This window comes from Molothrus ater, chromosome 7 (assembly GCF_012460135.2).
Source record: "Molothrus ater isolate BHLD 08-10-18 breed brown headed cowbird chromosome 7, BPBGC_Mater_1.1, whole genome shotgun sequence".
Taxonomy (NCBI): domain Eukaryota; kingdom Metazoa; phylum Chordata; class Aves; order Passeriformes; family Icteridae; genus Molothrus; species Molothrus ater.
Window position 1 is genome coordinate 1487835 of NC_050484.2, and position 277479 is coordinate 1765313.

Genomic DNA, 277479 nt, shown 5'->3' on the forward strand with positions numbered 1-277479 from the left:
ATGGCTGAGCTGCTGCTGTGTCTGTGAGAGCATCCCTGGCCCTGCAGGGGTTGGAATGAGATGGGATCCAAACCATTCCATGGTTCTGGCATTCTGTGATCCCCCTGGTGAGGGGGATCCGTGTTCCAGCCCTGGGGAGGGGATTGGTGTTGCTGAGTCTGGGGCTCAGCAGAGCCAGGCCTGGATGTCCAGCTCCTGTCTGTGACTGTGTTCACAGGGGTCTCAGGTTGAGGGAGAGATGAGGATCTGACTCCATGTTTCAGAAGGCTGATTTATTATTTTATGATATATATTACATTAAAACTATACTAAAGGAATAGAAGAAAGGATTTCATCAGAAGGCTGGCTAAGAATAGAATAAGAAGGAAGGATAACAAAGGCTTGTGGCTCGGACTCTCTGTCTGAGCCAGCTCACTGTGATTGGCCATGAATTAGAAACAACCAACATGAGCCAATCACAGATGCACCTGTTGCATTCCACAGCAGCAGATAACCATTGTTTACATTTTGTTCCTGAGGCCTCTCAGCTTCTCAGGAGGAAAAATCCTAAGGAAAGGATTTTCCATAAAAGATGTCTGCGACACCTGTCCACAATTCCCAAGGCAGCAGCAGAGCAGAAAGGAGCTGCTCTCTTCCCAAAAAAAGCTGGCTACACTCACACACCTGACCCATGGGAATGTCATCCTCGAGCAGCCTCGTTCCTAGGAACTGCTCAGGCCAACAATTTCCACCCAGATTTGTGCCTGAGAAACACCCCAGAGAGGAACATATGGAATTCCTGCAGGATGGAATCCAGCACCACAGAAAAGCCTCCTCAGGGCATTCTGGCCAATATTAATTGCTCCCTAGGATTGCTGCCTTGCTCTGAGCTGCTCCTGGGCACTGCAAACCTCTCAGGAAGCAGAGAGGGATGGGTGCAGGTGGAATTCTCACCCCTCCATCCCCAGCTCAGCACCAGCAATGTGCCCAAGGCACATCCTGAGCGCTGGGAAAGCTGCTCCCAGGATGAGCAGCTGTCACCCACAAATTGCTGATTTTTAATGGAGTCCAAGCATGGTTCTGGCACCTGGAGATGTGGTTTTTTTTTCCCAAGGGAACATGAGGATGCTGAGCAGGAACTGCAGATCTCATACACCTCCTCCCACCCATTGGAAAAGACACTTTTGTCCCCAAAGCCACTGAAGGTGCCAGCCCCAGACAGGAATAACTTGGACTTTCCAGTATCCAAAAAGACAGGGAATCACACCAGAGATGGAAAAGAGGGATAAACCAGCAACTGAAATACTGATTTTAATGAGAGTTTTGCAGGAGCAGAGGGACAGGAGCACCCCAGGCTTAGTGCCAAGGCACAGATTGGGGCAGCTCCCAGCCCAGCTCATCCCAGGTGCCATCCCAGTGTTTTCCACTGGCAAAACAGGGTGGAGGTGCCCTGTTGCAGTTAGAGAACCAGGTAACCCAGCTGCAGGGAGCTCCCCTTGCAGAAACCCCAAAGCTCCCAAAATCACACTGCAGGAAAGAGCTCCTCCCAAGGGTGCTTTGAAGTGGTTCTCTGTGGCTCCTTCTGGGGAGACAGAAAAAAGCTGGGATGAGTCTGGCAAGTCCCAGCTGACCCCCAGGGTGGGGTCTGGCCACACAAGGACTCAGAGCCACCCCTTTGCCACCCCACTTTTGTCCCAGCCCAGCCAAAACTCTGTCTCCTTCTGCCATGCTGGGCACAGGAGGAGCCAGCGCCAGGAAGAGGAAATTTAATCATCAGATCCCGATTAAGCCCAGGAAAAAACAAGGAGGGGGGTGGGAAGAGCAGTAGCTCGAGTAGCCCAGACCCATCTGCTCCGGTATTTCTCTCTCAGCTGCTTTTCCAGAGGGTGTCCCAACGGGAGATGGCCACCGTGGTGCTGTTGGTGGCCACCAACTCTGGGTGCACTTTGTGTCCATGCCTGTCCTGCTGGGCTGATGCTCCTGGTAGCCCATTTCCCAACCCTGCGTCCCAGGGTGGGATGCTCCCTCAGTCTATGGGATTATAGGGAGCACAACCCCCTTTTTCCAGCGGAAAAAGCTGGAAACCACTCTCTGATAGTGCTTAACACAAGAAACCAGAGCTCAGCCTTTTCCTCCGCGTTTCTCCTGCCTTTCCCACCCCGGGAGAACAACAGGGGCGGAATTTCTGCTTGACCAGGATTTCAGCAGTTTGACAAAAACGGCCAAAAAAAAGAAGCGGGAGGAGGGGGCCGGGTGGGGATAAACCCTCATTTCCCCCAAGTTTTGAGGGTGAGTGTCACTACCACGGGTGTCACCACCACCACGGTCACCACCGCGAGTGTGCCCGCGCTCACACCGGGCTGGGCGGGCGTGGCTCGCACTCCCCCCTTGCACAAGGACCCATTCTCATTCCCCCATCCCGCTTTTCCCGTCCTTCTCCCCTCCCCACGTGTTTTACACCAGCATCTCCCCCCCCCCCCCACGCCATCCTCCGTTCCCCCCTCCGCGTTCCCGCCCTCCGCATGGCCACGCCCCCGACCACGCCCATACCACGCCCCCGTGACGTCAGCGGGGCGGGCGCGCGCGGCCGGTGCCGGCGGGGGCGCGCCCGGAGCGCGGCGGGAGCGGGAGCGGGGCCGGGTTCGGTGCCGGCGGTGGCGGGGTCGGAGCGGGCGCAGGTGAGAGCCGGGAGCGGGGCGAGCCCGGGGGCTGCGGGCGGCGGGAGCGGCTTCCCGAGGGATCCCGGAGCCGCCGGGGAAAAGTTTGTGGCGGCGGCGGAGGGAGGGAGGGAGGGAGGGAGGCGGTGGTGGCGGCGGCGGAGGGTCGGGGCTGAGGCAGCGGCGGAGCGCGGGGAGGCGGCCGGGGCGAGCGAGAGCGTCTGTGTGTGTGTGTGTGTGTGTGACACCGTGGGTGACACCGTGGGTGACACCGTGAGGGTGCTTGTGACCGCGTGTAAAGTGCGTGTGTGACTGTGTACAAGTGTCGCGTGTGGCAGTGTGACACTGCGTGTGTGGCACTCTGAGTGTGGGGCTGTCGCTGTGTGTGTGTGTGTGTGACACTCCGAGTTTCCTCCGTGGGGCTGTCGCTGTGTGTGTGTTTGTGACACCCCGAGTGTCCTCCGTGGGGCTGTCACTGTGTGTGTGTGACAATGTCCTCCGTGGGGCTGTCACTGTGTGTGTGTGACACTGTCCTCCGTGGGGCTGTCACTGTGTGTGTGTGACACTCTGAGTGTGGGGCTGTCACTGTGTGTGTGTGTCCTGTTGGTGTCTGAGTGTGTGACACTCTGAGTGTCCTCTGGGTGCCACTTTGTGCGTGTGTCCTGGGTGACTGTGCGTGCCACATGTCCCCTGCTTGTGTGACTGTGTCCCTGTGACTGTGTCCCTGTGTCTGTGTCCCTGTGTGTCCCTGTGTGTCTGTGTGACTGTGTCCCCCGCGTGTGTGTGACTCTGTGTGTCTGTGTCCCCGTGTCCCCCGTGTGTGGCCGCGTTTTGTGCTCGGTGTTGGTGTCCCCGCGCTGTGTCCCCGCTGCCATGTGCCGTGTCGGGGTGTAAATGTGGCTCCGTGTCCCCGTTCCTGTGCCGTGGGGATGCACCCCCGTTGTCCCCCGGCTCCCGCTGGCACTGCCACGAGTGGCTGCCCGGGCTGTTGTCGCCCTGCCGCTGTCACCGCACGTGTCCCGCGGCCAGCAGCGCTCCCGTTCCCCATCGGCACCGCCGGGACGCTCCGGGAGCAGCTGGGGCTGCTCCGAGCCGCATTCCAGCGGCTGTGCCCGCCGTGCCTTTTCCAGGAGGGCTTTCCCAGCTCGCCCAGGGCTCTGCCCACTCTGCTCCCTGCTGGCTGCCCGGGGATGCTGTGGGTCCAGGGATGCTTTGGGTCCAGGGATGCTTTGGGAGCTGGGAATGCTTTGGATCCAGAATGCTTTGGGTCCAGAGATGCTTTGGATCCAGGGTTGCTTTGGATCCAGGGATGCTTTGGGTCCAGGGATGCTTTGGGTCCAGGGATGCTTTGGGAGCAAGGGATGCTTTGGGAGCAAGGGATGCTTTGGGAGCAAGGGATGCTTTGGGAGCAAGGGATGCTTTGGGTCCTGGGATGCTTTGGGTCCAGGGATGCTTTGGGTCCAGGGATGCTTTGGGACCAGGGATGCTGTGAAGCCTCAGTTTCCAGCTGTTGCTGCTGGGTGGGAGAGGTGGAATTGTTCAGGTGTGCTGCAGGCTCCTGGGAATGCTGATTTCCTGGGATCCCTGCCTGCTCAGGAGTTTAGGCTCAGCATAACTTTGGGACAGTGGGAACTGTGAGGTTGTTCTGTGCCCAAATGAAGCCACGTGGCATCAAAGCCCCCAAACCCAGAGGAGTTGTGGGGTGTGGGATCAGGTGGATGCAAATTCCCAGCTCTGGGATGCCCGTCACTGCCTTCCTTCCCTCTCCAGCCTCTCCTCGCTCCCTGAGATTTGCAATGATTAACTTTTGGCTGTTAATTAATATATACATTAAAAGTTAATAATGCTGAGTGGAGCAGCAGCTTGGGTAGGAGTAGGAGTGGGGGCTGTGTGGTGTTGTCAGCTCTGTCTGGATGCTGAGGCTCTGGAATAAGGATCCATCCTTGGTTTCCTCTTGCCTGGATGCTTAAATTTGCATTAAAGTAGAAAAAATTCTTGGTCATGAGGACAAAATCCCCCTGGGATGGCTTGTAGGTCTGACAGGGGTGGGTTTGGCAGCTGGCTTAATGCTTGGGCTTGAAGCTTTCACAGAGCTTTTCCAGCCTTAAGAATCCCGGGCTCCTCGGAATGTTCACGTCCCCTCCTTCCTGGCTCCTGCTCCTGCACAGCTGTGTTGGTCCCAGACCCTGCAGAGGGGACAGCATCTCTGGTGGCAGCTCTGCTCTCCTGCTCTGCTTTTCCTTCTTTCCTCCTTTTCTCTGGAGCAGCTCACCCTTGCCCCATCCCTGGGAGTGTTGCATGGGGCTTGGAGCAGCCCTGCCCTGGTGGAAGGTGTCCCTGCCCATGAGGTGAACTTCGAGGTCCCTTCCAGCCCAAACCATCCATGATTCCCTCAGCTTTCCATGTTTTTCCCACAGCAAGTTTCACCCCCCTGGTCACTCACAGCAAAATTCCCATTTTTCTCACCGCCCCCCATCCCACGGCCCCGCTGAGTGCATCCCCTCCTGGCTGGGGAATTTTGCAGGCAGAGATGCCAGCTTTCCATGGCTCTCTGTGTCCAAAATAACCCCGTTCAGGCTGTGGAAGGGAATGTGCTTTTCAAAAATAGCAGCTTCCTTACTTTTAATCAACCAGAGCTGGAGCAGCGTGGAGCGATTGCAGCCGGCGCTCGACATCCTAATTGTGTTTGCCTTTTAATGAGAGGAAAACTATTTGCCAAGCTAAAATATTTATTTTAGCCTGGTGGGGTTGCTCTCAAGGGCTTGTGGGGATGGTGAGGAGGTGGTTTAGACACTCCTTAAAAACAGTGTGTGTGGGTTTTGTATTTTTAATAGGAAAAGCATTTAAATGTGACTTTTTGTGGCCGGAGCTGTCCGTGCAGGGGAATTTGCATCCTCCTCAGTCTCCTTGTTTCCAGGGGGTCTGAGAGCTGTGTCCCCTCCTGGGTGGATTTCTGCTGGCAGCTGGCACAGGAGGGAATGCAAATACCCTCACCTCATGTTTGGCACCTGCCTCTTCTTTCCTGCCCCAAATCCCTCCTGAAAGCACCTGAGCTTTGTGGGCTGGCCCTGGGGGCTCCACGGGAGGTGCTGGGGAGGTAGGATGGGTTTTTATGGAATCATGGAATTTCCTGAGCTGGGAGGAACCCATAGGGATTGTCCAGTCCAAGCCCTGGCCCTGCACAGACCCCCCCAGCAATCCCACCCTGTGCATCCCTGGGAGTGTTTTCCAAACATTCCTGGAGTTCTGGCACCCTCAGGGCTGTGCCCATTCCCTGGGGAGCCTGGGCAGTGCCCAGCACCCTCTGGGGGAAGAACCTTTTCCTAAAATCCAACCTAAATCCCCTCTGACACAGTTCCAGCCATTTCCTCGGGTGCTGTCCCTGTCACAGGGAGCAGGGGATGGCAACACCCAGGAAAGTTTTGTAGCCAAATGTTGACTTCCCCAGTGACCAGTGATGAGTCAGCTTTGAAACACGGGATCAACCCACTGGGAAATGTGTTTCTGCTTATTAACTGGGATATCTTATTAACTGGGATATCTCTGCTCTGCAGCCAAGCTGGGAGAGCTGGGGGTGCTCACCTGGAGAGAGAAGGCTCCAGGGACACCTCAGAGCCCCTGGCAGGGCCTGAAGGGGCTCCAGGAGAGCTGGAGAGGGACTGGGGACAAGGCATGCAGGGACAGGACCCAGGGAATGGCTCCCACTGCCAGAGGGAAGGGTTGGATGGGATATTGGGAATAAAGAATTGTTCCCTGGGAGGTGCTGGCACAGTTTTTAGAGCAGCTGTGGCTGCCCCTGGATCCCTGGGAGTGTCCCAGGCCAGGCTGGACAGGGCCTAGAGCAGCCTGGGACAGTGGAAGGTGTCCCTGCCATGGCAGGGGTGGGATGGGATGAGCTTTGAGGTCCCTTCCAACCCAAACCATTCTGGGATTCTGTGATGGCTGCAGCAGGGTGTTCATGGAGAGCAGGGTGTGGGGCTCCCTGCCCTCTGGACAATGCCCTGCCAGGGTGCAGGAGCCATCTCCACTGCCAGCACCAGCTCAGGACCCACCCAAGCCGCTCCCCAGAATTTGCAGAGCAAGGTTTCAAAGCACAGAACGTGTCCCCCATGGCTTCCCTCAGCAGGAGCTGCTGCCCTGGGCTCCCTCCTGGCCAGCACTGACCCTGCCCAGGGCTTGGGCACAGGGCTGGCATTGTCTGGGGGCCTTGGTAGTGCTGTGCCAGCCTTGGCTGGGCCGGGAGCACGTGGCTGTGCTGGTGCTGGCACAGGGGAAATCCCTCTGATGGAACTGGGGGGCAGAGAAGGGGCAGGAGAAACCCTGGGCTGCTCCTGGTGCAGGTGGTGGGGCTGAGCCCTGTCCCTGGAGGAGCTGAAGGGTTGGAGTCCCAGGGCAGCTCTGCTGGTCATTGATGATGAGGATTCAGAAGGATTCAGAAGGATTTGCAGCCCCAGCTGCCTCCGTGGCCCCAAATAATGTTTGGGGTTTTAGGAAGGGGGGAAAAAGGAGAAGGCTCTTGCAGGACCTGCAGCTTTGGCATGTGCTGGTGCTCACAAGTCCCTCTGCTTCCCAAAAACAAGACTTGCTCCCAGCAGCTCAGATCTGGCTTTTAGTGCTCAAGTGAGTGCATTCACACCACAGCCATCCAGATTGAAGGGTAATTTTTGAGGGTACCTGTGGCTTCTCCCCCTTCTTTGTGCTCCTCCTTGCATCCTGGGGTCCTTAATTCCTCCTGGTGGTCCTTGGAGCGATTTCTGTGTATTTCTGTTCCTGTGGGCTCCTAAAGAAAAGTGTTGGAGTCAGGATGGGGATGTGTGGGATGGCTCACAGCAGCAGGGAATGCAGGAATGCACATGGAATCCCTCTGCTGCCTCAGGGGGGCTGCAGGCCCAGGTGCTTCCCAGGGAAAAAAAAGTCAGTTTTTCATGGATCAAAGAGCAGACCATAAACCTTCCAACTCTTCCATGGTGTCCCTGGATTGGATTTTTGTCCCTCTGCTGGGAAGTTCGCATTTTGGGTGGGTTGCATGTTTTTGGGAGGAATCACTCAGTGTGCCACCAGCAGCATTTCCTGGCTTTAATCCCACTCTTTGGTGGCCAGGCTGTGCCCCTCCACTGGGAACCCCATGGGAGAATAAATTGGTAGCCTCAAACCTTTGTATGTGAAAATGCAGAGGTGGAAGGTGGCTTACTTATTTTGTGATTGCTCTGGTGCTTCTTCAAAATGAGGGAGAATTGGTTTAGATGGGATATTAGGAAGGAATTCTTCCCTGTGAGATGCTGGCACAGTTTTCCCAGAGAAGCTGTGGCTGCCCCTGGATCCCTGGAAGTGTCCAGGGTGGACAGGGTTGGACATTGGAGCAGCCTGGGACAGTGGAAGGTGTCCCTGGAATGGCAGGGGGTGGAATGGGATGAGCTTTAAGGTCCCTTCTAACCCAGACCATTCTGGGACTGGGTGATTTTTCATATTTTTCATATTTTTCATCATCAGGCTGCCTTTGTGTAAATTGGAGGGGTGGTGATGCACATCTGGTTTGCAGTCCCGTTAAGTGATGGGGAAAACTTTAATAATAATGATGATGATAATGATGATGATGATGAGAAAGCCTTTTCCTTTTCACTGCTCATTCTCTGGAGTTGCTTCCTCCCCTGCCCCATGGGAGGGTCGCCCTGGGGACCATCCCAGCATTTTTGAGAGAGGAAATCACTGCCAGGGAGCCAAACCAGATATTTTCCAGCTGACTCCAGAAAATCTGGGCCCAGCAGAGACTGCTGGCTGTGCCCTGGGCTCCTGCCTTGCTCAGCTTATCCCGGCCTCCCTCTTTCCAGGGGTAAATCCAGCTGCTGCCCTCCTCCTGCCCTGCCTGGCCACCCTGCCTGGATCAAGGGCTTTGGGTCATCCCCATGAAGTGTTCCAGGTCCTTTTTGGGGCCCAGGGTCAGCGTGGTGTGTGGCCTCCTTTGAGCAGCACCGGCTGTTTCCTTAGGAACAGGGAGAAAAAGGCTTTTTTGGAGTTGAACAATGGGAGAGGAGCAGGGCAGGAGGTGTTTTATGGGCACTGCTGCTGGAAGCTGTGGTCCCAAGGGTTTTTCCCAGCCTGAGTTATGAATCTGGGATAAGTCCCAGAGTGGGTTTGGTTGGATTTCTTCGTGTGTCCAGGGCTGGGTGCAGCATCCCTCGTTTTGTTGCTGTGGTGGGGGAAGGTGCTCAAGTTACCCACCTGGAAACACCTCCACAGGTCAAGCATGGAGAAAAGGAGCAGGAAAAAACCCCAGGAAGTGGAATGCTGGATGCAGTGGTCAGCCAGGGAGTTCAGCTCAGAGCCTCCCCAGTCTCACACACCCCTGGCACCGAGAGCGCTTCAGCCGGGGCCGTGTCCGATGTGAAATCCCCAATTCCTGCCTCATTCCCTGCTGCTGCTCCCTGCTCCTCCCTCACATCCGTTCCCAGAGCAGCTGGGGGAGCTCTGCTGGGTCCCTCAGAGCAGAGGCTGCTAAAATTAAACAAAGAGAAACTTCCCATTTTTCTGCCAGCGCTGCTCCGGCTTCCGGAAAATGGCAGCGCTGGAGGCGGGCGAGCAAAGCAAAACAAAACAAAACAAAAAACAAAGCAAAGCAAAACAAAGCCAAGCAAGGCAGCCCCAGCCAGAGGAAAAAAACCTCCTCACCTCAGAGGCATTTCCTTGCTTTCTTTCCCCCCTGTCCAGCCTCTCTCCCTCCCCATCCTGGCCGCTCCATTGAAAACCTGCCATCAGATTAGGGCTCCCGGGGTGGGGTTGCTCTGGGAAGCGTTTCCCAGGGAAAGCAGGGAAAGCCAGGCTTGGGAATGGCTCTGCTCTCTGCCCCAAATCCCCTCCCTGCTTATTTTGCCGTGAACATCCTCAGTGGGGGTTTTTGGGTCTCTGTGTGTGTGTGTGGCTCCAGCTTTGGGGCAGGTTGAGCTGTTGGAATCCTTGAGGAAGTGCAGGGAATAGTTCCCAGTGGGCCTGGGAGCAACTGGTCCTTGCAAAAAAAAAAAAAAAAAAAAAAAAGAGAGAAAAAAAAAAGATGCTTAAGATGCTTGAGATGCTTGAGAGCATCCTGAAAAAAAAAAAAAGAGATCTGTGAGTCCATCCCACAAAAGCAGGACCTGTGTGATTGTATCCTGCAAAAAAAAAACAACCAGGAGGAGGTAGGGGTGCATCCCAGAAAAAGGAGGAGGTGGGGAGTGCATCCCAGCAAAAAAAGGAGGAGGAGATGCATGAGTGCATCCCAGAAAAAAGCTTGAGGGGCAGGTGTGTGGGTAGATCCAGGACAAAAAGAGCTGTGCATCCCACAGAAGGAGAAGGGATTGTGTGGGTGTGTCCTGGAAAACAGAGGAGCTGTGTGAGTGTGTCCCATAAAAAAACCAAAAAAGGATGAGGAGATGAGGGTATCCCTCAAAAGGGGAGAGTTGTGAGTAAATCCCACAAAAAAGGGGAAGCTGATGGGGGTGCATCCCAGATAATGAAAGAGAAGATGCCCAAGTGCATCCCAGAAAAAGGAAGGAGGAGAAGGGAGGGGTGCATCCCACAGCTTGTCCTCCCTTGCTCCAGCTCCTCCTTCCCTGTGGATGCAGCTTCCTTGGAGCAGCCTCCCCAGGAGTGGTGGTACCTCTGCAGGGATTGCTCAGGTGGGACAAGTGGGTTTTTTTGGGGAAAGGGGAGGAAAACCTGGCATCCCCAGCGCCAGGATGGGTCATTTTGGGAGTTAGTTTTTGATATCAGCTTCCTAGAAAGCGTCTCCTTTCCAACAGCTGAGCTTATCAGGGAGTGAGACCACAAAACAAGGCTTTCCTGGAGTCTTTGGAAGTGTTTTCCTTGCTTTTCTGGGAATGGACCATGGACAAGGTGTTTGTTATCCCTGGAGGGTGGCAATTACCTCGTCAGCAAAGCAGAGCCCCTGTGCTGCCAGTGTTGCCCTTGACCAGCTCAAAATTCCAAGATTTGCTTGGGAAGGATGCTCTGGGATGGGGACATCCCTGTGGTGCTCTCCTCTCCTGCCTGGCTCTTCACATCCTGCCAAATAGGTGAAGTTTTGGGGGATTTGGGATTGGTTTTTTTCCCCCTGGGAGCTGCTGGAGGCAGCCAGTGCTGCAGAGGAGCAGCTCAGTGCCCTCAGTGCTTCCCAGTAATTTTTTCCATCTCTCCTGAGCTGCTCCTGAGCTGTGGCCCCTGCTCCCCAGGGAGAGCTGCCTGAGAGTTAATGGCTGCTGAAAAATGCTTTCATTAACTCAATTAGCCAGATGGTCCACCTGGGCTCCTGCAGAGCCTGCTGAGATCCCTGGAATGAGGTGGCAGCAGCTCCACCCCGGAGATGGGGAGGACACAGGGACTCATCCAGATCCCCATGGGATGTGCTGTGCTCTCCACAGCATCCATCCCTGCTCCTGGGAGCTGTTTGACAAGGGCATAGAGTGACAGGACGAGGGGGAATTGCTTTAAGCTCACAGGTTTAGAGGGCAGGAATGGATGGGATATTGGGAGGGAATTGTTCCCTGTGAGGGTGGGCAGGCCCTGGCACCCAGAGAAGCTGTGGCTGCTCCTGGATCCCTGGAAGTGTCCCAGGAGAGGTTGGATGGGGCTTGGAGAAACCTGGGACAGTGCAGAGGTGTCCCTGCAATGGGAATGAGATGGGCTTTGAGGTGTTCCCAGCCCAGAGCATTCCATGGCTGTGCTGCTGGCCCTGCCAGGGACATCCCTGCAGCTCCTGCCAGGGCAGAGCAGGAGCTCCTGAAACATCCAAAACATCCAGGACATGGCCAGGCATGGAAAGAGTGAGCAGAGGGAAGCCCTGCAGGCTGCTTGAGCAGAGGAATGTGGGGTCTGGCAGGGATGGGGCCCTGGAGCAGGGATTTGGGAAGGGGGAGTGTTTAACCCCTTCTCTGCTCTGTGACTGTTCCATCCCCATCCCAGCTCCCTGTGCTGGGCTCCGTTGTAAAGCCTGGCCTTACACTCATCCTGAGGGAAGCTGGTTCTCCTGGCTGGGATGGGAACCTGAGTGCTGGCAGGTGGAGATGAATCCTTGGGGCAAAAGGGAGGAATGTGTGTCCTGGAGGGTTTGGGTACCACTGGAGAACGGCGCCGGGAAACTGAGGCACAGCGTTTCTCCGTGGAGGGGTTAAACCGTGGTCCCTGCAGTTGTGGTGCCCATCTCTCCAAAAATGGGCTCTAAAATCATTCCAGAAGGGCTCCCAGCTCATCCTCAGCTCCAAAACTGTGCACAGTCCCAGAATCTCCCCGGTCCCTTTCTTCTTCTGTGCATGGGAATCATTTGGAAGCGGAGGTCTGGGCCTATCCATGGAAATCCCACGCTCCACAGTGCTGCAAACACTTCTGCCTCACTTCTGCCTTTCACCAGAAAATCCTCATCCCCCTTCCTGCACAAAAAAAAAAAAAAGAAAAAAGTGAGTAATGCTGGAGAAATTTGGGATGAGGCCCAGCAAACGATCGGATATCCGGCTAAGCAGGGCTCTGACTTTTGGACTGAAAGCTCCCAAATGAATAAATGCAGCAGGAGGAATGGCAGATTTTGAAGGATTATGTTTTTCTGGTGGTGCTCTGTTTTATCTCTCTTTAAATCTTCACTCTGTGAAGCTTGGGAATGGCTTTTTTTCCCTTTTTTTTCTTTTTTAATCGCCTCAATATATTTGTTTTATGCTCGAGTAATAACACATTTCCTGTCGTCCTGTTAAAAGCAGAGCTGATGGTATTTAAAAATAATACTTGTGCCAGTTGTCTTGTGATGCTCATCATGTGTTCTGGCTGTAAATGTTGTTTACTGGGATCATGCATGGCCAAAAAAAAAGCTGAATTCACTGCCAAAGTGGCTTGTTGGGAGGCTAAAATGCCAGTGGATCTTGCCCTAAGGAATAAGGGGTGGTGGTGGTTGTCTCCCTCTTGGTTTTCTTTCCTCCTTCTGGACCCTGCTGAAAAAGTTCCCATTTTTTTTTTCTTGTTGATTGAGTACTTCAGTCATTCTTCTAAATATAAATCTCTCCTGATGCGTCAGCTGCGCCTGGGATTTCACTTCTTTTATGTGGCACTTCAAGCAAGTTTTAATTAAAAATTAGAAAAAAAAAAGAAAAAAAAAAGAAAAAAAAGAAAGGTCCATCTGCATTGGTTTGATATTTTAGGGAGTTTTTTTCCTCATCAGGAGCGTGTCTAATTCCAGCCTGACCCTGCAGAGTCCTGCAGGCTGCATGTGGCCATCAGCTGGCTGGGCTGCAGAGCATCCTCAGCTCCTGGAAAGTTCTTGCTGTGTCCTGCTTGGAATCAGGGAGTGGTTTGGCTTGGAAGGGACCTAAAAGCTCACCTCATTCCAGGGCAGGGACACTTTGCATTATCCCAGCTTTTCCAAGCCCCATCCAGCCTGGCTTTGTATCCAGAGGCAGCCAGAGCTTCTCTGGGCAGCCTCTGCCAGGGCTTCCTCACCCTCCCAGGGAACAATTCCTCCCCAATATCCCATCTCTGTCAGTTTAAAGCCATTCCCCCTTTTCCTGTCCCTCCAGGCCCTTGTAAACCACCTCCCACTCCCTGGAATTCCAGGCCTTTTCCTCAGGGTTGCTTTCAGTCAGTGCTGCCTCTCCTGGCAGGGCTGTCCCATCACTGGCACCAACATCTGCTGGCTGTGACCAACAATGAGATGTGGAAAAGCTCCATCCTGATAGGGAAAAAAAAAATCTGGGATGTTGATGTTGCTGAGAGCAGGAGGTGTTGTCTGGGCAGGTCGGTGGAGGTGCCATGGATTTGTCTTCTCCTGCTGCTTGCAGCCCCATGTTTTGGGTCTGGAAATTAAAAACACATCTCTGAGCTTGTCAGAGCAGCCTCTGAGCAGGGCTGGTGGTGGGGTTGGAGTGGTTCTCCACAGGAACCCACAAATGGAGGGGGTTCTGTGCTGCTCACAGGGAATGTGCCTAGGGAATGCCTAGGGTATGGAGTGAGGCATTCCCTGTGGAGCCAGGGAGTCTGTGGGGCTTTTTAACCTCAGTTTAGTCCCTGCTTTTTGAAAAGAGGTGTTCTTGTAGAGGCAGAGGACAAGCTTTGGGCTCTGCTGTATCCCCTGTGTGGCTTTGTCTTGTCTCCTCTAATTTGGGCACTTGGTTGGCCTCAAACCACCCCTTATCACAGCTGATAACGCTTCACCCCTAATTCGAGCTCCAGACCCCCAAAATTTAACTCTGTGCTGTCTTACAGATGGGAATCGAGCAGCCTGGTCTGGTGGAAGGCTTGTTTGCCCATGGATTGGCAAAGAAGGGCTTTAAGGTCCCCTTCCAAGCCAAACCCTTCTGGGATTCTGTGAAATCTCAGTGGGAATTTCTGGGATTCTCTGAAATCTCAGTGGGAATGAACGGAGCACGTGGCTCTGGGGCTCCTCTTGGGCAAGGAGAAGCCAGGGCAGGTCTGTCCCCTTCCAGCCTTGCCTGGGGCTGACTTCTTGGGGAATAACTTGTCCTCTGGAGATGTTCCCTCTGTGGTGGCTCGAGTTGTCCCTTTTTTAAGGGATGCTCCTGTGTCTGATGCACTCATGGGAGATGTCTTGTCCTAACTAGTGCCGTGCAGAGTTGTAGAAATTGCTCCACTCAAGAAATAAAGCTCTGCCTTGAGCAGGGAACAGCCTGCTGTGGCTCTAGGATGACTTTCAGGTATCATTTCAATTTTGCCTGGTGACTAATGCTGCAAAAAAAATGTGTTTGAGATTCCACCCTGCTCTGTCCAGCAAGGGGAGTAATTTTGAGCAAAGGTTTTTAGCAAAGATTTGCATAAATTACTATTTTTACACCAAAGCATCTTGCTAAATAAGGGGCATCTATCCCCAAAATGTTGTGCCAAGGGTTGTGTCCTGGCCCAGAGAGGCAGCTTTGCCATCATACATGATGGAGACTGCAGGCAGGGGACTTTGGCTCTCTTTGGCACCGCGTTAATCCCGACACGGCCTCGCCTGTTCTCAAACTGACGCAAAGCTGCAGCTCAAAGTGCAAGTCTTTGTTTGCAGATAAAGCCTGCCCATAAACATTTGGGGCTTAAAAATGATGAAATTGGTTTCTTATCAACCATCTGACCCACGGTGATGGGACTGAGCAGCTCTTAGCCTGGCCAGACCGAAACAACAAAACCCCAGAGCTCTGACAGATGGGGGTGGGTGGTGTTGTTTGGGGTTTTTTTCCCCTTCATGGCACTCCTGATGCTGTGGAAAACGCTTGGAGCCACTGCTTGGATGCTGTCTGACCTCCCTCACCCCCAGGCTGAGTTAATTTGCAGGTTGCAGGGAGTCTCTGTGCAGTCTGCTGGGCTTTAATTTCGGGGTAATTAATTAAACAAGCAGGCGCAGGGTTGCTCCTGTGTTGTATAAACAGCAGCCGGCTTTGGTGCATCTCAGGCACCCTCCTGGCTGGCACAGGTAGGTGTCTGCACCTGGAAAACTCATTCCCACCCCTGGAGAAGCTCTGAACTGAGTTAAAGTGAGGACTTGAGCTGCTGAAAACCACCTAAAATGAGCCAGGTGGTCTTTGTGTCCTCGGAATGGGTGTGGTGTCCAAAGCCTGCTCTGGATGGAGACAGGAACACGTCCTGGGATGGGTGTGCAGGTGACTTCAAACCTGAGATTTCCTAATCCAGGCTCTGGTTGGTTTAGATCAGATATTAAGAAGAAATTCTTCCCTGAGAGGGTGGGCAGGCCCTGGCACAGGGTGCCCAGAGCAGCTGTGGCTGCCCCTGGATCCCTGGGAGTGCCCAAGGCCAGGCTGGATGGAGCTTGGAGCAACCTGGGATAGTAAAAGCTGTCCCTTCCATGATTCTCTGATCTGTCCCCACATCCTTGCATCATCACCTGGGAGTTTGCTCTCCAGGTATCCCTGCCCTCTTTCTGACATGGAAATCCCTGGGTTGTGAGATTGGATCGAGCATGGAGCATCCCATGAAGCAACCAACCCCCCTCTTTCCTTTCCCATCAACTCCAGCAAAGGGTTAAGCTGTTTAAACCCAGGTGTCCCTGGCAATCTGGTTTGGGAATGTTTACCAAAGAGGAGATTAAAAAACCCTGCTGTTTTGAGGGAATTCTTTGCAATGTGCTGATTCTGTTTGTTTCTGCTCAAAGAGAGGAAAGAAAGGAGGGTTTTGGCTCCCTGTCAGCATTTTCAGCATAGCTGAGGGTGTCCTGTAATCCAGCAGCAGATCACTGATGGATTAATCAGGAAGGTGTGCTAGAAAATTGAACCAAGGGGGTGGTTTTGCCCTAGCTTGGACCAGTTCTTGGAATCCAGAGAGGTTTCACTCATCATTGCTTGGTGTCCAGGTGGCAAGCTGGGAACAAAACCCCTTGTTTTTCCCAAAAAATGGACCTCCTGACTGAGGATACCTGGAGCTGGATCAGTCTTGGTGGAGTGCTTGGGCTGGGAGAGCAGCGCGGAGTTGTCTGTGCTGAGCTGCTGGGAGCCGCCTCCTCTCTGCTGGTCTGCAGCTCATCTCTGGAGCTTTGTGCTGTCCTCTCTGCACCAGCTGTGGTGGCAGCCTGTCCAGCCAGCAGCGGGAGTGACTTCCCTGTGCCTGCCCTTCTCTGGTCACGCTGGTGGGGCTGGTTTTCCAGCCAGGAACCAGGAGAACACGTGGCACTGCAGCAGCTCCTCTCCGCCAGGCAAGGGCAGAGCCACTGAAGGGTGATGGGGACAGGGCTCTGAAGTGTCCATGCAGTTAAAGCTCTGTCATCATCTCCTCCTGGGGGAAGCTCAGCAGTTCAGGGACTTTGGGTTTTGACAGCTCTTGATGGCCAAATTAGCATCCAAATTATCCTAGGAAGGGGAAGCTGCCGGGAGTGACTGCGGCAATATCGAGCTGCTCCAGGATTTTCTCAATTAGTGCCTTTTGCCTTCAAGCTCCCTGGATCTGGTTGCTTTGAGATGGGGAGGAGGGGCTGAGTGGCCCCTCTTGGGTGGTCACGAGATGGTTCTTGCAGCATCCTCAGAGGTGGGAAGCTGTTTCCCCTCATTTTGACTTCCAGGGTTTCCCTTACTCTGGGCTTTGTGGGTATTGGCCTGGGATCTCCTGGGTGGCCATGGTGTCTGTGTGCATTGTGCTGGTGATTCTGGCAGGATCTTTTCTTTAAAAGTGTCTTTTTGTGGCTCTGGAAATCTGGGTTTCACTTCTCCTCCACCACTGATTGCCTGTGTGAGCTTGGGCTGTTGCCTGATCCAGCTCAAATCTGATTTTCCCTGCTTTAAGAGACATTTGGTCCATGCTTTTGGCCCTAAGCATCCTTCAGGAACAGCCTTGCTTTGGCTGTTGGCCAAACTCTTGGGCTTGTGAAGGACTTTGGAGGGGCTGTGAGGGCTTGGAGGGACGACAGTTCTCTCCTGGAGTCCTGTTCCATCCAAGGGTTTTAAAGCTTGAGTTTATGGCTTTTGTGTTTGACTCCTCTGGGAGCACAGCACTGGATGTGACTTTGGTTTTTTGTGCTTTTGTTGGTGCCCGTGGGACTTGTCTGGATTAAACTCCTTGCCCTGCCAGAGGAGCATCCATCCAGATGAAAGCCAGAACACCTTTGGGAGTGGCCCTGCCTGAATTAGGAAGTGTTTTTTTTTTCTCTTGGAAGAACATTGAGCACACAGCAGGGGCAGACCAGGACTGAGCTCTGCCTCTTCTGACATGAGGGCTGGTGGGCATCAGATGGGATTCTGTTCCTGGTGGAGATGAGTTTCCCATTGCCTTCCAGCCCATCTGTGCAGTTCCTTGCTGTAGGGCACTGTGGAGGCAAAAATGTCTGTGGGTTCAGGGAGGACTGGCCAAGCCCTCCCCTGGGCAAAAGGTCCATCCCACTGGTGACATCCCTCTGCCTTGGCTATTTTTGGGAATGTTGGAGGGGGTGGCTGGTCTTGCAGCCCATGGTAGTGTTGGAACCATGGAAGCAGGTCCAGCTTTCTTTGCTTCCCTGTGTTATCAGGATGGGTGCGCGTGTCGTGGTTTTGTTGCTGTGGAGCAGGAGGAGCTGGGCTGTTGTCCCAGGAAAAGCTTTTTTTGTGGCCCTGTGAACCTCACAGGTGTTCCTGCCCTGTGCACCTCCAGCACCTTCCTTTAGAGGGTCTTTAAACCTCTGCCATGCCAGCACCCTTTCCAGGGATTTGGGGTGGCTGTGGATGCCCAAGGGTGGTGCCTGCATCTCCAGCACCTTCCTGTGCCATGGCATCAGTGCTGGGCAGCAGCAGGAGGTTCTGCAGGGAAAACTCCCTTTTCCCACCCTCAGGACTAATTTATAGTTGAGTCTCATGCAGCTGGGGACGGATCTCCAGGGGGATATTCCTCGTGCTCCAGAGTGGCTGCTATAAAAGGAAGCTCTCCCGTCCTTCCTGCTTTGCCTGTGAAGGATGACAGGGGAGACTGTGATGGACACCAGGCACCACCAGCACACACTCAGCCCAAACTGCCTTCATTCCCCTCCCTTCTCCATCAAGCTTGGCTTGCCCTTGCCTGGCAGCAGGAGCTGAGCCAAGCTGGAGCTCCAGGGCAGGATTTTTCCATGGGGAGCGGAGGGCCCGGCGTGGCACGGGTTGGGTGCAGCCATTCCCACATCACATGGTGGGAATGGGCTCCAAAGCAAAGCCCTGGGACGTGAGGGTGCTGCAGGAGGGCTGGGAGGTCCCGATGCTTCCACAAGTCCCTTCTTGTTTGCTGGGGAAGGGACTAAAGGAGCCCTTCAGTGTTGTGTTCCTGGCAGCTCCCGGCGGGCTCGCACTGGGACGGACGTGTGAGTTCACACCAGGCTGTTCTTCCTGGTACAAAGAGCTGGTGTTTGGTGTTGTCTTTAGGGGTGGTTTTATCTCTGCTTGGCTCGGGTGGGTTTTTTTTTTCTTCTTTTCTTTGGAAGATGAAAGCGTTGGCTTGGCAAACGCAGGCGGTGAGGGAGGAGGAGGAGATAAGAGAGAGGCAGCGGGGTCAGGAATCACCGGGCACGGCTGGATCACGCTTGGGAAATGCTTGGGCCTGCCTTCTGAGGGGAGAATCTCAACAGCAGCCAGCTCTTCCCCACCCATCCCCTCCAGCAAGGCTCATGGAAGAGACCTGGATCACCAGGAGATGAGCCTCAATGTCATCATCAGTCTGGTCCTTACCACCAGCTGCTTCCAAAGGCATCCCAGCCTTGCAGGAGCACCTGGGTGGGGCTGTGCTGATGTTTAAATTGGATTTACCTTGCCAGTTTCAAGGACATTGTGCTTTTTCACCTGCCTGAAGATATCTGTCAGTACAAGCATGGAAAAAGGAGGGAGTTCCTTTTCCATGGGAACCTTTTCCACTGAGGGGAAATGTGTGGAACAAGGGCCAGAGTTGTGTTGTGTCATAGCCATGAGGGAGATCTTGAAGGTGAAGAACTCACAGGGCAAAACCAAGTTCCTAAATCAGATTGTTTGCTAAAATTTGGAAGTTTTGGTCACTCTGGGGCTTTTTACGGCTTTTTTTTTGTAGGCCATTGCACCTTGCAGTGGGTTGGTGTCATCCTGGCTATGGAGGGGTCTTTTCTGCATCTGCCCCCATGGATTTGAGTTACTGGGGGTTTTGTGACTGATCAAAGCAACATTTGCAGTAAATTCAAATTGTGTGGGACAAGTGTTGTGGGGAGCGCTGTGGCTCTGGGACATGAATTCTTCCCTAGGAAAAGTTGAAATTTGCTCATATCCAAGCAAAGCCGACTGTTTTTAAAAGAAACCTCCAAAAACACTTCTGTGTTTGTAGGAGAGCCAGAGGAACTCAACTTTGGAGAAAGAAAAAGCAAATTAAAAGCCATAAAGCAGCAAGTGCCTGGAGTTGATCTTGGCTCTGCTGTGGGGAGCGGATGATGAGGGATTGATTGGAAGCTCCACATTTTTTTTCCCCCCCCCAATTTTCAATTTGTGGCCAAGGGTAGGGTGGGAGATTTCTCTTGAGCTTGCACCACAGTCTTGAGAGGCTTTCAGTGGATTTTCCAGGGAAAACAGGGTGGTAGTTATGGCAGAGTTGACCAGTCTTGTGTCACGATGCCTCCTGTTCCTTGTGCTTCCCACAGACACTGAGTGCCCTGGGATGACCTGCAGCTCCATCCCAAGAGGGAGATTTGGGCATGTGGGATGGGCAGGGATGTGCACAGCTCCTTTTGCTGCTGGCAGCTCCTTGGCTGCCCCTGCAAGGACCTGGCTCCATCTTCAGCCCTGCTGGTGCTTGGTACCACCCAGCCCTGCCTCTTATCAGCCCAAATTCCTGGCAGCCAGGGGTTTCCCCTCACTGAGGGCTCCTCTTCCACCTGCACCACACCAGTGCTTCTTGGAGAGGACCTTCCCTTGGCCAGCAGCAGATCCTGCTTCCCTCCCACCCTTGGGCTGTGCACTTTTGGGTGTTCCCGTGGTTTTATTATTGCATTTCTTTGCTCCAGGAACGTGGGTTTGGGCTTTTTCCCGGGATTGCTTTTTTTCCTGGGATTGCTTTTCCCTGTGCAGCATGGCTGGGTGCCTGTGGTGTGTGTTTGATAGCTCAGTGTCCAGCCAGAGGTGGGTCCATCCCATAATCCCATCAGGAATGATGGCTGGAGCTGCTCAGGATGGGGCTCTGCTGTGCCAGGGGAGCCCCTGGGCCTGCAGGGTTGGATTTCTGGGATAAATTCTACCAGACATTTTTCAGAAGTTGTTTTTAACCTTCTGCACACCAGGAAGTGTTGCAGCTCTGTGTTCAAGTGCTGCAGGAAAAGTTTGGTTTCGTTTTTAGTGAAGTTTCATCAGTAAGTGGTAAGGTTTTTTTTTTAGTAGATGTGATACTGTCACCAGCCCCAGACCTGCTGCTGCTCCATGCCTGGGGGGACCTGAGGGAGCAGCTGGAGCTGTGCTGGGGATGTTCAGGTTGGATTTTAGGAAAAGATTCTTTCCCCAGAAGGTGCCCAGGCTCCCCAGGGAAGGTTAAATCCAGGGCAGCACCATCCATGCCAGGAAGCTGTGAGGATGCCCCCGTGGAAAACTGCTCACCAGGGCTTCCCTAAAGCTTTCTCCAGCTCCCAGCAAAGCCTGCTTAGGATTTGGGAAAGAAAAACGTCACCTCTGTGGGGCCCTGAGGGAAAAACCAGCGTGAAGAGCAGGTGTGGGTGCCTTTGAGGAGCTGCTGGCGCTGTCAGGGTGTGCTCTGGTCGCCCACTGGTTTCCTTCCCCCCACCATTCATTTCGGATGCTGTCGGTGGCTTTGGGTATAAACAGATGGAGCTGGGTTTTCCCCTGCTCTATATTTAACCCCAGGCTAAATTTAAACCTCAGAGGAGTTTGCAGACCATTGTCTCGGTGATTTCTAAACAGATCTTGCCCCTTCCACCCTTTGTTTCTCCCCACTTGTCCCTTTTTTCCTCACACAGCCTGGATTTGAGGCTTTGCTGTTGACCTCTGCATTCCATGGACATTTTGGTCCATCCCCAGCCCCAAACCAGGGCTCCCATCCTAAACCCAGCCCGGGGGGAGGCTGGCCCCCATCCTTCAGTGTGTGTGTGTGCATCCCTGCATCCAGGAGGGACAGACAGACCCAGGATGCTGCTGTCAGGACAGGAAATACCTTTCCATTATCCCTCGTTTGTGTGTAGATTCCCACTGCCTTTGGAGGCCTCAGGGTTCCATACAGAGGGGATTTTTCCAGCTGTTTCTCCACACAGCCACATCTGCCAGAGGCCTTTAGCAGGAAGTTTCCCATCTCCTTATATAAATAGAGGTGGGGGAGAGCATCCTTGCAAATTCCAGGCTTGTGGATCCTCAGTGAGAACTGTCAGGGCTGTAGCTGCCATAATTAATATAAAATTCATTTGATGCAGGTGTTTCAAAACATATTCATGGCTTACACTTGTTTTTTTTTTTCCTACTTCATGCAGCGCTGCCCAAGCAGGGGGGAATTTTGGGACGCCGCAGCGGTTTTATTTTATTTTATTTTATTTTATTTTATATTTTTTATTTTATTTTATTTTATTTTATTTTATTTTATTTTATTTTATATTTTTTATTTCATTTCATTTTATTTTATTTTTTATATTTTATTTTATATTTTATTGTATTTTTATTTTTATTTTTATATTTTATTTTATTTTATTTTGTTTTATTTTATATTTTTTTATTTTATTTTGTTTTATTTTATTATTTTATTTTATTTTATTTTATTTTTTTAACAAGAATTGCCAAAATCAGTGAGGTGTGGGGTCTCTAGAGGGAGGCACTGTGTGCTTGGGCTCTTTCCACACCACCTAGAAAAGCAGCAATCCAAATGACATTAATAGGTGGAACTGGGTGGATGGTGAACGGTGCCAGCCAAGGGGAGCATCCTTCCTCCCTTCCTTGCTTCCTCTTGGAGGTTATTCCTCCTTATTCCTGGTTATTCCTGCTTATTCCTTTGTCGTGCCCCTGGCAGCAGCTCCAGGTGCCCTCTCTTACCTGTCCCAGCTCTGATAAGCTCAGCCTTGACTCAAAGCCTGGTTTTCCCTGTGTTTATTCCCAGCAGGACCCGACAGGAGGGGAGGCTCTCCTCGAAGGGGAAATGTTTGCACACAGCTTCTCCCTTCCCTTTTCTGGCTCTGTGCATCCCTTCCAGCCAGCCACATTCCTGGCATACCAGCCCTGGGGATGGCTTGGGAAGCATTTCAAGCAGGCTGGAGTATCTCCTGCTCAGGCTCTCCCCTGCAAATTTCCTCTTGTTGCATTCCAGAAAAGGGCACCAAATCCTTCAGGAATTGCTGCTCCCCCTCACAGTGCCTGAGGAGACATCAGCTCTGTATTCCCACCTAAGGAATTTGGCTCTGGCTGTTATTTTCTGTTGGATTTAATTTTCAAGCAGAGGGAGGAAAAGAATTAAAAAAAAATTGCATGGGAGGGGGAGAAAGGAAGAGCATCATCAGGAGTGGATGAAAATCCCTTTGTAAAACAAGGGATTTGGATATAACTTCTAATTAAAACTTTTATAGTTAGGACCTGCTGGTGTTTTGCAGCCAGGCTGGAGTTTTGTGGCAGCTCTGAGGGAGCAGGAGGCAGGGGCTGAATCCAGAATTTCCAGGATGATCCCAGCTACGCCGGACAGCGTTCCTGCTCCCTGGCGCAAACCTGGAGTAGCAGCTCATGGTTCAGGCTGTGCTCCAGCCGTGCCTTCAGCCTTCCCTGCTTGTCCTGGCCCATCTGGCCCCTGTCCCAGCTCCAGAGGACACGGGTGACGTCAGGGGAGCTCTTGCTCTTGCTTGCATCAGCCACCACGTTGGTGGTCGGAGTGTCCTGTGGGAACGGGCTCCTTTTCCTCTCAGCTCCACTGGGCTGATCCAGCTGCTCTTCCACGGGGGCTCTGCAAGTGTTTCTGCAAGTGCTTCTGGAAAAAAAGAGGGAAAAAATTATTTTTCCTTAGTTTTTTTCCTTTATTTGAATCGTATTCAGTGCAGGAAGGGATGTTGCTCTGCCTGGTTGGCCGGGTGAGGGGAGAACAAGTAGGAAGAGCCAGTCCCCATCCAAGGAGATGCTGCAGTGGGAGAGAGGGATGTGAAGAGGGAAAAAGCCCAGTCCTGTGGGTCTTCCCTGCTCCCACAGCAGCCTGATGCTTGGTGCTTTTGTAATTGTGTTACTGCAACCTGCAAATGCTTGGGAAATGGGGAGAAGGACAAATTTACAGTCCCAAAAAACTCCTAAAGGCCAGAGGGCTGCTTCAGTGGGGCTGTGTCCAGGGGTTTGCGGGCAGTGCTTTGGTCCCTGGGAGCATCCAGGTTGAGTTCCATGATGGGGTAAGGAGAGCAGGACAGGCTCTCCTGTATCGGGATCAGTGTCTGGGCGCCGTGGGGTGCTTTTCTAACAGCCTGGCCTCTGTCTGTGTCCCCCAGGCTGGTTCCCCGAGGTGACACCGGGCTCCCCATCGCCGGCAGAGGGGCCATGGCCATGTAGTGCCTGCCGGGAGCGGAGATGGCAGCGCAGAGGATCCGGGCGGCCAACTCGGGAGGGCTCCCGCGCTGCCGCTCCGAGGGCGCCCTCATCGACCTGGGCGAGGCCTTCGCGGCTGAGAGCGCCCTCTGCGACGTCAAAGGTGCTTGGGAATCATCCCCTTCCTCATTCCAGGCCATCCCCAACCCTGGGAGGGCTCCAAAGGTGCTTGGGAATCATCCCCTTCCTCATCCAGGCCATCCTCACCCCTGGGAGGGCTCCAAAGATGCCTGGGCACTCCCCCCCTTCCTCATCCAGGCCATCCCCACCTCTGGGAGGGCTCCAAAGGTGTTGGGAATCATCCCCTTCCTCATCCAGGCCCATCCCCAATCTCTTTGGAGGGCTGGAAAGGTGTCTGGGCATCGCCCCCTCCTCATTCCAGGTCATCCCCATCCCCTGGGAGGGCTCCAAAAGTGTCTGGGCTTCACCCCCTCCTCATTCCAGGCCCATCCTCACCCCTGGGAGGGTTCAGAAGGTGCCTGGGCATTCCCCCCTTCCTCACTCCAGGCCCATCCTCACCCCTGGGAGGGCTCCAAAGGTGTCTGGGCATTGCCCCTTCCTCATTCCAGGCCATCCCCAATCCCTTTGGAGGGCTGGAAAGGTGTATGGGCATCCCCCCCTCCTCACTCTAGGCCCATCCTCACCCCTGGGAGGGCTGGAAAGGTGCCTGGGCATCCCCTCCTCCTCATTCCAGGCCCATCTCCACCACCTAGAAGGGCTCCAAAGGTGCCTGGGCATCCCCTAGTCCTCATTCCAGGCCATCCCCAGTCCCTTTGGAGGGCTCCAAAGGTGTCTGGGCATCCCCCCCTCCTCATTCCCGGCCCATCCCCATCCCCTGGGAGGGCTCCAAAGATGCCTGGGCATCCCCTTCTCCTCATTCCAGGCCATCCCCACCCCTGGGAGGGCATGGTGGCACCAACAAGGATGGTGACAAAAGTGTTTCCCTCACCCCAGCGTTGGGAGCCTGCAGGTTGCTCCTCCAATAATCCTTTTTTGGTTTTTTTTTTTTTTTTTCAGCTTTTATTGCCTTTTTTTTTTTTCCTGCCGTGTTTTCCTTTTATGCTGTGGTCAGGTGGGAGGGGAATTGCTGCTCCCCTGGCAGGAGAGCCTCCCAAGGAAAAGCTCCAGGGGGAAGCTGGAGAGTGCTGAGGGCCTTGAGAGTAAACAGGCACAAAGGAGATTGTTTTTGCAGGTGTAGCACCTGAACATCAAACACTTGCTGCAAATGAGATGGGTTTTAATGCAAAACCAGGAATTGCTCCTCTTCTCCAAGGGGTTTCAGCACATCCCTGTTAACCCCTGCATGCCCAGATGGAGGGACAAGGGAACAGCCACTTGCCTGTCTGATCTGACACCAAAAAGGCTCCACCCTGCAGCATGACTGGGTTAACAGTGGCTTCCAACCTAGCAGGCTGCCAAAAGAATTCCAGTTTGGAGTTTCAGTGCAGTTTCCCACTGGATGAGTGTCCCCACACCTTTGCCTGCTGGCAGATGAGCTGTTCAGGATGTGTACAAAGCTCTTCTCCTTGGAATACTCAATCCCCCAGGCTATATTTAAAGAGCTTTCTTTGCTCAGCTGTATCTTCCCTTGCCCTGTTTTTATTGTGGGTGAGAAGTGCTGCCAGCCTGCGAGTGGAGGCTACAGGGATGTGCATTCTGAGCTCCCATCCCTTTGTCTCTGGGATTTTAAGGGCTTCCTGTGTTTTCTAAACTCCCTTTTCCTCCCACAGAGCTCTGTTGAAGCAGGTGCTGTCCCAGTTCCCTTGCAGCTCCCTGTTGGTTAAAATCCAGCTTTCCTTGTTTTCCTCAGACTCTCTGGGGAGGCAGCACACATTTAACCATTGATGGAACATCATCTGAAGCTTGTTTTTAGTGCTTTTTACAGAAACACGTCCTGGAAATGAGAGCAAAGCCAATAAATAGGGTGGCAGTGTAGGCTCAGCCCAGCCTGGGTGTAAATTGGGATCCCCTGGCAGAGAACTCTTCCACTGGCACTTCTGCAGGGGAGGTTGGAGCTGCTGCCAGGACCAGAACAGCAGTGTGGGAGGGAGGGGTGGGATTCTGTGAGGGTTCAGTCTGGGTAACCTTCAGAACCACAGATTGGTTTGATTTGGGAGGGACCTGAAAGCAGGGACACCTTCCCCTAGCCCAGGTTGCTCCAAGCCCCATCCAACCTGGCCTGGTACACTTCCAGGGATTCAGGGGCAGCCACAGCTTCTCTGGGCATGTTTCAGATGTGCAGGAGAGGGGTTACAGCAGAGCAAGAGGGCTTTTAGCCTATAGGGAGAGTTATCTTGGGTTTGGATGAACTCTTTAGGGTAGAGAGGTGTGAATGTACCAGAAATAGTGGAGTTTTCTTGAAAAAATTTATGGAGAAAAATACCTGCAGGCTTGAGAGGTTGCCCAGGGAATCAGTGGACCTGCAAATGTTCAGAAAACACATAGATGTGGCACTTGGGGACATGGCTTAGTGGTAGACCTGGCAGTGCTGGGTTAATGGTTGGACTCGATGGTCTTGGAGGCCTTTTCCAACTGTAATGGTTCAGTGATCCCAAAACCACCTTCATCACTTAAAACAGCATGGAATGGTGACCTGGAATAAAGGCTTCCAAGTCAGTGGTGGCTCTGCTGAGCATCTCTCACACTGCTGTCTCCTCCTTGCCTCTGCAGTGCCTTCTCCCAGTGCCTTGCTGGTGGACAACCCCACGTCCTTTGGGAACGCCAAGGAAGTGGTGGCGATCAAGGACTACTGCCCCACAAACTTCACCACCTTGAAGTTCTCCAAGGGGGACCACCTGTACGTGCTGGACACGTCGGGAGGGGAGTGGTGGTACGCCCACAACACCACGGAGATGGGCTACATCCCCTCCTCCTACGTGCAGCCCGTCAGCCACCGCAACTCCTCCCTCACCGACAGCGGCGTCATCGACAGCCTGCTGGAGAGCCCCGACGAGGGCGTCAAGGAGCTGGACCTGCTCGGGGAGTGGACTGAAGGGAAGAGAAACTCTGCCAAATCCTACCACAACAACCCCTTCCTGAACGGAGTGCACACCAACCCGTTCCTGAATGGGAATTCTCAAGTGGCACCCGGCTCGGACAAAGAGTCCGACTCCAGCGTGGCCGTGGATTTGTTGCTCTTCGACACGGCCGCTCCCACGGCGGCTCTCCCCGCTTCAGCTGCCAACAGCAGCCTGGGGAACCTCTTTGATGAGTTTCCCTCCACCAACAGGCTGGATGTGGAGCAGCCCGTGAGGAGGGACAACCCCTTCTTCCGAAGCAAACGCTCCTACAGCTTGTCCGAGCTGTCTGTCCTCCAGGCCAAGTCAGATGCGCCGGCGTCGTTGGGTTTCTTCAGCGGTTTGAAGTCTCCCACCCCTGAGCAGTTCCAGAGCAGGGAGGATTTTAGGACAGCGTGGCTGAACCACAGGAAGCTGGCTCGGTCTTGCCACGACTTGGATTTGCTTGGCCAGAATCCCGGCTGGGGTCAGACACAGCCGGTGGAGACCAACATTGTGTGCAAGCTGGACAGCTCTGGCGGGGCCGTGCAGCTGCCCGACACCAACATCAGCATCCATGTGCCCGAGGGCCACGTGTGCCCCGGCGAGACGCAGCAGATCTCCATGAAGGCCATGCTGGACCCGCCGCTGGAGCTGAACAGCGACAAGTGCAGCACCATCAGCCCCGTGCTGCAGATCAAGCTCAGCAACATGGAGGTGAAGACCTTCATCATCCTGGAGATGAAGGTGTCGGCGGAGGTCAAGAGTGACGCGGTGAGCAAGAGCCTGGTGGGGCTGCAGTGCCTGCGCAGCGACATGAAGGAGGGGCCCTACACGCCCATGCAGCTGAGCTACTCCTACGGGGACACCATCCAGGTGCAGCTGGAGAATCTGGAGCCCTGCATGTACATCGCGGCCGTGGCGCAGGGCCAGAACATCCTCTACCCTTACACCGTGTGGGATTACATCAGCAAGAAGATCACGGTGGGCGTCTACGGCCCCAAGCACATCCACCCTTCCTTCAAGACCGTGGTGGCCATGTTCGGCCACGAGTGCGCCCCCAAGACCCTGCTGGTCAACGAGGTCACCAGGCAGTGCCACAGCCCGGCTCCCGTCGCCCTGCAGCTCTGGGGGAAGCACCAGTTCGCCCTGTCCCGGCCCCAGGACCTCAAGCTCTGCATGTTCTCCAACATGACCAACTACGAGGTGAAGGCCAGCGAGCAGGCCAAGATCGTGCGGGGCTTCCAGATGAAGCTGGGCAAGGTCAGCCGCCTCATCTTCCCCATCTCCTCCCACGACCCCAACGAGCTGTCGGACTTCACGCTGAGGATACAGGTCAAGGATGACCAGGATGCCATCCTCACCCAGTTCTGTGTCCAGACGCCGCAGCCGCCGCCAAAGAGCGCCATCAAACCCACGGGGCAGAGGCGGTTCCTGAAGAAGAATGAGGTGGGGAAGATCATCCTCTCCCCGCTGGCTGCCACCGCCAAGTATCCGGTTTTTCAGGACCGGCCGGTGTTGAGCCTCAAGTACGGGAAGCTGCTGAAGACAGTGGTGAGGCAGAGCAAGAACCACTACTTGCTGGAGTACAAGAAGGGAGATGTCATCGCCCTCCTCAGTGAGGAGAAGATCAGGTTGAAAGGCCAGCTGTGGACCAAGGAGTGGTACATCGGCTACTACCAGGGCAAGGTCGGCCTCGTGCACACCAAAAACGTGCTGGTGGTGGGGAAGGTCAAACCCAGCTACTTCTCCGGGCCGGACCTCACCACCAGCCTGCTGCTGGAGCAGATCCTGAGGCCCTGCAAGTTCCTGACCTACATCTACGCCTCGGTGAGGACTCTGCTGATGGAGAACCTCAGCAGCTGGCGCTCCTTCGCCGACGCCCTGGGCTACCTGAACTTGCCGCTCAGCTTCTTCTGCCGGGCAGAGCTGGACAGCGAGCCGGAGAGAGTGGCCTCCGTGCTGGAGAAGCTGAAGGAAGACTGCAACAGCGTGGAGAACAAGGAGAGGAAGTCCTTCCAGAAGGAGTTGATGACGGTGAGTCTGAGGCCTGGCGAAGGGGGGGCTTCGTTCCTGGCTCTGCAGAGGGAGCAGGGGAGGTGCCAGTTCCTAATTCAGTCTTTAGAGAGTCCACCTTGAAGGTCTTCTGAGGACTGCTGAGCACTGCCAGGTGGGAGTCCAGCCCTGTGGTTAGTGGGATCTTGGTTCAGCAGGATCATGGCAATAATGAGGGATGTGCTGAGGTGCTTGGAATTCCAGAATCACACCATGGCTTGGGTTGAAAGAAACCTCAAAGCTCATCCAGTCCCACCCCTTGCCATGGGCAGGGACACCTTCCACTGTCCCAGATCACTCCAAGCCCTGTCCAACCTGGCCTGGAACACTTTGAGGGATGGGGAGGCTTTTTTTTTGAGTGGCACCTCTGAGCTGGGATGTTTTACACATTACAAATGGAAATGTGTGACTTGCTCCATGTCCTGAAAGGAATTTGGGAGGAGTGCTGCCTGCCAGTATTTCTAGGATGCCGTTAGCAAGTAAATCTCTCACAAAATATCATCTCCACGATTGTTTCTAGCACTTAATAGGAAGTGAGCCAAAGAAAATACAGGGCAAAATGTCTGGGAGAGATTTGCAGCTCCCTCCCATTCCGTGCTGTCCCACAGGAGCAGAATAACTGAGTTATGGAGAAGAGCATGGTTTAAAATGTCAATTGGATTAAGGAATAGCGGCGGCCTTGCTTGGCAAAATGAAATTACAGCAAAAGGGGACTGGAGCTGAGTGGAGGAGTTCAGTTCCCACACTCCTTTTAGGGAGAAGGGGGGAATTTAAGGATTGAGTAGAAGGTGTTATGAAGAGTATGGAATCCATTGTTACTCATGGAAATGTTGCCTGGAGAGCTCCCTGTGCCCAGGTACCACTCTGGGGCCTGTGGGGCGATGTTTCAGCTCTGACTTTCAGCTTTCAGGTTGTGCCACCAACGCTGCTCCTGTTGCAGGGTTCTCCTGGCCATCAGTGACCCTTTCCTCACCCAGGATTGGAAAATCCCCCTGTTCCCCCCCCCCCCCCCCGAGGGAGGGTTTGCTCCTTTAATCATCAGGCTCAATGATTGTTGGGATGAAATCCGTGCTGCTCTTGCTGGATGCTTCCGGGACTGTTTGCTTTACCTGTTTGCAAACCCCCAAGGTGTTGCTTTTATCTCTCCCCATTGTTTTCAGGGATCCCAGGCAGTGTGTAGGTCATGGAGAATCCTCACGGGGAGACAAAGGGAAAGATAAGGCTCAGGGAGCTGCTGACTCCAGGGGAGGGCTGGGAGCTGCAGGAAAACATCCTGCTCCCCTGTGGCTGTCAGGAGAGCAGAGTCCCAGGGCAGGTTTTATTCTCCTTGTTTGTCTAATCCTGCTCTCTGTGAGGCTGAGCCTGCGGATAAAGGATGAGCTCCCTTCTTGGTGGAACATGATGCTGCTTCCAAAACCCCTGGCTGCCGTCAAATCCTCCTCAGCCTATGGAGAAATTAGATTGAGCCTGTTGAAAGAAGAAAATAATGATGTTTCAGGGGATGGCAATGGAGCACTAATGGATTTTATTGTGTTCAAATCTGATTTTATTTGTAACAAATGGACTGGCTTTCTGGCAAGGGGAGCCAGCTGCACTAAGCTCCAGTGTGGCCATTTCAGCTGAAAGAAAGTTGGTTGTCTCCCCTCAAAAGGGCTGGGAAGGAAGAAGTAGAAGCAGGATTATCAGTGTTGAGTACACAAAGCGCCAGTGGCAGAGTCGTGCACCAGCAGCCAAGCAAGGGAAAGCCTGGTCATGATGACTGGTTAATCAGTAATCTGCCTTTAATTACTACTTCTCTAATCAGGCACCAGCAGTGGAGTGTGAAGGTAACTGGGGGGGATGTGGCTCAGGAGTTGCTCAGCAGAGAGGGAAAGCTCTCCCTCCTTCCTCTCTGCCCCTTGGAAGCAGGCAGCACATGGATGGCTTGGATAAAAAAGCTGGGCAGGGATTCAAGAAGATTTCATTGCCCCAGATGCCTGGCCCGTGGGGTTAGACCTGCCCTGAGACACAGCTTTTCTCCCTCCCTGGTTGTCAGAGAGACTCTCATTTATCATCCTTCCAACAGACTCTGCTGTTGGGAAAAACACGGCTCTGCTGGGAACAGCCCCTGGCACAGCAGCAGGGAGCTGTGGGGAGGAAACTCTGAGCTTGTTCTTCTCCAGGCAGCTTGTAAAGGTCACACAGGAGATGAGCTTGGGATATTTTTTTTTCCCCTCCCATTGTTTTGTTTGCTCTGACTCGCGGTATCCAGGTATCCATGTGCTGCTGCCTGGCTCCTGCCAAGAGTTTCTGCTTGTCCCTGGTGTGTGCAGGCCTCAGAGAGCTGCTGGGGGGCTGGAGCTGTCCTGGAGTCCTGCAGGTCAGGGTGTCCACGGCTTTGGGTTGGGAGGGACCTTAAAGCCCATCCCTTTCCACCCCCTGCCATGGGCAGGGACACCTCCCACTATCCCAGGGTGCTCCAAGCCCCATTCAGCCTGGCCTGGGACACTTCCAGGGATGTGAAGCCACATCTCTGAGCAGCCAGTGCCAGGGGGGCCTCACCACCCTCAGCATGCTGAGATCCAGCTGGGCATCGTGTCCAAGGGAATTACCCCATGGAGGCAGTGCAAGACTTGATGAGGTAAAAGAAAAAAAATCAGTATTTAAGGCTGAGAGTATGAATTTTAAACATGTGAGATGACTTTGGAAGTGGTGACAGCCAAAACAGTGAGTGAGAGAGATGTTTGATGCCCAAACAAGGGTTATTTCGGGGAACACTTGTACAGAGACAACTTTTTTGGGTCAAAACCTGACCTGTATCCTGGAGAGGATGGTGAGCCAGGAGCCTGTGCAGGAGCATCCTCTCACCCCGTGGCTCTCATGGTCTCCTTGGGGACACAGGGCCTTTATCCCTGGGTTTGAGGAAGTCCCAGGGGGGAGCTGTTTTCCCTCCACAATGCTGCTTTCCTTCATTAGGAAATGGGATTCTGCATTTCAAAGCTGGGATGTAAATTCAGCCTCCCCTGGATGCCTTTTAAGTTGAGGTGTTTCTGCTTTGAACTGGGATTTGAATATCAAACACCCTCTTTGCTCTTTGCTGGGCTGGCCCAGCCAGTTCCCAGCTGCTCCCAGGGGAATAAACAATAAACAATAAATATTTCCAAGGGCTCTGGCAAAGCACAGCCCAGGTCACACCTGGCTGATGAGGGATGGAGACACAGTGAGTGGACCCAGCTATCTTGGGAGGCTTGTCCAGGGCAAGGGAGGAGGATGGAAACAATTGTGGCATAATCCCACTGGAAGATTAAGCCTGCTGAGCTAATCCCGGTGTCTCGCCGCTGTTTCCTGTAATATTCCCCCTCAGGCTTCCACCTTGGCTTCTGGGATGCCTTGCACCCCATCCCCTGGTGTCCTGTCACCTGTGCCTGTGGGACTGGAGCTGCCAGGGCACAGCAGGTGGTGCTGTGGCCATCAGAGTCAACCAGAGCCACCCATCTCTCCCAGAGTTGTTGTTTTGATTGATTTTGGGTGATTTTGCAGCTCTTTGATGTGGTGCCCTCCCAGATGTTTTCCTTGCTGCTGCTTTGTTGTTCACCTGGAGCAGGGGAATCCATGTCCTGCAGCTCCATCCTTCTGAACCCAGCTCCAGGCACTGCCTCTGACCTTGGGCAGGAGATGGGAGCAGCTCCTTCATCCTGCTCCCCCAAAGGCCAGGCTGTGCAGGGATTGGCATCCAGCTGCCTGGAAAGGCAGGGTTGGGGATGTTCAGCCTGCCCCTTCCTTAGGACCCTGCAGAGAGGGAGCTGGGTCCAGAGGGGGTGGAGGATCCGGAGGGGAGCTGGGTCCAGAGAGGGTGATGGGTCCAGAGAGGGAGCTGGAGAGAAGCTGTATCCAGAGAGGGTGGAGGATCCAGAGGGGGGAGCAGGATCCAGAATGGATGAAGGATCCAGAGAGGGTGGAGGATCCAGAGGGGGAGCTGGGTCCAGAGGGGGAGCTGGATCCAGAGGAGTGTAGGATCCAGAGAGAGTGGAGGATCCAGAGAGAGTGGAGGATGCAAAGAGGGTGGAGGATCCAGAAGGGGTGGAGGATCTAGAGGGGCTGCAGGATCCAGAGAGGGTGATGGGTCCAGAGAGGGAGCTGGAACCAGAGGGGGAGCAGGATCCAGAGGGGAGCTGATCCATGGGCTGTAGGAGAGGAGGTGGTTCGGTTCTGGAGCAGGTGTGTGAGATCTAAACGCTCCTGGAATGTCTTTTTGCCAAGCCAAACGTGCTCCTTTGGATGGATTTTCCCTGCTTGTTGGACAAGGGGGTTTATGGCCTCCCTGGCTCCCACAGGAAGCCGGTGTCGGCACTTTGGAGGAGCAGGCACGTGCTGGGCTGCAGCTGTGATTAGAGCCCAGCTCAGCTCTAAGCTGGGAGCAGATAAGGGGGAAATCAGCGTGCATTTGCTTTGCAAATGGCTGGAGTGGTTTCAGATGTTCCCATCTTCCCTCCCCCAACTGTCCCCGTGCAGTCTCCAGTGGGAGGATTTAACCCTTCTTTGCCCCAGAGCCAAACCTGGATATTCCCAGACCCCTGTGTTGGGAGGGGATGTCAGGACCCAGAGGGGCAGAAAGGGGATTCTGGTCACTTTGGGAATCACCTTATCCTGATGATTTCCACAAGAACCATCCCCGTGCTGCTGTGAAGGAGTGGGTGGGGTCTGTTTGCTTGATTTCCATTTTTAATAACATCAAAGCCCCCCCTGAGGTTCAGGATGGGATTTGCCCTGGCTCTTGGGTTGCTGCTGCTGGGACTGTTGTGGTCCAGAGGCTCTGGCAAAGGCTGTGGGAGCCCTGGGGAGTGGGATGATGATCCTGGCACTCAGATCCCGTCCTCTGAGAGTGAACACTGCCATTAAACCCTTCCTTTTCCAGGGCTGCACTGGGGCTTCTCCCCTACTGCAGCTTCATCCCACTCTGAGGGGATTTTAATGTGATTTGACACTTCAAGGCAGGAGCTAACCCCACTCCATCCTTTTTTGCCTGACTAAATCATTCCTATCAAGAAAACCCAGACTGATGCATTTGCTCTTTCCACTTCAAAACCATTTGTGGAAAATCTCAGCTTTTAGGACAATAAATGATGCAGGAAGAGGAGGAGGAGAAGAGGAAGAACATCCCAAACTGAGCAATGGTCCTGTAGTGTCAGAGTCTTCACCAGGGTCTCAGTACCCCAGTCTCCCCCCAGGTCCCATCCCAGAATGTCCTGGCTGTGCCTTGCCCTCTGCTCTGAAGGATCCTGGAGCTCTGGGGTGGAGTCTGGATTAGTTCCCTTGATTAAAAGCATCTGTTGTCCTCAGCCCCTGGGATGCTTTAAACTGCTTAAGGTGGGGCCTGGATGTCTCAGGAGGGGCTGCCTGGAGAACCATGCTGCAAATCCCATCCAGAGGCGTCCAGCACTTTGTTCAATTAATGGGATTATTCTCTTGCCAAGCCTGCTGGCCTCATTTCCCCAGCTGTCACTAAAAAGGAGGCAGGAGGATTTTTGGGATGCTCCAGGGGGGAGCTCACCCGGCCTTGACTCCCTGCTTGCTTTTCCCTGCAGGCCCTGCTGAAGATGGACTGCCAGGGGCTGGTGGTAAGGCTGATCCAGGACTTTGTGCTGCTGACCACGGCCGTGGAGGTGGCCCAGCGCTGGCGGGAGCTGGCCGAGAAGCTGGCCAAGGTGTCCAAGCAGCAGATGGACGCCTACGAGGCCCCGCACCGCGACAAGAGCGGCTCGGTGGACAGCGAGGTGAGGGCAGGCACGCCTGGATCTCCACAGATCCTGGAATTCTCTTGTCTGGAAAACACCTTCCAAGTGTTGGAGTCCAACCTTTGAGCCAGACCCACCAGGTTAATGGTTGGGCCCAATGGTCTTAAAGGGCCTTAATGGTCTTAAAGGGCCTACAAGGCCCCACACCATGATAAGAGCGGTACAGTGGGCAGTGAGGTAAGGGCAGGCACGCCTGGTTGTCCACAGATCCTGGAATTCTCTTGTCTGGAAAACACCTTCAAAGTGTTGGAATGCAGCCTTTGAGCCAGCACTGCCAGGCCCACCAGGTTAATGGGGGAGCCAAATGGTCTTGAAGGGCCTTAATGATGTTAAAGGGCCTACAAGGCCCCCCACCGCGACAAGAGCGGCTCGGTGGACAGCGAGGTGAGGGCAGGCACGCCTGGATCTCCACAGATCCTGGAAATCACTTGGCTGGAAAACACCTTTAAGGTGTTGGAGTCCAACCTTTGAGCCATCACTGCCAGGCCCACCAGGGTTGGGCCCAGTGGTCTTAAAGGGCCTACAAGGCCCCACACCATGAGAAGAGCAGCTCGGTGGACAACGAGGTGAGGGCAGGCACACCTGGATCTCCACAGATCCTGGAATTCTCTGGGCTGGAAAACACCTTCCAAGTGTTGGAGTCCAGCCTTTGAGCCAGACCCACAGGTTAATGGTTGGGCCCAGTGGTCTTAAAGGGCCTTAATGGTCTTAAAGGGCCTACAAGGCCGGTGAACAGCAAGGTGAGGGCAGGCACACCTGGATCTCCACAGATCCTGGAAATCACTTGGCTGGAAAACACCTTTAGGTGTTGGAGTCCAACCTTTGAGCCATCACTGCCAGGCCCACCAGGGTTGGGCCCAATGGTCTTAAAGGGCCTACAAGGCCCCACACCGTGACAAGAGCGGCTCAGTGGACAGCAAGGTGAGGGCAGGCACAACTGGTTCTCCACAGATCCTGGAACTCCCTTGGCTGGAAAACACCTTCAAGGTGTTGGAGTTCAGCCTTTGAGCCAGACCCACCACGTTAATGGTTGGGCCCAATGATCTTAAAGGACATTAATGGTGTTAAAGGGCCTACAAGGCCAGTGAACAGTGAGGTGAGGGCAGGCACACCTAGCTCTCCACAGATCTTGGAATTCTCTTGGCTGGAAAAGATTTTCAAGGTGTTGGAGTCCAGCCTTTGAAGCAGCACTGCCAGACCTACCAGGTTAATGGTTGGGCCCAATGGTCTTAAAGGCCTTTCCAACCCAAACAATTCCATGTTTCTCTGGAGGTTCCTCCAGAGCACACTCCCCTCCGAGGAGCACAGGGATCTGAGGGTGTTAGGGGACTGTTTTCCCAGGAATGTGCCTGTTTTGGGATGCTTGCTGAGCTCTGATGCCCTCCCACCTGTGTCCCCCTCTCTCCCCAGGCCATGTGGAAGCCGGCCTACGACTTCCTGCTGACCTGGAGCAGCCAGATGGGGGACAGCTACAGGGACGTCATCCAGGAGCTGCACACGGGGCTGGACAAGATGAAGAACCCCATCACCAAGCGCTGGAAGCACCTCACGGGCACCCTGATCCTCGTCAACTCCTTGGACATGCTGAGGGCAGCAGCCTTCAGCCCCCAGGACCACGAGGATTTTGCCATCTAGCCCGTGGTTGTCCACTTCTCCTTGGCTGGGAATTTTTTTTCCTCTGCTTTCCCCCCCCTGCTCTCCCTCTGACTTTGAGGAGAAGAAGTGGAGGTTGGGTTTGAAGAGGCCAAAGTTTGCAAGTTCTCCACCAGGACTGGAAATCAGCAGGAGATATCCCACCCTGATGGGAGTTCATCTGGAAGGGAATGGCTTTTCATCCAGTTAAACTATTTCTTACTGAAAAAATAAAAAAAACTTTCAGGAGGGCAAAGGGGTGGGGAGGGATCCCAAAAGAGATCACATTTTCTAGGCATTTACAAATAAAAGTCTAATTTTTGTAACGAGCAGTAGAAGTTGTGACCACTTTGGGGAGGGGTGGGGGAAGCTGTGGCTGGTTTTAGGTTGTAGAAACTGCTTTGAAATGATGGGGTGTGAGACAAATATGAGTCCTGTAAATATATATTTTAAGAGGAAGCACGGTAAATGCCCTTTCCCCCCACTACAGGCAGGTTTAGGGTTACCAGCTGTGACTAAAGCACCACAGGAACTTGGGCTGTCCCTAAATTTGGGATGTGTTCAGCCCAAGGAGCACCTTGCCCCAAAAAACACTTTTTTTTTTTAAATTTTAAATTTTATTTTATTTTATTCACAGGCCCTATGAGCATTTTGGTTGAGGTTTTGGGTTATTTCCATGTCTCTGCAGACATGGATTTTCTTGTTTGTGGCCAGGGAGTTGCCTGTTCCTGTTTTTTAACCAGGAGGAGCTCCTTCCCACCTGAATGTGGTGCAGGACACCTCTGGAAGAAGCTGGAGGTTTGGGGCTCGCCAGAGACCTCAGGAGATGGATCAGGAGGATGGTGAGAGGGAATCAAAGTCCCCAGGTGCTCCTGCTCTGGGGAAGAGGCCAGAAAAGGGGAGGAAATTGTTGCCATGCAGATAATCCCTCTACAGGCAAAGGGAAAAAGAAAAAAAAAAAGGAAAAAAAAGGGACAAGAGAGAGACTCTTTCTCCTAATTTGAAATCTGAGCTCGCTGGGGATGTTCCAGGTGCTCTTTGCCATTGATTTCTGATTCTTCAAGGCTCCTCAAATCCAGTTTAACTTGTAAAGAACCTTTGTTATAAACCTGGTGCCAAAACCCTCAATATTTGTGTCACCCAGTGGCCGTATTATTTTTCTCCTCCTCCTTTTAAATTTGAGTTTTTTGAGTGACTTCCTCCCTCTGCTTCCCAGTTTTCAGGTATTTCACCTGGGAGGGGAATATTTTTTGCACAGAAAGATTATTTTAAATGCAAAGGCTCTTTTAGTGAACAGCTGCAACCAGAGGATGTGTAAAGGTTCCTAAAGGATGGGGGTTTTTTTCTTTAAAAAACAGTGGAAGAAAAACAGTAGGAAAGGCATCATCTGGTGGAGGGAATGGTGCCTTTTCCCAAAATCCCATCCCCAGAAGTGATCACTCTCTATGGAGACCCCACAATAGCACCTTGAATTTCTCCTTTAGGGGGCTTAAGGGGTTTCCTTTTAGGGGCTTTAGGGGGTTTCCTGTGCAGGTCTCCACAGCCCAGGGGCTCTGCCAGCAGCCCAGCCCCTTTCCCTCTCCCTGCTTTTCCATGCAGGAGCTACAATCCCTGTTCCCAAATCTGGGGTTTTACCCCAATCTGGGCTTTTACCCAAATCTGGGCTTTCCCCCCTGGCTCCAGAGCTCTGCAGGAGGCTGGGCTGGCAGAGTGGCAGGAGTTGGAGCCTCCCTCCCCTGATCCATGAATAATCCCAATGGTTTTTTTTTTCTTCTCACCACCCTGTTCCTTCCCCAGAGCCGTGGGATCATGGCCAGCACGTTTTGGGGCCTTTGGGATGAGGGTGAATTAATTTCTCCCCATTTTTGGTCTGAAATCCAGTCCTTCCTCCCATGCTGAGACTGGGAATGTGTCCCTATTCTGAACTAAACATCAAGGCCTTCTCCCAAAATTCTGTCTGGGCTTTGCATTGCCACCCCTGTGCAGTAACTGTTCTTATCATTAATGGTCTTTTTTTAAAGAAAAAAGGGATTTTTTTGGGGAGGGAAAACCCCATTCCAGTGGAAGCTGTTACTCTTCAGGGCTCCCAGTTAGGTGTCACCTGCTGTTGTCTCTCCATCCCAAAGCAGAGTGGGGTTAATTTAGTGGGGTTTGCACTGTGCCAGCACCCAGAGCCAGTGGTCCTGAATCCAGTCTCCTCCCTCAGCCTTTCCACCCCACTGTCTCCAGGGGAAAAGTGCCTTGGAAACCATCTCACCCCCAGACTGCTGCTCTAGGTCAGGAACTTCCTGAAGTGGGACAAGGTGTGATTACAGGATTTCTTTTGGCACAGAGGAGTTTTCCTGGTTTTCTGGCTGGAGAAAACACCCCTGTTTGTAGCCAAGGCTGTTGTGCTGCTCCCAGTCCCAGTGGAGGTCAGATCCCCAGGCAGGGAAGGGAAATATTCTGGTTTCTGCTGGGGCTCTCACCATGGATACCCTGCTCTGGGAAACAGGGACAGCAGCCAGATGATTTGGGGAGTTCCCCCTTGGCTTCCCCCCTGCTCCCTGGAATATTTCAGCTTCAGGGAAAGAAAGGGTTTGGGTTTTTATTCCTCAGGGAACCGAGTGCTTCAGCACAGGTCACCTTGCAAATGCATCCCCACAGCATTTTCTGCTCTGCTTCAGCCCTCACAAGTGAGGGATCATCTTCCATGGGCTCACCCAGCCCCAAAAGGCTGAGGGAGAGGTGGCAGGAGGGGAGGGAAAGGAAAATCACCCCCTGGCTATCAGGGTCTCCACACAAAGCCTGGTCTGCAGGGAAATCTGGAGCCTGTGATGAGACCCTGCAGCTCTCTGGGTGTTTGTTTCCATCCCCAGAACTCCCTGCTGAAAATCCCTGCATTTGCTGCCTTCCCAGCTCTTCAGGAACAGCCTCTTGTGGGTAACCAGGACACACTGGGAGTGCTCAGAGGAGCAGGGCTGCTCCCAAATCTTCCTCAGGTTTTCCTTTTGCCACCAAATCCCTCCATTTCCAGGGCTGTCCCCTGCATCCAGCCTCCTCTGGGGGCTGTGTTCCCATGCCAGCTGGAGGCTTGATGCTTTGTTTTGTGGAAAACCGTGGTGGAAGCACCTTCAGTGAGGATCACAGTGGATTCCTTGGAATTCTGCACCGGCCCTGGGATTTGCTGGTGCTCAGAGCAGTCCTGTTCCAACTTTGGGTTTCCTTGTTTGTTGGATCTTTCCTTTCTTTTGCCTTAATAGCCCGAGGTGACTTAATCAGGCTTGAATTTTCACAAAAAGAGGGTTTGCATGGCTGGAAATTCAGGGAGATGATGATGATCATCCCAGGGAATGCAATTCCCATCCCATGCTCACAGCATGACCCACTCAAGCCTCCTTTCAAAGCCTTTTTTTTTTCCTTCTTTTTTTTTTTTTTTTTTTCTTTTTTGGCTTTACCCAATTCATCCCCTGGGGCTCCCCTCTTCACAGCTCACCAGGTTTAATCCGTGCCTGGAATTCAGGGGCTTCTGAGCAACAAATGGCACCTTTACGCTTTTAAAAAAACAATTTATTATAATGAAGTGGGGGAAAAGAAGGGATGTGAAGGTATGTTTTTCCCAAGGGGTGGCTGATTGCAGGATTTGGGGTGGAGGGACCTTGATGTCCACATGAAGAGGGCTCTGGCTGGGGGAGGAATGTGTAATTTTTTACTGTTTAACAGCCTCACTCGGTGTTGGGGTGTTGGGATGTTGGGAGTGATGCTGGTTGTGGTTTGCCCTTCCTCCCCCTGCCCCTCCCTGACTCATCCAGCCCTGAATCACCCTCCTGCTCTGCTGAGATCATCTCCAAGGGCTTGGGACAGACCCAGCACCCCTCCAGCAGCCCCTGGGGCATCCTCTGGGCTCCTGCCCTGCCCTGCTGCCCCTCACTGAACATTAATTAACCCTTCCACCCTTGTGGCATTGCCCAGCACAAACTGAGTCCCTGGGGCTGAACCACAGAGGGATCTGCCCCAGTGAAGCAGGGACCATGTCCCCCCCTCCCCTAAACTAAGCCAGGCTGTGGTGGCATTCCTGTTCAGGCTGGGTTTTGGGCACAGGCTCAATAAGGCAGGCAGGAGATTTGGATTTGCTCCATGACTCTCTCTTCTCACCCTGAGCAATCAGATCTGGCACAGGAGACCTTTCACCCTTCCTGAAAAGAAAGGGAATTGATGCTCTCTCCCGTGGAGGGAGAGTCTGTCCTGCCCTTTGTCTCAGACATTTTGGCAACCCCTTTTCCCCAGGTTTCATCCCATTCACCTATAAATAAACTCCTGAAAACACCTCTGCAGGTGATAATTAATCTGAGGGCTCTGTGGCTGCTCCAGCTGAAACTGCCTGGGATTGCTGGTGCCAGGGATCCAAACTGCCCTGGGACATCTGCAGTACCAAACCCTCTGGGATGCTGCAGAACAGCTCTGGGGCATGATACAGGGGCCAAAGCATCTTCTGGACCCCTTCCCATGCTTGCTCCCACAGCATTATCCCTGCACTGCTCCCCAGGCTGCACCATCTCAGCTGCAATCCCAAAGCCACTGATTTTTGCACATGGGTTTGGGGTGGGTTTGGGTGGTTTTGGTTAAATGAGGCTGGTGCTTCTCCTGGCAGGTTGGTTTCCCTCATCCACACTCCTCAGGGAGGTGGGATGCACTCCTCATCTTCCCAATGGTTTCCCACAGTGGGAAATGAGCTCGTGGAAAACCTCCCCAAACTGGAGTCGTGCCTGGGTACCAGCAGCAGTGAGTATTTGCTTTTTACAAAGCCACCCAAAAGGTAGATTAGCAAATAAATGAATTAAATTATTAATTGCAGGTCTGAGTGAGAGCATCCAAGTGAGAGTGTCCAGGGCAAGGGACCCACCTGTGGGTGGAGGTAAAGAAGGGCCCCAGGTAAGGAAGATGGAGTGTTCCTGTGCCTGGAAATAACCAGGATATTTATTTATAAATACATAAATATTTATTAATATAAAATTTATTTTAGTATTTACAAAGATATAAATATTTATTTATAAATTCCCGTCCAAGGGGCAATGGCTTTCAGCTGACAGAAAATAGGTTTAGATGGAACATTAGGAAGAAATTCTTCCCTCTGAGGGTGATGAGGTTTCCCAGGGAAGCTGTGGCTGCCCCTAGAGCCCTGGAAATGTCCAAGGCCAGGTTGGACAGGGCTTGCACACCCTGGTGTGTCCCTGTGGGCCAGGGGTCTCCATGGACCCCCACACTGGGGAGCAGGAGGAGCCCGAGATCCACCCCGAGCTCCCATGGCAGCAGTGGGAAAACCTCCCTGTTGCCCTAGAGGACTGGGCTGAGGCTGAGAAACCCTGTGGCTGCAGAAAAACGCCAGCAATTCCTGTCATTTCCCGTGGTCTGGCTGGTGGGAAGCAGGGAGAGGATGCTGGCTGTGTCCTGCCCCCAGGGCCAGGGCTGCTGTGTCCCCCAGGACACCCCAGCCCAAAACCAGAGGGCTTGGGGGCCATGATTTGCAGCTGAGCTGGGTCTGAGCAGTCCAGAAGAGCTGGGAAGCAGCACTGGCTCTTTCCCAGACTTAGCGGGTGTTGAAATCCAGGGGGAAATAAGACAAACACTCAGAAGGTCCCTGGGTGGGAGCAGAAATCACCAGCTCTGGGTGGGGGGAGCTGCTGAGGTGAGAGGTGTTTGTACCCCCGCTCTCCAAGGGCAGTGAGGGCGTTTTGGCTGCTGCTTTTTCCCTGAGATTTGAAGGATTTGCTGGCAAAGCTCAGGCTGCAGTGCCTGGGGCTCTGAGGAGCTCGGGCAGAGGAGCAATGGCTGGCCCTGCCTCAGTTTCCCCTTCTGGGAAGTGCCCCAGTGTCAGCTCTGGGGCTTTAATCTGGGCTGTGGCTGTGGATTTCTCCATCTCCCAGCAAGGGAAGCTGGGCTGGAGGCTCTGCCCTGGTTTTTGGCCCCCAGTTGAGGGGCAATAAGAAGGGACATCATCCCTAATTAACCAATCCTGGGAAGGTGTGGGGGGCCCGAGCTGTGGTGAGGATCCAGCTCCTTCCTCTGAGCCACAGCCTCTTGTCCCAAGTGCTTTGGTTCCTAATTGGCTCTGGGAACCCTCTCCTGGCTGTGTCCATACTCCTGGAGCACCAGGCTGGGGGATGAACGAGTGCCCCAGGAGTTCCAGCCACCCCCCTGGGCTGGCTTGCTGGGAAGGGTGGCCTTGTCCCTGCTCCTGCCTCTGGGTGATCCCAGAGTGGCCTCTGCTGGGCACAGGGAGGCTTCTCCAGCCCTGGCCCTGCACATTCCTTCTCCAAGGGAAAATCAAGAGCAGGATAAAGCAGTGAGGGTGAGGAGAGCGAAGGGAGGAAGAGGATTCCTGGATTCTGCTGCTGTTTTTCTCTGGCTGTGTTAAAAATATTTCTGAAATGAAATAAGTCATGGGATGGGCATTTTAAAACTTCCTTCCTTTCAGTTTTGCTTCCCCTGCACAAGGGGGTTGGAGCTGCAATTGGGATATATATATATATATTTTTTTTTTTACTCAGTTGTGCTCCTCTGATCTGAAATCAAAGAGTTCTCCCCTTGTCCATGCAGAGAAAGTCACTGGGTTGATCCAGAGCCAGTTTGCAGCAGGGCACTCGGAGAACTTCCCCTCAAGACATTCTGAAGCGGGGTTTTTTTTGGCATTGGACACTGCTGGGAGCCAGGGATGCTCAGAGAGGACTGGAGCCACCATGGCTGTGCTGTGACAGCCCTGGGAGGTCTGCAGGGTCTCCTTTCCATCTGTCACCAGCGCCACGGGCACAGCCATTGCTGTCACCTCAGGAAGGTGTGGAGCTGCAGGAGCTGCATTTCCAAGCAGCTCAGCCCTCACACACCATGGGGAGTCTGCACAGCCCAAAGAAAGGGCTCCTTCTGTTTGTGGTGGGCAGGAGGAGGGGAAGAAAAGTGCTGGGCAGGTTGTGGGCAGGGTGGGTGTCCAGGAGATTTGGGCACTGCAGTGGGGACAGGCCGAGGACAGAGACTGTCTTGGACTTCACACATCCCCCTCTGAAACCCCTGCTTTTCCAAACTGCCAGAGAAAAGAGCAGCAGCAGGTGCTCAGCAGGACACCTGTGCTGCCCTGGTGCACTGGGATCCCCCAGCTCAGAGCCTGGAATATTCACCTGGGAGCTGTGGCAGCCTCAGGATGTCACCCCTCAGCAAGGACCAGGTCACCAGGCAGCAGAGACAGGAATGCTGAGAAGGGGCTTTGTGTATCAAGGTGGCTTTCACACCGTGGGGGATTCAATCTGTCCCTTCTCCAGCTCTTTTTCCATGAACAAACAACCATCCCCCCCCCCATAACTCTCAAGTCAGAAAACACATCAGCCTTTACTTTTGGTATTTGGGGTTTATTTATAGGGCTGGGGGTTGGGGTCCTTGCCTGAGCATCACCTACAAAGAGCAAATCAATTGTGGGGGTTTATAAGCAATGCTCACAACGATCTCCTCTTTGGAGAGGTGAGCTCCAGCTACAGCACATCTGCCTGATGGGCAGTTTGGGGGAAACACCAGTGGTTTTCCAGCAGCTTGATACTGTTCAGGGTCTTGCAAACCCATGAAGATGTGCATAGAGCTTGGTTTGTGTGACAGGAACTGTGAGTGTACAACATTTGCCTCTCCTACAACAGCAGCCACACAGAGATTTCAAATAGCAATCTGACCAGATGGTTCTCCTAAAGTCCTTCAAAACCCCTACCTATCTCTGCTGCAGGTGGAGTTTAAAAGAAAAAGTCACTGAGTCCTCTGCACACTGACAGGTGGAAGCCAGGGGCCGGGCATTTCACACTCAGACCTTCCCCAGTGACTGCAGCACTCCTACACAACGCATTTTTAACAACCCATTCTTAATTAAAAGGCCAAAATTAGATCAGTGGAACAGCCCTTCTCGTGCTGCTGTTTCAAAGGATCCCTATCATTCCTTGGCTGAAAATCACAGTGTTTCATTCATTGCAGTGAAATTCGAGCTGTTCCCCGACCCCGCTGCCGCATCTGGAGCAGGAGCTCGGTCACCCACCACCGTCCCCAGGTGCTAGTGGGACTTGGCTTTGGTGGCCTTGCCTGTCCTGCCCTTCTTGCAGCAGCACCTGCGGCAGCAGCAGAGGCAGCACTTGAAGGAGATGAAGAGGAAGAGGAAGGTGATGGCGGCCAGGAAGGCGATGACGTCCAGCGAGTGGTACTGCACCCAGTTGAGGTCGTGGGCGGCGGGGCGCAGGTGAGGGGCCCCCTTGTGCCTCATCACAAACTCCACCCAGTGCACAGCCAGGTCCAGAGGGTGGATGGGTCTGTCCAGGTGCAGGTCGGAGAGGCGCTGGATGTTCTCCTTGTACCTGCCGAGAGAACGTGGAACCCTTTGAACCCCTCGGGGAAATCCCTGGAAGGATACGCCATAGAGTCTCCACCCAGGCTGAAAGAGAAGATTTCCCTCCCCATGGAGCCTTGCAACACTGATCCACCCCTGTTCCTTCCCCCACGTGTCCCAAATTCTCCTGGTTTCTCCTTTCTGTGTTTCCTCATTGGTTGTGGTACCCCTGTTGGCCGGCCCTGTCTGCCTTGTAGGGCACTGCCCTCAGACCATTGGCTGCTGACCCCATAGCTAACCTAGTGCAGAGCCCATGGACAGGGCTTTGTCCCCGATTTCCTCTTCATCGTTGTCCCAGATTGCCAAGCAAACTGTGCTCTATTTGCCATCTGGATGGCAGCTGTCTTCTGTTCACTGGGCAGTTTCTTTATCTCTTCTACAATCACTCCTCCCTCTGGGGGGACAACTGCTGATAACAGGCATGATATCAGCCATGCTGTCACTGCATGGCTGGTAAAAACTACAGCATCCCACTGGGAGATGTGAGCCCAGAGGGAGGAGCCAAGCATTCCTAACTGGATATAATCTGAGATCCTGGGACAGCAAGACAACTTCTCCACTGGATTTTCCAGAGGAACAGAAGCTGCCTCTTCCACTGGATCTTCAGAGGAAAACTCCACCCTTCTACAGGATCCGTGCACCAACAGAACCAGCCCTGACACTGCAGGAGGGCTGCAGCCACAATTCCAATGGGACTGCTGCCAACACCCTCACCCACAGGGTTGCTCCAAACCCCATCCAGGACACTTCCAAGGATGGGACAGTCGCAGCTTTTGTGCTACTGAGCCCCTTGAGAAGGATAATGGCAAAGTTAGAGGCCCAGCAAGTGCTGGTTAGAGGCCCAGAAAAAAAAAAAAAAGAAAGAAAGAAAGAGGGAAAACTAGTTTGAGCTCTCAGCAGAATCTCTGGGGTGAAGGTCTCTGGCTGAAAGGGGAGACTGGGGGTGGAAAAGCTGGCCAGCTCAGCTTTTCCAGCTGCATTATTATTGTTTTTGTTAGATGCAGTGTTATAGTGTTACAATAATAATTATTATTAATAATTTAATTGCCATTAAATATGGCAATTTAATTGCCATAAAAATTGGGTAGGAAACAATGCCAATAAGCTGCTATTTCTCAGGAATGTGGTGGAGTTTCTTAGTCCTTAGCACCCTCGAATGGGAGCAGGGAAGAGTCCTTATGTCTGAAAGAAATCTCTGTGCTGCCTTTAAGCCCCTTGGGTGTGCTGACTTGAGAAGCAATGGGTTCAAACAATGGGTTCAGCCACTGTGATATTCCCTGAGCCTCCTCAGTGCATCCCTGCAGGTGCCTCCTGCTCTGCGCTGGGAGTGTCCAGCCTTGCTGAGCCAGGCAAGGCTCTCTGTGCTCACAGAATTCCTCATGAGCACTGTGGGGAGGGAAAAATGCCTGAGAAAACTCACCTGTGAGATAAATGAGTGATAAATATGTTTGATATTTAACCCCACTGACCTGTGTCACCAGAGATTTGAGAACAAAAGCTGCTTGACACTTGTGTCAAATCCTCTGTCACTGCCTTGGCTTTAAGAAGGTGACACAATTTTTCTGGCAACTTGATTTCTTCCATTGCATTCCCAGCCCATCTCCCCTGCTCCCTGCAGCCTCCCTTCTCTTGTCCACTGAAGGGGACAGCCTGGAGTTAACCCAGGGTGTGCATCAGCTTCTCCATGGAAGCAGCTGCTCTCAAATCCAAACTTTTGATCCAAGAAGCCATTTAGGAAGAGAAAAACACCCTGTTAAGCTGGAAGTGAACGTGCTGGGGCTGCACAGTAAGAAGGGGGAAGGCAGTGCCTCTGGTACTGACTTTTTGTCGTTGATCACAGCTTTCAGGGCATTGGAGATGTCAGTGGAAGTCATCTCCAGGATGTTGAGGGTCAGCCCTGCTCCCCGGGACTCCACTCGCTTGGCGTTGTCCATCTGGTCCCCAAAGAGAGGCATTAGCACCATGGGCACTGCGTTGCAGATTCCCTCATAAACGCCGTGGGAGCCTCCGTGGGTGATGAAGGCACGAGTCTTGGGGTGGGCTGTGGAGGGAAGCACAGGCTTGTGTCAGCTCCTGGAATTATTGACTCCCAGCAACACGTCCCTGGGGAAAGAACATGCAGCAAAAAGGGCCGTGGTTGGGATAAATCAAGGATTTGGGGCTGTTGTGAGAGCATCATCCCTCATGGGCAGACTTAGGGATTGGAACTTTGTAGGCCTCTGTGTTGGTTTGGGGTAATCCTCCGACTTTAGGATTAAACCAGAGCCAGGAGAGGTTAGAAAGGATGTTACCACCAATTAGTTTTTCACCATCTCTTCCATGGTAGTGAAGGTCTCTCACAGCTGAACCTGTTCTGTTACCAGCAAGTCCTGGCAACAATTCCACCATTTTAAAAGCCCAAAGACCTGTCTGGAAGCTCTCCCTTGAGGACCATGAAGTTTCTTTTCAGGCCAGAAGACAGGACAAAACCCCAGCTGGCTGTTGAGACTGCTTAGTCAGACAGAAAGACTCATCTTTGACTGGTACTGGAGTGTTGGAAAGCCTTTTCAAACAGAGCTGTGTCATAATTCGTCAATTCCCAGACAAATTCCTAACGGACCAGCTCCGGCTCCACCAGCAAAGGAAGGTTTGTGGCCCACAGTGCTGGGTCAGGGGACAGTAACTCCCACCTGACCCACAGATGATGCCCTTGGGGCCTCACCACAGCAGCCTGGTGTCAGCCCAGGGTGTCAGACCTACCCAGGAGGTCATTCTGAGGCAGCCACTTGACGAGCTTCACGTTCTTGGGCAGGTTGGGGGGTGCCTTGCCTGTGTAGCGCCAGAAGACCTGGCAGGGGAAGCAAAGCCCACGTCAGATCCCAGCAGGAGAAGGGAGGGAGGAGCTGAGAGCAGCGTGGAGCTGCTCTGCTGGCAGGGGAAGAGGGGATTAGTACCGTCTGAGGGACTGCTCCCAAGCCCTCCGCGATTTCCATGGCTTTCTTCATGGGAATCTCGGACACCATGGAGCCCAGCGAGAAGACAACGATGCCGTGTTCTCCAGAGGCGTTCACCATGGCTTCAAATTCCTACCAAAGGAAAGCAAGCCTTTAGTCAAAGCCCTTTCTCTTGTCAGGGGCTGGAATTGCTGCCACCTTCCCACAGAACTCTCTGGAAAGGCAACAGAACAAGCGGTGAGCACGACAAAACTGGGACCAAGAAAACGAGTTGTTATTGACAGTTCTGCATCCAAAGCTGCACGGCCAGCAGGTCCAGGGATGGGATTCTCCCCCTCTTGGGAGACCACACCTGGATCCTGCATCCAGCTCTGGAATCATCAGCATGAGAAGGACATGGGACTGTGGGAGCAAGTCCAGAGGAGAACCATGGAGTTGACAAGGAGTCAGGAGCACCTCCCTTATGGGGACAGGCTGGGACATCCTGTTCCAGCCTGGAGCAGAGAAGACTTTTGTGTGGAGACCTCAGAGGCCCTTTCCAGTGCCTGAAGAAACCCAGAAGGAAGCTGAAGAAGGACTCTTCATGAAGAACTGCAGTGATGGGACAGGGAGCAATGGGTTCAAACCAGAAGAGGGGAAATTTGTGTTAGGTATCAGGAAGAAATTCTCTTTGAGAGTGGGGAGGCCTCACAAGCTTCTGGCACAGGGTGCCCAGAGAAGCTGTGGCTCCCTCTGGATCCCTGGAATTGTCCAAGGGGAGGATGGATGGGGTTTGGAGCCACCTGGGATAGTGGAAAGTGTCCCTGCCCACAGCAGGGGATTGGACTGGATAGGCTTTAACATCCCTTCTGATCCAACCTGTCCTATGATCCTAAAGAAAATGAGTCTGGGAAGTAAAAATGGGCACATTTAACCCAAGCCTGGATTCAGAGCTGATGTTCTTCTTTCCAGGCCACGCAGCTACAAGAGAGAATTAAAATCCTGGAAGACGGTTCTGACAGCAGGTATCTCAAATTTCTAATATCTGGATTTATTGTATCTGCTTTGGGTGTGATAACACTGAACTGCTGCCAGTTTTGTCTCTCTTTTGTTTGAGTGATTTAGAAGGAGATCTGGCACTGGAATCCAGGAACAAAAAGATTCCAATGAAGCAGAAAAAAACAGCCCAAGGCTGGAGCAAAAATTCTTTGAAACAGAAAAATGTTTGGTTGAGCCAAGGAAGGAAAGGCAAAACTGGAGGAAATTGTTGCAGGCATCAGAGTTAAATAAGGGAGAAACAATGAACTAAATGTTTCTGTAAGTCTGGCAATTGCCATGTTATCTCTGGGATCTGAGGGGATAACCAGAGAACCATGGAATGCTTTGGGTTGGAAGGGACTTTATAGATTGTCTCATTCCAACTCCCTGCCATGGGCAGGGACAACAGAGACTGACTCTGTCAGTTTATGCTCTTTTCCATATTTTTGTGGCTGTCTCAAGGCGTATTTAATCCTATTTATATTCTGTGGGACATCAGCTTTGTTTTTTAGATATTTTTGAGTTCCAAGGTCCAACTTTGTGCTCAGAAGTTCTCCTGCTATGAGGAAACTCTTTGCAGCCCTCCTCTGGGGATATGCAGATTATTTTAGTAGCGGTTTTAATCAGCACCTGCTCATACTATTACAAAATATCTGCAGTGGAGATTCATGCAAAAAATAAGAGAATTAGTAGGATTTCTTAATGGAAAGTGGGAGATATCCCATACTGAGAAATTTTGGCACAGTTGAAGCAAAATACAGTTGCAGTACAGAGCATTTTACACAAAAGTGGCAGTGGTGCTGCTTCACTGGTGGTGGGGATTTAATTCCAGTCTGCCTGAACTGTCTGAAGTTCATGGAACATCCTCAGTTGGAAGGGACTCACATGGATCATCGAACCAACCCCTGTCCCTGTGCAGACACCCCAACAATCCCACCCTGGGCATCCCTGGGAGTGTTGTCCAAACACTCCTGGAGCTCTGGCAGCCTCGGGGCTGTGCCCATTCCCTGGGGAGCCTGGGCAGTGCCAGCACCCTCTGGGAGGAGAATCTTTTCCTAAAATCCAACCTAAACATCCCCAACACAGCTCCAGCCATTCCCTCCGGTGCTGTCCCTAGCCACAGAGAGCAGAGATTGGAGCTGTCCCTCCACTGCCCTCTTAAGAAAGCTAGAGACAGGAAAAAAGGAAAAGGGAATGGCAATGCCGAGGTGCCCCACAAGGTAACTTTTCCCTCATTGTCGAAGGAATGCAGCGGTGTAGAATGCACTCCCAGCCACTTCCACCCGGCATCCTTTATTCCAGCCTGGGAGCTCCATCTCCTGGAGAGGAGCTCACAGTGCACCCACAGCTGAACTCGTGGTAAAAAAAAACGGGAACTAACCTGGGATAATTTGTTTTCCCGAGTGCAGCCTATGCCTCCGACCAAGACCATGTTGGGCATGAGGGGCCTGGGGTACTCAAAGACAAAGTCGTATTTCATGAGCCAAACAGCGGCGTGGCTGAACAGCTCGGGCACGGTCGCCTCCCGCTGCAGGAACTCCCGGATCAAGGGATCATAGGGGGAATAAAGGACAGAGCAGGCCAGGGAGCTGCCCAGGGTGGCTAGGAGGTTGCCCAGGCGCTTCCAGAAGGACATGCGGTCCGTGGAGCGCGTGAAGAACCGCGGGACGTAGGAAGGAGGGCTGGGACACATTGTGGCCTGGAATTCCACGCTGCATGGCAGCCCCCGCAGGAAGTACACGGAGGGCAGGGACAGATGTTCTGCCAGTATCTGCCCACATGGGAAAAAGGGATCCATAAAGATGGCATCAAATTTGCTTCCTTCGAGGTAACGGATCAGCTCTTTCTCGGACAGCAGACGCTTGCAGGAATCCAAGAACATGCTTGTAAAATTGGCAATTTTGGACAGTTTTTTCAAGAAGGGTTGAGGTGTGAAACTCCTGTGGCCCATCTCTTTAAACTCTGCCTCCACAAACTCCTTGGTGTAGGACACAGGGTAGGTTTTCAAGGTGTAAATTGGGGATGAATGGATCCGCAAATTTATCTCCGGCGCAACCACCACGATTTCGTGTCCCTGGTCCCTGAGCTTCTCTATGATTGGGAGTGTGCTGAGCCAGTGGCTGCCATCAATGGGTATGACCAAGAGCTTCCCACCTTCACCAGAGGTCCACAGCAGCAGGAAAAACACAGCCCAAGAGGCAAGAGAAAGAAATCCTGGCTTTGGAGAAACCATTTCCCTGGTGCCACTAGCGAAGTTATAAACGGCGGTGAAACTGCGGCAGGGGACAAGGAATGAATCACGGGGTGCTTTCCACTTGAATTTTAACTAAGCTGGGTTTTTAATTTTTAACAGGCAGAAATTGGGGTAATTTTTAACTGTGGGTAAATATTGGGTTTATCATCTGTTCACAGAGAAGGCTTTCAGTGAGTGGCTGCCATGAGGTGAAGCTGAATGTTTGGACTGACACCAGGAGGGAGGAGTGACCAACAGCCTGTGGGGCTGAGAGGCTGAATGAGAGCCATGAATGGGCTGACCAGCAATCACTACATCATTAACATCCAATTAATGATCAACCCCCTACCTTGAGTCCACTGCAATGATTGGACATGGAACTCGGCACAAATCTGACCTTTGGATTGCTTTGTGCCCCCAGAGTGTAACCAAGAAGATTGACAGAGGTTTGATGGTTGTAAAGGTTTATCTCCAGATTTGTTGCTCTATCACAGCAGTTATCAAAGTCAAAGCCCTGAATTTACAGTAGTAAATGTATTGTAAGCAGAGCAATAACTCCTGCTGTCACACACCACAGTGTCTGAAAGCAGAATAGCCTGGGGATATCTGCACTATTTGCACAGCACGAGGGGAATCTGAACAAGGGTCAGTAGTTACAATCCTGAAGGCTTCCTTTCCCAACCATCCTCTTATTTGCTATCTTGTACTGCTGCTTGCACAAATCCAGAAGCAGCAGAGCTCCCTCTGCTGTCTTTGCACACCCCTGGTTTTGGGCTGTTGGTGCACATGGAATATCCCCAGTTAGAATTTCCTGACCCTCAGGGATCATCGATCCAACCCGTGGCCCTGCATGGACACCCCAACAATCCCACCCTGTGAATCCCCGAGAGCAATGTCCAAACCCTCCTGGAGCTCTGGCAGCCTTGGGGCTGTGCACATTCCCTGGGGAGCCTGGGCAGTGCCCAGCACCCTCTGGGGGAAGAACTTTTTCCTAAAACCCAGGCTGATCCCCTCTCCTGATGTTCTGTGGTTCACCCAGCCTCATGTTCAGTGGCACAGCAAAAGTGCCTGGGTATATCCACGGAGTTAATTCTATATTTCCAATTTTTGTTCAATCAAGTCTCCTACAATTAAGTGGCATTCCACATTCCTTAGGGATATTAAATCCTCTGACCTAGAATTATTTTGAGTGGACATAGAGCGTGCCACGAGTGATGGTGACAACTCGACCTGAGCTCTCCTGGAGAAAAACCATTCAGCAAGCCTTGTGATCATCTCAAAGCCTAAGATTCCCATTCCCATGCCATCCTGGGATTTGATCACACCCTGCCTCAAGCACACAAATATCATTATAGGAAACACTTAAAGAAAGCACACGCTGAACAAGCACCCTCAGGGCAAGCAACGACAAACCTTTGAGAGTGGCTTCTTCTGCAGACAGTTGATGCCTCCAACATAGACCATGTTGGGCATGATGGGGCGCGGATACTCAAAAACAAAGTCGTATCTCATCAGCCACACTGATGCTTGGCTGAACAGCTCCTGTATTGTCACATCCCTCTCCAGGAACTCGGAGGCCAAGCTCTCGTATTTCAAATAAAACAGGCGGCAAAGCAAAGGCTCTGAGAGCCCAATCAGGAAGTTCTTCACTCGCTCTGGGAACGCCATGTGGTCGGAAAGAGACGATAAAGTCTTGGGCACGTAGGATACAGGGCTGGGAGACTGCGCGGCTTTGTAGTCTAAGGTGCAAGGAAGGCCACGCATGAAGTACACAGAGGGGAGTGAGAGATACTCAGCCAGAATGGGCCCACAGGGCAGCACAGGGTCCATCATGATGGCATCGAATTTGCTCTCCTGGAGGTACCTCATGAGCTCTTTGTCAGATAAGAGATGCCGACAAGCAGAAGTGAACATGTTGGTCAGCTCTGTGATGTTGCTGAGTAAAAATGAGAGCGTTAGGGTCTCAAAGCTATTTTCACCCAGCTTCTGGTAGTATTGGTCCACAAACTCCTGGGTGTAAGGCACTGAATACGTTTTGATGGTGAAGGACTGGGAGCTTTTCAAGAGTAAGGCAGCATCAGGAACCACGGCCACGATTTCGTGCCCCTTCTCCCAGAGTTTCTCCAGGACCATCCGCATGCTCAGCCAGTGACTTCCATCCTGAGGCACCACCAAGAGCTTCCCACCATCTGCCAGACTCCAGAAAGCAAGGAAAAGCACAAGCCCAGCGTGTACCTGGTGCCTCCACATAACTGTCATGGGGCAGGCAAAGAAACTAGCTGCTCCTCAGCAGCATATGAAGAAAAATCTCCTTGTATCTCATTTATATTGCGGTGGACGTCAATATTTTATCTCTACAAAATGTTTACTGATACAAGTTATGGAGTTCAAAGACCATATTGCTGATAAAAGCCTTGATTAAGGTCCTATCAAGGCACCTATGCTTTGCTATTCATTTAGGTTATCTCTGATTATTCAGAATAATCAGTAGAAAAAGCAGTTGTTCATGGAGGGGGTTTGCTGTGTCAGGGTTGTTTCAAGTGACTCACTGTGCACTCAACTGTCCCAGGCCAGATTCAAGTCAGTAATCAAATTTATGGCCACTCCACAGAGCTTATATCACAAGCACTGTGTTGCACTGTTGGCAAGCAAGACCTAACCCCTTAATTTTTGCTCAGAAAGGTGTCTGGAGTTCAGAGAATGTCTTCCATGGCAAGCTGGAGCTGGGACATGGAGCAGCAGAGTCACCAAAGTTTGGGTAACACATTAACCAACCACCTTTCACCTTTTTAGCAAAGCAGTGATAGAGCAGAAAGCACAGTTTGTGCTCAAGAGGGGCCATCAGAGTTCATAGGTGAATGGCACGAGGCTAAACATCGTTTTGAAAAGCAATGATGCAGCAGAATACGGGGCTCTTGCTCAAGAGGGGCCACGGGAGTTCAGGGTGAGAGGCTACGGGACAAATGGGTTTGAAAGTTCTTAATAGCAGTCCCTTCCCCAAATTCCAGAAGGCTTGGCTGTGGTACATGCTATGTGGAAGCCCATATTCCTAGACAGAAGGGCCTGGCCAAGCAGATCTCACCTGCCATTAAGGCATATTCTACATGGACAGGGAAAAGCTGGATGCCAAAAGTTTGCAAGTTTACAAGAGTAATACAAGATACAGAAATGGTACCTGGACAAGAGCTGGCTGGAGAAGACAGAATCTTTTAGACCTCCCCAACCAAGCACTCCTGAACAGAGTGAAAACTGAGCAGTTTCTCCAGGCCTGGAAGGGTTCTTTTGGAGCAGGTAGGAATGATGGGAAATCTGATCCATGAAATGGCTGCCTTTGCCATAGGCACCTGAGTGTGATAAATACACTCCAAGGCTAATCCTAAGTGTTATTCCAAGATTAAGACTAAGTGTTTCCTAAAATGTTTATTTGGAGAGGAGGTCCTCCATGTGGCCTATTAAAGAAAAGGGGTTCTTTTATGCATTTTTTATGGAAAATGCACTAAATAGGAAGGAATTTCAGACATCAGTGGGGAGGTTTAGATTGGATATTAGGAAACATTTCTTCATGGAAGGGGTTGTCAAGCACTGGAAGGAGCTGTCCAGGGCAGTGGTGAAATCACCATCCCTGGAAACGTTCAAGAAACGTGTGGATGGGGCACTTGGGGCCACGGTTTAATGGCAGACCTGGCAGTGCTGGATTAATGGTTGGACTCTGATTTTAGAGGGCTTTTCCAACTTTACAGTTCCATGATTTGATGCAGTCCTATTCTGCAGCTGGTGAGACAGAACTGTGGCTCTAGCTGGCATTAGGGCAACAAAGACCAAAAACTACAGAAGGCAGAGGCAAGGGATTCTCACCTGCCAGGGCTGCTTTTCCTCCTTTCTGTGGTAAAAATATCTCAAATAATGAGGTGATGCAGCATTCAACAAGCCTTAAGGTGGCAGTACATACTCAGAGAGTGAACTCAGAGTTGCAGAAACACTCTTACCCTGCATAAAGGCCTCTCAAATCCTCGTATTTGGTACCAAATCACTCCCACCTAGTTAAGTTCTGCTAACATTTCAGCCAAACTTGTATCATCTGTGAGACACTAAAACAAAACCCTATAAAACAACACTAAAGAGGTAAGAAAACCCCCTCAACCCAAACCCTTGAGGGCAAACTCAAAAAAGTTTGAAGGAAAAAAAAAAAAAAGAAGTTCACAGAAGTTCAGCAAAAGTTCATAGAAGTTGTGACACCAGATTTTGAGCAGCACATGAACACCCTCCACGTGTTTACTAGTGCAGAGACTGAAGTCCACAAGTCCAGCCCATTCCAAAGGTGAGATAGCAGGAGAAAGTCAAACAAAAGTACAGAACTAAGTGCCAAGGTTGTAAGCTGGAAACAGTACAGCAAATATCTGAGCTAAGGGAATCCATGATTATCTCTCCTGTAAGCCTACAAATCCTGGCAGGCAGCCTGCACCTCTTATTAACCCCCTAAAACCCTTTTAAATTCAAAGGGTTTGTCTAAAAAAAAAAAAAAATCTGCACCTCTTAAGAGGCTGATTTGGGTTTTTTTGGGCCATGGTGTGAAAACACACTCCCCTTTGTTTGCTCTAAGCTTGTTGCATTTCAGTGTTAGTCATAGGACAAATATTGGGAAAAACTATCAGTAACCCTTGTGCCTTTAGCTATGATTTTCCAGATTTTACAAACCCCTGCCATAATTATCATAGGTTTAGCTGTGCACTTTATTCCCTCTCTGCTTTTCTAGCCTGAGTGCTAAGTTTGAATCATCTTAAAAATCCTCCATTTTTACTGAGTGAGATTGAGCTTTTTCTGAAATATCAGACTTATCTCAGCATTTTGTAAAGCAAATATCTGAAAAACCCAATAGGAATAGTTATTATTAAAAATAGGATCCATGAGGATACTCTGCATACCACAAAATCTATTTGAAAGCACATTAAAAAACCGGCTGAAATGAATTAATTTTAGAAGAATAAAGTAACTTATACTTTGTTTTTTTGATGTTGGATATAAATTTACCTATAGAGCATCACTGGCCTGGGATATACAAGCTGGAAAAATGGGCCTATAAAGGCCTCATGAAGGTCAGCAAAGGCAGATGCGAAGTTGTGCCTCTGGAATGGGATAATTTCATGCCACAGGAAAGGTGCACAACAGCTTGAATGCAGAAGATGACAAAAAGTTAAAGAAAAAAATGAGATTAACAGTGACAGGACAAAAGGCAACAATCACTGCAACATGGAAAATTCAAACTGGATTCAGGAATCAATTGGATATAATAAAGTGTATTCTCTAGAGGAGATACATAAAATTTGACAAGAGAGAGAAAGGAACAACCTGACCTGGACATATTCTGATAGAAAGTTCTCTGAGAGGCCTTTAATGTCCTTCCAGGTAACAATGTTTTCTGAGTTTATAAAAAGTCAAAGCACAGAGAATCGTTCCTTAAGGAAAAGAAAATAAAAAAAAAAGACAGAATTGCTGAGGAGATCAGACGGAGGATAAATGGAGTGCTCCTCAAATCAAAGTGTGTCTTGCACCACACCAAAAGCCTACTCCAAAGCCAAAGCCGCCTTGAGCAGGGAGCACAGAGCCAATGGGGATTCTGCCAGAGATAATTCCATATACAACATTTTCTCTACCTTTCTACTCCTATAATCATTCCCAGATACCAGAAACAGCACCTCCCTGCAAAGCACGGGCAGTTTCAAACCCTCCTTTCTAATGAAAGCTGTGTTTCAGCTTCCCAGAGATTTCCAAAGCCTGCAAGGACAAGAAGAGAAAACAGAGCATGACCCACCGGACTTAGCTTCTTGTAAGCACAATTTACTCCACTAATCAAAACCATGTTGGGCATCAAGGGTTTTGGGAAGTGCAAGACAAAGTCCAGCTTCATGAGCCAAATGGAAGCCTGGCGCAGGAGATCCGGCACGGTCACCTCCCGCTGCAGGAACTCCGAAGCCAGTTCTGCATAAGGTTGGAAGACAACGTTGCAGAGGAAGAAATTGGGGATGTCATAGAGCATGTTCTTCACCCGCTGGAGAAAGGTCATGCGGTCTGTAAGGTCTGTAAATACTCTGGGGACATAGGAAGGGGGATTGGGGCACTGCGTGGCTTGATATTCCAAACCACATGGAATTTGCTGCAGGAAATACACAGAAGGCAGAGAAAGATACTCGGCCAGTATTGCCCCACAAGGGAGGACAGGGTCTGTGAGGACGGCATCAAACTTGCTCTCCTCAAGGTACCTGATGAGCTCCTTGTTGTGGATTAAGTGTGTGCAAGTGGCCAGGAACAGAGCAGAGGTCTTCTTTGCCTGTTGGTACTGTCTAATGACTCTTTCCAGAAAAGGTCCTCCTTTAAATAAATCCATTACTGACCCTTTGAAAATTTTATCCATCTCTTCCCGAGTGAAAGGCACTGGATACATTTTCATCACAAAGCTCTTGATGGTTTGATCTGCAGGGAGACTTCGGGTGCCACCACCACCACCTCATGTCCCTTCTGCTGGAGCATGTCCAGCAATTCCTGCATGCTGAGCCAGTGGCTCCCATCCACTGGCACCACCAGGAGCTTCCCAGCAGCAGCCAGGCCCAGGAGGGACAGGAGAAGAAGCACAGCTGGAGGAGAAGCACTGAGCCTTGGGGCCATTCCTGCAGGGATCACGTGAAGACTTCCAGGGAAGGAAACCCGCGGCAGCACAGGAGCTCCGGCGCTCGCTCCGCGCTTCTCAGCAATCTCTGCCCCAGCCCAACTTTCTATCCTTGCTTTATCTGCTCTGTGGTAAATGTGTAAACACAGGTGTGATAAAAGACTGCATAACCAGCAGCAGAGTTCAGCCAGCTGATAGATGTGGGGGATGCAACAGATAAGCCTCATGTTTTTATTAATCTTGGCAGCTCTGTCACCTTTGAGCGCCACCAGCCAAGCCAACACAGCCCCTTCAGACTCCTCAAATTTGCTGCTAGAATGGAAAAAGCCATCATCACCAGGCCAAAATTTTCCTAAAACTGCCAGCAAACTCAGGGGCCACTTCTCAACCTGAGAGCCCCCAGCCTGCCCCCTTCCTCCAGTTTCCAGCTTGGGAAATACACAGGTGAAGAAGCACAAAAAACTCACCAGAAAAGAATGACGTAGAGAGGCAACTAGGACAGAAGCCTGAGGTGAATTTCTCAGTAAACACCAGACCAACTAAAACAATTTATGAATTAGGGATTGCACCTGACTGCAAGGATTTGACAGCCCCAGAGACATGTTTGTCACTCACTAAGAGAGTACCAAGTTACACAAAGTCACCCAATGCACACAACATAGCTCTGAATATGTGAAATGAAAGCAGCAGATGCAAAGTACACTTTAGAGGGTGAGAAGGGACACGACTGCTGCCTACAAATGGAAATGGAGAGAAAAATTCAGAAGCATTCATCCAACCACCCAACATGGGAAGTCAATTCCCATCTGCAACACAAGATTCAAGCCTCCTGAACACCAAAATCCATCACAGCACAAATTAAAAACAAAGTGGGACCCACCTGAGGCAGCTCCTTGTGAGCACAGTTTGCTCCTCCTATTGGAATGATGTTGGGCATCAAGGGTCTTGGATAGTCAAGCACAAATTCCGACCTCAGGAGCCAAACAGAGCCCTTCCGTAAGAGATCCTGCACAGTCACCTCCCGCTGCAGGAACTCGGAAGCCAGTTTTGTGAATGGGTCATAGACAAAATTACAGAGGAAAAGGTTTTGGGTGTCAAAGAGCAGATTCTTCACCCGCTGGAGAAAGGTCATGCGGTCTGTAAGGTCTGAGAATGACCTGGGCACATAGGAAGGAGGATTGGGACACTGAGTGGCTTCAAAATCTAACCCACACGGGATTCCTCGTAAGAAATAGATAGAAGGAAGGGAAAGATGCTCAGCCAGGATCACCCCACAAGGTATTACAGGGTCTGTAAGAATGGCATCAAACTTGCTCTCCTCAAGGTACCTGATGAGCTCTTTGTTTTGCAGCAGATGTGTACAGCTGGAGAAACAAAAATCAGTGAATCTTTTCGTAGCTTCTACTACTTTAAAAAATCTTTCAAAAAAAGATCCTTCTTCAAATGTAGTATTAAAATATGCCTTGAATGCATTGTCCATCTCTTCCTGTGTGTAGGGGACCGGGTACATTTTCATCACAAAGTTCTCTGATGGTTTGACGTGCAAGGAGACTTCAGGTGCCACCACCACCACCTCATGTCCCTTCTGCTGGAGCCTGTCCAGCCCCTCCCGCATGCTGAACCAGGGGCTCCCATCCACCGATACCACCAGGAGCTTCCCAGCAGCAGCCAGGCCCAGCAGGGACAGGAGAAGAAGCACAACTGGAGGAGAAGCACTGAGCCTTGGGGCCATTCCTGCAGGGATCAGCTGAGGACCTCCAGGGAAAGAAACACCGGCAGCACAGGAGCTCCGGTGCTCGCTCCGCACTTCTCAGCAATCTCTGCCCCAGCCCAACTTTGTATCCTTGCTTTATCTGCTCTGTGGTAAATGTGTAATCACAGGTGTGATAAAAGGCTGCATAACCTGCAGCAAAGTTCAGCTAGCTGATTAAATATGGGGATGCAACCGATAAGCCTCGTGTTTCTATTTAAAAATCTGTTCAGCTCTTTCACCTTTGAGCGCCACATGCCAAGCCAGCAGAGCCCCATCAGACTCCTCAAATTTGCTGCTAGACTGCAAACATCCATCTCCATGGCCAAAATTTTCCTATATCTGCCAGCAAACTGAGGGGCTGCTCCTCAACCTGAGAGCCCCCAGCCTGCCACCTTCCTCCAGATTCCAGCTTGGGAAATAGCCCATTGAGGAAGCACAAAAAATTCACTGGCAAAGAAAGACGTAGAGAGGCAACTAGGACAGAAGCCTGAGGTGCAGTTCTCAGTAAACACCAGACCCAATTACAACAATTTATGAATTAGGGATTGCACCTGACTGCAAGGATTTGACAGCCCCACAGAAGGGTTTGTAAGTCACTAAGAGAGTTCCAAGTTACACAACGGTACCAATAATTAGAGATTGTAGGGACACTTAAAACTGGACATGACAGAGGAAAGAAAATCCTGTCCTCACTGGACATGCTTTGACAGGAGGTTCTCAGCGAGACTTCAGATGTCCTCTCAGAGACAATGTTTGATGTGCCTCTGACAATAGAGAACACTGAAAATCCTTCATTAAAGGAACGAAAGGAGACAGAAATGCAGATGAAATCGGCCAGATTGGACCAGAGGATAAATGTACATGTCCTCAATTTAAAGTGAGTCTTGCTTCACATCAACAGCCTTGAGGGAAGAGGCTCTGAGGAACCCACTCCAACCCAAAGCTGTCTTGGAGCAGAGACACAGGACCAATGGGGATTCTGCCAGAGATAATTCCATATACAACATTTTCTCTACCTTTCTACTCCTATAATCATTCCCAGATACCAGAAACAGCACCTCCCTGCAAAGCACGGGCAGTTTCAAACCCTCCTTTCTAATGAAAGCTGTGTTTCAGCTTCCCAGAGATTTCCAAAGCCTGCAAGGACAAGAAGAGAAAACAGAGCGTGACCCACCTGACTTAGCTTCTTGTAAGCACAATTTACTCCACTAATCAAAACCATGTTGGGCATCAAGGGTTTTGGGAAGTGCAAGACAAAGTCCAGCTTCATGAGCCAAATGGAAGCCTGGCGCAGGAGATCCGGCACGGTCACCTCCCGCTGCAGGAACTCCGAAGCCAGTTCTGCATAAGGTTGGAAGACAACGTTGCAGAGGAAGAAATTGGGGATGTCATAGAGCATGTTCTTCACCCGCTGGAGAAAGGTCATGCGGTCTGTAAGGTCTGTAAATACTCTGGGGACATAGGAAGGGGGATTGGGGCACTGAGTAGCTTGATATTCCAAACCACATGGAATTTGCTGCAGGAAATACACAGAAGGCAGAGAAAGATACTCGGCCAGTATTGCCCCACAAGGGAGGATAGGGTCTGTGAGGACGGCATCAAACTTGCTCTCCTCAAGGTACCTGATGAGCTCCTTGTTGTGGATTAAGTGTGTGCAAGTGGCCAGGAACAGAGCAGAGGTCTTCTTTGCCTGTTGGTACTGTCTAATGACTCTTTCCAGAAAAGGTCCTCCTTTAAATAAATCCATTACTGACCCTTTGAAAACTTTGTCCAGCTCTTCCTGTGTGAAGGGGACCGGGTACATTTTCATCACAAAGTTCTTGGATGGTTTGATGTGCAAGGAGACTTCAGGTGCCACCACGACCACCTCGTGTCCCTTCTGCTGGAGCATGTCCAGCAATTCCTGCATGCTGAGCCAGTGGCTCCCATCCACTGGCACCACCAGGAGCTTCCCAGCAGCAGCCAGGCCCAGCAGGGACAGGAGCAGAAGCACAGCTGGAGGAGAAGCACTGAGCCTTGGGGCCATTCCTGAAGGGATCATGTGAAGACTTCCAGGGAAGGAAACCCGCGGCAGCACAGGAGCTCCGGCGCTCGCGCCGTGCTTCTCAGCAATCTCTGCCCCAGCCCAACTTTGTATCCTTGCTTTATCTGCTCTGTGGTAAATGTGTAATCACAGGTGTGATAAAAGGCTGCATAACCAGCAGCAGAGTTCAGCCAGCTGATAGATGTGGAGGATGCAACAGATAAGCCTCATGTTTTATAACAAAACCTTTGGCACTTTTGTCACGTTTGAGCGCCACCTGCCAAGCTATTGTAGACCCTTGACACATCTGAAATTTGCTGTTACATCTCACACAGCCACCATCATCATGGCAAATTTTCCTAGATCTGCCAGCAAACTGAGGGGCTGCTCCTCAACCTGAGAGCCCCCCACCTGTCACCTTCCTCCAGTTTCCAGCTTGGGAAATACCCAGGTGAAGAAGCACAAGAAATTCACCAACAAAGAAGGATGTAAAGATGTAACAAGGACAGAAGCCTGAGGTGCAGTTCTCAGTAAACACCAGACCCAACTAAAACAATTTGCTATTAAGGGATTGCACCTGACTGCAAGGATTTGACAACCCACCAGATGCGATCGTCACTAAGAGAGTACCAAGTTACACAAAGTTACACAAAGTGGCTCTGAGTAGTACATGAAATCAAATCAACAAATGCAACGTACACGTTAGAGGTGAGAAGATACAGGAGTGCTATCTACAAATGGAAAGGGAGAGGAAAATTCAGGAGCATTCATCCAACCACCCAACATGGGAAATCAATTCCCATCTGCAACACAAGATTCAAGCCTCCTGAACACCAAAATCCATCACAGCACAAATTAAAAACAAAGTGGGACCCACCTGAGGCAGCTCCTTGTGAGCACAGTTTACTCCTCCTATTGGAATGATGTTGGGCATCAAGGGTCTTGGATAGTCGAGCACAAATTCCAACCTCAGGAGCCAAACAGAGCCCTTCTGTAAGAGATCCTGCACAGTCACCTCCCTCTGCAGGAACTCTGAAGCCAGTTTTGTGAATGGGTCAAGGGCAAAATTACAGAGGAAAAGGTTTTGGGTGTCAAAGAGCAGATTCTTCACCCGCTGGAAAAAGGTCATGCGGTCTGTCAGTTCTGAAAATGACCTGGGCACATAGGAAGGAGGATTGGGACACTGAGTGGCCTCAAAATCTAACCCACACGGGATTCCTCGTAAGAAATAGACAGAAGGAAGGGAAAGATGTTCAGCCAAGATCACCCCACAAGGTACTACAGGATCTGTAAGGACGGCATCAAACTTGCTCTCCTCAAGGTACCTGATGAGCTCTTTGTTTTGCAGCAGCTGCTCACAACTGCTGACTGATAAATTACCGAGTTTTTTCATATGTTGGTACAATTTAAGAAATCTTTCCAGAAAAGATCCTTCTTCCAATGAAGCATGTAGAAACACCTTCAAATTGTTCTCCATCTCTTCCTGTGTGAAGGGGACTGGGTACATTTTCATCACAAAGTTCTTTGATGGTTTGATGTGCATGGAGACTTCAGGTGCCACCACAACCACCTCGTGTCCCCTCTGCCTCAGGATGTCCAGCACTTCCCGCATGCTGAGCCAGTGGCTCCCATCCACTGGCACCACCAGGAGCTTCCCAGCAGCAGCCAGACCCAGCAGGGACAGGAGCAGAAGCACAACTGGTGGAGAAGCCCTGAGCCCTGGGGCCATTCCTGCAGGGATCAGCTAAGGGCCTCCAAGGAAGGAAATCCCCAAGAGAACTGGAGATACGGTGCTAGCTCCGCGCTTTCAAATGATCTGTGGCACAGCCCAACTGTGGATCCTTATTTTATGTGCTGGGCAGTGAATGTGTATTCCCTGATATGATAAAAGGCTGCAGAGCAAGCATAGAACTCCTGCCAAGTCCCTAGAATGGCCAGATAACTCCCATCTATCTCTATCAGAGGAACAGTAAAGAGTGCCCCAGGAAGGAGGCAGGTGTGGCTCTGGGACTGCACTTTGGTCCTTTCCCTCTGGCTGCACCTTCTTCATGTTCAGATACATCACATGTAGGAGATGTGTCACATGCACATCACCACTCAGACCTGCAGAGGCTTCTCCTATCCCCAAAGCACGGTCTGTCCCCTCTCCCTCCCTCTTGCAAAGCTCATCTTTAGGAGACCCAGGCCCCACAGCAGCTGTGGAACAGCTCTATAAGATGGTTTCTAGACTGAGGAGACAGAGAAGTTGGAAGGATGCTGGCAGGTTTCTGCAGGATATGTGATCTACATCAAGCAGCACTTCCAGTGCCCCAGACCTGCCTGAAGGAATTGCAGGGGTTGGCTTTGTGAGCTAGAAGGTTTGAGCAGAGATTTATGAGCACTTTTGAATGTATCTTTCCACAGAACAATTCAGGGCCTAATTCCGTCTTCCTTTTTGTCACTGACAAAGCACCCATGGTGTCCAGCAGTGGTGGAGTTGTGTGAATGCTCACACGGCCAATCCCAGTGTGCACAGGCATGTCTGTCAGATGTCACAGCCACCTCCACACTTGGGGATGGGTGGAATTGCCACTGCAGCTTTGGGATCCCACCCTACACCACACAAATCCTGTGGAATATGAATGAAGAGAAAGCCAGGGCACCTAAATCATTCACCCAAGTCACCAGGTTCTCCCCTGGAACAGCAGAGGAGGCTCTCCAGGGGGAACACTGCCCAGGGCTCTTGACAACATCCCAGGGAACCCAAGCACATGGCATAGTTGACTGGCTGGTATAATGGGCAAGACTGCAGCTAATCCCTCAGTGCCTGTCAAGGCCAGCTGGATGTGTCAAATCAGACCTGCTCCAGACATCAGAGCTGGGCTTTGGAGCCAGAAAAATGTTTTTAAGTTTCTCTGGAAGATCCGATTGGAACTGCTTATTATACAAATTCAAAACTTTGTTCTACTATTCACAAATTCCCAGAATCCCTTTGGCTGGCAGAATCAACGTCCCATCACAGATCCTTAGTACAGGGTCACCAGAAGATCCTGGTGTTTACCTACAACCGAGCACCAATTAAAAGCCAGAAGGAACAGCTGCCTACACAGGATGTGGAAAGTCAGCAAGAAATAAGAGAAAAACAGTTCCTTTACTGAGGATTTACCTCACTCACCAGAAATGGGAACTTGATTTCTATCACAACACAGAATTTCACCCTCCTGAACACAGAAATCCATCACAGCACGGATTAAGACCCACCTGAGGCAGCTCCTTGTGAGCACAGTTTACTCCTCCTATTGGAATAATGTTGGGCATCAAGGGTCTTGGGTACTCTAGCACAAATTCCAACCTCAGGAGCCAAACAGAGCCCTTCCGTAAGAGATCCTGCACAGTCACCTCCCGCTGCAGGAACTCGGAAGCCAGTTTTGAGTAGGGTTCAAAGGCAAAATCACAGAGGAAAACATTTGGGATGTCAAAGAGCAGATTCTTCACTCGCTGGAGAAAGGTCATGCGGTCTGTAAGGTCTGTAAATATCCTGGGGACGTAGGAAGGGGGCTTGGGACACTGAGTGGCTTCAAAATCTAACCCACATGGGATTCCTCGTAAGAAATAGACAGAAGGAAGGGAAAGATGCTCAGCCAGGATCACCCCACAGGGCACAAAAGGGTCTGTAAGGACGGCATCAAACTTGCTCTCCTCAAGGTTCCTGATGAGCTTCTTGTTTTGCAAGAGCTGTTCACAGCTGGAGAACTCCAAGTCAGTGATTCTTTTCATACCTCTGTACACTTTAAAAAATCTTTCAAAAAAAGATCCATCTTCAAATGAAACCTGAAAAAACGCCTTGAAATCTTCCTCCATCTCTTCCTTTGTGTAGGAGACCGGGTACATTTTCATCACAAAGTTCTTTGATGGTTTAATGTGCAAAGTCACTTCAGGTGCCACCACGACCACCTCATGTCCCCTCTGCCTCAGGATGTCCAGCACCTCCCGCATGCTGAGCCAGTGGCTCCCATCCACTGGCACCACGAGGAGCTTCCCAGCAGCAGCCAGGCCCAGCAGGGACAGGAGCAGAAGCACAGCTGGAGGAGAAGCCCTGAGCCCTGGGGCCATTCTTGCAGGGATCAGCTGAGCGCTTCCAGGGAAGGAAACCCGCAGCAACAGTGGTGCTTGCTCTGTACTTTGAAATTATCTGTGGCACAGCCCAACTGTGGATCTTTATTTTGTGTGCTGTGTGGTAAATATGTAATTCCCAGTGTGATTAAAGGCTGCAGAACAAGCATGGGATTCCTGCCAAGTCCATAGAATCACAGGCAACTCCCATCTATCTATCAGAGGAACAGTAAAGGGTGCCCTAAGAAGGCAGAGGGAGCTGCACTTTGCTTCCTTCCCTCTGGCTGGAAATTGTGAGATGTGTTACATGCATGACATGCATGTTACTATTCCAACCAGCAGTGAGTCTCCTTCCCTCCAGGCCAGGACTGTCCCTTCTCCCTCTCTCGTGGAAAACTCATCTCTAGGAGACCCAAACCCTACAGCAGCTGTGGAACAGCTCTTTGAAATGGTTTCTAGCCTGAGAAGACTGAAGAGATGGAAGGATGATGCCAGGTTTCTGAGCAGACATTTACAAACACTCTTTGAGGGTGACTTTCCACAGAACATTTCAGAGCCTAATTCTGGCCTTGGTTTGATCCCTGACAAAGCACCCATGGTGTCCAGCAGTGGTGGAGTTGTGTGAATGCTCAGGTGGCCAATCCCATTGTACATGGGGATGTCTGTAAATTGTCACAGCTACCTCTGTACTTCAAGCTGGGTGGAATTGCCACATGTTGGGCTTTGTGATCCTGCCCTGCACCACATGACTCCTATGGAATATGAATGAAGAGAAAGCCAGGGCACCAAAAGTACATTCCCAACTCTCCAGGTTCTCCCCCAGAGAAGAAGAGTAAACTGTTCAGGAGGAACACTCACAGGGCTCTTGCCAGCACCCTGGGGAACCCAAGCACACAGCACATTGGAGCAGTTGGTATCATGCACAAGGCTGCACCCAAACCCTCACTGCCAGTCAAGCTGTACTGGATGTGTCAAATCAGACCTGCTCCAGGCATCAGGGCTGGGATTTGGAGCCAGGAAAGAGTTTTTATCAGTCTCTAGGACATCCCACTGGAGCCGGTCATTAAAGGAACCCTACACTTTGTCTCACTGTCCACGAATTCTAACAATCTCTTTGCTGGTGGCATCAACAGCCCATCACAGACCTTCAACAGAAGACCATGGTGATTGCCTTCAATTGAGAAGCATTTCAAAGCCAAAAGGAACAGCTACCTACACAGGATGTGAAAAATCAGAAGTGAGAGAAAACCAGTTCCTTTCACGAGGATTCAGCTCACTCACCAGAAACAGAAACTTGATTCCTATTGCAACACAGAATTCCACCCTCCTGAACACAGAAATCAATCAAGGAACAGATTAAAACCAGTGTGACCCACCTGAGGCAGCTCCTTGTGAGCACAGTTTACTCCTCCAATTGGAATGATGTTGGGCATCAAAGGCCTTGGATAGTCGAGCACAAATTCCAACCTCAGGAGCCAAACAGAGCCCTTCCGTAAGAGATCCTGCACAGTCACCTCCCGCTGCAGGAACTCGGAAGCCAGTTTTGAGTAGAGTTCAAAGGCAAAATCACAGAGGAAAACATTTGGGATGTCAAAGAGTAGATTCTTCACCCGCTGAAGAAAAGTCATGTGGTCTGTAAGGTCTGTAAATATCCTGGGGACGTAGGAAGGAGGATTGGGACACTGAGTGGCCTCAAAATCTAACCCACATGGGATTCCTTGTAAGAAATAGAAGGAAGGGAAAGATGTTCAGCCAGGATCACCCCACAGGGCACAAAAGGGTCTGTAAGGACGGCATCAAACTTGCTCTCCTCAAGGTACCTGATGAGCTTCTTGTTTTGCAAGAGCTGTTCACAGCTGGAGACCCCAAAGTTAGTGATTCTTTTCATACCTTCAAGAACATGAAAAAATCTTTCAAAGAAAGTTCCTTCTTCAAATGAAACATGAAAAAATGCCTGGAAATCTTTCTCCAACTCCTCCTTTGAGTAGGGGACTGAGAACATTTTCATCACAAAGTTCTTTGATGGTTTGATGTGCATGGAGACTTCAGGTGCCACCACAACCACCTCGTGTCCCCTCTGCCTCAGGATGTCCAGCACCTCCCGCATGCTGAGCCAGTGGCTCCCATCCACTGGCACCACCAGCAGCTTCCCAGCAGCAGCCAGACCCAGCAGGGACAGGAGCAGAAGCACAACTGGTGGAGAAGCCCTGAGCCCTGGGGCCATTCCTGCAGGGATCACGTGAAGGCCTCCAAGGAAGGAAATCCTCAAGAGCACAGAGATACGGTGCCGGCTCCGTGCTTTCAAATGATCTGTGGCACAGCCCAACTGTGGATCCTTATTTTATGTGCTGGGCAGTGAATGTGTATTCCCTGATATGATAAAAGGCTGCAGAACAAGCATAGAACTCCTGCCAAGTCCATAGAATGGCCAGATAACTCCCATCTATCTCTATCAGAGGAACAGTAAAGAGTGCCCCAGGAAGGAGGCAGGTGTGGCTCTGGGACTGCACTTTGGTCCTTTCCCTCTGGCTGCACCTTCTTCATGTTCAGATACATCACATGTAGGAAATGTGTCACATGCCCATCACCCTTGGGACCAGCAGAGGCTTCTCCTTTCCCACAATCAAGGCCTGTCCCCTCTCACTTGGAAAGCTCATCTCCAGGAGACCCAGACCCCATGGCAGCTGTGGAACAGCTCTTTAAGATGGTTTCCTGCCTGAGAAAACAGGAGAGGTGGAAGGATGATGCCAGGTTTCTTAGAAGAGATTTATGCACACTTGTGTTAGTTTAACACAATCTGGCTTTTAGTGGGGGCAGAGAAGCCACAGAGGCTGCTTCTGAGAGATAAGCTTATCAAAGCCTCTACTCAGTCCAGCAGAGCCAATCCCTGAAGGCTCTGACAATTGATGCATTGGCTGACCCAATTTGGGAAGTTAGCGGCGGTTCTGAGAGGATATAACTAAGAAGTAGAAAATGCGTGCAAGTCTTCTTTCCTCCTCTCCTACCAGGGGTGTTGAGGGGGCCACTGGGCTCCTTCCCAGCCTGGCCAGGGCTGTGCCATAGGGTGTGGCCATCCCAGCACTGTGAGTGGCCACATGGCTGATACCATGCGCTCAGGTCAGATGTGCTCATGTGGCCAGGGCTACGCCAGCACCATCCGCATGAGCTGTGCTTCCTTGGCCACGTTCAGCTAGCCAGTGCTCTGTGGGCAGAAGACACAGGAGCGGTGGCAGCAGCTTTTCCTTTTTGGCACCCGGTGATTTGCGGAAGCGAACAAACTCCACAACTTTTGTGGAAGTTTTAAAGCTGGTATGTTTATTACAGCACTGGACACATGTGGGAACTCCAGATCCTTTTTTATCTCCCTCTCAAACACATATGCATGCAATTTCACAATAGGTTCGTACATATTCATTCTACTGATGAATTTGCCGCTAATTCTTCTTTATTGGAAAGAACTCCTGGGTCAGGTTGCCCTGCTCTGCCTGACCTCCCCCTCTCCCCTTATCTCTGTCCTTCGGCTGAAGCAGTTTCTCCAAGCATAGGGTTTTTGTGAGAACAGACAGTCAGACTACACAGCAAGCTACAGACTTAACTCAAAGATGCACATTTCACCTAAATCAAAATAGATTTCTACCCTGGAAAATTTCCACTCTGCCTCACCGGCATGAGGAGAGGCTCTGAGCAAAGCTGGTGGCCACCATTTGACCAGCAGCGAGGGGCATGGCGAGCAATTCCCCGATGCGGGGCCAGATCAGATCAACCTTTCAGTGCTGCAGGACTCTACAGAAACTTTTCAATTTATAGAACGTGAGAAGAAATGAACATACAGACAGCAATTCTCTCACGAGTCAGAGGAAAGGGAGAAGTGAAGATGTGAGGAGAACAACATGATGACACTAAGGTTGGTGAAAAGGAGGGAGGGGGTGGAGGAGGTGCTCCAGGCCTTGGAGCTGAGATGCCTCTGCATGCTCTGGTGAGGTCTAAAAAACAACAGTTTCCCTGTAATTTATGAAGTGCATGGGGGAATTCAGAGTTCACCTGCAGCCTGTGAGAAAGAGTGCTCACGCTGGAGCGTGTGGATGCTGAAAAGCTGTGATCTAGTGAGGAATTTGAACACAGAGAAAAGATCCTTGCTTCCAGCGATAGAAGACCCTTGCTTCCAAACTAGAACAGCTCATCCTTAAAAGACTACATGGCATGAAGAAAAATGACCCACGCAAACAGTTATAGGAAGACTGCTTTGCCCCTGGGAGGGACTCATGTTGTAGCAGGTGGGGCATGACTGCTACTCATGAAAATTAGAACCACATTGGAGAAGTACAGAGAACTGTTCCATGAAAAAGACCCCCACATAGCAGAACATACTCCTCTCCCTAAGCAAACTGAAGAAAGATTTTTAGAAGTGACAAACTGACTACAACCCTCATGTTTTGTCTCTCTGCATTGTTGGTGGGAATGAAAGAAGGGTGAGGGGTGCAGGGGAAGGTATTCAAAAAGTAGTTCTCAAGGTATTCAAAAAGTAGTTCTCATTATCCTCTCTTAATTCTGTTAATAAATTTTTCTTTATACCTTTTAAGTTTTGAGCCTGTTCTGCCCTTAAAGTGTTTCCTTCCAATCCCTACCTCAACTCATGAGCCCCTTTTGTCTTTCCTTTCCCTCTCCTCTGCTCCAATATAGCAGAAGAGAATGAGTAAATGGTTTTTTTTTGTGGGTGCCTAGCTTCTAGCCAGTGTCAAATTCTGACAACACTCTTTGAGGGAGGCTTTTCACAGAACAATTCAGGGCCTAATTCTGGCTTCCTTTTTGTCACTGACAAAGCACCCATGATGTCCAGCAGTGATGGAGTTGTGTGAAAGCTCACGTGGCCAATCCCACTGTGCACAGGGATGTCTGTCATATGTCACAGCCACCTCCACACTTGGGGATGGGTGGAATAGCCATAATGTGGGCTTCATTATCCCAGCGCACATCAATCCTAACGAACAGGACTGAAGAGAAAGCAAGGGCACCAAAAGCACTCACCCAACTCACCAGGTTCTCCCCTGGAGCAGCAGAGGAGGCTCTCCAGGAGGAACACTGCACAGGGCTCTTGCCAGCATCCAAGGGATCCCAAAGTTTGGCATCATCCCTAAGGCTGAACCCAAACCATCAGTGCCAGTCAAGGCTTGCTGGACGTGTCAAATCAAACCTGCTCCAGGCATCAGAGCAGGGCACTCTGCTGGTGGAATCAATGTCCCATCACAGACCTTCACCAGATAACCCTGGTGATTCCCTTCAACAGAGCACTGTTTAAAAGCCAGAAGGAAAAGCTGTCTACACACAAAGTGGAAGTCAGGAAGAAGGAGAGATAAACGGTTCCTTTCATTAGGATTCACCGCACTCACCAGAAACAGAAACTCAGTACCTATTGCATAAAAAAATCCCCCCCTCCTAAACACAGAAACCAATCATGGCATGAATTAAAACAGTGTGACCCACCTGAGGCAGCTCCTTGTGAGCACAGTTTACTCCTCCTATTGGAATGATGTTGGGCATCAAAGGCCTTGGATACTCTAAAACAAAATCTGACCTCATGAGCCAAACTGAAGCCTGGCGTAAGAGATCCAGCACAGTCACATCTTGCTGCAGGAACTCGGAAGCCAGTTTTGAGTAGGGTTCAAAGGCAAAATCACAGAGGAAAATATCTGGGATGTCATGAAGTAGATTCTTCACTCGCTGAAGAAAGGTCATGTGGTGTGTAAATTGTGTAAATCCCCTGGGGACATAGGAAGGAGGCTTGGGACACTGAGTGGCTTCAAAATCTAACCCACACGGGATTCCTCGTAAGAAATAGACAGAAGGAAGGGAAAGGTGCTTCGCCAGGATTGCTCCACATAGTAGGACAGGGTCTGTAAGGACGGCATCAAACTTGCTCTCCTCAAGGTACCTGATGAGCTCTTTGTTTTGCAGGAGATGTCCACAGCTGGTGACCCCAAAGTAAGTGATTCTTTTGATACCTTGGTACGCTTTAACAAATCTTTCCAGAAAAGATCCTTGTTCAAATGAAAAATGAAAAAATGCCTGGAATTGTTTCTTCAAAGCTTCCTTTGTGTAGGGGACTGGGTACATTTTCATCACAAAGTTCTTGGATGGCTTGATGTGCAAAGTCACCTCGGGTGCCACCACGACCACCTCGTGTCCCTTCTGCCTCAGGATGTCCAGCACCTCGCGCATGCTGAGCCAGTGGCTCCCATCCACTGGCACCACCAGGAGCTTCCCAGCAGCAGCCAGACCCAGCAGGGACAGGAGCAGAAGCACAACTGGTGGAGAAGCCCTGAGCCCTGGGGCCATTCCTGCAGGGATCGGCTGAGTGTCTCCACTCAGAAAGAGTTCCCCAGCTTTGTGATTTTAAGTGATCTGGTCTCTGATTTTTATGGATGGTCTTCAGACTTATTTGCATTTGGTAAATGTTTAATCCTGGACATGGCAAAGGTAGCAGAAAGGTTTAGGTTCATCTTATCTGGCAGACACAAATCAGGGCCTGAGTTACCCTGGGAAACACTCCCCTCTCTCTATTGGAGGAACACTGGGTTGGAGGAACGCTGCCTGGTTATGTAGGGAGGATGTCAGGAAGTCCAAGGTGCAGATGGAGCTGAACTTGGCCAGGGGTGAAAATAACAACAAGGGCCACAACAGGAAGGCCAAAGGAAGTCTTCCCCCCCCAGTAAGCAAGACTAGGATGCTGGAAACAATGGACAAAGTAAAGGCTGAGGGACTCAAGAACTTTCCTTGCCTCAGCCTTCACTGGCAACCTCTCTTCCCACACCTCTTCAGTGGATGGATGGATGGATGGCAAAATGTGGCTGGGGGAGCAGAATTCCACCCAGTGTAAGAGAAGATCATGCGACCACTTGAGGAATCCAAACATAAGGGCACCTGATGACCCAAACTCATGGGGCTCCATGAGATGCATCTCAGAGTCCTGAGGGAATTGGTTGATGGAGTTGCCAAAGCATTCTCCATGATATTTGAAAAGTCCTGGCAGGTGAAATTACAGTGACTGGGAAAAGGGAAACATTGCACCCACCTTTAAAAAGGACAGAAAGGAAGCCCCAGGGAACTACCAACCTGTCAACCTCACCTCTGTGCCTGGAACAGACCCTCCTAGGAGACATTCTATGATTTAAGTAAATGAGGGATCTTTGAACAAGTGGTCTACTCAAAAAAGCCAATTAATGAATCATTAATTTTCCAAACATTAATTTTCAGTGTAAGATAATTCCTCCCCTCCTGACATTCCATATTGTTTTCCATTTGCAAAAGATTAGAAAAAATATTAAATCTTCACACAGGAAATGGTCTGGATTCTTTACCAGTTTTATATTGTGACACTATGAGGAAGATGGAAAATTGACTATCAAAGTTCATTTCCCTGCAAGGCTTCTTTTTGGAAGGATGAAGTAGGGTCTGGAAGGAGGAAGGACACAGACATGGTTTTTGTCAGCTGTACTTAAAATTGAATCAAGAACTCAGAAATACCATTCTAGATCAGTCTGGGAAGTGTTTGCCCCTGGGCCATGAAAGCAAACAATATTAATGCACAGACAAGATTTGCAGACAAGCCCTAATCATGAAAATTATTGCACAGAAGTAATTTTGACAATAAAATCATTTAGTGTAGTGGTTGATAGCATACACCAAAATATTTTTAAGGACATTTATCAAACTACAGTAGCTCTAGGCACATCCTTTGTAGAGAAACTTTTGGGAAGGCAGCATAAAGCTCTTGCAGATGCAGATGCTGCCAGAGCAACCAGAACATTATCTACCATTTGGTGCATTATGATGCTTCATTTTTAAATTACGAAAGGGTAGGTCTATTAACCAAAAAGATTCTCTGTTTTTAAAAATCAATTGTGACAGTAAAACAAATTCATGGACATAGTTATAGACACACAAAACATTTGCAAACAGCATTAAACATCCATATATTTTACCACGGCAATTACTGAACCTGAGATAATGGCTTTTTCTTTCCACAGTTTATACCTTCAGTAAAAATATATTGGGAACCACTGGTGTTATAGATAAGTAATGTAATGATTGGCTCTCACAACTGAGAGATAGATGTAATGTGGATGTTAAAATGTATCGTAATGTTACAGTAATATGTCCTCCCATAGTCCGCTTTCCCCTCCCCCTTGTCATAGTAGTAGTAGCCTTAGTAGTGAGGGCATTTAGAGGAGGCTGGCTTGTTACCAGGAGGCAGGGCATATCAACACCTCACCTCCAGTCAAGATGTAAGTAAGTGATCTCCACCACTAGACGGCAGAGAAAGAGTTGACTGACAAAACTTTTGGAGGCAATAAGGATGTAAAAGGCAGAACATCCATTTTGTAGATGAGCACGTGGCTGATAATCACTGGGGCTCTCAGTGCTGTAATTTTTCCTTATTTAGTCCTTTTATTGTATTTTTTGTTAAGGTTTAATAAACCTTTAATTTTTTTTAAAGGTGAGCAGTCATTTCTCATACTGGCATGGGATACTCAAACCCAAAATCTGTTCTTTCAAGCCAAATGGATCCATGGCTAAGAGCTCCTCCAGTGTTACTTGTCTGTGAAGAACATCTGAGCTCCAAAGTTTAAATGGGAAATAGGAAAAATGGCAAAGAAAGAAATCTATGAACTTGAGAGCTGAGTTTTCCACATGCTGGGTAAACACCATGTGGTCTGAGCTGTCCCTGAGTGTTTTTGGCATGAAGGAAGGCAGATCTGAACACTGAGCAACCTGCAAATCTGAACTGCAGGGAAATCCCTGGAGAAAGAAAACAGGACTGAGAGATGCAGAGCCAGGGTTTGTCTGCAGGATACAAGAGGATCCGTGAGAACTTTGGAGATACCGTGTCAGATCTTTGTTGCGCAGCAGACCGCCGCAGGAAGAGGTGTAGAGGTTGGAGGTGAACGGACTTTTTTAAGCATAGCAGTAACTCTTTGACGAAAAGATTTTCTTTCAAAAGGATCATTCCTCTGAGAAACAACTGCTCATTTTGAAAATTTAAAAAAGGTTTATTAAACCTTAACAAAAATACAACAAAGGACTACATAAGGAAAAAGCTGCGGTGCTGGGAACTGCCCTCGTGCATACCACGTGGCTGGTTTGTCTTCAAGATGGGTGCTCGGTCTTTTATAGAGCACCCCTGGGGGTTGCATCAGCCAGCCCTGGCCCTCCCAAAGTCTGTCAGTCAGCTCTTCTTTGCCATTTATTGCTGGAGACTGCTTTCTTGTAACTGGATTGGAGGTCAGGTGTTGCCATGCCTCACCCCCAAGCACCAAGCTTTTCCATTCCCAACTGCCCCATGCAAGGGGCACATGTGCAGCCTTCTTTGTACCTGTCCTAGACAGCCCAGCTGTCTGATGGCAACAATACAGGGGGGAAAGGGAACTATGGGGAGAACAGAGGACATCTAAACTACAATAACATAACTACACATCACTAAAGCTTTTCTAATATTCACACAATAGTTTTCTTTTAATTGCAAGAGCCAATCATCTCATTATCCATCTATAACATTCCCAAGGGAGCGCACACGTGCTCTCAGCTTGTCCCTGTATAACCACACTGGATAACTTTTGAAGCTGCAATATGCAGATGCTTCCATGCCCAAGTTCGCTTCCAATGCCATGGTGACAATTTGGTGGCCTTTCTGGCTGAGAGCCACTACCAGCAGGCGCAGGCTAAGCCAGTGACTTTGATCCATGGGCACCACCAGCAGCTTCCCACCACAAGCCGAGCACAGCAGGGACAGAAAAAGCAGAATCCCCACCAAAGCTGAGGAGCTGTATTTACCCACAGGAGCCATATTCCCAGAAATCCAAATTCTGCTCATCTGCCCCGACCTAGCATCTTTTAAATACAGCCACAGCTCACTGCCAGATTCCCATATTCCCCCTTAACGACCCAGCTTTTCCAGCAGAACCATTCACTGGTAACCATTGAAGGCATTGATGAGTCATTTAAGTGATTAATGAATTTGGGTTGGACGGAACTGGGCTTGGTAAGTAGGGCTCCCTTCAGCCCCAATCTGTGCTGATTGATGCTAGATTGAAAATAAAATCAGGCTTTGCCAAAAACAACCCTCGAGAATAGCGCTGGAACTTGGAAGTAACCAGGCTTGCTGAAACCAGGTACTAAAATACTTTATTTCTTTCCTTCTTTTTGAGAAGGATTTTACAGCTGTTCTGAAATGATTGGCAAGTTCATGTTTAAAATTAAAAAAGAGTGGGCCACTTTGCAGCACAGTATCTATGTAAACCCTTAGGAAGAGGCTCTGGGATTTACATATAGCTCAGCACTGGAGCCAGGAACACCACCGGGTACGAATTTAATCCACTGGAGAAGTAGAGGGTTTGCATCAGTAAAGGAAAACCACTGGGTTGAGTAGAGTCAAATACCCTACTCCTTGTTCTCATCCTGATCTATCTCTCTCCATCATCCTCAGAGAAGAGTTGGTTCCACGCTGGAGCTGCTCCATGCTTTTGCCTGCAGGCAGGATGTCCTGCTGCTTTCCCAGAGGATCTGCCTGGCTTTGTCCCTGAGGACCTGTTAAGCAGCTCTGATGGAGAGAAGAGACAGGAAAAAGCACTGCCCTTATAAAAGGGGGGCTTGATAACAATTTGAAAGAGACTTCTGTGGAAAAGCAGAAGAGCAACAGAAACAAACAACTCAATGAAGCTGAACTAGCAAAGCCCAATGGTAGGGAAGGTTGGCTCTGAGGAAGGTGTGAAAAGCAAATCTCTTTTCTTTTGAAGTTTCAGTCATTCATGTTAACAAAAGCCTGTGAATTTCAGCGAAGAGTGGTGCTAGGCCAGAAGAATCTATTCTAAGGGCTTTGGAAAGTCTGGCAAGTGAAAAAAGTTTGAGGGAAGAAGAGAGGAGAGTTTGTTGATTTTTTAATAATGTCCACAAAGATAAAACTTTTTAGGAAACCAAATGATGTATTGCTGAGAGAGCAGCATGACACTAACTACAGATGCAGCACTGCTGAGGAGAGTTCCCTTCTCCTTCATTCCTCTTCCACTTAATCCCTGGCTTCACATGAGACCATTCCACTGACAGCACAAGCAAGCAACAATACACATCACATACAGCAAGAAGCTAATGTACATCCTGAGCACCAGCGAGCTAATCAGGGGCTTTTTAGACCACAGATTCCCCAGCAACGACCCATCAAAATCTCCCCATCCTAACTGGATGTGTCCTAAAATAGCAGCTGAGATTTCAGCTCGTTTTCATGGGAACTCATAGACAAAAACCTTCACAAAATATAAGCCTTTGACTCAAAAACTTCTGGTACATAACAGAGAACATGATGCTCTTGCACATGACCTAGTGAGGTATTTTTCTGACTAAATAAGCAGCTAATGGTCTTGAAGAAATATTCTCCTGCCTTCTACGTGAGGCAAAGAATTATTGAAGAGGTGTTATAATCCACCAGCCCATTTGTGGCATTAATTCCTGCCTGAGAATTTCTGTGCCAGATTTCAGATGGAATTAAACACAGTATAGCACGTGATGCCATCACCAAACAAAATCCCCATGTTGGGCAGACCAAAAGAAAGGAGCTGGAATTCCATCTTGTGCTCCTTGTTTTTTATGTGGATTGGCTGTACAAAAGGGATTAAACTAAATAATATCCGTAGGTAGAATTCCAGAATGGTTTGGATTGAAAAGGACCTTAAAGCTCATCCCCTTCCACTTCCTGTGCCATGAGCAGGGACACCTTCCGCTATCCCAGGTGGCTCCAAGCCCTGTCCAATCTGGCCATGGACACATCCACAGGTGAGGCAGTAACAGCTTCTCTGAACAACATGTGCCAGGGCATCCCCAACCTCACAGGGAAGAATTTCTTCCCAATATCCTGTCTAATCCTTTCCTCTGGCAGCTTAAGGCCACTGCCCTTGAGCCAACAGCTCAGGCTCTTGGAAATAGTCTCCCTCCAAGAGAGAGATAAGATTCATCCCTCTCAAACACCTCACTTGGACCATGCAGCTGTGTGAGTGTCACAACCCCTCCCAGGTTGCCAGCCACTGACCTGAGATAAGGGCTTCTTCTTCTCTCCACAGTGGATGCCTCCAATGAAAACCATGTTGGGCATGACAGGCATGGGATACTCAAAGACAAAGTCGATTCTCCTTAGCCAGATGGATCCGTGACTTAAAATCTCCGTCATTGTCATGGGTTTTTGGAGGAACTCTGAGGCCAGCTCCTCAAAGGGAGAATAGGCAATATTGCAGATGAAGGACTCGGAAAGGGCAATCAGGAAGTTCTTGACCCTCTGGGAGAAGGTCATGTGGTCGGTGTTCTCCGAGAACATGCGTGGGACGTAGGACGGCGGGTCCGGGCCCTGAGCCGCGCGAACCTCCAAGGCACACGGAACCAGCCGCAGGAAGAAAACACTGGGGATGGAGAAGTGCAGGGCAATGATCTGCCCACAGGGTGATACGGGATCCGTGAGCAGGGCATCGAAGTGACCCTGTCCAATGTACTTCAGCAGCTCTTGGTTGTGCAGCAAGGACTTGCACGAAGCATGAAAAAGGGCTCCGCTCTGCCGGTAATCTTCCAAACGCTTCCAGAATCTCACCAGGAAAGGCTCTTGGCTGAAAACTCTTGCACTGAAGTAGCGTAACTGTTCTTCCACGTCTTCCTTCATCAATGGCACAGGGTAGGTTTTCAGTTCGTAGACATCCGAGGAATCGATCAGGATTTTGTTGTCCGGTGCGATGACCACGATTTGGTGCCCTCTCTTGCTCAGCTCCATCAGCACTTTTTTCATGCTGAGCCAGTGGCTGCCCTCCATGGGGATCACCAGCAGCCTCCCGGCAGCAGCCGGGCTCAGGAGGCACAGCAAGGGCAGCAGCAGTGCCACCAGCATGGTGTGAGCCGTGCAGAGTGGAAGCCTGGCACCAGAGAGGCCAGGAGTGCTCTGCCAGCTTTTGTAGCCGTGCTCCACCTCAGCCCTTTTGAGTCTCCTCCCATTTGGGGTCATCATATCTTTGCACCAAGGTCACAGAAAGCAATCAATGATGAGGGAGGGTTCAGGGCAGGTTGGGACTTCAAAGGTGGCATTGCGTGAGTCAAGAAAGGTGTGTCACCCTTACACACACCAAGCTGAGGTTATTGGCTGAATGGCACCTTCGTCCCTCAGCAGGACCCCGGCTTTGTGGCACTTCTTGCCACCAGCACACCACAGCCAAAGGCTGATGGCAAAATGCAGGGAAAATCCATGAAAAAATGCACCCACAGAGTGGCTGGGCAGAAACACTGCTGAGCCCACATGGGAGGCCTGTGCCTGTCAAGAGAGCACAGAAAGGACTCTTCTCCATCGCTGCCACTGAAGGCTGGCAGGGTTGTCACAGACTGAGATAATCTTGCATTTTTAAAAGCATTTTCTTACCTAATGAAACTGATGCCAGTAGTACAGTGAAACATAACTTACAGTAAGGATTCACATGAGGGATCTGTGTGCCAGTACCCAGGACTGGAGTTTTGCCTTTTTTTTTTCAATAGTCAAAACCAAATTGCATCCCTGAGAAAAAAAAAATTTCCTTAAAGTAAACTCGCATTTTTTAGGAAGATAAGTAGCAGAAAGTCTTTCCTCATCTATCCACGGAACTTGCAGCTAACTCCTTATCCTATCAGGTATAAAACAACATTGCAAAAGAGCATTTCACCCTTGTACCCCAGATAACAAAGACCAACAACACCTCTCTAGTGCACAAAGTCAGGAATCGTTCACGGCCAGTGAGGGGTCAGTTCATGACCAGTGTTGGGTCAGTTCATGACCTCAACCCTGTGTCCAAGTCCTTCTTGGTTATAAATTGCTGGGGTTTAATGCTGGTGATAACCTGTCCTTAAAGCCTATAAGCAGGTGAACACAGGAAACAATTTCTGTCTCCAGGGCAATCTGGCCTTGAAAATCTTGCTGGATTTTTTTTCCCCCCATGCAGTTTCTGCAGGTTCCTTCCCAAACCTGGTGGGAAATCCTGGACTTTGCTGAGAACCTGCCCTCCAAAAGGAGCAGCAGCTCCAACACCCATGCTGATCCCATCTTGGTAGTTTACAGCATGGATTAACTTCATGGGCATTTTCAAACAGCTCAGAGCAAGGAGATGCACAGAAGACAGGCCACAACCTCAGACAAGGCTGCCAAACGAACACAGGAAGGTTGGTCCACAAAAGGAACGTGTCCTTGTGATGAGAAGCTGCCATCAGCACAACGTTTTCCTGTTCTTTTTATAAATGCTACTGGGACTCCCAGCATCCTCAGTCAGGAGAAACAAATCCTTACAGCCTGAGGCAAAGGCATTTGTCTCATGACACACAAAGGGTGCTGGGACTGCCCTGACTAGCTCCACTCTGTCACTCTGGACGTGGAGGAACCCCCCTTAGACATGGAAAACCAATTTCTGGAGAGGCCCAGTGCAAGAGAGATGGGAGATGGCACAGATTGAAAGCAGGACACTGAAGGGACTTACAAATAATTCTCAGTCAATGCAGGACATCTGGATGCAAACACTTCATTGCAGCTGTTGTGACAAGAACTGACCAAATTACCTTGGAAGTTGCTGCTTGGTGTGTTTTCTACTCTGGACTCAAGTGGATTTTCATTGGCAACAGCAGTTGGCTGAAAACAGCCAATACAAGTTCATTTCCCTTGACTATAACAGAAAAAGTCTCTTGACAGGGTGGCCACACTTCCTTACGGACTCCACAGGCTCCCTACTTTTTGCACCAGACCATCAGAGCAAAAACTGTGTGAAAAGTGAGGCAGCAAGAGGAAGGGCAAGAGAAATCAGAGATAAAGGCAGGACAAACAAAGAAAGAATTAAGTTCTTAGATTAGCACAGGATCAGCTGAGGTCAGAGTTAAGTAATTGTTATTGAGAAAATAAACAGCCAGGCTCATTTTTCTGATAAGGAAGAGGTAAGTTTGTGTTTGTTTTTTCATGATGAGTAGCAAAGGGCACATGGACCTCTCTCAGCTCTGAAGGGTGTGGTGCTTGTTTCCAGCTCCTGTTTTATGTGCAATTGAGGAACTGAGGATTCCAAATGTGAGATAGCCAGGTGCCTGCTTGGAGGAAAGCCTTCCCCATTGCAATAGGAAAGAGCATCAAGGCTTGGGTGAGCCAGGACTGCAGGTTAGTTTTCCTCTCAGAAAGGATAAAGCTTGTTTGGGTTATTCCAGGGAGTCTCTTGGAGCTGGCAGGGAGTGATGGAGCAGCTCTGCAGGCTTTGGGCCCCTCATCCTGCCATTGCTTCAGCTCCAAGAGGAGCTAAAACTTTCTCAAACTGTTCACCTGTGAGTGGGACTGGCTGCGATGTGTGGATTTCTTTCTGAGTGGCACTAAGGAAAGAGAGCAGCAAACAGAAACCTCAGCACCACTAAAACTACAGCAAAAGTGTAGGTTTCATCCTGGAAGTGTTGGTTTCATCCACTGGATTTGCTTCCCTGCTGTGAGGTGAGATTGCAGACCAACTCAAACTCTGGGTCCTGCAAGCAGGAAAAGGTTTCTCAGCCAAAAGAGTGTGGGGCTGATGCCCAGAGAAGCTGTGCATCCCTGACAGTTTCCAAGGCCAGGCTGGACAGGCTTGGAGCGAGCTGGGCTAATGGAAGGTGTGCCTGCCCATGGCAGGAGGTGGAATGGGAAGAGTTTTAAAATTCATTCCAACCCAAAACAGCCTGTGATTCTATGTAATTTGATTCCCCTGGTTCCTGAATGATGGATCAGGCTTATCCATGGAGGAGTCCTTGTGTAACTGAACCCAGACCCTTTTTTTGGTGCTAAGCAGCATCTGGGAAATGCAGGTTGGTGGCTGCTGACAGGAACCTGCCTGATTCCCCCTCAGGTTTTTTAGGGTTTTTTTTAACACTGTGGAGATACACTAGCTTTAGAGGAAAAACAACCCATACAAGCAAATACATGAGTTGGAAAGGAATAGAAATTTTTGTGAGAGCAAGAAGCAAATCGTAGAACACAGATCATTTCCAGGGCAGCTGTTTCCTAAGCCATGAATAGAAACCTTGGGAACATGGAGAGGGTTTTAAAGCAGGATCTGTGCTCTTAAGCCCTGTGCTGGTGAGAAAAAGGTGTTTATTCAGTTACACTTGGTCTTTACTTGAGTACCTACCTACTTAAACCTGGGGTTAATTAAATGTTTTCAGTTGACCAGTTTAAATAAGTACTGGGAGTTTAGGTGAGAAAAGAACAGAGAGACATTTGGGAGGTGGCTGTAGCTTAAATTCCTGAACTTTGGTTTAATCTAATAATAGAAACATATCAAATCATAGTACCTTTGTTTTTCTGAGCTGGCTAGAAAAGCAGCTTTGCACTAACTTTGGCTAATGATGAAATTGTCACCAGAGTGTCTCAGGGCTCACAGTTTGAGTTGATTTGCAATGTCACCATGCCAGCCTTCAGGTACTTCTTAGAGCCAAGATATTGGCTCTGATTGCTGCAAGCCTTGTGTTAAACTTCCAGACACTTGAGGGGTTGGAAACTTGGGATTTCTCTGCCTGTTAATGAAGGTGTAATTGCTGTTGAGACAACTCCCCATGCAAAGTGCAGGCCAAGACGAAATCAGCCTGAGGCAGCTTACACAAGGTGTAAATACAGTTTGTGGTCCCCCAGGCCCAGCCCTGTGGTCTCATGTTCTCCCACAACCTCTGTGATGATCCTTACACAATTTAGGATTGGATTCCCAGCTGGATAAGGTAAGTAGGGCCAGTTCTGCACAAGCCTGAGCTCCTTCAGCTCAGAGCAGCTCCTCCATGGGACCATCACATCCAGCAGAGAGGAGCTCTTACCTGGAATGAGACCACCGTGCCCCATTGCCCTGCCTGTGGAAAACTATGGAAGCGGTGTAAGAAAAAGGCCTCTGGATTCCTTGTCTGAGGAAGAAGCTGCAATTTGCATCTCCTCCTCTCTCTCCTCTCCCAGTAATCCTTTTTCTTTTCTTACCTGTTGAGCAATGGGTTCAATCCTCCCATAGGATTATGTTTCTGAGCAGCAATGACCAACCCAGGGTTTTACTGGCATGTGGGAACAGGTAGATTCCATTACCCCCTGTGACTCAATTTACTCTTGTTTACACTCACCTGCTGGGTACTATTCAAAGTGAAATAGGAGAAATTCCTCTGCAGTCTGTAGAAAATGCAGCTAGAAAAGAGCCTGAAGAAAGGATAATTACAGAAGATTTTTCCAGGTGTGGAACATGTGATTTTCACCTGACAGGAGTCTGAAGACAGGAGCTGGCAGGAATAAAGTGAGGGCAGGAGGTCTCTATCCTTGTAGCAAAGTTATGAATGCTTTGCAGCTCTAAAACCTTCAGGATATAAAAGTAAAAACTTCTATTCTGGAACCAGCAAGAATTTGCCTCTTAAATCTCAAACTGATGTCACTCTTGTCAGCCTAATGAGATAGAATGCCTTACATTTCATTTTCTACTTAAGAATATTATTCTTTGCCTTCTTTATCAAGTTTAGAAGGCTCTCCATCAGCCTGTCAAAGAGCATCAAAGAAATCTGAAAGAGGAAAGAAAAATCCCACCCCCCCAGCTCCAAGACATTGTGCAGAGATATTGCGTGACCACAATTCAGAAGTGAGGGAGCAATTTCCTGGGAAAAGAGATTTGTGTCCTGCTTTGTGCCGGGATAGAAATGGCCAGTGTTACCATTTTAGAGAATGCATGTTGACTATTACAATAGATTTAGATTTCTAGATTAGCTTTAAGACCCTGCAGAACAATTCTGGTAAAAGCAGATGTCAAGGTATGACAACTTACCTGAGTTCTGCATTCATGAGTCTTTCACCCAATCCATGACTCTAAGATTATTTCTTGCCATTTCAAGGCGACATTTATATTTCACCCCCACAAACAGGAGTAACCTAACACAGACAGCCAGTTTGGAAATGATTTGTCATGAAAATACAACTAAAGTGAATCAACTGATGCTGCTGAGCCTGGAGGTAAAAGCAAAAGATGACTCTTGGATTTTAGATCGGATAAAAGAAATAGATGTCAGATGCCATTAAAACGAAATCAAAACTGGATCTGGTTGGTGGTTAAGACACATTCACTGAGGACAGTAATTCCCATCTGGCAGAAGAAATCCCTTTCTTGTTTGGTTTGTCACAAAACCCTCATCAATTCAAGTAAGTCCCTATCAAGGTTGTTTGGTTTCAGCCTATGGAAACAATTACTCAAACCTGCATGAATTAAATCATTACCAGAAATAAAAAAAAAAATAGGAAAGAATACAGATAAACTTGCTGAAACAACAGAATGACTTTTCATTGGGAAATGTACAATTTTAGGCAAAGGAACATTACCTTAGGCAGAGGTTTCTTCTTAGCACAGTTGATCCCCCCCACAAAGACCATGTTGGGCATCACTGGCCTGACGTACTCAAACACAAAGTCAAACCTCAGGATCCAAATGGCAGCCGAGTTCACCAGGTCCATCAGGGACACATCCCTCTGAAGAACTTCTGAGGAAAGCTTAAGTGCTTCCCCATAGTAAACACTGCAGTAATCAAGCTCCAGGAGGGAAATCAGGGCATTTTCCACCCTCTGGAAAAAAGTCATGTGATCTGAGTTGAAGCTGAAGAGTCTCGGGATGTAGGACAGAGGGCTTGGGCACTGTGGGGCTGCAAAGTGCAGGTTGCAACCAAATCCCCTCATGAAGAACACAAAGGGAAGAGAAAGATGATGAGCCAGGATAGTCCCACACATGAAGATAGGATCCGTCAGGATGGCATCAAAGCCGCTTTGGTTGAGGAACCTCAGGGTCTCCTGGCTGCGGAACAGGTCCTTACATTGCCCAAAGAACGTGCTGAAAGTATGCACTGAGGCGTTGTACATGGCCAGGGCATTGAGGGGGAAAGGCTTCTGCGTCAGGTGCACAGCCACGTATTCCTGGAAGGCGTTATCCAGCTCTTCCAGGGTCTGGCTCACCGGGTGCGTGACCACCTTGTAGGCCTGCGTGGTCTCCATCTGCCAGCTCACCTCGGGGACCAGCACCACCACCTCGTGTCCTCTCTCGCTCAGCTTCTCCACCACTTCCTGCATGCTCAGCCAGTGGCTTCCCAACATGGGCACCACCAGGAGCTTCCCTCCTTCTGAGAGGCTGGGCAGGAGGAGGAGGATGGAAATCCAGGCAAGGCAAAGCCTCAAAGCCATGTTGCTGTGGTCACAGTAGGGGCCCTGGAAGAGATTTCTCCTACACGTTGTAGCCTGAAGATGCTTTGGAAAGCAACTGAAGGATGATTTGCCTACTTTTGTAGCTGTGCCCCACCTCAGCCCTTTTGCGTCTCCTCCCATTTCGCGTCATCAGAACTTTGTGCCAAGGTCACAGAAAACAATCAATGATTAGGGAGGGTTCAAGGCAGGTTGGGACTTTTAAGGTGGCATTGTGTGAGTCAAGAAAGGTGTGTCACCTTCACAAATGCCAAGCTGAGATGATTGCCTAAATGCCACCTTCTTTCCTCAGCAGGACCCTGGCTTTGTGGCATTTCTTGCCACCAGCACACCACAGCCAAGGGCTGATGGCAAAATGCAGGGAAAATCCATGAAAAAATGCACCCACAGAGTGGCTGGGCAGAAACACTGCTGAGCCCACATGGGAGGCCTGTGCCTATCAAGAGAGCACAGAAAGGACTCTTCTCCATCGCTGCCACTGAAGGCTGACAGGGTTGTCACAGACTGAGATAATCTTGCATTTTTAAAAGCATTTTCTTACCTAATGAAACTGATGCCAGTAGTACAGTGAAACATAACTTACAGTGAGGATTCACATGAGGAATCCGTGTACCAGTACCCAGGGTTTGGGTTTTGCCTTTTTTTTTTCAATAGTCAAAACCAAATTGCATCCCTGAGAAAAAAAAAAATTTCCTTAATGCAAACTCGCATTTTTTAGGAAGATACGTAGCAGAAAGTCTTTCCTCATCCATCCACAGAACTTGCAGCTAACCCCTTATCCTATCAGGTATAAAACAACATTGCAAAAGAGCATTTCACCCTTGTACCCCAGATAACAAAGACCAACAACACCTCTCTAGTGCACAAAGTCAGGAATCATTCATGACCAGTGAGGGGTCAGTTCATGCCCAGTGTTGGGTCAGTTCATGACCTCAACCCTGTGTCCAAGTCCTTCTTGGTTATAAATTGCTGGGGTTTAATGCTGGTGATAACCTGTCCTTAAAGCCTATAAGCAGGTGAACACAGGAAACAATTTCTGTCTCCAGGGCAATCTGGCCTTGAAAATCTTGCTGGATTTTTTTTCCCCCCATGCAGTTTCTGCAGGTTCCTTCCCAAACCTGGTGGGAAATCCTGGACTTTGCTAAGAACCTGCCCTCCAAAAGGAGCAGCAGCTCCATCACCCATGCTGATCCCATCTTGGTAGTTTACAGCATGGATTAACTTCATGGGCATTTTCAAACAGCTCAGAGCAAGGAGATGCATAGAAGACAGGCCATAACCTCAGACAAGGCTGCCAAATGAACACAGGAAGGTTTGTCCACAAAAGCCCAAATGGAATTTACAGGAGATATCCATACCCAGGACAGCTTAAAACCTCATTCAATAGTCCAGAAGAGAAGGGGAGGATGAACTGGAAGAGGATTATTTCTGGGGCTTAGATATTGACACCTTGACAATAAAGAATGATGGAAAGCAATCAATCTAGGGGATGCCTGTAGAAAATAGAAACTTGTAGAAAATAGGCAAACTCTTCATTCCTATAACCTTCACTGTGGATGAAAGGAGAGGGGATAAATGGACAGTGCATGATGAGACAGCTGGGAGAGGAGGATAGCAAAGTTCTTCTGGTCAACAAAAGAGACTCTCATTTGCATAAAAGCGACATGTCACTTAAATTCTCCTAATTAAGTCTGATAAGGCTTTAGGTCTGGCAGGATGTGATATATTCTGATATATCTGAATGCTGGGTATTAGGAAATACGATTTCTGCATCATGCAGGATTTCAATCTTTGAACACCAAGCTCTTGTCAGTCAGGGTTTGATGTAAGGATGGGAGTGACATCCCTTGCCCAGGGTGGCAGCGGGATGGAATGAGATAATCTTGAAGGTCCCTTTCAACCCAAACCCACTCTGCCATTCTATGATACATTTATACTTTGCCTTTTCCATATAAAAACAAAAGAAAATGTTGTACCTGAGACAGTTTTTTCTTCTGAACACAGTTAATGCCTCCGATAAAAGCCATGTTTGGCATCACTGGCCTCGGGAACTCAAAGACAAAATCGTATCTCATCAGCCAGAAGGATCCACGGCTCAGGAGTTCCGTCACTGTCACTTTCTTTTTGAAAACCTCATATGCAAGCTCTTCAAACTTATCATAGATGGGTTTACAGTAGAAGAGCTCCAGCAGATCGACCAGCACGTTCTTCACCCGCTGGGAAAACGTCATGCTGTCTGAATTATCCAAGAATAACCTGGGCACATAGGAAGGAGGGCTTGGACACTGGGTAGCAGCAGAATCCATTCCGCAGGGAAAGCCCCGCAGGAAGTAGACGGAAGGAAGGCCAAGATACTCAGCCACCAGGGGCCCACACATCAGGATGGGATCTGTGAAAATCAAGTCAAATTTGCTCTCTTGCAGGTACTGCATCAGCTCCTCGTTCCGCAGGAGGCTCTTGCAGTTGGTGAAGAAGACCGAGGAAATTTCTATCGTGCTTTGATACGAGGTCAGAACAACATTCCAAACAGACTGTTCAATAAAATGGGCATGAACAAAGGCCTTGAGCATTTCCCCCAAGTATTCCTCTGGGTAAGGGATTGGATAGGCTTGGACTGTGTAATTCTGAGGCTCCTCTGACTTCATATACAGACTGGTGGAGGGTACAAGCACAACAACCTCGTGTCCCTTTTGCCGCAGTTTCTCCACTACTGGGCGCATGCTGAGCCAGTGACTTCCATCCTGAGGCACCACCAGGATCTTTCCACCTTCAGCCAGGATTAAAGACAGCGTCAGGAGGAGAAGTATCCAGGTGCCTCGGTAAAAAAGAGCCATTTTGGTGGGAGTGATCCAGAGGGTTCTGCTCCACAGGGATCCACGCACTCCTTTATACCATGGTCCGTGCAGAGTAAGCAGGGAATTTATTGGCTGCAGAAATTAATATTTAACTTCCCAATACGCGTGTGATTATCCTGTGATTTTGCCTGTGTTTATGGAAAGGAAGGGAAGCCGTGTCCATAGAGAAACTTTTGTACTTTCTGTTAATGTTTAAGCTTCAACCACTGTCAGCACTAAGACACTGTCAGCACTGAGTCTGTGACACCAAGAGCAGGGATGTCATGTTGCAACGATAATCGTGGTTAAAACCATGACTTGGTAAATACATGGAGAGAAAATAATAAAAATACACCCAGCAGAATGGATGCAACTCCATTCCTGAGGACACGAGGCTGATGTTGAATTCCCAGCCCCTGGAAGCAGCCAAACCCACACCTCTTACAAAGATGTCACTGCCACCAGGATGGATCAGGCAATCCCAAATCTGAGCACAACGATCCCCATTGGCTTTTTCCTCCTGATACTCCAGCAAGAAGTGAACCAATGGATGGGTTCAGGGCAAACAAAGGGAAAGGAGGCCGGCACAGGGACACAAAGAAGGAGTTTTGGTCTTTGGTTGCTGTCTTGAAAACCCGTGTCATGTATTGTGAGCAAAACAAAATCGAGGAGAAGGTGTGACAGCTCCCACTAATGCCACTCAGGAAGGTTGTCTCTTTGTGCAAGTGAAAGCAATGCCAGAGCAAAGCCTTTTGGAGGGTGCTAAGGAAGGAGTCCTTGTGATGAGAGGCTGCCATCAGCACAACATTTCCTGTTCTTTTTATAAATGCTGCTGGGACTCCCAGCATCCTCAGTCAGGAGAAACAAATCCTTACAGCCTGAGGCAAAGGCATTTGTCTCATGACAAAGGGTGCTGGGACTGCCCTGACTAGCTCCACTCTGTCACTCTGGACATGGAGGAACCACCCTTAGACATGGAAAACCAATTTCTGGAGAGGCCCAGTGCAAGAGAGATGGGAGATGGCACAGATTGAAAGCAGGACACTGAAGGGACTTACAAATAATTCTCAGTAAATGCAGGACATCTGGATGCAAACACTTCATTGCAGCTGTTGTGACAAGAGGTGCCCAAATTACCTTGGAAGTTGCTGCTTGGTGTATTTTCTACTCTGGACTCGATTGGATTTTCTATTCAAACAGCAGTTGGTTGAAAACAGCCAATACAAGATTTTCCAGTGTGGAAAAGGTGATTTTCACCTAACAGGAGTCTGAAGACAGGCACTGGCAGGGCTTAAATGAGGGCAGGATGTCTCTAGCCCTGGGGCAAAGTTATGAACTCTTTATGGCTCTGAGACATTCAGGATATAAAAGTAGAGACTTATATTGTGGAACCAGCAAGAATTTACCTCTTAAATCTCAAACAAGTACCACTTTCCTGATCCCTAATGTGATAGAATGCCTTAGATATAATTTGATCCTAATATTCTAGCTAAGATATGGTTCTTTGCCTTGTTTATCAAGTTTAGAAAGCTCTCCATCAGCCTGTCAAAGAGCATCAAAGAAATCTGAAAGAGGAAAGAAAAATCCCACCCCTCCAGCTCCAAGACATTGTGCAGAGATATTGCGTGACCACAATTCAGAAGTGAGGGAGCAATTTCCTGGGAAAAGAGATTTGTGTCCTGCTTTGTGCCAGGATAGAAATGGCCAGTGTTACCATTTTACACATTGCATGTTGACTATTACAATAGATTTAGATTTCTAGATTAGCTTTAAGACCCTGCAGAACAATTCTGGTAAAAGCAGATGTCAAAGTATGACAACTTACCTGAGTTCTGCATTCAGGAGTCTTTCACCCAATCCATGACTCTAAGATTATTTCTTGCCATTTCAAGGCGACATTTATATTTCACCCCCACAAACAGGAGTAACCTAACACAGACAGCCAGTTTGGAAATGATTTGTCATGAAAATACAACTAAAGTGAATCAACTGATGCTGCTGAGCCTGGAGGTAAAAGCAAAAGATGACTCTTGGATTTTAGATCGGATAAAAGAAATAGATGTCAGATGCCATTAAAACGAAATCAAAACTGGATCTGGTTGGTAGTTAAGACCCATTCACTGAGGACAGTAATTCCCATCTGGCAGAAGAAATCCCTTTCTTGTTTGGTTTGTCACAAAACCCTCATCAATTCAAGTAAGTCCCTATCAAGGTTGTTTGATTTCAGCCTATGGAAACAATTACTCAAACCTGCATGAATTAAATCATTACCAGAATATTAAAAAATAACAAACAATACAGATAAACTTGCTGAACAACAGAATGACTTTTCATTGGGAAATGTACAATTTCAGGCAAAGGAACATTACCTTAGGCAGAGGTTTCTTCTTAGCACAGTTGATCCCCCCCACAAAGACCATGTTGGGCATCACTGGCCTGACGTACTCAAACACAAAGTCAAACCTCAGGATCCAAATGGCAGCCGAGTTCACCAGATCCATCAGGGACACATCCCTCTGAAGAACTTCTGAGGAAAGCTTAAGCGCTTCTGCATAGAGACCATTGCAGTAATCCAGCTCCAGGAGGGAAATCAGGGCGTTTTCCACCCTCTGGAAAAAAGTCATGTGATCTGAGTTGAAGCTGAAGAGTCTCGGGATGTAGGACAGAGGGCTTGGGCACTGTGGGGCTGCAAAGTGCAGGTTGCAACCAAATCCCCTCATGAAGAACACAAAGGGAAGAGAAAGATGATGAGCCAGGACGGCCCCACACATGAAGAAAGGATCTGTCAGGATGGCATCAAAGCCGCTTTGGTTGAGGAACCTCAGGGTCTCCTGGCTGTGGAACAGGTCCTTGCACTGCCCAAAGAAAGTGCTGAAAAGATGCACTGAGGTGTTGTACATGGCCAGGGCATTGAGGGGGAAAGGCTTCTGCGTCAGGTGCACGGCCACGTATTCCTGGAAGGCGTTATCCAGCTCTTCCAGGGTCTGGCTCACCGGGTGCGTGACCACCTTGTAGGCCTGCGTGGTCTCCATCTGCCAGCTCACCTCGGGGACCAGCACCACCACCTCGTGTCCTCTCTCGCTCAGCTTCTCCACCACTTCCTGCATGCTCAGCCAGTGGCTTCCCACCATGGGCACCACCAGGAGCTTCCCTCCGTCTGAGAGGCCGGGCAGGAGGAGGAGGATGGAAATCCAGGCAAGGCAAAGCCTCAAAGCCATGTTGCTGTGGTCGCAGTAGGGGCCCTGGAAGAGATTTCTCCTGCAGGTTGTAGTCTGAAGATGCTTTGGAAAGCAACTGATGGGTGAATTTGTTGAACTCTGCTCTTTGATGTTCCCGTTGTTAATGATTCACTGCTTTGCATTGTGGGTAGTTTATTTTGCCTTTTCCCTCCTTACTTGGAAAGCCAAGATTTGGTGACCTCTCCAATGCTGAGTCACTGGAGTTCCTCGAGGTTCCGTGAGCTCCTCACCGTGCTGCTGGGATCCCTCAGGACTCCTCATCTTTGTTGTGCCTTGTGTTCCACCTTGGCCAGGAGCCAGGGAGGCAACGTTGGTGTGAGCAACCCCCAAGCCCCCAGGAACAAATGAAAAAGAGCCTCTCTGTGTTGGAGACACGGATCCTCAGGTGATTCCTCCAGGGATGGAGCAGGAGACCCTCAGGACAAGGCTCAGGGCTCTTCTGAGCTGGCAGGAATCTCCTCAGTGCCAGGGACAACACAAAGAGGTGCTGACAGGGGCTGGCCTCTCTCTGTATAGCCCAAGCTCTCACTTGACAGAGTTGTTTCCCAGCCTGGGAGGTGGCCCCTGGCTGGCTGAAAACTCCTCCCCACCAGGATTCAGACCAGCACTAATGAGTTTTAGCAGCCACTGGAGGCTCGGGTTTCAGACCTGACTCAGCAAAGGAGCAGGTTCAGCACACACATGATTTCCCTGGCCTCACAGCATTGCCACTGATGGCAAAATTAAAAATATTGCACCCCAGGATATTCAGAGCCATGCAGCCTCCATCCCTCAGGCACACAAGTTCTCTCCTCTCCCTTCATGCCACAGTCACTGCACCACAATGAACTGCATATTGTGTTCCTCATACCAGCATTATTTACTTATTTTTCCTGTTTTAACCATGTCTTTAATTATTTCTATTGGCAAGGTGGCAAAGAGCAGTTTTATGTCAGGATAGTTTTTTAGAAAACCAAATTTTTGAGTGTCAGAGTAGGGGGGAGAAGCTCTGAGGTAAAACAGAATAAAACACTCTCTGAATCCTCAATTGTATAGTATATATAATATATATGAACTGCATATATATAATATTATGAACTGCAAAGGAAAAACATCACAGTAACAAGTACTAAATATGTTCAGATTTTTATAAAGCACGCTCAGACCTGGGCATTGGGAAGCTGACCCGTTTTGAAAAGAGAATGTTCTCCCAAAGAAAAGTGAATTTCTGTATTTTGTGATGGCACCCAGCTGTTTGCTGAAGTGGGATAAGGAGAGGGCTGGCAGGGAAATGTCCTGCCCTCCTCTCCCTCCTGCTGCAGGATGGATTTTCCATCCAAACCTTCAGCATGAGGAGTGGGGGTGCAAAGGCAATCCCAGGACTGCAGAAGTTAATCAGTACCTCAGGGTTTGCGAACTGGTCAGAGGCTCCCTCAGTTGGCCTGGGTATCCCAGGTTATCCCAGCCAGGAATTCTGGGGAATTTGCTGGGATCAAGGCAGTACAAGATCAAAGTCGCTCCCTGCTGACACCTGAGCAAAGGGACAGTGGGAAGGCTGGATTTGGGTGAAAAGGCACAAATCTGGAGGCAGCCCTGTCCAGGGAGGGGTAACAGAGCTGGGGAAGGGGTTAAAAACTCTCCCGAGGGAACTGGGGATGTTCATGGAGAAAAGGAGGCTCAGGGGGGACCTTGTCGTGCTCTACATCTCCCTGACGGAAGCTGGGGTGAGATCAGGCTGTCTTGATGCGTCCCAAGGGAAAGGATGAGAGGAGATGGCCTCAAGTTGTACCAGGGGAGGTTCAGAGTGGGTTTTAGGAAAAAAAAACCTCACTGGAAGAATGGCTAAGCAATGGAATAATTTGCCCAGGGAGGTGGTGGAGTCGCCATCTCTGAAGTGTCCTGGAGGAGCCTGGATGTGGCACTTGGGGACATGGCTTAGGGGTGATGATGGCAGTGCTGGCGTGAGGCTGAGACTGGGTGATCCTGGAGGTCTTTTCAAGGTGGATTATTCTGTCAGGTGCAGGCTGGCCCATGCCAGGCTCAGGAATGATTAGGGAATACTCAGGAGGGAATTATTAGGGTAGCTACAACACACCAGCCAAGTCTGGAATAAATCCATGACTGGAGATCCCAAACTACCTCTTATAAATCCATGAAAGAGATCCCCAAGCCCCTCTAATAAACCCATGGCAGGAGATGTCCAATCCCTCCAATAAATCCAGTCACAGATGCCAAAACTGCTCTAATAAATTTATGAAAGGAGATCCCAAATCCCTCTAATAAATTCATGACAATAGAAGCCCAAGCCCCTCTAATGAATCCATGACAGGCAATCCCCAAACCCCTGTCATAAATACATGACTGGAGAACCTAAAATCCCTTAATAAACTCATGGTAGGAGATCCCAACCCATCCTACTATACCCATAAAAATAGAATCACAAACCCTTCTAACAAATCCAGAAAGAGATCACCAAACCCCTCTAAGAAACCCATGAGAAGAGAGCCCCAAATCTCTCTAATAAATCTGTGCCAGGAGATCCCAAAATCTTTGCAATAAAACCATGGCAGGATACCCCAAATCCCTGAAATAAATGTAGGACAGAAAATAAGAGTTTGAAAGAGGGAGCTGATCTTTGTATAATGCCAGGATGGTTTGTGTTGGAAGGGACCCTAAAGCTCATCCCGTTCCACCCCATGCCATGGCCAGAGACACCTTCCACTATCCCAGGTGGCTGCAAGCCCTGTCCAATCTGGCCATGGACACATCCACGGGTGAGGCAGCCACAGCTTCTCTGGCAATCTGAGCCAGGACCTCAGCATCCTCACAGGGAAGACTTTCTTCCCCAATATCCTGTCTAATCCTTTCCTCTGGCAGCTTCAAGCCACTGCCTTGTGCCAACAGCTCAGGCTCTTGGAAATAGTCTCCCTCCAAGAGAGAGATAAGATTCATCCCTCTCAAACACCTCACTTGGACCATGCAGCTGCTGTGAGTGTCACAACCCCTCCCAGGTTGCCAGCCACTGACCTGAGATAAGGGCTTCTTCTTCTCTCCACAGTGGATGCCTCCAATGAAAACCATGTTGGGCATGACAGGCATGGGATACTCAAAGACAAAGTCGATTCTCCTTAGCCAGATGGATCCGTGACTTAAAATCTCCGTCATTGTCATGGGTTTTTGGAGGAACTCTGAGGCCAGCTCCTCAAAGGGAGAATAGGCAATATTGCAGATGAAGGACTCGGAAAGGGTAATCAGGAAGTTCTTGACCCTCTGGGAGAAGGTCATGTGGTCGGTGTTCTCCGAGAACATGCGTGGGACGTAGGATGGCGGGTCCGGGCCCTGAGCCGCGCGAACCTCCAAGGCACACGGAACCAGCCGCAGGAAGAAAACACTGGGGATGGAGAAGTGCAGGGCAATGATCTGCCCACAGGGTGACACGGGATCCGTGAGCAGGGCATCGAAGTGACCCTGTCCAATGTACTTCAGCAGCTCTTGGTTGTGCAGCAAGGACTTGCACGAAGCATGAAAAAGGGCTCCGCTCTGCCGGTACTCCTGCAAAAGCTTCCAGAATCTCACCAGGAAAGGCTCTTGGCTGAAAGATTTTGCACTGAGGGAGCGTACATGTTCTTCCACGTCTCCTTCATCAATGGCACAGAGTAGGTTTTCAGTTCGTAGACATCCGAGGAATCGATCAGGATTTTGTTGTCCGGTGCGATGACCACGATTTGGTGCCCTCTCTTGCTCAGCTCCATCAGCACTTTTTTCATGCTGAGCCAGTGGCTGCCCTCCATGGGGATCACCAGCAGCCTCCCGGCAGCAGCCGGGCTCAGGAGGCACAGCAAGGGCAGCAGCAGTGCCACCAGCATGGTGTGAGCCGTGCAGAGTGGAAGCCTGGCACCAGAGAGGCCAGGAGTGCTCTGCCAGCTTTTGTAGCCATGCTCCACCTCAGCCCTTTTGAGTCTCCTCCCATTTGGGGTCATCATATCTTTGCACCAAGGTCACAGAAAGCAATCAATGATGAGGGAGGGTTCAGGGCAGGCTGGGACTTCAAAGGTGGCTTTATGTGAGTCAAGAAAGGTGTGTCACCTTCACACACACCAAGCTGAGGTTATTGGCTGAATGGCACCTTCGTCCCTCAGCAGGACCCCGGCTTTTTGGCACTTCTTGCCACCAGCCCACCACACCCAAGGTCTGTGGGGTTACATTCAATTTAAATGGTCTGCTCTGTCTAACCCTTTGAAAATGTGCGGCTTATTCCAAGCCCATGATCCTCCCCTGAAGTATCATGGATCTATAATCTCATTTGTCCAAGTCTTATTCCACGCCCACTTTGAATCTCCCTCTTAAGCTGTGCAAGGGAGACTACACATTCTCTCTTGGCCCTTTTCTCCCTAGGGTCTCCCTCTCTCCCCCTTCCTCCCCCTTCTCCCTCAGAAACCATGCTGCTCATCTAATGAGCACCCTCAGAAGCCATGTGGAGTCTCCTTGCCTGCCTGCGAACATACAGCTTAGGGCCCCCCCTGGGGACTCTCTGGGGATCCCTCCAAACGAACCACAACAAATGGCTTCCAACGTGCGGCCTGACCACCGACAACCCTAAGAAGAAAATGGACCTCCATTGCCCCGCCGGCCCCGTGGAACACCGCTTCAGCACCGGCTCTGGCATCGCCGAGTGCCCGTGTGGGGCCGTGGTCCCGGCTCCGGGCACCACCTCCACCACCAGCTGAGCGGCCCGGCCCCGGCACCACCGCGCAGAGGCCCCGCTAGACAGCGTGCCGCCATCCCACCATCGCAGCTTTTAAGATCGCTGCCGGCAGCTGCCACTTCCGCCGCCCCATGTGGCCGCCATGTGGCTCCTCAGAGCTGCCGCCACTCGCCGGGAGCCGCCGCGCTGGCAGCAGAGCCAAGCCACCGGCCCCGGCCTGGAGTTGGCAGGGAAGGGCTCCGCAGAGCGGGCAAGCCGTGCGGATCACCGAGCCCGACCCTGGACCACAGCAGCAGCCAAAGAAGGAACCAAACCCCACCAGTTTCCGCAGGGCAGCCACCAGACCAGCAAGAAGCAGTTTTCAGCTTTGCCTGAGCCCTGCACCACCCCAAAACCTGTCGTCAATTTTGTCACCTCCTTCCCCAGTTTTACTCTCTCCCCCCCTCGCTGCTCCTTCCCCTAACTCCATCCCTAACCTTCCTTCCCCTAAACAAACCCCCAGGAGTCCACTCCATCCCTCTGAGCCCGGCACAGCGGCCACACTGCTCAGCCTCAACAGAGCTACCGCCGTGTGTGCTGTGGCCGCATGGCCTGGAGATCCAGCAGAGCCGCGACCTCCAGCCACACCACACCATCCTCTACTTCTCCTCCCCAAAATCCCTTTCTTCCCGCATTTTCTCCCCCAGGCTCCGCCCCTTTCCTGTCTCTCATTAACCAACCCCCTCTCCAGCTCCTACTTCCCACCTTCCGCCTTCCAAATCCCAGAAGGTAGGAGCTGGAATTAGAGAAAAAGCTTAGTAACCAAACCCCAAAGTTAAAATAATTTTGTAATACCAGTTTTAACAGCCTTCTATATTTCATTGAATTGAAAATTCTAATTTATGATCTCCTTCCCCTGTGTAGTATAGGGTAGAGATAATTCAAATGCTAGATATGTATAAAATATTGTAGAATCCAAGGTATGTCTTTCACCACCCTGGCTGGGAGCAGAGTCTCATTTTTATTCAATTTTACAACTTTAAGATAACATCAAGTCTGTTAACCTATGAATGAAACCTTCCCAGGCCATGATTGCTGACTTCCCTGGAATGTCTAAGCCACTCAGGAGCACCTGGGCCCGGGAAGATTGCATCTACCATAATCAAGCACCTGAGCCACTCTGCTACATGTGAATACAGGCTCTTCCAAAGTGTTCAGACAACCATCCAGACACCTGGACTTACTTTTGTCTATTCCTGCACATGAATTGCCCCAGTTCTACATATGAAGGGACACAAAGGAACATTCAGTCACTTCTGCCTCAGGCAGAATAAACTGTATATAAGCTCGCTGCATGAAGCAGTTGGGGTGAACCACTGGGGAGAAGCTGACACTGTCGGTTGGATCTCGGTTCACCCAGCACCGACACCCACTCGGTTCACCCAGCACCGACACCCAGGGTTGACGCTGCCTTGGCTGTGGTGAAAAAAAAATTCTATTTTTGGTAACGATCTAATAAATCATTGCTAAATTTTCTTATAAGTTTGGTTTCCGATTTGATCATTTATAACACCCTGTTATTCCAAGAGCAGGGTAATATCCTTCTCTGCAATCCATACCCCTTTTTCCCTTATTTTGAGTCGTTCACCGGGTGCAGGCTGCTCAAAGGCACAGGGTACCTCAAAAAGGCTTTTCTTTCACAGAGTCCCCGGCTCCCCGTAACCTCCCCAATTCCCAATCCCAATCCACTTGTTCTAGCTGAAAAGAGCTCCACAGCTAGAACTTTCATCCTAAAACCCTCTAACCATTTTATCATTCCGATCCAATACCTGTCTTCTCCCCATTTCCCTCCTGTCCCCATGAAGTAGTTTTTACAATTGTGCTTCTCTAGTTTAAATGTGTGTTCCTATTACAAATTGTCCTGTTGTCAGTTTTAGAAAGCAGGGGCCTGGCAGGTCACAAGGGTAGATCCAATCAGAAGCAGTTTTTGCTTGTTTCTTTAATAGCGAGTGTCCAGATAGTATTGGACTGCTGAATCAAAATCCCTGTTGCGTTTATGCTGTCCTCAGTAGGTTCTGAGGGTGACTGGTAACCTAAAATGGTGCCTGGGAAAGTACTCTGACAGTTTTTGTGCTGAATGCTCCGTCAGTATAAGTAGTAGCTGAAGCCAAATTACTTTTTTTCTTTTTGTTTTCCTTTTAACGACCTAAAACCAGGGGTCTTCTGGGTTAAACTGGCTGGAAGGTGAAAGCAGCGGTAAATCTCAGATCCAAGGGTGAGAATCTGAGGCTGCAAACCTGCCTGGAGTCCGGGGGGCTCCAGGTGATTCCCTGTCCCTGAGAGGGGGAACAGAAGTCGGCGCCTCAGCCTAAAACTGGGGGCTGTGGTGGTCTGAAAAGCCAGCTAGAAAAAGTCAGACACCATTGGGCCAGTCACACTGAAAAGGCCAATCCCAAAACTCTCATATGAGGTTAGTGCCAAAGGCTGAAGCCTTTAAGCACTCACCCGGACTTTAAATTTGTTTAAAATCTGCAATATGTTCCCACATAACCCATTTATTACAACTAAATGCTCATTTTATCTTTGCTGCCTACCACCAAAAGCAAACACCAAGTCAAATGGACTGTTTAAAACATAATCCTCACTGCAATTGTATTTATTTTTATGCTGCAGGACAGTGTAATTACTGCTTCATTTTTAAAATTGTTAATGGTCGTATTTCCCTTTCTCTTTTCTTTCTAAAGAAAAAAGGGAAAATTCTGGGGTTACATTTTAGTTAAATGGTATGCTCTGTCTCACACCTCGAAAATGTACTGTTTATTCCAAGCCTGTGATCTTCCCCATGGATCTGTAATCCCATTGGCCCAAGTCTTATTCCGCACCTGCTTTGAATCTCCCTGTTAAGCTCTGGGGGCTGATGAGAAACTCTCTTGGCCCTTTTCTCCCTAGGGTCTTGCACCCTCCCCCTCCCACCTCCCTCCCCTCTTCTCCCACAGGAACAATGATGCTCCTGGGGGGGGACCCCCAATAAACCCTCATCTAAGGAGCCTCCTCAGAAGCCCTGTGCAGTCTCCTTGCCTGCCTGCTGCCACCAGCACACACACAGCTTGGGTGACACCCCGGGGATCCCCCAAACAAACTGCTACGCTTAATGCAAACTCGCATTCTTTGGAAGATAAGCAGCCAGCAGAAAATCTTTCCCCATCTATCCACAGAACTTGCAGCTAACTCCTTATCCTATCAGGTATAAAACAACATTGCAAAAGAGCATTTCACCCTTGTACCCCAGATAACAAAGACCAACAACACCTCTCTAGTGCACAAAGTCAGGAATCGTTCACGGACCAGTGAGGGGTCAGTTCATGACCAGTGTTGGGTCAGTTCATGACCTCAACCCTGTGTCCAAGTCCTTCTTGGTTATAAATTGCTGGGGTTTAATGCTGGTGATAACCTGTCCTTAAAGCCTATAAGCAGGTGAACACAGGAAACAATTTCTGTCTCCAGGGCAATCTGGCCTTGAAAATCTTGCTGGATTTTTTTTCCCCCCATGCAGTTTCTGCAGGTTCCTTCCCAAACCTGGTGGGAAATCCTGGACTTTGCTGAGAACCTGCCCTCCAAAAGGAGCAGCAGCTCCAACACCCATGCTGATGCCATCTTGGTAGTTTACAGCATGGATTAACTTAATGGGAATTTTCAAACAGCTCAGAGCAAGGAGATGCATAGAAGATAGGCCATAACCTCAGACAAGGCTGCCAAATGAACACAGGAAGGTTGGTCCACAAAAGGCTAAATGGAATTTACAGGAGATATCCAGGACAGCTTAAAACCTCATTCAATAATCTAGAAGAGAAGGGGAGGATGAACTGGAAGAGGATTATTTCTGGGGTTTAGATATTGACACCTTGACAATAAAGAATGATGGAAAGCAATCAATCTAGGGGATGCCTGTAGAAAATAGAAACTTGTAGAAAATAGGCAAACTCTTCATTCCTATAACCTTCACTGTGGATGAAAGGAGAGGGGATAAATGGACAGTGCTCAAGACAGCTGGGAGAGGAGGATAGCAAAGTTCTTCTGGTCAACAAATGAGACTCTCATTTGCATAAAAGCTACATGTCACTTAAATTCTCCTAATTAAGTCTGATAAGGCTTTAGGTCTGGCAAGATGTGATATATTCTGATATATCTGAATGCTGGGTATTAGGAAATACCATTTCTGCATCATGCAGGATTTCAATCTTTGAACACCAAGCTCTTGTCAGTCAGGGTTTGATGTAAGGATGGGAGTGACATCCCTTGCCCTGGGTGGCAGCGGGATGGAATGAGATAATCTTGAAGGTCCCTTTCAACCCAAACCCACTCTGCCATTCTATGATACATTTATACTTTGCCTTTTCCATATAAAAACAAAAGAAAATGTTGTACCTGAGACAGTTTTTTCTTCTGAACACAGTTAATGCCTCCGATAAAAGCCATGTTTGGCATCACTGGCCTCGGGAACTCAAAGACAAAATCGTATCTCATCAGCCAGAAGGATCCACGGCTCAGGAGTTCCGTCACTGTCACTTTCTTTTTGAAAACCTCATATGCAAGCTCTTCAAACTTATCATAGATGGGTTTACAGTAGAAGAGCTCCAGCAGATCGACCAGCACGTTCTTCACCCGCTGGGAAAACGTCATGCTGTCTGAATTATCCAAGAATAACCTGGGCACATAGGAAGGAGGGCTTGGACACTGGGTAGCAGCAGAATCCATTCCGCAGGGAAAGCCCCGCAGGAAGTAGACAGAAGGAAGGCCAAGATACTCAGCCACCAGGGGCCCACACATCAGGATGGGATCTGTGAAAATCAAGTCAAATTTGCTCTCTTGCAGGTACTGCATCAGCTCCTCGTTCCGCAGGAGGCTCTTGCAGTTGGTGAAGAAGACCGAGGAAATTTCTATCGTGCTTTGATACGAGGTCAGAACAACATTCCAAACAGACTGTTCAATAAAATGGGCATGAACAAAGGCCTTGAGCATTTCCCCCAAGTATTCCTCTGGGTAAGGGATTGGATAGGCTTGGACTGTGTAATTCTGAGGCTCCTCTGACTTCATATACAGACTGGTGGAGGGTACAAGCACAACAACCTCGTGTCCCTTTTGCCGCAGTTTCTCCACTACTGGGCGCATGCTGAGCCAGTGACTTCCATCCTGAGGCACCACCAGGATCTTTCCACCTTCAGCCAGGATTAAAGACAGCGTCAGGAGGAGAAGTATCCAGGTGCCTCGGTAAAAAAGAGCCATTTTGGTGGGAGTGATCCAGAGGGTTCTGCTCCACAGGGATCCACGCACTCCTTTATACCATGGTCCGTGCAGAGTAAGCAGGGAATTTATTGGCTGCAGAAATTAATATTTAACTTCCCAATATGCGTGTGATTATCCTGTGATTTTGCCTGTGTTGGTGGAAAGGAAGGGAAGCCGTGTCCATAGAGAAACTTTTGTACTTTCTGTTAATGTTTAAGCTTCAACCACTGTCAGCACTAAGACACTGTCAGCACTGAGTCTGTGACACCAAGAGCAGGGATGTCGTGTTGCAACAATAATCGTGGTTAAAACCATTGACCTGGTAAATACATGGCGAGAATATAATAAAAATACACCCAGCAGAATGGATGCAACTCCATTCCTGAGGACACGAGGCTGATGTTGAATTCCCAGCCCCTGGAAGCAGCCAAACCCGCACCTCTTACAAAGATGTCACTGCCACCAGGATGGATCAGGCAATCCCAAATCTGAGCACAACGATCCCCATTGGCTTTTTCCTCCTGGCACTACAGCAAGGAGTGAACTAATGGATAGGTTCAGGGCAAACAAAGGGAAAGGAGGCCGGCACAGGGACACAAAGAAGGAGTTTTGGTCTTTGGTTGCTGTCTTGAAAACCCTTGTCATGTATTGTGAGCAAAACAAAATCGAGGAGAAGGTGTGACAGCTCCCACTAATGCCACTTCAGGAAGGTTGTCTCTTTGTGCAAGTGAAAGCAATGCCAGAGCAAAGCCTTTTGGAGGGTGCTAAGGAAGAGCTAAGAGGGTTCTAAACTAGATAAAGAGTTTAGAGCTGTTTATCAGCTGTCAAAGAGCATCAAAGAAATCTGAAAGAGGAAAGAAAAATCCCACCCCTCCAGCTCCAAGACATTGTGCAGAGATATTGCGTGACCAAAATTCAGAAGTGAGGGAGCAATTTCCTGGGAAAAGAGATTTGTGTCCTGCTTTGTGCCAGGATAGAAATGTCCAGTGTTACCATTTTAGAGAATGCATGTTGTCTATGAAAAATAGATTTAGATTTCTAGATTAGCTTTAAGACCCTGCAGAACAATTCTGGTAAAAGCAGATGTCAAGGTATGACAACTTACCTGAGTTCTGCATTCACGAGTCTTTCACCCAATCCATGACTCTAAGATTATTTCTTGCCATTTCAAGGCGACATTTATATTTCACCCCCACAAACAGGAGTAACCTAACACAGACAGCCAGTTTGGAAATGATTTGTCATGAAAATACAACTAAAGTGAATCAACTGATGCTGCTGAGCCTGGAGGTAAAAGCAAAAGATGACTCTTGGATTTTTGATCGGATAAAAGAAATAGATGTCAGATGCCATTAAAATGAAATCAAAACTGGATCTGGTTGGTAGTTAAGACCCATTCACTGAGGACAGTAATTCCCATCTGGCAGAAGAAATCCCTTTCTTGTTTGGTTTGTCACAAAACCCTCATCAATTCAAGTAAGTCCCTATCAAGGTTGTTTGATTTCAGCCTATGGAAACAATTACCCAAACCTGCATGAACTAAATCATTACCAGAATATTAAAAAATAACAAACAATACTGATAAACGTGCTGGAACAACAGAATGACTTTTCATTGGGAAATGTACAATTTTAGGCAAAGGAACATTACCTTAGGCAGAGGTTTCTTCTTAGCACAGTTGATCCCCCCCACAAAGACCATGTTGGGCATCACTGGCCTGACGTACTCAAACACAAAGTCAAACCTCAGGATCCAAATGGCAGCCGAGTTCACCAGGTCCATCAGGGACACATCCCTCTGAAGAACTTCTGAGGAAAGCTTAAGCGCTTCTGCATAGAGACCATTGCAGTAATCAAGCTCCAGGAGGGAAATCAGGGCGTTTTCCACCCTCTGGAAAAAAGTCATGTGATCTGAGTTGAAGCTGAAGAGTCTCGGGATGTAGGACAGAGGGCTTGGGCACTGTGGGGCTGCAAAGTGCAGGTTGCAACCAAATCCCCTCATGAAGAACACAAAGGGAAGAGAAAGATGATGAGCCAGGATGGCCCCACACATAAAGGCCGGATCCGTCAGGATGGCATCAAAGCTGCTTTGGTTGAGGAACCTCAGGGTCTCCTGGCTGTGGAACAGGTCCTTGCACTGCCCCAAAAAAGTGCCGACAACATGCACTGAGGCGTTGTACATGGCCAGGGCATTGAGGGGGAAAGGCTTCTGCGTCAGGTGCACGGCCACGTATTCCTGGAAGGCGTTATCCAGCTCTTCCAGGGTCTGGCTCACCGGGTGCGTGACCACCTTGTAGGCCTGCGTGGTCTCCATCTGCCAGCTCACCTCGGGGACCAGCACCACCACCTCGTGTCCTCTCTCGCTCAGCTTCTCCACCACTTCCTGCATGCTCAGCCAGTGGCTTCCCACCATGGGCACCACCAGGAGCTTCCCTCCGTCCGAGAGGCCGGGCAGGAGGAGGAGGATGGAAATCCAGGCAAGGCAAAGCCTCAAAGCCATGTTGCTGTGGTCGCAGTAGGGGCCCTGGAAGAGATTTCTCCTGCAGGTTGTAGTCTGAAGATGCTTTGGAAAGCAACTGATGGGTGAATTTGTTGAACTCTGCTCTTTGATGTTCCCGTTGTTAATGATTCACTGCTTTGCATTGTGGGTAGTTTATTTTGCCTTTTCCCTCCTTACTTGGAAAGCCAAGATTTGGTGACCTCTCCAATGCTGAGTCACTGGAGTTCCTCGAGGTTCCGTGAGCTCCTCACCGTGCTGCTGGGATCCCTCAGGACTCCTCATCTTTGTTGTGCCTTGTGTTCCACCTTGGCCAGGAGCCAGGGAGGCAACGTTGGTGTGAGCAACCCCCAAGCCCCCAGGAACAAATGAAAAAGAGCCTCTCTGTGTTGGAGACACGGATCCTCAGGTGATTCCTCCAGGGATGGAGCAGGAGACCCTCAGGACAAGGCTCAGGGCTCTTCTGAGCTGGCAGGAGTCTCCTCAGTGCCAGGGACAGCACAAAGAGGTGCTGACAGAGGCTGGCCTCTCTCTGTATAGCCCAAGCTCTCACTTGACAGAGTTGTTTCCCAGCCTGGGAGGTGGCCCCTGGCTGGCTGAAAACTCCTCCCCACCAGGATTCAGACCAGCACTAAATGAGTTTTAGCAGCCACTGGAGGCTCGGGTTTCAGACCTGACTCAGCAAAGGAGCAGGTTCAGCACAGACGTGATTTCCCCGGCTTCACAGCATTGCTACTGATGGCAAAATTAAAAATATTGCACCCCAGGATATTCAGAGCCATGCAGCCTCCATCCCTCAGGCACACAAGTTCTCTCCTCTCCCTTCATGCCATGGTCAATGCACCACAATGAACTGCATGGTCTCAAGCTTTTCCAGGGGAGGTTCAGAGGGGATATTTGTTTCAGTCTGTTATTTTACATTTTATTCCTTTGTAGTAGGTTTAAAATATTCTTTTTTATAAGTTTGCAATGGTTCATTCCATGTACCCTATTTGGCTTCCCTGATGGTTCAGTCCTGAGTTGCTTACCCCAAGATTTTCCCACCAAGTGCATGGCAATGCCTCTGTCTATCAAAGGTAGCACAGCCTTTTGTTCTGGAATGTTCCCTGTCCTTCATCCCTTCCTCGAAGCAAGATTGGATCGGAAGGTTGGCTCTTCCCCCTTGTTGACATTACCCATGAAGGTAATGCCTTCCTATTGGTAAAACGTTGTGTCCTCCCCTTATTCCCTCCCCTCCTCAAAAGCAGGTTTTTTTCCCCTCAGTTATTGTCACTTGTCCCTGACTCCTCTGAGGAAATAAACCTTCCTGGAACTCACACAAGTGATCCCTCTCGATTCCTTCACCTCAGTCCCTCGTAGGGTTTAAAATGTAACACAGTACGGTAATGTAATGATTCTTAGAGGCTGTATGTAAATGCTATAGGACTTGTATATTGTACTAGATTGGTTAGTGAGAATTGGAATATTCAACACAGAAGAAGATGTATTGTATTGTAACAGGAACTTCGCTCTCTTACACTTCTGCTCTCTTACGCTTCTGCTCTCTTACGCTTTTGCTCTCTTACGCTTTTATGCACTTACCCTCTCATCCTCTCTACCCCTCTCTTTCGGGCCTGCTCCAAGCTGTGGCTGGCAGCTCCCAGCAGAGCCCTACACCCAGGCCCATTGCAATAAACCCCAAGTTCCACGACCTGGCTGCAGAGATCTCTCGTCTCCGTCTGTGCCGACCGTCCTACCCCCCAACGCTCGTACAGGTTGCCTGCAGCTGAGAACTGCTTGGGAGCTCAGACAGGTGGACAGTCTGTGCCGAGCAGGACTGAGCTATCCGGATCCATTGCATCCTTCTGGGGACACCCCGAAACCTGGCTGGAGGTCACATAGGGTACGGCCTCTCTTGTGACTGCCCATCGGTCTCAGGGAGTGAGCTGGCCGGAGAAAACATTCCCTGTGACCGCAGCCTGCAGTTACAGGTATTAGGAAAGAAAAACCTCACTGGAAGAATGGCTAAGCAATGGAATAATTTGCCCAGGGAGGTGGTGGAGTCGCCATCTCTGAAGTGTCCTGGAGGAGCCTGGATGTGGCACTTGGGGACATGGCTTAGGGGTGATGATGGCAGTGCTGGCGTGAGGCTGGGACTGGGTGATCCTGGAGGTCTTTTCCAGGGTGGATGATTCTGTCAGGTGCAGGCTGGTCCATGCCAGGCTCAGGAATGATTAGGGAATACTCAGGAGGGAATTATTAGGGTAGCTACAACACACCAGCCAAGGCTGGAATAAATCCATGACTGGAGATCCCAAACTACCTCTTATAAATCCATGGAAAGAGATCCCCAAGCCCCTCTAATAAACCCATGGCAGGAGATGTCCAATCCCTCCAATAAATCCAGTCAGAGATGCTGAAACTGCTCTAATAAATTTATGAAAGGAGGTCCCAAATCCCTCTAATAAATTCATGACAATAAATGCCCAGGCCCTTCTAATGCACGCATGACAGGCGATCTCCAAACCCCTGTCATAAATCCATGATTGGAGATCCCAAAATCCTTTAATAAATTCATGGCAGGAGATCCCAAACCCACCTAGTTTATCCATGAAAATAGAACCCCAAACCCTTCTATCAAATCCAGAAAGAGATCACCAAACCCCTCTAAGAAACTCATGAGAAGGGAGCCCCAAACCTCTCTAAGAAATCTGTGCCAGGAGATCCCAAAACTTTTGCAGTAAAACCATGGCAGGATATCCCAAATTCCTGTAATAAATGCATGACAGAAAACAAGAGTTTGAAAGAGGGAGCTGATCTTTGTATAATGCCAGGATGGTTTGTGTTGGAAGGGACCTTAAAGCTCATCCCATTCCACCCCGTGCCATGGCCAGAGCCACCTTCCCAGGTAGTTCCAAGCCCTCATCGAGTGTATCCTGGAACACTTTCACGGATTGAAGTCCCACAGGTTGCCATGACTCCCCCTGCCCTCACGCCGATGAAACTACAACTCCCGGCATGCCCCGCGTCACCCCGCCCTCCCCGCGGGCCGCCGGTCCCGGCGTGCTTTGCGCCGCGCCACACAACAAATATGGCGGCGGCCGCGGCCCCGTGGCCGTAGGGCCGGGCCAGGCCGGGCACGGTGAGTGGTGGCTCTGAGGGGCCGGGGGTCACCGGCATGGGGAGACTGCCGGACTCGGGGGACTCCTGGCATGGCTTCATTAGAGGGGTTTGGAGTCTTCTTGCCTGGGTTTGTTAGGGGGTTTTGGGGTCTCCTGTCACAGATTTATTAGAGGGTTTGACATCCCCTGCTATGGGTTTATTAGAGGGGTTTGGGATCTCCTGCCTTGGGTTTATTAGAGAGTTTTGGGAGCTCTTGGCATGGGTTTATTAGGGGGATTTGAGAGCTCCTGCCATGGGTTTATAAGGTGGATTTGGGATCTTCTGCCTTGGGTTTATTAGAGAGGTTTGGCATCTCCTGCTTTGGGTTAATTAGAGAGTTTTGGGAACTCCTGCCATGGGTTTATTGAAAGGTTTTGGGAATTCCTGCCATGGGTTTATTAGAGAAGTTTGGGATTTCCTGCCTTGGGTTTAGTAGAGAGTTTTGGAAGCTGCTGGTATGGGTTTATTGAAAGGGTTTGGGAACTCCTGCCATGGGTTTGTAAGGGGGATTTGGGATCACCTCTCAGATTTATTAGAGGAGTTTGGGATCTCCTCCCATGGGTTTTTTGGAGAGGTTTGGGGTCTTCTGTCATGGGTTTCTTAGAGGGGTTTGGGAACTCCTGCCATGGATGTATTAGGGGGATTTGCAGTCTCCTGTCACAGATTTATTAGAGGTTTTGACATCCCCTGTGATGAGTTTATTAGAGAGGTTTAGGATCTCCTGCCTTGGGTTTATTAGAGAGATTTGGGAACTCCTGGCATGGGTTTATTGAAAGGGTTTGGGGTCTCCTGTCACAGATTTATTAGAGGGGTTTGGGATCTCTTGCTATGGGTTTATTAGAAGGGTTTGGGATCTCCTCCCATGGGTTTATTAGAGGGCTTTGGCAATATTAGGGCTTTATTGGAGGATTTTGGGATCTTCTGCCATGGATTTATTAGAGGGGTTTGGGATCTCCTGGCATGGGCTTTTTGGAGGGGTTTGGGTTCCCCTCTCATAGATTTATTAGAGGGGTTTGGGGGCTCTTGCTGTGGATTCCAAACAGAGGTTTGGGATCATTTGTCATGGATATCTTAAAGGGTTTTGGGGATTTCCTGCTATGGATTTATTAGAGGGGTTTGGGAATCTCATGGGTTTCTTAGAGGGATTTGTGGATATCCTGTCATGGAAGTATTGGAGAATTTTGGGATCTCCTGTCATGCATTTATTAGAGAGGTTCTGGGATCTCTTGCCATGGATTTATTCCAGGGTTTTGGGTTCTCCTACCATGGATTCATTGCAGCCTGAGGCCCTGTGCTCTGAGCTGTCCCTGGGCCACCTAGAATCCCTTCCAGCTGCTATTCCTGTGTGGTTTTTAAGGGAAGGAGGATCCAGAAATAAGGAGTGAGGGAGGATTTGGCACTCGAATGCCTCTCCAGAGTGGTGGGTGGGTGGTGTCTCCTGGATATGGCCCTTTTTTGGGACAAACCATCCACTCAGGAGCTGCTGGGAGGAGATGCAGGGAGGAGAAGTGCAGCAGGCTTGACTGGAAACAGGAATGAGGGCTGGGAGAAAGCTTGGATTGAGTGCCAAGCCCAGGAATTCCATCCAGCAGCTTGGGAGGAGGGGCCTTGACAGAAATTTTAAGGCAGTCAGGAGCTGCATTCAGAGGAGGAGAAGCTGATGCAAAGTGCTTTAGTTCCTATTTATGTTCATTAGGAAAGTGAAACTTTAAAATCTTTCAGCTTTAATGTCTCAGATGAAGAAGTGCCAGGGGTTTGGAGGAGGTGGATAAGGATAATCCAAGGTAGGGGATAGTTCATTTGCAGGAATAAATAACAGCTTTGTTCAAAATGGAGTTGTGGTGGGTTGGATCCTGGTGAAGAGACTGCTCAGACTTGTGGTAACAGAAATGCTTTTAATTCACCCTTTTTTTGTTACATTAATTTACACTTTTACATGGTTTTATTTTTAGAATGATCAGAACAAGGTGGAAAAAATATAAACAAATTCTTCAATCAGGGCTTCCAAGTTTATCTTGGAGGATTTGAGGTGGGTGGGTTCAACTGCATTCTTTATAGTAAATACTTACTTTGTATCTTTTTAAAGGACTCTTTTGCCTTCACAATGTTTGGGGACTTATTTGAAGAGGATTTTTCCTTTATTTCCAACAATCATTATGGGAAAGGGAAGAAATCAAGGCCCAGAGAGTCTGAGCCTCCAGCTCCCAGGGATTTCACCAACCTCAGTGGAATCAAAAATCAGGGTGGGACCTGCTACCTCAATTCCCTTCTGCAGACTCTGCTTTTCACCCCTGAATTTAGAGGTGAGGTACTCACAACCTTCTTAAAATAATGTTGAGATTGATGTTTTAGTGAGACTTGCACTTCTGGTTATTTAAGAAACGCAGTGAACCTGGGTGATTTTGGGGCACAGTTCACTTTAAATAAATTATTGCAGAATAAAATCATAGTGTTTGACATTAAAATCCATTATATTTTTAGGGAGGGGATGTTGTCTTTTTAAATAATAATTTTTTTACCAATTGCAGAGGCTTTGTTCTCCCTGGGACCTGAAGAACTTGGCACTCTGGATGACAGCAGGAAACCGGATGCAAAGGTGATGGGACTTCTCCTGTTCATCACAGTTGATTTGGAGGAATATGGCTGCAGTTCATGTGAAACCTAGGGAAATGAGTGAAAACCTAAATTTGACACTTGAGAGGCAGCTTGGCCTGGCTGATGCTGGGTTTTCCACAGCATTCTAAGCTTTCATTGCCATCAGGCTTCACTTCAGAAGTCAGACATGGAATCTGTTTCTGCTGCGGCGTTCTCCCTCCCACCTCATTCCACCCCTCCACCAACCCTTCAGGAGAGCTGGAGGGGGACTGGGGACAAGGGGTGGAGGGACAGGACACAGGGAATGGCTCCCACTGCCAGAGGGCAGGGATGGATGGGATATTGGGAATTAGGAATTGTTCCCTGGGCTGGGATGGAATTCCCAGAGCAGCTGTGGCTGCCCCTGGATCCCTGCAAGTGTCCAAGGCCATGTTGGACACTGGGGCTTGGAGCACCCTGGTATAGTGGGAGGTGTCCCAACCCATGGCAGAGGTGGAATGGGATGGACTTTGAGCTCCCTCCCACCCTAAACCATCCCACTTGGCTGTGTAAGGGGAGGCACTGTAGATTTTTGGGAGCTGATTCTGACCGCTTGGTGCGGAGTGAGTTGTGCGTGTTACAGAAGAGGCAGGGGTGGTTTATCACCCATGGGGGGGGGGGTGGGTGGTTTATCACCCATGGGGGGGGGGGGGGGGGGGGGTGGTTTATCACCCATGGGGGGGGGGGGGTGGTTTATCACCCATGGGGGGGAGTTTATCACCCAAAGGGGTGGTTTGTCACCCAGAGGGAGTTTATCACCCGGGGTGGTTTATTACCCAGGGGTGGTTTATCACCAAAGGGGAGTTTATCAGCAGCTTGGTGTTAAGTTGTCCCTGCTGTGTCTGACTGTTCCCTGCTGCCGTGCCAGGTTCGGATCATCCCGCTGCAGCTGCAGCGCCTGTTTGCCCAGCTCCTGCTCCTGGACCAGCAGGCTGCATCCACCTCTGACCTCACTGAGAGCTTCGGCTGGAGCAGCCACGAGGTGCCCATCTCCATCCCCACACACCTCTCCCTGCACACACACAGGGTCTGGAAGGCTGGCATTTAGGAAACACCTCAAAATTAGGAAACGCCTTAAAATCCTTCAAGCTGTGGAGATGACACTGGGTTGGGTCAGCTCTTGGTGTATTCTGTTAGATCTCCACATGGAGCCCATGGCAGTTGTTTGCAGGGAGGAACAGAAGATGGTTGTTCTCTTAGATACAGTTCCAGTTGCTTTTCCTTTGTTTTTACCAGGAGTGTGTTTTTCCAACAGGCTCAGATACTTAGATTCTGCCCAAGTTGAACTGTGTCAGTCAGAGATTAATCTAAATCCAGGGAATGGCTTCAAATTAACAGAAAGCAGGTGTAAATGGAATATTGGGGAGGAATTGTTCCCTGGGAGGGTGGGGAGACCCTGGCAGAGGGTGCCCAGAGCAGCTGTGGCTGCCCCTGGATCCCTGGCAGTGCCCAAGGCCAGGTTGGACATTGGGGCTTGGAACACCCTGGGGTAGTGGAAGGTGTCCCTGCCATGGCCACAGTGGAACAAAATGATCTTTAAGGTCCTTCCAGCCCAAACCACTCTGGATTTCTATGACTCTATCCAAGTGAAAGTGTCTTAGATGAGTTGTAGCATAACCAAATTAACAATAATAAATGTAGTACTTTACTACTCAAGGAGTAAATGTATGAGTAGTTGTTGAGACTCTGGGACACTTGAAATGTTATTTTTGAGCCACAGGCCAAGCAGAGCAGTGTTTCATTCCTTCCTGTGTGGGTTTCCCTCCTGCAGGAGATGAGGCAGCACGATGTGCAGGAATTGAACAGGATCCTCTTCAGTGCTTTGGAGACTTCCCTGGTGGGGACGTCAGGCCATGACCTCATCAACCGCCTGTACCATGGCATTGTTGTCAACCAGATTGTCTGTAAGGAGTGCAAGAACATCAGTGAGAGACAGGTAAAGCTAGGGATCTCCCACTGGGGGGTTCTCTTCAGGCTGTTGACTTTAAATATTCTTGTTTTTAAAGTCCAAAAATAATGTCATCCTTGTTGAGTGCCATGTTGAATCCAGGTAGGGAGTGTTGGATTTTAGGTCTTTGGCTGCATTTTCTAAATGAGAGGTAAAAAACCCAAATATTTTGCATCTTCTGAGTTCACAAGCCCTGCCTTTAGTAGGTGTGGTTAGCACAGAGAGCAGTGAGTTAACAGCAAAACATACCATGACAGTCTTTTGTGCTCTTTGCAATTTAAAAAAATCAGTTTATAAAAATTAATTTCTCTGGCTGTGTGAGGTGTTTTTACCCATCACTGTGATGAATAGGATGGGTATCTTTCTAATAACAAACTTACACCCCTCAGAACCTCGTTTCTTGTTGTCCTTTCTGCACAGGAGGATTTCTTAGACCTCACAGTGGCAGTGAAAGGTGTGGCTGGCTTGGAGGAGGCCCTGTGGAACATGTACGTGGAGGAAGAATACTTTGAGAATGACAACTTGTATCGATGTGGAGCCTGTGATAAACTGGTTGAAGCTTCCAAGGTAACACCTTGGGGTGGGATCATGTAGGGTTAGATGGGATGTTAGAAAAAATTCTTCCCTGTGAGGGTGGGGAGGCCCTCGCACAGGGTGCCCAGAGAAGGCGTGGCTGCCCCTGGATCCCTGGAAGTGAGTTTGGAGCAGCCTGGGATAGTGGAAGGTGTCCCTGTCCATGGCAGGGGGTGGCACTGGATGGGCTTTGAGGTCCCTTCCAGCCCAAAGCATCCTGGGATTCTCTGAAACCTCAGCAGGGATGTCAAGAAAAGCTCCTGTGGCTCATTTCCCAAATGTTGTTGCAGTTTTTTGTCCCTAACATGGAGGTTGGTATGATTTGGAAAGTATTGACTCTTTCAACACCTCTGCTGCACCTTCCCCTGGGCACTCTGGAGGATTGGCTAAAAGATAAGTTAGAGCATAAAATAAAAATGTGCAATGGGAGAAATCATGGAAACTCACTTCTGGAGAACCCAAATGAGAGAGAAGAACAACAGGCAGCTGTTGCTCTGTGCAGGGAATGGGATCTGTTGCTCTGTTTTTGTGGAGGGAAGCAGACTCAGGCTGGTTTTGCCCTTTGCCCTTGTCCCAGCAGCAGAGCCCCTTGGCCTCCTGCAGGATGGGTGAAATCCAAACTCTGCAGACCTCTGGATGTGGAAGGAGTAGTTCAAAGGGAAGCTGAGGTCAGGCCAGGTTAATCAGTGACTTGGGAGTTCAGGAACTCTCAGCAGTGCCTCATGTGCCTTGTTGCAAAGGCTGGCTGGGGTTTAACTGGGTTGGGTTCAAGGCAGTACAGGTTAAGTTGTTTGCCTCTCACAAGTGCTCATCCATGCAGGAGGAGTGTGGAAACTCTGAATTTTGGTAGGAAATCACAGAGCTGGGGGTTTGCCAGGCTGTGGATGCAAATGGAATTCCTAATTCAGAGGATTTCTTAAACCCTGTGTGTGTTCCTGTTGTGGCTCTGGCAGTGGAGAGGAGGATGGAGACCTTGGAAAGGCTCAGAAATGTGGCCATGGAGCCCACAGCTGCTGCCACAGGTGGTACAAGATGGTTGGTTTTACTTCTCATGAGGGTTCTTGATGGACTTACCCATCAAATGGTTGGATCTGGATTAATCTGGAATCATTAAAATGGATTTTCCTGGCTTTCCTGCCTTGTGGGTGCTCCCCTGTAGAAATGAGGGAGACTTTAGCTCCTGTGACTGCCTGCATAGAGCTCATGGGCTATGGAAATGTCATTACTGACTGGAATTTCAGCAATGTCCTTTATTTGCTGTGGCAGGATCAGGTGTGGGACTGGTGATCACCAATCAAGGAGGATGTAGGGCTCAACAGGGGGAGAAGATCTGGGTCACTTCTAGGTTGTGTAGTTGGAAGGGAAATTAAAAATTGATGAAGACATTTGAAAAATGAGGGCACTGATCTTGTCTCTGGTGGTAACAAAGCTTTGGTGGGAAAGGATTTGACCACAGCAAGGTGGAAGCACAGTTTTGTTCTGAGTCTGTGCTTAAAATGTTTTTTAAATCTTTTTACATCCTTTCCCAGTCTGCTAAACTACGCAAGCTGCCTCCCTTCCTCACCATCTCCCTCCTGAGGTTCAACTTTGACTTTGAGAAGTGTGAGAGGTACAAGGAAACAAGCTGCTACACATTCCCCATCCAGATCAACCTGAAGCCTTTCTGTGAGCAGGTGAGCACTGTTAGCAGTTGTTAAAATTTTCTGTATGCTCAGCAGAGAACCTACAGCTCAAGGTTACCTTTTATTTTGAATTTTGTCACGTTTTTGAGTGACTTTATGGTGTCCTCCTCCACTTTTGAACTGAGCTACCATGTAGCTACAACGAGGAAGGGTAAAATAACTACTCAGAAGTTATCTAACCTTCCCTTGACAGGAAGATAATTATCTGGAAATGGAAATTAAAATTTATTTCTGTGTGGTTATTCTCTGATAACATCATGCATAAATTGATCTATATGTGCTATAGGTGCCTGTAGTTATTCCATTTTTCTCAGGAATCTCTGTTTGCATTCATAAATATGTTTCTGGTTATAAACTGAGCTATGCCACGGCTTGATGACAAATTTTGATTCTTAAACAACACAACAGAGGCACTCTTATGGAACAGGCATTTTTCTTCTTGAAGTGTTGCAATGCAAGCTTGGAAATTTCTCAGTGTTAGAATTTGAGGAAGCCTTTGTCCCCCTCCCTAGTTTTAGGGTTTCTAAGTGTTGCTTCTTTTCTCTTTCCTCTTTTAAACAAAATAAGCTTGGTTGTGAACAAACACTGAAATTGAAAATATTTTTAATTTCCAGTATGGTTCAGAATCCTGCTTGTTTAATAACACAGACTGCCCAGGGAAGCTGTGGCTGCCCCATCCCTGGAAGTGTCCAAGGCCTGCTTGGACAGGACTTGGAGCCACCTTGGGTTAGTGGGGGTTGTTCCTTCCCCTAGCAGGAGCCCAGATGAATTTTAAGTTCCCTCCAACCCAAACCATTCTGGGATTTTATGATTTATCAGCCTGTGCCTTGTGCCAGTTCTTCCTTGTGTCCCCAGTCCTCAAAAGCCATTTCAGTCTCTGCTTGTGCAAACACACACTGAGAAATCTCTGAAGTGATGCTAAAGGTACAAAGCTGTCCTTGTGTGAGAGACTGACCTCAGTTGTTGTTACAATTATTGTTTTTCTTTTTAAAGACTGAGATGGATGATTCAGAGTACATGTATGAGCTCTTCTCTGTTATTATACACAAAGGTGGCTGCTATGGAGGACACTATCATGTTTATATCAGAGATGTGGATGAATTAGGAAACTGGCAACTCCAAGTAAGTCCCTAAAGGTTTTTCTTCCTTGCTTTAGAGGTTGTACTTTTCTGAAAAGTATTAAGAGCTGGTTGATGAATGTGCATCTAAACTTAATTAATATTTTAATGAGGCTTTGTGTGTCTTGCCTCATTGAGAAGGGCAGTTGAACAGAATGTCCTTCACACTCCTAGATGGTGCATGATAATGTCAGCACAGAATATTCCAGTCTTCTATTTGTGTGTGAAACCACAATATTTGTGAGTGTCTTTCTCACCCAGGAAGAAGAGGATGGGCTGATTGAAGAGAAGGCTTTAAGAGACACTGAGAATGCCAAAGAAACAGAAAATCCACTGGCAGTCTTAAAAGGGATTTTATCAGAGGTATGGTATGTAAGGAGTTCATTGCTTTGGTTTTGGAGCTAGGGAACCTGCAGGGAGTTGGTGTTTGTGAGAGTGGGCAGGCTTAGGTGTCCAGAGCTCTTCTGAGCTTGGCATGAAGCATTTAAAACTTGGCTTTAATAATTACCAGTGGCTCTTTGTACAGACAGAGGCCCTTTTGGAGTATTTCTAAAGCTGCTCACCAAAGCTGTTGCAAAATGAATCAGAATATCCAGAGCTGGAAGGCACCCACAAGGAGCATTGATGCAGCTCCTGGCCCTGCACAGACACCCCACCAATCCCAGCTTGTTCATCCCTGAGAGCATTGTCCTGGAGCTCTGGCAGCCTTGGGAATGTGCCCATTCCCTGGGGAGCCTGGGCAGTGCCCAGCACGCTCTGAGGGAAGAACCTTTCCCTGATACCCAACCTAAATCCCCCTGACACAGCTCCATATGATGCTGCAGTATCTTATTAAAAAAGCCAGGAATGATTAAAACACTTTCAAATTGGCTTCTTTGTGCTGACCCCTTGACTTTTGTAGCCTTTGTTACCTTGGTTTTTCATTTTTCTGCAGGAAGAAGCGAAACAAATTCCCGTGGATCAATTAGGGCAGAAATTACTGGAGAAGAAAGGGGTGTCCTGGAATAAGAAATACAGAAAGCAATATGGAGCATTACGAAAGGTAATCACAGGTTTGCTAGTTTTGGTTTTAGATAGCTTTTATAATCATTTATATTCTCATTGAATAGTCAGGAGGATGATAATTGAGAATATGGACCTTTGGATTAACATGTAATGTGAATTAGCAGGCTGGGGAACATAAGATTCCCAAGGAATTGTCTGCCTGAGACTTTGTGTATTTTTTTTTTGTAGTACAATTTTCCAATTGGTTGCTGTATTTTATGATGTCTTAAGGAAAACACTTCAGCACTTGTGCTGTAGATGGGTGGAAAACTGGTATTTGCTTGTTTTTCGAAGGGAGATATCTGCAGTTTCCACAAGAAATATTTAAATGTAGGTGTGAAGTGTAGATGTGAGGCTTTTACAGAGGTAAAGTGTGAAAATACATGAGGAAGCACCATAAAATGAGTTTTGAATTCATGAGGTTTATGTTTCACAATGAGGTGGAGCAGCTTAGTGCAGGCTGCTGCATTTAAAACTTGGCATCTTCTTCATCCTGTCCTTGCTTCCCTTTCAGTATTTGCAGAATCATCCTCAGATATTCCAGCTGAGTCCTGATGGAAATAAAGTCAGCCTGAAGGAAACACATAAGCTTCTGTTCAAGCTGGATTCTCATGGACAAAATCTCCAGAGCCCCTCCCAGAAGAATGGTGTCCAGTGGAACTGTGAGAAAAACCCCCCAAGGCCAAGGGCTGCTTCTGCTGGGTGCCACTGGTTTGATCTGAATGATTCCAAAGTCCAGCCCATCAAGGAGAAGGATATTGAGAAGCAGTTCCAGGGTAAAGAGAGTGCCTACATGCTGTTCTACAGAAAAGCTCAGCTGAAGAGGCCCCCTGAAGGTACACAAAGCTCATCTGGAGGTTCTGGGGGAGCTTTCTGCTTTGACATTTTTTTCTGGAGTGCTTCTTTGTCTTTTCCAAGCTTTATTTTCCTCAGTTTTCCTTTTAGTGATCATTTGAAAAAAGACTTAAAAATGAAGTTACAAGGAGGTGATGATGTGTGGATTGACTGTAGCTGACTAAACTTTTAGCATGCTCCAGAAATAATGGCAGAGCATCAGCTGAAACAAATACAGGTTGTGCTAATGGCATGTGTTAATTTCCCTTAAAGAAAGGTTGATTGGAAGGAGTAAAAGCATTTGTTTGTTCTTTATATCATCCTGCAGTTGAGCTTTCAGTGATTATTGTACTATAATGTCTCCTCTTGATAACTTTTCTTGTTTTCCAAAGCACATTTTAAGCCTATATTTTTTTTTTTTGTTGCAGCACGTGGAAATCCAAGGTACCAAATTCCTGAGCACCTGCTGAATGAAATGAATGCTGCTAATACAGAGCTGCAAAAAAAGAGGTACATTGGTGTCACTGTACTCAAACAGCTCTTATCTGCAGGACTGCCAAGAGATTCAAAAGGAAGGAAATTCCTTGAGCAGAGTCAGAACTGAAAAGGTTCAATGTCAGAGGTTAAATGAAGAATATAATTTCTATATCCATATTCTGCTGCTTCCCTGCCTTCCCTGATAGCATTCAGCTTACAGAATTTCCAGGGAAAGACACAGTTTCAAATTGTACTATTTTCTGGTGAGAATCACTGCAATTCTGGGAAGAGAATGGAATGTGGTATCTTAACTGTGTTTATAGAGGGAATTCCTCACTGGGAGAAGGGGGAAGGACTTGATTTATGGGGAATTTACAGATAAATGATACTCTCTGCCAGAAAAGTCAAGAGCTTGTGGTATTCAGGTTTGACAAAACTTTCCTTTGTGTTGAGGGACACCTGAATCACAGTTAAGATATCAAAATACAGGCACAAGAGTTCCAGTTTATGGGATATTTCACACAGGACTGTGGCTGCCCTATCCCTGGAAATGTCCAAGGCCACTTGGATAGGGCTTGGGCAGCCTGGGGTAGGGGCAGGTGTCCCTGCCCATGGCTGGGGTGGGACTGGATGAGCTTTAGGTCCCTCCCCACCCAAACCATCCTGGGATTCTGTTTCTGAGTGAATTCCACTCCTTTATTTTTTTAAAGGTTTGCTGCTACAGCTAGGCACAGGTATAGAGGAGGAGGGTATGTGACAGGGAATTTAACCCTGGGGGGATCAGTTCCAGGAGAGCTGCACAGAAACATCTGTTTGGTGTTAAATTCACCCCTTTGTTGTGTTGTTCTCCCAAAGAGCTGAATGTGACTCAGCAAACAATGGCATTGATGTACATCTCCACCTGAGCTCCTGCTATAAATTCCACAATGGGGCTTTGCATCCTTCACTTTCTTGGAAAGAGAGCGTGGTGGATTTGACAATTGACAGAAGGAAGACCCTGGGAGACCTCCGGCAGGCAGTGTTCCAGGTACCTGCTCTAGCAAACACAACTCCCTTTTCACTTGAGCCACTGCAACCTTTACAAATAGATTTATGCTGCAGTCTTTGTGTCAAGGAGAAATTTTCAACAGGAAATGGAGCTTAGGAGGCTAAAAACTTAATGTGAGTTTACATGGGAGGAAAGAGTGGTGTGGGGTCTGTTCTTGAAGCCATGAAATTGCTGGAATTTTAACTGTGGAGACTTCAAAGTTCACGTGAGCTAATTTATTATATTTGGGCAGCATGTGCATGGCCATGGATTGACACTGCAGAACTCCACCTTTATTCTTAATATTTCATTTTGTGACAGAGTTGGCTTTGTCTTTTCAAGGAGTCACCGAGTGAGCTCGGGAGCCAGGCTGTGGCAGCTTTCAGCAGATTGTAATTATTGTGACTGCTGTGAGTTACTGCTCACTGTTATTTGACATAATTTTTCTGGTTGTATCTTCCAATTAGATGTTGGAGTCTTGGGAAGGGGACATGGTTCTCAGCATGGCCAAGCCTTTACCAGCAGGATTACACCTGTACCAGGTGCTTGATGGTAAGAGCACTGCATGCCAAGCCCCCATGCTATTGCTGTATTTTAGTTGCTGCAGCCATCAAAGATTTCATCTGTAAACCATCCTGGAGATGTGTATTACTGAAAATTCTTCCACCTCAAACTCATGTTTAATTATTGAAATTACTTATTTCACTCTTATTACTGGAATGAATGATTTTGAGACTTTGCTGTGAAATCTTTGTTGTGAAATGCAGATCTCAAGCGAGCTAAGCACATTTGCTGACAAGAATGTATCGGTCTGTGTCTTGCCCTTGATTTGCTTGTGGATGTTTGCTTTCATAGGATTGGCCTAATAGGTGGAGGAGAGGATAGAAGAGAGGAGCCAGGGTGACACCAAAGGAAAATGTAGGTTAGACTTCAGCTGAAGTAGGAATTTTGTAAAGGGAAATGCTCACTTGAAGAATTCATTAATTTATTAAGGGTACATCAGTTTTTCAAACTGTCATTCTTGTCGCCAGCTTTGCTTTGTTAGGCAATTCTAAGTATCAGTTTTTAACAACTTATTCAGTAACTTTCAAATGTTATGTTCTCTGTGGTCAGCTTCAGAAAATCACCGTTGAACCAGAACATAACCCAACTCTCCACAGTGTTGATATCAAAATAGAGAGACACTCAGACCTGCTGTAAATATTCCTCCCCATGCTTGTACAGTTCTTTAAGTAGTGATTTTTAAAAACTTGCTGACCCTGTTTGTGTGGTTTGTGGGGAGCAAGAACTTGATGATTTGCTCCTATTTTTTAGGAGATGAGCTGACCCTGGATGGCATTGGGCTGGCTGATGGAGCAGACATCTTCGTCTGGAATGGGAAAGAGGTAAAGGAACCAAGCACTTCCTTCCTCATCAGCTCTGAAGAGATAAGACTGTGCAAGGTCTCCTGGAAATCCTGTGCTGCTTTTGTAGTTTTCCATCTTCCTTTTAATATTAAGGCTTGTGCTTAACCTGGAAGTGGTTGTGAAGCACAGCATTTTATTCTGTCTCTCTAGTGGAATAAAATGCTACTTTTAAAATATTTTTATTGTAAGAATATCCAGTTGATATTGACTTTCTCAAAAAAAAAAAAAACCACCAAAAACCCAAACTAAACAAAACCACCCAAACTAAACAAAACCACCCAAACTCTGTAGTAACAGAGTTGGTTTTGTCTTGGTTTTATTTTTGGTATAGTTTTTTTCTATTGCAGCTTTTGTGTCATTAAATTTTCTTCAGCAAGGAGCTTAGGTTGAATTTAGGTTGAATATCAGAAAGATCAAGCTTTTAAAATGTAAAGTCACAATGTTCAGTCACATTTGGGTAATTCTTTAATGTCCTGAGGGGCTAAATTCCTGTGTCCTAGATTTTGCCAAGTGTCCGCTGGTTTCCCAGTTGCTTACCATGGAATGGTTTGGGAAGGGACTTAAGGATCTCATTCCACCCTCTGCCATGGACAGGGCCACTTTCCACTATCCCAGGCTGCTTCAAGCCTTGGCCAGGGATCCAGGGGCAGCCACAGCTTCTCTGGATAACATTTTTCTTTCTCTCTCAACACCCATGGGTTACTCTGGTTGTTTGTTCAGTACGGATTTGCTCTGAGGAGGTTGGTTTGAACGGGGAGAGCGTCCACTTCGGTCTCAATTTTCTCCCTGCCCAGTCTCTCCTGTATTTTCTGCATCAGCCCCCTCCCCAAGCTGTCATTCCTTGCTGCTTTCCCTCAGGTTGGAGGCACGAAGGTGCTGACGGGCCCTGAGCACGAGCCCGTGGTGCTCAACGTGCTTCGCTTGGCCGAGCACAACGAGGGCGGCAAGGGGCAGCACTTCAGCGAGGCCCCGCACGTCTGCTCCTGCAGCACCAGCCTGGGACAGCTGCACTCTGCCCTGGCTCCAGCCGGGGGCATCATCCTCAAAAACGGCTCAGGAGCAGACCCAGAAGCCAAGAGCTGGGAAGTTTTCCATGAGGAGGACATGAAGGAAACAGTCCGAAGTGTCGGGCTCAGGGACGGGTGCTCTGTGCTGATCTTAGACAGCCATGACCAGAGGTAATGTTTTTGATTATGATTGTAATGAAACAAAAAAGCAATTTGGGCAAAACATTTTAGTTCAAATTATACTAACAACATGTATTCTTGCAACTGATTATCACTTTGAGCTTACAAATATAATTTCATCTTAAGTTTTGGAGACCAGTTCTTCATCAGCTGTTAGGTTTTTCTGGCCCTCAAAATGCAGCACCAGTCACAACCTTTGATTTACCCTTGTAAAGGGGGAAAAACTTGGTGGGAACAACTCATGCTCAGTGAATCCGAAGCTGCCAGAGGCAAATTTGTGCTCTCATGACACTCTGTGCTCCCTGAGGCCTCTGCTGTGTGAGGTGCCATCACTATGAACAACTTTGGCACCCACCATTGGTTTATCTGGGAGCTGTGCTGGTGAATGATGTAGCCCTGCTAATGTCTAGTTTTCCTGTCTCTGACTGTCTTTGCATTGCTGATTCCCACAGCTTTGTCAACGTGGCAAGTGGGAATTTGACTGCCTTCACCTATGACATCAGCTGGCTCCAAGTGAAAAACTTCTGTGGGGGGGAAGAGGAGCAGAAACACGTTAAAATCACTGCCACTATTGAAACAGTAAGGATTCTGCTTTCCTGAGCAGCTTGGCCACTGCACTTGGCCCAGCTCATTCCATGTAGCCTCAGGGATGAAGCTTTTCCCTGCTGAAATTAGTGTTGAGCTCAGACTTACAATCCCTGGGGTATTTGCAGGTAGCTTAAAACCAGTGCAGTGTTTTAGTGTCAAACACTTTTCTCTTTGGGTCATCCTGTAAATGGAAGTTTGAGATGGTGTCAGTAACCAGAGCCAGAAGAGAGGGGAAGGATTACCTTTGTGCACTGGCACTTGAACAAGCAGGGGTGGTGGTGGCATTCCAGGTGTTCATATCCCTTTTAATGTCCCTGTCTTTTAGGTGATGGCAGATATCAAAATGAAAGCCATCCGGGAGCTTCAGCTGGAGGAGGAGCTGGGTAAGTGTTCGGCTGCTTTATCAGTCTGCTAATGCTATAATTTACTGGCTTTTGAGTGGGTTTAGTGGTAGAATTTTTCTTTCAATGAAAGAATAAAAGCTGACACTGTTGCTGGAGTCTTGAGGAGTCTCTCTCCAGTTATTTTTGATGTTACTGAGGGAGACCTTTAAGATAAAGCTGTTGTAATTAATCTTAAAGGTGTTACTTGTCTGAAATTCTGAGCCAAATTCCTATTTCATTCCCATTTGAATTAATTCTTTTCTCTTTCCTGCCCTTTTTGCTGCAGCAAATGAGAGCTGTCTTAGACCTGTTAGTGGCAATGGGAAACTCCTGTCTCCAGGTAAACTGATTTATTGAATCACTGTTCTGTAAGAAATTCACTGGGGAGGTTTTGAGCCTCTGTTTGTCCTTTCCTGGGAGAAGTTACCCACACATAATTCCACTGATTCCCAGGCTTAACTGAACTAGTTGTATGGTTTGTTTGTTTGGGTTTTTTTTTCCAGTTTTAAAGTTAATTAACAGTACCAATACAAAGATGGAGGTTAAACTGAAATGTTCAGCTTGGTTTTATTGCTTCCATCCCTAATCCACCTGTGCTCCTGAGGGACTCTGGGAGATCTCCATGCCTTTGTTTTCCTTATAGGGCACTCCCAGATCTGCTGAGCTCAGGGCTGAGCAAGCTCTCCAGGGAGCACTGAAGGGTTTTAGCTTGCTCTGAGGATGATAAAATTGATGTTTTTATTTGTCCTCCCTGAAGTGCCAGAGGATTACACAGTCAAGGAAGCAGAGCTGAAGATGGGAAGCTTGCTGGGGCTGTGCCGTGGGAAAGCTCCAACTTCCACTCAGGTACAGCAGTGTGGGATGGGAGGAGCCTGGTGCAGGGACTCTCCTAAAGAGAATAAAGGAAAAAAAGGAGGGATATTGCTCTTGGAACATGCAAGTTGTAAATATCACAGGATCCCAGAATCGTTTGGGTTGGGAGGGACCTTAAAACTCAGCCAATTCCATGCCCTGCCATGGGCAGGGACACCTTCCACTGTCGCAGGATGCTCCAAATCCTGTCCAACCTGGCCTTGATGTGCAGGGGAAGGAGGGGCTGTGCATTTGTAGAGGCCAGGAATGGCTAATGAGAATCTGCTGATGGCCATAACATAACTGTCTTTGCTTTTTGTGCCATTTTAGTGCTTTTTGAGGACATTCTTGCCACAGGAATTGTTCTTACACTTCCATATTTATTCTGATCGTTTGCTTTTGGATTTTCAGCTCTTCCTGTACTTCATGGTTGGGAGTGACCAAAGCTGCAGCCCTGAGATGGAGATTGTTGTGGAGGAGACTGCTTCTGTCAGAGAGGTAAGGCTGGCTGCTCCCAAGCTCCTGGACAGCATTCCTTGCACAGACCTGGAGGCAGAGGAGTTGGGAAGAGCCATGCACAGAGTGAAGGAAACTCTGCTGCTACCAGTCCAGTGTTGAATTTGCAGCTTTGATTTTTTTTTTTTTTTTTTAAGGTGCATCTGCAAACTCTGGGGCAGAATTTTTTCAAGTAAAGGCACAAACTGACAGCACATGTTTAATTTTTTACCAGCTTGGGAATGCTGCCTCAGCTGATGTGGTGAATTTTTTCCCTGAAAACCATCTCATCCATGAAGGGTTTAATATATAGCCCAAATACATCCTGTCTATCTAATTATATTGTTTGAAGGATTGACCAGCAATCAGTCATTCTTTATGCCAGAAAATTCTAACATAGGTTTACTGAAAAATTTATTTCCCAGCCTCAGCATTGACACAGCTCTCATCCTGTGTTTCTTCTTTCAGTGTCTCAGTTTAATGCTGGAGAAATCAGGATTATCAGGTTAGTTGTGTTGTTATTTACATATTTTTTAAGGGAATTTAAAATATTTTAAAGACAGCTTTTCCTTCCCTAAATTGTGTAACTTTTTTCCATGATCTGTGTCATTGTAATGGGAGGAGGGGAAAGACTTCTAAACATGAAGTTTTTATAATAGAGTTTTTATTTTAAAGAGCTTGTCATAGATTCAAGTGATAATTTGACACATGAGAATTAGATAATTAGATAGGTGAGGAAGGGAGATCTGTGCAAATAAAAGATTATTTTCATACAGCAAAAGATCTGGGGAATATCAAAGTGATAATTCATTTAGCCAGAGTTGTGTTTAAAAAGCAGATAAAAATAAAGAACAAAAGGAAAAGGACTCTTGACACTTGTTAAGTGTTTTGTAATATTTTCCCACACTGGTTTTATTGACTGATTAGTTTTCTGTGTGTATCTGTTTTGGTAGGTGACAACTGGCATTTGAGAAGGATTGACTGGTGCTACGAAGCAGGGGAAGCACTAAGTCAGGAAGTAAGAGGAGCCTGTTTTAATCCCTTGGATCTTTGCTCCCTGGGGAGAAAGGCAGCTGTGGGCTGACAGGTATCCTGTGCTTTCTCTTCTCCAGAATGCCACCCTGAAGGAGCTCAACGTTTGCAGAGGAGACACTTTGGTTATAACTGAAGGGAAGCTTCCAGAAAAGGTAAAAGGAGAGTGGGCAGTGTCTGGAGACTTGGAATCCCACAGTGGTTTGGGTTGGGAGGGACCTTCAAGCCCATCCAGTGCCACCCTGCCATGGCAGGGACACCTCCCACTATCCCAGGCTGCTCCAAGCCCTGTCCAACCTGGCCCTGAACAGATTGTCACTCAAAATTGTAGCATCATTATTTTTGCACCACCACCACGTTTCCCACTAAATCACACCCCCAGCTGCCACATCCGCACATTCTTTGGACACTTCCAGGAGTGCTGACTCCACCCTGGGCAGCCCATTCCAAAAGTTTAAGTTTTAAACAAATCTTTTCTCTCTTCCTGTGCTAAAGGTGACATTTCACCTTGTCTGCACACAACACTTGAGGAGCCAGCTGGTATTTTCTGTTCCAGGGTTTCCTGAAAATCCCCATCTGGTGGCTGAAGCCTTCAAGCCATAAGAAACATGGAGAGAATGCACAAGACCAGGTTAATGGGATCACCTGGAAGATGGAGGCTTTGCAGGTGTCTGCTACAGCAGGTGAGCTTGGCCAGGCTTTGAAAGGAATCATCTATGGTTTCTCTTTAAGCGAAACCCAAGTTTTAATCCAAAGCCTTTAAACCCTTCTGAAACCTAGGAAGGGCTGCATGAATTGCATCAAGGTTGTGGTGAAAGGACCAGTGACCACTCAGGAGACAGATGCAGTTTTGGACATAAATGCTGGCTAATCCTGTTGTAGGGATGTTCCTCAGATGGATTGGCTCAAAACACCATTAAATTTTGTAGCAGGGGCTCTTTGTTCGTCAGTCTCAAAAAATTCTAAGATTGTCTCAGAAAATTCTAACATAGATTGGAATGTTAGGCAGTGGCAGCAGTGTAAAGCATCTCCTTCATGAGCACAGATGTGATTGGTTTCAAATGCCAGACTCCTGAAGGCACAATGAATTCCCTTCAGGCTGTATTGCTTTTTGGGAAGCTGTAAAATGAAGGATGGGTAAAGCTTGAATAGTATCAAAGACCTTAAATGCAGTGTTTTAACTGTGCTTGCTCTCCTGAAGGTCAAATCCAAAACCAGCCAGGGCAGGAAAATCAAGTGAGGGTTGAGAAGGGAGAAGAAAATTAAGTGAAAAGAAGAGAATTTGAAAATGGGGAACAAATTGATTTTTCATTATTTATGAAAAGTAATATTCCTCTAGTGCTGAGTTGTGCTGCAGGCCAGGACCCCTCCCTTTGTAGAAGTTTTCTTTGCATTTTTCTCCTGCCTCAAACCTTTCCTGAGTTTCACTTTCTCCCCTGCTGATTCCAGTAGTGGAGCTAAGAGCAATTTAGCTTTGCTTGCACTAGGTTTGCCCAATAACTAACACTATTTATCAATGGCAATAACTGCTCCTAGCTCTGAAATTTGCAGTATAGGATCTGTATGGGAACTGTTTGGAAATTATTGGGGGTGTATTTTGTGTGCTGGATGTGGCCATGGCAGGGGGTTGGAATGAGGTCACCTTTAAGGTCCCTTCCAACTCATACCAGTCTGGGATTCCTGGGTATTCCAAGTGGACTCCAGGCTTTCACTCTCTAAGTGAAATATGACCATGAAGTGGCTGTTATCTCTCAGGACTACACAAATCACGTTGACTCTTCTGTTATTTGTTTCTTCCTCCTCCAAAGCTCCACCAGAAGCCACCCACCCAGGCCTGGATCTCTGTTATGCTGGCAGCATAGAGATAGCAGGAGAGGCCTCTCTGGAAGATCTGAAGATGCAGGTTAGATGTTCTCCTGTGTTGGACTGTGCAGCAGCGCTGTGGTGCCTCAAGCTCTATTAACAGCTCTTTTCTATTTCCTTTTCCCCTGTCTCCAGTCTGTTGTGCCATGGTGTTTATGCCATGGTCACTGGTAAGTACCAAGAGGCAGCTGGAGCACGTAGCTCAGACACTTCCTTAGTGTCCCTGCTGTCCCCATCCTCCCTGTCACCTGGCCTGGCCTGCAGGAGCCTTGTTGCACATCAGCTGAAGCTCTGCCTGGCAGCTTTTGTCTTTATTTCAGTGTAAAATCTCTCCATGGGAAGCACACACACATAACAAGCACCTCCTAAAAAGCCACTTTGCCATTTCCACATTGTTTCTGTATTAGTTTTCTGCATTTTTTTTTTAATTTCTGTATGTGGAATCTGATGAATGAAGAATTACTTTGGGGTGCACAGGTTTGCCAGCCAGGAAGGTCTGGCTCATTTTGTTTGGCCAGAAATTAAACCACCTTTTATGGTTTTAATACACTAAAAACCAAACCAAGCAAAACACCCCAAAAGAAAAAAATAAACCCAAAACCCACCCCAAACTCACAAAAATGTAGCACCCAGTCCTACAAAAGGCTCTGTGTGGTTTAAGCAGTGATTGTTCTACTTGAACTGCATGGGGAAGGGTCTCTCACCTGATTCTGCTCCATACCAACACTTATTCTTTGGATGTGACTTCAGTTTTGGGCTCTGCCAGGCTACTGCTATGGAGAACTGTTTGCAGCTTGATCAAGGAGAACTGGCTGAGCATGGGAAGTGCTGTGTCCTTGGGAAGGGCTTAGAGGAGCTCAGCACTTGGCTGGAGACTGGGGCAACGACTGCAACAGCCTCATTCCCTCCCAGTTGTTCAAATTCTGGTTGAAAAAAGAAATTGGGTACTTTGGAAATGGAAGTTGAATTGAGAACTGTTGAGAGGGAGGGAAATCCATCTCCCTTTGTGGTTGAAAAGTGAGTATTTTGCTCATGGCCACAAGCAACAGCTGGTGTGGAATAAATCTCAATACCTTGCCCTCTTTTTGGGGAGCTAATCCAGTGGTTTTCTGCTTTTCCAGGGAGACTGGCTGCTAAAATTTTTGACCAAGTATTTCTGTTTTTCAGGCTCTGACCTTGCCCTGCTGCCAGGAGCAGGTTGTGCCCCTGCCCTCATTCCTCAGAGCTTGGACAGTGGACAGCAAAGGCCCCGGGAAGCTCCTGCGGGACAACAAGAGGAGACTCAGGTGGGTTCCCTGGGGAATGTGCAACTGGGATGGACCTGGGGAGATTCATCAGCTCAGTCTAGGTTGGAAAGGATCTTAAAGATCAGCAGTCCCCTGGGCAGGGACACTTTCCACAGTCCCAGGTTGTTCCAAGCCCCATGTCCAACCTGGCCTTGGGCACTTCCAGGGATCCAGGGGCAGCCACAGCTGCTCTGGGCAGTGCCAGGGCCTCATTCCCTTCACAGGGAGGAATTTTTCCCAATATCCCATCCATCCCTGCCCTCTGGCAGTGGGAGCCATTCCCTGTGTCCTGTCCCTCCGTGCCTTGTCCCAAGCCCCTCTTCAGCTCTCCTGGAGCCCCTTCAGGCCCTGGAAGGGGCTCTGGGCTCTCCTTGCAGGTGAGCACCCCCAGCTCTCCCAGCCCAGCTCCAGAGCCATGTGAACAATCCCTGTTCTGTTTTCAGTGACTACAGGCTGGGTGCCAGAGTGGAAATCTGCATAGAGCCCTTGCAAGAAGAAGAGAATTTGGGGTAAGAGCTCAAGATCTTTATTTCTCATGTTTCTTACAGCTCTGCATTTGAGAGACGCCTTCACTGAGCAGCTTTTGACTTCAGGGCTCTCAGGATGTGGGAAAACCTTGGAAGTTGTTTATTGTTTTCCACAAACAATGTGAGGAGGGCAGGAGTGGGAGGAAAGCTGGGAATTCTGAAAGCATGGCTCACAAGAGTTTCTTTCTTTCATCCTGCTGCCAGCCCCCACGAGCTGCTGCTGCGAGTCCAGATGGGAATACCAGGAGAGAGGGACTACTCCACCTCCCGGGATTTGGTGTGGGATATCTCCAAGGAATGCACAACCTGGGCTCTGAGGCAGAGAGTGGCTTCTCACTATTGTCTCCCTGCAGATAAAATTGAAATAGCCAAATACTTCCCTGAGAGATTTGAGTGGCTGCCAATATCTAGCTGGGTAAGAGCTGGAGTGACAGAATCCAACAGTTGTTGGAGAGGAGCACGTGTTGGTCTGGGCTACAGTTCCTTAGGGATTGAATTTAAGGAGAATTCCAAACTCTTCTGCTTTGATTTTGTTCAGACACAGCAAATCTCCAAGAGGAAAAGGAGGAAAAAGCAGGCGAGTTTGCAGTCAGCACCTTACCACCTGAAGGATGGAGACATCATTGGGGTGAAGGTAAATTCCCCTGGATTTAATTGTTGCACAAGGATCAGGTTCAGGCAATGTCCCCTTTGCAGCATCTTCATTTCTTCCTGGTTTTCTCTCATCCTGCTGCATTTCTGGGAGTACTGAGGTGTGGGTTTGGGCACTGTGTTATGTTGATAGGAAATTTCTTGCTGCTGCTCCTTTTCCTTTTTCTCCTGGATCTTTTTTCTTGCCCTCATTTTTTGACTTGTTTTTTTTTCAAATTCTGATTAAAATCCAAGCAAGTGTCCTTTCAAAACCACATTATAGACAAAAACTGTTACATATTATGGATTACTGAACTATCACAGTTCTATTTCATGGTGTGAAAAGGAATTACCCAGCATTGAGCTCTCAGCTGGCAATCAGGCTTAGAAGGAGAGAACATTCTGGCTGGGTTTTAGAGCAGTAGGAGAAAAATGTGATGTCCTGTCCTGCTGTTTTAGCCTATTGGAAGAAATCCATCCCTGGAAGTGTCCCTGGCCAGGTTGGATAGGGTTTGAAGCACCCTGAGATAGTGGAAGGTGTCCCTGCCCATGGCAGAGGTGGGACTTGGATCATCCTTAAATCCCTTCCAACTCAACCCATTGCAATTCTAATGAACTTGAAATTAATCAGTGTAAAACTAGTCAAAAGAAACAGTCTGGGAATTTATTGTGTCAGCTGGGAAATAGTTTTACCTTCTGACTTTGATCTCTCCAATCCTTTTTTATAACAGAACCTTCTCCTTGATGACACCAAGGACTTCAGCACTGTCAGGGATGACATTGGGAAAGAGAAACAAAGGCAGCTGGCTCTGGAAAAGAGGAAAAGGTAGTGAGCATTTAGTTTCATTTTTCTTTAGAAGTATGCAAAGTGTTTGCTGCTTTTCAGAGAAGCTGTGGCTGCCCCATCCTTGGAAGTGCCCACAGTCAGGTTGGATGGGGTTTGGAGCAACTGAGATAGTGGAAGGTGTCCCTGCCCATGGCAGGGGGTGGCACTGGGTGGTCCTTAAGGTCCCTTGAAATCCTAACCATTCCATGATTCTGTGGTGGTGTTTGCAGGGAAGAGATGAGAACCTTGAGTCCATGTTTCAGAAGGCTGATTTATTATTTTATCATATATATTATATTAAAAGAAAATGATATATTATAACTAGACTAAAAGAATAGGAGAAAGGATTTCATCAGAAGGCTAGCAAGGAATGGAAAGGAATGAATAACAAAAGCTTGTGACTCTCAGAGTCTGAGCCAGCTGGGATGTGATTGGCCATTAATTAGAAACAACCAACATGGGCCAATCAAAGATGCACCTGTTGCATTCCACAGAAGCAGATAATTATTATTTTTCTCCTTTTCCTCTGAGGCTTCTCAGCTTCTCAGGAGAAAAATCCTGGCAAAGGGATTTTTCAGAAAATATCATGGTGACATGATTCAGCCTAATTGGATAATTTTGGAGGCCAGTGGTAGCTGGGTGCTGTCAGAGCACACAATTCCAGTAATCCTGCAGGGAGCACTTGGATAATTCAAACTCCTGGCTCTCAGTGTTCCTCCACTGAGCCTCGTGGTTTTCCCTCCTGGAACACACCATGGAGATGAAAATGATCCCTTGGCTGGCCTGGCCTGGCCCTGGCTGTTTTCACAGCTCCCTGGAGCTCAGAGTAAGGCCAGGCTCACCCTGCTGAGGCCCAGCACTGAACTTTAACCAGGTTATTTGTGTTTTCCAGCCGCCAGGAGCGTGCCCAGGATCCCCTGTTCCCCGAGGAGAAGCTCCCCACGAAGCCCCGCAAGCCTGAAGTGGCTCTTACCATCAATGTGGGCGTTTTCAGATAACACCAGGAGCTGCTCTGCCCACACCACCCTGTGCTAACCTGGCCTGCAGCTCCAGCAGCAAGAGGGGCTCTCCCAAAGGGTCTTCAAGGATCCCTGAGGCACAAACTGGCTGTAGGATTCAGGATAACTCTGATTTTCTTCTGCTCTCTCTTGGGGAAGTGCTTTAAGGTCCCTTTCTCAGTGTGGTACTTACTCTCAGGCTGAGTAAATGCACTTTATAGAGGAGGAAAAGGATTAATATATTGTATAACCCCTCAGTGACTCTTTTTTAACCAGCCAAAATGCTTTGTTGGGTCAGATCTGACCTCCTGCACCATCACTACTGAGATCTAATGCAGTCATAATCATCTCTTTTTAGAATTGTTTCCCATCTCTGATCACTGAAGTTGCTGCTGATGCCAGAATTTGCTTTTCTCTCTTTATCTCTAAACCTAAATCTGTAGGAGCTGGAGTCAGCCCTAAGAATGAAGGCAGTGTGGAAATCACTGAGGAGAGTGTAGGAAATTGGCTCAAAAAGAACAAGTCCAGGATCTGTCAAGATGTAAAACCTGGAGACATCTTTTGATATGGAACAAGAGGGACGTAATCTTAGATTTTGAAGTTTCTGGGGCTTGTTTTGTTGCCCACGAACTTCATTTTGCAATTTCTAGGGTATTTTTGTTGTCCCTGAACTTCATTAACAGGCAAAACGGTTGGAAAAAATGGACAGATCCAATGTTTGATCTTCAGTGGGTTTTACTGTACTCAGGAAAAAGGCTTGCATTTATTTTCAGTGCTCCTCTTCAGAGGAGTTTCCCTCATTTCCCATCTTTCCAGCTGTTCTGATATTCTGTTACATTGGAGAACCTGTTTCTCTTGGTGTCCTGAGCTGACTTTGAGCAGCTCACTGAGCTCCAGGTCAAACGCTCTGAAGTATTAACTCCAAAGTGAGCCTGATTATCCTGAATTAAATCTGTGACAGTGACAGGTCAAAACACAAGTTTGCTTTTGGGGGCTGCAGTAAATATTTGACCTATTTGCTGTATGTAAGAGGAGCTGCTAGTTGAGAAGATTCCTCAAATTTTGGCTAATGTGAGATTTCTCATGTACCTTCTATAGGTTAACACTACTCTGGTATTTCAGACAGCATAAAGATAAAAACTGACACTGCTAGCAACAAAACAAAAGAAGTGAAAGCACCATGAAACACACAATTATTATTTATTTCTGTGCATATCTTTAGAATTCAGCAGGTGCTCCTGTGCTTTTTGGGGCTGATGCTCTGCAGAAGGGGCTGTTTAATGTCCTCACTGACTTGGATCCTGAAATCCCAGTGTCATGGATACATTTGCTGCCTGTGGGGAGGGCAGTGGATGTTTTCCCATCTTCATTTGTGTCGCCTTCTTTCCATATCAGGTGTTCTTGGGAGCCTGGCTTTACAGCAGGGATCAGAGGTGCTGATTCCAAAGGTTTGTGTTCCCACATGGTTCCAGCCCGTTGGATTTATTTGCTGTCCCTTCAGTTCCTCTGGTTCCTGCTGGAGAGCTGGACTGAGCTCAGCCTTCCCCTCTTGAATAACTCTGGTCTCTCCCTGAGAACACCAAGTTTGGAGAAATTGAAATGCAAATTCCAAGTGGGAATTTTGTGCCTTTGTTCAAGTGTAATGTAGCAGCACCTGCACTGAACCAATCTTGGATTATTTCTAATGTTGGCTCAAAATGCTTTTTGTTTTTTCTTCCTTGAAACTCTTGTGGGCCATTCCCCAGTGAGAGAGTTCATGGAAAACGGGGCTGGGGAGAGGAAACACCTTTTGAAAACGGAGTCTTGGTGACTCTGTGGGTTCTGATGGTTATTTGCAAAGCCTGGAAGAGCTTTCATCTTTATTTTTCAAGTGTTCTTCACAAAATAAAATGTCATTTTTATCTGCCTAGTTGGGTTGTCTGTGGATGTCTCACTGGTTGGGAATGGCACAAATAGGTTTCTGATGTGAGTATTAATTAGCTCTAATTTTCCAACATTTCTAGACCAACATTCCCATCTCTGGGGAAGGTTCCCCCCTTCCTTGTGGCTGTTTTTGTTTCCTGAGGCTCCTGCCTTGGTCCTGGCTCAGGCCTCTAAGTGCAGGAGCAGCTTTGCTTTGTCTCATGTTTCCAGTCCCTGTGGGGAAAGCACTGAGGATGGCAGGGAAGGTTCCTCCAACACAAAGCCACTCTGATGCCCTAGACTTAGAAAAAGCCTTGGAAAATTTTTTATCCCAAGTGTAATGGGTTGTTTGGACTGGTATTTTGAGCAAGAGGTTTTGACTGAAATTAGCAATTGGCTTCTAGAGACTACTAAGCCACTTTCTGGGAAATTAATTATTTTTAGGGGTTTTTTGTTTGGTTTCAGGGTTTTTTTTTGTCCTCTCCCCTTTGCCCTCTCCCCTTTGCCCTCTCCCCTTTGCCCTCTCCCCTTTGCCCTCTCCCCTTTGCCCTCTCCCCTTTGTCCTCTCCCCTTTGTCCTCTCCCCTTTGTCCTCTCCCCTTTGTCCTCTCCCCTTTGTCCTCTCCCCTTTGTCCTCTCCCCTTTGTCCTCTCCCCTTTGTCCTCTCCCCTTTGTCCTCTCCCCTTTGTCCTCTCCCCTTTGCCCTCTCCCCTTTGTCCTCTCCCCTGGCTCATCCCATCTTGCTCAGACCTTTCCATGTTTCCAGGTACAGGGAAATCTCCCAGACTCCTACACTTTTCTTGGCCTCCTTCCTGAAAAGCATGGTGCAGAGTTCATGGCATTTCCAAGAGTTTTAGCGGGCTTAAATGGGATATTGGGAAGAAATCCTTCCCTGTGAGGGTGGTGAAGGCCTGGCTCTGGGTTTTGGTTCTTCAGTCAAATGGAGCTGTGCTTCCTTGGGGTGCCTCTGCAGGAAAATGAGCTCATGAGGCCAAATTTAAACTCCCTCCCTGAGATTCCTCCTCAGGCATCTCAGATGCTTCCTCAAGAGTCAATGGAAAAACCCAGACAAAGCACACAAACCCAAAAAAAACACATCCCTCTTCCCCAGAGCAGCTTCTTCCCAGTGTTCTTGCTTCCTCTGAGACTTGTTCCGATGCCCTGGGATGTGGAAGCTGTCAACACCTCCTGTTCTTCCCAGGATCACCAGGGCCTGGAGGCAGAGCCTGTCTGGCAACCTCAGACAGGGTTGGGGGGGAAGGTAAAATTCACTTCCCTCAAGCACCTGCTGGCAGGAGCCCAGGTGAAATGACCCACTTGGCATGGAAGTGTCTGCTTCCTTTTTCCTGGAAAAGTTTCCTTGTCTGCACTAAGCCCAGTTTGATCTGCTTTGTAATGGCTCTTTTCATTCCCAAATCTAATTTTTCTTTTACAGAAGGGTGTGGGTTGGAATGGTGTGGGTGATCCAGTGCCACCCCCTGCCATGGGCAGGGACATCTTCCACTATCCCAGGCTGCTCCAAGCCCCATCCAGCCTGGCCTGGGACACTGCCAGGTATGCAGAGGCAGCCACAACTGCTCTAAAAACTGTGCCAGCACCTCCCAGGGAACAATTCCTAATTCCCAATCTCCCATCCATGCCTGCCCTCTGGCAGTGGGAGCCATTCCCTGTGTCCTGTCCCTCCATGCCTTGTCCCCAGTCCCTCTCCAGCTCTCCTGGAGCCCTTTAGGCCCTGAAAGGGCTCTGAGCTCTCCCTGGAGCCTTCTCCAGGTCAACACCCCCAGCCTGGCTCCAGCCCTCTGGAGCATCTCTCTGCTCTCTGGATTTGCTCCATACAGTCCCTGTTTTTCTTGTGTTGGATCTCTCCCCAAAAAATTTATTCACTGCCTGTTGAGCTGAGGGGTGGGGGGCATGGATATGAGGCTGTTTCCAGGGATTCTGGGGCCGTTTCTGAGTTTTTGGGGGCTATTTCCAGGTTTTTTTGGGGCTGTTTCCAAAAGTTTAGGGTCTGTTTCTGGAGCTTTTGGGGCTGTTTCCAGGGTTTCTGGCCTGTTACTGGGGATTTTGGGGCTGTTTGCAAGAGTTTGAGGCCGTTTCTGGCGCTTTGGGGGACTGTTTCCAGGAATTTTGGGGTTGTTTCTGTGCTTTTTGGGGCTGTTTCCAGGGGTTTTTGGGAATGTTTAGGAGGCATTTGGGGCTGTTTCCAAGGGTTTGATGACTGCTTACAGTGGTATTGGGGCTTTTTTCAGGGGTTTGGGGGGTATTTCTGGGAGTTTTGGGGCAGTTTATGGGGGATTTGGGGGCTGTTTTCAGTGGGTTTGGGCTGTTTCCAGAGGGTTTTGGGCTGTTGTGGGGGTTTTGGGGCTGTTTCCATAGTTTTTGACTGTTTTCTGGGATTTTGATGCTGTTTCTGTGGTTTTTTGGGCTCTTTTGGGGGGTTTTGGGGCTGTTTCCAGGGATTTGAGAGCTGTTCCCGGGTTTGTGGGGCAGTTTCCATAGGTCTGGGGCTGTCTATAGCATTTTTAGGGCTGTTTCCAGGTTTTTAGGGCAGTTCCCGGATTTTTGGGACTGTTCCTGGCTGCTTGGTGCTGTGTACAGTGTATTTAGGACAGTTCCAGGGGATTTTAGGGCTGTTTCCAAGGTTTTTGAGGCTGTTCCTGAGGGTTTTTAGGGCAGTTTCCCAGGTTTTTGAGGCAGTTCCTGGGGTTTTTGAGGCAGTTCCCGGGGTTTTTAGGGCTGTTTTTGGGGCAGCTCCTGGGGTTTTTAGGGCAGTATCCGAGATTTTTGAGGCAGTTCCTGGGGTTTTTAGGGCTGTTTCCTAGGTTTTTGAGGCAGTTCCTTGGTTTTTTTGGGGCAGTTCCTGGGCTTTTTCGGGCTGTTTCCCAGGTTTTTGAGGAGGTTCCTGGGGTTTTTAGGGCAGTTTCCGAGGTTTTTGAGGCAGTTCCCGGGGTTTTTAGGGCTGTTTCCGAGGTTTTGAGGCAGTTTCTGGCATTTTCAGGGCTGTTTCCGAGGTTTTTGAGGCAGCTCCTGGGGTTTTTAGGGCACTTTCCGAGGTTTTTGGGGCAGTTCCTGGGGTTTTTAGCGCAGTTTCCGAGATTTTTGAGGCAGTTCCTGGGCTTTTTCGGGCTGTTTCCGAGGTTTTTAGAGCAGTTCCTGGGGTTTTTAGGGCAGTTTCCGAGGTTTTTGGGGCAGTTCCTGGGGTTTTTAGGGCAATTTCCGAGGGTTTTGAGGCAGTTCCTGGGGGTTTTAGGGCTGTTTCCAAGATTTTTGAGGCAGTTCCTGGGGTTTTTAGGGCAGTTTCCGAGGTTTTTGAGGCAGTTCCTGGGCTTTTTAGGGCAGTTTCCGAGCTTTTGGGGGCAGTTCCCGGCCTTTTCCTCCCCTGAGGGCGGCGCGGGGCGTGCCCGTTGCTATGGCCGCGCTGCCCCTTAGCAACGGGCCGCGCGCGCGCCGCGCGGGGCACGCCGGGAGCGCCGCGGGGCCGGGGGCGGGCGGGCCCCGCCGCAATCCCGGTTCGAGCCCCGGCCCGGCCCGGCCCGGCCCGGCCCGGCCGCGATGAACGAGGCGGTGTCGCGGCAAACGCGGGAGACCCTGGGGCAGGTGATCCGCAAGCCGCCGCTCACCGACGCGCTGCTGAGCAAGCCGCCCTTCCGCTACCTGCACGACCTGATCAGCGAGGTGGGGGCGTGTGGGGCTGAGGCACCCGCGGCACCGCGGGCCTCCCCCGGCGTGTGGGGCGTGCCCGGAGCGCTGCGTAAATCACGGGGGTTTGGGGTGGGAAGTCACGGGGTTTTGGGGTGAGTTTGGGGGATTTGGGATGGGAGAGGCACCTGAAGCGGTAGAAAAGGGTTGAGTGGGGTTTTGGGAAGGAATTGTTCCCTGTGAGGGTGGGCAGACCCTGGCACAGGGTGCCCGGAGAAGCTGTGGCTGCCCCTGGAAGTGTCCCATGTTGGACACCGGGGCTTGGAGCAGCCTGGGATAGCGAAATACCAGAGAATGCCGGAATAGCTGAGGTTGGAAAAGCCCCCCGGGATGTCTGAGCACAGCCTGTGCCCGATGCCCACCGTGTCACTGAGTGCCACTTCCAGGCCTTCCCCGGGCACTCCAATGCCTGAGCACCCTTTCCATGAAGAACACATTTCCTGCTGCCCCACAAGGTTTATTGAGCTTTAAATGTTCTTGACTTACCCCTTTTCTTCTGTTTTTTAGGTGATCAGAGTGACAGGTTTTCTGAGAGGACTTTACACAGATTTCGAGTTGAAGTCAGATAATGTTAAGGTGGGCATAAGACTTCTTTATTTATTTAGCTTTCAGGGTTTTTTGCAACTTGCCACAAGGTTCTTCTGGTCTTCTCTGTGTTCAGCACCAAGGAGCTGTTGTTATTTTTTTGAAGAAGTTGTTAAAGTTCCCACCAGTGGGTTATATTGTACTTTCCATGGGGAGAACACCTATAAATTTGTGTGCAAATTTTTGGTTTTAAAGACTTTTGTGGAATCTCAAGAGAATCCATGGCCCTAAACTTACTGCTCTCTCTATTTGTGTGTATGTACAAACACATATATATGGTATATAGATATATACATTAAATATCTGTGTTAAATATCCCAGGACTCACCTGTCTAGGATATGCATTCCATAGGAGCTTTATTCCAGTATAAAACTGGCTGATTACTGAAAGAGGAGGTTAATACTATTACTGAAAACTCCTTTTCTTAAGTCCAAGGGTGACTTTACTCTCTCTGTTTACTGCTTTCCTGTGATTTTTGGCTGAGCTGATCCCAAGTTCCCCAACTCCAAGCCTGATTTGGGAGCTTTGGTTGCTGATTCCTGGCAAACAAAGCAGTTTTTGTGTGTTGCCACTTAGGCAGCTGATCCCATGGTGTTTGTTTAACATAGCAACTGAAGTGTGAGCTCTGACTTCTCATCCCTCCAGCCAGTTCTTGCACGTTTTGGTCACTGATTAATGCATGTGCTTGTTGCTGTGACTGCTCCTACTGCTGTCAGGATAACTACAATTAAGTAATTTATAACTAACTTGTTGGTTTTTTTTTGATAGTGTCCTTGTTGGCCCAAAAAGCAGATTTCCCAGCAGCTCCTGAGCAGGTCTTTGCTGCATCTGTGTGCTGCTACCTCTCTGAGAATTTCTTTCACACATTTCTTTCAAGAGTCCATGGGGTTTTCCAGAGCTCAGGCAGAGGAGATCAAAATCCTGGACTGTGGGGAAAAATGTCTCAAAACCTTGAGTTCCTCTTCCCAAAACTGGTCAGGAGGAAGAGTCGGCTGCCTCCTTACTGTGATCTCTCTTGGAGTTGTATAGGATCAGGAGAATAATTTTTATCTGACCAATCAATAGGAGAGAGCTGTAAGGAAGACTGAAATCATGAGGATTCCTTAACTGTAAGGACTTCTGTGAAATTTCACTTGGCTTTACTTTGTTTATTTGGTCCTTTATTTTTTTTTACTTCTGATTTTATGTAACCACTGGAAGACATCATCTTTATTGAAGGGCAGTTGGGACAGGTTATTTGTCAAGTATCATTGTGAAGCTAAAACAATCATGATAATAACTGTGGAGATAAAAGTTTCTCTTAATTGCTCTTTTACCAGGATAAGGACTCCAAAATCAACTTCCTTCAGAAGGCCATCGATGCTGTTGTGATGGTGACAGGAGAGCCACTGTCAGTGAAACCAGCACGAGTTGTGGCTGGACACGAGCCTGAGAAAACCAATGAATTCCTGCAGGCCATTGGGAAGTGCTGCTTGAACAAGGTAGGACAGAATTACACGGATTTCATGCAAACAGGGACAGGAGCAGAGGGAACAGCCTCAGGCTGGGCCAGGGGAGGCTCAGGGTGGACACCAGCAGGAATTTCCCCATGGAAAGGGTGCTCAGGGCTTGGAGGGGCTGCCCAGGGAAGGTTGGAGTCCCCATTCCAGGAGGTGTCCAAGGAACATTTGGAAGTGGCACTCAGGTCTCTGGGCATCAGTCACAGCTTGGACTCTGTGACCTTGGAGGTCTTGTCCAACCCAAATGATTCTGTGCCTTAATTACTCCTCCGCTGGCATTAATTGCACAGCAGAAACATTTTGTCACCCCTCAGGAGCAGCAGGTAGAGAGTTCATGATCTTTAGCAAGATTTGAGCCAGCTTCCCACACAAATGCATTCTGAATATTAAGGGGTTTATTATTCACTGTTGTTCACTTTATTTGTTTGTCTTCTAATAATATTTATTAGATTTGAAGCATAAAATGAAGCTCCAGAACCTTTAAAATTTTGGGATACAGATGCATTACTTGTACAAGCAGTTGCTCACCTTTGGCTTTGCCTTCTTTCAGTCAAATCTCTCAGTTGTGAGAGAGATTTGAAAAATGAATGAAAGTCATTTTTCCACTGTGCTTTTCTTTGATTATGGAAGTACAATAATGGAGAAATTTGATAACTGTTTAAAAACAACTGCAGGAGCTGTTCATACACAGAATATTGCATTCTTTCACGGAATTATTATGTTTTTGCACTGAATTGTTACATTCTTAAAATAATAATTAGTACATTAATTATTTAATGAAACAATTTACTCATTTCAGTGGTGTTTTTCTGTTCCTTGCAGCTGTCAAGTGATGCTGCTGTGAAAAGGGTCTTGGCTGGGGAAAAAGCTGATGCTAAAGGGAAACCTCCACACTCTAAACCTCGACATAAAGAAAGCAGAGAGCCCAAAGCAGAAGAACAAAAAAGCCATAAGGATAAAGAGGTAGCAGTTGCATTTTTGGGGGATAGTGGGGTACCATGATTTGTTTGTTTGGGGTATTTTTAACATTTTTGTATTTGTAGAGTCACTGTGTGATTGAGTTGCCATGTGTTGGAATTTAATTTTTAGTATTTGCTTTCTTTTTAGAGCAGGAGAGACACTGAAATTAAAGACAGAAGCCCCAGCAGAGACAGAAAACCCAAAGGAGATTTGAAAGAGAGCAGAGAAAGAGAAAAGGAGAGGGATAAACAGAAGAATAATGAAGAGAGGCACAAAGAACCTGAAAGAGACACCTCAAAGGAAGGAGAAAAACAAGAGAGGGAAGGAGGCAAAAGCAGAATGACCAAGCAAGGAAGAGAAACAGAAAAAACCAAAGGAAAAGGAGACTCAGAGCGAGGAGAGGACCTCAGGCATGATAAAGGACAGGAAAGAGAGAAAAGACATGAAGGAGGAAGAGAAAAGGACAGGCTGAAAGGAAGAGACAAAGACAAGGCCAGGGACAGAGAAGGAGAGAAAGACAGAGAGAGAAGAAGAGATCGGGACAGAGGAAAAGATGGGGAACATCTCAGGGAACATGGGAAGGAGAAAGCAGAGAAAAAGGTAATTGAAGTGTTATTTTGGGGAAGAACTTTGCCCAGGCCTTCCATGTTTGTGTTCCTGCTCATCCAGCAGGAAGGGACCTTGTTCCAAACCCCTGCCATGGCAGGGACACCTTCCACTATCCCAGGCTGCTCCAAGCCCCAGTGTCCAGCCTGGCCTTGGGCACTGCCAGGGATCCAGGGGCAGCCACAGCTGCTCTGGGCAGTGCCAGGGCCTGCCCACCCTCCCAGGGAACAATTCCTAATTCCCAATATCCCATCCAGCCCTGCCCTCTGGCAGTGGGAGCCATTCCCTGTGTCCTGTCACTCCAGGCCTTTATCCAAGTCCTTCTCCATCTTTCTTGTTGGCTCCCTGCAGGTTTCTGGAGGCCTTCTCAGAGTTGGGACTGAATGGTCTTTAAGATCCCTTCCAACCCAAACCAGTTTAGGATTCCTGGATATTCTAAGGATTATAGGCCCTAAACTGCCCTGAGAGCCACCTCTTCATTTGCCTTTCTTTTTGTTACTCTTCTATTTCCTCTAAATATTTCCTATCCTGCCTTTCTGTTCTCTTGGTAGAAATTCAGGACTGATGGGCACCAAAATGCTTCTCCTGAATCTAAACCAGTTCATTTCTTTCCAGCCCTCCGATTCTGAAGAATCCTTGCATAGAAAACCACAGAGGCCAACTAAAGACAGCAAGTGCCAGCCAGACACTGAGGTTAGTAGTGGAGGAGGTAGGAATAACCAAACTGTTGCATTTTGATTTGGGAATCTGCTCAAAAACAATGCAGGGTTGAAAGGTAGGTAAATGGCAAGTTTTAGGGCTGGGAAATACATGAAATAGAGGCTTCCCTGGGATTTTTGGTTGTTTATTTATTAAAAATTTCTCTGAGCTTGGACAAAAAAAAAAGTCTACTCAGTTTATTTTATTTTGCAGATTTTATTTCTGTGTATTCATATTTTGGACACTTCTTAGGATCACAGACTGGTTGGGGTGGGAAGAACCTTAGAGCTCATCTCTTCCAACTCCCTGCCATGAGTTTTCTTCATTCCTCAGAATCTTTCCTGGGAAGCTGATAGGGTTTTTGTATTTGTTTTTGAATTTTAGCAGAAGTTACTGTTTTGGAAAGAAAAGGAGTCCAGTGTTGTTTGAGGGTCCATGGTTTTTGCAGCTGGAGGAGCAGCTCAATGCCTCTGCACAGGAGCTGCTGCTTGTGTCACCACTTGTGCCTCCATCTGCTGCTTCCTGATGACCTGAGGCAATTTGGGGAATTATGGAGCCACGTGGCCAAATGTTAAAGGGGGAGACTTCAGTAAATGAACCTAAAGCAGCACAGGCTGAGGAAAAACCAGGCAGGATCCCAACTCTAGCAGGAGTCTCTGGGCCCACTGTCATTATTGTGTCTTCCCCCATGAGATGACAAATTTATGGCTCTTCCTTGACTCCAGTCCAACCAAACTCTTTAAGTTATTGGCACTGGGAGGGAGAGCTTATAAAAGAGTTTTTTGGTTTTTTTTTTTTTTAGCCTCCAGCAAATATTCATGGCCAAGTCAAACTTCCTGCAAATTGGGTCTCTAATGGAAATTCTGAGCCTCATCCCAAGCTCTCATCGTGCTCTTGGGCACCACAATAATGCAGTGGGGCAGTAAAGTTTCATTTCCCCTCCTAAGTGCTTTTGGGAGGGATTCCAAGGCTTTGGAATTATTACCTGAGATCCAGAGGACATTCCTGCCTCTGCCTGCCTGCGTAACAGGGGAGGCTGCTCGTTTTCTGAGATGCTGAAAACACAAACCTGAGAGCAGAGCATGGCAAATGTCACCATTTTAAACCTGGGGAAGGGAAGGGTGACAGAAAAACGTGCCCAGTGAATTTTGGGAGCTGAGATAGCTGCACAAAGTGATTTAGAGGAAACTCCAGCAGGAATTCATTGGAAATTGCATCTCAGGGACTGGGGTTGATCTTCTGGTCCTCCCAGGAGTTTCCCAGCCCTTATTTCCAGGGATTTACCCCAATTGTGGTTCCACCTGAGTCACGTGGCAGAGAAAATAAATGGATTCAAAAGAAGGCAAACAACTTTCTGTGCACATGAAGAATTATGAATCTTATTTTGTGGTCTCTGCTGCAGAATTAACAAATCTTCAGCATCTCTCTTTAGCTTTTTATCTTTTTCTATAGATAGTTACAGAATATATCTATTTATTATAATAGAAGTGAAGCAGTTTGAGGCAATACCCACCAGTCAGCCACTGTTTTTTCCCCTCAGGATTAATCTCTTTACCTTTTTACTACATTTACTTCAGAGAACAGATCCATTTAGATTTTTTTTTTTTTTAGTATTCTACATGTACAGCTAAGCTGTCACTTAAAGTTTAGTCCCTGACTTTGCTGAATGAGATTTTCTCTATTTATGCAAATCTCAGTTTTTCTTGCTGCTAATTATTGATGCCAGCTTTCAAATCTACTTAAGGCTGACTTATTTTTATAATTTAAATGTAATTTTTCTGTTGCTAAAGAAACTCTTTGTGTTACCCAGTGTGCAGTAGTCATCACATGGATATCCATAATTTTCTGGAGCTAGAAGAAAGCAGGGATAAGTGGGAATTAAGAGACATTTGGCTACCACATGGCAATCAGAAGCTGCCTCAAGGCTGGCTCTTGCATCCTGCAGTTTGGGATCAGGGTTGAGTCGTGTTCTGTTCACTCTCAGTCCATCTCAGGGAAAAATCAGATTTAAAATGGCCTTTTGGACCTTATAAATAATGAAGATCATTATTGTTTAGACTTGATAGGAGGTGGGGGAGGTCACAGAGCATCTGGTGCTGGAAGTGGCTGCAGAACAGGTAAATCATTTTCCCCTGAGGCCAAACACCTTGGAAAAGTCTCTTCCATGTTTCCCAAGGCAGCTGGAGCTCTTGGCTAAAGCTTTCTGTAATATCCTGTCATTTCTGGCCACCTGTAGAATGGGTTTGCATTTGCCCTGAAAACCCTATTGCTCTGGAAGTGGTCACTGAAAGCAGCCTCTGAGTCCTGCCTAATGAACTTCTGTTCCTCTTGGAACTTCGGTAGGTTATGTAATGAAACTGTGGAATTAAAAAAAAAAGGACAGCAGAGAGAATCACTTCATGGAAATCTGCAGGACGTGGCTAAAACATTTCTGTTCTGGACCTGGGAATGTCCCTCTCTCTTTGGTGTCACTACACCAGAAATTCATCCTTTAAACTGCTTTTAAAACAGAGATTTTCCTCATTTCTTTGTGTTTGAGCAGTTTTCATTTGCAGGATCTAATACCAATAGAGCATCATCTTGTGAGATTTTAGGTGAGGAAAAGAGAATTGATTGATATTTTCCTAACAAATCTTACCAGCACAGCACTCAAACTGGCCTCAGCAAGTGGAGAGCTTTCCTTGTATGTGGTTTTACTTACATAAAATGATACCTGCACATTTTCTATTGTAGAGATGGGAAGATACCTCCTGGCACTGTGGATTTAATTAGAAGAAAATTACTGTGGAGGGTTGATGGAATGAAATTGCTGTTCACAGACCTAATTCTTATTTATTATTAGAAAACCATCAGTAGAGCTGATGAATTAGAGGGGGGAATCACAGTGGCTTATTTTAGAATGAGCTCTGAAACACCAGCAAACATTTTCTTCTGTCTTGAAGTGAAATTCAGCCTCTTTAAAGGTTAATAATGAGGACAAAGCAGCAGCCTGGATGGTTTGCAGAAGGCTCTGGATCCTCTCCACGTGGAAACATAATTACTCAGGACTGGGAAGCGTGCATGCATCCATCAAGGATTCTGCTGTAATGTGTTTTTCCAGCATGGTGTGAGATGAAGTGCAAGATTTCCCTTTAATGGCTCTGGTGGCTGCTTTTCAAAGTCTTGAAGGGGAATAACCTCTTTTATCTCCCTTTGGAAAGCCCCCCAATCATAAATATTGTGGGCTTTCTGTTTTGGTGTGCTGCCATAGTGAGTAAACGTCAGCTTTCACCCTGCACCTGCTGCCAGGCTGCACATGTGGCTCCACAAAAATTCTGTTTGTAGCCACATAAATAAATGACCAAATCCCCTCTTGCAGCAGCCTCAGCACCTATTGGCAGCCCCCTCCCCACCTGTGCTAATAATGACCTCACCCAGAGAGCTGCTGGGGCTGCACTGTGCCAGATGTGCTCCTGATGGGATAAGAGCTTTCTTTTCCCTCCTCCCATAGTGTTGGTCTTGTGGATGTTATTATGGAGAATTCAAATTAAGATGAACCACTTCAAGATTGGAATTCTGTCTGGTTTTCCTTAGAACATGCCAGAATTTGTAAAGAGGAAAAACACTTCTGGTGGAAGGATTCCCTGCCCAGGCCAGGGGGTGGAAGGGGATGAGCTTTAAGGTCCCTTCTACTCAAACTATTCTTTGATGGCAAAAAAAGGCAGAATTTGTGATTCTCAGGTTATCAATGGAGGTTTTTTCCAACCTTAATGATGATCAGCAGGTCTGACAAAAAATCTTGGATGAAAACTGGAAAAAAAAGCACATAAAGAAGGAGATCCTGGGAGGTGCTAAACTTATTTCAGGATTTGGGATATTAGGCAGGATTTTTATCCAGGGAAGTTGCCATTTAAGTAATGGACTGGGCAAACCTGGTAGCACAATTTTTGAAATCCTTGCTTCTCTTTTGGAATGAAGTCTAAAAGATTTTGCAGCAGGTCAAAGAGGAGCTGTGTATCTGATGCAGCTGTAACACAGAGGTGATTGTAGGAATCATCTTCCTTTTTATGACCTTTTCATTCCACAAGGTTGGATACTCTTAGTTCCCATTTGGAAGTTGTTCTTCCATCAAATAAGTTCATGTGAAAGAAAACAGCTGCAATTTATCATCCAGGAAAAAATATCCACAGGCTTTGAGGGAAATAAACTCAACATAAATGTGTGGATCAATTCTGGGGTCAATATTTGCTCTGTATAATACTTAGAAAAGCAACACAAGGAAGTAAATTTCAGGTATAATGATATAATATTTAGATCTACTGTTATATAAATTTCTGGTCTTTTATTGTTTTGTTTTGTTTTTTTCCAGAATGAAGCTCCTGCAAGGATATCAAAGCAGCCTTCAGTAAAAGCATCAAGGCATCCCTCCAAGCCTGGAGGAGAAGGTAACCACAGGGAGGATATTGCTATTTCTATCAGATATGCTGCAGGGTTATTGAGTAGGAATAGCAGAAATACTGAAATATCCCTGTTTATTATTGCCAGGGTTTGGTTTGTACTCCCAGCCTGCATTTGTGAATCCAAGAGGCAATTCTCCTGCCTGGATTTGGGATATAGGAACTGAGATTCAGTTCAGTTTTCTCTCATTTCCCTGTGCACAGTTGCAGACAGAAATTCAGCCTGCTTTTGGTAATTTCTGTGTAATTATTCTCTAAACGAGCTTTTGGACTTGTCTGCAACTATTTCTGACATGTAACATTTGTTAAACGTTTACAGCAGAGCAAAGTGAAGGTTGCAATGGTTTTAATTTGGTTTCATAGACAGTTGGTCCAGGCTTTCCAAATCAATTATTTCTCTGTGGAGGTGCTTCCTTGCAATTATGATGCTGTGCTTCCTGTTTATTTCATTAAGTTATTGTTAAATGGTTCATTCTGTTATCCCCCCACATTTTCCCCAAGTTGATTTTTCCCCTAAGTTGTACCTTCCCTTAAAGCTGTCCCTCAAGCTTTTCCCCTCCCTTTGTTTTAGTCCATTCCCTGCCTCTCAAGGTGACTCTGCCCCTCCTTCCCTGCCTCTCAAGGTGACTCTGCCTCTCTTTCCCTGCCTCTCAAGGTGATCCTGCCCCTCTCAAGGTGATCCTGCCCCTCCTTCCCTGCCTCTCAAGGTGACCCTGCCCCTCTTTCCCTGTCTATTAAGGTGATCCTGCCCCTCTTTCCCTGCCTCTCAAGGTGACTCTGCCCCTCTTTCCCTGCCTCTCAAGGTGATCCTGCCCCTCTCAAGGTGATCCTGCCCCTCCTTCCCTGCCTCTCAAGGTGACCCTGCCCCTCTTTCCCTGCCTCTCAAGGTGATCCTGCCCCTCTTTCCCTGTCTGTCAAGGTGATCCTGCCCCTCTCAAGGTGATCCTGCCCCTCCTTCCCTGCCTCTCAAGGTGATCCTGCCCCTCTTTCCCTGCCTCTCAAGGTGATCCTGCCCCTCTTTCCCTGCCTCTCAAGGTGACTCTGCCCCTCTTTCCCTGTCTGTCAAGGTGATCCTGCCCCTCTTTCCCTGCCTCTCAAGGTGACCCTGCCCCTCTTTCCCTGCCTCTCAAGGTGATCCTGCCCCTCTTTCCCTGCCTCTCAAGGTGACTCTGCCCCTCTTTCCCTGCCTCTCAAGGTGATCCTGCCCCTCTTTCCCTGCCTCTCAAGGTGATCCTGCCCCTCTTTCCCTGTCTGTCAAGGTGATCCTGCCTCTCTTTCCCTGCCACTCACCCCTGGGCCAACCCCTGATTGAAACACCCACTTGCAAATCCCCTAATCCATGATGCCCCATTGGCCCATGTGTCTTTTCCTTCTCCTTCCCCTATCCTGATTGGTCCCACAGTGTTAATCCCCTTGCTCCACCCTTGAAATCCTCCTATTGGTTGGTTTTCTGTATCCACAGCCTGGTTTGTAGCTGTATTTAAACTCTTGCACTGAGGTGTTTGGGGCTTTTCTGCCTTACCCCCTTCACCTGGAGTAAACTTTCCCTGTGGAACCTCAAGACAAAGAGCCTCCTCCTTTGCCTGCTGAAGCAAGAGTCACCTTGTAGCAGTGTGCACTGCAGAGCTTGCAGCTCTTCAGGTTCAGCTGTGGGCACACCCCAATCCCCCAATCCCCAGCTGTTCCCCACTCCTCTAGTGGCTGCTAGAGGGTTCAGAACTAGCCTAGGTTCTGGTGGGCTTCAACATTGTGTCACCAACTTTTGTAGTTCAGCCTTTAAATATTGTGTTTACACTCTGACTGGAAAGTGGATTATCTTCAGAATATCCCAAATAATTGCTCATCAGGAGGAAAGGAATCTTAGCTTAGCACTGCTATCCCTTTGTGTAGGAAGGCAAGAGGAAGAGCCTGGAGAACCTCCTGGATAAGGCATAAAAGTGGCTTGTACCCAGAGCTCAGACAGAGCAGCAGTGGAACTGCAATTTCTGTTTGTATTTCAGTGCCTTTCCCCCTCCTCTTATTTCAGTGATTGTGCCCCTGGTGTTTGAATCCTAAAGAAGAATAAAATAATAAATCACTTTAATGTCTCTGTTCAGAAAATTCAGTGACACCTGTGAATTGATGCCTGTTAATAACAGCCAGTTCTGGTTAAAAATTGGTGCATGAAAATCTTCACGCACTTAATTTTCCAATCTCATTATTAATAATTTATATAAAGAGATCATGTGCTGCTGGATGTCTTCCCAAGTTCTCACTTTTTTTTTTTTTTTTTTTGGATTTCTGTTTTAGGTTTCCATGTGTCTGAGGTAAAATACTGGAGTTATATCAGTCCTGCTTTCAGGATAATGAATAGCCTTGTTTGGGCACCTTAAATACATTGCAAACCCCCCCCCCCCCCCCATATGTGTGTTAATTTAGGAGCCTCATTCAAGTTGGTGCTAGAAAATTGAAATTTTTATGTCACATCTCCTGTGCTGTGAAGTCTGAGTAATTTGGCAGCTGAAAAACCCCTGTCTGGATTCCATTAAAACTGCAGCCTTATTTTACTACTTAGTGATCCTTAGCTGATCCTATAACTTATTTCCCAAAATTTCAATATTTGTTTAATATGGCACTAAACTGTAAGGACCAGACACCCCATATTTATGGGATTGTCCCTCTAACACCAGAATCCAGTTTTCCTGATAAGTTTAATACAGGGAATAACTTTTGGGTGAGTATTTTAAAACACTCCTCTTTTCCTAATGCAGCATTCAAATTGTAGTTCATCAGAGCCAGGAATATTTTGGGGCATTACCCCTCTTTCTTTTCTGACACAGTGAGCTTGCCATAGGTGAATAATCCAGAGGGTTGGAAAACTTTCTGGAGCTGTGCTGATGCACGTTGCACACTGGTGATGATGATCAGAGCTTTCTATTTTATCTTCTATTAATTGGAAATAAATCAATGTACAACAGGAGGAAATGTCTCTTCTCCGTGGGCAGATAAATTGTAGAGGCTTATACTGAATATTTCAGCTTTCAGGAGTTCAGTCAGCACTCATTAAAAAGTCTTTGTGCACCTTGAATGTGATTTATTGACACTGAAGAGGGTTTATTAAACTAGGGTAGCCCTTAAAGAAGTCCTAGCAGGTATTTAGCATGGCTTTTTATTTTGAATTTTTATTGGCTCTTGGGTTTCATTTGACTATAAACTGTTTTCTTACAGGAGCTGTGGACACGAGGAGTGTGGCAGATGGGATTTCAGAGGATGGTGCTGCTGAGCTGCAGGAGAAAAATGAACCAGGCCTTGCAGAAAAACAGAAAGGTAGGGAAAGTTAAAGGGTGGCTGCCATGGAAAGCCCAGCTGGAGGGTTTGGGTCAAATCCATGCAGCTAAATGATGTAAGGAGGGTGATTTACACTTAATCCAAGTGCTGCTGTGTGTTTTAATGACATCTGAGTCATACTCTGCCTTGAAAAATGTCTATCCCCTGATAAAGCAATTACTTTTATTTTCCTTTTTCTTATTCTTCTGTTTTCCAAGAGGCAAATGCTGCACCTAAATCCCTTGGTGACTTGTTCTCTGTAAGAAGGGAATCTTTGCACGTTGCCTTTTTGTGAAACTATTTGGGAGTCTCAGCATTTGCATTTTACAGGATTCCAGAGGAAAATTCCATCCCTGCATTCTTTCTTACTCCTCCGTTTCCCCCCCAAGCTGGATATTGCTCCCAAGGCATGGATGTGGATCCAGCCACAACACACACAGAGCCATGGAAGCAAAGTGCAGGAGGAGGAGCTGAAATTGCAGCAAAAAGATGCATTTTTTTTCTCTCCAGCTGCAGATGCTTGAGCTGGTTGGCAAGATGGATCCCATGGATGTGGGAGGTGTTCCCAGCCCACCTTTGGCCTCCAGGGCCTTGTGGCTGTGGCAGCCTAATGAAATATGGATGGATGGCCAAGACATTTGTGTGACCTTCCCCAGCTGGAAGAACTTCCATGCAAATTCCTTTTCATCTCTTGGAGCTGTCTTGTCCTTTGGAATGCATTTGGGGTGGAAAAGACATTTATGGTATAGTTGGGATGGATGTAAGAGGAGTACCCCCAGGTTCATTATGGATTTGGATTGGATCCCCTAGTGGTTTAAGAACCAAATATTCAGGATCAGAAGAATAATGAAGGTTGGAAAAGATCTCCAAAATCATCAAGTCCAACCTTTACTATTGAGCTCAACCTTTATTTTATTGACTGATCTTGTTTTTCAGTTTTATTCACCAAGGCACTGTAAACCCCTCATTTTTTAGGTTCAGGACCTTTAAGATCCAAATCTAAGCCACTCCATGAGCCCAGGATTATAAAACATTGTTTATTAGCTGAAGTAAACTGATTTTCCTGGATCTTTTAGAGCATTATTTCTGTCTGTTTCAGTTATATTTTGTTGCAGAGCAACAAGGCTCTCTATCCCAATTTTCCTGGCCCTGGGAGTAGTTCTCAGGTTCTGGATGTAATTCCTGTTGTGTGCTTCATACCTAACTTGATCAGATTGCAGAATAAGTAGAACTTTTCTAAAAAAAAATCAGTCTGTTTGTTATTTACAGATTAATTTGCCAGAGACTCAGTAACATTCCAGTGACAAAAGAGTAGCATCAAACATAGTTGAAAACTTTTAACAGGAGAAATGTGCTTTTTAAGAAGCATTAAGAACATTCTCTAATGCTTTTTTCTCTTTTTGTGCTGGATTATAGAATTTTTAAAAATAATTGGGCTGAGTTTAGATGCTTTGAGTAGGCTTTACTCAAGGAGTAGCCACCACCTCAACCAAGAATCCCAGTAGGGGAAGATAAGAGGTTAAGGGAAACAAAAGCATTGAGTGAGATGATGTCATTTTCACAGAGGAGGGAATTACACAATATTAAGATACTTACAAAAATGAAGAAATTTAAGTGGTTTTTTTTCAGTGCAGTGCTAAGATTCCAAATACTCTCATAAATAACTGAGGTTTTCCTGGCCCAGCTAAGCCCCACTCTTATGGTGTTTTGTTTAATAGAAAGAGAAGCGGAGAACGCAGCTCCTGAGAAGCCTGAAAATGGTGAAGCACTTCCTGATGTCCCACCTCGGCCTGCCCAAAGGTGTGTTTCCATCCTTTCTTCCCTTCTCAACCCAGAAACTGCTCCATGGGGTAAAATCTTCAGTAAAATTTTGGAGTAAAATTTTTAGTACAGTTTTTGAGGAGAACTTTGCATTTCCTTAGTGCAATTCCATAAGGATGGCGTTATGGATAAGGTGAACTTGCTTTTCAATTTGAATGTTTGAGGGTTTTTTTTTTTTTTGTTTTTGCTCAGCAAAGGCTTGTGTTGCTGTGTTGTTGTATTTGCAGGCACCCCTGTGGCAGGCAGGAATGATGAATCTGATTCCATGTTCTCAGAAAGCTAATTTATTACATTATAATACTATATTATATTAAAGAATGCTATGCTATACTAAAGAATACAGAAAGGATACTTACTGAATGCTAAAAGATAATGAAAACTTGTGACTCTTTCCAGAGTCTTGACTCTTCCAGAGTCTCTGCTAAAAAGATAATAATGAAAACTCCTGACTCTTTCCAGAGTCTCAACCCTGATTGGCCAAAGAGCCAAAACAACTCACAGCAGAATCCAATGAAACAATCTTCAAACACATTCCACATGAGCACAGCACAGGAGAAGCAAATGAGAGAAGAATTGTTTTCCTTTTCTCTGAGGCTTCTCAGCTTCCCAGGAGAACAATCCTGGGCGAAGGGATTTTCCAGAGATTGTGAATGCCACACTGTGTCCCTCGTGAAGGTGATTTTTCCCGTTCCCACTGTTCTTGCAGACGGATTCCCCGTCCTGGCAGCGCGAGGCCGGCGCCCCCACGAGTGAAACATCAGGAGAGCAGCGAGCTCTTAACCCCAGAAAGGTGAGGGATGAGGGACATGCAGAGTGGGGGTTGTTCCTTGGAGCACACCCTTTCCAGCTCCTCTGGCACCACCAGTTTGGGATGGTCACCTCATAGTGGAGTCCCCATCCCTGGAGTGTCCAAGGGAGGCTTGGATGTGGCACTCAGTGCTCTGGGTGGGAATTGCTCAAAGGTTGGACTTTTCCAGCCTCAATGATTCTGGGATTCTGTGATATTTGATGGCTTTTAGCTCAGTTCAGTTTATTCTGATAGATCTCAGTACTTCCATTCATTCCCCTGCTCCCTGTGTCCCTGACAGGAGCAGCAGTGCTAAAACAGCCCCGAGGGTGCTCAGGGAGCAGCAGCTTTCTGATGAGGAGGACGAGCAGTTCGTGGTGGAGACAGCAGGGCCCCTGCCAGAGATGCCAAAGGTTTGTTCCTGTTGCAGCTGACTGAGCCTTTTCCATATTTTGTTTGGAATGTCCAGCCTGGAGAGGAGAAGGATCCAGGGACACCTCAGAGCCTCTGGCAGGGCCTGAAGGTGCTCCAGGAGAGCTGGAGAGGGACTGGGGACAAGGCATGGAGGGACAGGACACAGGGAATGGCTCCCACTGCCAGAGGGCAGGGCTGGATGGGATATTGGGAATTAGGAATTGTTCCTTGGGAGGGTGGGGAGGGGCTGGACTGGAATTCCCAGAGCAGCTGTAGCTGCTCCTGCATCCCTGCAAGTGCCCATGGCCAGATTGGATGGGGTTGGAGCAGCCTGGGATGGTGGAAGGTGTCCCTGCCCATGGCAGGGGGTGGGATGGGATGAGCTTTAAGGTCTCTTCCCACTCAAACCATTCCATGATTCTCTGACTTGTTGAAATATCCTCCAGCTGAATATTTTTGAATAGTTCCATGTTAACTTTTTGCAACTAAAGCTCTCTTCCTGCATGTGTAGGAGCCAGAATTGGAGCTGGTTGAGGATCAAAAGCATGGTAGGTTTGCTTTTATGTATATTTGTACAGATCTAGAATCAAGCCCTGGGTTTAAAGCAAATGCTGAACACTTAAAGTGCTGAACAGAGCACTAAAATCCCTCCTGAGGGAAGGAGTTTGCAACGTTTGCAGGAAAACCAACTTATTTCCCCAGGCTTGTTTTCCTGTGCAGCTGGATTTGCAACTGTGTTAAGGACACATTTTCTATGCATCCTCAATGTCAGCAGGATTTAAAATTCTGCATAAAGCTCATAAATTAGCATTTCTTCAAGTGTCAGGTACAGCTTGTCAGCTCTGAGATACGAGGTTGGATTTAAAGACAAGTTCTAGAAAAGCTTGGGAGAAAAAAGGTCAGATAGCAAATACCTTGTGTGTCAGTGTTTAAAATACAAAATAAAATGCTGTTTATGTTGCTCTAAAAATTGTCTGCATTAAAAAAAAAAACAAACCAGTTGGGTTTTATTTTATTGTCTGAATGTTTGAAACTGTTAAGTGTCCATCAATACTTAGAAAAATCCTGGTTTTTCAACAGGTGGGCTGGTGAAAAGAATCCTAGAAACAAAGAAGGATTATGAGGCATCACAGAAATCATCACAGACCACAGACAGGGTGAGGTGGCAATGGCTTTCAAAGAACTGGGAGATGAGATGTTGCAATTGTGACCTTTTCCTTTGCTTTAAATGTGTTTTAGTCCATCTGTGATCAAGCTTTTCTCTGTCATATCTTGTCTTGCTTATGTGTTTTTTTCCCACAGTTGAGAAGGGGAAGGTTGGTTTTGTTTTTGCTGAGTTTTGTAGGGGTTTTTGGTTGTTTTGATCACTTAGAAAGTGTGTGGGAAGGATCTAGCAGTGATCACAACCAGGAGCAAAAGCTTGATCCCCCATATTTGAGTGTCTTCCTGTTGAAATGGAGAGCTCTGGCTTTGTGTGCCTTGCAGAGCTCCTGGTATGAGAGGCACCAAAGGCAGAACACTGAGATGGACTCTCTGATCCCATGAAAAGTTTCTAAATCCATTTTGGTGTGCTGGGGAGAGGCACTGAGGCACTGCAGTGATAAAAGTCTGGTAAAATGAGACAAGTGCGTGATGTTTTGGGGAGGTGAATGCATTCCATGAGCTCTTACATCTTCCAATCACATTTATTTTAATCTCAATTCAGTATGTTAGGGTTTTCCCACGTGTATGCTTTTCAGGAATGCTCTGTGGTGTTGGAGCTGTTCACAGAGCTCTGAGAAATCAGTGGTGACTCCTGAGGACTCTGGGAGCAGACTCCTGTCTGCCCCTCCTGGCTTTCCTTTCTTTTCCAGCACTTTGAGGAAGTTGGGATGGCAGATCTGACTCTTGGGGGAGTATCCTCCTTTCTGGAGTTTGGGATTGGTTGAGATCCAGGCCTGGAAGAAAATTCCTTTCATGTATTGCAAGGGCTGTGGTTGATGAGCCCAGGTAGGGTTAGGTGGGATATTGGGAATTAGGAATTGTGGCCTGTGAGGGTGGACAGGCCCTGGATCCCTGGCAGTGCCCAAGGCCAGGCTGGACCTGGGACTTGGAGCCACCTGGGACAGTGGAATGTGTCCTTGACCATGGCAGTGGTTGGAACTGGATGGACTTTAAGGTCCCTTCCAGCCCAAATTCCTCATGGATAATTCTAGAACTGAAGAAACTGAATCCTTCTAAAAAGAGGAAAACACCTTTAGATGTTTTAACACTTTTAGATGTTTTCTGAAAACTGCCCACAGTCTGTTAGGAGTGGTTTTAGCTTTACCCAACCTGCTGAATTGCATCCATTTGTTAGAAATGTGCTTCTTGTGGTGGTCTCTGAAACACCTCTGCCTGCTTGGCATGAGATACCCAATGGGAAGATTTGTCAGCTTGGTGAAATTCTGCCTTTAGGGAATTGTTTGGAGACAAAGAAGGGTTCCAGGCTGATTCTGGAGTTTCTGCAGCAGCTCCAAAGCTCATTTCTGAGCTGCCACTTGAGCCCAAGCCCTGCAGCTGTCCCTGTTCCCAGGTTTATAACTAGATGGTGCTGTTGGATCATCAGTTCCCAGCTCAGTTTGGGAAGAGCTTTAGGAATTCATTAGTGCTGTCTCTCAGCACTCCCTCACCCTGGGCTGCCCTCTTTGGTGGTGTGTCCTGTCCAGCACTGGGCATGGAACAGGATAATGGGGGAGGATTTACACAATCACATGGATTTCAAGCTCAGGAAGCTTCCTCTGGTGTCTGTGCTGCATTTTCTGGTTGGGTTTTTTTCCTTACTGACAGTAACAAACTAAAAGAGTCCCTTTTTAACCCCTTAAATATTTTTAAATGGCCAATTGTGACCCACCACAATCACCATTGAGTCCCATTGCTGGGTTTCAGCCCCTGAAACATTCATTCAGCACTTGTTTGGCTTTTGTTGCACTTTTTGAAGCCCTGCTCTGTGTTAGCAGTGCTGAGAATAGAGAACTAATTCTGGAAAAAAACCTGCTGACTTCCTAGTCCATCATCACATGGAAACCTGCCCCAGCTCCTGGAATGCCATGGGATCTCCTGGCCAAGCAGCTGCTTTCTACTGCAGGAGGTTCCTCTGTGCTCCTGCTCTGCAGAGTGTGCTGTGGAAGTGGTTGGGATCCAGACAGGAGTGGGGTTTTCCTGGAATTGGGATCCAGACAGAATTCTAGTTCTGAAATTGTGATCCAGAGGGAAGTGTGGTTCTCCTGAAATTGTGATCTAGACACGAGTGTGGTTCTCCTGAAATTGTGATCCAGAGGGAAGTGTGGTTCTCCTGAAATTGTGATCCAGAGGGAAGTGTGGTTCTCCTGAAATTGGGATCTAGACAGGAGTGTGGTTCTCCTGAAATTGGGATCCACAGAGAAGTGTGGTTCTCCTAATACTGTGATCCAGACAGGAGTGTGGTTCTCCTGAAATTGGGATCCACAGAGAAGAGTGGTTCTCCTAATACTGTGATCCAGACGGGAGTGTGGTTCTTGATCCAGAGAGGAGTCTAGTTCTGAAATTGTGATCCAAAGAGAAATGTGGTTTTCCTAAAATTGTGATCCAGAGAGGAGTCTAGTTCTGAAATTGTGATCCAGAAAGGAGTGTCATTTTCCTGAAATTATGATCCAGAGAAGAGTCTAATTCTGAAACTGTGATCCAGAGAGGGGTGGGGTTCTCCTGAAACTGGGATCCAGAGAGGGGTAGGGTTCTCCTGAAATTGGGATCCAGAGAGGAGTGTGGTTCTTCTGAAATTGGGATCCAGACAGGACTCTAGTTCTCCTGAAATTGGGATCCTGACAGGAGTGTGGTTTTCCTAAAATTGTGATCCAGAGAGGAGTCTAGTTCTGAAATTGTGATCCAGAGGGAAGTGTGGTTTTCATGAGATCCTGATCCAGAAAGGAGTGTCATTTTCCTGAAACTATGATCCAGAGAAGAGTCTAATTCTGAAATTGTGATCCAGAGAGGGGTGGGGTTCTCCTGAAATTGTGATCCACAGATAAGTGTGGTTTTCTTGAAATTGTGATCTAGGCAGGAGTGTAGTTTTCCTGAAATTGTGATCCAGATGGAAGTGTGGTTTTCCTAAAATTGTGATCCAGAGAGGAGTCTAGTTATGAAACTGTGATCCAGAGAGGGGTGTGGTTCTCCTGAAATTGTGATCCAGACAGGAGTGTGGTTTTTCCTAAAATTGTGATCCAGACAGGAGTGTGGTTTTCCTGAAATTGGGATCCAGAGAGAAGTGTGGTTTTCCTGACAGCAGAGTTGAATGGAAAAGATGATTAAAAATGCTTGGAGTGTGTGACAGGCACTTGACAGTTCAGAAAACAAGAGCTGAAGACACAGTTGAATCCTGGAGAATTATTTTAGAGAATGGAGTTGCTGTGACAGTAAAAGTAAGAAAAAACCCCACATTTCCAATGTGGCTTTGCCTCTGGGAATGCTTCTCTGTCTATTTATTTTGTTTTCCATCAAACTCTCCAGAAGTATCTTCTGCATCAGGATTCAACTGTATTCCAAACTGTGCTGTGCATCACAGAGTAAAATCATGGTACTGCTGTATTTTTGGAGTAAGGTATCCAAAAATCCAGGGAATACCTGAAAGAAAACTTGCTTTGGGAAATTCCATCTTCCCTCTATCTGTCACTAGAATGTTCATCCTCCCTCATTTTATTAAACTATTCAATACATCCAAAAGAAATTAAATATTTTCCCACTTCTATTCATTAGTCTTTAAAGCCTTGGTCTTCTGCCAGTTGGGAAAATGAAGAGGGGAAAAAATAGCAGGCTGAGTGCTGGAACTTTTGGTTAATACATTATTAACTGCAGTATTCAGCAAAAAAATGATCAATGGATCCACCTGATTTATTGGGGATTAATCAACCAGAAATGAGGTGAAGTTGGTGGATTAATGCTTAATCCAAATGTAATGCTGGTGCCCTTTCAGGGATGTTTCACACCTTCCAGCTGCTGATGCCTGGGGAACATTTATTTATGTTAAAAACATTCCTCCAGAACCCTTTCTGTGCTGTGTTTCCCAAACATGCATTTGCTTTTTAAGGAGTTTTAATAAAGGAGAACAGGGGAGAAGGAAAGAAAACTGGGACTTTCATCATCTAGGTTTTGCATGTGCAGAAACTTAAAATAATATACACAATTTTGAGGTCAAACAAAGGGGTCATTCTGAAAATACACAAGATTTTTGCCGCCTTGATTAGCTGTGTTCAGCCTAACAAATTCCTAAAAAAACTTCCTAAATGTATTTGTTTAGAGTCTAAGCCTCTAATGTCAACCAGAGAAAGAACCAGATGTTCCATTTTGTATTCCACTTCATTTATTTGATGTGTGGAAAAACGTAGGCAGGTTATTAAATAGCTGAAGCAAGTGGGATAACAGAATTCCCATCTTTGCACTACCAAAAAAAGGGGCTTCAGAAAAGCAGCAGCTTGGAGGCTTCAGGGAGGAACAAGTGGTATTGAATAGCTCAGCACCTGGGCAATATTAACTTGAATTAGCAGTGTGGCACATGATGCACTTCAGAGCCGAGGACAGATCTAATCAGTGCTGATTCTGTTTGTTTGAAGAGCTGCAGGTCACTGATTTTTACAGGAATCCAGCAGCTGCACATCTGGGTGTGCCTGCCCTCCAGGCCCTGCAGTGAATGTGCTGTGTTCAGCAGCTGCAGTCAGAAATGCCAGCAGTTAGGATTTTGGGAGAGGCTCATCCTTCCCACCACAGCCTCCTGCCAGCTTGGTGTGTCCTCAGGATTGCTGACAGGGAAATGGAAGAGGAGGAGTTACCCATGGAAGGGTTTTCACCTCTGTCACATCTCTGTGGATGCTGATGTGATGCTAATTCACTGGGAAATCTCTGCTGCAAGCACACAGTTCCTCCAAAACAGGTTTTTTAACCCAGCAGCTGAGCAGCACAGGGGCTCAGATGGAGGGAGTGTGTGCTCCAGGGTCCTCACACTGCTCCCAGCTCTAGGGAACAAAAATGTGGCCCCAAAAATGTGGCCCCCAAGCAGTCCTGCTGCAAGCTGTGAACACAGAAACAGGGCTCTGGCCACTCTTGGGATAATCCTGGTGTCAGGGCTCCTTTGTGCCCCAGACCATGGAATTCCTGTCCTGTGGGTGCACTATAAATCCAGGTGAGACAGCAGATGGATGTGTGGGCACAAAGGATGTGTAAAAATGGTGAGGCAGATGTGGTTGCCCCCAGGAGAGGTGCAGTGTGTAAAGGACACAGCACAGGGCCTGTCATGTCTTTCAAGGTGCTGGGGCACAGCCTGGGGGGAGGGAAACTGTTTAATACAAGGAGCAGGTTTATCCCAAGTCCTTTTTCACCAGGAAAGGGTGCTCTTTCAGCAGGAAAAGGTTCTGGATACAGAGAGTGTGAGGAGAGAGGGAGGGCTGGGCAGAAGTGGCACCAGTGTGGCATCATGGGTGCATTAATGTGCTCTGCTGTCACTGATTTCAGCTGGAATCCTCTCCTGGCTTTTCTCTGGCTCAGGATTCACAGGGCTGGAGCCAGGCTGGGAGAGCTGGGGGTGCTCACCTGGAGAGGAGAAGGCTCCAGGGACACCTCAGAGCCCCTGGCAGGGCCTGAAGGGGCTCCAGGAGAGCTGGAGAGGGACTGGGGACAAGGCATGGAAGGACAGGACACAGGGAATGGCTCCCACTGCCAGAGGGCAGGGCTGGATGGGAGATTGGGAATTAGGAATTGTTCCCTGTGAGGGTGGGCAGGCCCTGGCACAGGGTGCCCAGAGCAGCTGTGGCTGCCCCTGGATCCCTGGCAGTGCCCAAGGCCAGGTTGGACGGAGTTGGAACAGCCTGGGACAGTGGAAGGTGTCCCTGCCATGGCAGGGGTGGGATGGGATGGGCTCTGAGGTCCCTTCCAAGCAGACCATTCCATGGTTCTATAATTTTGCTTTGTGTGCTGAATACTGCCCCAAATACAGGAGATTTTGGGAGTGACTTCTCTCCAGGCAGGCAGGGTGGGTGTGTGGGCTGGAGTGGGTGTTCATGGACAGGTGAAAAGTCCAGCTCTTTTTGGAAGGATCAAGTATGAACTTCAGTTAATGTGGAAAACCACCACCCTCCAACAACAACAACAAAAAAAAAAGAGATTGAAAAAGCTCTCTTGAAAGAGCCATTCTTTTATTTCCTTGTGGAGCCTTCCAGCTCAGGAGCAGGTCAGACTGACTCTGGCAAGTGCAGTGATAAAGAACATTGTGTCTCCAACTCCTTGGCCTGTGCCTGAACCCCATACCTGGCATCAGCAGAAAAAGCATCCTGTTCATTTGAAATGCTTTAACATTTACTGTTTCCCCCTGGTTCTGTGAAAGGGTTTCTTATGGGGATCCCTGGTGGATAGTTACAATATACTTAAAACACAGACTCTGTAAAAACCAGGAAAAGAAAACACTCTTTATGATCAAAAAATATATTTTATACAATAAAAAAAGCGCTCCACCTTGTTGGTTTTGCACTGGATATATCCCAGTTACTTGTCCAAAATGAAGTTTCTGCCCTGTCCTGTAGAAAGAGGTGGGGGAAATGGTGGAGCTCAATAAAACTGTGATTACTTGGGTCTGTTTTCCTAGTGGGACATAATAATAGTGTTAAAAGGGGCTGTAGAAACTATTGAAATGCTTGATGGATGCTTGTTCTAATGTGATTGATATTTAAAAGCCTGTTAATTAAAAAAAAAAGGAACAAAGGGGAAGGTGTATAAAAGTAAGCAAATGCTGTTTCTTGAAATTCTGGTGGCTTCTGGAGCCTTGTTGATAATTTCCACCTTTTTGATTAAAAAAGAAAATTCCTGCTTTCAGATTTCTCAGGTGGCTGCCCCTGAGTCCACATTGTGTTCTGCTCCCATTGAGGTAATGGGAAAAGCAGCCTTTTCCCAGCAATCCAAAGCAAACATTTCTCTTGGTGCCTCATGAAAAACACGAAGGAAAGGAAACGCGCTGGGCCTACAGAAGTGATCCAGCCTTTTACACGAGGATAATTTATTGATTCTGGGGCTGTTGGGAAAGGGGACTTGCTTGAGGTGTAGGGGCTGATGAAAAAGCCTGGAACAATTTGGATTCTGGCTGGAAATCTCCTGTTCCACGTTTGTGCAGAGTGAGCAGAGGTGGCACTCGGCGCTCGTACCGCCCACGTCGCCGGCTGGGGGAAACCTCCTGCCACCATTCCTGAGATTTTAACCCATAGCTGCACCTGTGGAGCTGGGAACAGCCTCTAATGCATTTCTCTCCCCTTAATTATTTACAATCAGTGTGGGTTGGCAAAGCTTGAGAGTGTCACAGTGATAATTCTGAGCCTTGAGCTGCAGGGCGTGGAATTGTGGCTGTCCCATCCCTGGAATGTCCCAGGCCAGCTTGGATGGGCCTGGAGCAACCTGGGATAGGGGAGGGTGTCCCTGCCCATGGTGGCTTGGAACTGGATGGGCTTTGAGGTTCCTTCCCCCCCAAACCACTCTGGGATTCTGGGATCATTAGCACAGGTGTTAATGAGACAAAGAAAGAACGGATGGTGATTTTCACAGCTTGAGCTGCTGTGCCTTCTGGTTGGGAAAGCTTTCTTGGGAGGAATTTTTTCTTGAAACTTGGGCATTCTTACACTTCAGTATCACTAATTTAAATTTTTTTTGTTGTTTTATTTTTAAGCAATCCTATGATGAACCTGTAGGAATAGTATTTATTAGATTTTTATTTCAAATAGGATTTAATAGATTTTTTCATGGTGTTATGTTTCAGTTCTTGCAATGCCAGTTGGCCTTGATGATCCTAAAGGTCCTCTCCAACCGTGACAATCCTGTAATTCCATGACTGACTTTGGATGGGATATTTTCTCCTTTGAATCTCACTTTTGAAGTATTCAACTGCACAGAGAACATGCTGGAGATACAGGAACACTATAATTAATTTTCAGTATTTAGTAATGCACTTTAAGGAATTGATTCATGAAAAATATTCCAAATTTTTTTTTTGTTTTACTTGAGCTTTTCAAGCAGCTGTGTATTTTAGCCTCTAATTTTGTGAGCTGGACCTGTGTTTACAGACCTGTGTAGATCTGTATATAGATATGTTCTGTATCTTAAGCATCATTGCTATTTTTTTTAAATTTTGATCCTACACTTCCCTCTGGAGGGAAGTGTGGCTGCTTGGTCTGTCTAGGTATCAGAGGGGTCATGCCAGCATTACAGGGATGAGAAGAAGAATCACAGAATTATTTGGGTTGGAAAATATCTCCAAGACCTTTGAGTCCAGCCTGTGCCTGATGCCCACCTTGTCCCCAGCCCAGGGCACTGAGTGCCACATCCAAGTGTTTCTTGGACACCTCCTGGGATGGGGACTCCACACCACCCTGGGCAGTGCATTCCAATCCCTGAGCACCCTTTCCATGGGGAAATTCCTGCTGTGTCCACCTTGAGCCTGCCCTGGCCCAGCCTGAGGCCGTTCCCTCTGCTCCTGTCCCTGTTCCCTGGAGCACAGCCCGACCCCCCGGCTGTCCCCTCCTGGCAGGAGCTGTGCAGAGCCACAAGGGCCCCCTGAGCCTCCTTTGCTCCAGGCTGAGCCCCTGCCCAGCTCCCTCAGCCCCTCCTGGGGCTCCATTCCCTGCCCTGGCCATTCTCCAGTGTCCCCTCAGTGTCCCTCTGGCCGGAGGGCCCAGGGCTGGACACGGCCCTGGATAGAGGGGGCTCAGCAGGGCCAGCCCTGGGGACAATCCCTGCCCTGGGGGTGTCACACCACGGCTGGCACAGCCTGGGGGCCATGACCTGGTGTCCAGCCCTGTCACCAAAACTGCCAGGGCCTTTTCCAGCTTCCCAGCTGCTCCTCCCTGAGCCTGCAGTGTCCCATGGGCTCACAAGGAGCTGCCCCTTGGCCTTGCTGGCCCATGGATCCCTCTGCAGAGCCTTCCTGCCCCCCAGCAGATCCACATCCCACCAACTCTGTGTCTGCAGCTTCCTGAGGGTGCCCTCCATCCCCTCAGCCACATCCTTGATAAAGATCAAAATACTCAACAGAGCTGGGCCCAGTACTGAGCCCTGGGGAACCCCACAGTGACCAGTCCCAGCTGGACATGGCCCCATTCCCCACCCCTGTCTGAGCCAGGCCATCAGCCAGGTTTTATCCCTTGAGAAGTGCACTCATCCAAACCATGGACTGCCAGCTTTTCCAGCAGAATGCCTTGTGAAACAGTCCAAAACATGGCATTTGGAAAATCGAAATGAAGCAGCACCAACCCTCAGATAATGGACTGGCTGAGTCTTCTCTCTTCTGAGAGAGCTGGATGTGAAATAAATTCCTTATTTTTTGGCTGAGCCTTCGGATAATGGATGGTGGGGAGGAGAGTGGTGAGGGTTTGGAGCACTTAGGAAAAACAAGGGAATGGGATGTCTTCCTGGGAAGCTGTTGGACCTGATACAGCTCTGCTGATGGGCTGGAGGTGCTTGTCTGCATAGCTCACTTGCCAGCCCCCTGTGGAAAATGCAGTGCTGGGGACTGAGCCTTCCCTCTGCCTTTGGAGGAGCACAGAGCAGGAAAAGGAGTAGGAGAAGAGTCAGGATAGAGAGAGAGAGAAGGGCTTGAAATGCTGTGAGATCACAGCTCTTCCACCCTAAAGGACAGCAGAGGCATGGATGGCTCCAGAAAATCCTGTGGCTGGTGTGGTATAATGAGCACCTGCTGCTGCGAGGGAGGCACAGCCTGAGGAGGAGGGAGCTCAGGGCTGTGTTGTTTCTAACAGCTCAGCCAGCTCTCATGAGGTGACCTGGGCAGCCAAGGGCTCAGCTTCAGCAGCATCTGTCACCTGAGCCCAGCTCCTGCTGGAACCCCCGAAACAGGAACCCCAGTGCAGTCAGAAATGCAGCATTTCCTGCACCGCGTGTGTGGCAGGGCGCGGGCAGCAGCCCCCAGCGAGGCTCAGCCTTTCCCTCAAACACATCCCTGCGTGTGCCCAGCCCTGCAGCCAGCCCAGGGCTGCTGAAGTGTGCTTGGCAGGAGGCCCTGCAGCCTCCAGAGCCAGCTGAGCAAACAGCCCAGCTCGCACAGGAAGGCAGGCAGCTGGGAGGAGGGGACCGGGGACAGTTCCCTGTCCCAGCACTGCCACCTCTGTGTGGAGCAGGAATTGTGCCAGGAATTGGTTCACCCTCTGGTTGGGGTGGCAGGGGAAAGCCTTTCTAGTTGTTTGGCATATAATAAACAGAATTACTTTAAATAAACTCTACTTCAAGCTCTGTGTGTCTGGGTTTGGGAATTTGACCTGCAGGAGTGTTGGAAGGAAAGAAAAACGAGGTTGGTTTTGATTCATGGGGGAGAAAATCCCAGTGGGCTTTTCCTTAATGGCTTTGCTGGAATAAGATTATTCCAGTGTATTAGCAGTGTGGCATCACTCTGCTCTTTTTACAGCATCCTCGTGCTCCTGCTGGCTTTGCCATTGGAGCAAACTCTGAGTTTGACTTGCAGTGAGCTGAGGGGCCTCAGGAGCTGCACCACAGAGACTCTGCTGGCTGCACATGAGGGAAAGTAGCACAAGCCCAAATTCCTCTGGAGTAGTGGGGTTTATGGAGGCCACACCTGCAGCCTGTATGGTTTTACAGCCATGAACAGGAGTGCAAGGCAAGGAGTAACCATGCTTCAGGAGCTGGAGATCCACATATGGACAGTGGAGGGAGAGAAGCATCTTGAAGGGGCTGATGCAGAGAACTCAGAGGAGCCTGTGCCCTGGAGCTCCCACACAGCAGCAGAACTTGATGCTGCTTTCAAAGCTTGTCCAGAAATGTGTGGCTGCTCCCACCCCTGGAAGTGTCCCAGGCCAGGCTGGACAGGGCTTGGAGCAACCTGGGATAGTTGGAGGTGTTCCTGCCCATGGCAGGGGATGGGATGGGATGGGATGGGATGGGCTCCAAGATCCCTCCCAACCCAAATCATTCTGTGATTCCAGGATTCTTCTCTTCCATTTCAAACTGTCATGAACGCTTCTCCAGCTCCGTCCCTGTTTGCAGTCTCCAAACACCCTTCATTCAGCCTACAGCCAGAGTTTTCCCTCATTCTGATGCTCCCCCTGTTTGTCCCTCCTGTTAGGAGAAGCCAATTGTCTCAGAAGCCTCCAGGAAGAGGGAGAGAGACTTGGTAGCCAAAGAGATTGAGAAGTTCCAGGGCTCCATTCAGACTGTGTGCCAGCACGTGCTGAGGCTGGGCAGGATGGTGGATTACATCCAGGAGGACATGGATGCCATGAGGAACGAGCTGCTGCTGTGGCGCCAGGAGAACCGGGAGCACGCCGAGGCTTTGCGCAGGGAGCAGAGGTGAGCTCGTCTCTGGGGACAGATTTTAGGGGCCCTTAAAACTTAGAAACAATGGAAATATTGAACCCAGAGCAGGACAGTTGTTGTGGTGGGAAGGACAGATGGTGAAACAGATCCTTTGGCCTTCCTTGTTGTCTTGGTTTGGAAAGACAGGAGTCTGCTAAGGAAGGCAGGAGCTTCTCTTGAAATGGACAATGTAAACTCTCTCCACCCCTCTGAATTGCTATAAATTTTAAATTAAGGAGCTTTTAGGCAAAAATATGGGAGCAGGAAATAACAGTTCTTTAATAGGGAAAAGAAAAAAAAAAGGATAAACAATGCAGTAGACTAGAACAACACTGACAGAGTCAGAACCCAACCTGACACCCTGTGGGTCAGGGTGTTGGTGGCAGTCCCATTGGAAATGTGGCTGCAGCCCTCCTGCAGTGTCAGGGCTGGTTCTGCTGGAGCAAGGGGGTCCTGTAGAGAAGGATGGATTCTTCCTCTGAAGATCCAGTGGAAGGAGAGGCAGCTGCTGTTCCTCTGGGGAATCCCGTGGAGAAAGCCGTGCTGGTGTCTCCAAAACCTCTGGATTATATCCGGGTAGCAATGCTTGGCTCCTCCCTCTGGGCAGAGCATCTCCCAATGGGATGTTACAGTTCTTATCAGCCATGCAGGGACATTCAATAGTCTGTTATCAGCAATGTCCCCTCCCGAGGGAGGTGTGAATGTGGTCACTCAAAGGCAAACTGCCCACTTGACAAAGGTAATCTGCCGTACAGATGGCAATGGAAAACATCTTGCATTGCAATCTTCAACACTTGTCTCACACCAGAACACGATTAATCCATCGGTGTCCCTGCCCATGGGAGGGGCTGGGACTGGGTGGGCTTTAAGGTCCCTTCCAACCCAAATTCTGTGTGATTCCATGGAATTCTTTGCAGCCTTTCAGGTATTGAAATATATTTTCTTGGAGGATTAAATAACCTGAAGCGGCTTGAAAGCTTCCAACAACATCACGTTCCTTGTGTCTCTTCCAGCATCACAGACAGCACTCTGGAACCACTGAAGGCTGAGCTGGCTGAGCTGGAGCAGCTGATGAAGGACCAGCAAGAGAAGATCTGTGCTGCAAAAGCAAATAATTTAAGGAATGATGAAAAAATCCAGAGGATGATTCTTAGCATAAACGTGTCTTCAAGAAGGTGAAGAAGAGGGAAAAGGAATTAAAGAGCCTTAGGACTCAATGACTGACATTGCTACCAAAAAACCAAAACCCAAATAGCAGATATGCCTTGTTCAGATATAGAATGTTTAGGGACCAGAACCTTAAAAACATTACAAAAAACTCTGTTATTGCATTGATTTGTAGATGTTGATATTATGCAGGATAAAATGATACTCACTTGAATGCTAAAGTTGCAGAGCTATTAAAAGAACTTTATTTGTTTAACTGTGAGCTGGTGTTTCTCACTTCCAGAGCCCCCTTTCCTCTCCTTATCTCCCCTGAAATTCCCTCTGAACACACTGTCCTGATAAGTGGGTATTAAAGAATTCTTTTCCCCCCTTCAATGTTCCAAACTCCTGTAGGTCAGAAGGTTCCTGAATCCTGTTCAGAGCTATCAGGAATCTGATTAGAACCAAGTGAAAATGCAATTCGAGCATCACCACGTAAGGGAGCTGAAGCGTTTTATCTGCACAGGTGTTAATTCCATTTTTATGGCATATGTTCATTTGGAAAGGATTAATTTAAGTACCTGTTTCCTCCCCAATGCACGTCCTTGCAGCTTTTTCTACGGGAATAATTCCACTGATTTTTCTTTAGTGAACTGCAGATGTCTGGAGCATTTTCCTAATGACCCCTGCAGTGTTCTGCCCATGAGAGTCCAGAGTTAGTGATTCCTAAATCTGCAAAGAGTATTAGTGCAGACACAACTGTGTGACTGTGCTGGGTGCAGAGGCTTTAGTCCCCTGCAAGGCTGTTGCCAAGGATTTTATGATGTTGTTTGGATGAAGTGGATGAAGTGTTAGTGGCCTTGTTTTCCCTTCTTTGATTGGTTCATCTATGTTTTTTAGGGTTATTTGTTGTTTTTCTTTTTCCTTTCGTGGTTTCTTTATCTGGTGTCTGGACCTAAAAATCTACCAAATGATCATCAGCATAAATGTGAATGTTTAGGGTGTTAAATACAGACATTTGGAAGGGTGGGAGGCTTTGCTCTGTGGGGTTTTAGAGGGGGTGGAGAAGAATTTGGGGGCTCGGGAAGGAAGAGGAGAAATTTTTTTGATCTCTTGTAACAACCACCTGTGACACTGAGCTCTTTGTGTTTGCATGGCCCTTTTCCAACACCTCATCTGCACCCTGGGTCTCAGCACACGAAGGAAAAGGGGTTCAGGATGTCCAGCAGCACCCCCAGAACTGCTGGTGAAAGCCTGTGTGGTCACTGTTCCCTTCAAACACTCGGATTGCATGCTGGGGTTTGCTGGGATTGCTCAGACTCCTGCCCCGTGAGCTTCCCACTGCTCTAAGCCACCCCTAAAGGGCATTTGTCACCTGTCCCCCAGCCTTTGTCACCCCATGGTCCCCTCCCACGGCCTCTGCATCCATAAAATCCAGCGTGGTGCTGCTGGAGCCTGGGATAAGGCAGGAAAGCAGTGGGAGAAGCAGCAGGTGTTCTCCAGAGACCTGGAGGGATTTCTGCCTCAAACAGGACTTCAATCATGAAATCAGGATTTCAGTCATGATTTTTCCTTTTCCTCAGCTGCCCCATGGAGTTCCCTTCAGCCTCCCCTCATCGTGTCCACCCTCTGGGTGGCCTTTGCCTGGTGACGTGGCCCTTGTGTCCATCTGTCCTTGTGTTAGAAGTGTCTGTCCCTTCTCAGGGTGGGGAGGTTGGGGTCAGAGGCCTGGGAGAGCTCAGGGATGACTTTTTGCATCTCCACGTGCCCGTTGCCTTGTGCTTGCTGACCAAACATTGCTCCAAACACTGGCTGGTGTTAAAGTTTATCAGCATTTTAACATCACACAGCCTCAGCTCGCTGGATTTGTTCCGTGTCCCAGGCACGGAACACAGCTCGGAGCTGAGGCAGGTTGAGGAGACAGCCCCAAAAAAACCTCCAAAAGGGAGCAGCTGTGCCTGGAGGAGGGCTGGAGATGTGTGTGTGTGTGTGTGCACAGCCAAGGGGTTGTGTTTCAGCCTGTGGGTGGTTCATTAGCAAAGGAAACTTTGCCGGAGCGGTGGTTTGGGATGGAAAGCCCTTCTCATTGTCAGCCCCGGCGGCGCTAATGGAGCCTGACAGTTCTGGGAAGCAGGATTTGTGTTTCACGACGTGCCTGACATTCCTGTGCTGCCAGCCCCTCTGCCTCGCGAATGGTTCTCAGCTGCAAAGGTGCAGTTGGTGGCAGGATCCCAAAATGCTGTGGCTTTGGGGCAGGGAGGGACACAGGGGTGACAGGACCTCCCCGGGCCAGGAGCACTCGGGGACAGAGGAGGCTGGAAGGAAGAAAGGGCGTGAAAAACGCCAATCACTTGTTTTGAAAAATTTTAAAGTTGAATGATAATAAAATGGTTATAAAAATAGTAATATAATTAGAGTAATAAAAATGTGGACAATTGAGATTAGGACAATACGTGACAATAAAAGCAAAGAGTTACAGACAGTCTGGCTACCTTTTCTGGGCAAAATAAGCCCGAAAAAGGACCCACATTAACAGAGGATTAACCCTTAAAAGCAACAGCCTGTTGCATATTCATACACCTCATCCATGGTGCATAAATTCCATTCAAACACAGGATTCTGTCTGGGCAGTGTCAACTTCTTCCTCTGAATCCTGACGGCATTGTCCTGCCCAAGCAAGGTGGGAAGAAGTTCATTTCTTCTGATAATGGGGCAATAAATTCTCTTTCTCTGAAAGATTCAGGTGTCCTGTGGCTGCTATGTCAGTGCCAGCCCTTTCTTTAAAAAAAGTATCCTACATAGCATAGTTTCTATTTTAACATTTTGTTATAACCTAAGACTCTATTTAACACACATATTCACTAAAAAAACTAATACAGCATAACTTTCTAACACAACACATATAATATTCATTTGAATATTTGTGAAAAACCAGTCACAAAATATGCATTTTTCACAGTGGACATGGGGTGAGCTCAGAGCTCTCCACTGGAACTCAGACATCCGTGAGTGCTCTGGGTGTGGGAGGCTCTTCCCAAGGGTGGGAATGGCAGGTTTGTAAGGTCTGTTATAAAGGTTTGTAATATATGTTATAAAAGAATTTGTTTGTTTGTAATATATGTTATAAAATAATTCGTGCTAAAGGAAATTAAAACTCACAGCATTTTGTCTACTAAAGCCAGTGTCGGGCAACAAGCAGTAAAAGGCAAAGTGATAAGGATGGAGATTCAAACACCAGGAGGACACTGACTCCAGGGATGGATATTTCAAGGGAATTTTTTCATCTGACAAGACCCCAGCAGGAGACATTTGATAGGCACCATCAGAAGTTTATCCCAGAAGGTTTTCACCTGACAAGATTCCAGCAATTATCCACCAGTTCCGGGAAACGCGGCAGCAAGAAAGAAAAAACTACGATAATATGCTAAAATATGCTAAAGAATATTTCTTTCATCTTTCAATCTCCAATTTCATTTTTCAGCAAACCTAAAGTCTATTTGTAAAAGCAAATATCTTTTCCCATTCATCTTCCAGAGCCCAAAAGACTGTATAAAACAAACCCCTTAGAAATGACATTTGGAGACCCACGGGGACTTTGGTGCGATGGAGGCCAAACCCTGGGTTCCCCCAGCTCTGATCTCCTGGCTGAATCAAATTGCTTGTGGCTTTTTCCAAATTTATACTTTGATTAATTAATAAATTTCATTATTCAGTTGGAGTGTTCATTTATAAGAGGTTCTTCTCCCATGAAGTGGCTGCTGGGACCCAGGCTGGCTCTCAGAATTCCAGCACCACGCCAGGAGTGGGGAACTGCCTGGGGATGGGGATTTACCAGAGGCAAAACCTTTAGAGCCACCTGCTCTGAGGTGCCAGACACAAACCATGACAGGGAGCAGGCAAAAGAGAAGGAGGAGGCTCCTCCATTGTGAGGTTCCATTGTGAGCAGGCAAAGGTTTATCCCAAGGGAAGGATTCAGAAGCAAAGAGCCACCAGCACTTCTGTGCACGGCATTTTATAGGGGTTAACTCAGGGGGTGGATACAAACCATTGAGCAAGAAGGAATCTGCAGGGCAGGAGCGAGGGAATTACATCAGGGGCTTGGGACTAATTAGGACAGATGGGAGGAGAGGGTAGGTGCCATGGGCCAGTGGGGTTTCCTGCAATAGGGGAATTCCAAAGGGGTGGTGCAGTCAGGGATTGGTCCAAGACAAAACTGACAGGGAAGGAGATGGAACAAAGAGTGGGGAATGGCATGAGGGACAGCTTTGAGGGAGGGCAAACCAACTTGGGGACAACATGGGGGTACAAATGAACAAACCACTTAACAAGGAATCAATAAAATAAATTCAAACCACAATGAATTTATGGCACTATTTATGAATTTATGAATTATGCCAGAGCCCAAGGAGCTCTCAGGGATGCACAGGGTGGGATTGCTGGGGTGTCCATAAGGGGTTGGATCAATGATCCTCGGGGGTCCTTTGGGCACCCTGACCCCCAAATTCCACTCCCCTGGTGCCCTGCAGTGTCCCCAAGCAGGGACAGAGCTCACTCTTGTTGGGACATGGCCCTGCTGGGCAATGAACACGTGTGGATGCTGTGGAGGTGTTGCGGAAGCTTTGGCCTCACTTGGATGCTGAGGCTTTGTGTTGTCCCGGGCTGTGGCTCCAGGCTGTCTGCTGCCCTGGGAAAAGAGTTCCAGCTCTGCTCCTGCCTCCTTATCCTCTTGTTATCCTCGCCTTGAGATCAGGAATTTCCAATGTATGGAACATCCCAGCTCCAACTCGGCCGTGATGTCCCTGAGTCCAGGCTGGGTTTCTCACTCCCTGGAGCTGGTGCCTGCTCTTGCTGGTCTTGCTCCAACAGTTTTGCTTGAAATACAAAATATTCCAGTGATTTTTTTAAAATATTTTTTCCCCAATGCACCTTGGATCTGTTAGGAAAATTAATCCACAAACACCAGAGGTTTATGTCCAAAAAGGAGACAGAGGAGTCCTGTAACTTTATCTGAATAAAGGGAGAGGCTATGGGGTATTTTCCCTGGGGTCTCTCCAATTTTTGGAGGATGCAGCCTCCTTTTAATCCCAATTTCCCAGCCAAATTTCCTTCTCTTTTTTTACCCATTGGCTGAGGTACTTGACAGGTACAGACTTCCTAAAATCTTCTGCCTGATACCAGAGATTTCCTGCTAATGTATAACCCTCCCTCTTAATTTTTAAATTCTTACAGAATTTAGGGGTCTTTCTTCCCCATTGTTTCTTTCATCTTTCAATGTCCAATTTCATTTATCAGCAAACCTAAAGTCTGTTTCTAAAAGCAAATATCTTTTTCCATTCACTAGCCAGTGGAACCCTTCCCATTGTTTCTTTTATCTCTCAGTGCTGGGTTTATCTCCCAGCAGACGCACAGCTTGTTTGGAAAGACAAATCCCTCATTCTCTTGGATCCATCCACTGGGGAAGCAGCCACCACAGACTGATGGTGTAGCAGAGAAAGGCAGCACTGTGGCTGTGTAGAAGTGTTCCAAGGATTTTTGGGAATGTGCCAGTGCAAAGGGGTGGGTTGGCACTGAGACTTCACTTACCTACAATGTCTGGACTCTGCCTCAGGTGAATTTGTGCTCTTCCCTCCTCCCAGATCTACCCTGGTGCAGGTGAGCCAGTCTAGCACAAGGGATGGATTTGAGATCTCCCAGCCACAGAGTCCCCTTCAGCTCTGGGAGAGCCCCAGGCACCCCCCACAACTCCCTGGAAAACTCCCTGCAGCACCAAGGGATCGTCCCTTCCGTGCCCTGTTTTGTGAAAAAACACGGCAAAATAACATTTCCCCTTTCCAGGGAGAAATTTAATTAAAAGGAATTAAGAGGCATGGTTTATAGTTTCATTTAACATGATGAAAAAAGGATTAGCTCCCACCTCCTCCTGCCCAAATCCAGGAGCTGATGGAGGGAAACGCTTCCCAGGAGAAAAGGGAGAGGAATTCTCCCCCCCCCAGATTTATGACTTGTGAGGCAGAGGTTGCTCGGGTTGGCCCTTGTTTCATGCCCTGCTGGCTCCCACAGCCTTGGCTTTGTGGTGAGCCCAGGAAAAGGCAGGGAATGGATGGGTTTGGCTGCTTTTCCCAGGTCACTCCTGCTCAGGTTCTGCCGGGTCACTGAGGCTCTGTGGGGAATGTGCAAGGGGGGCTTTGCCCTCACAGCTTCTTCCCCTTTTGGGCATTTTTTGGTTAGTGAGGAGCATCAGGCAATGGGGCCAGGAAGAGAGAAGGAAAAGGAGAAACTGTTAAAATACCTGAAATAACAGATCCAGCCCAAACGCAGACACAAACAGAAGGAATTTCTAATTTCCTTTCCCTGGGAAGGACAGCAGATGCTGCATGGCCAGGGCAGAACAGGACCTGTCCCCTCCCTGGAGAAGGGTGGGTCCCTTTTCTTACCTTGAACTGAAAATGTTTTCTGGCATCCAGGACAAAACTGTGGCACTTCACCTCCATCCCACTCTCCTAAACCAACCTCAAAGGTCAGCAGGGAGCTTTGATAACAAACAAGGGTCCAGAAGGAAGGGGATGGGAAGTGGGACAGGAGCTGCCCAGTGTCTCCTCATTCCCAGGCTTTGGGATTGCTTCCTGGCCAGCAGCTGTTCCTGGGATTAGCTCAGTGGCAAGAGGTGCTTCATTTCCCCTGTGCTTTCAGATTTTCTCTGCTTTTTAGAGCAGCATCTGCTGCTGGAGCCTGTGACTGTGTTCTCAAGGGGGTCTCAGGTTGAGGGAAGAGACGAGGATCTGACTCCATCTTTCAGAAGGCTGATTTATTATTTTATGATATATATTACATTAAAACTATACTAAAAGAATAGAAGAAAGGATTTCATCAGAAGGCTAGCTAAGAATAGAATAGCAAAGAATGATAACAAAGGCTTGTGGCTCAGACTCTCTGTCCGAGCCAGCTGGGCTGTGATTGGCCATTAATTAGAAACAATCAACATGGGCCAATCACAGATGCACCTGTTGCATTCCACAGCAGCAGATAACCAATGGTTACATTTTGTTCCTGAGGCCTCTCAGCTTCTCAGGAGGAAAAATCCTAAGGAAAGGATTTTCCATAAAAGATGTCTGCGACAGGAGCCCGAGCGCTGGCTGGGCTTGGGAGGAGCTGGGGATCCATCCACGTCTGGGAAGGAGAAGCTGTTTGGATAAGCAGCAGTTGCTCCGAGCTGGAGGTTCCAAGCTGCTCTGGCTTTAACCTCGGGAGGGGGAAAGGAAGTTTTCCTGTCCAATTCAAATAAATCTGGGCAGAACTTCCAGTGCACGTTACAGGGCTGGAAACTGGAGTGAACCTGAGCTGGGGCCTGGGTCAGCATCAGGGACTGGAGGGGACACAAACAACCAGGGTGGCACTGATGGCCAGAGCACAGAGACCTGGGCTCCCATGGAATCCATGAGGGATTTGGGCTGGAAGGGACCTTAAAGCCCATCCCATTCCACCCCCTGCCATGGGCATGGACACCTTCCACTACCCTAGGTTGCCCCAAGCCCCATCCAGCCTGGTCTGGAACGCTTCCAGGGATCCAGGGGCAGCCACAGCTTCTCTGGGCACCCTGTGCCAGCAGCTTTGTCTCCTCACATCCTGCTAAAGGCAGGCCAACAGCTCTTAACCATTTGCACAATGCTGTTTAATTTTCTTTTACTTTCTTTTATTTTAACTGGAGAGGTGGCAGTGGGAAGAGAAAGAGACCCAGATGCTCCTCTCCACAATACCCAAGTTACTCCCCTGACCATCTTGTGGTGGGTTAACCCTGGCTGCCCAGAATTCCAGGTGCCCACCAAAGCTGCTTGATCATTCCCCTACTCAACCAGACAGGAAAGAAAAACATAAGGAAAGGCTCAGGAGTTAGGATAAAGGGCTGGGAGACTTCACTCACCAATCACTGTCATGGGAAAAACAGACTCCACTTGGGGAAATTAGATTTATTTATCATCAGTCCCATCAGAGCAGGGCAAGAAATAAACCCAAAACATAAAAACACCTTCTGCACACCCCTCCCTTCTTCCCAGCCCCAAATTCACTCCTGGTTTTCTCTCCTGTAGGAACTGCTCCAGTGTGGGTCCATTTATCCATGGGGTCAGTCCTGTAGGAACTGCTCCAGTGTGGGTCCCTTTATCCATGGGGTCAGTCCTGTAGGATCTCTCCAGGGTGGGTCCCTTTATCCATGGGGTCAGTCCTTCAGGATCTCTCCAGGGTGGGTCCCTTTATCCATGGGGTCAGTCCTGTAGGATCTCTCCAGTGTGGGTCCCTTTATCCATGGGGTCAGTCCTGTAGGAACTGCTCCAGTGTGGGTCCCTTTATCCATGGGGTCAGTCCTGTAGGATCTCTCCAGTGTGGGTCCCTTTATCCATGGGGTCAGTCCTGTAGGATCTCTCCAGTGTGGGTCCCTTTATCCATGGGGTCAGTCCTGTAGGATCTCTCCACTGTGGGTCCCTTTATCCATGGGGTCAGTCCTTCAGGATCTCTCCAGGGTGATCTCCTCTCTCCATGGGTCCTGCGAGGACTCTGCTCCAGCAGGAGTTTCCCATGTGTCCAGATGTTCCTTTGGGCATCTCCCTGCTCTGGTTTGGGGTTTTCTTCCCTGACACTGGCACGTGGAGGAGAGGCCTGCAAGGAGAGGCAGCTTTATTTAGGTTGGACAAAGGTGCAGAGCCCTTTGTGGGACGTGCAGCTTGCTCTACAGGAAGGTTTATTTGTTCCAGTCTCACTAAGAGCTTTATTCCTGCTCCTTGTTGCTCCTGGGAGGGCAGCAGCTCAATAAAAGTCCCAAGAGTTTGGGTCCAAACACAAATGTCCTGAGAGGAGAGCAAGGGGACATCAGTTCTGGAGGGTGCTCCTGGAGAGCTGGATTTAAAGAATCCCAGAATGGTTTGGGTAGGGAAGGACCTTAAAGATAACCTTGTGCCATGGGCAGGGTCCTTTCAGTGGAGCAGGACCTCATCCAGCCATGATCCTGAGCAGCTGGATGGGGGAAGCTGCTGAGCAGAAGAGCCAGTGGAGTTTCCAAAGGGGTGAGGGGTTTTCAGTGCGAGCGCTGTGCCTGTCCCCACACACGGGATGGGGAGAGGAGAGCCAAGGAAAAGGTCTCAGCACTCCTGCAGGGGGACCAGCTCTGCAGCCAGGAGGAATTCCAGGCCACCCACCACCAGAGCTTTGTGCTGCTCAGGTAGCCTGGCAGGAAGGGAAGGTGTTCTCCTCCAGTTTCAGCGCTCCCTGAGCTCCGGCATTCCGCTGGAGTGTGGAGAAGGGGCTGGTTTCATGTTTAACCCCTCTGGGCTGGGAGCTGGGAGCTCCCATTAATGGGATCCTTGTCTTTGGAGCGAGCTGGGAGCCCCCAGGTCTCTCACACCCAAAGACTGCTCCATTGTGCTGGCTCCAGAGCTGCTGGTGGAGCCAGCGGGAGGGAAGGCGCTGAGGAGGTGGGATTTGGTTCCAGTGTCACCTTCTCAGGTGTCAGGGCTGTGTTTGCTCTCTGGGTGGGACTGGGGGAGCACAGGACCACCCAGAGGCTGTGGAAACCCAGGGCACCACTGGGAATATTTCTCTGTCTGCTCTGGGGTGCCCTGACCCCCAGGGCAGCACTGACTTTGACCCTCATCCATGGAGAAAGTTTCCCTAGAGTTCAAGATAGACTGGGACCCACAAAAGTGTGAAATAGATTGTAGAGAGTAGTGCAGGTGTATCACTTGGTGAGAAATTGAGGGTTTGGGATTATTGTGGATGGCAGCAAGATGGAGGGCATGGAGTGTTGTCCTGGGTTTCTTCTCCATGCTTCTTCTTCCTTCTTCTCATGGGTTTGGGTGGCATTTTGTAATTGGGCAGAAAAGTCCCCATTGCAGCTCTTTGGGATTGCAGTTATTGGGTTAAAAGGGAAAATAGTCCAGGTGTCAGTTCTTAATTGGATAGTTTAGTCTTAAAAGACCTTGTAACAAGAGATTGTTGGCCATTTTGTGCTTTCTAATGAAAAGGTGCAGAACTCACAGTAGTGAGACTGTTTCACTGATAAGAAATAATAAACACTTGAGTCTGAACATGAAATACTGTCTCAAGTGCCTTCAACCAAGACACAGAGAAGCCCACAACTGGTACCCCCACACAAGGCTTCCAGCTGCTTCCAGAGGTGGGGAACGTGTGGGAGCTCCCTCAGCATCGGGCTGGGCTTTGTGGGGAGCCATCCCTTGGTGCAAAGTGTGCTTGGAGCCCCTGCAGGAAGCAGGAAGCCCTTCCCAAATTCATGGAGTGATGGCCATGGAGCAGGCCCTGGTGGGCAGGAGGTTCTGTTGCACTTTTGGGGCAGCGTTGGTTTACCAAGGGCAGATTTTGGTGCCCAGGTAACCCTGAAATTTGCCAAGGGTTTGTGTGAAGTGCCTGATGCCCACTGGGTTTCACCTCCAGCTCATTCCCAGCTCCTGGCCAGAACATTTGTCCTTGTTTTGTGCAAGTGCAAAGTTCCCTTTGTTAAATGAAGTAGCAAAGTGTGGGCCTGGCACAGCTTTGCCTGTCCTGAGTGACTCCACACCTTCACACACTCCCAGTGCTCCCAGCAGGAATTAATCAATGTGGGCATGTGCTCAGCTCCTTTCCTTTTGATGGGATATTGGGAAAAATATCCAGCCTGGGATGAAATGTGTGTTCTGCACTCCAGGAATCCCAGAATCCCAGACTCCCTGGGGTTTAAGGAAGGGGCCTTAAAACCCATCCCATCCCATCCCCTGCCATGGCCAGGGACACCTTCCACTATCCCAGACTGCTCCAAGCCCCATCCAAGCTGGCCTGGGACACTGCCAGGCTGGAGCTGAGAGTGAAGCCTTGTGCCATCAGGAATTAATCCATGGAGGCAATTAGTGGAGACAGGGCAGGAGGAGGAACATGCTGTTGGGGGCAGGAAGGGCCCTGTTACCAAATCCTGATTCCTTCGACTGCTTGATCTCACAGCCTGCTGTTACTGCTCTGTGTTCCATTTCCCAGGGTGCCCTGAAGAGCAGGGAGTGAGAAATCCAAGGAAAACCTGGGATATATTGTACAACCTGTGCTGGCTTCTCCCCCAGGCCCCAGCAGCCCCTTGAGCCTGCCCAGTGTCACTGGGAAGCTCCTCCTGACCCCAGGGCACTCTGAGCCCACCCATAATTAATGATGGACTTGCCAGCATGAGGAAAAAACAAAAAATCCATTTTTATGGAAAAGCTCCCCCTGGCTCCAGGAGAGGCTGGGGCAGAGGCGCCAGAGGAGCCCCAGGCTCTGTACCACCCACAGCCTGACAGCAAGGCAAGGAGCAGCACCTCATTTTCAAGTCTTTGGGGTGGATCAGGGTTTTCAGCCCATGGCTGGGCTCCAGTCCTTTTCCCACAGTGTTTGTGGCAGCTCTGGAGCAGAATTTTTTTTTTTCCTTTGAGTTCCACCACAAGAAGTGTGGTCAGAATTTTTTGCTTTTTGAATGGAGAAAGTTTCTTGCCTGGGGCCAAGCGCAGAAATGTGGGATGGATTTGGATCAAACTTTACTTTTTCTTTTGGAATTTTATTTAAAGTTAAAAAAAAAAAAAAAAACCAAAAAAACCCCCAACCCGACAAACTAGCACCTCGGGCAAGAGCTGAAGCATGGAAAATTTTATCCCAAAAGGTGGATTCTTTGTGAAATTATGAGCGTGTGAAAACAGGTGGTTAAACTGAAATGGTTTCACAGCTTGAAGTGCAGAGGGTGCTACCAAGAACCTGTTGTAAATCCTGGAGTGAAGCCTCCCTGAAAGGCAGAGGGAGGAGAAGAGGCCACCAGCGAGTAACCTGAGCCACCACGGAGCCCACAGGCAGCTCTGGAGAGGCCAAGGGAAGAAAAAAGCCAAAAAAAAACCCCAAAAACCCAAAACAAAACAAAACAAAACAAACAAACAAAACAAAACAAAACAAAAAAAGAAACACAAAAAAAAAAGAAGAAAAACCAAAAAACCAAAAGGAGAGGTTTGTGGAGAGCTCAGAGAGGAGCCAAGCCCAGCATGAAAACCCAGGCTCCCAAAGGACACCATGGGCCCACCATAGGATGGGTTTCACTCCAGGCACCTGATCCAAGACTTGCTCCAGGCACTGGGAAGCTCCTCAGAGGGTTGGATGAGGGGCTGGAAAGTGCAGCCAGGAGGGAAAATGTGTAAGGAACAGGGCTGCAGCACGGTGCAGGGCAGAGGAAGGGAATGATCAGTGAGAGGACGAGGGGGAATGGCTTTAAACTGGAAGAGATGAGGTTTAGTCTGGATATGGGGAAGAAATCCTTCCCTGGGAGGGTGGGGAAGGATCTGGGAAGGTGGCACAGGGTGCCCAGAGCAGCTGTGGCTGCCCCTGGATCCTGGCAGTGCCCAAGGCCAGGTTGGATGGGGCTTGGAGCAGCCTGGGACAGTGGGAGGTGTCCCTGCCCATGGCAGGGGTGGCACTGGATGATTTTTGTCATCCCTGCCAACCCAAACCATTCCAGGATTTCATGAGCTGTGAGTGAAAGGCCAGTTTTGGTGGATGAACATGCCCACATGTGTGTGTGTGTGCTCCAAAGGATTCATAATTCCATTTTCTGCACTGGCAGGCTTCTGTCTTTGCACACAGATATTGTTTTCCTGCTTCCCCTCACACACAGATCACTTTCATTTCATTTTCTTTTTTTTCTTTCCACACAAAAACAATCTTGTTTTTCCCCTTCTGTCTTACCCCTCTCCACAGAAACGCAGGGCCCTCCACAAGGTACCTCAGCTCATCCCAGGGGTTGCCCCAGAGCCCTGCCAAGCAAACCTGCAGTGGGAAAGCATCCAGCAAGGAATGGAGGGCATTCCTTGAAGGAATGGAGGAACTGGGATGCTGCTCCCAGTCCCCCTGGATCCCCAGGAAGGAGCTGGTTCCTGCCAGGTTCCTCCAGCCCGAGTGTGATTATGAAGTGTTAGGACACGAGGTCTGCGGGGTTTTACAGCTGGGTCTTAAAGGGATCAGGACAAGGGGGGAAAAAAATGAAAGGGGGGCTTGACCTGGAAGCCAGGAGTGTGGTCAAATTAAGGAGTTGCTAATTAAAGCCCCTGGAGAGAAGGAAGGAGGAAATGACCCAAATCCCAGCGCTCTCACGGGGTGGATCTTACCCAGGGACAGGCCTGGGAGATGGGACACAAAAACCTGCTCTGTCCCCTGCCACAGAGCAGCTGGGTGTCCTTGCCTTGCCAGGAGAGCCAGCAGGGAGGGATCAGCCATGGGAAAAGCTGTTTGAGCCCTTTGGGGCATGGAAGCCTTCAAAGAAGGGCTCAGGCAAGGGGCAGAGCTGTGCCTGCTGTGTGTCCTCAGGGTTTCCATTATTTCTTCTCACATTAGGCACTGAATCTTTTCACTGTCTACAGGGGGAGATGGTTAAAAGCACAAACCTGAGGTGTTGTGGTATTTCTGGGTCCCCAGGACGAAGGAGGAATTGAGAATCTGACTCCATGTTCTTAGAAGGCTAATTTATTATTTTATGTTACTATATTAAGAAAGAATGCTATACTGAACTGTGCTGAAGAATAGAGAAAGGATACAGACAGAAGGCTTAACAAGATGCTAATGGAAAACCTGTGACTCCCCAGAGCCTCGACACAGCTGGCTGGGATTGATCATTAAGTAAAAGCAATTCACATGTTGGCTAAACAATCTCCAAACCACATTCCAAAGCAGCAAAACACAGGAGAAGCAAATGAGATAATATTGTTTTTCCCTTTTCTCTGAGGCTTCTCAGCTTCCCAGGAGAAGAAATCCTGGCAAAGGGATTTTTCCAGAAAATATGACAGTGACAAGGTGTCCCCTGAAGTCAATCTCTTGTAGAAGGATGGGTTGTTCCAGACTTGGATTTCTCCATCTGGAGACCTCCAGCCCTTGGCCCTAAGATCGAATTTTTCCTTCAGACCAATCCAAGTGGAAAGTGTTTTGGAAATGCCAGCCTTGCTGTTCCGTGCTCCCTCTGTTCAACACAGCACCTTCCACTCCCTCCAGGAGTTCTGGGAATTACTCAGGTAAGCCTGATCCTTCCTCTGGCCAAAACTTCTTCAAGGAGAATGGCTTTAAACTGAAAGGGAGTGGGTTTATTTCAGATATTGGGAAGAAACCCTCCCCTGTGAGGGTGGGCAGGCCCTGGCACAGGGTGCCCAGAGCAGCTGTGGCTGCCCCTGGATCCCTGGCAGTGCCCAAGGCCAGGCTGGATGGGGCTTGAAGCACCCTGGGATGGTGGAAGGTGTCCCTGCCCATGGCCACAGTGGAACTGGATGAGATTTAAGGTCCCTGCCCAACCCAAATCCCTCTGTGATTCTGTGGCTCTCTGTTGAAGATTGCAATGCAAGTTGTTTTCCATTGCCATCTGTACGGCAGATTACCTTTGTCAAGTGGGCAGTTTGCCTTTGAGTGACCACACTCACACCTCCCTCGGGAGGGGACATTACTGATAACAGACTATTGAATGTCCCTGCATGGCTGATAAGAACTGTAACATCCTATTGGGAGATGCTCCGCCCAGAGGGAGGAGCCAAGCATTGCTACCCGGATATAATCCAGAGGTTTTGGAGACACCAGCACGGCTTTCTCCACAGGATTCCCCAGAGGAACAGCAGCTGCCTCTCCTTCCACTGGATCTTCAGAGGAAGAACACATCCTTCTCTACAGGACCCCCTTGCTCCAGCAGAACCAGCCCTGACACTGCAGGAGGGCTGCAGCCACATTTCCAATGGGACTGCCACCAACACCCTGACCCACAGGGTGTCGGTGGGTTCTGACTCTGTCAGTGTTGTTCTAGTCTACTGCATTGTTTATTTTATCCTTTTATTTTTTCCCTTTCCCTATTAAAGAACTGTTATTTCTACTCCCATATTTTTTTTGCCTGAGAGCCCTTAATTTCAAATTTATAGCAATTCAGAGGGGTGGGGAGGGTTTACATTCTCCATTTCAGGGGAGGCTCCTGCCTTCCTTAGCAGACTCCTGCCTTTCCAAACCAAGACACTCTCCTGCATTATTGACCTCTGGCACTTCCCACCCGTTTCCCACGTGTGTTTGGCTGTGGAAATGTGGCAGCACATTTTGTGGCACTGACAGACTGGCTTTCCCCAGGTTAAAACTGGTCCTGACAGACCCATTTGTGGCACCACTAATGCACTGCCTGGAGTGAGAAGTGGAAACATTCTGTCACCACAAGGAGGAGGGAACCAGGAGAGGGTTTTGTAGCTGGCAGAGCTGATCCTGCACGCTCTGCCAATGGAGTTGCTGATTTCCCTGGATTTTCTTTTCAGTTTTTTTTGGCCTTTTATGCCTGAAATGGGCTTTTATTCATCGACTTAAATGCTGTGCAGGTGTGGCACTTGGGGATGTGGTTAGTGGCAGGCTTGGTGGTGCTGGAAGATGGCTGAACTTGGTGATCTGAGAGGGCCTTTCCACCCCAAGCACTTCCATGCACAAAGCCAGGCTGATTTTCCAGCCCTGCAGTCTGGGAAGGGCAGCCTGGTCACTCATGTTCCCTCTCCAGCCAGGGCACGCTCTGAAGTGCCCAATTCCTTGTTGTTAATCCAGAGGAAAAGCTGCTTTTGCATCCATTTGGAAGGCAGGCCCTGTTCCTCAGGTGAGGGAAGCTGCTCCTGGTGCAGCTCCAGGGGATCAGGGTGAGGTTGGAAGGTGGAACAACAGCAGGAACCAGAAAGGAATTCCCAGCTTTGTCACTTCCTAAGGGAAAGAAATAAACACTGAAACCTAACTAAGCACAGCCCCTCCTGGAAGATACATTTCCTGGGAACTCTCGCTCTGATGGCTGGAAAATCCATAAAGTTTTTCTCCTTGGAGCTGGGAGACTCCAACCAAGCCCTTGGTTAAACAAATGACAGTAAAAATAACTCACAAGCACAGCACCCACACCTGGAGCAGCCCTGAAGGTGAGGTGCCCCTTTTGGGGGGTGTCTGTGACCCCCTGAGAGGGAAATCCAATCTAAGGCGAGGACGTCCCACCAAGGTACGGCTCCCAAATCCGTCAGGAATTTCATTTCAGGAGGAGATACCGGGATTTTCCCGTGGCTGTCAGCAGCATTCTCCAGGTCACGCTGCTGCGTGAAAGAGAGTGTTAGAACCTGGGACTTAAACTAAACAGATTTCCTATAGGAAACACACACAAAATTACTTTGCTTCTAAAGTTACTTTTATAGACCTTTTTTTTCCCTGAGAAATATTTCTCCCTGGAAAAATAAATTCACAGGATGTAATTAAAACAGTTCTGTGCGTGCACTGGGCTGGCCCCCTTTAAGTGCTTCACCAGCAAGGAGAGGAATGAAAGGCAGCTTTGTTGGGATCCATTAATGACAATCTGCATTAATTAGAAAATGAGACATTGTTCTCTTGGTTTATGGCTATGAAAATGGCTGCTAATAAGGCCGAGGGCTGGAGAGCTCAGCCTTTGGCTTGTCTGAGCTGTTGTGAGGCCCTGAAAAATCTAAATAATCTTTGATTTGTCAAATCCTAAGCTGATGAAGGCAATGGGAGTCAGATTCCATACCCTTGGATTCTGGCAATAACCAGGTGCTGGTGACTGTTTGGGGGTTTTTTGTTCTTTTTTTTTTTTCTTTTTCTTGCCATTTTCTTTAAGTTTAATTAAACAAACAAAAGTAAGAATGAACTGTGCTGTTTTAGAGCTTAACTTTCACTCCTTGAGGAACAAAGCCTTAATAGGTTTGTATGGATTCCCAATTAGGGATAATAATATTAAGGATAATTATTATCTCTGCTCCTCTGCCCCAGCCCAGCCATGTGTAGTAAAACCACTCACCTCCCTTTGCAAATCTTTTTGAGTGCAGGAATAAAACATTCTGTGATTCTGAAAGCTAAAATCAGACCTTCCTAGCAGCATTTAAAGTTTTTATTGCTATTTTGCTGTCCTGATCACAAGTAAAACATTTTTATGTCCTTCAGGTACTGCTGGCTGTGTTTTCTCTGTCTCTCAAGCACAGCAAGGTGACATTTCCAAAGTATCTCCACTGCATGACCTCTTTTTGAGTGGAGAAACAGTAACTTGGGGTCATTTGATAAAAGAAATGTTGCATCACTGGTGGGAGGGATGCTACAAAAAGGATCATCAGCGCTATTTTTTCACAGTATCATGTGATTTGGGTTGGAAAGACCTTAAAGCTTGTTTCATTCCACGGGCAGGGACACCTTCCACTATCCCAGGTTGCTCCGAGGCCTGTCCAAGCTGGCTTTGAACACTTCCAGGGATCCAGGGGCAGCCAGAGCCTCTCTGAGCAGCAAGACTGGAAGCTGAGTTTTGGTAATTGAAACATTTTAAGCAGCATCCCTGGAGCCACTTCCAATTAAAAAAAGAGACAACACAAGCAGAGAAAAATGACCTGGAATACCTTTAAGAGAAATCCCTTCCCTGGGACGAACGTGTGGAGCTGAGGGTTAATTTTGATTTCTTAATTAGCGAGCGGCAGCCAGGCCGCGATGGGAGCGGGGCAAACAAGGGGGGAAATGTTTTGTGTTCACAGCCCACCTCGGAGCTGGGCCAGCATCCAGGGCCTGCTGGAAAACAGGCAGGAATGCTGCTTGGAATTCCTGACCCCTCCCTCCCAAAGACACCTTGCTTTCCTTCCTCAGGGAACGGTTCGGAGCCCGCAGCGCGCTCGCGGAAATCGCGGCTAAAAATGACTTTGGGGTTCTTTTTTTAGCACTGAGCTTCGAGCAGGGTGGAGGTGAATGAAACTCTTGCTTGGCTGGGTTTCATTAAATCCCCCCACAGCAGAGCAGCCCAGGGCCTTCTTTCCCCCCTTTTTGTTTCCCCATCCAATAAACACACATCCGCTGCAGCCTGGCTTAATGAAATTGTGTGAGGCACTTGCGGGAGAAGGATGTTTATTTTTCTCTGCTGGTTCACCCAGGCTGCTCTGGGTGCTGTGTGCCTGGAGAGCCCCTCCATAAAGAGACTCTTGTGCCTGGGGCAGCCCTGAGTGCCTGTAATACCCACTCAGCACTGGGTATGGTATTTGCAGGAACCCCTGTGGTAGGGAGGAATGATGCATCTGACTCCATGTTCTCAGAATGCTGATTTATTACTTTATTAACTATATTATATTAAAGAATACTATACTATACTAAAGAATAAAAAAAGGATACTTACAGAATGCTAAAAAGATAATAATGGAAACTCCTGACTCTTTCCAGAGTCTCAACCCTGATTGGCCAAAGAGCCAAAACAACTCCCAGCAGAATCCAATGGAACAATCACCTGTGGGTAAACAATCTCCAAACACATTCCACATGTGAGCACAGCACAGGAGAAGCAAATGAGAGGAGAATTGTTTTCCTTTCCTCTGAGGCTTCTCAGCTTCCCAGGAGAAAAACCCTGGGTGAAGGGATTTTATCAGAGGATGTGAATGCCACAGCTGGGATTCTCTAGCTGCAGAGTGGGCGGGTGGGCAGGGCTATCTCCAGGGAATTTTGGGGGAAAAAGTGTGCTGAGAGCACGGTGTTAAGGTGGGAAAGTTAAGCACTGGCAAGGCCAGAGCTGCCTGGAGAGCTGGCCTAATTCATCTGTTTATGTCTCTTATTTTTGCACAGTCCCCTGCTTGCTGTATTTTCTCCTTTTTTGACAGAATTGGTCACCTTTGTGCTTTTCCATAGATGTCCAACGCTGTGGAGCTCCTGATGCTTGTTCCTAGTTGGATGCACCTCCCAAACCACCTCCTCTGAGGGAATGTGGAGATGTAGATGCTGCTGTGGGGTTCTTGATGAGCCCTTTTGTCACTAATGCAGGTTTCTGACAGGGCTACTCGGTGCTGATCACACCAAATCTTGCAGCAGACCTCGTTTAAAACCTCACTCCCAAGGCACTGGGAGCTGCATCCCTGGGCATGGATCTGGACTGCCTGGAATGCCTTCATGGATTGGACTGGATGATCTTTAAAGGTCCCCTTCCAGCCCAAATTGTTCTATAATTTTTATTAAATATTCACTGTTTGATGGGTTGGACTGGAGGATCTTTAAATGTCCCTTCCAGCCCAAATCATTCTAATCTATATTCCTATGGAATATTCACTGTTTGGTGGGTTGGACTGGAGGATCTTTAAAGGTCCCTTCCAGCCCAAATCATTCTATAATTTTTATTAAATATTCACTGTTTGGTGGGTTGGACTGGAGGATCTTTGAAGGTCCCTTCCAACCTGAACCATCCAATCATTTCCATGAAATATTCAGTGATGTGGAATCACAGAATCACTGAGTTGGAAGGGACCCACAAGGATCATCGAGGTCCAACTCCTGTGCATTTTGGAAATGAGCTTTTCTCCTCCTCAGCTCTTCCCCCCCCCCCATTCTTGCTTTTCCTTGAGCTATTTCTTCTGAAAATTCCACACAAGTGCTGAAAGAAGTTCAAGTGGCAAAAACAGGTTGGGGGGGGGGGGAGGTGGGGTGTGTGAAAAAAAACCTTTCCATCTTTATTTTCCCAACAAAATCTGAATAATTTTTTAAGAGTTAAGGAAAAAAAAAAAAACCAAAACAGCTAAAAATATAAATAAATCCCTTTTGTCTGCAAATCCCTGGTGGGAGTTGGGCTGAAACGTTCCTGAGTGACTCATTCCTGGGCAGCCCTTTGCCTTTTTGGATGGAAACTTGTCCTCAGCAGATTTTCTGGTATTTTCTAACCTGCCTGTGAGGAGGTGTTTCCTTTGTGGACTGAGGTAAAGGAGGCGCCTGCTTCTCCTGTGAAATTCCCACATCTGCCATCAAAGGATGGCTGCTTCTCCTAGAAAATGGTGATAAAAGCTCCATCAGTGTTTTCCTTCCCTGCCTCAAACTTGTTCATGATGATGGCCCTGGAGAAAAAAAAATGTCTGCACTGTGCTTGATCCATGAGCTGGGAACCTGTGGCTGGATCCTGCTGGAGACACCAGGCTGATGGATTTGGGTTCTTCATGCTCCTAAGGTGTCCACAAGGATTTCCAGGGCCTTTCATGCCCCTAATGGAAATAAATGATAGGAAAAGAATGAGGGAAAAGCAGGGAATCCCATAATTTAATTGGGAGAAATTGAAGTGTAGGACAATCTGGGCAAGGCTGAAAATCCTAACCAAAATTCCGACAGAGTTGCTGTGACCCACACCCCTCTGGGCACACTCAGTAGGGAACACTGCCTTTTTTAGGGCTATTTTTCCTTAATTGTGTTAATTCTGATGGCTCTTTACTCAATTTTAGCCCTTTTCCCTCACTGTCAGGACGGATTGTCCCAGTTTCCCTGAGAGCAGCGGGGTGACTGTTCAGCTCTGTCTCATGATGATGATGATGATGATGATGATGGGTGGGATTTTCTAGTCCCTGCCTTTCTGTGGTGTTGCAGTAGAATCTCCACTCCACACCCTCTGCTTTCTCCTGGCCAGGATGGAAGGAGCAAAGTGCTGGACACCTGATGGAAGGTTAGAACTCAGCTGGCTGATGACGATCAGTGCTGCCTGTTTTCTCTCAGGACAGAGGGATTTAGGGCCATTTGCAGCAGGATTGACTTCCTGGACTCCAAGCAACCTTTCTGTTGTCATCTCTGTGCTTCCAGCCCCAGTCCTAATGACATCCTGGATGCTGGAATTCAGTTCTCCTCCCATCTCTCATTCCTGTTTTCTGTTGTTAATGCACGCCTTCGTGTCCACTTCAGAAACCACACCAATTCCCCAGGAAAACATCGGGCTCTGCTGAAAACAGGGGGGATGAGGGATATTTTTTCCCCCCACCTCTTTCCCCACAGATGCATTTATCACTAGGGCAACTTCACTTGAGAGTTCACTACAAATCCAGGCCGATGGCTTGGATCCAGGCAGGAGAAGTTTTATGGACTGAGCTAAGCGTGAATTACACTTCTGGTCACGGCATTTTCTTTTCTTTCTTTTCTTTCTTTCTTTCTTTCTTTTCTTTCACTGTGACCCTGGCATCGAAGCAGTTACAATTGCAAAGTATTCCATAATGCAGCTTTTTTTTCCTGCTGCTTGGAAGGTCTGGGAAGAACCTAGGTGGATTTAAAAGGTGTGGTGCCCCTGGAAAAGGGCGTTGGAGGTGGTGGTGGTGGTGAGACTAACCACTGGTTTTAGCACCAGGTGTAAATTATTCTCTTTTTCAGGCAAGGCTCCTAAGATGTCCATGTTTATCCAGGAATGAGAGGGAGGTGCATTTTCTTCTCAGTCTGGCACTAAATGCAACCACTGGCTTCATTCCAGGGAGTAAAAGCAGTGGGTTAACAGGAGTTCACCCCTGTGATCAGGGGAGGAGAAGGAAAGGAAAGGAAAAAGGAAAGGAAAGGGAAGGGGAAAGGAAAGGGGAAAGGAAGTAGGGTCCTGGTGGGAGCCCAGTGGATGGGCTGGTTCCTTTCTGGTCATTTCTAGTGATCCCATTTCCAGGAGCAGGATGGCTGAACTTGTTTTATTTGGAGGATGAGGAGCACAGTTGGGAGAGCATGGGGAGTTGGAGGATGTGTCCGCTCAGGAGGGGCAGTGGGAAATCTTAGTGAATGTGGAGGGGGTGGTTGAGGGATCCTCTGGAGCAGCAGGATTTATTTATGTATTTATTTATTGAATTTGAAGGGGTTTTTTTTTTACATTACTTCATGTTTAGGAGCTGGAGAACAGATCTTGCCTAACGGGTGAGCCAGCATGTGTTGCTGTGTTGGATAATTGACTATTTTTAGACCCTGGAAGTCTCCTCCTGGAGGCTCCAGTTTCAGTGTCGATTGCCAACAGCCTGTGCCCTCAGCTTGGCACAGCTGGTAGGAGCTGTCAGGATATGCTGGACAAAAGGATTTCTCCAGACATGGAAAAAGCGTTTTCCAGGTCTTCACCAAATGGTGAACGGTGTGCAAATTTCCACTTCCCCACTGCAGCACTTGGAGTGATATAAATTGGCAGAGTTTAGTGCTTTTCCCCGTGGGATTTCTCTTAAACACCGATGGATTCCCAGAGCTGGAGGCTGAGGCTGCACAGTCACTCCCTCTCACCACCACTGTAGAAGAACTCGTCAGGACAACTTGGGATGGGCTGCTCTTCACGTGCATTTAAGGAAAAGTTAAAAAAAAAAAAGAAAAAAGAAAGGAGATAATCAAAGCCTAGTTCAGGAGACAAACTGCTGGAAAATATCCTGGGATATGGTCTCTAAGAACTTTCTGCCTTTATTGCAGCAAGAACTGAAGCAACCTCAAACCATGAGCAACTCCAGCTTTGTCTGTCCTGTTTATCCATCCCTTTATTCGCCTCTAGAGCTTTGCTTTCCCACATGGATATATTGCTAATAAACAGTGCTGCATCCTCTTCTCCCATTTCTCGCCTGTCCACACTTTCCTTGCAGGAGAAGAGAACAATCAGCTCCAAATTAAAAAAAAAAAAAAAAAGCTCATGGACCAACATGGTTTTTCCTCTGGATGAGCCTCCATCACTCCACTGGAGCTGAGGGAGCTCATTAAATGCATTCCCATTAAATGGGTAAGGGATGAAGCAGGGAATGGGATGTGTAGGGCTGCTTCCCTGCCCAGGGTGGACACAGAGTGGGGCACACAGAGCCTCTGGATGCAGCTGTAAATTGGGGTTAGAAACCAAGGCAGGAATTGCCTGGGTGTGCCTCACTCAGTAGTGTAAGGGCTGCGGGCAGGGGAAGGTGGCAGTGCTAGTGAATCTGAAATTCCCATCAATCCCATCCCCTCCTGATCTTCCAGCAGGCAAAGGGAACGGGCTGGATTTGCAGACTGTGCCTGTCTCCTGCGTGTTCCTCGAGCCCAAAGTACAACAGGCACAGGAATCCATGTTTGCAGCCAGAGCCTGGATGGATGGATGGATGGATGGATGGATGGATGGATGGATGGATGGATGGATGGATGGATGGCCACCATTCTCTGCTGCCACTGGAGACGAGAAAATGTGTGCTTAAAAGCTGAGGGTGTGTTTTAAACGCTTGTAGAGCAATTATAAGGATATAAAGCTGTTGGAGGGTATTCAAAGAAATGTCACAAAGATGGTGAAGGGATGAGGAACAGCTGAGGGCACTTGGCTTATTCAGCTTGGAGAGGAGGAGGAGGAGGAGGAGAGAGAGGGAGGAGGTCTCAGTATGGCTGGCAGCTTCCTCCTGAGGGACAGCTCCAATCTCTGCTCTCTGTGACAGGGACAGCACCTGAGGGAATGGCTGGAGCTGTGGCAGGGCAGGGGCAGGAGGGAGATCAGGGAAAGGTTCTTCCCCCAGAGGGTGCTGGGCACTGCCCAGGCTCCCCAGGGAATGGGCACAGCCCCAGGATGCCAGAGCCCAAGGAACACTTGAACAGTGGTCCCAAGGGTGGGATTGTTGGGCTGTCGTGGGCAGGGCTGCACTGCAGGATGCTTGTGGATCCCTTCCAAGCGAAGATGCCGGAAGCTGCGCTGCGGGAAAACCGAGATAAGATCGGTGAAATGACCAGAAACAGGGAGAACAGGAGCCCACAGAAGCTGCGGGACGCTGTCCGGCCCCTACCCCCGCTGTCCCGGCGGGATCCACAGCGCCCTGAGCGGAACGAGCGGCCGGGCCAGGCCGGGCTGGCGGCTGAGGGAGGAGAGGCCGCGGAGCACGGCCGGGAGGATCCACCTTAAGGGGATCAGGAAGCGCAGCGGGGCCAATCAGGCCGGGCAGGGAGGCCGGGAAGGAGGAGCCGAGGGAGGGACCGGGGCAGGGCGAGAGAGCGGGGCCGGCGGGGCGCGATGGCGGAGGGCGGGGACGCGCCCGCCCCGGGCAGGTACCGTGGGCAGGGGGGTGCCGGGGGACAGCGGGGTCGCAGCGCTTTGCCAGCCCTTTCTGACCCGCCGTGTGCCTCTCTCCAGCGCAGGTCGCAACCTGAAGGAGTGGCTGCGGGAGCAGTTCTGCGACCACCCGCTGGAGCACTGCGAGGACACCCGGCTGCACGACGCGGCCTTCGTGGGGGACCTGCCCACGCTGCGCAGCCTGCTGCAGGACGAGAGCTTCCAGAGGTGGGCATGCCTGCCACACACACCTTAAAGAGCATCCAGTGCCACCCTGGGACACCTGCCCCCCTCCCAGGGTGCGCCAAGCCCCGTCCAGCCTGGCCTGGGACGCTTCCAGGGATGGGGATTTTTGTGGGAGAGGTGTCAGGAAGGACGCTGTGCTCGCTGTCCTCACAGCTGCGCCTTTTGGGGGCTCCCATCTCAGCCCTTTTTCTTGGGAGAGGTGTCAGGGTGTTCTTCCCACTGTTCCCACAGCCTGCGCCTTTTGGGGGCTCCCATCTCAGCCCTTTTTCTTGGGAGAGGTGTCAGGGTGTTCTTCCCACTGTTCCCACAGCCTGCGCCTTTTGGGGGCTCCCATCTCAGCCCTTTTTCTTGGGAGAGGTGTCGGGGTGTTCTTCCCACTGTTCCCACAGCCTGCGCCTTTTGGGGGCTCCCATCTCAGCCCTTTTTCTTGGGAGAGGTGTCAGGGTGTCCTTCCCACTGTTCCCACAGCCTGCGCCTTTTGGGGGCTCCCATCTCAGCCCTTTTTCTTGGGAGAGGTGTCGGGGTGTTCTTCCCACTGTTCCCACAGCTGCACCTTTTGGGGGCTCCCATCCCACCCACTGGTTTTGGGGAGAGGTGTTTCCTAGGATGCTCTCGCTGTCCCCACAGCCTGCTCCTTTTGGCGAGCCCCATCTCATCCTTTTTTTTTGCATAGCATGGTTTGGGTAGGAAGGGACCTTCAAGCTCATCTTATCCCACCCTCTGCCATGCCATAGGCAGGGACACCTTCCACTATCCACTATCCCAGGTTGCTCCAAGCCTGGCCTTGGACAATTCCAGAGATGGGGGTTTTTATGGGAGCGGTGTCAGGGTGGGAGGATGCTCCCTTTTCCCCCAGATCATTCCCCTTGTTTGCCAGGAGGCAGATCTCACAGCTACTCATGAGGCTGTGGCAGCTGTGCATGAACTCTTTGCAGATCAGGATAGGAATGTGATACCAGGAAAACGGGAGCCTACGGGTAATGGGGAAAACATACAAAAGGGATTATAATCAACTATAAACCTGAAACACCCCATGTTACAAAATCTGCCCAGTGCTAACCCTGTGACTGTGGGGATAGTTAATTAATTTTCCTGCATCATGGGGAAATCTGCTTAGAGTGCTAAATGTCTCCCAGCCTCAAAAAAAAAAAAAAAAAAAAAAGGTGTTATTTCAGCAAAAAAATGAGAATGAGCCAGCCCTTCTCTCTGCTACCTGGGCAGCTGGGGCTCTTGGGACCCTTGGGCTGAGGGTTTTTTTGGGGGAAAAAGCAGAGTTTGACAGGAAGAGGAGGGTGGGGCCCACAGCTCCATTCAACAGGTGATGGAGTGAGCAGAGAAGTGATGTCTTTGAATTGGGAGGCAGATATGGACCTGAAAGCTCATCCTAATGCTAACCCTGAAACGGGCAGGGACACCTTCCACTGGTAGCTCCAAGCCCTGTCCAGCCTGGACTTGGACACTTCCAGGAATGGGGCAGGCACAGCTTCTCTGGGCTACCAGTTTGGGACATCTCCCTTTAAAAAGGGACAGAAGGGAGAGGCTGTTTTGATTTTTTTATAGGTGATTTTTGAGGCGGGGTTTGTGCAGGTGTGCAGCCCCTGGCACAACTAAAGCCCACAATCCAAGCATTGCTCTGCTTCACCTGTCCAGGCAGCCTCTGTCAGGTGATTGACAGGAGCTACTAAAAGTGCCAGAAATCAGAGAATCATATCCTGAGTGGAAGGGACCCAGAGGATCATCCAGCCCAACCCCTGTCGCTGCACAGACACCCCAACAATCCCACCCTGAGCATTCCTGAGAGCGCTGTTCAAGTGCTTCCAGACCTCTGGCAGCCGTGGGGCTTTGCCCATTCCCTGGGGAGCCTGGGCAGTGCCCAAGCTCCCAGAGGGCACCCTCCTGGAAGGAATGGGGCTGCTCTGACTGTGTTGTATCCCCCCTGGCAGCCGGATCAACGAGAAGTCGGTGTGGTGCTGCGGCTGGCTGCCCTGCACGCCGCTGCGCATCGCCGCCACCGCCGGCCACGGGCCCTGCGTCGACTTCCTGCTGCGCAAGGGGGCCCAGATCGACCTGGTGGACGTCAAGGGGCAGACAGCTCTCTACGTGGCCGTAGTCAATGGGCACCTGGAGTGTGCCAAGATCCTGCTGAAGGCCGGCGCTGACCCCAACGGGAGCCGGCACCACCGCAGCACCCCGGTGTACCACGCGGCGCGGGTGGGGCGCGCCGACATCCTGCGGGAGCTCATCAGGTCAGAGCTGGGGCTGCCTCTCCCTTTCCCCCTGCTCCCTTGGGATGCCTTCCCTCCTCACCTGTTCCCACAGCCTGCACCTTTTGGGGGCTCCCATCTCTGCAGCCTCCACGCCTCTTGGAGAGGAGAGGTGCCCAAAGGGACATTCTTGGATTTCCCATCACGGGGCTGTTCCCACCCGTTCCAATCCAAGCCCAAGAGTGGAGTCTCCAGTTCTCAGCCTGCCATCCATTCACATCCAAACCTTGCAATCCCCCCCCACTTCCACCACACCCCTGACTGGAGTTACAAGGGAGGTGGATTCCCCCAAAAAACTTCCCTGGGTGCTGGGTTTTCCCTCAGGCAGCACCAGCAGGGCTCAAGTTGTAGCAGGAGGCTGTGGGAACTGGAATTGCTCCTTCTGCCTTTAAATCTTCCCATTTAAAAAGAAGGAATAACCAGGCGTGCCCTGGTTATTCCTTCTTTTTAAAAGGGAAGATTTCTGTCCAAGGGATTGTTCTGGACAACTATGTGGGCCACAGATGCCAAATAATAAGGGATCATAATGGGAAAAATGTAGGTTGTAGGGAGAAATAGTGAAAGAGAAGAAAATTGAAGGAATCCCTTTGATGACCTCAAATGCTAGAAAATAACAAAAGGATTTGAATAGGAAAATATTCAAAATCCTTGGGGATTTTCTTCCCTTTTTGAATTTTCATACAAGTACAGCTTGGAGGAAGAAGGGGAGATAATCCCCCCCTCCTTGCTCCTTTCCCAACAGGCTGAGCGGAGGATGTTCCCATCAGCAAGGGCTTGTTGATACAGGGTTCAACTCGCTGCATTCCCAAAAATCTCCCCTGCTCTCTCCACCCAGGCAGGGTGAAATGTAGCAAATGGTATTTCAGCAGCACAGGGAGAGCTGATGCCTTGATTTATGTGTCTGCTCCTTGGGATAGCTCACCAGCAATATTAAAAGCAAGATTTTGGACAACTTTCAGGATTAAAAATTAACTGGAGTTTTTCCAATCTCTTTTTATTAGGCAATGTCTCTCCCAAGGCTGCTAAGCTAATACTAAATTGTCAGATTGCCCAAAATTTCAAATATCTCAAGAGTAGGGGTTTCAGAGATCTGTACAGAGTTACTTAGTGAAAAATGCAGCCTTTATGTTACAGGGATTTTCAAAATGTTAGATCTACAGGATTTGGCAGGGAGAGTGCAACAAGGAAGACACTTTTCCTGAGATAGGAGGGAATATTTTGAGAGAACCTGAGCCCAGTCAGGTGTGCTGCAGGTGTGTAAACATCACCTGGTTTGAAAATCCTGTTGGGATCCCTGAGCATTCCTATAAGTGCTGAACCAAGCAAGAGGTGAAATCCCATCCATGAACAGTAAATCCACATGTGGCTATGGAGTGGGGATCCATTTTACTGGGAGGCTGCTGGAAATATTTAGGGTTCTAATGCCAGGGTATAAATGGCATTCCTGATAATTTGGGATCGTGCTGTGGTGGGAACCACTGCTACCTGCAGTGGAACAGAGGGTAGCAAGGATGAGAGGATCCCTTTGCCAGGCTAAAACTGGGAAAAAGAGAGCTGCCAAATCACCCCCATCCCTCAGGTGCATGCCTGACCCTGCTAAAAGCAGAATTTGGGGGTTTGCTTTGAATTGAGAGCTTCCACTGAGAATTTTGATGGTAGTAATGGGGGAGGAAAGGACTGAAATGGAGGGAGATCTGCTGCCTGCTCAGGAGGCAGTGGCCTTTAAACAGCCCTGTGGAAGTCCCAGAGCAGCACAGATAACTGTCCAAATGCTTGTGTAATTTGATTTTAAGGGGAAAAATGCACTTTATGCCATCTGCAGCTCTTAGAGGAGTCTCTCAGCCCTTGTTCTGTGTGTGCTTAGTTGGAATGAGACTCTTGCCATGCTCAGAACTGCAGGATTTGGGTAAATATTTGTCAGATGGGGAGCAGTCCCCGCTGGTTTCAGCGAGAACCGTGCCTGCTTTGAGGTAGGATTTGTCCCCAGGTATTTTCCTTAGTTTTATGAACTCCTGAAGGAATATCATGCTGTGTAGGAAAATCCTGTTTCTCTGAGTGCTCAGTTTGTAATTTGGGGAGACAAACTGGTGAGTGAAGGAACCTTTTCTCCCTCTGTGGGTAGAACAGACAGGGCTTTGGATTAAAACCAGCTACTCCTTAGGGATTGTGCTGTTTTCCTCCTTCTTTCCATCCAAGCTGCATGAGAGGTACATGGAATTACTGTCTGAGGGAATCCCCAGTAGATTCCAGCCCCTCCAGCTCCTTTGGGAGCAGGGGTTTGTCATGGGTGTTTCGCTGTGGAGTGCAGATTCCTGTTTCTATTTCCCTGCTGTTTGGGATCGAGCGCCTGTGTTGCTTTTTTGGCCCGTTTTGTCCTGGTAGGGAAGTTATTTCAGCATCCCTCTTCAGTGGAGTCATCTGGAAACATCCCTGCTCCCCAGGCAGCTCATTAGCATCCAGCATTACTGTGGTGCTGGCTCAGGGCTGAGCCATCCCTGGTGCCAAGGCACGAGAGGAGAGAAAATACAGCTAAAAGTTCCTGGGTCAAGATAAGGAATGGGAGAGATAAGAAGTAGGGGAGATAAGGAAGGGGATCGATCACTCACTAAATACCATCACGGGCAAAACAGACTCAACTCAGGGGTATCAGTTTAATTTATCCCTAATAAAAACAGAGCAGGGTAATGAGAAGTGGAATCAATCTTAAAAAACACCTTCTCAAGGGGGAAGCAACATGGGGGAAGCTTCTGAAAATACCACCCCTGTACCCTCCCACCACCAAAACCAGGCCATGCAAACCCAATCCACCAGGAGGGCAAGGATGTTGCTGTTCCTCCTCTCTCCAAATCCCAGGTTGTTATGGGGAGGGCAACATCTTTGCTTCTGGGATATCACACTGTTGTCCCCACTCAGAAGTGCTGCCAGGCCCAACATCTGAGGGTAGGGACCACAGAATCACAGAATAATGAGTTTGGAAGAGACCTCTAAGATCATTGAGTCCATCCTATGCCCTAACACCTCAACCAGACTATAGCACCAAGTGCCATGTCCAGTCTTTTTTTAAACACATCCAGAGATGGTGATTCTACCACCTCCCTGGGAAGAGCATTTTTATTACTCTTTTTTATTATTCTTTTGGGGAAAATTTTTTCCTAATATCCAACCTGTACCTTCCCTGATGTAGCTTGAGGCTGTGTCCTCTGGTTCTGTCAGTGCTGCCTGGTGGAAGAGACCGACCCCACCTGTCTGCAACCTCCCTTCAGGGAGTTGTAGAGAGCAATAAGGTCACCTCTGAGCCTCCTCTTCTCCAGGCTAAACAACCCCAGCTCCTTCAAGCATTCCTCACAGGGTTTGTGTTCCCAGCCCCTCACCAGCCTCGTTGCCCTGCTCTGGATGGCTCAAGCATCTCAAGCATCCTTCTCAAACTGAGGGGCCAGAACTGGACACAGCACTTGAGGTGTGCCCTCACCAGTGCTGAGTACAGGGGAGAATGACCTCCCTACTCCTGCTGGCCACACAAAATCAGAGCAGGGTAATGAGAACTGGAATCAGTCTTCAAAACCACCTTCTCAAGGGGGAAGCTGTGACAGTGTTCACAGGGGTCTCAGGTTGAAGGAAGAGATGAGGATCTGACTCCATGTTTCAGAAGGCTGATTTTTTATTTTATGATATATATTATATTAAAACAATACTAAAAGAGTAGAAGAAAGGATTTCCTCAGAAGGCTGGCTGAGAATAGAATAGCAAAGAATGATAACAAAGGCTTGTTGCTCGAACTCTCTGAGCCAGCTCACTGTGATTGGCCATTAATTAGAAACATCTAACATGGGCCAATCACAGATGCACCTGTTGCATTCCACAGCAGCAGATAATCAATGTTTACATTTTGTTCCTGAGGCCTCTCAGCTTCTCAGGAGGAAAAATCCTAAGGAAAGGATTTTCATAAAATATGTCTGCGACAGGAAGCTTCTGAAAATACCATCCCTGTACCCTCCCACTACCAAAACCTGGCCATGCAAACCCAAACAATCCACCAGGAGGGCAAGCCAGTGCAGGCAGGAGCCATTGGCCTTCTTGGTCACCAAGGCACATTGTTGCAGACATCTTTTCATGTAAAATCCTTCCCTTAGGATATTTTCTTCCTGAGAAGCTGAGAGGCCTCAGGGACAAAAAGTAAACAATGATTGTCTGCTGCTGTGCAATGCATCAGGTAGATTTTTGATTAGCTCATCTGAGACAGCTGCCTTTTGTTATCATTCTTTTTTTTTCTATTCTTAGCTTAGCTAGCCTTCTGAGAACCTTTTCTTTTATTCTTTTAGTGTAGTTTTAATGTAATATATATCATAAAATAATAAATCAAGCCTTCTGTAACATGGAGTCAGATCCTCGTCTCTTCCCTCATCCTAAGACCCCTGTGAGCACTGTCACAGGACATTGCTGGCTCATATTCCACCAGCTGTCAACCAGCACCCCCAGATCCTTTTCCAAAGGGACGGGCAGGTTCCAGAGGTTCTCTCTCCATGTCCCTCAGCCTCATCCCTTGCCATTCCCAACCTTCCCTCCCTTTCCCTGGCGCAGGTACGGCGCGGACGTGGACGTGAACCACCAGCCGGCGTCGCGCGGGCCGGGGCAGGCGCTGCGGCCGCTGACCACGCTGGTGGTGTGTCCCCTGTACATCAGCGCTGCCTACCACAACCTGCCCTGCTTCCGCCTGCTGCTCCAGGCGGGAGCCGACCCGGATTTCAACTGCTGCGGGCCCATCAATGTGCAGGGCTTCTCGCGGGGCTCGCCCGTGTGCGTGCTGGACGCCGTGCTGCGGCACGGCTGCGAGCCCGCCTTCGTGCGCCTCCTCGTCGACTTCGGCGCGGATCTCAACCTCGTCAAGGTGGAGGCCCTGGGGCTCGAGGCCACGGGGAGGGTCAAGGTGAACGCCGAGGCGCTGGAGGTGTTCAAAGAAGCCAGGGGTGAGTGGGGTTGGGGTCCCTGGAGCGGCGCTGTTGGTGTGGGAGAGCGCTTTGGAGGGGTTGTTTGAGCTGTGTTGGTGTCCTCACTTCAAGGGCCTTCAGCAATTAGATGGTGGGGTCTAACAAGCTGGCAAACAAAACATTAATGACTTTTCCTCTCCCTCCTTTTCCCCTGTTGCATTCTGCACCTTCACACGGTGTTTTCCCCTCTTGAGTCCTTTAGCAGCCCAACCTCTGTTACTCCGCCTTTTTTATCTCTCCCAGCTCTCTTCCATTGACTTTTCCAAGGCATAGGGTTCCTATCTGAGCTGGGTTTTGGAGCTGTGGATCACCAGCTCTCCAGAGCCACACAGGTGTGTCCCAGCTGTTCCTGTGTGACCCTGGGCTCTGGATCCAGGAGGGAGTTTGATCTGGACAGACTGGTTGGGAAGGAAAGCCACAAACAGTGGTAAAAAGGGGCAGGAGGAAGCTCAGATGGAGGTGAAAAAAGGTGGGGAGAAGTGCAGCACCTTGGAAACCCACCTGGTGAAGGCCACAGCTTGGCACCAGGGGTGCAAGTGGAGTTTCCCTCTTGAATTCCAGAGAAATTTCAAAGGGATTCAGGCTCTGGGATACAATTTACATCCCCAGATTAGTCAGCTTTGTAACCAACCATGGGCTTGGTTTTCAAACCTGCCTGGGATTCTGAGGAGGGAGGCTCACATAAGCTGGAGTTCCATTAGTCCTGGGTTTAGTAGGCAAATGGGGCTCCTCAGGTGGAGCATATGGGATAATAGAGTGGTGCCATGGAGGTCCAGTTCCTGAATCAGCATGGGCACCACTATCCCTGTGCTGGAAGAGCTCTCCATGGACTCTAAGGAAGCCCTCAAAAGAAAGTTGGGATAAGGCCTGAGCTGGCAGCCAGTGCTGTTGACATAATTTTAAAATGATCCAAATAGAACGGTGGAGTTGGAAGGGATCATCCAGCCCAACCCCTGGCCCTGCACAGACCCCCCAACAATCCCACCCTGAGAGCGTTGTCCAAACACTCCTGGAGCTCTTGAGGCTGTGCCCATTCCCTGGGGAGCCTGGTCATTGCCCAGCTCCCTCTGGGGGAAGAACCTTTTCCTAAAATCCAGCCTAAACCCCCCTGGCACAGCTCCAGCTGCTCCCTCAGGTCCTGCTGTGGGCTTGGCAGCGATGGCCTCCATGGTCTCCAGCCCTTCCAGCCTGCCCATGCAGTTGGAAATCTGCTCCAAACCCAGGAGCTTTGACCTCCTCACGAGGCAGGATTTGTGCTCACTCAGCTCTCCCTCCCTGCCTTGGTGTTGCTGGTCTCCCTCTCTGTTTCCCCAGTAATGCCTCCCTCTGTTTTTCCTTTCAGGCCGCGCCCGGAGCCTCTTGTCTCTGTGCCGCATAGCTGTGCGGAGAATCCTTGGCAAATCCCGCCTGGATCTGATCCACAGCCTTCCCATCCCAGACCCCATTAAACAATTTTTACTCCATGAAAACAGTTAAAGGGCAGCTGGCTGCTTTTGGGGACAGTTTGACTTGGTAAATGAGTGCCCTGACAGAGCCAGGTGCCAATCCTGCCTCTTTTTCCTTCATGGAGTGCACATAATTCCCTGCTCCTGTGGATTTTTTTTTCTCCTCCAGATTTAGGGTGCAGTGATTCAGTGTCTTATCTCCTTGGGGAGAGGCTGCTAAAGTGTGTGGGTGTTGCTGGAGCAAATACAATATATCCTGTAGCTGTTGGCAAATGTGTAACCTCTGTTACTGATCTGTGTCACACACACACACACACCGGGGGTCTCTGTGGCATGGTATTTCTGTGTGGGGAAGGTGTCCCTACTTTACTATTTTTCCCATCACAGCACATAAAACCAGAAGTTCCTACCTACATTTTACTCCATATCCCATGGTAAGACCAGAGAAAACCCACCCAGATCCACATAACAGGTCTGTTTTGTTTGCACTGAGGAAAAGGGAGAAAAAAGGGGTTTATTTTGAGGAGTTGGGAGATTTTGTGCTTCTAATCACAATGTTGCATCCAGCAGCCTGGGCTCCTTTCACTTCCAGTGCCTCTTCATGCCACAAACTCCCAGAAGAGTCATTCTGCAGGGAGTCAGCAGCCTTTTGTTGCAATCTCAGGGTCAGCCAGTGATGTGCTCAGTGCAGAGGAATCCTTGTCAGAACAGCAATTTTAGAAGGATAGAGATGGTGATGCCTTAGGATCTTGGGAAAAATCTCAGGTGATAATTGGTACGTGCTTTAACTTTTCTGATTCAAGTAAAATCACTGTGTTATAAGTTAATTTTTTTTTGGATGATTTTTTCTTTGCTAGCTCTTCTTCCCATGCTCATCCAGCTGGCAAAGGTAATTTTCCACATGTGACCTTAAAGATCAGAGAATCCCAGCTTGGCTTGAGTTGGAAGGAACCTTAAAGCTCACCTAGGTCATGGGCAGGGACACCTTCCACTATCCTGGGTTGCTCCAAGCCCTGTCCCTGGACCCTCTGAGCTCACCCTGTAGGCCTCAACGTTGGTTCCAAAATGTTCTTTTCCCAGAGGCATAAATAAATGCAAAAGCCAACCAAAGCAGAGGATATTTCCAGACCTTCTCCAGGTGAGGCGCAGTGGAGTGGAGCTGTGGGCAGGTGAGGAGGGGCAGTTCTGCACTGTTCCCTTCCCAGGCCTGCAGCTGGTTTTGGTTTTCCCGGCGCTGGCAGCGAGTTGTGCACTGGCTTTATAGAGGTGTGAACATGCCTGGGAGATGCAAACAGGTTGTAAAGCCTCTTGGCACCTGGCTGGGGGATCCATAATGGTTTGCAGGAGCTCACTGTGCTCCCAAGCTCCAGTATGGGGAGGCAGAAAATGAGAAGGGCTGGCTTGAGAAAGTGCCACGGGAACAGCTTTTGGGGTTGGTTTTTCCCTGAGGATTTTTAGTTGGTTTGTAAAGGGGACCCCCAGTTGGGGTGAAGGTGGTAGGATGGTTGTGGGGAGAGCTGGAAGGACCCTCAAGGATCACCCAGTCCAGCTCTGGACAGACAGCCCAGCAATCCCACCCTGTGCACCCCTGAGGGCATTGTCCAAATGCTCCTGGAGTTCTGGCAGCCTTGGGGTGGGAGCATTGCCTGTTCCTGTGCTCAGCCCCCCTCTGGGTGGTGGTTCCACCTGGAATGAGCTGCTGTGAGTGAGCTGATATTCCTCAGTGGGAATGTCAGAGGGTGGCCCAAAGAAATTGAGAGGATGGACTCAACTCCGTGCTTGATGTAAGTCTGGTCTGTAATTAAAGCTGAGCCTGTTACAATGTTAATTAGATTCCCTTGAGCATGGATCTCTCCAGATCTAAGGATGGTTCTCCCAGCCCAGCAGCAAACCAGCCTGAGGTTCATCAGTGACTTGGAGATGCGGAATCACGGCTTTGGAGTGCCTGGATCATCCATCCAACTTCCATCTTCACTGAGGGACTTTGCCTCTGGAAATGGCCAAACCTTTGGCTTGAGGGCCTGGAATGAGTCCAACCTGGGCACAACTCACATGAAATTAAGCTGTAAGTGCCCAGGATTCTGTTGGAATGAAGTCCCTGTGGAGATTGGTTGCTGTGGCTACTTAAACCCAGCTTTGCTGAGCTGGTTTAATACACAGAGAATTTGGAATTTTCACTGTAGAGAGATAATAATCTTGAAATAGATTCAGGATATTCATAGACTTCATTGTCCTGTCCTATAGGGCAAAACCCTGCATCCTGTGCCTTACCCTGTCCTTTTAAACCCAGGAAACAATAGTCTTCCAGTATGAAATCTCAATAATTGATGCCTTTCTGTCCTTTCACACTATATAAACAGCATTTCTTTTTGCCTCAACTTAGACTTCACCATTCCCTCCTATGCAACAAAGCAATCCATTTTGTACAGGTATTTTTCCCATGTTGTCCATGGGACATGCTCAGATAGTGTGAATAAAAATTGAGCTTTGTGAAGCTGTGGGTGGAAATTAAACATTCCTGCAGTGTAAATCCCATCCATTGTAAAATGCCCATTATATTTGTGCAGTATATATAAAGTCTGTATGGCCTGGCCTTGCTGGAAGCTTGAATGAGCCAGGATAAGAAGATTTGGCAAATGCTTGAAGAATCAAACCAGGTCTGGAATCAGCCAAGCTGCTCCAAAGCTGTCCTTTCACATTGGTTTTCTTGCTTTTGTTGCTAGGGGAGAATTTCCAAGGCACAGGATGCTGGTAGCTGGGATGCAAATTGAATTTCCTGCTCATTTTGCAAAGGGTGGGGGAAAGGCATCTGTTGGGTTGAAGTGGTTTTTTGGTTGGTTTTGGAGCTTTGTTTGTTTGTTTGCTTCTTGTTTTTCAATCTCTGGAGTCAAGTAAAGCCCTTTTTACCCCAACTTGAGTTACAGTACCTTTTTAGCCCTTCCTCTTCCAGTGAAGAAAACTGTGGCACGACACCACAGAGGGGACAAAATGCCACTTCCAGAAGTGCCCAGCAGTGCCTGTTGGCTTTTCCCAGGGTCAGAATGGTTTGGGACAGCAGCAGGAGCAGACCTGAGGGCAGGTGGATCCACCTGCAGCCCACAAAAGGAGCAGGATGGCTCTGGATTTGGGAAAGGCTGGATCCTGCCGGCCTCTCCCTGTGCTGTAGCCACTGGAGGGGGCCGGAGAACCGCGGTCCCTGCCTGGGGGTTACAGGGACAGCGCCGCTGCCACCTCCTGCCTTGCCCCTCCTGGGCGATCTTCAGGGCATCCTGAATTTTTTCCACCTTCACACCGGGCTGAAGAGAGCTCTTTAAACCTCTCATTCCTGCCCCTGCTCCCTTGGTCGCTCTGGAAATGCAGCTCCTCAGTTTGTCTTGGCGTGCAAGTAGATGTAATTCCTCAAAATATTTTTTAGATTTTTTTGTTTTGTGGCATTTTCACTGGAAAACTCCCTACAAGCTTGAGCAGCATGAGTTTCTGCTGGTTGCTGTGTTTTTCCTGAGGATTAGCATGTGTACCTGAGGATTTAGTCCATGCAGCTGCCTCCAGGCAAGGGCACAGTCCCTTTTTTAGGATTCCTGCTTTTTTCACTCAGGAGATGTTTGTCTGATCTGCTGCCAGTGTTTCCTCTGAAGGCAAAACCAGAGTTTTTCCTGAATTGGAAGAAAAGGATCAAATGGTCTGGAATTATGGAGATGAAAAACAAAGCCAAACAAGCCTTAATCTTAAATTTTAGCACTTCCAGCCTCGATATTATTCTAATTTGGAGTGTCTCCCTCCTGCCTCTTCATGCATCTCCCCCCAGGCCATCCCAAATTGGTACCCACAATTCAGTGACATCATTTCTGTGCTGCAGCTTGGAACTGGGGATTTATCCTCAAACAGGAGAGATCTGTGTGTCTGAGCTGCCAGTTTGGGGACAATAAATGTGGAATTGTTTAAAGGAATTGAATGTTATTTACTTGTGCCCTTCAGGACAGACAAGCTGTGATTTCTAGTCCCCTCTCACTGAATTTCCTGTGTGACAGACTCACCTGAGAGCCTGTCCTTGCTTTTATAACAGCATTGCAACATGTTCCTTATTACTCACCCTCGTTAATCTCATTCTGAGATCTGCAGCAGCGAGGAAAATATTTCTTCTTGCACTGTGTGATGCCCAAATATTCACTCTGGGCTATGAGAGCTGACCAAATCTCTGGCAGTCTCAAAGCATTTCCTCTAGGATCTGTTGTTCCCACTCCCCAGGCGCTGCTGGGGAAGCCCCAAGTTATTTAACTTTTTATTGTTGTTCTCCATCAGCTCCTCCAGCCTTGTCTTCCTTCCCAGAAGAGCTCTTTGTGACCCCTGCAACTTGCAACCATGAAGAAAAAGAAAGAAAAGCGTTGTGAAAGGAAAAGAAGGAGAAGGTTCTTGTTGCCCCTGGATCCCTGGAAGTGCCTGAGGCCAGGTTGGACAGGGCTTGGAGCAGCCTGGGGTAGTGGAAGTTGTCCCTGCCCATGGCAGGGGGATGGAATGGGATGGGATGGGCTTTAAGGTCCCTTCCCACCCAAACTTTCTGGGATTTCATGGAGAGGGCATGGGCTGCCCAAGCCCTCCCCAGCCCTGCACAGTGACAGGAGGCTGCAGCCCCCACAGAGCTCATCCAGCACCTTTCCCATTCTCCCACCTGCATTCAGCACCTTTCCCATTCCCCCACCTGCATCCAGCACCTTTCCTATTTTTCCCTTTGCATGCAGCACCTTTCTTATATTTCCTTCTGCATCCTGCACTTCTCCCTGCCCCAGCCCACATGCCCTGCTCTGTCTTCCACCTCTTTTCACGTGTTTTGCTGTTCCCCTTGTTGGTGCCTGGCAGAGGGCTGCAGCGTGCTGTTGTTTACAGGAAAGTGCTCTTTGTTTCCCCAGCCTGCAGCATCTGGTGTTTGTGAGAGGCACGGCGCAGCTTTCCAACAGAAACTCAGCCAGCCCCAGCCTGCCTGGCCAGGAGTCCACGTGTGCCACCACGGCCTTGCTCCTAAAAAGGGTCTAAAAACTCCAAAATGAGACAAGCCAGGCTTGGAGCAGCCTCGTGGAAGGTGTCCCTGCTCATGGCAGGGTGTGGAACAGGACGGGTCTTTAGAGCTTTTCCATCCCACAGTGCTCTGTGATTCCACGATCCAGCACAGAGAGATAAATGAAGGCAGGATGGGTAGGATGGAGCAGCAGAGCTCGGTTGATTTATGGCTCCAGCCATCCCACCCCCAAGGCATCAAGGATGATGGACGAGCCGTGCACGCTCCCCTCCCCGTGGCACAGGCTGTCCATGAGCTTTCCAAACATACCAGGGTGAGGTGATGCTTGCAGACACGGCATTCCCGCTGATGGCGCCTTTCCACCATCAGCTGAAAGCTGCTTGGGGAATTTGGGAAGCTGGGCTCCAGCCATGATCTGCTTGGCCAACCCTGCACTTGCCTTTCATTTTAATAATTTGGCGACATCCATTTATTTTAACGTTTCACAAAGCGGGGCCTGCGTTTCCTCAGAGAAAATGAGAGTTGAAGGATGGTAAAATGCCTCCATAAATTGGAAGTTAAATTAAGGAACAGCTTTTAGAGCACTGAGTGCTGTTAGCCCCACGTCGTGTCACTCACGGCATTGAGAGCCTGTGGCACCCGTTGGAGGCACAGGAGATTTAGGAGGCACATGGAGTGGGCTGGATTGTTTGGTGAGTGTTTCTGAGCCTGCTTTTGTTTGCAGTTGGAATGTATTCATGGGTTCACCCCTTGTTTCACTTCCCACAAGATGCAGTTTTTACCAAAAATTTCTTTTTTGGGGGATAATTTTAGCTATTGGGCATTTTATATCAGTGTGGGAACAGCTTCTGGAATTTTTATCCTTTTGATCTTATCTTTACACAAGGAGTGTTTACAGGGACCTGGAGTGCCAGGACAGGGGGGAATGGCTTCCCACTGCCAGAGGGCAGGGATAGATGGGATATTGGGAAGGAATTCTTTGCTGTGAGGCTGGGGGGAGCCCTGGCACAGGGTGTCCAGAGCAGCTGTGGCTGCCCCTGGATCCCTGGAAGTGTCCAAGGGCAGGCTGGATGGGGCTTGGAGCACCCTGGGATAGTGCAAGGTGCCTGTGGCTCCTGGGCATTCACCTCCAGGTCCATCTTACTGAGCTGGAAAGGAATTTGGCTTTGTAATAAATAGATTGTAATACTGTTGTCTGAAGGTGTTCAAGGCTTTACCTTCATCCAAGCAACCCATAAATCCTATAAATATCATTAGGCAAGCAGGAATTCCCAGCTGTCCTAAGTTCCATTTAGTATCATGTCCTTTAATTATCAATCTCCATTAGTGCAAACTTTCTCCAAGCTGAAGCATTCTGGAATCCCAGAGGGATTTGATGGGCTGGAAGGGACCTTGGAGCCCATCTCACCCCACCCCTTTCCATGGGCCAGCTGTGAGATCTGACAATTGAGAGCTATTTTTGACCCAGCAGCCCGAGACACTGTCTGGTCCCTCTTGCCAGGAGTTGTTCTTGCTGGGTGTTCAGGAAATTTTGGGCTGGATCCATCAACTTTCAGCTCAGTGATAACCCGGGATATTTCATGCACGGTGGACCGTGAAGGATGCGGGGATGTCAGCAGAAGCCATTGTGCCAACGCAAACAAGGCCAGGAAGTTTTACTGTTCCCATTGCTGGGAACCTTCTTCCTCTTCCCTCTGTGGATGTGTCTGTGCATCAAGAGAGGCCAAAAGGTGCAGGTAAACATAAATCCCATATTTCTGTGCTATCCAAAGACAAAAAAAAAAAAAGGGAGAATTAGAGATTATTTGTACATTCAGACTTCTGGAACTTTGAGCTTTGTGCTGCTGTGAACAGCTGCAGGTTTGTGCTTGCTTCCCACAAGAGAGCATTCAAAATGCCACACAGTCATGGTGAAAATGCATCATGTGCACTCTGAACCAGCACAGAATTCACTGGGAAGCCTTGGCTGGACTTTCACTTTGGTTCCCAACTGGTGTCCATCCAGCTAAAGGAAAAGCTCTTCCTCCAGAGGCTGCTGGGCACTGCCCAGGCTCCCCAGGGAATGGTCACAACCCTGAGGCTGCCAGAGCTCCAGGAGCGTTTGGACACTGCTCTCAGGGATGCACAGGATGGGATTGTTGGGCTGTCTGTGCAGGGCCAGGGGTTGGACTCCGTGATCCTTGTGGGTCCCTTCCAGCTCTGGAGATTCCATGGTTCTTTTCCCGGGCACTAAAAATGCTCTCCTGGCTTTGAAGTGCTCGATCTGGTTAGCAGGGGTCAGATGTTGGAACGTAGCTGAGGATATTGCATGGGCTGATTAAAGCAAGGCATCTGGCATGGATGTCCTCCTGCAGATAGGTTTCCATGGAAAACAGTTCCCATGCCATGAATGTCACCCGAGGATTAGATTACAGATCAGATGGATCTCGTGTGCTTCCTGAGACCACCATTCCTCCCAGATGGAGCTGGTTCCACACCCCAGAGTACTGCTCAGGGGTCAGGCCCACAGCTCCCTCCTCCTGATGGGATTCCCCATGTCCCTGTGCAGGTGACTCCATCAGTTCATCATCATTTTGCCTTCCCAGTGTCCGCAGCTAGCTCTTGGCCTCCTCTGCATCCCACACGGGGAATGGAGCCATGACCTCTCCGGTTTGACGTGGCTTGGATCCCATGGGAACATCCAAGCCTGGGCACAGCCAGGCCCATTTTCTCCTTGAACTCAGGGTTTTTCCATCACATCTCTGTGCCCAGACTCCCCGAGTCCAGGCTGGTTGCTGTGGATGAGTGCCACGTCTGGTGGCTGTGATTCACCCCGGCGTGCGGGAAGCCCAACCCAGCGATTCATTTCCCTGCAGCTGCCGAGCACTGACGTTGGTTTAGCCCCACTGGGGACAGGGAGAGAGGATTTTTCACCAAATGGCCCCGAATGCTGAAGTCCCCACGTGTTTCAGCTCTTACTCACCCTCTCCTAGCAGCAGAAGTAGCTGCTCAAAGGATGGGTCAGAGTCTCCCTTTGTGCAAGGTGACGTCGCCCGCTGGAGAAGTAAAACCAGTTTATACCAGAAGGTTTTAGTGGGTTCAGGACTTCCAAAGCCCAGTGAGAAACTGGACCTGGGCAAACTTTATTGCTGCACCTTTCACTCTTGATTTATGCCCCTCTGTTCACCTGCAAAGTTGACAAGGAGCCGTGGATTGTGGGCACTTCAAGTTCTGAGTGGCCTGGGCACAGCAGGTGCCCAAGCAGCACTGAGAGCCCCATGCTGCAGCACAGAACCAGGGCATGGAGGGGCCCTGGGCTTTTTGGGTCTCCAGGCAGATGAGGGACAGGCAGAACTTGATTTTTGGGTATGTTGTGGCTCATGGGACTTGCGTCAGGCTGCAATTCAGCAGGAGCCAGTCTCTTGCCGGTGCTGCCAAGATCCAGGAGTTAATTCTTATTCCATGAGAAGGCCAGAGCTTGGATCCAGCCAGTTCCCTGGGGTGCAGGGAAAGAAACGCTCTGAGAAATAAACACAGACACAAACAAACACCAGACTTGGCGTGCGGCTTCGCAGGCAATGGGAATATCTTTTAGATTCCTGCCGAAGTAATTGGCCTGCAAGGAAGCTTCCCTGCTCTGCCCTTTGGCTCCTGGGGAGGCTCTGCTTGCCAAAATGCTTTGTGGTCCCTTGAGCTGTGCCTGGGCTGGACTCTGTTCTTCTGCCCAGCCCAGCCCAGCGCTCTCCCGCGTGCTCGTCCTGTTCCTGGTCTAACCTATTCCCAGGGATGTGCTCTGAGCCTCCTTCCCAGGAGCCCCACCCTCTTCTCGTGCATTTTATTCCCATTCTTGGTGCTGCTCACAAAAAAGCTTCCCCAAGTCTCCCTTGCTCCTGCTGAGGGTGCCCTTTCTGTGGGGTCTTTCCCGTGTTGCTGGGGTAGGATCTGATCCCATGATCCCACCTGGCTCTTCCCTCCTGAGCCTTCATTGCATTGCTCCACTCCTTCCTGGAAATCCAAGCCCAAATCCCTGATCTACATGCACTGAATAATGCACCAGAGCCTGGATGCTGTACCCCCCTCTGCAAGGTAAACATGCCAGTGTTTTCCAGGCTTTCAGAATTCATGGGAATGTGGAGAATCCCACACCTGACAAATCCCATCTTTCTGAGCTGCTGTGTTTCCCCCCACCCACCTTCCTTTGGGTTCCTGCAGCTTTGCAACTGTTTTTGGAGTTCTAAAATGCTGCCAAATTTTCTCCTGGATCAGGAGGGAGAGGAACTTTGCTCCATAGCCCCCAGATTGCAGGGTGGAAGCAGGTGGAGCTCAGCAGGGCTCTGTCATTTCATGTGGGAATGACAGAGGAAGCATCCCTGGCGTGTGGTGGGCTGGGTGCTATTGATGGAAGTTCATTTCAAAATCCCATTTCCAGTGTAAATGGAAGCTTGACCAAGAAAAATAGATTTTTATGTGGGAATAAAAAGCATTGAGCTGTGCAGGGTCTAATAAATACTCACTTTGGGAAACCAATGGCTGGTTTGCAGCTTAGGCTGGGGATGCTTTTAAAAAATCCATCATTCACTCACAGTGAAAGGCAGTTTAATTCTCAGGGATTCTCCCTCAGGCAGGGACAGTTTTCCTCAGGATCCTCTCTGCATCCCCAAAGCTTGACCTTGCTTCATGCCAAGCAGGGAAAGTGACACCCTATGGTTTTTGAATCACAAATGGAAAATCCATACTGTTTTGGAATAAACAGTGCTGGCCATTAGAGAGTCTATTTGGTTACCATTTGGTTACAACTGCATAAGGAACAGCTCCAGTGGAAAAAAAAAAAAAAGAAAAAAAAGAGGCAGCAGTAACAGTCAATCGTCACTTTTTTTTTTCTCTCCCTGCCTGGAAAACTTGGAATTTTATGGCCTATGAGCCACAAATTAGAATTGCAGGCAACAGATAAAGCTTGGCTATAAATCCAGCTAATGCCAGTGCCTGCTGGCAGCTGCAAGGTTTGTTAAACTGCCCCCATCAAAATGGGCCTGAAGGGGATCTTTCCCACCAGCCAGGACCACCAGGTGGGTCTGGATCCCTTTGGAAGCACGGAGCATCCTTGGTGCAGCAGGCAATGTCCCCTGGGCAGGGACAAAAGAGGAGAGAGGAGGCTGCTGCTTCTGTGGTCAGCACCTGCCACCCCAGGAGGCTCCTGCAGCCTTTCCCCCAAAACTGTCCCCTTCCTTCCTTCCTTCCTTCCTTCCTGGAGTCCTTCCTGGAGTCCTTCCTGGAGTCCTTCCTTCCTTCCTTCCTGGAGTCCTTCCTTCCTTCCTGGAGTCCTTCCTTCCTTCCTCCCTTCCTTCCTTCCTTCCTGGAGTCCTTCCTTCCTGGAGTCCTTCCTCAGGAAAGAGGATTTCTTGGCCATGTCTCCAGAAGATGAATCCCTGTACCTGTTTGTCCTTGCTCACAGGGAATTGTCCCTTCTCTCTGGCTGTGGCTGCACTCCCAGCTCTCCCTCAGGCCACGCTGCTGGAGCAGGACGCTGCCCTCTCCGAGTTAAATCCACAGGGGCCGGGACGAGCCCTCAGGATGGAAAAAATGCTCCAGACATCCCAGACTGGAGTGAATTGCTCAAAGATGTCACCACTTTAGGGCTGCTGAGCTGGGCTGCCAAGTCTCCCAGCGCTGCTCCAGAAGGATCCAGGACCTCTGGCACATCTGTCTGGAGTAACCCCGGGCAGCTCCGTGCACGGCGCTCCCATCTTCAGGAAGGAACCCAGAAAGTGTCAGCTTGGATGCTTCAGTGCCCACCCCTGGTGTTTGTTCATGGCTAGGGCTGCTTCCAACAGGAAACAGGAACAGCCTCAGGCAATGGCTGCTGTTCCAGGAGCCAAGAGAGGGCAGGAATGGCTGTGCCGCCATTTGGGATGTCTGGGACATCACATCTGGGACCTTGTGAGGTCTCGGTCTGAGTCAGTGCAAGGCCACGCTCCGAGGAGCAGAGAGAGTTGGGGCTTTTCCATTCCTTCTTGGGCACTTTCAGAGGTCCTTAAATGTCTGAGGTGTCAGGGGAATGTGTGTTCCTAAATCACTGATGGACATTGGGAAGACCTGTCACCTCCCAAGCCATCAGGACAATTGTCTGAGCTGATGGTTTTGTTATTGACCATGGAGGGGGGGGCATTGGACAACAGTCAGAACACAGGGAATGGCTTCCCCCTGCCAGAGGGCAGGGATAAGTGGGATATTGGGAAGGAATTGTTCCCTGGGAGGCCCAGAACAGCTGTGGCTGCCCCTGGATCCCTGGAAGTGTCCAAAGCCAGGTTGGACACTGAGGCTGGGAGCAGCCTGGTCCAGTGGAAGGTGTCCCTGCTCATGGCAGGAGTGGAATGGGGTGAGCTTTAAGGTCCCTTCCATCCCAAACCACTCTGGGATTCTGTGTTTGGTGTGTGCAGTCCTGCTGGTTTGTTCTGAAGGGCAGCAGCATCTTTGCCCAGCTGGGGAGTCTGCAGAATAATTTTCCTTGGATGTTCAAAGACATCAGACAAGGATGCCAGGGAGCATGAGGGGAACCTTGAGTCCTCACATCCTGCCTTGGACTTGTAAAGCCACCAGTTCTGTTGCTCACCAGCACTCCTGGACTCCTGAGATCCCTTTCAGATTGAAGGCAGAACTTCCAAGGGGCACAGAGCCATTTCAGAGCAGCCCAAGATCATTCTCAAATTGATTTACTTACAAAAAATGAGAAAGAAATGGGCTTTTTTCTCTTGTTTTCCATGCCAGCATCATTGATGGAGTATGGTGTACAGGGAAATGTATTTCCTAAACCTCCAGGATATCTTTAAAATTTTTTTTTTATTAGAGTAATTCCTGGACAGCACCCAGGATTTGAAAGACAGATTCAGGAATAAAATCCACACAGGGCCCACAGTGATAAGACGGGTTTTGCTGGTTGACTTGGGAACTAATGCACTGCATGCCAATTATACACATCTCTTTCCTTTTTTTTTTCTTTATTCCCATTAACCATCACCATTAGCATTTGGACTCAAACAAACAAACAAATAAGCCCATTTAAATCCTGGATTTTTTTCCCTTCCCTCCAACCATGAATAATTACAAAATAATCACCAAAATCTGGTTTCGTTCGGCGAACGTTTCCAGGTTTTGTTTTCTTTTTCAATAATCTTGGGTTCCAGCAGTCCCACCACCCCCTTGCTTTTATTTTTTGGGAGGCAATTTCAGCTGGTCACATTCCCTGATGCCTGGCACAGCACGATCAGGGAGCATGTGAGCTTTTTTTAATGTATTTCATCTTGACAGGGAACCTTTTCCCTGCCTTTCCTCACGGCCTCAGCACGCAACTTTTCCGAGAACACGGCCCCAAACTCCAGCCCTGCTGCAAAAGTGGCAACATCTGCTGGCAAAGCAAGTTTGCTCCCACTTAAAATGCTGGCAGGACCTAACAGGGCCTTAAAAAAATTCCTTTAATTGGGCTAATTGCATGTGGTTGGAGCCATGTTGAAGCTCAGCTCTGAGTTCAGCGTTTGGTTTATGTGGTTTGGGGTGACGTGAGTTCAGGAGAAAAGCCACCCTGCTTACCTGGTTTCCTTTTCCTTGCCCCCCAGGTTTTTCTTTGTGCTTCAGTTTCACCCCAAAGAGAAGGCAAAATTTGCTTTATTTTGATGGGAAAGAACCAGAATTTCATCTTGTTTTCACTCAGGGGGATAAATCCCCTTGGATTGTTTAATTGATGTCCTGTGTAACAGCACTTGCTGTGCAGTGCAAGTCTGTGGAGGGCAAGGAAAGCTTCTGGCAGAGCAGGCAGGAATATCAAACTCAAACAAATAAAGGAATTTTCACCCAGTTGCACTGTGCTGCCTTTCTGTGGAGGCAGGAGCCTGCCTTGTGTCAGCCCCCAGGTGCCCAAAATGAAGGTTTTCCTCATTTCATTATTGGAAAACCCAGTGGTGCCTTAAGATCTCATTGTGCTGCTTGATCCAGGGAAGGTGGGAGGGGGTCCCAACACAGGCTGTGTTATTTCATTGCTGAAAGCACTTCCCTGCCTCTGGGAAGCCTGTTGGGAATAACATCACTTGGCTCGTGCTCCTTTGGCAAGGACCTTATTTTCCCATCAATCCCTTTAAAATGGTTTTAGGATTTTTCCCCAAGATGCTGCTTGCTAATTTTGTGTGTAAGGACACACACACACACACACACACACACAGAGAGGCAGGAGAAAAGGTGGAGGTTTGGGAGGAAGGAAGGTGGGGAGTTCTGGGGAACTGAGGGAAGGATGTGGGTTGGGATGTTGCAGTCCCAGGGCTGAAGGAGAGGAGACAGACTGCCAGTACCACAGAGGAGAAGGAATATTTGTCATATTTGTCAGGCTCAAGAATACCTATTGCTTTTTACAGACTCTTTTTCCTGTTTATTTCCCTTGTCCCTTCCTTTTTTTTTTTTTGCCTTGCTGGGACCTCAGGTCTTCCCTTGGTTCCTGGGACTCCAAAAGGGAACCCTTGGCTGGTCCCAAATAAGGGAGGCTTGTTCAGGAGATCCTTTTTGCTCTAACATGGACGTCCCACTCTAGAGGCTGCCAGATCCCAGCTTTTCAGGGAGTAAAAATTGTATTTTAACCCTCCTGAGATGCTGGGGATCTCCCTGTGTTGTATGAGGTCTCCTCTTGTTTCCTTGGAACCTCTCTTGGCTCCTGGGGCTCCAAAGGTGAACCCTTGGCTGATCCCAAATGCAATCCAGCCAAGAGATCCCTCATGTTCAAACATGAATACCCCACTGCAGGAGGCTGCCAGATCCCAGATTTTGAGGGAGGAAGATTGCATTTTAACCCTTCTGAGGTGTTAGGGATCTCCAGGCACATGGAAGAGGGAGAGGATGCATTTATAGAACAAAACATATCCAGGGACATACTTCAAGGTGCTTTCCCAACCCCTGGGTACCCAAGTTTTTATTTTCCATGGGTTTACCTCATTAGCAGTGCTGTGAGAAGGTGCTCCTGGAATGAGAGGAAGGCTGAATTAAACAGCGATTGAAGCCTTGCAGCCAACTTGGGAACGAGGCCAATGTCTGGAAGGAAAAATATTATTAATAATTATAGGAAGAAGATGGCCAAAGTCAGAAACGTGTTCTGAACTCCTCCAAAAATAGTACAAAAGAGGTGCCAAACCCAACAAGTGAAGTAAAGATTTGAGGGCAGGGCAAAGTGCTGAGGGAAATTAAAAGGGTGAGAGGAGTCTCAGACAGTGACACTGTGGCCTCACCAGCTGAGCTGCTCTCTGGGCTCAGGAGGATCAGAAGGTGACTCTGGCCTTCAGGAGGGAGAGCAGCCAGTGTGAGCTGTTTGTCCTGAGATGGCAGCCCCAGCCCTGCCTGCCAGAGGTGACAGATGGGGGCACAAACCCTCCACTCCTGTGGAATGATGGCTCTTCTCTCCTGCTTTTGCTGCCCTGGAGTGAGCTGGGGGCATCTGGGGGGCTCTGGTTGCCTTTTCAGCTTCAGAAAGGATGAAGACTTTTGGGACAGGCTTTAAGTGCAGCTACATCCCTAATTTTTGCTTTAAAAAATCAAAATAAACCCTATTGATTGATGCTGGTGCCCCAGGCAGCCGCAGTGCCGAATTCCCAGCTCCCATTTCTCTTCCTTCTGGAGCATTTTGAGTTCCTCAGCTGTGCTCTGTTCAGTCCCTGGCTCTGGGAGGGAAGGAAGGAGCCCTGACCACACACAGGCTCCAGGCTGCCCTGGAGAGCCCCAGGAGCTTCCCAGCCACCAGCACTGACCCCTCAGGGCAGGGACAGCTGTCCAAACAGAGGGACACCTGTGCAGGGAAGGCCAGGACAACCAGAGACATCCCTGGCTCCAGAGACGGCTCTCTGAACCTGCCCTTCTCCTTTGATCTTCACCTGAGCAGCCTCTGTTGCTCTGCTTCACCCCACATTTGTTCTTTCCCGAGTCTGATCTCCCTCTTCTTTCCTGAGCCTGATCTCTGTCCCACCCTGGAATTACTGCCTGGAGCTTTCAAAGGCACCTGAGTGTGAATCTTTCTTCCAAACACTCAGCATTCCCAAGAGGCTTTCCCTTTCCCCACCCCCCTGGGGACCAAGCTAGGAGGCAGAGCCACGACTTTTTCTGTATTTTCCTGTATTTTCCTGTATTTTCCTGTATTTTCCTGTATTTTCCTGCACTTTGCCTGTTCCCAGCTATATTTTCTCACCTATGGTTTACCCTTCCCTACAGAAGTTGTTGTGTTCTGAAAATCCCTCCTTTGTGTGGGTGCTCCCATTTTCCATCTAAAAAGCAGCTCCCTCAAATGATAAAATGTTTTGAGGTTTTTTTTTAATAAAAGAAAGAGTCAGGGGCTCTTTCTTGCCTTAATCAGACATCCTGGATCAGGGTGCACTCCACACATTCATTCATCCCATTTATACATTTGTTTCTGGTTTAGATCTAGCTAAAGTAAGCCACAGTGTGGACATCTACCTGCCTTATTATCCAACAGCAGGTTAAATAAAATGAACCCCCCATGCTCCCTGGGAGGGACATTGGAATAAAGGGATTCTTCAGGCTGGAAAAGAACCTCCAAGGTCACCAAATCCAATCTGTTGACATTGACATAATTTCTTATTTTCCTCCCTTTTCTCACACATTCATTCAGCATAAAACTGACATATCCCTGAAAACTCCCTTGGGTTTGACCCCTGGAATCTCCCTCCCTTGGATTTTGGGATGACCAAGCCAAGCAGCTTTTCCAGAGCTTCTCTAGGCATTGGCTGGGAAGAGCAATCCAGCGTGGAATATGGAATGGATTGGTTCCTCAGATTTTTAGGGAGAATCCTCCACCCTTTGGTCAAAGTTTGTGTGTGCTCTGCTCCCCTTCAGTGCTGGGAGAGGGAGGCTGTGGGAGCCTGGGATGGGATGGGATGGGATGGGATGGGATGGGATGGAGACAGAAGGGGACAGTGGGAGTGCAATCCAGGTTTTGATGTGCTGATGGAGATGAGGGATTTCTTACCCTCCTCTCCTCTTCTCTCCTGTCATCCAGCATTTCTGTCTGCTACACGTGTTCCCCTCTGCACCGTGCCAGAACCCTGACAGAAGGAAAGGGCAGGAAAGGGTGGGGGAGGGAAAAAAAAATCTCTGTAAAGTTTCTGTTCTGGAGAGAAAACAGGACTTTATCAAAATATTAGCAGAGCACCAGCTGGTGCCGATTAGCAAAGCCCTTGGTGAGAGTTTTCCATTTACCTTGTGCTATTTTTCTTTCCCTGAGCTGCACATGCTCTTTCCCACAGCTCCAAGTCTTTGGCCACTGAGGTTCATCCAGCCTGGGCGTCGTTTCATTTCTCAAAAATGCAGAGTCCACCCAAGATGCACCCAGAAATTGCGGTGTCCATTCACCTGTCCAAGCCTGGTTGGCCTGGGGGATGAAGTCCCATCCCTACAGGCTGGTTGGATGATGAAGGATGAGATCCCATCCCTACAGGCTGGCTGGATGATGAGGGATGAAATCCCATCCCTACAGGCTGTTGGATGATAAAGGATGAAATCCCATCCCTACGGGCTGGTTGGATGATGAGGGATGAAATCCCATCCCCTACAAGCTGTTGGATGATAAAGGATGAAATCCCATCCCTACAGGCTGGTTGGATGATGAGAGATGAAGGATCACAGGGACTGAAAATGTCCTCACACAACCACTGAAAGCATCGTACAGATGCTCATTAACCAAACATCATGGCTGGGTGATTTTCCCCATGCCCAGCTTGCAAAGGTGCCAGGGGCAGGCTGAATCTGATCCCCAAAGCACTTGAGGGGCCTGGCCACCACCACTCAGCACCTTTTCTTGCAGGAGATGCTGCTGCTGCTGCTGCATCCTGGACTCCAGCCCGGTGCCGGGTTTGCGCGGAGGTGAGGAAAGTATTGCTCATTCATAAATGCGTGTTTTAAGGGATATGATTCCCCAGTATTAAAGTAGAACCAGCTTTTAGGAGCAGAGGATAAAGATTTGGCTGGGAACCCCTGAGCTGGAGGACCAATAACTTGGGAATTGCTCTGAAGTGTTTGATCTGTCTCGGGCCAGCAAACGCTGAGCCAGCGCCTGCCGTTAAGTGGAAGTTATTTTCTGCATCCACCAGAGTCCCATAAAACCATTTCCTCTGGGATCCACAGGGACAGCCAGGGCTGCTTTTTTGGTTGGTTTTTTTTTTTCCTTTTCTCCCCCAACAATATCAATATGTAAGTGCTGAGGGAAGGAGCACGTGCTGTGTGACAGATTTAGGAGTAGCCTTAGGGCTCCATCACCTCTCTCCAAGAGGCTTTGCCAGAGTGCTGGAATTGCCTCCTATTCATCAGGAGGGAAGGCTGGTTTGGGGGTTAACAGGCAGAGCTGGTCCTGCTGGAGTCCTGAAAGGTGGGGAAAAGGGCTTTTTCCTGGGCTGTGGGGGAGCAAAGCGCCCATCCACGCAGGAATGGCTCCTCACATGTGATTTTGGGAAACCTTCAGCCGCATTTCAAAGCACAACTGCACCTACTCAGCACCCTTTGGTTCCTCTGGGGTTCCCAAGCCTGTTTGGAGCATATTCAACCCCAAAACATGCAGGATGTGTTGTGCCACTGTCTTTGAGATAGTAATCCTGGAGGCCAGGAGTACATAGAATCATAAAATCCCAGAATGGTCTGGGTTGGAAGAGAGAGTTAAAGCTCGTCCCATTCCACCCCCTGCCATGGGCACGGACACCTTCCACTATCCCAGGCTGCTCCAAGCCCTGTCCAGCCTGGCCTTGGGCACTGCCATTGGTCCAGGGGCAGCCACAGCTTCTCTGGGCACCCTGTGCCAGGGCCTCAGCACCTCCCAGGGAACAATTCCTAATTCCCAATATCCCATCCATCCCTGCCCTCTGGCAGTGGGAGCCATTCCCTGTGTCCTGTCCCTCCAGGCCATTGTCCAAAGAGTCCCTCTCCATCTTCCATTCAGCATTTCACCATTCCCTTCAGGAGGGGGTTGCTTTGGCAACAAACGAACCAAAGGAGTGATGGGAGAAGCGACACCTCCACCTGCCAAGTGATGCCTTTCACCTCCTGCCTTTGCCTGAGCCAATTTCTCTTTCTTTTTTTTTTTTTTTTTTTTTTTTTTGGATCTGGAAGTGCATTTGCAAAGGCTGAAGGGAAAAAAAACAACCTTCTCCCCCCTGCACCTAAGTGCTAAAGCAGATCCCAGAGGTGTGAGCAGGAGAGGAGCTGGCAGGAGATCTCGTTCCCCGCTTGTGCCTGGGGGCTTTTCCCCTCGGAGCCCCTGGAAGGGCAGCAGGGAAATGATTCCAATCCCAGGCTTTCCAGCTTCCACGCTAATTTAACCCAAACTGTTTCCTAGTCTCTGACAGGGGAGCAGGGATGAGGTTTGCAGATTGGAAATGGAGGGGGGGGATGGAGGAACTGCAAATGATCTCAGCAGCTTTACAGCCATCCCTTTTCCTGGCAGGACATGAGGGAGAGCGTGTCCCCCGCCCCTGGGGTGGAAGGTGGAAGAATGTGAATGCTGGAACACTTCTCAGTGTTTGCCCTGATTGCCTTTCCTCCCCCAGCAGTTTCAGTGGTGCCCATGAATTCAGAGTAAATATTCCCACGTGCATTTTCACCCTCATCCCGAGGGATTGCTGGGTGTCCCAGAGAAGCCACCTATCTATGCTGTGGCAAGCAACCGCTGGGCGTCACCTCCACCAAGAGAGAAGAGAAATCTCTGGGAAAAGGTGTGTTTGAGGTGAATGTTTACATGGATTCTCTTTTCTTTCTTCACAACAAAAAAATTGTGCCTCCATCCCCCCCTTCTCCCAAACCTCTTGCCCCTGGCTCATCATTGGCTTTAAAGCCTCTGTGTGACACCTCAGACCCTCAGGTCACAGGTGCCACCAGCTGGAGCCAGTTTTCCAGCAAGGGAAAAGCACAGGAAAAATAAACAGGAGAAATTGATGCCCTCCTGCTGCCCTTGCTGGGATGTCTCCTTTTACATCCTCAGCATTTGGAGAGAGCCACACTGAGGGAATAGCAACTTCTTGGGGGCAAGAGCTTTTTCTTTGTGGCAAATAAAAATATATCCCATAATACAGGGGGGTCCCATAAAAGGCAGTTTGGGGGAGCTTGTTAATTAATTAAATTTTTCCACATTAACGAAGCGTTTTGTAGCTGGTCTGATATGGCAAAATTTTAAAGTTTTTTTGGGCTGCTGTGCCGTTTTTGATGAAGTTCCCACTCCAGAGGTGTCTCCCCCTGGAAGGGACCATCAGCCTCTCCCTGAGGATGAGGGCTCAGGGCACCTCTCCATCTCCTCACCTGCTGAGCCACTTGCAGTGTGGGGTCACTGACCTGGCCGTCCCTCTGGAGTCCTTGGTGCTCCTCAGGAGTTTGGCCCAGGTGCACACCAGTCCCAAACTGGCTGATTCTGGAGCAGGAACCATCCCATGGTCCCCTCATGGCCAGGGGTACCAGCCAGGAAAGGGGGAGATTTGAAGCCAATTCTTACATGTAGAGCCCTTTCCCTGGAAATCAGCTTGGGCAGAGGTAATTTTACCCCAAGGCAATGTGAACTGGTGATTCAATTGAGAAATTGATGATTCAGAGCAAAAGAGGGGAAATTGGGACTGAAAGAGAGGAAATTCAGACTGAAAGAGGGGAAATTCAGGCTGAAAGAGGGGAAATTTAAGTGAGATATCAGGAAAATTTCCTTTCCTGTCAGGGTGCTGAGGCCCTGGCACAGGGTGCCCAGAGCAGCTGTGGCTGCCCCTGGATCCCTGGCAGTGTCCCAGGCCAGGTTGGATGGGGCTTGGAATGCACCTGGACGGTGGAAGGTGTCCCTGGAATGGCAGGGGAGGAACTGGGTGAGCTTTAAGGTGCCTAAACCAGTCTGTAATTCTGTGATTTGTGAAGCACAAAAAGTCCTGTGTGAACCTGCTCCAAAGGGACAGAATGAGCTTAGACATAGAGGCAGCAGAGGCATTTGATTTTTTAATTTTTTTTCCCTTGCCGATTTGCTGCAGGGAAGTCAGAAAAGCACAGTGACAAACTGCGTTGCTTTGGAACCAAATATTTACATTTTCTCCACATTTCCCAGAAGGCATCAGTGCTTTTCCTGACACAGGGGCACAGGAGAGACAAATGCTCCGTGGTCTGTGGATCTCATGTTTGCCTAAGCACCGTGACATATGTGCCTGTGTGCCTCCACACACACACACAGACACACACACAGAGGGGATATTTTAATTCTCCTGTTTAAATGGAGGGTGGGATACCCTTCAGCACTGCCTTTCTCAGCATATGTGTTCTTAGCCTCACTCACTCTTTGTCTCTGCCAATGCCTAAATTGGGAATACTGAGCAGCCACAGCTATGCAGCTCGTGGGGATGCAGGAATTCCTTTGGAGGCAGCGAGTTCTGATCCCTGTGCAAGGGACAGAGGAGCTGCAGCTGCAGGAGAGGAGATTTCTGCCTGTAATGTGCATCATCGTGGCCTTGCTTTTGTGAGCACCTCGGGGCAGAAGTGAAGCTTTTCAACAGAGAGCAGCCAGCAGGTTCAGTGCCACGCTGGGCACTGCTTGTTTCTGTGTGCATAGAGAGGAAACTACCTGCTTGTGTGGTGGTGACACTGAGTTTGGGTTTTTAGGCCCCAAAAACACCCAGGAGAAGGTAGGAGGAGGCTGGCAGCATTCCCAAGGTGTGGCACTTTGCTCTCCAGGTGAAGGTGAGCTCCTCTGGGGATGAGGAGGTGGCAGAGGGGGCTCGGTGCCTGTCAAGAAGCAGCCAGGTGAGCGTGGCTGGGAGCCAGGTGGGGCTGGGGAGCAGAGGGAAGGGAAATTCAGCACAAACTCGAGTGGTTTTCCTTGTAAATCATCCCTGGAAGCCAGGGGACACTGCACTGGGGTGTCCATCACAAGGCACCCATTTGTGATGGTGTTCACAGGGGTTCTCGGATGAGGGAAGAGATGAGAATGTTGACTCCATGTTTCAGAAGGCTTGATTTATTCTTTTATGATGTATATTACATTAAAACTATACTAAAAGAATAGAAGAAAAGGTTTCATCTTAGAAGGCTAAATAGAATCAGCAAGAATGAAAACAAAGTTTGTGGCTCAGGCCCTGTGTCCAAGCCAGCTGACTGTGATTGGCCATTAATTAGAAACAACCACATGAGACCAATCCCAGATCCACCTGTTGCATTCCACAGCAGCAGATAATCAATGTTTACATTTTGTTCCTGAGGCCTCTCAGCTCCTCAGGAGGAAAAAATCCTAAGGAAAGGATTTTTTCATGAAAAAATGTCTGCGACACCCATTTTATCAAATCCCAGAATCACTGAGGTTGGAAAAGCCATCCAAGGCCATTGAGCCCAGCCTGTGACTGATTTTGGTCACCAGCCTGAGCACTGAGTGCCATGTCCAGGCATTCCTTGGAATGCAAGCAGCTCCTCACCCCAAACTCTCATCCAGGAGTACATGGGATGCAGAATTTCTGCAAAAGCCTGATGGGATTTGTTTTGTTTTGGTCACAGACATTGTTTTCCACCTCCTGTCCCCATAGTATTTTAAACCCATCAATTTTTTCTTTGGTTTTTTGTGTGTGTTCTGGGTGTTTTGTTTTGGGGTATTTTTTTGGCAGTAAAAGCAGCAAGCCACACAATCCTCTGGGCAATATTTTGCCAGCTTGCAGTTGCTGAGTGAGAGCTGAGCTGTGCTGTGAGAGCTCCCTGATATTACCCATCACAGCAATAAAACTTTGGCAGGGAAGCAAAAAGAAGATATTCACAACTCTCCAACTGGACATTGACTCTCCAGCTGTAAGATTGCTTCCTTTGCTCCAGGGATGAGTCCCACTGGCAGCATAATTTCATCTTTCTGGTGTGTGATGGCACGGAAAAGATTTATTCATCCATTTTGATGGGAGAGAGGGTGGGTTGCAAAGTGTGAGTGGGGCTAAGACAGCATGGGGTGATGCAGCCCATTGATCAGGCAGTGAATTATGAGAGAGTCATGCTCTGGGCATGACTCAGCTGCCTTTGGAAGGGAATTCCGTGTTTTTTAGGGGTGCCTGGAGGTCTCTGAAGGAGGTGAGATGGTTTGGGGCAGGCAGTGGCTGAGGGCTGTTGCCTTCTGCACCTCCAGCTCCCTGTGGCTCAAGGCCAGGTTGCCATCAAGTCCTGCATCCCATTTTGGCCCAAAATATTGGCTCAAACTCCTTCCCACCCCACACAGGACCCATCCCCTCTCATCCCTCAGTGCTGAGCCCCCAGGAAGGTTTTGGTGTTTTGTTTTGGGTTTTTTTGGCAATAAAAATAAAGGCCCTCCTGCCCCCCTTGTGCCCACGCACATCCTCCCCTGCCCATCACTGCACCATTCCCTCCCTTTTCACCCTGCTTTTCCTGGGGTGCATTTCCCTCTGGGAGGCAAAGGGAAGCGAGGGGGTGAAGCCTCAGAGGGGGCAGAGCAGCACCCTCAGCCCCAAACCCTGAGTTCCTCTCCCCCTTCCCAGGGCAGCCTGTGGCTAAAGATCAAAGCGCGAGGCAAAAATAGCAAAAAAGGGGAAGAGCTCGTGGGTTTTGACATCTGGAGGCCAGAAGCAGCTCCTGCTTCAGAGTAGGCAGGAGGTGAAGGAGGAAGGGGAAAAGTGGGTTTACAGGCTTTTTCTTTCTTTTTTTTTTTTTTTTTTTTTACAGGGATAAAAACCTTTTTCATAAATTTGTACAGGTTGCTGCTGCTTGAGGGAGCAGTGTCTGTCTTAGGCCACTGCAAGGCCCTAATTTCAGAGTTAGGGGTGCTAAAGGGGTATTTTCTGGCAGGCAAAACACTGATTTTTCTGTGATGCATCACCTGACAGCCTTATTTTTATTCCAGGGAGTGCAAGGAGCCGCCTGGGAAATGTCTGTGCTGCTTGGCTGGATGAAACAGGTGCTGTTGCTTTTGGGGCTGGAGATTTTCAACCATGAGGGTTCAAAAGCCATCCCCCAAATCCAAGGGGGCATCCAAGTCAGAGCCCTGTTTCTCAAAGGTTTTCACTTCTACACTGTCTGTCACCAGTTCTTTTGGAAATCCAGCCTCTGGACAGCACTGGAGGCAGCACAGGGTGGCATTTCCCACAGCAAAATGCAATTTACAGTGGATGAATTGCATCCAGTGTGATGAGTGATTCTGGCCATGGGACAAAATAAAGTTGGTGGAGGAGAAGGTGAGAAGGGAAATTGACAGTTGTGATTGTCTTCCTTTTAACAGGATAAGCTCATGGAAGAAATAGAAAATGTCATTTTTGATGAGACAGACTGCTGTCTGATCCCAAGCAGGTTGAGTATCCTTTTATTTTATTTTATTAATTTTATTTTTATTAGCTGTTCACTCTGTTGAAGAGTTGGAACTGTCAGGGGGTGTTTTGTGGAGTGGCATGTGGCGTGTGGGACCCTCTGTGGTCCTTTCTGAGCTCCACCACCGCAGAATAAGAAAATCCCAGAATGTTTTGGGTTGGAAGGCACCTCAAAGCCCATTTCATTCCAACCCCCTGGCATGGGCAAGGACAGCTTCCACCAGTCCAGGTGCTGAAATTATCCCTTGCCTGAGTGGACTGCCTTCCTGTGGGGTCAGTGACCATCTCCTACTCCTTGATTTGGTGCTAAAAGAGCTTTTCCTCTCTTCCCTTCACACCCTCCAGGCAGGATCTCCCATTTGCAGTGGCCTGGGGTGGTTTCCCATGGATTTCCCCGCTTGGGAGGTTGATGCTCCCAGCCCCAGTGCCCCTGCCATGGCTGGTGGCAATGCCAAGCCCTTCCAGCCTGCACTGTGCCACTTGCCCTGGCACAGGGATCAACCCTCTCCTCGTGGTCTCCAAGTGAATTCCACTTGCTCATTTAGCAGGAAATCACAGAATTGGGCAATGCTCACCAGGAAACTTGATAAAGGGAAGGGGGAAAAAAATAATAAAATTGAGTGTGCAGATGCTGGGTGGTTGGATTGGGCAGGGATGGGAGAAGAAGAAATGTGAAAGTGGGTTTATTACTTTTTTTCCCTCTGGTTGGGGCTGCCTTCGTGTGAAACCGGAGCTACATCCAGCAAGGGCATTTACATGCACGGATGTAGCCTTCAATCAGGATGATGTAAACACTGCTGCAGCATTTTTGGAGCGGGCTGTTTGGGAAATGTGATGGATTAAATATGACAAACAAGATTCCTGGACGTTTATTTATCCTCCTTTTGGCTGGTGCCAGCTTCATGTTAGGCAAGGCTCTGGCTACCAGACCAATGCGAGGCCTCGGGGGCAGGCGAGGCAAGGGGGGAGGCAGCCACGGGCAGAGCCTTTTCCAAGCCCCATCTAATTTAAAGCATCTTTTGCTGAGTGGTGCAGCGAAGAGGATGTGGCTAACACAAATAAAAAAATCATAAAAGGGATCAAAGTGTGTGTGCAAATTCATTCCTTGTGGCAGGAGCTCTGCCAGTTCGCTCGCTCGCTCGCCTGCTTTCCTAAGGGAAGAAAAAAAAAAACCAAGAAAAAAACCCCCCCCAGATCTCCCAGCCCCCTGTGACAGAGCGGGAAAATCGCATGTCAGGATCTCTTCTGGATTTCATAAGGGCCCTGAGCAGTGATGGATGGCAGGGGTGACACCAGAGCCCGTGCCAGGGGTGCACATGGAGCTCGAGCTATTTATAACCAGTTCAAAGGCACCACGGGCTGGGTGGGGCTGGCTGGGAGCTCCAGGCCACCAGGAATATCTCAGGAACCTGACGTTACCCCAGAGCCCAAGTGTGTCCTGGTGGGGGGAAAGATGAGGAGAACCTGCCTTAAAAATGGCAAAACCCCAAGATAATGAAGGAAAAATCCACATCAGGTGGCACCGGCTGGAATGTTTGGGTTGGCCTCATCCCACACATGGAGTTGCCTTCAAGGCAGCCACTGCAGCCCTTGGAGTTGGATGGATGCAGAAATGACTCCAAGGAAGTTTTTCTGGAGAAAATCCCAATGCTGCTCTGTGCCATGGTCATGGCTACGAAATCCTAACTTTGATTTAAACCCGTAAATCGTGTTCTGGGTGTCGCTCCTTTAAATGTTAGTTTGTCTGCTGCCTCATCCCAAGGCAGTTCTCCCAGCTCCACCACCTCATCCTGCTGTGGAAACCACATGAGACAGGCAGGCCGTGGCCGTGCTTCCGACGGGAATGACATCCCCAGAGAACAAAAGCCGAGAGCCTCGGCAAACCCGAGGCCGGAAAAGGAGTCGGCCCGAAAAGCGAAGGGAACGCGCCTTCAAAAATCCTGCAGCAATGCTAATGAAAAATAAACATCCATTTCTGCATCTGCAGAGAAAGGGGAAAAAAAAAGGAAATTCAATCAAAGCATGAGGCCTTGTTCTTATATTCCAGGAATTTGCTCCATTGAAGATTGTCAAATACTGCGTGCCAACACTTGGGAGAATGACAACAGCGTCTTTAAGTGCAATGAATCAAAGCACAAGAGCAAGTTTGTACAGAACCCAAAGTGCTATTCTTAGAAACCATCCAGAATCAGAAAATAAACAATTCATCAGGAGGAGAAATGTTGGAAGTCACAGAGGAGATTAACTCTGGTCTGAGTGGAAACAAAACCTCAAATGAGCCGCGTCGTCATTCCCACACTCGGTTAATTGCAGCATTGTTCAAGGGCAGGACCAAGGGAGCTGGATGGAGTAGATGGTGTCTGAAGAGGGGGAAAAAAGGCAGAAAAACACAGTTTTCCCTCGTGGCTACACCAAGAGAGGTTGCTTTGCTGGGGTCTGGGATGGGGGTGTAGAGGAGGGACGAGGAGTGGCTCTGGGAAAGGCAGAAGTGCAAAGAAGGGATGAGCAAGACCTGAGATGAGGACTTGAAGGTGAGTAAGAGTTTTCCACAGTGTCCGAGGTCAGGGATGCTTCTGACCACACTCAGCTTTGGCTGAGGCACGAAGGATTTGAAGCAAACTAATCCAGGCTGCAGGTGAAATTCCTGGGCACAGGAAAGATCTCTGCCAGCCTGGATGCATCTCCAGTGCATTCCCCAACACAGGACACCCACAAAGGGAGAGCCGACGTGTTCTCCCCTGAAATTCTTATTTTGTGAGATAAGATTTGCATGCTAGAGCTACTGAGTGAAAACACACTACCTGTACCAAGCCAGAACAGTGCTTTTAATGAAGAGCAGCTGCCCCTGCACTTCCCCAGCCTGGGAAAACACAAAGCAGATTGTCCTGAGCCTTGGAGCACCCTGGATCCCACTTTCCCTGGATCCCAGTTTTCCGCGTGGGGCCGAGCGCGTCGGGGTTCACGTTGCACACACACCTTCCTTGGCTTGCTCTTCCCTTTGGGAATCAGGGCATCCTGGGATGACCCCACCATCCAAGAGTGGCCTTGCAGTGATCTTTTCCATGTAAGTTTTGGCGTGAGGAAAAAGGGTATTCCTGGGCTGAAAGATGGAAATGCTCATTAGCATCCACCTGGAGCTGCTTCAAAACCTGAGTGTTCGTGGGACAGATTTCCCTGCAGAGGTTTGCAGCGAAAAATCTTCATTTCACACAGGATATCCCCTGAGAAAAGAGAGCAGGAGTCAGATAAATTTGTATTCTTTGAGAATAAAACCGAGCAAAGCTTCTCAGATGACTCCACAAAAATTCTAAAAAAAAAAAAAGAAAAAAAAGTGGGGTGAAAAAATAAAATGTAGAAAAAGAATAAGCACTAAGGGGCCTCTGGTACTTGCAGGTATGTTCCCAGTGATTCCTTTTTGGATCATACAAACACCAACAAAGTCATTATAAGTCAGTTCTTTCCTTTTATTAGCAAGAGCCAGGGCTTGGTGATTCAAACCACATTCAGTTCTCAGAAGGGAGATTTTGATCAAAGCATTTTTAAAAATCAGATGAAAGAAGCATTGTAAAAAAATGTTCATTCAATATGAGCCAGGAAGGGGAAATGGCTGCCCAGGAGAAGAGCTGGGAATATACCAGGAAAAAAGAATTACCCCAAAACCTGATGCTGATACTATAAATAGGCACATAAAGTGTTACAAGTCAAAGAGAGATTTACAGAGCCTGTGGTCCTTAATTCCTAGAATGAAATAAAACCTTTAAAATATGGCTGATTCAGACAACTCACATTATCCTCCAAAGCAAGGATCTTCCTTCTCCTTCTCCTTCTCCTTCTCCTTCTCCTTCTCCTTCTCCTTCTCCTTCTCCTTCTCCTTCTCCTTCTCCTTCTCCTTCTCCTTCACCTTCTCCTTCTCCTTCTTTCTCCTTCTCCTTCTCCTTCTTCTCCTTCTCCTTCTCCTTTTCTCCTTCTCTGGAGAAGGACAAAGAGGATGAGGAGGGGGACAAAGAGAAGGAATTGTGGAATTATTAAGGTTGGAAAAGGTCTCCAGGATCATCAAGTCCAACCCTTAACTCAGCACTGCCAAGGCCACCACTAACCCACGTCCCCAGGTGCCACATGCACACATTTTTTGGACACTTCCAGGGATGGTGGCTCCACCAGAGCCTGTTCCAATGCCTGACCAACCCTTCTGTGGAGAAACCTTTCCCAATATCCAACATAAACCTCAGGGATGTGCAGAAATTACTCCAATGAAGTCCATGTTTTCTGGAGAAAATCCCAGTGCTCCTCTGTGCCATGGTCATGGCTATGAAATCCTGACTTTGATTTAAATCTGTAAATCACATTCGGGGTGTTTCTTCTTTAAATGTTAGTTTCTTACAGCCTAATTAAAAAATTTAAAAAATCTATTCAGGAAACCTGAAGGTGAGGGAATTTGGTTTATAAGTCAGTGTGTTCCCTGTACTGGAAATATGAGAATGAGAGGTTTTGACTTGTTCAGGAGAAGTTTAATTTAAAATCAAAGGGTTTTCTGGTTTTTTTTGGTTTTTTTTTTTGTTTGTTTTTGGTTTTTTTTTTTTTTTTTTGGTTTCCCCCCCCTTTATTTAGGATTATCAACAGTACAGTAATACCCAAAAATAAAGCTAGAGCCTGAGCAGCCATGACCTGGTTTGGGGATGAAAACTGCTCTGAAAACATTCAGGATTTCTTACTGAAGTGAAACAAGTGTGGTATTTCATTATTATCATTAATAGTTAATTGAGAAGTTTTTTCTGAGCCCTCAAACCCTGTTTTAATGCATTTCAAATGAGAGTTGGTTTTTTTTTTTAGTGAGGTGCAGATTTCAGTGGGTTTGAGACAAACCAGCTCCTCCACAATTCTCCATGCATCATCCAGGCCAGGAACTCTTCCAGTGAAGTTGCACCCTTTTTTTTGAAGCAATAGGAGTGCTCAGCAGATGTTCTCATCTGCTCTCCCATGCGCTGTCCCCTGCACTGCACCTCGGCAGAATCCTCCAAATAATGATCCCTGATCCATTAATGAGCCCAGAAATCATCAATTCAAGTCATATCATATTGATTTTATTTTTGTTTTTCCCCATCAAACCAGCAAAATGATAGCAATTCCAGGGAAAGGGAACTGTTTTGGATAAGCTCAGGAGAGAAGCGTTGCCTTGCAGCTCTGAGCAAGTGGAAATCATGCTCCAAACCCAAAGCAAAGCAAAGTAAGGATTGAAACAGCAAAGGTGGTTTTGTGTGGAAAACCCACGGTGTTTTATTTCAGAGCATGGTTCAGGAGAAACTCACACCCTCAGACTTTTAAGAAACATTTTTCAGCTGAATTGCTCAGGGCAAATTTTGCAAAACTTTTGCAAAATGCCCTGAAGTATCCAGGACTGAGTATTTTTATAAAAGAAAAAAAAAAAAAAAAAAAAACCAACCAAAAAAACAAACAAACAAAAAAACCAAACAAAAAAAAACCCAACCAAAAAAAACCCCAACTTAAAAAAAAAATCAAACAAACCTTTCATTGGACATAAAATCTTGGCAAAACTTCTGTGGCCTGGATGTGATGCAGAGGGAGAGGGACCATGCTGCAGACCCAGCCCAAGGGACACATTTCAATCCTCTGGAGAGGCTGCCCCCAGGTAAATATTCCTCACAAGAGGGAAGGGTGATCATCCAACAGGGAGATGGCACATTCCTGGCAACTCAGGGAATTTGTGGGAGAACAGGATGTGACCTGCTGATCTTCCTGGGTCTGAACATAAACCCAGCCTTTCTTTTTCACTAATCTTCAAAAAACTGAAAACATCTTTGACAAAATACAATTTTTAAAATGATAGCTCAGATTCTTTTGCCACTTTCATTTTTTTTTCTGCTTTCTTGCAAAGTAAGCCTCAAAAGAGAAGGGCTGTGAGGTGCAAAAGGACTGAGGCCCTTTCCTTTCCTTTCCTTTCCTTTCCTTTCCTTTCCTTTCCTTTCCTTTCCTTTCCTTTCCTTTCCTTTCCTTTCCTTTCCTTTCCTTTCCTTTCCTTTCCTTTCCTTTCCTTTCCTTTCCTTTCCTTTCCTTTCCTTTCCTTTCCTTTCCTTTCCTTTCCTTTCCTTCTCCTTCTCCTTCTCCTTCTCCTTCTCCTTCTCCTTCTCCTTCTCCTTCTCCTTCTCCTCCTTTCACAACCCCCCAAAAATGCATTTTGGGAAGGGCAGAATCTCGTGCTGAATTAAAGGCTTGGCAAGACAGTGCATTTTAAGGAGAAAAATACCTGTTTAAATTTTCTTAGGTGTCAAAATTCTGTGCTCTGACATGTTAAAAATTAAAAGGTTTCCCTTGGAAAACTTTCAAACACTTTATTTTGTCATTAATATCCATCCATCGCCGTTATTTTTGTTTTTAAAAGCAGCTTGGCTGGGGAAGGCGTCCAGAGCAGGCCACAATTAATTAAACCAGAAGTTTTGCTTCACCTGAATTCGTTGTGTTTGTTTCGATTCGGAGGGGAAAATGCTGGGATTAAAGTGCAGCCCAAGCTTAGGGAGGAGCCCAGCCCTCTTCCCATCATCACCAGCACCTCAGCTCTGCTGCTGGGCTTGCAGAAACCCTTTCATCCCTCCGAGGGGATGGCAGGCAGCTATCCTGCACGGATAAAAGCCTGCAAAAGACCCTAAACATAATTTACAAGTGTGTTACATCCACGCAAGGGCCCCCCCACCCCAGCCCTGGCAGCAACATCTGCGGTCCTGAGATCCGTTCCTCCCTCCCTGTTAACACCAGGTTGGAGCTCCCAACACCAGCTCTGAACATTTTGAATTTGTAGGCAGCTTTCAAACAGCTGCCATGTTTTAAAGAGAACCAGACCCAAAACCCTCTACTGCTCCTATTTTTTTTTATTATTATTATTATTTTTTTAATTTATTTTTTTTTCCTTCCCCTTCAAAATGTGGAATTTCCCCCCACTCCCATAAAAATTCAACTGACATGTGTGCTCAGATAGGCAACATCCAGATCTCAGCCAGGGCCTTTCTGGATGCTTCACAAACCACCTGAGCTTGAAACCCAGCTGAACATTTGGGATATTGAGTGTAGGATGTAGGATGGCTGGGAAGCCTCAAAAGCAGGGCCCTGTTTTGAAGCGCTGTCTGCAGCTCCTTCTCCCTTCCAGGCCCTTGCAAAGTTGCATCCCTGATTCAAACAGTGCCTGGGATTTGTGAGAAAAGGAATATATGTGCATTTATGTGTATATTTATGGCTGTGTGAACCTGCCTGTGCACAAGCACATCCATCACTTCTTTAAAAACGTTTACAATCCGTCTTCTCTACGTGTTGACTTCATAAAAAACTTGTAAAAGTGGTCGTTTTCCTTTGGGTGGGTAAAAACCTGGGAATTTCAAGATCTGGACGACACACTTGGACTTTTTGAATGAGCTTGGCCACTTTAAAACTCATGCAGAGACCCGTTGATGTTTCTAAAAGAGTGAAATATCCCTGATATTAAAAAAAAAAAAAAAAGAGAGAGATAGAAAAGGTGAAAACCGACGAGGGAACTTTTTTTCATTGTTTTACCAGCTCTGGCTGGCATTTGACCACTTTGGGCTCCACAGGTTCAGACTTTATACCACGTTACACCTGAAACCTCAGCAAATCCTGAAATTCAACAGCTTTCCTGGATCCTGGCATCTCCCTGGCCCTGGCTGCCGTCCAGCAGAGCACTCAAACACCAGCTTACGTTTCAACAGTGCTCAAGAACCAATTTCAAATTAGGCTGCGCTTAAGTGCTTGGCCCAAAGAGGAGGAGCGGGGGATTACTCGCATTCCAGGAGTTAATCGTGTGCTTAAGGTGCTTTCCTGGATTCGGGTTGGAACAATGGGGAAATAACGAGGCTGTCTTTGGGTAGCTTTTTCGGGGTGGGGGGAATAAAATGATGTAAAAGAAAAAAAAAAATTAAACATTGGGAATAATGGCAGTCCTCTGCTTGTTCTGCTGGTGGCAGAGCCCGGCCACCTGAAAGCAGTTTTATCCAACTCTGTCCCGATCCCAGAAAGGGTGGGAGGGATGATGCAGGAGGGAGGAAGGATTTCTGGGCTCCTTCCTGATTATTTTACCTGGCTCCCCTCTTAAAGGAGCCCCTCTGCTCTGAAGCCAGGCTGGGAGAGCTGGGAATGTTCACCTGAAGAAGGATCTGGGGACACCTCAGAGCACCTTCCAGGGCCTGAAGGGGCTCCAGGAGAGCTGGAGAGGAGCTTGGGAAAAGGGATGGAGGGACAGGACAGGGGGGAATGGTTTTTAACTGCCAGAGGGCAGGGCTGGATGGGATATTGGGAATTAGGGATTGTTCCCTGGCAGGGTGGGCAGGCCCTGGCACAGGGTGCCCAGAGCAGCTGTGGCTGCCCCTGGATCCCTGGAAGTGTCCAAGGCCAGGCTGGATGGGGCTTGGAGCCACCTGGGACAGTGGGAGGTGTCCCTGCCCATGGCAGGGGTGGCACTGGATGGGCTTTGAGGTCTCCTCCAGCCCAAACCATTCTGGGACCCTTTGACTCCATGTCCCCATGGTTGGACTCTTTTCCCACCTCCACACTCAGCACCATCCGTGGGTTCCCTTGGGGGAGATCCAAACCCTCATCCCAGGCTGTGCTCCTGCACACCACGAGCCTTTCCTGGGGAAATCAAACCAGATGCCTCTGCCTGTGACCAGAGGAGCCTGGCCTGTGTGGCTGTGACACAAAAATGCAATAATCTCAGGAAATAAAACATTCTCTCTTTGGCGGAAAAGGTCCATGGATGTCAACTCCAGCCCCTGGTGGCCAGAGGATGGTGGAGACAGGGCTCAGATGTAGAGGCCTGCTAGGCCTGCTAGGCCTGCTAACCCTCCTGGATTTTTGGGATGGCTGTGGTGAGTATCACCCTCTCCGCCTCATTCCTACCATCCCTGAGCAGTCACAGCTCTCAACCACATTTCCCCAAAATGTTTGTCAGTGCCACTTACCAATGAAGTCTTAAATTGTCCTTTTTTCCCCCCTGGTGTATCAGCTCTTCCATCCACTGAGGAATCCAGATGGAAGGAGGTGCTGATATGTGGAAAAAACTCTTGGCCCCAAAGAGTTAAAATGTTCAGAGAGTATCCTCCAATCCCATGTCTTCGTTGTGCCATCATTTGGGAATCTGGCTCAATATCTGCTCCTTCACTCAAGCACTCAGGGAGCTTTGGAGCAGGTAAAACTAAGCCAAATTCCCCCAATCCTCTGTAAGTGTTACTAAAAAAATACCCCTAAATTAGGTCCCACATTCCTGTGATCCTCGTAGTGCTGAGCAGGGAGGAATAGCTTTTGATAACAGCCCTGGATTTGGTGGTGTGGCGAGATTTATTTCCTGATCTTTCGCCCATCAAACCTTTTTTTCTGATCTTAATTGTCAATCACATCATATGATTTCTCCAGAGGAATGAAAATAGCAGCTATTTGTCTTGAAAATCCCGGCTTTGATGTCAGAATTCCAGGAAATAAAACACCTTTATAGTTATGGGATCCAGACCTGTCCGGCCGGGATGCATTTCCATCGGGACTCGCGCGCGGTTGTTGACGAGGGGTTTGAGGGGATTCACGGTGGGATTTTCTCAGCACTTGAGGTTCTTTCCTAAAGACTGGACTAAACCAGCCCTTCTGGTGTCCCTGACCTGGACTGAGCTCCCAGGGTGCTGAGATCGAGCCTGAACAGATCCAGCCCTTGCTGTAATGCCGAAATTACGGCTTGGGCATCCGGAGCTGCTCCCGCGTTGGCTGTGGGAGGGAATTGTCCCAGACTCACCATCCCAGGCCACCTCTAGATCAAGGCTTGGCCAAAACCAGCCCCTTCTCCAATCCCCTGCTGGGCAGCACCAGTGAATCTCTTCCAGCTGAGCCCTGGACAAGGAAAAATCTCCCTTTTTCCAGCTCCATCCTTTGGACTGACTCTTCATGCCACCAGCTCAGCCAACATCCACCTCCATCTGGAAAAGTTATTCTAAGAAAGGCCAGTCATCCTTTTCTTAATTTTTTTTTTTTTTGGTGAAGATCGGGAAAATGAGGGAGAAGCTAATGAATAAAAATTTGGTCACTCCAGACTCATTATTTTCCCCATCCTTTTTAAGGAGTTTTGTAGATTTTGGCTGCAGACTGGGGAATTAAATGTGTGCCATGACTTGGAGGAAGGATCCTTCTTGGTGTTTCTCCTAAAAACTGTTTCCCAAGCACATTGGCTGGGTGGGAGTGTGGATGTGCCACAGTCAGGGCACATCTCTGTGTGTGTGTATGTATTTATATATATATATATATATATATATATATAATCCATAACACCCACTGCTACCTGCTGACCTTTTCCTTTCTGCAGCCAAGCCTGCAAGCTCCCATGATCCCCCTCCAAGGTGTCACTCACCATTTCTAAACTGCTCTTTTCTCTAATTTCCAGTCTTTCCACCCATCTTTTCTTCAGACATCTCTCCTTCCACCTGAAACTTTGGGGTTTTTCCATGGTTCTCCCCCACAGCTCACTCCAGTGCTGTGTTGTGGCTGACTTGGCTGTGAATCCAATTTTCCCTCTTTTTCCCTCAAGCTCTCACAGCTCCAGCACCTACCCTTAAAAAAAACCCCATTATTATTTGCAGGACAAGTTCCCCTCCCTGGCTTTGCAGAATGGATCACCTTTCCTCCCTTCCTTCCCCAAATCCTCCAGTGCCTTCTCAAATTCTCAGAATTCCCTTTTTTTTTTTTAATTTTCTTCCATCCCACCAGCAATTAATCAATAAACTTGGCAATTTGGGACCAATCTAAGAACAATTATAATCAAAAAAACAAGTAGCTGAAGGAATCCCTCTCCATGATGGAAAACCATCTCCATGCTCAAACCAGTCTGGCAAAAACCACAGGATGGTTTGGGTTGGAAGGGACCTTAAAAATCATCTCATTCCAACCCCCCTGCCATGGGACACCTTCAGGAAAGTGAGGGCTAAGAGAATTGGCCCCTCTTTTCCAAATTTTAAGCTTCAAAACCTGAAAGGGCTGCTCACCAGCTCTCCCAGAGGCACCAAGAGAGAAGCTGATGGGGTCGCAACCTGATGGGGTTGCAAAGCCTCCAACCAGGAGCAGCTTCCAAATCCCAGCCCAAACCCCCACACCAGGTACCTCTGCTGCTTCCAGGATGTGCTGGTTCCCCTCCACCAGCCTCTGGCAGGAGCTACCAAGACACCTGGAGGTGTTCCAGGCCAGCTTAGACATTGGGGCTTGGAGCCACCTGGGATAGGGGAAGGTGTCCCTGCCCATGGCAGTGGAGTGGAATGGGCTGTAGGCTCCCTTCCAACCCAAATCATTCCATGATTCCCTAATCTTGGCTTGCTCAAGGCTGGCTCTGTGGCAGAGCACAGCACCCCATGGCAGTGAAGCAGCTCAGGAAAACAGGGACTTTTTTTTCCCTGAAACTTTATTTTCACACAGGGCTCTGCTGATTTACACCTCCTGCCAAAAAGATCTCCTTCTCTCCAGCCAAGCTGATTGAATGCCTGGGAAGGTGATTAATTATTAGTTGAAAAGAAAAGGCAAACCCACAACTTGTGTTTTCCTGTGCTGTCTCAGCCTGGGAAAACACTTTTGAGCATAGAAGGGGTATTTGGGTGCCTCCCTCCTGGAGCCAGCACTGGAAAATTCTTCAGCACCTCACATTGATACAATTCACACAAATTCAATGGGGACCTTTCCCAAGTGAGCCCTTGGCTATTTGAGGACCTACCAGACCAGGTAAATCCTGGATAAGATCCCTTTGTGGAGAGGGATAGGGGTTCAGGACTCAGCTCTCCCATGGGTGTCCAGATAGCTCAGCTTTCTGGGCTCCCATTTGTCACAAAAATGTGAAAGTTTGATCCTCAAGCTGGGCAAACATGGTTTTTTCACTCTCAGGAAACAGTTTTTACTCTGAAGGGAATTTCCCACTCAATTCCAATAGCTTGAAACCAGGGGTGGGGGGGGCAAAATAACTCCACACATTTGGAAGGTTTGGGTACAGTATTGAACTTTGAGTGTGCCGTGCCCCAGAGCTTGGGTCCAGCCCATTGCAGAGGGATAAGCCAAGCACCAGGATGGAGCAGGAAGCTCTTGGAAATGAGGGTACTGCAGGTTCAGAGCCTGAGGCTGAAACACAGAACACAACAACCACTTTAGCCTAAAAGAGGGAAGGGATTAAATGCTGCGCTCGCAGCTGCACAAGGAGCGATGCCAGCATTTGAAATCTGGGAATAATTGATCCAGGTTTCCAGAATCATTGTAACTGAATGAGTGAGATGGAGAGGGGAGGAGAGAGAGGCTGGGATTGAGAGGTTGCTGTTAAAAATGCTAATCAGCAAGCTTTGAACATCTGGAGGATGCTCCTGGCCTGCCCTTCTCTGCCACCAGTGCTTCCAGGCACAGCGTGGGCTGGACACCTGAGGCCAGCCAGGATGATGCCAGAGAAGCCAAGGATGCATCTGATAAAGCTTTACAAAAATCTAACACTTCCCAAAAGCCAATCAACCTTCCAATGGCTGTGGTGGGAAAAGCAACCTAAATTAGGCAAAGTGCAAAAACATGGGAAACAGGAGACTGGAGTTTCCAGCACAGACCTGGTCCCAAAACGGGGTTAAACTGTGTCCTCCTCAGCAGGACATCCTCTCCAACCCCTTGGAGGCTTGCAAACAGCTGATGGAGAGGGGGCTTCACACCAGAGTAGCAGGAAAACAGGTCGTGTATTGAGAAATGTTGAAGAAATACTTATTTTTTTTTCTCTTCCGGGAAGCATTGTCTGCTTGTTCTCAACAGATTTGCTGAAAATGAAACCTGTTTTCCATGAAAGATTTTTAAAGAGGGGCTCTGGACACCTGACATTTACTGCTTCCAAATTGCTGAGATGTTCCATTTTTAATTTAAAATTTAATTTAAAAATAATTTTTAAAATAATTACTCCTTGGTGTCTTTAGAAGGTGAGGTAATCTTATTTTTACTGGAGATTATGTTTAAAAAAATTAGATGAAGCAACAGAATTGATCTGAAAAAGGCCTTTTTTCCCCCTGCAGATTTCAGCTGATAGTTTGGGTCAAATTTTAATTCAACTTGTCGTTGATACCACATCAGAATATATAATTTTTTTTTTTTTTTGCTGTTGTTTGCTTCTTTGTTCCCTAAAACAGCATCAGAGGCTGGAAGGCTGTTTTCTGCTCAGTCTTCTCTGGGGTCCAGCCATCATTTCCATCACAGCCTCCCATAAATCCATGACTCTGACGTTAATCTTCAAACTTTTTTGCAGATTAGCATTTATGAACCCTCTGCAAAGAGCCCCTGGGCCTGGACAGGAACAATCCAGCCTGGAAGTTGAGCACCCTGTTGAGCTGCATCTCGTGGTACCTTTTCCATCACTTTGGTTGGGCTTTTGGAGAACATCTCAATTTAATTTCTCTTGGGAACCCCTCACACGCATGAGCTCTGCAGGGGACATCTGGTTTGCTGCACATCCAGTTCCTTGGTAGTTCTGCAGGAAATCTTTGGCAAATGAATCCCAGAGCTTTCCTCTCCTTGGTCTGGAATCTGAGAGTAGATTTTCAGAAAGCTGAACCTCATCTTGTGCAGAGAAATCTGACTCAAACTCGTCCACCTGACTTTGGCTCCAAGCTGGCCAAGAATCCATTTTGTTTCATCGGGATGTCCTTGAACTGGTGTTTCTCCCCAGAAATGATCCCTCTGCTAAGCAGAGTCCTGAGGGCAAATTTGATCCAACATTGATTCTGTCAGCACATCTGGCAAGGAACACATGATTTTATTCAGTTTTCCACTTGGGAGTTCAAATTTGGCCACTGGGAGAGCTCTCTGATCCTGATGATTCCTTGATGAAGCTCATGAGCAAGGGAGACAGCCTTGGAAGGGATAGCCTGGATGTTTTGGAAGGTGATGGGAGACACATCCCAGTCCTCAGGATGGGCCAGGAGCTCCCTGGGAAGCGTGAGGCTGGAAGGAGATGTGCTGGATATGTGGAGCTTCGCCTTGGCTGCAGTAAATGTTGCTGCCCTTGGGTGGAAAAGCTGCTGCCGTGGGATTTGGGAGGAGGGGAGCATTTTGGCACAGCTCTGGGGTGTGATGGAGATGGTGCAGTGCAGCATGGGCTGTCATTTAATATAAACCTGTGTCCCTGAGAAGAGCCAGGGTAAATTAAGCAAGTTCCCAAAATTAAGTGGGTTTCCACTCCCAAATGAAGCCGTTATTCCCTAGGCAGGAGCTGCCTCCATCCCTTTGTGGAGGTGTCCACAACCCGAGCTCAGGAACAGATGAGGAGGCCCAAATGAAACAACAAACTCCCTCAGGAGGGCTGTTCCAGACTGCCAGGCAAATTGTATTCCATTGCCATCTGCATGGCAGTTGTCTCCTGTCAAGTGGGTGGTTTTCCTTATCTCTTCCAAAATCACTCTTCCCTGGGAGAGGACATCTGCTGATAAGAGGCCATTGAATGTCACTGCATGGCTGATAAGAACTGTAAGCATCCCATTGGGCTATGCTCCACCCAGAGGGAGGAGCCAAGCATTGCTACCCGGATATAATCCAGAGGTTTTGGAGACACCAGCACGGCTTTCTCCACGGGATTCCCCAGAGGAACAGCAGCTGCCTCTCCTTCCACTGGATCTTCAGAGGAAGAATCCATCCTCTCTACAGGATCCCCTGCTCCAGCAGAACCAGCCCTGACACTGCAGGAGGGCTGCAGCCACAATTCCAATGGGACTGCCACCAACACCCTGACCCACAGGGTGTCAGGTTGGGCTCTGACTCTGTCAGTGTTGCTTTAGTCTACTGCATTGTTTATTTTCTTCCCTACTAAAGAACTGTTATCCCAGCTCCCATATTTTTGCCTGAGAGCCCCTTAATTTAAAATTTATAGCAATTCAGAGGGGTGGGGAGGGTTTACCTTCTCCATTTCAGGGGAGGCTCCTGCCTTCCTTAGCAGACTCCTGTCTTTCCCAACCGAGACAAGGGCCTGGGTGAACTCCCTGTCAGCTGGATCCCAACATATCCCAGATTAATCTCGTATAATCACCACAGTGAGCAGTGGAAACGAGCCTGGGCAAGGCCCAGCACAGGGCCTGCTCTAAACCTCCTGTGTTCAGGGAGGTTGGGACTGAAAACATGCTGGTATATCCCACTTATGGGCAAGGAAAATGAGGCATTAAAATAATCTAATTGAAGGTGCCCCTGCTTGTGGCTTCATGAACTTTAAAGGTCGCTTCCAACCCCGATGATTCCATGGCGGAAAAAGAGTTGGTGCTCCTCCTTCCACTGTCACCTTTCAGGCATGGAAATTCAGTGTGAAGCTTTAAAGGTGCTGTGTTAAAGGCTGCTGCTCGGGGAAGGGATGGATCCAGCACTGTGCTGAGCTGTGCTGGGTGTCAGCATAGCTCCCTCCCAGCATCCATGAGCTCATCCACTTCCAGACAAACGGCACTGGGAGACATGAGCCATGGAGTGGGAAAGCAGGAGAGGGGAGTGGGGAGGGCTGTATGAGGTCATCTGCACTGACAGTGTGTCAGGTACTCACATCAGGGCAGAGAACAGAGCCCTTGGCTTTATGGAATGATCTTCCAGCAGGGAACCAGGCTTGTTCTCCCACTTATGGCACTGGAACAGCAGCATCTGGCCTGGAGCCTTCCAGGGGCCAAATCCTTCTCTGCTGCAACCCCAGGCATGAATTTGCTTGTGAGACACTAAGGCAATGACAGGGGCTAAAAAATTTGGTTTCCTGCTTGGAAAAAAAAAAACACCAAAATCCTTAATTTTTCTGCAGAGCAGCCATGTTACTGAGCACTAGAGGCCATCACACCTTTACCTGCTTCCCCATACACCAGTGTTCTGCATAATAAACAAGGGATTTGTTTCGGTTTTTTGTGTTTTGGTTTTTTTTTCCCCCCACAATTAGGAAAACCCAAATCTGATGTTTCCTTTCCCTTTTTCCGATTTATTTCCTCAGCAGCCAAGCCACAAGATCAGAGCAGAGACACTCACTGGGCAGGTGAAGTTGGGAGAACATCCACACAATTTAACAGCTCCCCACTTAAAGCCAGTAAAACCCAAGGGGAAGGAAAAATATTCCGTTTTTTAAAGGCATGTGGTGAGTTTCAGCAGCCGCCTCTTACTGAGCTTTCCATAGCTTGTTTCCAATTACTGTGAGGTGTCCAGAAGCTATGGAAAAGCAGCAGTGATCTCCTGTGAGAGCTGTCACTATTTTACTGGGTACAGAGGAAAAAAAACCCCGGACCAAACCAGCATCCAGTGCCAGCATCCCTTCTCCAGATCACCTGGAAGCACAGCACAGGTGGCTGGAGCACCAATGGACCATCCAGCTCCTGGGAAGGGTCTGGATTTGCCCGGGGCCATAGGGATTACCCCCAGGGCTGCCTGCCTGACCCCTCAGCAGCAGCTGCTGTGCCGGGATGCTGCCTGAATGCTGACATGTTAACAGCACCACGGCCCCTGCCCGGCACACGATCCGGCGAGAGGGAATAGCAGGATGCATTAATGTCATTCCAGATAACAATATTCCTCTCACAGCGGGCTTCTGGCACCGCAGGTCCCCCTGCGAGAGAACTCTATCCCTATCGTTCCGGCGCTGCCTCCCGGCTTGAAAGGAATCCGTTTGGGCCATTAAAATGACTTGTGAAATGTGGGATGGTTAGCAAGTAATTAGGACCACATTTCATTCCCCTGCCTGCCCGGAGCTCTGCTCACCTTCAGCTTTGCCTTTTGCACACCAACATCAGCACAATTTGTATTTATTTTTTTTCTTTTTGGGATCATGCTTCCCTCCATCCCCCTCCCCTCCTTGCTCAGCTGGTGTTTGTCACCTGCAGCATCTATTTTATGTGGGGAAAAAAAAAAATAGAAAAAAATAGAAAAAAAAAGAAAGGATCTGGGTTTGAAGGGGTGCCAGAGAAGGTTTCCCCATTTTCCATCTCCTGCGCAATGGTGGCACCCACCACCCCTCTGCCCCCACACCTATGGGATAACAACAGCTGGAAGGATTATCCAGGACTCATTTCTTGCAAAGTCCTGCTGATGGCTGTCCATGAGCTGGGAGCTACCACAGAATTTGGAAAGCACTGCTGGTTTTGGGATACTGCTGGAGCCACTCGGCCCTGGGGCTGCATTCCCAAGCCCTCTGTTCCAGGCTGTGCTGGGAAACACAGCGTGCTGGGCACCAGTGGGACTGGAATGCCACTGGTGGGGGAGAATAAAATAGAAATAATAAATAAATAAAATAGAAATAATATTATTTCTATTTATTTATTTATCCTCACCCCTTTGGGCCCCCTGAGGGAGGCTCCTGGGCTGGAGCTCTCATCCAGAGTTCCTCTCAGCCCTCGCATGCCAAAGGGAGTTTTCCCTCCCTTTTTAACCTCATGGATCTGCTCTTCCAGGACCAGCAGACCATGGGCAGCAGGAGCCAGCATTTCTGCTCTGGAGAGGAGCCCACGGATGTCAGTGATGCCTCTGGAAGGTGGACATGGTGGACATGGACATACAGGGGCCTCACGGACACTGGCGCAGGCCTTTGCTCCTGGACGTTCCTCAGGGATCATCCTTAGGGCTGAAAAAGGCTCTACTGCTCAGTTCGGTGCTTCCTGAGGAAAGGAACAGCTTTGAGCCTTGTCCATGCCTTCCCACAGGGAATCCTGCAACTCTAGAGCCAACCTCATCATCCACACCCTGCCATGGATGTTGTTCCTCCATCTCATCCTTCCTCTGGCTCTTGGGTCCACAAAGAAATCCCTCAAGGAATCTTGTGGATCCCTGAGATTGGGTCCACAAAAAATCCCTCAGGGAATCTGGAGGATCCTTGAGACTGGATCCACAAGAAATCTCAAGAAATCTTGTCGATCCCTGAGATTGGATCCACAAAAAATCCCTCAAGGAATCTGGAGGATCCTTGAGATGGGTCCACAAGAAATCCCTCAAGGAATCTGGAGGATCCTTGAAGTTGGGTCCACAAGAAATCCCTCAAGGAATCTGGAGGATCCTTGAAGTTGGGTCCACAAGAAATCCCTCAAGGAATCTGGAGGATCCTTGAGATGGGTGAGAAAGTCTCAAGGAATCTTGTGGATCCCTGAGATTGGATCCACAAGAAATCCCTCAAGGAATCTTGTGCATCCCAGAGATTGGGTCGACAAAAAATCCCTCAAGGAATCTGAAGGATCCTTGAGACTGGATCCAAAAGAAATCCCTCAAGGAGTCTGGAGGATCCTTGAGATGGGTCCCCAAGAAATCCCTCAAGAAATCTTGTGCATCCTTGAGAATGGCTCCACAAGAAATCCCTCAGAGAATTTTGCGGATCCTTGAGGTGGATTCCTGAGGTTTTTGTGACTCCATCTTTCCCTCTCAGTGCAGCAGAAACCCACACTGAGGATTTTCATCCCTGTCTTTCCTCTCCTTACCTCTGGAATACCTCTGAGCCTTCACAAGGACAATTTCTGGGCAGAGGGCTCTGAGGGATGTGCTCCTCACCAGTGTTCCCTTTCTCCCTCCTGCCCCTGAAGCATGGATTCCTTATGGACACCAGATGAGGACACCAAGTCCCAGGAGCACCTGGCTGAAGCCACGGAGCAATCAGCTGGGAATGAGTCACGCTAGCAGCCCAGTCCCAGGAATCCCAGCCAGATCCCTTTGCACAGGACAGGAATAGATTGTAATTGACAGATGACAGGCTCTGGCCAAGTCCTGGTGCTTCAGAAGGGGGATGCAGGGATAAGGGCTATAATTATCCCTGGTATTTTTTATTTGGGAAGCGCTCCTACTGCCTCAAGTGCTCCCGGGATTGCCGGCAAGAGCCTTCCTGTCCTTGGGATTTCTGGGATCCAAGGGTGTGACTGGAGATGAGCTATGAGCTGTGGGATGGATGTGCTAACAACCTTTGGCAGGAAGGAGAGGACTGGCCAGCACTTCATCCCGGCCGGAGACATTCCAGGGCCAAGGAATTGCCACGCCAAGGAGCGGCTGGGAGGTGAGAGTTGGGCAAAGCAGCAGAAGCCAGGGTGAAACATCTCACAAAGGGTAAATATTTATTTAAATATTTAAATTTATTTAATATTTAATATTTAATATTTTTATTTATTATTTCTATTTTATTTCTATTTAATTTTAATGTTTAAATATTTAAATATTGGGAACATCTGGAGCTTCGGGCCAGGTAGGTACACCTGGAGCCTCCCTGGAAGGCAGGGAAAGCTGTCCCAGGCTGCAGGAACGTGAGGGATGGGGACAGCTCATCCTGTGACCTTCCGCTCTGTGGTCACCAGGCACGGGGAGCTGGGGGCTGCCCTCTAAATCCCTGCTCAGGAAGTTGTGTTCTCCTGCAGGAATCTCGCCTTCCCGCTCCTGAAAACATGGAAAATGTGACCCCAGCACAACCTAAAAATGAACAGCGCAGGAGATATTTTTAGGAATCGCATAATCTGGGGTTTTGCCCAAGTCTTGGGTTTGGAGAGACTCTCTGTGGGGAGGAGGACAGATAAGGGGCCTTCCCAGCTCCTGGGATGAGTATCCCTGGTATCTCCTGGCTCCTCAGCACTGGTGGTGACATGTCTAGACACTCTGGGAAGCATTCAATCAGGACAAGGAGGAATGGGTCCCGCTGTTAGGAACAATGCAAGAGGAACAAAACAGCCCCATTTTATTCCCTGCAGCTGTCTTTTTAAAGGACTATTAGGTCACTGAAAGTTTTAGTTACAGCAAAAAATAACTCAGAGAAAAAAAAAAAGAAAGAGAAAAGAAAGAAAACCCAAAAAAAACCCAGAAAAAATTGGAAATGAAGCTGTATATATTTTTGGGAAATTGCTTTTTTTATTTTAATAGGTTTCCCTTTCAACTCTCTTCCAGCTGATTTTTTTTTTTTCCTTCTTTGAGCCCTATGATTATTAATGGCTGTAGCACTAATGTGCTTGGAAAAAGCTCATTGGAGACCACGTTTTTTGGATTATAAAATATCTGAAAGATATTTTTCTTTTCTTCAGCCAACTATCGCCCGGCTTTCCCAAGCAGACATTACTCCATGCCACAGCATCGGACACAATTGGAGCCCAACTTGGCTTTGAAGGTGAGTGGGAAAAGCCTGTTGCAATGGGGTAATTGCTCCTACCATGGAGCATTCCCAATGTTCATGTCTGGTCCTGGAGGACTCACTCCCACTCATTTTCTGGTGTTACTAAACAAACCAAATTGGGTTGGTTATTTTCTTTTTTTTTTTCATTTTGCAAGTGGAATCCAGGAGTTGTGGAAAGAGCCGCGGACAGACATGGATGTGGTTGGTCTGTGTTGTGGTGGTAGAGGTTTCCTGGCCTTGCAGGAGCCCCGTGGGGTTCCCAGCACAGGCAGAGGGGTCAGCCAGGCCTGCAGGGACGCGGGGCTGATTCCACACCAGGGAGCTCCAGAGAGAGAAGCCACAGCCAACACAAACTCAAATCACCAGGGCAGTGATGTGTGGTTTATGAGCACCCAAATTAGACATCCTGTTGGAACCCTGGCTGCTGGGAATTTCAGACTTTCTGTGCTGACAGGCACTGACCCCCAAGAGAACACTGCATTTGACCTGAGGCCATGGAGAAGGCTTCCAAAATTGAAAGTTAGAACTAAAACTATGGGTGTGGAGTTTGAAGAGAAGTGTGTAATATCACAAGGTGGAAAACTTAGAGTTTAAGGGTTTAGAATATAGCAATATATATATAAAGCAAGATGGAAGTTTTAGGACAGTGGCTGGTCCTTCTTCTTCTCCTTCTTCTTCATCTTCTTCTTCCCCTTCTTCTTCTCCTTCTTCTTCATCTTCTTAGCCTCCTTCTTCTTCTCTTTCTTCTTCTCCTTCTTCTTCTCCATCTTCTTCTCCTTCTTCTTCACCTTCTTCTCCATGGGTTTGGGTGGTTTGTGTAACTGGATAAAAAAGTCCCCATTACAGGACATGGGTGGTTGGTTTTTGGGTTAAACTAAAACTAATTTAGGTGTCATTTCTCAATTGGACACTTTATCCTTCAAAGGCCTTGTAGAGGGAGAGATGGGGCTCCGTTTTTAGTTTGTTAGGGTGAAGTGCTGCAGAACTCAGGGTTTGTGAGACTGTGACAGAGATAAGAGCCAATAAACATCTGAGCCCCAACAAGAAATTCCACCTCACACATTTAATCCCAACCCTGGCAAAAAGAAGTTAAGACACCACAACATCCATCTGCTTCCCTGGGGTTGTATTCCAGCCCAGTAGTGCCTGCCTGGAATATCCAGCTCCATCTCCATGCTCAGTGGAGGTGTTCCCTGTGCCTCCAAAGCAGGAGATTCACACCTGAGCACTCTGCAGGTCAATGCTATCCAACAGCTCTGCCTCCATTTTCAACCAAGGAAACTCAAACCACTCCAATTCCCACCCATGCTGTGACACCCTCAGGTGCTAACAGTGATCCCGAGGCAGATTCCCATTGTTACAGCTCTCAAGAGGAGATGCTTGGGAAAGGAGCTCAATAAACAGAGAAGGAATGAACAAAGACAGCTGTTTCCTGGCAGAGCTCGTGGTTTTAGCAAGCTCCCACCTCCGGAGCCAAACCCTGGGGAGTTGTGGATGTGCTGTGACCTGTGCCAGTGCCTGCCTGAGTGGCTCCTCCTGTGCCAGCCTGGTGCCACTGGAAGAGGGGATGTGGATCTCCCAGTCTCAGCAGTTGTGGCCAGACTGTGCCTCTCAGGTGGCCTCCTGGCCCTTCAGGGTGTGACAATCAGCACCAGGGTCTGCTGGGGACAGTGCTCCAGGAGCTGCTTTCAAGGTCCTGCTCAAGCAAAGGGAAACAGGAGTTCCCCTGCTTGATCTCCAGCCCTGCCATTTGCAATTTATCATCACCCCTCAGCTCGACAGAGAGAGAATTCCATAATGATTTTGATGCAAAACAGTGAAATCAAAGTTTTCTTCCCAAAGAAAAAGCGGAATTTTCAGCTTTGTAATAAGACTGCTCCTGTTTAAAATGCTGAAAACACGGGGGATGAGCAGAAACAGCAACATCAGAGTGTTTGGAGTGCTCTTCTGTTCCATAAATCTATTTAGCACCCACCAGCTTCCCCTTGGCAGGAGATTGGAGAAGTCTGGGAGTCCTTTTCAAGGAGAGGAAGGGGACAGAGCAGCAGTGGGTGGTGATTCCTTGACTTTCTGATGATCCTTTCTCACAGAGGGCAGGTCCAAGGACAAGGCAATCCCCCCCCCCCAGCTCCACATAGACACCAAATCCATGGCACTGAAATCTAGGGGGAGCAGGGATAGGCAGATCTAGGGAATGAGTGCAGGTTCATCTCCCAGGGGTTTCCCATGATGACTGTTTAACCAATATTTCCCGTCTATCTCCCATTTTCTCGTGACCCTGCTAAGTTCAACCCTCCACTAAAAATAACCTCTGTCTTTTATTGCTGGGAAGGGATCCCAGCCTTCACAGAAACAGGGTTTCTAATCTTCACAGAGGCAGATGCTGGAATACCCCAAAAACTCAGAAATTGGCAGGCAAAATTAATGAGACCTTTCCCACTTATTGTTACCAAAAAAAAAGTCTCCTGTGAGTTTATAGCAGCTGCAGATCCAGAGGCCCTTTTCACTCTCCAAATAAATTGTACTTTCCACGGCTTTGGGTTGGCTGTGCTGTGGTATGAACTTCAGGAACAGGAACTGATGAGATCTTTAGCAGATATATCCAAAAGAAGTGGGCAGAAACCCCAGCCCTGCTCTGTGTGCTCTGGTTTAGGTTGTTTAAAACACACAAACCTCCTGAGTTCCACGTTAAAGCAGAGGGGATGGAGCTGTGGCTTCTTCCAGAGCTGCGCCTCCTGAGCTCCACAGCCTGCAGACATCGTCAGGAGAGGGCAATTAGCATCCTGCTGCCCAGGGGAGAGAAGCCATCCAGGCCTTGGCAGCCAGCTCCTGGGATTTCTTACAGGATCTCTGGCATGGCAAACCCTCAGCCAGAACACCCCTGGAGAGGCGCAGAACAAAGCAGCCCTTTTCCAAAACTGGGGATTTGGAAATTGGGAATTGGGAATTTCATCCATCGATGTCTCCCCTTCCTCAACAACTTGGGGTGTTTTGTCAGAGGGAAAAAAAAAAAAGGGAAAATAACCAAATTCCAGAGCAGGGACACGGCACGACAGCTTGGGGTCAGTCCTTGGTTTTACTGGGAAATTCCAGGAGGGAAATCCCAACTGTTTCCCAGCTATGGAAAACGGCTGGTGGTGACTATTGCACAGGGCATGAGGCCAGACAGGCTGTGGGGTCAGAGGTCCTCAAAAGCGTTTCCTTGGACTTCTGCTTCCAAGACCAGCAAGGCTGGAGTAACTCCGCCCTTTGGAAGAACATTTTGGGAAAAGTCTCTTGCCTGGGACGTTTAAGGGAGGAAGAACCCAGAAGGAACAGAAAGGATCAGTCCGGTGTCACGTGAGGAGCGTGGGGCAAAGCCAAGGGCAGAGCTGGGTCTTGCCAAATCTTGCCTGCCTTCCTTCCTCCCTTCCATCCTTCCTGGAGTCCTTCCTTCCTTCCATCCTGCCTGGATCCTTCCATCCTTTCTGGAGTCCTTCCTTCCTTCATGGAATCCTTCCTTCCTGGAATCGTTCTTTCCTTGCTGGAGTCCTTCCTTCCTGGAATCGTTCTTTCCTTGCTGGAGTCCTTCCTTCCTGGAATCGTTCTTTCCTTGCTGGAGTCCTTCCTGGAGTCCTCCCTTCCTGGATTCCTTCCTTCCTTCCTGGAGTCCTTCCTGGAGCCCTTCCATCCTTCCTTCCTGGAGCCCTTCCATCTTTCCTTCTTTCCTTCCTTCCTGGAGCCCTTCCTTCCCACAGAGAGGTTAAGAGGGAGAAGCTATTTTTAGCTCTGAAGAAGTTGGATCATCCCGTGTTATGGCAACAGATCCTGTTATTCCTTGTTTCCCCTGGTCCTTTCAATGCATCACAGCCATCGGGGCTCCCGTCCAGCTCACAGCAAACTCACAAAAACCCTCTGGATTTTGGGACTGCTTCATTGCATGGCTGCTAGGAACATTACAGGCAGAGAGGAAAGGCCCCTCAAGGAGTCCCAGCAGGAAGGAGGGGGACTCCAGCTTCAGGAGAAACCTCTGGAGAAGCCACCCCTGAGACCTGGAGTGGGGAGGGCACAGCAGAGGGCACCTGGAGGTCCCTTCCATCCCCTGGGGTGAACACCAGCATCTAACAGCTCACCCAGCCCAGAGTGTGGGGCTCCAGAACCATGAAATGCTGCCTGGTTTGGCTCCAGAGCAATAAATCTCCCCTCCCAGAGGTTACTCTGCACTTGGAGCAGGTCTGCAGGAGCGTTTGCCAAGGTTCAGACAGGAGCAAATGCTCAAACCAGGTTTGCTGTGTCTTTGGGGGGTTCATTGCAGAGTCCATGAGCGTGGACAGGACATCTCCTTCCTGCTGTGGGACAGAAATCCCTGCATTTCTCCCAGCAAATTCATGCAGTAAAAACATCCAGGGGAGATTCACAGCTCCAGTTCCCTCTCTGACACCCATGCCAGCACAGAAGCTCTGTCAATGCACAGAGAAAGAATATCAGGGATCCTCCTGCAGGAAAATTGTATTTTCCACTCTGCAATTGCACTGGACCTTGCAGGAGCTGCAGAAGTGGCCAGGGATCCTGGACAAAACAGGGCCACATTCCCCAGTCTGTCCCAGTAAAACCTCATGACTCCCTATTTTGTTATTTTATTTTGCTTTAGCCAGCATCATTTGTAGCATTTGGACTGCAAAAAAAAAAAAAAAAAAAAAAAAAAAAAAAACAACCAAAAAACAACCCTCCCAAACCCCAGGAGAGTGCTGCTTTTGATGATAGATTGGATTTCAGCACTTTTGGGATAAGGTAATACCATTTCAAACCACACCAGTTTAGGGTTTTTTTTTTCCCTAAGAAATGTGAACAGAAAAACAAGACGACCTGCACTGTTTGATCTGTGCTTTAAATTTTACTGAGGAGAACAGAACGATTCTGGAGAAAGCAACCAGAGAAATTTGGAGGGAGCTGGCCAACAAACAGGGAAAAAAAAAAAAGCCAGCAGTGATCACTGAGCTCTTCAGCACGAAAACATCAGCAACTGATGGCTCATTCCAGCTCTTCTTTGTCTTCCTATCTCGGCCACAGATTTCAACTGGAGGGAAGGAAGGCTGGGACAACTTGAAAATACAAACGAGGCTCCCAGACAATTGTCGAATTAAAAACCCAGTATTTTCTGTAGATATGTTGGAACTGATGTGACATAATGATGTTTTGAAATGCTGGAAACCTGAACAGGAGCTGAAACAATTGCAAAATACTTATTTCCAGGTCTTTGTGTTAAATCAGTCACCCTGTGCCTGATTTTTGCTTTGCTGAAGGCTGGCAGCAGGGAGGGGGCTTGGGACAAGGGTCTCCAGAGAGTTCCCCTCTTTCTCATTCTCCTTCATGCAGCTCTGGAGAGGAATCGTGGATCATCAGGGCTGCTCTCAACCTCCCTGCTCTTTTGGAATGTGCAGCCATGCCCTGGGATCAGCACCATTCCCAGCACAAAAGTTGCTCTTTGCCTCCAGGGCATGGAGGTGCTCCCAAGAGCAGATCCCCAATAAAGGAGAAGAGATGGAGCTGCACTTTCCCTGAGCAAAGCTGAAGCATATTCTGAATTGATTTGAAACCCATCCAATCAAAAGAATGAAATATTCCCCCTATCAGCTTAAACTGACCAAAATGAAGTGTTTCATTTCAGGTTTGTCTCCCCTCAACCCATCAAAATAAAATAGGGAGAAGAAAAAAAGATGTAAAAGGAGAATACTGAGAGTTTTCAGCACTTTTCTTCCCCATGGGAAACAGCAACTCTGTGAAGTGGCAAGTTTCCTTGGAAAAATCTGTCTCATCAGCACTTCTCCACTGTGTACAGCCTCCAAAAACCCACTGCCCTGATCTGGGGTCTTCCTGGGATTTATGGCTCTCGTATCTGCCCCTAAATCAAGCTCCCTGCTCAGAGGGTGTTTTCCAAAAAAAAAAGCACAGGGCAAAACATGATGGATGGACACCCTTGGGCATCATGAGGCTGAGATCCTGCCATACCTAAACCAGCACTGGAGCAGCTGCTGAGCCATCCCATCCCACCCCACCCCATCCCATCCCATCCCATCCCATCTGTAAGAGCTGAAATGAGAGATGCTGGACTCCAGGCAGCCTCTCCAAAATGCAGTTTATTCCATCCAAGAGGTTACAGCAGTCCAGGGTTGTGGGTAACAGAGCTGTGCCTACAGCTGTCAGCTCCAGCTGCAGGCAGGCCTGGAGACCCCCTGGTTTTGGTTACATTGCATTATAGACTTTTCTTTTGGTTACAATGCATTCTATACTTTTCTTCTGGTTACAGTGCATTATATACTTTTCTTTGCTGAGCATCTTCATACAGTAGAACCAATGAATACCTTAACTCTTATCTATAGCCTATCATAACTGCTATAATTACCATATTCATGTTACTGTTCTCCAATCACTAAAAGTCAGTACATTACAGTTTCAGCTGGAAGTTGTTTTTCAGTTTTCTTGCAGTGGAAAATTCGGAGACCTTTTTTCTACTTGCAACTTTCGCTGCCTTGTTTGCCTGTGCTCTCTTTCTGCTTGGTAAAAACATCTTCTTGTTTGAGGTGGGTTTGTCCTTTGCTCTAAGGCATAAAAACCCCTTCTAACTAACACAGCCTTTGCCTCCTTGGTTAGCCAGCGAGACTGGTTCAGCAATTCTTTTCTTCTACATCAAAACTTGCTTTTATCTCTATTCCTTCTTCAGATTTTACATTCAAAAATCTTTCTGCTTAAGCACACACATATCTGTGAGACTTCCTTGTCAAACTTTCATCCTTCCCAACACACATCCCATCCCATCCCATCCCATCCCATCCCATCCCATCCCATCCCATCCCATCCCAGAATTTCTGCGATAACCCTTGCATGTGCAGACATCCATCACAGGTGGATTTCTGCGAGTGAGTGCATAAAATCCCATTATTTACAGCCAGGAAAAGCCCCATTCTTATGGAATAGTGCTGCCTAGCATGTGATAATCCATAGAGGTGCAGCAGGGCTCCCACAGCACTGGGATTTTCCGTGCTCCACAGGTCCATAGGCTGAGTGCTGAAGTGCAGCCCTCTGAGCCAAGCCAGGCGTGGCAGCAGCACAAGGGGGATCCTGCAAAAGAGGAGGAAAACCTGAGGAGTTTTCCTGTTTCCTTCCTGCCCAGTTCAGCTTGCAGCAGCCCCTGAATGCCTCTCCCATCCCTGCTGGGGCTGCAGGGCAGCGGGCAGTCATCACCCCCGTGAAATCACATTTCCAGGGTCTGTTTTCTGGGAGAATTGCTAAACTCCTTCACCAGCAGCGCCAAGGGGTGCTGCAGGCAAAGACAGGGAGGAGGAGGAGGTGAGAGAGGGAGTCAGTCAGCACTCACCCACCGAGTTATCTTTCCTCCCCCGGAGAAAGGGGAACAAGCCCTGGCCAGGCCTTTCCCTGGTGCTGCAGCTTGCCAGGGGTTGTGCAATGGGATGTCAGGCAGGCTCGGGGCCCACGTGTTTGTTTCTGAGCAGGAACCCAAGCAAATCCAGCCGTGACCACTTGGGGAGCTGAATCAAACCCACCAGCTGAAAACCTCTTGCTCTTGTTTCTTCTCCTAAAGAACCTGGATGAAATGTTTTTAATAAAGCACTCCTTCCTTCCTTTCCTTCTTTCCTTTCTGTTTCTTTTTTTCTTTTTTTTTTTTCTCTTCTTTTAATACATACATACATAAAAGTCCAAATAAATCTTTGCCATAATCAGAAGAATGCAGAGAACTGTAAAAGTTTAGAAGGGGTCACTCCTGAGCGGGCCCCGGCTCCATAAAGTGCAGTTTGATGTCCTGTGCTTTATGGCTGTACAAAGCCCAGCTCTTCTGCCCTGAGATTGGCTGCTAATGTTGTAATGATGTTTAACTGCTGACAAATGAATCACAGGTGGGGAGACAAGGACTCCTTAAGTAAAAAAACCTGCCACTTTTATTTGGTTGCTTTTTTGCTTTGCTGTTTTGTTGTTTCGATGTTTCTCTTTAGTTCCCTCAAGCAAACAGATTAGGGAACATCCCAGCCTGTCAAGAAATATATGTTTGTAAAATACACCAAAAAACCACCACAGCCCTTTGATGCCTCCATCACACGCTGGAGAGCGGAGAGACGGGTTTTCCTTCACTTGCAGCGTGGCTTCTTATTATTTTTTGCCACTAATTATGGAATTTCTCATTAAAATAACAAGAAGCACAGCTGGCTGAGGTTCCAGCACGTGTTTTCACTTGGGGAAACCAATGGGAACCATACCCTTCCTTCCTGGAGTCCTTCCTGGAGTCCTTTCTTCCTTCCTGGAGTCCTGGATTCCTTCCTGGAGTCCTGGAGTCCTGGAGTCCTTCCTTCCTTTCTTCCTTCCTTTCTTCCTTTCTTCCTGGAGTCCTTCCTTCCTGGAGTCCTGGAGTCCTTCCTTCCTGGACTCCTTCCTTCCTGGACTCCTTCCCTCCCTCCCCTCCTCCAGCACCACCAAGGCCAAGTGTGGGGAGAAGACCCTTTCCCCAAACCAAACCCACCTCTCACCTGCTTTTTAAAATTCATCCCATTCCCCACATTTCGGAGCTGTTTTTTCAATTTCTTTCCCCTCTTGTGCCTTCCTCCCCTCCTCTTCCTCTCCCTCCATGTGGTTTTTTTTGGTTTTTTTTTTTTTTTTTCCCATGGCAAAAGGAACTCACGCAGCCCTGGGTATTTATAAACTCCCCTCCAAGGCCAGAGCGTCAGGAACAATCACTTCCCTCCAGTTTGCAGGAACACTCCGAGTGCCCCGAAACATATTTTCGACATAACTCACCACTTTGAAGAGCTTTCCAAGCTTTTGTTCCTGTTTATTGACAGGAAGTTGTTTTTCATGGCTCCACGTCAGGAGGGGGGCGATGCAGGGGTTGCCAAGTGGGGTTTGCTGTGCCCTGCAAATCCCAACCCCACATTCCTGCCTCCCCCCCAGGCACCCACCACCCAACCCCTCTGGTCTGTGCCAAGCGGGATAAAAACACCACCAAGGCTTAAAAAGGGGGAAATTGGAGGCAGGATGGATGTGGGCAGGTGAGAGGGGAGCAGGAAGCTCTGGTACCCATCATGGCTCTGGAAGAAGAGAGGGGGTTTTGAGGCACTGCCTGGCCCTGGAGAGCAGGGGTGAGGCACCAGCCCCCCATTTCTCCTCCTGGAGAAGGGGCCAGCACAGGAGGATCATCCACTCTGGGAATTGTGACTCGTGGGGAAGGGTGTGATGGTGCTCACAGGGGTCTCAGGTTGAGGGAAGAGATGAGGATCTGACTCCATCTTTCAGAAGGTTTCATTTATTATTTTATGATGTATATTACATTAAAACTGTACTAAAAGAATAGAAGAAAGGATTTCATCAGAAGGCTAGCTAAGAATAGAATAGGAAAGAATGATAACAAAGGCTTGTGGCTCGGCTTTCTGTCTGAGCCAGCTGGGCTGTGATTGGCCATTAATTACAAACATCCAACATGGGTTGATCAAAGATCTACTTGTTGCATTCCACAGCAGCAGATAACCAATGTTTACATTTTGTTCCTGAGGCCTCTCAGCTTCTCAGGAGGAAAAATCCTAAAGAAAGGATTTTTCATAAAAGATGTCTGCGACAGAAGGGGGGAGCAGGGAAAGGAGAAGGAAAGGGAGCAGGGAAAAGGGAGCAGGGAAGGAGGACATGGCTGACTCCCCCTGTGGTGGCAGGACAGGTCTCTCCATGTCAGCCCTGGGCCAGAGCTCTGCAGGGTGACCACTGAGGCTGGGCCAAAGGCTGGGGGAGGAACTGGGGGAACTGGGGGAACTGGGAATGGAGTGATGGGAGAGGGGCAGCACCTGCTCCCTGCTGCATGCCAGGACTGGGACACAGAATGGAATTCTCGGGGGTGCAGGGGGAAGAATTGGTCTCTGTGGTCCTTGTGGGTCCCCTCCATCTCCAGGTGTCCTTTGGTTTAATGAGAGAAGGTCAAACACTTCTGGTCCCCACCTCAAGTGCCAGGTGACACCTTAGGGAACACCCTCTGCTGTCTCCAGCCCTCCTGAGCCTCCTCCACAGCAGCCTCCTCTCCTGAGGGACATCTCCAGCTCCAGGGGCTGCTCCTGCTGGGGGGAGCCAGCAGAGGAACAGGACAAGGCCCTGGGATGTCCAGCAGAGCCCAGGATGAGGATCTCAGCCAGCCACAGGGATCTGCCAGTGGAAGGAATTGCCAGCTCCACTGGGCTTGGCCTCCTGGACACCTCCAAACCCACTCACAAATCCCTGGGGAGAAGGGAGGCTTTAAATCAGGCCACATCGATCCTTTTTTTGTACTGGCTGTTATGGACTGAGTGCCTGAGGTCCTTGCAGTGAAAGGAGCTCTGGGGGCACCTCTGGATTCCACTGAGCCCCAATAATTGTGATTTCTTGGCTTGTTGCTACACTGTGTAGTGTGATGTTATTGCCTGGAATGCTCTGTTAACTCCCCTTTTACTGAGACCATGTGTTCCCCTCCTTTCATCCCAGGAGTGTGTCAAGAGCTGTTTTCCTAAGGATGGTCAAGGGAATATGATTCTAATATTACTGGAGATGATATAAAAGGTTTTATAGACACTGCTCCACATTTGAACTGGGAGCCCAGAGCCCAGCCACAAGTCAGGCATTTGAATTGCATGTTTTGGGAGGCCACTGAGGTAAAAAGGCACTTGCTGGTTTACAGAGGACTGCCACTTTGGAGGGGAAGGTGTTAGACCTGCACTGAGAGAGGAACAAAGCAAAATCCTCAGAAAGCTGGGCTTATAATGTGCAATTTCAGGCATCATTTGTCTCCAGAAGCAGGAATTAAAGCATCCTGGGAAACACACAAGGATGCACTGTGTAATTCCCAGGAGTGCAGCCACAAAGCTGTGGCTATTGGAGCGACTCTCACTGTCTGGGCTGCAGGGCTGGGGCAGCTCTGGGAGCCCCCAAAGCCCAGAACAGAAGCTCCAGAGCCAGGGTGTGCCCATAATCACAAAGGATCTTTGCATTCTCTCTGGCTTGCCAACAAAAGCTGCTGGCAGAAGTAGAGTTTTTGGGGTTTTTTAGGAAGAGGTGTGCATGGTAAGGATGGGAGGTGAGTCCTTGGCAGGAGAGCTGGGAATAGCTCTGCTGTGATGTTCCCAGCTGCCAGGAAAATTAATCCACAAACACCAGAGGTTTGTGTCCAAAAAGGAGACAGAGGAGTCCTTTGGCTTTATTTGAAAAAAGGAGAGGCCATGGGGCATTCCCTTGGGGTCTCTCCAATTTTTGGAGGACGCAGCCTCCTTTTTATCCCAATTTCCCAGCCACATTTCCCTTCTCTCTTTCCCCATTGGCAGAGGTACTTGAGAGGTTCAGACTTCCCAAAACACCTGATACCAGAGTGATATACCCCTCTAATGTATAACCCTCCCTTTTAATTTTTAATTCTTATGGAATTTAGGGGTTTTTCTTCCCCATTGTTTCTTTCATCTTTCAATGTCTGATTTAATTTATCAGCAAACCTAAAGTCTGTTTCTAAAAGCAAATATCCTTTTCCATTCACCAATCAGCAAAGTCCTCCCCATCGTTTCTTTTATCTCCCAGTGCTGGTTTCATCTACCAGCAGACCCACAGCTTGTTAGGAAAGACAAATCCCTCATTCCTCTCCCAGCCAAGGTGCTGAGCACAGAACCAGGAGCTCCCAGGAGGAGGAGACCCAGGGACTGCACACCCCCAGCTCCGGGAGAGCAGAGCAGAGCTGGGCAGCCAAAAATGTTCCCCACCGTTGAAGATTGCAATGCAAGATGTTTTCCATTGCCATCTGTATGGCAGATTACCTTTGTCAAGTGGGCAGTTTGCCTTTGAGTGACCACATTCACACCTCCCTCGGGAGGGGACATTGCTGATAACAGACTATTGAATGTCACTGCATGGCTGATAAGAACTGTAACATCCCATTGGGAGATGCTCCGCCCAGAGGGAGGAGCCAAGCATTGCTACCCGGATATAATCCAGAGGTTTTGGAGACACCAGCACGGCTTTCTCCACGGGATTCCCCAGAGGAACAGCAGCTGCCTCTCCTTCCACTGGATCTTCAGAGGAAGAATCCATCCTTCTCTACAGGACCCCCTTGCTCCAGCAGAACCAGCCCTGACACTGCAGGAGGGCTGCAGCCACATTTCCAATGGGACTGCCACCAACACCCTGACCCACAGGGTGTCAGGTTGGGTTCTGACTCTGTCAGTGTTGTTCTACTGTACTGCATTGTTTATTTTATCCTTTTATTTTTCCTTTTCCTATTAAAGAACTGTTATTTCCTGCTCCCATATTTTTGCCTGAGAGCCCCTTAATTTAAAATTTATAGCAATTCAGAGGGGTGGGGAGGGTTTACCTTCTCCATTTCAGGGGAGGCTCCTGCCTTCCTTAGCAGACTCCTGCCTTTCCAAACCAAGTCACCCAGGGATAGCAGAGCACAGGGATTTGTTCATTCCACTGGTTCCTCTGCCTCACACCAGCATTTCCAGGGCTGTTTCTGCCTCAGCTCTGCACCTGGACTCTGTGCCTTGTCCACCACTTCAGCTCCTGTGAGGAAACAGGGACTCTGCACATCCAGCTCTGCTGCATAAACATTTCTGTGTGTACCAAAAACCTGTTTTGCTATTAAGGCACCTCTTTATATGTTTTACAGCAGGGCAGGCCCAGTGTGCAGAAAGAAGGCGCAGCAGCAGCAGCAGGCAGAGTTTCCCAGCCATGCTGAGCTTTTATGAGCACTTCCATAATGGCATTTCCAACACTTGGGCCGTGGCTGCAGCGACAGCTGACACCCCATCCATCATAAGCTGCTCTCTGCTCAAGAAATCCGCTTTATTTACTGCAGGTGATGGCCTCTGCATGGGACAAACTGCCTGGAAATTCCAGTTCTGTCTGGGTAGCAGGCGGGCTGACACTGTGTTCATCCCTGGGGCTGGGCTCTCCTCCTGGTGCTGCCTTGGAATAGAATGGAACAAAGTGGTTTGGGTTGGAAAGGGACCTTAAAGATCATCTGCCATGGGCAGGGACACCTTCCACCGTCCTAGGCTGCTCCCAGCCCCAGTGTCCAGCCTGGCCTTGGGCACTGCCAGGGATCCAGGGGCAGCCACAGCTGCTCTGGGCAGTGCCAGGGCCTGCCCACCCTCACAGGGAACAATTCCTAATTCCCAATATCCCATCCAGCCCTGCCCTCTGGCAGTGGGAGCCATTCCCTGTGTCCTGTCCCTCCATCTCTTGTCCTCAGTCCCTCTCCAGCTCTCCTGGAGCCCCTTTAGGCCCTGCCAGGGGCTCTGAGGTGTCCCTGGAGCCTTCTCCTCTCCAGGTGAGCACCCCCAGCTCTCCCAGCCTGGCTCCAGAGCAGAGGCTCTCCAGCCTTTGGATCAGCACCTACTGGGACAGCTTCTGGAATTCCAGAGCTTTCCTTGGGGTCTTTGTCATCCCTGTGTCTTTTTTTTTTTTTTTTTTTTTTTGTGGGTAAGAAGCAAAGATTTCCTCCTCACCGAAGAGAGCTGGAATTTTCCTGCTCAATAAGCACAATTTTCTCTCTTGGTGACTGCAGAGGGTGAGCCAAGGTGGCAGCTGGAGGGAGAAAAGCAGGAGGTGACCAGGAGGGAGATGAGGTAGAATTTCCTTGCTCAGGCACCCCTGGGACAGAGAAATATGTGACACCACATCTGTCAATTCCCACATACAAAACAATGAAAATACCTCTCCTCACCAGCTTACCTGGCTCTCCTCACCTTTAAGAGGAAGGCAGGAAAGCTCTGGGGCTGTAGGGAGAGCTGGGGTGAGCAGCTTCGGTGAAATGTTTGCCTGGGGGAGGCCATTTGTTCTCAGCTTCAGCCAAGAAAGGGAATTCAATTCCACAAAGCACAGCCAGGCTCCAAGCAGGACAAACACCTGTCCTGGAGACCTCCCAAAGACCCAAGAGTCCAATACTGGGCAGAACTGCCCAGAGCAGCCCTCAGTATCCCAAATTCCTGCTTTCCACACTCACATTTCAGCAATGGTCTCAGTTCCAAACAGGGCAGTGCATGTCTGGGCAGGGAAAGGTCACTCCTGTGCACCCAAACCCCACCTTCTGAACATCTCCTCATCTCCTCTGAGGCTTTATTATCAAACTGAGGGTGATCAAACCTTTGAAAAACCTTTGAGGACCTGGCAAAAATTTCTGCCCACATCTGGCAGTCTGGCCAGATCCATCCATTTCCGCCTGGAAAAGAATTCCCTGTGGGAAGAGGTTCCCTTTGCTTCACCCCAGCTCCACCAGGCCATGGAGAGCCCGTTGGGAATGAAACCTTGGATTTGGAATCCATCCATCCAGCAGCCTCTGGAGATGAGCTGAAGGATCCCTTGGGCCTGGCCAGCACAGCTCCCTTCCATTTGACATCCTGGGATCCCTGCTGGGATTTCATGGCACAGGATCTTTCCTTGGGCCTCACTCGACTCCTCCAAGGTGTGATTTCCTCCTCTGGATCATCACTGGGCAGACCCTGGTTCTGCTTTCAGGCTGTTTTCCCTTGCATTCTCCCCTTCCCTGTTGCTGGAGCTCTTTTCCCATCTGCAAAATCCAGGTGATGCTCCAAAACTCCAAAATCCAGGTAATGCTCCAAAATCCAGGTGATGCTCCAAAACTCCAAAATCCAGGTGATGCTCCAAAGCTCCAAGTGATGCTCCAAAACTCCTAAGCTCCAGGTGATGCTACAAAATCCAGGTGATGCTCCAAAACTCCAAAATCCAGGTGGTGCTCCAAAGCTCCAGGCGATGCTCCAAAACTCCAAAATCCAGGTGATGCTCCAAAGCTCCAGGCGATGCTCCAAAACTCCAAAATCCAGGTGATGCTCCAAAGCTCCAGGCGATGCTCCAAAACTCCAAAATCCAGGTGATGCTCCAAAACCCCTTCACAACTGCCTGGCTTTCCTGGAAGAGGAGCCCCCCCAGGCATTCCTGTTCCACAGGAGGGGTTCAGAACCTGCTGCTCCACACTTTGTAAACACCAGCAGGGGTTGAAGCCAGCCCACGGGTTGAGCCCAGTCTGTCTGCAAGGTTCCAGCTCCTGCTCTCCCTCCCATCCAACAGGAAAGTGGGATTCAGTGGGAATGGTTTGCCAGTGAGGCAAACCATTCCCCCACTGCTCCTTCATGGGGGGGAAAGGAAAAATAATCTGTGCCCACAGCCAGCTCTGCAGGGGGAGCTGGGGATGTGTGCAAGGAGCTGGGATGTGTTCAGGGAACTGGGATGTGTGCAGGGAGTTGGGATGCATTCAGGTATCTGGGATGTGTGCAGGGAGCTGGGATGTGTGCAGGGATCAGGGATGCACACAGGGATGCACACAGGGATGCACACAGGGATGCACACAGGGATGCACACAGGGATCAGGGATGCACACAGGGATGCACACAGGGATGCACACAGGGATCAGGGATGCACACAGGGATGCACACAGGGATGCACACAGGGATGCACACAGGGATGCACACAAGGGTCAGGGATGCACACAGGGATCAGGGATGCACACAGGGATCAGGGATGCACACAGGGCTCTGGCAGGCACTCTGGGATGGGATGCAGGGATCAGGGATGCACAGAGCACACACAGCAGGCACAGGAGCACAGGAATGCAGGGAAAGATTGCTCTGCTGTGTTTATTTTTTAGGCAAAATCCTGACCTGGAGATGATCAGCATTGTTGGAGCATGAGGGGCATTTTCCCATTTCTCCTTTTGGGATGGACAGGCAAATTCTGAGGCTGGAATTGGGATTTTATGCTTCTGAAGGCTTGGGACATTTTTCAGGGAATCAAACTATGTCCAGTCCCTCTAGGGGTGAATAAATGAGGCCAAATGCTTTTATTTTGTTTTAATTAGTGCGAGGACAAAATGACACAGTGCTTCAGAACTGTGCATTGAAAGAATAAATTGGGTTGTTTTTTTTTTTGTTGTTGTTGTTCTCAGGTGCAGCCCTGAGGTGGTGGGAGGAGCATCCTCACGTTGATCTGGTAAAAACATCATCTAAATCCAATCTGCTGCAGCAAACAGGCCAGGGAGATGAAGGAAACCACATTAAAAGCATGATGAAAGTTGCCTCGAGGCTCCTTATGTCACACTTGGGCTCTGGGCACTTGGGACTTTTTTATTTCTTCCCTTTTTTCTTCCTTTAATAAACCCAAACTTGGCATTCTTGACACACACACACACAGAGGTGCAAGCCAAGGGGGCATTAAAAGCTCACAGACAGGAGGGATTCGGGTTCCTTGGCTCCCACTGGAATTTCTGAGGCCTTGTAGCAGATGACCTGCCTCCTTGGGTGGAAAAAAAGCAATTTCCATTCTAAATAAGCAGATAAAACAATTGGTCCAGACCAATCTGGATCATTTCTGTTGACCCCAGAGTCACTCGGTATCACCTGGTGCCTCCTCCCAGGGGTTCAAAGAGAGAGAAGGGGGTGATCCTGTGAATCCTAGGGGTGTGAGAAAGAGGCAAAACCCCCCAAAATTCATTATTTGTACCCCGTTGTGAGCTCCCTGCAGCAAGCAGAAAGCCAAATAAAACTCACACATGGTTTATTTTTGGGTCATCCCCTCCCAAACTGATTTTTGGGGCAATTGATTCCTTCCCTGAGCCGGGACACCAAACACCCCCAGCCCTGCATCCCGCAGGTGGAACTGCTGTGGGAGAGAGGAAGAGGAAGGGAGAGGGAGGAAGGAAGCAGGGGAGGAAGCAAGGGGGGAAAAGTGGAGGCTGCACATCTGCTCTGTGACTAATGCAGGCTGTGGCACACCCGTTTGGGTCCCTTTTTTTTTATTGCTAACATTCCTCCCCAGTCAGAAACACTTTTTTTTTTTTTTCACCACCACCACCACCCCCCTTTTCCCTCCCTCAGATGTCCCAGAGGAATGTTCAAGCGATTATGGAACCCCAGAGGAGTTTGTTGCTTCCCTTTCTAATTTGTTCCATGCTGGCTGCTGGCTTTTGAAGGCAGTGCCCAGCTCGCTCTCTGCTCAGAGCCCAGCCCAGGGCTCCTCGTTCCGGCTCTGGCACCGAATCCCCCCCGACTTTGTTCCCCAAATCCCCGCGGCTTTTATAGCGGGGCTGCAATAATTCACCCCATGCTGAAATGGGTGATTACCTGCTCTGATTCCTGAGCTCGTGTTTAAATAGAAAATGCTAAAAATACCGACTTAAGCCAATCAAGTAAAAAGAAAAAAAGAAAGGCATTTTTGGCCCTTTTTCACTTGGCCGGAGTTCACAGGCGAGCTGTGATCCTGCAGGGCTGGTGAAATAAATGCCTGGTGTTATCCAGCTCCAGGCACAGGCTGAGCTCTGCAAAAAACTCCCTTGGGTCCCCCAAAATGGGTCAAAATCCCAAAATGGGTCCCCTAAAAATCAACTGGGGTTGCAGAAGCTCTGCAGGGTTTTAAACCCTTCGGGCCTCTCTGCCCAAGGTGAGGGGTGGTGGCAGACATCCAGGGAATGGCTCAAGGTGGTCTAGGAAGTGCATGGCAGGAAAAAAAATTGAATATATTCTTCTCAAAAATCACCACTGCAGCTCCTGGCCTGCCGCAGACATCTTTTATGGAAAATCCTTTCCTTAGGATTTTTCCTCCTGAGAAGCTGAGAGGCCTCAGGAACAGAAATGTAAACATTGATTATCTGCTGCTGTGGAATGCAACAGGTGCATCTGTGATTGGTCTCATGTGGATGTTTCTAATTAATGGCCAATCACAGCCCAGCTGGCTCAGACAGAGAGCCCAAGCCACAAGCCTTTGTTATCCTTCTTCTTTTTCTATTCTTAGCCGGCCTTCTGAGGAAATCCTTTCTTCTATTCTTTTAGTGTAGTTTTAATGTAATACATATCATAAAATAATAAATCAGCCTTCTGAAAGATGGAGTCAGATCCTCATCTCTTCCCTCAACCTGAGACCCCTGTAAGCACCGTCACACTGGCCTTTCATTTTTTATTAACTTTTGGTTTTTTTGGGGTTTGGTTTTTTTTTTTTTGTTCCCATCATGAGCATAGCACAGGCTGACTCTCCCTGTAATCCCTTTTTCTGCAATCATCCCAGTGGCTTTCTGGAGGTCCCTTAGCAATAGTTGCTTCCAAACCAAAGGCAGGAAAGCCTCAGACCCAGAGCAGCCACGAGACGACTGGGAAATGAAATTTTTAAAACCCAAGAGTGTTTAAGATGACCTTTCTGAGAGGAACAGAAGAAGGAGATGTCCAAAGAGCTTGGAAGGATGACACATCTTGAAGCATCCCTCATTAATTAGGAGAAGGTAAGCAAATCCTGGCCAATTTTGTCCTTAACAGCAATCACTTAACATCCTTAATCCCAATATTTTGTCAGATCAGGTGCTGTTTCTTGGTGAACAATTTCCTAGCCAGTTTTGCCTCCAAATACCTCGGATCCCCCTCCAGGGATGGGGACTCCACCACTTCCCAGGGCAATTCATTTCCTGGGAGATCTCAAAGAAGCTTCCCTGCAGTTTTGGCACAAGACATCCCCAAAAAGTCAACTCTCCCCAGAAGTTTGCCAGTTTCTTTGAATACACAGAGAAAACCAGGAGTTTCCCTGGCAAAGCAGGAGTTTCCCTGCTCACCTCAGAAGTCTGGGTTCATTGGGACCTCAAAGAGGAGGAATGCAACCCTTGGACATTTGTGCATGGAACAGACACTGTTTGTGTCCTTAACATGCATTCATTCAAGGAAATAACTGCTTTAAAATAGAGGTGTTCAGTGCCCAAATAATGACATTTATTCTTAAATAATAATTGCATTTATTCTTGGGTTCCAGAAGGACTTGAGAAGCTGAGCTGAGTCCCTGACCCTGATAATCCCCTTTCAATCAAATCAGCTCCTTCAGTTCAGCTTGCAGGGGCAGGGGGTGTTGCTGTTTTGGGGGTTTTGCTGATTTTTTTTTTCTCCCTGATTTCATTGCAATCCCACTGCTCCCCAGAACCAAAGGTGAAATGTAGGAGTGGACAATCCCCAGGAAATGAAATGAGCATCCCCTGCGAGCCGAGACAGCAGAAACCACCTTCCTTTAGGGGCAAAACGAATTCCACATCCAATTCTCCTTCCATTTCTGCGTGTGGTGTCCATGCTGTTCCAATTTCTGTGTGACAAAATGTTCTCTTGATAGGAAGCAGACCTGGGGCTGCTTCGGCACTCAGATATGGGAGTGCTTGCCTGCACGGAGTGCCATCCATCACTGCGGTGGAAAACCAACCGTGGCACTCGCAGCCTCCTTGGGGAGGGGGGGAGAAAAACCACAATTCTTTCAAGATTTGCCAGTTACTTTACAAGTTAAGCCTGTCAGTTTAGCACTAAATCTTGCACTTGAAATGCTGAAATGAAAAAAGAAAAGGAAAACTGTCACTATGGGGCACGAAACAACGCGACACGTCCACGCTGCTGCTCTCAAGGTGAAAAAAGGGAAGTTTATTTTCTGACTCTAATATTTACAAATTTCCAGAAGTGACAGTGGATTGGAGGGTGACAGTGCCACCTCTCCAATGACACTGGACAAACCAACAGTCCATCAGATTTCTCTTTCTCCATAAAAGAATGCAAAACAATGAGTTATTTACAGAAAGTGTGTGAGAAAGTTCGTTACAAGAATGTAAACATCAGAAGGCTTAGAAAATCTTAAAAAATTTAAAAAAAGAAAAAAAAAGGACCAAGCTTCCAAACTGGAAAGTCGAGGTGTTTTGAGGTGTTTGGGGCTTGTTTGAGGATTGATTTGTGGGGCTTTCCCTGCCCACTCTGCAGCCAGATCCATCCTCTTCTTGACCTTTGTGTGGCAAGCATTGGACCCGGTCCAGAATTGGACCATTTCAATTCCAAGGAATTGGAATCACCATTCCTGGAATGAGGCACTCGGGAATGTTTTTTGGTGCTGAGGGAATGGCTGGACTCCATGATTTTGGAGGGCTTTTCCATCCTAAAGTCCTGCATTTAAGGGGGTAAGGTGGCCTGAGGAGGCTGCTGGAGAGATCTGAAGAGATCCTGGCACAGAGAAAAAGAGGATCAAGCAGTAGCAAGGTCGAGGATATATTTACACTGCTTATCAGGAGGGAGACCACAGGATCTGTGCTTGAAAGGAGAGGGTAAAAAAAAAAAATCTCATTCACAACATTTAATGAGAAACATTTTTCCCTCCTGCCCTGCCCCGAGACAATTTTCACAGAAATATCAGTTTCCAATTACTTTTTTGTTGTTGTTGTTGTTGTTGTTGTTGGTTTTATTGGGGGTTTATTGAAGAGCAGAGAAGTCCATTTTTCATGGAGAAAACAGCAAACCCCTGCTAAGCTTGGGGAAACAACAATCCAAATAAGAAGAGTGAAAGAAAAGAAAAGAAGGAGCTGCTTCCTGGGGAAGGACTAAAACCATCAGGCTGTGGTTTCTAACAGAGAATAAATCCGACTTATTTTATTACTCTTAGGGGTCTAATTGCCATTAGACCTTAATTGTCTCCTGCAATTAAGCAGAAAGCACAGAAAGCCCAGCCTGTGCTGGCCGCTGGCTGCAATCATCTGCTCTTTTGATATTCATGGGCGCGTTCTCTCCCTTTCATCTTGATGTGGAGGAGGAAGAGGAGGCTGCTGTGCACCTGACAAGGTCCACACGGGGCTCCTGTGCTGTGCCTGGAGCTGTCTGAGCCAGAGGCAGCCTCTGAGCCCTCCTTGTGTTCCTCCTGCCACCCCTTTTGTCCTGCTGCCACGTTCGGCAGGTGCTGCCCTTCCTTCCCCCTTTGAAAGGACATCAAAAAGCTCCGTCAGGCACAAGGAAAGGGATCTTTGTTTAGGCTGAATCCTCTCCCTAATTACCAGACATGATCTTCCATCAACAACAAACAGAGCTGGCCAGGAGGGCTGTGCTTTCACAAGCTGGATTGGTCTGAGTGGAGGCTCAGAATCGTAGCCAGATGAGATTATTCTGCTCGTGTTTGAGCACAGGATGGTTTCAGGGGAGCAGAAAGTGGCAGAACAGAGCCCATGTGGCCAGCACCCTCCCTCTGGGTCATTTAAACTCAACAAGGGACCTGCCATAATGGTTTGGGTTGGAAGAGACCCTAAAGCTCAGCTCATCCCACCCCTGCCATGGCAGGGACACCTTCCACTGTCCCAGGGTGCTCCAACCTGGCCTGGGACATTCCCAGGGACCCAGGGGCAGCCACAGCTGCTCTGGGCCTCACCACCCTCGCAGCAGAGAATTCCTTCCCCCGTTGGGAAGGATGAAAGTTTGACAAGGAAGTCTCACAGATATGTGTGCTTAGCAGAAAGATTTTTGAATGTAGAGTCTGAAGAAGGAATAGAGATAGAAGCAAGTTTTGATATAGAAGAAAAGAATTGCTGAGCCAGTTTTACTGGCTAACCAAGGAGGCAAAGGCTGTGTTAGTTAGAAGGGGTTTTTATGCCTTAGAGCAAAGGACAAACCCACCCCAAACCAGAAGAAGTTTTTACCAAGCAGAAAGAGAGCACAGGCAAACAAGGCAGCAAAGCTGCAAGTAGAAAAAAGGTCTCAGAATTTTCCACTGCAAGAAAACTGAAAAACAACTTCCAGCTTAAACTGTAATGTACTGACTTTTAGTGATTGGAGAACAGTAACATGAATATGGTAATTATAGCAGTTATGATAGGCTATAGATAAGAGTTAAGGTATAGATTGGTTCTACTGTATTAAGATGCTCAGCAAAGAAAAGTATAGAATGCATTGTGACCAAAAGAAAAGTGTATAATGCATTGTAATCAAAAGAAAAGTCTATAATGCATTGTAACCAAAAGAAAAGTCTATAATGCATTGTGGCCAAAAGAAAAGTATCTAATGCACTGTAACCAGAAGAAAAGTATAGAATGCATTGTGACCAAAACCAGGGGGTCTCCAGGCCTGCCTGCAGCTGGAGCTGACAGCTGTAGGCACAGGCTCTGTCACCCATAACCCTGGACTGCTGTAACCTCTTGGATGGAATAAACTGCATTTTGGAGAGCCCCTGGAGTCCCACATTCCTCATTTCGGCTCTTACATTTCCCAATATCTGAAGTTAACCCACCCTCTTTTGGTGGTCCCTCCAGACAAGGTGGGATGCAGAGCAGGACCCACCAGCTCCCCAGGCAGACAGGTGGAAGCTCACCTTGCATTCACCATCCTCCTCTCCTCTTCCCCAGACAATCTGGGCAAAGGTGGAGGGATTTCCCCCAAACTTCTATTTTTTTTTTGCTGAATTACCTCTCCTGGTCTCTGTGGGGTGGGGATTTCCATGTAGTGCCTGTGTTTCAGACCAGCACATGTTCAGGCTGACGGGATCATTCTGGGGCTGGGGTTTAGTGTCACAGATACATTTTATTGAAAATCCTTTCTTTAGGATTTTTTTGTCCTGAGAAGCTGAGAGGCCTCAGGAACAAAATGTAAACACTGATTATCTGCTGCTGTGGAATGCAACAGGTGGATCTGTGATTGGTCTCATGTGGTTGTTTCTAATTAATGGCCAATCACAGCTGGCTCGGATTCTCTGGTCAGTCACAAGATTTTATTATCATTCCTTTCCATTCCTTGCTAGCCTTCTGAGGAAATCCTTTCTTCTATTCTTTTAGTATATCATTTTCTTTTAATATAATATATATCATAAAATAATAAATCAGCCTTCAGAAACATGGAGCCAGATTCTTGTCTCTTCCCCCGCGAAAACCACCACAGTTTAGCTTCCCAATGATTTGTGAATGCTGGGGGCAATTTCTGCCTTTATTTTTATAAATAGATGTCCTGTCTCCTCGGGTTTCTGCTGCTGTGCTGAATGTGTCTCAGCACATTCATTAATCTCAGTGTGCCAAGGGCAGGAAAAAAAAATAATTATAAAATAATAACGATCATCAGAGAGCTGGTGATTTTCCTTCATAGCATCCAGGGCATGGAAAGCAACTTCCTCTCCCCCAGAGCAACAATGATTCAAAACATGAGGGCTGAGGGAGCAAAATCACAGCATTTCAGTGAGCAGAAGCAGCGGCAAAGCTGACAGCCCTGGGGTCTGAAGAGGCTGTGAAAGAAGTGGAAAAAGTGAAAAAATGAAAAAAGTGAAAAAAGAAAAAAATTAAAGAATTTTTAAAAGTTTAAAAAGTGAAAAAGGTGAAAAAAGTGAAAAGATTAAAGTTTGAAAAAAGTAAAAAAAAGTGAAAAAATTTAAAGACGTTTAAAAAGGAAAAAAGTGAAAAAAATCAAAGTTTAAAAAGTTTAAAAAGTGAAAAAAATTCAAGAACTTTTAAAAGTGAGAAAAGTGAAAAAAGTGAAAAAATTAAAGAAATTTTAAAAGTGAGAAAAGTGAAAAAATGAAAGAAATTTAAAAAGCAAAAAGGGAAAAAAATTAAAGAAGTTTAAAAAGTGAAAAAATTTAAAAAGCGAAAAAATTACAGAAGTTTGAAAAAAGTGAAAAAAGTGAAAAAAACCCCAAAGTTTAAAAAGTGAAAAAAGTGAAAAAATGGAAAAAATTAAAGTTTAAAAAGTAAAAAAGTGAAAAAAGTTAAAAAAGTGAAAAAAGTAAAAAAATAAAGAAGTTTAAAAAGTGAAAAAAGTGAAAAAGTGAAAAAATTAAAGAAGTTTAAAAAAATGAGAAAAGTGAAAAAATGAAACAAGTTTAAAAAGTGAGAAAAGTGAAAAAAGTGAAAAAATTTTAAAAAGTTTTAAAAAGTGAAAAAAGTGAGAAAAGGTCCAGCTGTAGTGTCCAAAATGTAGACCAAGTGTAGATTGATCTGGACAAGGGAGGTCTTGTAACATGTCTGCAAGAGCAGGGACAGTTCCATGCACCAGCACATCAGGAATGAGCTCAAATTCTCAGCACTCCTGCCTGTGATGGATGCAGGAGCCAGGACAAAACATTCACCATTTGGAAGTGAATTCATTTTTGATCACAGTCACAGAATATCTCAAATTGGGAGAGACCTCCCCAGGCCCATTGAGCCCAGCTCCCTGCTCCTCACAGGAGTGCCCAAACCCAAACCACATGGCTGAGAGCATTGTCCAAGGGCTCCTGAGCTCTTCCAGGCTTGGTGCTGTGAGCACTCCCCTGGGGAGCCTCTTAGGGTGACCAAAAAGCCTCTGGAGAAAGAAAAAAAAAATCTTAAAAATCTAAAATCTTAGCTGGGATGGACATTGAATCCCAGGATGGTTTGGGTTGGAAGGGACCTTCAGGATCATTTAGTGTCGCAGACATCTTTTATGGAAAATCCTTTCCTTAGGATTTTTTCTCCTGAGAAGCTGAGAGGCCTCAGGAACAAAATGTAAACATTGATTATCTGCTGCTGTGGAATGCAACAGGTGCACCTGTGATTGGTCCATGTTGGTTGTTTCTAATTAATAGCCAATCACAGTCCAGCTGGCTCAGACAGAGAGCCCGAGCCACAAGCCTTTGTTATCATTCTTTGCTATTCTATTCTTAGCCAGCCTTCTGATGAAATCCTTTCTTCTATTCTTTTAGTGTAGTTTTAATGTAAGATATATCATAAAATAATAAATCAAGCCTTCTGAAAGATGGAGTCAGATCCTCGACTCTTCCCTCATCCAAGACCCCCTGTGAGCACCATCACACATTTAGTCCCTTCCACAGCCAGGGACACCTTCCACTATCCCAGGGTGCTCCAAGCCCTGTCCAACCTGGCCTGGGACACTTCCAGGGATGGTGACTCCATCAGTTCTCTGGGAAGCCCATTCCAGTGGAGGGATCTCTCCTGATATCCAGCCTCACCCCTCGCTCTCTCTCTCATGGCTGATCACATCCAGCTTCACCCCCAGCCCTGTGTGCCATCCGGGGGCTCATCCTGGGGGGACAGGATGGGTTTTAGCAGGCTGTCCTGCTGCTGGGACAGGGGTTGGACAACCTGCTTGTGTCATTCCTCAAGGAACCTCAACCTTCCCAACTGAGTGGCTCCATCCCTGCAGAAATCTCCACAATTTATGGGGATTTTCACACAGCTGGCTCTGCTTTTTTTTTTTTTCCCTTTTATACTTATTTCACATTTTAAAGGCATCATTTTGGTTTTTTTCAATGAGCATATCCCTCTCTCATCATGCAATGCTCTGTTTTTTGGCAGCGTGGCCGAGTCGTCGTGGGTGAAATGTTCCTCTCTGGAACAAAGAGGGGAAAGGGAAATGTGCGCATCCCACGATGGCCAAAGTCTCTGCAGCACATCTGGGAACAGCCCTTTGCCAGGACTTTGCCAGGTTTTTCACATGGGATGTACACTGTGATGGCAACACCCCCTCCTTCCTTTCCCCCCCAGCTTTGACAGCAACATTTTGGGTTCAGGCACGTGAATTCCACTCAATTCCAGCCTGAAGCTCCAAGCCTGCATCCCTCAAATTGAAAGAGGAAAATGCCAGATTTGAAGAAATAATAAAGGTGAACACAAACAGGTTCTGAGACACATTAACTTATGATTTTTAGAGCTGTTCCCAACGTGGTTTCTGTTTGCATGGTCACTTCCAGGCCATCTCAAAGTCCCAAAGTGTTTAAGAACAAAAAATCTACAGAAGGCAGGCACTGCGGCCTCCTGTGCAATATGAAACACTTCTTTTTTTGGTATCCTGGAGAAAATCTCACCAACATTTATATCTGATTCTGGATCTTGCTTTCAATCCTGAGTGTAGCAGCCCATCCTGAGGATTGAGTGGAGCATCCCAAAGGAACTGTTTAAAAGGGCCTGGAGGGACAGGACACAGGGAATGGCTCCCACTGCCAGAGGGCAGGGATGGATGGGATATTGGGAATTAGGAATTGTTCCCTGTGAGGATGGGCAGGCTCTGGCACTGCCCAGAGCAGCTGTGGCTGCCCCTGGATCCCTGGAAGTGCCCAAGGCCAGGCTGGACACTGGGGCTTGGAGCCAGTGAGACAGTGGAAGGTGTCCCTGCCCATGGACATGGAATGGGATGAACTTGAAGGTCCCTTCCCACCCAAACCATTCCATGATCCTGTGATCCTGTGATTATGCAAGTGCAGGAAGCAGAAGATGCTGCAAGTCTGTTGTGAACACTCCTGGATGGAAGACATTTGCCACACACAGATACTTGGATCTTTTCAGCCCCTGAAAAAAAAAGCCAGGAATATTGGAATGCCCTCTCTGGGGAGCTCCTCCCTTAACTGTTGTGTCTGTCTCTCCTTCTAGGTCTATGCAGCAGTTCCCATTGGCACATGCTGGACATGCTGCCCACAAATGAAGTTATTAATTTTTAATTTTTTTTTTTAACTTTAGGTTAATGAGTTTAAATTTTACTGAGCTATGAAGCCACCCTAGTTGAAAAGCTCTCCACATGGGTGAGATTATCTTGTCAAGCAGGAGCCATCCCTGTTAGCTGAGTGGGAGATTTGCATGGAAAGTTCCCATTAGGGCTAATGCAAGTCATATGTGGCAAGGGGGAAGCAAGGAGTTGGGTGGGAGAAGCATGTGCCGTGAGAAAGTGGGATAACTGGGTGGAAAGATGGGATTTTCAGAGAAATTTCTTCACAGAATGTGGTGGACACACCAGCCCTAGGGGTATTTAACAGCCCTGTGGATGTGGCACTTGGTGACATGGCTGGTGGTGGCCTTGGCAGAGCTGGGAGAACATTTGGACTCGATGATCTTCCAGGGCTTCTCCAACCTAAATGATTTTGTGATTCTAAAAAGGGAGGGGGAAAGGTGGCAAAGAGACAATGAAACCCCCAGGAATCAGCAGCAGTTGTGCTCATCCCACTTCCCTGATATCCTGCCAAGAACCTGCTCCAAGGAGAAAATTTGGAGAAAGCCAGCAAGGTTATCACTGCAGGGCTCCTAAAATGCAAGGATCTCACTGCAAGGAGATCCTAAAATGTCCTCCTTCCCCTTCACAAGGGTGGACTGGGTCCAGACACCAAGAAAAACCACTTTGAAGTCACAAAGAACTTCAGGATAAGAGACAAAGTATTTCCATCTTCATTGAGTCCAACTCCCTGCCCTGCTCAGGACAACCATAATCAAAGCTCAACAGCCTCTGCTTTTTTCCTCAGATATTTTCTCCAGGCATTTCCCTGGATCCCCTCTCAGGTCGGAACAACAGGTATCCAAAATGATATTTGCTGCTGACATACACAAGTGTCCCAAACTGCAACCACTTCCAAAAGGTTTCAGGTTAAAGCCCTTGTAAACATCTTTTCATCCCTAAAATCAGTGCAGCTTCTGAGGGAAAGGAGATTGTAGCCTGCCCATCACCCAAAGCATTTCCCCCCGGGCAGATGCCTTTTTCCCAAGGGAGGCCATGAAAGAGAACTGTGGTGGGAAACCAACATGCTGACAGCCCCATGAATGAATCCTGTCCTAGGACAAATTCTTGGTAAGTGCTGTAATGAGCCAGCTAAGCATGTTGTCTTCAGAGGAAACAATAAAAAATATATTAAAAGAAAAAGAGTTACAAAACAGACTCTCTTGCGAAACCCTTGCCCAAGAGCCCCAAACCTGCAATAATCTTCAGCTCACACCACAAGAAAAGGTACCTCTGGCTTTATCTTTCCCCTGACGCTTCCCCCACTGCCAAGTCCTTTAGAACCCCACAGCAATGTGCTTCCCACATCTCCCAGGCTGGGGGGGGATGGAGGGGAGGCCAGGAAGTGAAGCAATGGGCCAGCAGACACCTCAAAACGCCATTTGCTCCCTCAGCCACCTCCCTGGAGCCAGGATCTCTCCCACAGCTCCTCCAGCTCTTTGCACCCATGAATTCCCGAGTGGAAGAGCCAGGTGTCCTCCCCTAGTGCTCCCAGACACGCTGAGAGCCACCACCCTCTTAAAAACAGGGTGTAAACCCCAGTTTTTAAACCCAAACTGCAGCCCTCGAGGTGCTGCCCCACCTCAAGGAGTGTGTGCCACATGCATGGAGCTCTGACAGCTCAGAGCCTGCTCAAAGGGCCCCCAACCCCCCTTTCAACTGCAGGAAAAAGGTGAGTGGCTGCAATTTTCTTTTTTAAATTTTTTTTTAATGGTTAAAAAGCCCTCAAAAGCAGCCAGGGCTGCAAGGTGAGAGCTGCCAAGGAGTCAGCTGGATGAAGCCTGAGAGAAATGGGGGAGAAGTTTCATGGCTTCAGGATGTTCCAGCCTGACCCTTCACCCCTGCCTTCATCCCTCACTCTCCTGCTGTGCTCCTCATCACCCTTCCAGCATTTTTTTTCCACGAGTGGTCACTGTAACTCTCCCCTGGAATTTCCCTCCTGAGAGTGGCTATCCCTGCAGAGGGTGGTGGCCACTGGGCAGCTGGAAGGACTGCAAGAAAACCAGAGGGTGAGTGGCTGCAATTTTCTTTTTTATTATTTTTTTTTAAATGGTAAAAAGCCCTCAAAAGCAGCTGGGGAGCTGGTGGGGTAGACAGTTCCTGGAAGGCACAGACATTGCATCACTGCATCCCTGAGGATGGGTGACATGGACATGGACAGTGCAAGCTAAACCCAACAGAAACACTAGCCCTGATAATAATGAGGGGCAAATAAACCCCTAATTGACACAGATCTGAGGCAATGCCCACATAAAACCAAGAGATTCACCTCCCTCCTGCTCCCCTCTTCCTTCAGTTTAGATCCACCAAGAAGCAAAATCCACATTTTGGATACAATCAGTGAAGAAAAAAAGGAGTGTCCAAAACCTGCTTAGGAATCAGCTGGTACAACCCAGCTGCACCTGCTGGATTTAAGGGTTAGTCTAAGCCTAAAAGCAGAGGAACAGCTTTACTGATGTCAGTACAACAGCTGGGCAGATGCAGCTGATGGCAGAGCAGTGAACATACACCACTGATGGCAAAAAGCTGCAGGAAAACCAGCTTGGCCCCCTGGTTTCCTGCAGGGAGCTGGACACTGGGCAGATGCACCTCTTAAAATGTCCAACACCTTTTTACAGCCAAGCTGGAAAAGTGCAACAGTGGATCACACCCGGGCCCTCTCTCTGGACCCTCTCAGCCACCACTTCCCAGGGCTGCCTGAAACACTTTAAGGGGAAGCAAAGCAGTTAGAGCAACTTAAAAAGTCACAAGAGACTGCAGGCCTGGAAATGTGCTGTCCCTGCTGTGTTTTTAGTTTCTCTTTCTGGATTTTTTTTTTTCTTTTTCTTTTAAAGCAGTTGAGATGACCCAGCAGAACAGAGAGCTCTGGTGAGCTGTGGGTGACCCCCTGCATTGCATTGGTTCCAATTTAATTGTGTGAACACTGGCTGAATGGCCACATTTTGGATAGGAGCCTAAGTTCACACTGACAAGGGTCTGGAAGAGCCAAAATGTGGGTGGTGACCTCCCAAACCTCAAAACCCTGAACCATTGCCTCTGCTTGGAGCTGATATTCCTTGATTTACGTGACAGACATGGGGCAACCTGGCCACAGCCTCCCCTACACAGAAGACCTGACCAGGGTCTCTCCAACTTGAAACCCTGTCCCACTGTTTTCCATCAGTCTCTTTCAAGCTATAAACTTGAATAAAATTTATTTCACAATTTATAAAATTATAAATTTATACATTTATAAAATTTATTCCACAATTCCCTACTCAGTACAGGCATTCACAGTGATGAGAAGGCTGGTTACAAACATGATGTTGCAGCTTAATTCAAGAGAATATTTTAGGATCCTTTTTTTGGGTTTTTTTTTTTGGTAGAGAAGGAGAAATATCTTCATGATTCTTTTGATCCTCTGGTCTCAAAAGAAGTGTTATTGTAGACTGATAGAATCACAGAATGGTTTGGGTTGGAAGGGAACCTTAAAGCCCATCTCATTCCAACCTCCTTCCACTAGACCAGGTTGTTCCTACTGTAAATTTGCTTCCTCTTCTTCACTGGGCTCCTGATAGATGCCACAGGGCTGAAATCCCCCAGACTAGGATTGGAAGTGCAGGACACCTCCTTGCCTCCTCCATGGCCTAAACACACATTGATTTTCCATTAATCTGGTGGTTCTAGCAAGGGGAATTAGAAAAGAGAAGCAGGAAAGAGGTCAGGTTGTGCATCAGTGTGAAGGGCTTGGGGTAGCTTCTTATTCTGAAAAGCAAATTTAGGTTAAGCTAAATTTAAATTCAGGTTTGATCTTTATGATTTCTGCCATGTGCTGTTACCTTTAACTCCAAAGGGTTTCTGAAGCAGGGAGAAGGAAATGCAAGGATAAAAGTTCTGAAGGATCAGAACTGGAAATACAAAGGATAAAAGTTCTGAAGGATCAGAACTGGAAGTATTGGAGCTCTCAATTTTCAGTGGGTCCAAGCTGGAGGTGAAAGTCAATTTCCTGAGCCTCATGTGTGGCCCAGCCACAGGAGAATGGCCAGAATTGTTTTTTTCCTTTGGCAGTGGCTGCCCAGGTCACCCACAGGACTGAGACTGAGGTTCTGTGGGTCTAACATAAATCTGACAACAGTGGTGGGCTGTAGCTCCAGGAGCCAGGACTGTAAGAGATTAAACCCTCCCTGGTTCAATCCCAGCTCCAAGGCTGCAGCAAAGATGAAATCCAGCTCCAGGCATGGGATGTTCAGTGCTTTGGAAAAAACCTGGGAGGCTTTTCTCCCTCAAAGCCCCCAGCAGCTGGTTAAGAAGGCACCATGGACTCTGGAGGAAATGCTGGAAGCATCAGGAATGGTTTCCCACCCAGCCACAGCCCTCTGGTGCAGCAGGAGCATTTCAGCAGGACTCCAAAGACTGCTCTTACCACAGAGGTACCCCTGCAGCAGATCCCTTCTCCAGGGACCACAGGGCTCCCGCTCAAATCAGAACCCAGGAAGGTGTGGGAGAAGCCAGGGTTTCAGCTGGAGTCACAGCACCTCACAGGGCACCTCATTTCATGCATTTGTGTGATGGTCCTTTGAAATGAGGTGCTTCAGAGCATTTGTTTTCATATTTTTAACTGGGGCCGGATTCCCACCACTCCTCTCTCATCTGTTCTTTTTTTCCACCTGTCTTTTATTTTATTTCTGGCTCTTTACGGCCTCCTTTTCCAGCTGCTTACAATTATCACCTACAATTCTAATCCCTCCTTAAATGCTCACATAATCACCCCTTTATTTGGGAACCTGCATTCCTACCCTTTGAACCCCACCTTGTCCTTGTATTTCCTGATCCCAGTTTGTTCCAGTGGTTCCCAACATCCCAATATGCCAATTTGCTTTAGCTTGTCTTCTTTCCATGGGAATGAAGGGAATCATTAGCAGCAGAACACGTGGGATTTTGGTGCTGGGAAGGGGTGCCCTGGCTCTGTGGCCAAGGTTTTCATTTCCACATTTACCCACTCCTGCCCATGGATTTGTGCAAACAGCCAGGGTGTTTTGATGGAGCACTTATTCTCCATTTCCATCCTTTTACCCACTGCCCTCCACGTTCTTCTCCATCTCCAAGATCTCCAAGATTCCAGAGTGCAAGGCCCTCAGATATCTCCTTTTTTTGGTCAAAAATTCCCACTGTCAGCCTCTTATTTAGGAGGCAGATGGATGTGCAGCTCAGTGAACAAAACACCCAGGGACACGTGAAATGCAAATATTGTAGTGGATGTTTGGGGCTGTGGTTTAACCCTCACAGTTCCTTCCTGTGGCCCCTGCCCCTCTGGCTGGCAAGGAGCCACATCAGGTGCATTCTAAAGCTGGCATTTTCTCCTCCTGTCATTGCATTTCTGTTTGCATTTCTCCTCCTGGCTTCTCCCTGTTATTGCTTCCAAATTCATAGTCAAGAAGTTCCTTTTTCCCTGGAATAACACCCTCCCTCCTCTTTTCTCTCCCCATGGAGAGCTCATCCAGTCTTAAAGTGAGCTGAATTTGAAAAATCAGACTCTTTATTTCTCCCCACATCCAAAGTGGTTTCAGTGCAACCCAGGAGCAGTATGGGAATAGTGAGAATGGGAATGGTGATAATGGGAATGGTCTTCCCTGCTGTGGAATCGTGGCCTTCTGACAACCTTCTCCTGAGCTGATACATCCCTGTGTCTTCACCTTCTGCAGAAAACACTCTCACATCCAAAATTTTCTCCCCAAAGAGGTATTTATGGACTGGGAGCAAGTCAACACTTGATTTTGCAAGGAAAGCCTGGTTTTCATCTGTCTTCCTTCAGCCTCTCCCTTTTATTGCACCTTCAGTTGAGAGTTGCCACTGCTGGTGTTATATGAATTAGGCCAGGGGACCAATTTTAAATGCCAGGCTGAGATAGACAGGAATCCTCTGATATGTCTGAACTGGATCCCAGCAGACAGCTTAAAAGGTAGCACAGTAAACTGAGCACTGTAAATCACTGAGGAAATGAAAATAGTTTTTCAGGGATGGTCTTAACCGGGGACCTCCAAACATTTGAGATTTGCAACGTGCAGATGTTTTCTTCAAACAGGGAATTTCTATTAGTCATTAGTGTGAAGATTTTTGCAAGATTAGGTCAAGCACACGATTATCCAGCCTTCAGATCTGCCACCACATGGGGTCAAATCAGCTCCAAGTGATCTGCTGACAAATTTGCTTCAAATGACCAATTTCCGAGGGCAGTGGAGCTGTGTTTTGACAGCTCCCTGAGTAATTTCCGATGAATCCCCCTGAGTCACGTCCGTGCCCAGCTCCTGGAGCTGTGAGACACATCCCACCCCTCAGAAGATGTGTCATTTCTCCTTCCAAAGGATATGAATCCCCTCAGCTCCTTGGAATCATAGCTTCTACCTTAAGGTAAGTAAGTAACCCTGAATTCCTGCAGCTATGAAGGTAGTTCAAGCCTGGAGTGATCCCACACATTCCTGGCAGCCCATCCAAAGTATTATCCAATGTATTTTTACTAACGAAGATCCATTAGTTGTTGGCTTTTTTTTTTCTTTTTATTAATGGCCTTCACTTTTGTTTACATCAGCCCTGATCAGAGAGACAAGGACAGGGCTAACTCTTACCCCAAAACCAGAAACCAAGGATTTTCCCAGTCAGTGCCTTGATTTCCCAGTCTTCCATGCCTTCCCATCCAGGGAAGGGATTTCCAAGTCTTCCATGCCATCCCATCTCTTAGCTCCACCAAAACTTGCCCACAGCATGCTGGTGCTGGGCCCTGCGGTTAGGGAATACCTCTAATATTAATTCCTAAACACAGTCATGGATCCACAAGATGTGAAGCCCATCGTCTCAGAAAGAATATTCTGCTTTCTCTCATGCTGTAGCAAACACAGGTGGGATCAGTGGGCATGTACTTCTGGGCCTTCCCAGACTGGATGCTCAGAGCTCAAACCTTGGTTTCAGATGCCACCATGCTTCAAAATTGCCTGAAAAACATAAACCCCCTGCAGCAGAAGACCTGGAAAACTGCAGTTTCCTGGGAGCAGAGACAATCCCTGTCAGCTGCTGGGTGCAGGGCCCTCAAAGTCACCCCTGTGCACTCTGACCTTGCACACACTCCCATCACCTGTGCCAGGGGGCTGCCTGGGTGGGAGAACGAGGCATTCCAAAGCTGGAAATGCCTGATCCAAACTTCTGTGGGCAGCCAAAACTCAGCTAGCAGTGCAGGCTTCTAGGAAAAGCTCTGGGAGTCAGGTTACTGAAGGCTGCATCAAAGCCCATGTGTGAGTTACAGTGGCCACTATAAATCTGGCATTTCCTCCCTGCTCCAGTGCTTGACTTCCCCCACAAAGTTAAACAGTTTCCCTTTGGGGTGGGGTCGGGGGGGAGCAGGATTTAATCAGGAAAATCCCCAGTGTGCTCAAAGCTCCCATCACCAGGGCTGCACAGGCTCCACCTGGCCTCCAGTGGCACGCCTGGAGCTCCCAGCTCTGCAGCACACAGCTGCCATTCCCCAGGGGAAGCGGGATGCTGCGTCCAGGCTTTTGCTTGTGGTCCATCCCCACCTGGGACCATCCACACCTGCAAATCCACTGTTCCTAAAACACAGGGTGTTTTTAAGGGCAGCATGATGCCAGTATGGAGCTGTTTCCACGGGCTTTCCAAACCCTCCTGAGCACTGCAGAGCGAAAAATGGCAGGGTTTGAATGTCACCGTCATATTTTCTGAAAAATGTCTTTGCCCAGGATTTCTCTCCTGGGAAGCTGAGAAGCCTCAGAGAAAAAGGAAAGCAATATTATCTGATTGCTTCTCCTGTGTTTTGCTGCTTTGGAATGTGGTTTGGAGATTGTTTACCAAGTGGTGGTTGTTTCATTGGTTTCTGGTGTGAGCTATTTTGACTTATTGGCCAGTCAGGGGCCAAGCTGTGTCAGACTCTGACACAGAGTCACAAGTTTTCATTTTTGTCTTTTTAGCCTTCTGTCTGTATCCTTTCTCTGTTCTTTAGTATAGTTAGTATAGCATTCTTTAATATAATATAGATCACAAAATAATAAATAGGTCTTCTAAGAACATGGAGTCAGATTCATCATTTCCTCCCTTCCACAGGAGGAAAGACAGAATGGGGTGAAATGAGTTGTAGTGAGAAAAATGGACATAAAAAGAGGGCATCTTCATACAGAAGTGCAGGTTTCGTTTGCCCCACTCTTCATGGAATAACTCACCTGCCTTAGCTGCTGTCTTGTCATCACACTGTGATGTTCTTGGGGGTCAGGGTCTCTGAAAACACCACAGTTTGAAGATGACTGAGGGATGCTGCGCTCACTGATCGGATGAGGAGGAATTCCTCAGAGCCCAAGGTCTCTGAATGGACCAAACCTGCCTGGAGGAAAGGGCTGAGAGGCGTTGGCAGCTCTGCCCTTCCCTCCCACCAAGGTGGGCAGACATGGGTCCCAGGGGTTTTGTGAGGAGGAGCCAGCCCTGAGCTTGTGCCACAACCTCAAGCTGCTTCTCAACCACTTGTTCCCCACAGCATCCTTCAAATCCCTCCACCCACCCCAGGGCAGGGCCATCCCTCGTTGGTGTCACACACAGCACTCAGCTCAACAGCTCCTGTTGCTGTCCACGGCCTGTAGCTGATTAAAAAAAGCCCACATCTCTCCATTATTTAAAATAAAACCCCAAAACATGCAGCTCCTTGGTGGCTGTCCTCTCCAAATGACAATTTTTATGTGCTTAGAAAGAGCTCCTTCCTACTCTGCCCCTGGTTCCCAGAGCTGAGGCCTGGGGCAGGGCCAGACCCATCCCGCAGGGGCAAAATTCTCATTTCCTACACAGAATCTGCAGTAAATTACTCTGTTTCTATTAGAAGTCGAATGTTTCAGCTCCCCACGATTGTTTTGGTAGCATTCACTGAGAACAAGGGACATTTCAGCTGGTTTGGGGTGTGTTTTGCACGAGGGAGTGAGGCAATTTTAGGGAATGGTTTATTCCCTGCCATGGGGTGGGTTGGGGCTGGCATCTCCCCACCCATTGGGGTGAAAATGGACAGCTGAAGTGGATCAGCATTTTCAATCCTTTGGGACTGGTTTTTTCCCAGCTCCTTGACCTCAGGAAGTCTCTGTTCCAAGGGGCTCTGTGCCTGCTGCTCCCCTCATGCCTGGTCCTTGTTGGCTGAACCACTTGGGGTCTTACACATGGAACAAAAAAACCCATGGGAGGGAGTCCAGGGGGCTCTAAAGGAAGGAGCTGGGCACTCCAAACTGCACCACAGACATGGTCAGATTTCCACCTCACCTCTCCACGCCTTCCTTTTCTCCCCACACTACAAAATGTGGAAACCCAAGGCCCAAAGAACTACCTAATTTGCCACAATTTAACGTGAGATTTGGGCACGTCCCTCCTCAGAATGTTCACCTTTGCACCTGGGGGGTGCTGGAGCAGTTCCCTAACCCTGGGAGAGTTCCAGCTGCCTCCATGCTCCTGCTCTCCCAGCTCCAGCCAGGTGAGAGGCTGTGGGAACAAGGGCAGCAAGGAATTTTACACCCATTAAGGAGCTCACCCAGAGCTTTATGGGGCTCTGGTTCTAAGGCTGGGCAGAGCCTGCACTTGATGTGGAACACAGAGCCTGCAGGCATCATTTCCCACAGCCTTCACCTTTTCCCTCATGCTCCCATGCCAGTTTATCCCACTTGGCTTTGATGTCTCCCATGGAGAAAATTCCCAAGGGATGCTCCGTTAGGGAAACAAGGCCCAGAGATACAACTGACGCCTTCAGATCATAAACATCCCAAGGCAAAGAGGGAAATTTTCCAGTTTCCAGGGGTCTTTGGCTTCTCCACTTTTCAACTCACCAATTTAATCCAGGAGCAATTTGCAGCAATGCTAATTGTGTGTTTTCCCTGAGCTGGGCAAAGTTATAGGCCAATTATTTTTCCTCCACCCCTGTGATGCCTGTGGATTGCTGAAAGGAAAACTGTGAAGGAAGAAGCCAAATTTTTTTGACCAAGCAGCAAAGCACCATCATTCCTTAATGTACATGAATAAAAAAAAAATCAAAATCAAAATACAAGGAAGGAAATTTGGCCTAGGAGGTTTTATGCTGCCATGGAGGTAAACTGATGCCTTTACCATCCCCAGGTGTTGAGATCCTTATAATTGAACTTCCAATTTATGGAACAGATTTCTTCTGAGTGGCAAGGATACAGTTTTACTCCCATCCAAACCTTGGAAATTCTACATTTCCTCATCTTAGGACCTTTTGTGACTTGAAAGAAGGTGCCAGCTTCAGAGAAGATCTGATTCATCAAATGCATGTGTACTTGCAGAATTAGCTCAGATATCCACCCCATTTCAAAACTTGAAGTTTTAGAAAGAAAATTTGGGTTTTACACAAAACCAGGAAGCCAACTCCTTGCTGAGAGCAGGAAATCCAGGTCTGCTTTGAGAGAACTGGAGTTTTAATCCATCTGGGTGATGGAGAAAGGAATGGTGAGCGAATGCCTCATGTCCACCACAAGGTTTGTGAACTGGTGTCTCCCCAATCCATTTCCTTTTACACAAAGGAGTTACTCTGATTTACAAGCAGACCCAGTCAGATGGAATTTGATGACTGGCATAGAAATGTCACTGCATAAACAGGCTTGGAATTCATGACAGACACTTCCTGGGAATGCTGTCCCATCAGGAGTGAGCACTGTGGTTACAGTGATGGGCAAACAAACTCCAGCAGCAGCGCTGAGGAACCATGATAGCAGAATATAATGTAAATATTGTCATTTCTATGGCCTGTGTTAATTAATATGGCACATTGACTAACACAAACCCAGCAATCTCTCCCTTCCCCAAGCCCACACTCCTGGCCCACAGCCTCTGGAGCATTTACAGCCTCAAATCCAGATGCCAGATTTACAAACCTTCCCCCAAACCCACACAAACGCAGAGACTGAGGCTCGCCACCAAAATTTTCCAGGTTTTCCTTAGGGAGGAGAAGGATCTGACCACCAGGCCTTGCTAACTCACCTGTGACAGGGCAGACACTGTGCCCACAGCCAAGCTCTGGGCTCCAGAGACCAAAACAGGCCAATGGATGTGTCCCATGGTCCCCCCCAGGATTTCCACTGGGAGAAGCTCTCCAGGGAATAGCTCAGATTTTCTGGCCAAATGAGTGCAGCCCTCTTGGCTCCAGGGATGCTCCACCAATGTGCCTCTGGTCATTCCTCAGCATTCCCACAAATCAGTGGCTCCTCCACTGTGAGGACTCTCTACAAAAAAGCAGCAGCCAGCCAAGGTCTGAGATATGATTTGGAGGTGGGAAGCTCCTTAACCTCCTTCAAAAACTCCCCAGCCCTCTCCCTCACCATCGGAGATACAATGGTTATGTGCAGCCTAGAGATCACAATAAAAGCAAGGAGGCCAAAGACGTATCAGGGGTTGTTTTTTTTTAATGTACA

At 48.6% G+C, this 277479-nt stretch overlaps 19 protein-coding genes across 21 annotated transcripts; 4 read left to right on the plus strand and 15 right to left on the minus strand.

Moving 5' to 3' along the window:
* Nucleotides 1–2576: 2576 nt before the first annotated feature.
* On the plus strand, nucleotides 2577–36365 carry SH3BP4 (SH3 domain binding protein 4). The gene is made up of 5 exons (XM_036387004.2): nucleotides 2577–2657; nucleotides 23482–23681; nucleotides 26249–28611; nucleotides 34194–34382; nucleotides 35814–36365. The coding sequence occupies exons 2-5, from the start codon at nucleotides 23561–23563 to the stop codon at nucleotides 36036–36038; spliced, it is 2898 nt and encodes a 965-aa protein (XP_036242897.1). The 5' UTR covers nucleotides 2577–2657; nucleotides 23482–23560; the 3' UTR covers nucleotides 36039–36365.
* A 7726-nt stretch (nucleotides 36366–44091) lies between these two features.
* LOC118689000 (UDP-glucuronosyltransferase 1-6-like) lies at nucleotides 44092–52854 on the minus strand. The gene is made up of 5 exons (XM_036386996.1): nucleotides 52018–52854; nucleotides 47355–47486; nucleotides 47161–47248; nucleotides 46243–46462; nucleotides 44092–44389 (listed from the first exon to the last, which is right to left on the minus strand). The coding sequence occupies exons 1-5, from the start codon at nucleotides 52852–52854 to the stop codon at nucleotides 44092–44094; spliced, it is 1575 nt and encodes a 524-aa protein (XP_036242889.1).
* A 3480-nt stretch (nucleotides 52855–56334) lies between these two features.
* LOC118689124 (UDP-glucuronosyltransferase 1A1-like) lies at nucleotides 56335–57264 on the minus strand. The gene is given in 3 exon segments (XM_036387209.1): nucleotides 56335–56376; nucleotides 56414–57060; nucleotides 57063–57264. Coding segments are annotated over 3 exon segments (891 nt in total).
* A 705-nt stretch (nucleotides 57265–57969) lies between these two features.
* LOC118689123 (UDP-glucuronosyltransferase 1A1-like) lies at nucleotides 57970–58997 on the minus strand. The gene is made up of 2 exons (XM_036387208.1): nucleotides 58146–58997; nucleotides 57970–57999 (listed from the first exon to the last, which is right to left on the minus strand). The coding sequence occupies exons 1-2, from the start codon at nucleotides 58995–58997 to the stop codon at nucleotides 57970–57972; spliced, it is 882 nt and encodes a 293-aa protein (XP_036243101.1).
* A 465-nt stretch (nucleotides 58998–59462) lies between these two features.
* On the minus strand, nucleotides 59463–61044 carry LOC118689122 (UDP-glucuronosyltransferase 1A1-like). Its single transcript, XM_036387207.1, has 2 exons — nucleotides 60193–61044; nucleotides 59463–59492 (listed from the first exon to the last, which is right to left on the minus strand). The coding sequence occupies exons 1-2, from the start codon at nucleotides 61042–61044 to the stop codon at nucleotides 59463–59465; spliced, it is 882 nt and encodes a 293-aa protein (XP_036243100.1).
* An 814-nt stretch (nucleotides 61045–61858) lies between these two features.
* LOC118689121 (UDP-glucuronosyltransferase 1A1-like) lies at nucleotides 61859–62770 on the minus strand. The gene has a single exon (XM_036387206.1). The coding sequence runs from the start codon at nucleotides 62768–62770 to the stop codon at nucleotides 61859–61861; it is 912 nt and encodes a 303-aa protein (XP_036243099.1).
* A 1287-nt stretch (nucleotides 62771–64057) lies between these two features.
* On the minus strand, nucleotides 64058–65133 carry LOC118689120 (UDP-glucuronosyltransferase 1A1-like). Its single transcript, XM_036387205.1, has 2 exons — nucleotides 64282–65133; nucleotides 64058–64081 (listed from the first exon to the last, which is right to left on the minus strand). Exons 1-2 carry the CDS (start codon nucleotides 65131–65133, stop codon nucleotides 64058–64060), a joined length of 876 nt encoding a protein of 291 aa, XP_036243098.1.
* A 1173-nt stretch (nucleotides 65134–66306) lies between these two features.
* Nucleotides 66307–67357, minus strand: LOC118689119 (UDP-glucuronosyltransferase 1A1-like). The gene is given in 3 exon segments (XM_036387204.1): nucleotides 66307–66345; nucleotides 66510–66865; nucleotides 66868–67357. Coding segments are annotated over 3 exon segments (885 nt in total).
* A 3209-nt stretch (nucleotides 67358–70566) lies between these two features.
* LOC118689118 (UDP-glucuronosyltransferase 1A1-like) lies at nucleotides 70567–71466 on the minus strand. Its single transcript, XM_036387203.1, has one exon. It carries the CDS (start codon nucleotides 71464–71466, stop codon nucleotides 70567–70569), a length of 900 nt encoding a protein of 299 aa, XP_036243096.1.
* A 160-nt stretch (nucleotides 71467–71626) lies between these two features.
* Nucleotides 71627–78046, minus strand: LOC118689117 (UDP-glucuronosyltransferase 1A1-like). Its single transcript, XM_036387202.1, has 2 exons — nucleotides 77207–78046; nucleotides 71627–71635 (listed from the first exon to the last, which is right to left on the minus strand). Exons 1-2 carry the CDS (start codon nucleotides 78044–78046, stop codon nucleotides 71627–71629), a joined length of 849 nt encoding a protein of 282 aa, XP_036243095.1.
* A 2555-nt stretch (nucleotides 78047–80601) lies between these two features.
* On the minus strand, nucleotides 80602–84352 carry LOC118689116 (UDP-glucuronosyltransferase 1A8-like). Its single transcript, XM_036387201.1, has 2 exons — nucleotides 83504–84352; nucleotides 80602–80664 (listed from the first exon to the last, which is right to left on the minus strand). Exons 1-2 carry the CDS (start codon nucleotides 84350–84352, stop codon nucleotides 80602–80604), a joined length of 912 nt encoding a protein of 303 aa, XP_036243094.1.
* A 1565-nt stretch (nucleotides 84353–85917) lies between these two features.
* Nucleotides 85918–89042, minus strand: LOC118689115 (UDP-glucuronosyltransferase 1-6-like). The gene is made up of 3 exons (XM_036387200.1): nucleotides 89030–89042; nucleotides 86347–87254; nucleotides 85918–85995 (listed from the first exon to the last, which is right to left on the minus strand). Exons 1-3 carry the CDS (start codon nucleotides 89040–89042, stop codon nucleotides 85918–85920), a joined length of 999 nt encoding a protein of 332 aa, XP_036243093.1.
* Nucleotides 89043–89411: 369 nt separating this feature from the next.
* LOC118689114 (UDP-glucuronosyltransferase 1A8-like) lies at nucleotides 89412–90422 on the minus strand. Its single transcript, XM_036387199.1, has 2 exons — nucleotides 89574–90422; nucleotides 89412–89432 (listed from the first exon to the last, which is right to left on the minus strand). The coding sequence occupies exons 1-2, from the start codon at nucleotides 90420–90422 to the stop codon at nucleotides 89412–89414; spliced, it is 870 nt and encodes a 289-aa protein (XP_036243092.1).
* A 1160-nt stretch (nucleotides 90423–91582) lies between these two features.
* LOC118689113 (UDP-glucuronosyltransferase 1A1-like) lies at nucleotides 91583–94288 on the minus strand. The gene is given in 3 exon segments (XM_036387198.1): nucleotides 91583–91588; nucleotides 93450–94057; nucleotides 94060–94288. Coding segments are annotated over 3 exon segments (843 nt in total).
* Nucleotides 94289–98934: 4646 nt separating this feature from the next.
* Nucleotides 98935–101507, minus strand: LOC118689112 (UDP-glucuronosyltransferase 1-6-like). Its single transcript, XM_036387197.1, has 3 exons — nucleotides 101495–101507; nucleotides 99532–100439; nucleotides 98935–98946 (listed from the first exon to the last, which is right to left on the minus strand). The coding sequence occupies exons 1-3, from the start codon at nucleotides 101505–101507 to the stop codon at nucleotides 98935–98937; spliced, it is 933 nt and encodes a 310-aa protein (XP_036243090.1).
* A 369-nt stretch (nucleotides 101508–101876) lies between these two features.
* LOC118689111 (UDP-glucuronosyltransferase 1-6-like) lies at nucleotides 101877–102888 on the minus strand. The gene is made up of 2 exons (XM_036387196.1): nucleotides 102040–102888; nucleotides 101877–101897 (listed from the first exon to the last, which is right to left on the minus strand). The coding sequence occupies exons 1-2, from the start codon at nucleotides 102886–102888 to the stop codon at nucleotides 101877–101879; spliced, it is 870 nt and encodes a 289-aa protein (XP_036243089.1).
* Nucleotides 102889–105933: 3045 nt separating this feature from the next.
* On the plus strand, nucleotides 105934–131345 carry USP40 (ubiquitin specific peptidase 40). 2 transcript variants are annotated; one of them, XM_036386980.1, is made up of 32 exons: nucleotides 105934–106006; nucleotides 108113–108329; nucleotides 108555–108622; nucleotides 109529–109642; nucleotides 110432–110596; nucleotides 111029–111175; nucleotides 112711–112854; nucleotides 113857–113985; nucleotides 114243–114344; nucleotides 114916–115023; nucleotides 115540–115861; nucleotides 116288–116369; nucleotides 117192–117363; nucleotides 117831–117915; nucleotides 118678–118748; nucleotides 119628–119947; nucleotides 120409–120535; nucleotides 120870–120927; nucleotides 121214–121267; nucleotides 121685–121773; nucleotides 122191–122277; nucleotides 122743–122779; nucleotides 123228–123292; nucleotides 123387–123461; nucleotides 123863–123989; nucleotides 125115–125209; nucleotides 126337–126455; nucleotides 126899–126964; nucleotides 127187–127397; nucleotides 127521–127616; nucleotides 128344–128438; nucleotides 129331–131345. In XM_036386980.1, exons 2-32 carry the CDS (start codon nucleotides 108131–108133, stop codon nucleotides 129434–129436), a joined length of 3735 nt encoding a protein of 1244 aa, XP_036242873.1. In that variant the 5' UTR covers nucleotides 105934–106006; nucleotides 108113–108130; the 3' UTR covers nucleotides 129437–131345. The 2 variants fall into 2 exon arrangements, with proteins under 2 accessions (XP_036242873.1, XP_036242874.1); XM_036386981.1 differs by lacking the exons at nucleotides 126899–126964; nucleotides 127187–127397; nucleotides 127521–127616; nucleotides 128344–128438; nucleotides 129331–131345 and adding an exon at nucleotides 125305–125339 and having other exon boundaries at nucleotides 126337–126420.
* Nucleotides 131346–134831: 3486 nt separating this feature from the next.
* TRAF3IP1 (TRAF3 interacting protein 1) lies at nucleotides 134832–163915 on the plus strand. 2 transcript variants are annotated; one of them, XM_036386965.2, is made up of 15 exons: nucleotides 134832–135012; nucleotides 135544–135612; nucleotides 136942–137103; nucleotides 137944–138087; nucleotides 138229–138681; nucleotides 139303–139380; nucleotides 143735–143810; nucleotides 147030–147128; nucleotides 148847–148928; nucleotides 149656–149739; nucleotides 150038–150149; nucleotides 150662–150698; nucleotides 151231–151307; nucleotides 162263–162486; nucleotides 163506–163915. In XM_036386965.2, exons 1-15 carry the CDS (start codon nucleotides 134890–134892, stop codon nucleotides 163669–163671), a joined length of 1986 nt encoding a protein of 661 aa, XP_036242858.1. In that variant the 5' UTR covers nucleotides 134832–134889; the 3' UTR covers nucleotides 163672–163915. The 2 variants fall into 2 exon arrangements, with proteins under 2 accessions (XP_036242858.1, XP_036242859.1); XM_036386966.2 differs by having other exon boundaries at nucleotides 137944–138084.
* A 23459-nt stretch (nucleotides 163916–187374) lies between these two features.
* On the plus strand, nucleotides 187375–199269 carry ASB1 (ankyrin repeat and SOCS box containing 1). Its single transcript, XM_036387176.2, has 5 exons — nucleotides 187375–187413; nucleotides 187499–187645; nucleotides 189607–189909; nucleotides 194506–194891; nucleotides 196255–199269. The coding sequence occupies exons 1-5, from the start codon at nucleotides 187379–187381 to the stop codon at nucleotides 196386–196388; spliced, it is 1005 nt and encodes a 334-aa protein (XP_036243069.1). The 5' UTR covers nucleotides 187375–187378; the 3' UTR covers nucleotides 196389–199269.
* Nucleotides 199270–277479: the final 78210 nt, after the last annotated feature.

Bases quoted from the DNA above. Each gene is read 5' to 3' on its own strand.
- SH3BP4 (XM_036387004.2), top strand. From the start codon at position 23,561: ATGGCAGCGCAGAGGATCCGGGCGGCCAACTCGGGAGGGCTCCCGCGC. The intron at 23,682-26,248 runs GTGCTTGGGAAT...TTGCCTCTGCAG, and splicing joins CGCCCTCTGCGACGTCAAAG to TGCCTTCTCCCAGTGCCTTG. The intron at 28,612-34,193 runs GTGAGTCTGAGG...TTTTCCCTGCAG, and splicing joins TCCAGAAGGAGTTGATGACG to GCCCTGCTGAAGATGGACTG.
- LOC118689120 (XM_036387205.1), bottom strand. From the start codon at position 65,133: ATGGCCCCAGGGCTCAGGGCTTCTCCTCCAGCTGTGCTTCTGCTCCTG. The intron at 64,082-64,281 runs GTGGGTCTTAAT...GCTCGGTTGTAG, and splicing joins CTCACAAGGAGCTGCCTCAG to GTAAACACCAGGATCTTCTG.
- LOC118689123 (XM_036387208.1), bottom strand. From the start codon at position 58,997: ATGGCCCCAAGGCTCAGTGCTTCTCCTCCAGTTGTGCTTCTTCTCCTG. The intron at 58,000-58,145 runs GTGGGTCCCACT...TTCCATTTGTAG, and splicing joins CTCACAAGGAGCTGCCTCAG to GCAGCAGTCGTGTCCCTTCT.
- LOC118689122 (XM_036387207.1), bottom strand. From the start codon at position 61,044: ATGGCCCCAAGGCTCAGTGCTTCTCCTCCAGCTGTGCTTCTGCTCCTG. The intron at 59,493-60,192 runs GTGGGTCACGCT...CTTCTGTCCTAG, and splicing joins CTTACAAGAAGCTAAGTCAG to TTGCCTCTCTACGTCTTTCT.
- LOC118689114 (XM_036387199.1), bottom strand. From the start codon at position 90,422: ATGGCTTTGAGGCTTTGCCTTGCCTGGATTTCCATCCTCCTCCTCCTG. The intron at 89,433-89,573 runs GTAATGTTCCTT...TTGTTTCCATAG, and splicing joins AGAAGAAACCTCTGCCTAAG to GCTGAAATCAAACAACCTTG.
- ASB1 (XM_036387176.2), top strand. From the start codon at position 187,379: ATGGCGGAGGGCGGGGACGCGCCCGCCCCGGGCAG. The intron at 189,910-194,505 runs GTCAGAGCTGGG...TCCCTGGCGCAG, and splicing joins ATCCTGCGGGAGCTCATCAG to GTACGGCGCGGACGTGGACG. The intron at 194,892-196,254 runs GTGAGTGGGGTT...TTTTCCTTTCAG, and splicing joins GGTGTTCAAAGAAGCCAGGG to GCCGCGCCCGGAGCCTCTTG.
- USP40 (XM_036386980.1), top strand. From the start codon at position 108,131: ATGTTTGGGGACTTATTTGAAGAGGATTTTTCCTTTATTTCCAACAAT. The intron at 123,990-125,114 runs GTGAGCTTGGCC...CCTCCTCCAAAG, and splicing joins GCAGGTGTCTGCTACAGCAG to CTCCACCAGAAGCCACCCAC. The intron at 127,617-128,343 runs GTAAATTCCCCT...TTTTTATAACAG, and splicing joins GAGACATCATTGGGGTGAAG to AACCTTCTCCTTGATGACAC.
- LOC118689121 (XM_036387206.1), bottom strand. From the start codon at position 62,770: ATGGCCCCAGGGCTCAGGGCTTCTCCACCAGTTGTGCTTCTGCTCCTG.
- LOC118689118 (XM_036387203.1), bottom strand. From the start codon at position 71,466: ATGGCCCCAGGGCTCAGGGCTTCTCCACCAGTTGTGCTTCTGCTCCTG.
- LOC118689000 (XM_036386996.1), bottom strand. From the start codon at position 52,854: ATGTGGAGGCACCAGGTACACGCTGGGCTTGTGCTTTTCCTTGCTTTC. The intron at 47,487-52,017 runs GTTTGTCGTTGC...TTCCTTTGGTAG, and splicing joins AGAAGAAGCCACTCTCAAAG to GAATTTGAAGCCATGGTGAA. The intron at 47,249-47,354 runs GTACTAATCCCC...TTCCCCTGCCAG, and splicing joins TGGGAGCAGTCCCTCAGACG to GTCTTCTGGCGCTACACAGG.
- TRAF3IP1 (XM_036386965.2), top strand. From the start codon at position 134,890: ATGAACGAGGCGGTGTCGCGGCAAACGCGGGAGACCCTGGGGCAGGTG. The intron at 135,613-136,941 runs GTGGGCATAAGA...CTCTTTTACCAG, and splicing joins TGAAGTCAGATAATGTTAAG to GATAAGGACTCCAAAATCAA. The intron at 150,150-150,661 runs GTTTGTTCCTGT...CTGCATGTGTAG, and splicing joins CCCTGCCAGAGATGCCAAAG to GAGCCAGAATTGGAGCTGGT.
- LOC118689111 (XM_036387196.1), bottom strand. From the start codon at position 102,888: ATGGCTTTGAGGCTTTGCCTTGCCTGGATTTCCATCCTCCTCCTCCTG. The intron at 101,898-102,039 runs GTAATGTTCCTT...TTGTTTCCATAG, and splicing joins AGAAGAAACCTCTGCCTAAG to GCTGAAATCAAACAACCTTG.
- LOC118689117 (XM_036387202.1), bottom strand. From the start codon at position 78,046: ATGCTGGTGGCACTGCTGCTGCCCTTGCTGTGCCTCCTGAGCCCGGCT.
- LOC118689116 (XM_036387201.1), bottom strand. From the start codon at position 84,352: ATGGCTTTGAGGCTTTGCCTTGCCTGGATTTCCATCCTCCTCCTCCTG. The intron at 80,665-83,503 runs GTAATGTTCCTT...TCCTGCTTGCAG, and splicing joins AGAAGAAACCTCTGCCTAAG to GACCCAGAGTTTGAGTTGGT.
- LOC118689115 (XM_036387200.1), bottom strand. The intron at 85,996-86,346 runs GTACAACATTTT...TTTGTTGACCAG, and splicing joins AGAAGAAAAAACTGTCTCAG to AAGAACTTTGCTATCCTCCT.